Source organism: Manis pentadactyla, chromosome 2 (assembly GCF_030020395.1).
Source record: "Manis pentadactyla isolate mManPen7 chromosome 2, mManPen7.hap1, whole genome shotgun sequence".
NCBI classification, from domain to species: Eukaryota; Metazoa; Chordata; class Mammalia; order Pholidota; family Manidae; genus Manis; species Manis pentadactyla.
In genome coordinates this window covers 133,517,082-133,804,789 of record NC_080020.1, presented here as the reverse complement: position 1 = coordinate 133,804,789, position 287,708 = coordinate 133,517,082, and the positions used below count along the sequence as shown (strand labels likewise).

Sequence of the window (287,708 nt, the reverse complement as noted above, 5' to 3'; positions counted from 1 at the left end):
GGATGTAGCACCAGTAGGAGAACACTGGCACTTTTTACAAGGTAGCTACTTACCTCATTTTCAGGATTGAATATTTTAAGCTCTCTACTTACTGTGATAAGTTTTTTACATTGTACAATTAACTGATTATGTTTAAAACCCTCCTTTAAAATGTTACCTTTTCAGTCGCCATCAAGGATAGACATAAGTAAAATGTTTTACCACTAAAATATTATTAAAAACCTCATTTTGGAGATTGTCTAAAACTTCCTTCGCTGAACTGTCTTGTATCTCTAGTTTTGTCCCCTCAATCAGATGTTTTCTTTGAAGCCAGTTACGCTGTGTCCCTTTCTAAAACAGCCATCATAAGTAAGGGCTTCTTTCAAGTAATCACCAACAATATGTTTGGCATTAATACAACATAAAGATGAGACAGTATATATCTGTTTTCATTCCCATTTATTTTGTATGAGTGCCTCATTTCGTGGTCGTGAAAGTAATACTGTACCTTAAATGAAAATCTAATGACTGTAAGCCTAGAAATGACCATTACAGAAACTAAATAGAACACTTAGTTATTTGGGCTTTCAATTTTCTATTAAAGCAAACACCTTAGATACCCAGACCAATTTTATGTGTATATATTCTACAATGCTCCCTTTTTTTATGTGGTCATTTGTTGCCTTAATAAGTCTAGAGAACAAAATGAATAAAATGAATGTTAGTTGTAGCCTAGTTTTATTGGTTGGTTTATTTTTCCTTTGTTGCAGGATTGCTTCAATATTCTACAAATGTGCATTACTAGTCAGCATACATTGGTAGATAATCCAGATATTTTTTAATATAACAATCATGTAATGAACTCAAGTTACATGTTGTTATAGCCCCTCTATTCTAAGTGTGAATTTAAAAGTTTAGTTGCTGAGGACATAAACCCCCTCTCTCCCAGTGCTCTAATTACAGACCATCTCACTGGTCACCAGGTTTTCTTTTAATGGATTTTTGGATAGAGTAGACCAATCAAGTCCATTTTATGTAGTTGGCCATGTGTTTCACAAAAAAAGGGAAGAATTGCAAGAGTTTTTTTCCTCTTAAGTTCCCATGCAAAGAGGTCCTCGTATTTATAATTTTTCTTTGTTTCTAGGTGCAACAACTATGATTTTTCAAAACCAAGTGCGTTTAATGCAGTAGTCGTAGGTGAAACACTGAACCATAGGACATCTGTAAGATGCAAGTGAGACTGCAATTTTACAACAGAGGAAATTGCATGGTGAACCTTAGTGGCTGGTGATCCCCCTATGGTTTGCAGCCATTCTTGGTGCAGAGAACCCACACCACGAAGGGTCTGAGGAGGTAACACTTAACCTCCCCAGGGTTTTTGGTGTCTGTTTTTCAGCACTATACTTAGTATTATAATTGAATGAGATATGAGGTCTGCCTTTAAGGAGTCCAGTTAAGAGTGGGAAAGAACAACAGTGAACAAAAGGTTCTATTATAGGCATGAATAAAATGCCACAAGGAACACAGAAGGGATTCACCTAGCAAGTTCGGCATGACCTGGCTACAGCCTTCCTTACTGTTTTGTATACAAGGGCACCTCTCTTTCAACCTCTGCTTCACTCAGTCCCACAGCCAGTAACCTGAGAGAGGTCCCATTCTGCACCACTTTATACTGTTTAATCATTTTGAAATTAACTTATGTATGTAACAGTACCATGTCCTGCTTCTCCATGCTTGTTGTCACTTTAAGACAAGCTTCATGCCAGGAACTCCATTTCATTCTTTTGTTCTTTTCTCAGTTGCATAATCTCTTCTGTCTGCACAAATGCACTGGACTGGTGCAGCAGAATAGAGTCCAGAAGTAGACTGATGCATGTCTGGTTATCTGATTGTTGACAGAGATGCAAAAGTTGAGCAAATGGAGCTGGAATACTTGGACATCCAGATGCAAAAGTAAAAAATTGATCCATACCTCAATGTATGGAAAAAAAAAACCTCCGAGTGGATTATAGTCCTAAACATAAAAACTCCAAACTTAACAACTTGTGGAAGCAAACAAAGGGGAAAATGTTCAGCCTTCCTTGGGTTAGGCAAATTTAGATTTGATGCAACTCCAAAAGCAGAATCCATGGAAGAAAAATTTGGTGAATTGGAGTTAAAATTGAAAACATCTGCTCTTGGAAGTAAACTGTTCAGAGAAAAAAAGACATGCCATGGAGTCTTGGGAAACAATTCTGATGAAGGACATGCATTTAGATATTAAGGGAGTCTCAAAACCTATAATAGTAAGGAAATCTATTTGCTGCCCCTTTTAAAAAGGCAAAATACTTAGACACTTTACTAAAGAGGATATATAAATGGCAAGTAAGCACATGAGCTGTTCAACATTAGCCATTAGCAAAATGCAAATAAAAATGATAGCACCACATATGTTTTAGGATGGCTAAAATAAAAAATACCATATCATGCTGGTGAGGATGTGAGGCATGGAACTGTCATACTCTGCTGGAGGGAATGTAAGATGGTACAACTGCTTTAGAGAAGATAGTTCAGCAGTTCTAAAAGGTTACTATATGTACTTAGCACTCTGAGTTACCTACCAAGGGAAAAGAAAGCATATGTTGTGTATGTCCCTATGCCCATAAGAAGACTTGGACATGAGTGTTCACAGGAGCTTTATTTGTAATAGCTCAAAGTTGGAAACAATACACATGTGTAAGGTATTGCTCTGTAGTGAAAAAGCTATTGATATACAAATAATTATGCTGAGTGAAAGTAGACCAAATATGGACTGTATGCTTTCATTTATATAAATTTCAGGAAATGCAAACAACCTACAGAAATCTATAGAAAGGTCAGTAGGGGCGGGAGCTGGTGGTGAGGAACTTGGAAGGATGATGGTGATAGATTTGCTCGCTATCTTGATCTGGTTCTGGTTGGACAAGTATACATTTGTCAAAACTTGGCAAATTGTATTTTTTAAATTTGTGCAGCTGTGTGTTAATTATACCTAAATTTAAAAACGTAATACTATGTTCACATATGCTGCCTAAGGGACCATTTCATACCTCTTTATGCAAAGTGCTACCTTGTCCTCTCTTACTTTTGGCTGATGGCTTGTATTCCTGTTTCACTGAGAATATAGAAGCAATCAGAACAACTGTTCACACGTTCACACTATCACATTCTCTCTCTTACATGCACTTGTGCCCATGTGCTCACCAGGAGCAGGCTGGGCGTGCCCTTCCAGAGCCCTGTATGCAGAGTGACAGGTGCCCTGGGGTCCACAGGTGCCATCCCTGGGCCCTCCCTGGCCTGCACAGACTCGTGGATCAGCGCTCTCACCCGCTGAGACACTGCTCTACAGTTCTCTGTCCTGCATCATAGGTGTTGGGTCATCCCTGTCATCAGACATTGCTGTCATTTCTTCCACTAAAAAAACTATCAGCCCTACTGTTGCCCTCAGTTGCTATTTTGCTTCCTTTTCAGCAAAAGCCTTCAAAGAATTACCTGTACTGTTTACAACTTTTTCCCTCCTAGTCTCTCCCAACCTACAATCAGGTATTTGCTCCCACTTTTCCATTGGAGTTGCTCTTGTAAAGATCACCAGTGACCAATGCTGAATTCTGTGTTTAATGCTCAGGTCTCATCTGCTTGATTCCTCTCTCTAGTCATTTTCCTCAACTGCCAGGACACAGCACTTCCCTCATCTTCCTCCTGCCAGTCTGGACTCTCCTTTATAAACTCCTTTGCTGACTCCATGTTGTCTTCCAGCTATTACCAGGCCCCAGGGCTCAGTCTGGGAGCTCTGTTCCCCATTGACTTGGTGATCTCACCCAGCCTCATGGCTTTAGAGGCCAGGCCATCTGTGTGCTAATAACTCCTAGGTGTATTTATTAATCCATTCCATCTTCTTCCTTGAACTCCAGACACATCTGTGCAACTGCTGTGCAACGTGGAGTCTTCCAACATTTCAAACCTGACAGGTTAAAAACAACTCATGGTTCCCCTCTCCTAAATCTGCTGTTTCCCCAACTTCCCCATCTCAGTAGGTAATAATGGACAGATGCAAGTTGCTAAATGAACAATGCTGGGAACACCCTGGACACTTCTCTTTCTCACTCCACAGTCTGACAGCAGGTCTTGGTCTTTGCACCACCCCCGCTGCTGCCATCCTGGTGCAGAGCAGCACCTTCTTCCTTCTGCCCAGTGACTACAGTGTCCTCTGAGTTCCTGGCCTCTACCCTTTCTCTCTTGTCTTCCATTTATTTTCAACACTGAATCCAGAGTAGTTATGTTCAGATCTAAGCCAGATCACATCAGTCCTTTACTCAGAGCCCTCCAAGAGTGTGAACGATCACATAGTCAAAGTCCACAGTGGCCTCAAGGCCCCCTCTGCGCACTCCACTCGAGGCAGCCTCCTGTTTCTGACCCATCACTCCCTGTGTTCACTGTGCTCCATGCAACTTCCCCACATCCAGAACAGGCCAAACCCCAGGGCCTTTGCACTTGCTGTTTGTTCTTCATCTAGGCTCTCCCCAGCCTCCCCATTGCTTTACTGAACTGTCATTCATTAGTGAAGCTTATTAAAGTTGCAGCTATGGGGGCATTTCTGACTCCTCTCCTGTGGTATTTCTCTCTTTCATATTTAAACATACAATATAGTTTACCTACTTATTTATATTTACATGTGACTTGAATGGAAGTTTCAGAGATTAAAAAACAAAAACTGAAAACGATTTGGGGATACTACTGTATTCCAGAATAGTCCTTGGGTCATATTCAACATACAATAAATATTGTTGAGTAAATAAATGAATCAGAATCAAAAGGATATATAATGGTTAAAGTAAATCCAAAAGCCCTGTGCCATTCTCCAGAGGTAACCATTGTCAGTAGCTTAGCATATGCTTCCAAAAGGTGCTGTGCGTAAACATACAGCTCCTTTTATGATACATAGCAATGGCATGCGACACAGACCGCTCTACAGGGTACTTTTTTCCACTTTGTATTTCATGAACATCTCTTTATATCAGTACATACCACCCCATTTAAAAATTCTGGCTCTATTGTTTTTTGTGTGGATAAGACTATGACTTAAGTTTTCTGAAGACAATCAGTTAACCCATGTTGTTACATGCTACAGCAAATATTTTTATCCATATTACTTTATATATACTCGGGTAGTATTTCTGTGGGACAACTCCCTAGAAGATTGCTAAGTCATCAAAAACTTATAGTGTTATGGCCTTCAAATGTACTGATCAGCATTCCTCCCTCATGAGTTTATGAGATTCCTTGTTTCCCATGTTGTCATCAACATTAGTGAATACCTTAAGCGATTGCTGTTAATTTGGAAACCTGTGTGTGTCTTCATTTGCTAGATACGTTGTGCAGGTAGAGGAGTCATGGCTGGAGCTTGATGCCTCTAGGGCAGGAGGCCGGGCTTGACACTGGGCCTCCTGGCCATAGCACATTCTAGTTCCCCATCTTCTTCTCTAGAGTTGAGCAAGGGCAGGTGGGTTTCAGGGCCTCATTCATTCAGTGTGGGTGCTGAGAGCAGCCGCAGCTGCCAGCCAGAATACCGCCTACGCTCACACGCGCATGCCGCCCTGATCAGAATCCACCAGATGGAAAAGATTCTCCTACCCTGCAACCTGAAGCTATTGTATCAGAAGATGTGCTTTACTTCCTCCTAGACCCCGATTGGCTCAACCACTCTGTATTAGTTGGGAAAGCAAATAGAATCTTCAGAAATCGCCTACTGTCTAAACTCTATGTGGCTCCTAAACTGAAATCTGAAGAACAAGTTCACCAAGGGGAACCCACTGAGCAATAGCATGTGGGAGGCACCGCGGCAGGGGCCCTATGGGACAAAGTGTCAGAGGCACGTGCCAGATCAAGAGGGCAGTGGAGCAAGGCAGGGGCTCAAGCGGCCTGGGGCTCAAGAGGCCTGCACCTATCGGCCCCTTGTCATTAACGGCTGCCTGCCTAGAAGGACCCGAGGCACCTCGTCTAAGCTTCATGTACTAGAGCAAAGAGAAGCGGAGGGTCTTTTATGAATATGCCCCTTACATTAGGCAGCGGGAAATCGATCAAAAGTCCTTTCCTAAGTGAAACGTTCAGCTCCTGCAGCTCTAAACTACCACTCAGCCACAAAGGCTTCCGGAGCCAGACTGCGCAGGCGCACTGTCTCCCGACGCGCGCCTGAGGCCCCCCGCCCCGGCCTTGGCCGCAGACGAGTGCGCGTGCGCGGAGCCAGGGACGGGGCCCAGGCGCGTCCCTGTTGCCTGGAAACTGCTGCGCCATAATAGCGGCGGCTTGCTCTACGAGGAACGGTTGGCCCTGGATTTCTGAGGGGCCAAAGAGAGAGGGTGAGAGACCCTGCCTACCACTAGCGCCTCCTCGCGAAGACGGCCTCCTGGCCCGCCCCCACACCAGGGAGCCCGGCCCCGCCCCAGACCCCAGAGCCCTGCTCGGCCCCCGAGGGTGACGGACCCGCTTCCTTCCCGCAGCACACCTTGATTCTTCCCAGCCTGGTGCGCAGAGAGCGATGCCGCTTCCCGAGACCATGTTCTGCGCGCAGCAGATCCACATTCCCCCAGAACTGCCGGACATCCTGAAGCAGTTCACCAAGGCCGCGATCCGCACCCAGCCCGGCGACGTGCTTCAGTGGTCCGCCGGGTAAGCGCCTCGCAGACTCGGCACGTCCCGGGCCCAGGGGTGCCCGTGAATCCTCGTGCCTGGGGCACGGTGTCACGCGCACGACACTGCCTTTAGCACCGGTGATTCTGCACCTAAATATATGTTTAGGATGCGTCATGGTTTATTGACCATGAGGCCAGAAATTACCCCCAAATGCTCACTTCTCTCCAGAGCAATGACAACTCTGTCGTCGGAGAGGGATCTTACTCAGACAAAACTTATAAAGCAATGAATTGGGCAAAAGGTTTCTGCATTATTATAATCAAACGATTACAGCCCCTTTAAAAATTTTGTAACATGTTTACAAGGAGGAATCTTGTGGCTGTGGTCCTTGTCCTCAGGGAATCCTCCCCCGGTTGGGTAGCGGTTGAATTTATTAAAACCGAAAGAACTGAGGTCATGTTGGGGAAATCATCCCAAGGCTGCCCTAAAAGTAAACTCTGTCCAGCTTCGTTCACAACATACGAACCTTCACGGTTACATGCAACAAACATTCTAACCATTTCGGGAACAACCATTCATAATTTTAAAGTTACAAGTCCCTCGACTTTAGAACGATTAAAATAAACCCTTTTGATTTTACAGGAAAGCTCTTTTCCCTTTTTCAGTAAACAGACTTTGTTTACTTCAGTAAACTCAATTTTATGATCACAAGAATTAGTATAGTATAAATTTTAAATGTTTCATTAACTAGCATGTTACATTTTGCCGACCTCTAAACTGTGCATTAGTTTCCTGTGACTGCTATAACAAATAATAACCACAAAACTTGATGGCATACAACAATGGACATTCATACTCTTAACAGTTCTGGAGGCCAGAAGTCCAAAATCAGTTTTGCCAGGCTAAAATCAAGATATATAGGCAGGGACTTGCTCTCTCTGGAGGCTGTAGGGAGAATCCGATCTGTTTCCTGGTCTTTTCCAGCTTCTCGAGATGCATTCCTTGTTTTATTTGGCTCATGGCATCTTCAGGTCTCTGCTCCGGCTGCTAAGGACAATTGTGATTGCATTTTGGACCCATCCAGATAGTCCAGGGTAATTTTCCAAGTCCTTACTCATATCTGCAAAGTCCCTGTTACCGTGCAAAATAAAATCCACAGTTTCCAGAATTAGGACCCGAAGATTTGGGGGGGCCTTACTGATTTTACCACAGGAGGCTACTTGTTAATCCAGTGCTTTGCCTTCTAACAGACACTTCTGTCAATTTCTGAAAGATTCTTTCAAGGTTCTTGCCAAAAAAATTATGAACGCTGGTTTTATTCAAACCTAAATAAAAGATAGGACTCCTAAGAGTTTATTGGTATGCTACAAAATATTCCAAGATTTAATCAGTTTTCTTCTTGGAACATTAAATTATATTTGGTAACAATTTAGAAACAACAATTTTAAGCTTTGCTTTAATTTAAAAGGCTTAATCAGGAACTTTCTGAATGTTCCATGCAACTAATTTCTCTCAAGAACAATTTTGGAGTTAGGAGAAAAAGCAAGCATTACTCATTAAGCATGTATGTGAAATGGGCTCAGGTGTGTCCCAGCTGTCAAGAGAACAAAATCTATTATGGAAGGATGTTCTTCAGGAGAGGGTGAATTAGTCTTTGAAAGGTTTCATAGGCAGAGATTGGGGTTAGAACAAGGTGAGCCTGTTCCAGGGTGAAGAAACAGCCTATGAAAGGGAACAGGGAGGAAAAAAGCTAAAAACAAAGCAGAAAACCAGGATGCATGGAAAGGAGCTCCGCTGTGGAAGACTCACGCAGGTGTTCATTAGCCGCCGTTTCAAATGGGGTTTGCAGGCGACAGAGGTGAGTCAGCCCTGCTTCCCAGCCTGGGTACTTTGCACCAGTCAGTCAGCTCTGTATCTTATGGCGTCATCTGCAGGGGTGCATCACGCAGTGTGACTGAAGCCGGAAGGGCACAAGTACTAAAGGCTACTTTGTTCGCATGTGCCTCCAGGGAACTAGCAGAATAGAACCTAGGTTGGTCTCATGAACTCAGGCTTTCTCAGCCTCCACATGATTGATGCTTTGGAGAGAACAGTTCACTGGGGGTTGTCGAGGGGGAGGCAGGGGTGTGGGGGTGTCTTGGACACTGCAGGATCCTTAGCAGCATCCTCACCTGTGGCTATTAGAGGCCAGTAACACCATCCACCCCCTAGTGTGACAACCAAAAATGTCTTCAGAAATTGCCAGTGCATTCTTGGGGATGGAGCAGGGTTAAAAGTGCCCCTGTTAAGAAACACTGCGTAGAGACTGTTTGAGCTTGACTCCTAAACTCTTAGGAGTCCTATCTTTTATTTAGGTTTGAATAAAACCAGCGTTCATAATTTTTTTGGCAATTGAGCTTGGTTGGATTATGAGGAATTAAGTCAGTAAAATGGTGAAAACCCTAATAGGCACAACATGGCAAAGCCAAGCACCCTCCCTTTAGCTTGGCACTCCTGTCTCAGGCCCATCTTTGTCTAACTCTGTGCTGCCTGCCTTTTGACTTTTCCTAAATATGACTGGAGTTGTTTTAAGAGCATGAAAACAGTCGTATTTGAGAGGTCGAGAGAGAAAAGGGGATGAGATACAAAATTTCTTTTAGCCTATCAAATATATATTTACCTACATCTATTTTTGTTACATATTCAGAGATGTTCCTAGGTACTCACATCTTTTAGATGATCACCTGTGGCCCTGGTGGATGATTTAGTGATCACTTTCCTGGGCATGTGTGGCTCCAGCAGCCAGTCACCTCTGGCACCTGTGCCCAGGTGAGTGAGCTTCACAGAAGTCCCTGCCTGGCACCCTCTGCCTGCCCACCATCCAGAAACTGGTGTGTGCCCACTCCGGACTGGTTGCCCTGAACTGTTTTCCCCAATACAACCTGCAATATTCATGTCTCAGAGAGGAACAATTAAGAGAAACAAGACTGAGAAACAATACCAGGCAGGAAAAGTGAAGGGCGGGTGAGCAGTGGCATCTGACTAGCCAGTGGAGTGGTCTGTTCCCAGCCGAGCAAGCAAATGACTTCCCGGATCCCAGCGCTGGAGAGTTGAAGAGGCAGAGAAGGTTGGAGTCAAGCCCTAGGAGAAGTGGGAAGGCCAACAAAAAGCAGCCAAACCCCAACTGTCAAAGTGGCATGACTGGATTGTCACCTTGCACTTGGGTCACTGTGGGGCCCCAGATCTTCCCCCTCCTTTGACAATATTTCAGGACCACTCACAGCATTGGCTTCATAAGAACAGCCCTGCGTTGTGGAGCACTGTGACAGCTAGAGCACCACACTGAGCCCTTTGTGGGTGTCGAGCTCTGTGCCCCAGGAGCCTAAGGCAGGGACTGTCATTCTCCTGGCTTTGCAAACAGAAACTGGGGAAGTGGGGAGCTGAGTGGAGGAGCCAGGAGTGGACTCTGGGGGCATCCTGGGCAGAGGCTCTTGGCGGCCTCTGGGAAGTCACGTGAGTCGCACTGCCTTTTGTATGTTGATGAACCTTCTGTTGTTCTTAGGTATTTTTCAGCTTTGTCAAGAGGAGATCCCCTTCCTGTAAAGGACAGAGTCGAAATGCCCATGGCCACTCAGAAAACAGACACAGGCCTGACTCAAGGACTCCTTAAAGTTTTGCACAAGCAGGTATAAGAGGGTCTTGTCATCAGTCAGCTTCTTGAGATCAAGCAGGTGTTAATGCGTTACCGAATCCACCCAAAATAAATCCTTTCATGTCCTGTTCTCCCTGCAGAAAACCCTTCATTCAAAGCAGGGATCCTGTATTCTGAGGGCTTCCTTTGAAGAATCCAAAAGAGCCAGTCACTATAAGATTGTAGAAAACTGAACTACAATTTCTTTTAAATAACTAAAATGCTAGATGTTGTTGGACTAGAAAAGTCTGAAAATATGAAATTCCAGAAATAGGGGGGCTGCAAGTCTTTTCCTGAAATATGTGCTTGTAAAAATTGTGCACCTGTAAAGTAGTAATCTGCCACCTTCTTAATCTGAAAGATGGGTTGCCCTTGGGTGATTGGTTTTGGTCCTCCAGGGAGCCTGGGTGTGGTGAGGCCACACCCCGAGAGCCTTGGTGGTCTCCCAACCCACAGTCTGGCTTTTAGAGAAATGAGTGAATGAAAAGTGCGATACCCAGGGAGGCTCGGCATTTTTGCTAAAAATGGCATCAATGGTATAACCTTGACTTTTAAAGTGTTTTGTCCTCATTATGCATTTTGAAATAATGTGCTTCTGTGTAGGCTGCACTGACTTCTGAAAATAGGGTTTTCCTGGGCTCTCTCTCTTAAGGGAAAAACAACCATTGCAAGGGGCAGTTTGGGAGAGGACACCCTAAAACTGCTCGAAGCTTTTTCGCACAGATCATTACTAGTAGACCACAGCAGTTAACCATTTTCATAGGTGGCTTAAAATGATGGAATAAATACATTTATTTTCAGTTTTAGGATTTCTTCCATTTAACTGTTAATGTATACAGGGTTGGATTTTTTTTTTTTAATCGGAAGTATTTCAGGCAACAGAGAAACATTTACCCAAACTGTGTATGCCTGTTGTATTAAGGCACAACGTTATGGGGTGTTCGTTGCACAGGCTTGTTTCTTTTAAGAAGTAAAATGTCACCAGTGGCGTTGTCCCCCTGCCTGGCTGTGCCTCTGCCACCGCACACATGCCCACCCTGCTCCCCCGGGCTAACTGTCTCATGAATTCAGGGCTCATCTTTTCCCTGATTGGGGTTGGGTATTTGGGATATGTGTAAGTATTCACAGGCATTATATTATTTTGCGGGTTTTTTAAACTTAAAAAAAAAACTTAAAAACTTATAAATTATGGTGTATTGTTTTCTGAACAGTATAGTGACAAGCAATATGTGGAATTAGAAGATCTTGAGCAGAAATGGAAAAATCTGTGCCTGCCAATAGAAAATTTCAGAGCTCTCCTACAATTGGATCCTTGTGAAAACAAAATTGAGTGGATAAAATTTTTAGCACTTGGATGTAGCATGCTCGCTGGGGTAAGTACCTATAAATAGCATATTAATACTTCTGTGTAATCAGAGGCCTGGCTTAAAAATAATTTAGGTGTTAGCCAAAGGAAACACCTTCATTACTCCAATAGCTTTGTCTTAGAAAAACAGTTTTTTCAGTTGCCTATTGTATTTTTGGGCTTACAGTTATTTTTAATTTGCTCAAGTTAGGTATTTATATAAAAATGAACAATTTAAACATTGTTAACAGTAGATGAAGTATACAGATACTACTAAAATGTAGTTAGGCTTTAGAGATACTGCCCCAGTGACTTTGTATTATACTGTACATCCTTTGGTAAATGGATAATGCCTGTGGAATGAGACATAAAATAACTTTATATTTCAGTTGAAATAGGATTAGTAACTAACAGTAACTCTGCTGATGTTAAAGCATAGATAGCCCTTGGGGATGAGACACAGATGCCCTTCAGAGTCTGAGGTGAGAAGTAACAGCATTTGTGGACCTGGAGGTGGTGTGGTCGGAGGGGGGAGTGGGGGGCCTCATTTGGAAACCTAGAAGCTCTCTCTCCAGCTCCTATGTTAGAGTCTTCAGTGAGATCCAGGGCTCCTGGGTGTTCGGGGGCGGGGCAGGGAAGAGTTAGCACTTTAAGCATGTGAAGAAAGGGGCTGAGAAGAAAAAAAAACATAAGCAGATTTTTACTCGCCCCTTTAGCCTCTGGCCCCCAGAACGTAACCAGGTAATTCTTAATCTTCGATTCATGGCACACACTCATCGGGGCTCACACATGAGCCACTTCAGTTCAGTTTTAAGTTTTAAGAGCCACTTTATGTAGTAAGTACCCGGGAACTGTGTCCCTATGTGACCCTGAACACCGACAGCCCCTGCCACCACCTGAGATCTCCTTACATGTCCTGTTCACCTGCCTCTCTCTTGCTTCCTGTTGATAACATACAGACTCCCAAGAAATACCTTATTCAATTTTAATTGGTTTTAACTTTATGAAAGGACAGTTATGTTAGTAATCTTCTGGAACTTCTTTTCATCCCCAATTAGATTTCGTGCTTCTTCATCTGTATCATTACAGACTGCTGTGGGTCATTCATCATCTCTGCTGTGTACCACCCACTGTGTGAACATGCGAGCTGCAGTTCACTGGGTCTGCTAATGGCCCCAGTGAGAACTCTGAAACCCCAGTAAAGTCAGGTGTCAGGCTGGTGCTGCGTAATGGGCGATGTGTCTGTCATGTAACTGCCCATGGGCAGTGCTTCCATGTTGGCTCTGGGCTAGCTGCGCCAAGCGCTGGGCCCTGGCCCACCAAGTGGCCTCCCACAGCAGTGTCAGGCTCGAATGTCACCAGGGCAGGACCTCAGTGGGCCGTTATTGGGAAGGACAAAGACATAAGCTACTGGAGAAAATTTTATGTTGCTTTGTTCATCTGCAATTCTGTGAAAGCAAGGCTTTCATAATATAAAGTTAATACCTAATATTTGAATTCAGGCTTATGGTTTGTGCCTCTAAAGTTGGTTGCGAGATTTAGATGTTAACAATGATAAGAAGAATGTTTCATGTCTTGGGATCCATCTTTGCGATTTTTACCCTCCTTAATCTCTAGATTTAAAACTGAACCGCCTGTTTCAGATGCTGGGGTCTCTCCTCCGCACGTAACGGAGACACTAGGTGGAGACATTGTGTCAGGGATCAAGCCTGTGCTTGTAGGTGAGCACAGGCACGGGCTGAAAGCTGCACACCTTTTTCTTTCCTTCCTCTGCTGCTGGCCCTTGCTGTCTCCAGAGCCAGGGGCCCCTCCTGCTGTGGGAAGCCAGTCAGGCAGCATGAGGTTCAAGCGTGCAAGGCCCTCCTTGCCACCCCCAGCCCTGTTGGCTGAGTGCAGACAGCCATCCTCTGGGTCTGTGGGGGTGCCCAGGGAGCGGCCCCTTGCAAACACTTGCCTTGTTGATGCCCCTGTGTGCCTACGGTGGCTGCAGTTGCTTGGAGGTGCACTAAGAACACAAAACTATGACATCCAGGTGACAATTTCGGGGTAGTTTGCCATCTTAGCATTTATTTATCTTAATCCGTAAAAAAAAAGAGCCTTCAAAAATGAGGAAATGAAGTGGAGCAAGATGAGGAGTGATTTATAAAGGATTAGTGTCTTTTCACTTTTTCCACAAAGGGTTTCAGTAAAATTGGAATAGTCACTGTGTCAACACAATAGACTTTCTGTTTCCTTGGCCCAAGGCGTCTTTGCCTCCTGTGGCAGGCACATTCTCTGTGCTCTTAAATTTCTCTTCAAAATCATGCTTGTCAGATGAAGCGAGTTCAATGTCTCCACAGACTGGAGTTTAACCTCTGCTTAAATTTCTGAGTCATATGTATCATTCCTTCATTCCTTCATTCATTCACAAATGTTTGCAGAGCACTCTGCCAGGCCCTGTTCTACATGCGGAAGATTCCAGAATGAACGAGATAGGCAAGCACCCCTTGTCCTTGGAGCTGATATTCTTTACACCCTTGCAGCACGGGGCACTGCTCTAGTGACTGTATGAAAGCTACGGGGGTGAAAGGGCACCATGGGCTGCCCTAGGCAGGTGCATGTGGGTGCTAAGAACCCCTGTCCTCTTTTCCAGGCCGCTGTGTGCTCGCCTGGCAGAGTAGCACATTGTATGTTGGGACCTTCATCTTTACATTTCTGCAGCACCTTCAGTGATCCTAAGCAGCACAATGGTGGATCAGAATTTTTCCTTTTGCTTTTTAAGCATGAAGATCTTCTTTATAACAAATAATCTGTCAACCAAGTCCCTTATCCCTACATAGAGTGACTGAGAAAGTCCATAATGACAAACCAGTAACCCAGCTCTAGTTAGGCTATGGAAAGCACTGACCTTTATCATCATGGGTGTGTCTCTCCCGTGCCATTTACAGTGGCAAACGTATGTGTATGTCATGCTTTTCCCTGGGAACACAGAGCGTGTGACTGGGCATCACCTCTAGGGTTCTTGCCACAGACAGGGACTTGTATCTCTATATTCCTTACCCCTTGGGGAGGGCCTGGTTCTCCAAATTGCAGGGCGGTGAGCTGTGCCGAGACACAGATCCTAGTGACTCAGATTGGAAGTGGTCAGGTGGGGTTCAAATGTAGACCATGTGCTCCAGAGTGGCCATTACCGATGCATGGACATGGGGACACAGGGACAGAAGGACGACTTTGCAGCCAAGGATGTGCACCGTCCACAGGCTGAGACCGCTCTATGAAGTCCTGAGGTGTCCTGTCTCAGCAGCAGCTCCAAGGGTTATTTATCATCGATACCCTTTGCTATCCATTATGACCCACACCCTGAAAAGCTTTCAAGGCAGCCCCCTAACACACTCGCTTGGGAGTTCTTAGAGCACCATCCACACCCAGCCATGCTTCCACCTGTGGGTTTGGTGTCTCTGGCCCTTCCCGGTATCCTGGTGGCCCAAGGTGGCGACACCTGTCCCAGTAGTGCAGGTGGTACCCTGGCTTTCTCCCCACAGCTTTCCATTCAAGTTTCTGCAGCCAGGCCTCTGAAGCCCATTCTAAGACTGAGAAGATTCTTTTCCCCTGAGGCCAGGAAAAGATACAGTCAGTGGCCTGGAGCCTCAGCTGCACATTTAGTGAAGGCCTAGGAGGCAGGGCTGCTCTGGGGCCCCTGGGCTTGTGGTCCCACCTGTTACCTGCTGCTGTGCGGCTCCCTCTGCGGGGAAGGCAGGAGGGGCGGCCCCACCCTTGGCCCCATCGGCCCAGCCTCTCTGCTCTGCTCACTGGGGTCCACCACCAGCAGATGCTGGGCGTGGCGGCCCCTCCGCCCCCTCCCAGTCAGTGACAGGGGCAGGCTGGCCTGAATGGACTGGCTTCTCCCTAGGATGGGTCTCTTCTACCCTCACCTGCTATAAATTACAGAACCCTGCTTCTAGGTTAGAAAACCTGCAAGGACAAGAAAGTTAAATGGAAGGATTTTTGACTTTTAAAAAATGAAATTTGGGGTTGGTACTGCTTGCTGTTGAGTCAGTTCCCTTCCTGTGCAAAGCCAGGCCCAGCTCGGGCGAGCCCCACCCCTCTTATTCTATTTAAAGGGATCAGTCAAGATACTGTTCACACCGTTATTTCCCTTGGCGGTGTGGGGTGGCTCTGTGTGTCGTCTGGACAGCAGCTAACTTCTGAAACAAATCCTACAGAAGTGGCCCACCAAAGATGCCCAGAGAGAGTACAGATGCCATTGTGCCTGTGCTCTTCACACGTGAACACTGGCCTGGAATGAAGCACGGCCTGCCAGCCTCCCCACCCCGTCAGGCCTGCTGTTGGGGAGAATAAACCACTGGGCAGCAGGCAAGGAGGCGGGGGTCTGTGGCTAGGGAGCAAGTAGCCTTCCTACCGGCAGCCCTTTGGATCTGAGAATTCTGTTTATAAGGAACAAACTCGGTACAAGGCCAAGCGAGTTGTTTCATGAATTCTTTTGGATATAAAAATTGCTGCAGATCTTATTGTCAGAAACGTTAACCCTGGTAACTGGTAATGATGATCCCTGTGCCTCTGCAGAAGGCAGGGATGCTAGAATGCTTTGAAGTGTTTGTCTTTAAATGCCTCTTCCTCTGTGGCTTGAGCACCTGGGCGGGCAGCCCTCACGTGCCTGCCCCCACCCCACCCGGCCTCTCCCCCCCGCCAAGGCTCCATGCTGCCACACCTGCCTGGACTTCCTTCAGTTCCTGTCAGATGTAAAAGCACAGTCTTAACATGACAATATGTCTTGGCAGAGTTTCAAGCAGGGGACAGTAAAACATAGCTTTACTTTGGCTGTGTCCTCTCAAGGACGGTTTTAGAGGATGTAGAGGACGATTTGTATGGTGGCAGTGCTCGGGCACAGGGAGTGGGGCACTTTTCCTCATCAGCACTGTTGTGACCCCAGGGCTGGACTAACTCAGAACTTGCTGTCCACCCCTCATCCAAGGTGGCCAGTGCCATCAGGCCTCTGGGCAGTGTGGGGAGTAGCTTCCAGATGTGCCAAGTCCTAGCAGCCGGTGGCAGGGGGACACTCTGGCAGGCCTCCAGGACCCAGCCTGACACCTGGAATCCTGAGCATCTTTGCCCATCACTCACTCCTGGGCCAGCCCCACGGCTGCTGGCAGCAGCGAATGTGGTTAGGAGGCCCACTGCCTGTGTTCTAGCCCTGGCTGGCTCATCTCAGACAGGTTACTTAGCCTCTCTGGGTCATTCATGGTTACTGGGAGGAGTGAAGGAGATGCCAGGTGGCGCTCTCAGATGGTGCCCAGCATGTGACAGGTGCTGCCGTGTTAGTGACGTTCTGTGTGAGAGCCTTATGTCGGGCCTTTCCCTCCCCCTGATGGAATCAGGGTGATGTTTCTCTATCACCGTGATAACCTGGCTGAGCTTTGAAGAAGCGCTGCCTTGTGAGAGGACCTACAGAGAGGGCCCCACATGGAGGACCTGCAGGCGGCGAGAAGCTAGGCCCCCAGTCTTACAGCAACAAGGACACAAATTCTCCCAGCAACCTTGGTGCGGGTGGCAGTGGGCCATCTCTGGGGGACTAGACTGGCCCAAACCTTGCTTGGAGGCTTACAGAGCACCCCACTGAGCAGTGCCCAGACTGCTGACCCACAGAAGCTTTGAGATAAAAATGTGGCTCCAGGGACTCTCTTGTCTCCTCCTGGCCTGAGCCAGGAGCTCTGTCCTCTCATTGTGTCTCTAAATAAAAGCCTCTCCCTGGCTCTCCTGCCTTGAGTGTTTGCTAAGCTCATTCTTCGACTCCGCAAACAAGAACCCTGGCATCAACAGTGTGCAGAGGAAAGAAAATAACAAAGATTTGAGAAGAAATCAGTGAGAATAGAAGACAGGAAAATACTAAAAAAAATTAATGAGATCAAAAACTAGTTATTTGAGATCAACAAAAATAGACAAACCCCTAGATAAACTGATGAAGAATTAAATGAAGAAGACACAATTTATCAAAATTGGGAATAAAATATTATCACTACAGATTCTACAGATATTAAAAGTACAATAAAGGAGTATTATGGACAACCTTATGCCAATAATTAAGCAACTTTAATGACATAGACAAATTTTGTGAGAGCACAGACTACACTTACGTATGAAGAACTAGACAACCTGAATAAGTTTTATTTATTTATCTTTATTAAGGAAATTGAATTTGCAGTTAAGAACTTTCCTATTAAGAAAACTCCAGATAGAAATGGCTTCACTGGTGAATTCTATGAAGCATATTGTATGAGGCATTTATGGAAAAAATGCCAGTTCCACATAAGCTTCTCCAGAAAACTGAAGAGAAGCGGATGTTTCCCAATTCAATTTATGAAACCAACACTGCCTATATGTCAAAATCAAAGACATTTCTTGGAAAGAAAATGACAGATTAATATCCCATATGAACATAGATGCAAAAAATATAAACGAAATTTTAGCAATTATAACTTAATAATGTATAAATAGGATAATACCTTATGACCAAATGGAGTTTATCCAAGGACTGGAAAATTGGTTTGACATTTCAAAATTCAATGTAATTCACCATAATGAAAAATTAAAAGGTAAAAATCCATATATAAAATGTGGTATATACATATAATGGAATATTTATCTGCTATAAGAAGGCATGAAGTACTGATTCATGCTACAACATGAATGATTCTTGAAAGCATGCTAAGTAAAAGAAGTCACAGAACACCACATATTGATGACTACATTAATGTGGCATGTCCAGAATAGCAGAGACAGAAAGCAGATTTGTTGTTTTCTTGGGTCTGGGAGAGGTGACACAGTATGGGGGTGATGACTCAAGTGCATGAGTTTTCTTTCTGAGGTGATGAAAATGTTCCACAGTTGACTATGGTGATGGGCTGCACACATCTGTAAATACACTGTGCATCCAGGGCACACAGGGCTGCTGCCTAGTCCCACCCTCCTCAGGTGGCATGGCAGTGGCTCGGTCCCTAGGTATGCTATGGGGCCACAGGGCTAGAGGGTTCTTTGTTAGCTTGGGAGGTCAGTCTTTAAGGGAGACTAATGCTCCCTCTTGTCCCTAAGAGTCATTCCATTTTCATCTAAATATCTTGATCAAACTTTTCCTTTTTATTGCTTCCTTTATGGCAAATATAAATTCACTGTTTCTTAACTTAGATCGAAAACATACTTTTTGGAGAATTTCTGTAAAATACAGAATTTTCTGTAAATTTGGTATTTGTAAGTGTTACTCTGCTAGTGTCTTTGCTTTCATTTTAGCAAGTCCAAGTAGTAACTGTTTCCCCACCTGGTTTGTGGTGTTGCAGTCACTGAACACTGCGATGAAGCATCTGTGCGAGATCCTCACTGCTGACCCGGAGGGCGGGCCTGCGCGCATCCCCTTTGAGACTTTTGCCTACGTGTACCGCTACTTGTCTAAACTGGACACGGATAGCTCTGCAGCGGAAACTGAATCCTACCTTGCCAATTTAAAGGGCAATGTGTAAGTATGAGTGCTCCCTGGAGCTCAGGTGCAGTTATTGGAAAGCTGGCTTTTCTCTTTGCTCAGATGGCTCTGTCGCCATGCATCCTGCCATCGTGGGAAGGGAAGCACACACCCTGTGCTCAGTGTCTGGGAGCAGGGCGGGGAGAAGCCAGACGGTGGGAGGCAGCTTTGTCCTCTGACTCAGGGCAGCACAGGCTTAAAGTTTGGTTCTCTTCAGACTTCAGAGGGAGAACATCTATCCTGTCTTTCAGAAGTTTATCCAGGATTTTTCCTGATTCTTTAGTGCAGTATGTCAAATGGTTTAAAATCATAGCATGCAAAAAAGCGAGAAGTCATTTCTCAGCAATGACCAGGAAACAGGCACTCCAGGTGGCAGGAGTGACCCCTTCGTGTCCTGAACGTTTATGGGTCACCCACTCTATGCCCATCTGTGCTGCCTGTGGGGGACGCAGGACAAGCAGCCCTATGGTGGGCTGGCCCTGGCCACAGAGGAGGGAGCGGCAGCCCAGGCCCCAGCAGAGGCTCCTGGGAGGGTGGTGAAGTGCTGCTTGGCCTACTTTAAACAAAGACCCATGTGCCTGAAGTGCAGTGAGCTGGTACACACATCAAGGGTGGTGACACTCTGAAGTGCTCGGCAGAGAGGCGACCCTCGAACTGGGCAGCGACCAGGACCTGTGGGCCTGCCTCAGCCGACTTCTGGCCCCTGCACTTGCTCTCGGGGAGTGCCCTGCCTCCTTTGCATGGCCGTCCGACATTCCCTGCTCACAGAGGCCTCCCTGGAGGGCCCTTCCCATGAAGCAGCTTCCCCTGGCCAGTTCTGTCCCTGGGGAAGTCCTCTTACATGTTGTTCATGGGGCTTAGCAGCCTGGGTCTGGTGTCTGCAGGCTGATGCTGCTCAGGGGATGGGCCCGTGGATGGGGCCCTGGCCTGCTGCACCACAGGTCGTGGAGGTGCAAAGGCCCCTAGGAGTTGGGGTTATGTCCGGTGGCAGTGGGGAGCCACTGGGGATCTTACAGAGGGAACATGGTGGTGGTCTGGGTTAGAAGACCCCTTGAGCCGCAGATTAGGAGGTTTCTGCAAAGAAAAGGTCGAGACCGCTGATGAAGAAGGGGGCTGCCCCAGCGCCATCCAAATTTGGGTACCTGAGTGGTGCAAGAGTAAGGCAGAGACTGCAGGGCTGCCCCTAAGGAGCGAGTGGCAGGGCCCGGGGAGCGCAGAACTGCGGGGTGTGGGCCTGGGACTTCCCAGGCCAGGATCCTGCAAGCGCAGGTCAGCTGGAGTCCTGAGGTCTGGGTGCCGGCGCCCCAGGGTGAGGGGAGCCCTGTGGGCGCCGGAGCGCCAGCCTCCGAGGCGGTGAGCGGGGAGGGACAGCACCGGAAGAGCGAAGGTGGGAAAGGGTGCATTTTCCTCCACCTCCGGGTGAACTTCCCAGCGGGCCGCCCACTCCGGGCGGCCTTGGCCTGGTGTCAGCGCCACCTCCAGGAGGCGCACTCCCCCGCCGAGCTCCAGGGTCCCCTGGTGGGCATCCTCACCCCGGAGAGCAGGTGCGCAGGACTAGCATTCTCCAAGCCCTACTCCATCTCCAAACGGCCCCAACAGCAGACTGCTCAGCAAATGTAATTCCCCTGGGCCTGTAAGTGCCATTTAGAGCCACTAACTTGTGTTCTTTCCTTTTAAAATATGAACCCTCAAGACAGTTTTCGTTATCCCCACTGACATTGAAAGTGAATGTTGTTATAGTTTAGTATTTTTACATCTACTGATGTTGACAATAAAAACAATGTTTGCCATCTTTTAAGAAATAAAAATATCTGTAGATAAAGAGAAAAAGAAAAAAAGATATACCATCTCCAGTGCCAAAGTTTCAGAGACCTAAGACAATTCCTTGAGTTTTACTGGACCTGCTGTTTAAACAGAAGGCTACTTTTGTTATACTGGTAACTAAAATTTGAGCTGTCAATAAAGAAAAATCTATAAATACAGTACAGATTTTTTTCACCTAAAAACAGATGCCCATTTTTGTACAAGAAAATAGAATGCTTTTTTTTAGAGGTAAGAATTGCTGATTAGGCACCAGAAATAGTTTTTTAGGTGAAACTTTTAAATTAGATTGCATTTCATAAAGATTTTGTGTGCTGTGAGAAATTACTAATAAGCGTTTATTTTCAATTTAGAGAATCTAGCAAGAATGGCATGATAGGCCTTTCAGATTTCTTCGTTCTAAAGGGGAAATTTCAGAAAACCTATGAAAAGAAGACTGAGAAAACAGAAGCCAGTAACACAGAGAGGAACACATTCGAATGTTAAAATAGTGCTTTTTAGAATCGCAGCACCAAATACAACTTGTCATTAACCACATATGTGCAGTGTGAGTTTTTCTTGTAAGGGAAATTTAGTGTGACCCCTATGTCATGGGGGCCTACTCAATGATGCTTTTCACCATGTTCCTATAAGAAACTTGAATAAAAACATTCATAGAAGTAAAATGATCCGTTTGAGTAAAATGATCTATTTGGATGTCACTTAGTCCGAGGTGGGGTTGGGGGAGGGGAAGGGTGCAGTTAAAAACTGGCCATTCTCTTCCTTCCTTACCAACTCCTGATGGTGGGAGTGCAGAGGCTCTGCTCCTGGGCAGCCACACCTAGGACGCCCTAGGAAGCGTGCCTTCTGCTGAAGCTCATCTCCTCTGTGGAGGGTGGGCTTGGCCGCTTGCGCGAGCTGGAGGAGCCCCTGTGGCTGGGAAACAAATGGGGTGCACAATTTGGACCAGCCCTTGGTCCACTAAACAGAAATAAGCATCCAAGATCCTTTATTTGCTTCCTTTATATAAAGTCTTCAAAATGACAATGCCAGTTAATACATCTTAGATTGCTTTTCTGAGACCTTAGAAATGGTTTGGCTTGTGACTTCCCTGCAGATGGCCACCATGCTAGTAAACGTTAGCAGTGTCCAAAAACTTGTGAAAACCCAAAGTAGGTAGAAACATTTTCCTGTCATCTAAAAAGGTGTTTAGTTTTTGTATTGAAATATGTAAGGTACATTTTTTATCTAGACACTTAAACTGCCTTATTTGAGATTATCATTTGCCTGGGCTTTAGCTCACCCTTCTAGTGAATAGACAATATATGGAGACTATTCGTGAAATTACAAGTAACTTCTTATAGTTGGAGTTCTTAAAAGTTTTTTCCAGTTAAATTGCCTTAAACCCTCTCAAAATTTGATTTCCCCAAAAGATTTAAGTATTTTCCCCCTAACTATGATGCCTGAGCACAAAGGGATAAGAAGACAAGAAACCTTAGATGTTGTGTGAGTGGAATGAACTGTAAGTCACGTTGAGTGAAAAAATGTGCAATAGCACAGATGAGCACAGAGCATGAGGGTGCTCATGTTACCATCCACCTGCCACAGACCTGGCAAAAGATCATGAGGGGGTTTTCAGGAAATCCACCCCTCAGGAGGGCACGGGATAGCATGCACAAAGCGTTCACATTTATGAAGAGGAGACAAGAGGGAAAATGTAATGTATGTTAACAGCTGCTCCTTTAGAGACACTGTGCCTCTGGGTTCGGACATGTTTGTGGCTGGAGCCCTCAGAGGTCTGCTGGGTTCCCGGGGAATAAGAAATGAGGATGGGAAGCTGACAGGGAAGTGGTTCTGCCACTCACCTTGCATGTGCCAAGTCAAAGTGGACCAGCAAACCAGCTGGCAAGGAAGTGTGAGCTGCAAAGGCTGTAAAGAAGCTTGGAGAGTGTGCAAGCCCTCAGAGAATATTGTTCCAATATTGTCCCTTCCTGGCAGATCTGTTGGAGAAAGAGTTTCAGATGACCAAGAAGATTGGAGAGGGCAGCATAAGGACCAGCCCTGAATGTATATTTACCCATAGAACTAAGACTAAGTGATGGTTATGAGGGCAATGCCATGGTGCTTAGTGGCTACATGCTCTGACAGTGTGAGTCTTTCTATCAAGGACTCAGAGCCTGGAAAACCTATCTGCTGATTGCCATCTAATTATTAACTATAAGCAAGTGACATTCCTATCAGATATAAGGGGGATGGAGAAGAGCATTTACTAGCCAATTTCAATATTGATCATAGTGGAGTACAAATACACAGAAGCCAAAAAGAGAAAATGAAGGATATTATATAAAGATACATATGGTGCCCATCACAGCAAGATATCAGTATCTGTAGATAGAGAGGTAGAGAGAACAGCAGGAGGCTAATCATAAAAAAATCACGTGGGAGGAGGGAGGGAGCGAGATGAAGGAGGAAGAGCTGGAAGCCGGACTTGTTTGAAAATACCTTTTTATTGATTTGATTTTGGAATCCTGTAAATATTTTACATAATTATAAAACAAAATTACATTAAAAAAAGAAATCCCTGAAAATTGAAAGTCAAAAACCTATGAACTTAACTCTGTCCTGTTGGTGTCATAACTGCAGGGAACTATTCCAAGTGATTTTTTTTTTATTAAGGTATCAATGATATACAATCTTATAAAGTTTTCACATGAGTAACACTGTGGTTGTTACATTCACCCACATTATCAAGTCCCCCTACCCTCTGCCACCCCACTGCAGTCACTGTCCATTAGCATAGTAAGACGTTAAAGGGTCACTACTTGTCTTCCCTGGGCTGTACTGCCTTCCCTATGACCTACCTATATTGTGTGTGCTAATCATAATGGCCCTCAATCCCCTCCTCCCTCCCTCCACACCCTTCTCAGTTTACTTCGGTAGTGGCTAGTCTTGAGTCTGTGAGTCTGCTGCTGTTTTGTTCCTTAAGTTTTGCTTTGTTGCTATACTCCACAAATGAGGGAAATCATTTGGCACTTGTCTTTCTCCACCTGGCTTATTTCACTGAGCATAATACCCTTTAGCTCCATCCATATTATTGCAAATGGTAGGATTTGTTTTCTTCTTATGGCTGAATAATATTCCATTGTGTATATGTACCACATCTTTATCCATTCATCTACTGATGGACACTTAGGTTGCTTCCATATGTTGGCTATTGTAAATAGTGCTGCGATAAACATAGGGGTGCATATGTCTTTTTGAATCAGGAATCTTGTTTTCTTCAGGTAAATTCCTAGGAGTGGAATTCCTGGGTCAAATGGCATTTCTATTTTTAGTTTTTTGAGGAACCTCCATATTGCTTTCCACAATGGTTGAACTAATTTACATTTCCACCAGCAGTGTAGGAGGGTTCCCCTTTCTCTGCATCCTTGCCAGCATCTGTTGTTTCTTGTCTTTTGGATGTTGGCCATCCTAACTGGTGTGAGGTGATATCTCATTGTGGTTTTAATTTGCATTTCCCTGATAATTAGCAATGTCTACTCCAAGTGATTTTAAAACAGTAATTTGAAGCTTCCTAATGGAACGTACAAAAAAAAGTTACAAAAATTAAAAAATCCCAAACTGTTTAATCAGAGTTGGTGGTAACGGGATAAGTAACTTTTGCTGTCATGAAGAACCTGGATTTTTGGCATGGAAGAATGAAGATAAAGGTAGATAAGGTTAGGTCAGAATCCTGTTGTCCTGATTTATAACTGGAAGTATCTGTATGAAATTATACCTCTGTCCCCCAGGGGGCTAGAAACAATGACCCATCTAGTCATGAGGGAGGACACCTAATACTGTGGTCCCTGAATGCCTCTATCAACATAAAGAAACTAGGACTCCTGGAAGTAGGACTGGCCAGAGTCTCGGGCAGGGAATGTACGAGATGAGCCCAAAGCATTGTGTCGCACTAGACATGAGCTATGAATGTCTCTCGTCTATGTTCACGTCAAAAAGACATGGGAGTCAAGCTGAACTTCCACTGGCTCTGCATGTGGGGGCCCTTTATGGTGCTCCAGTGATCTGGAAGATACCTTGCCATTCTGGCTGGCTCCCCTGGGTTATTCCATTTTTTTCCATTTCCTTCTAAAACTGTGGACCCTGGGTCCCAAGAGGACCCAGCTACAGCAGGGAGCTGCCCCTCCCAGGTAATAGCTCCCCAGGAGCCAGGAGTCCCATTTCTCCCCTGGGCCCGCTGCTTCACAGACATCCTTGCAGCCTGGCCCAGCTGGAAGGCAGGTGCTCTGCCACTGGTCACCGAGTTGGCCCCAGAGAGCTTCTCGTGTAAGGTTCCCATCCAGGGGACCAAGGGCCTGGAGAGAGACCCTCCTGGGCTACCGGGACAGGGTGCCTGACAATTGTGAGGCCTGCCGGCTCACAAGTGTCTGTTCATTTGGCAGAATTTGAGAAGAGACTTGCTTTCCTTGTAGCAATCTTGTGGGGAGCTTCAACGGGAGGGGACATAAGCCCCTGCCTCTTATTCCTGGAGGCTGTCCACATTTACCAAACCAATCTCGTCAAAGTGCTGACCAGCCAGACTGGCTCAGGTCATGAAGATAAATTTGGATGGAGTTTTATGAGACTGACAATAGATGAATATTGTCATAAGTAAACTTGATAATGTGGACATCTCCACTCAAAAAAAATCAGGATACTATTTCACTCTCAAAAAATCATACGGCATTTCAGTAATGAAAGGGAATGAAGTAGGTGAGTGGATAAATGAACTCTGGGAGATCATTCAGCTATACAAAGCAATGAGCTACCAAGCCAGGAAAAGACATGGAGGAAACTTAAATGCAAATTACTCAGTGAAAGAAGCCAGTCGGAAAAAGCTACTTACTATATGATTTTAACTCTATGAAGTGCTGCAAAGAGAAAACCATGAGACAGTAAACAGGTCAGTGGTCGCCAGAGGGTTGGGGGGATGAATAGGCAGAGCACAGGATTTTTAGGGCAGTGAAAATACTCTGTAGGACACTGTGCGGGTGAATATGTGTTATCATACGTTTGTCCAAACATAGCACGCACAACATCAAGAGTGAACTCTGAGGTAAGCTAGGGATTCTAGGTGGAAATTATGTGTCAATGTAGGTTCATCAGTTGTAACAGATGTCTGCCTCTGGGGCAGGATGCTGACAGTGGGAGAGGCTGGGCATGTGTCTGAGTAGGGGGTGTATGGAAAGAATTACCAGTACAGCTACGACATGGGTGCATGTGAACCAGCCCCTGAGCCTGGGCAGGCTCTGGTCTTTGGCCTTGTCTTAAAGGTGGGTCTTTCTTAAGAATGACTTGTTATGGAACTGGAAATGGCATTCCCTTAAAGAAAAAAAATCTAGTTCCCAATGTTGTTTTGGTCTGATTTAATGCCCCGTGAGGGCTCCAAAGTTCAGCCAGAAAACTGGACACAGAAACGTGAACTCACCTTTGTCCAGGTGATGCCACATGAACACATGCACCATCCCGGAGGGTGACCAGGATGCAAGTGCTGAGGGCAAAGGCGCATCTCAACAGCCAGACCAATGCTGGCTTCCCAGAGTGTTTAGAGTGGACTGTGGATCAGCGAGTCGGAAGTGGATGTCCACCGCAACCCCATCCCCCGAACGCTGGCCCACTGGCCATTCCAGCAAGGGACACAAAAGCAGCAGGTTAGATCTGACCCTACCCTGAGATATTGGTGCTCTGTCCCTGTCCCTCCCACAGCACGGCCTGGGGGCTTCCTCTGAGTCACAGCTCAGTTCTTGCCCAAAAGGCTGTCCTTCTGTGTTGAGTGCCACCACTGGGGTCCCAAGTGCCCAGAGAGACTCAGTTCCATTAAGATGGGAAACAAACTATTTGGTAATTAACGAAGCACAAAGGCAGAAGCATTTGTCCCTTTTTTGCTGGAGAGCCTCCCAAACTTTGCTGTAGCACCTAATTAAGGTGCCTGGCTGCTGTCTGCCCAAAAGGGGTAGTTTACCCTTCATCAGCCAGATTCTTAGTATCCAGACAGGGGACCTCGTTGCATTGCAGAGAATACTTTGCTAACGTCACGCTGATTCGGACTCTTCCTGTTACATGCCGATTCATCTTTATTCTCCATGCCCTGAAGTCATTTCTTTTTAAAATAGCCACGGGAGGTTTGGCTCTGTCAGATCGCTGACCGTCTTCGGGGGCCACTCAAATGGCTTAATTAATAACTACAAGCTTTGTTGCAGGTATAATTAATCAACATGTTGGATAAAATAAACCGTGGGAGTGACTGGAATATTTGAACAAAGGAGTTCCACAGGGAGCCCAGCAAACCGCTCCTTTGCGGCAGGGAGCCTGGGTGGGGTCCGGAGGACCAGAATGGGGTCATCAGACAGGAGGAGCAAGGCTCCGCATGTGCGCCGGTGGGGGGCAGCTGGCCCCAGCTGGGTTTAGCCCCTCGAGAGACGAAAAATATTTTTCCAATTAAAATCACTTAAAAAATACCCTTGACAATGATGGAAACTGAGCATTACAAAAAAAACCCCCAAACTCCCTTGCATTTGTGAGGTGTGGGTTTGGGAAATGCCTGCTCTCCTTGATTGTAGGGGAGTGGGTGGTGGAAATCAGGATTGGAAAAGCCACAGGTGCAAATCCACAGGGGGTGACTTGGGCCTTATGACGCAGGAATTGTCTTTCCTATTGACACGGACGTCCAAAGTCTGTGTCTCTGGAGCAGCAACCAGGGAATTATCTGGTTTTCAGCCTATTTGTTGTCTTCTGTATTTCTCATCTAAAAAGATAGTGCTTTTTTCGTGTTTATGTGGGTTTTTTAATTTTTTGGTTGGTGTCCATGATGCATTAAAAACAGAAGAGGTGGAAGCAGAGATGATTCTAGAAATAAATGATTCAGCTGGTATAAGGGGGTTTCTGAGGGAGTTGAGCAGGGCCAATGATTTTGTTCTTAAAATGATTTCGGTATGAGTTGCTCATTTACCTTAGTATTAGCCTCTGTTTCCTGGCAATCACTGGCATATTTGTAAATTCTTGTAATGTGATAAAATCTAGCTTTGCAAATGGTTTTCAAATATAGTGAGACTTTTTATGTATACTCAACAACCCGTGAAGGATGAACATATACATTAACCATTGAGTTTGATTTTGCTATTTCCACAATTTAAAGCCTATATATTTTTTTCATGTTTTTAAACTTTTCCCAAGCATTTCCTGAAACACTGGTAGGCCTGTGGCTCTGCGCCTCCATGTCTAAAGAGGGAAGGGGTTCAGACACTGCCTAAACTCTGCGGTGTCCCTTTGCAGAGTCAGTTCTTGGTTATCATAGCATGTTCTCACCAGAACCCCGTGAGATGGGCTCAGACGTACAGCTCACCCCTTTCTAGGGATTGGATGGGAACTAAGAGGCCAGGGGCACCCCAGGTCCTTCTCTGGCCCCAAGGCTTGGGCCACTCACCTAACCTGCCCCATTCAACTCCTCACATCAACCAGCGTCTCTTGATTCTGTCCCATTTCCCTGGTGCTGGCTTTCCACGAGGTTAGAAGAGTCAGCAGGCAGGTAAGCGGAATGGGGGTTGATGCATTAGTGAGCAGTCTTTGCTGGAAGGTTGGGTTCTTCCTAGGAGCCTCGGAGACCACTGGTATGTGACCCCAGTGAAACGTTGCAGGGCCCGTGCCCTTCAGGACAAAGGTGGCATAGCAGATGTCTCCCTGCTGGGCACATGTTCTACTTAGTCTCCACCTGAACCCCAAGCTTGACTCTAACATGAAGTGGAGTTAACAGGGCCTGTCCAGATGGCCAGAGAGCAGACATGAAGTGCCCTGGAAGACACTGTCTGTGGGGCCTCAGGGACATTTGGGTTGGGGTAACATTCCAGCTAGGGTGAAAATGCATCTATCCAGCCCCTGTGCTGGTCTTGGCCCTGTGCGAAGCCACTCAGGTAGAAAGTGGTGGACGGGGCTGTGGCTTTTACTCTGAGTAAAAGGTGAAGAGGAATATGGCTCTTGGGGAGGGGATAGTAATGAAGGGGAGAATTTGTTTTTTGATTTTCAAATGGAAAAGTGTGGGAGTGGGCTGCCTATTAGGGACACCCGAACAGGATCTGAGAGAGAGACAGCAGAAAGCTCTTTACCACAGTGTGGGGAGGGGTAGGGAGCAGCCGCAAAGGAGGAGCAGGGCCTGGGCCGACCGTGCTGGGGGCTTTACGGCCCTGGGCCTGGAAGGGCGAGGGAGCTTCCACTGTGGTTCAGAGAGGTGGCAGGTGCTGGGGCTGCCATAGCAGGGGGAGAGCCCCAGGCCCCACGGAGAGGCGGCTGTGGGAATAAATTGTCCCATCTCATTTGCCTCCTGTCCTGTGGTCTGTCAGGGACTCACACTGGCCAGGTACAATCAGAAGCCAGAGGGGAGGAAGCCTCAGGACACAGAGGCCAGACGCCTCAGGCTTGGGGCAGGGAGAGGAATGCTCTGCACAATGAAGTGGAAATTATCCAACAGTCAATCATTGCTGTGAAAAACAGGCGGGGAGACTCATATCTGTTATCTCTACGTATTCATATTCATGGTTATAGATGCATAAATTATTTTTGTCTCTCCGCCTCAGCTTTGTATTCCTGTTCTCTAATTTCCATTCCATTTACTGTCTCCTCTACTTCTTCTCATCTGCTTTTAAATCCCTCTATTGTATGTTTCATTCCAGCTACTGTATTTTTTTTTTTTTTTTTTTTTTTTAGATAATTATTTTTTATTGAAGGGTAGTTGACACACAGTATTACATTACATTAGTTTCAGGTGTACAACACAGTGATTCAACATTTATATACATGATAATTCTAAGTACCAGCTATCACCATACCAAGTTGTTACAATATTTTGACTATATTCCTTATGCTATACATTACATCCCGGTTGCTTATTTATTTTACAATTGGAAGTGTGTACTTTTTCTTGGTTGTTGTTGTTAGGGCATCTCTCATTTTTATTGATCAAATGGTTGTTAACAACAATAAAATTCTGTATAGGGGAGTCAATGCTCACTGCACAATCATTAATCCACCCCAAGCCTAATTTTCGTCAGTCTCCAATCTTCTGAAGCATAACGAACAAGTTCTTACATGGAGAACAAATTCTTACATAGTGAATAAGTTACATGGTGAACAGTACAAGGGCAGTCATCACAGAAACTTTTGGTTTTGCTCATGCATTATGAACTATAAACAGTCAGTTCAAATATGAATACACATTTGATTTTTATACTTGATTTATATGTGGATACCACATTTCTCTCTTTATTATTTTTAATAAGATGCTGAAGTGGTAGGTAGATACAACATAAAGGTAGAAAACATAGTTTAGTGTTGTAAGAGAGCAAATGTAGATGATCAGGTGTGTGCCTGTAGACTATGTGTTAATCCAAGCTAGACAAGGGCAATAAAACATCCACATATGCAGAAGATTTCTCTCAGAACAGGGGGGGTGAGGTTCTAAGCCTCACCTCTGTTGATCCCCAATTTCTCACCTGATGACCCCCCAGCGACTGTGCCTGTCTTAGGTTGTTCCTCCCTTGAGGAATCTTACCCGTCTCTGGCTAACCAGTCATCTTCCGGGGCCACACAGGGAAATGTGAAGTTGGTAAGTGAGAGAGAAGCCTTATTGTTTGAAATGGTTAGCTTTTTATTTCTTTGCATATTTATGCCCTGTGGCTTCTATGCCCAGCATTTGTCTTGAGGTATCTTTACCACTTGGAGGAGTTATGATACTCGGTAAATTTGATATGAGGCACGAATTCTATTTAAGAATTCGTTGTAATTAGGAAGGAAGAAGAAAAGCTATAGAAGTAGCAGGCGGGAGAAAACATGGGAAGATTGATTATTTCTTTGACATATCTTCTTGTAGAGGAACTTCAGCATGTATATATTTTAAGCTACTACTTAAATTGCGCACACACATTAACATAATAGGAGTATAGTTACATAACCAAAGCATACCTGTAATTACCAGCCATCTCCAGTGAAACCAAGAAAACCAGTTAGGCACCCTAGGCATTTGTGAAAACTTATCAATGATATGATGGTTATTATCTAACTGAATTTGAATAGTTTGAGAAAAATCAGACAAATTAAAACAACCCATTCCTGGGCACTGTTCACATCCCATATGTTCTTTTAACAGTAAATAGTCTGTAGTTGTAAGATTTTGGAGCGCTACAATTTGCACTTCTCCTAATTCTTGGTTGAGTTCCAACAGTATAGATCCAGTCAAATTTGTTGTTTTACTGTATGCACAGGCCAGCTTAGATATCTCCTTCATTCCCATGGCAAGTCCAGGCCAGCTACTGTATTTTTTAAGGTGTCTATCTCCCTCCTGAATTCATCCCTTAGCTCTTGAATATTTTTCTGTAGCTCCATTAGCATGCTTATGACTTTAATTTTGAATTATTTTTCAGGAAGATTGGTAATTTCAGTCTCACTGAGCTCTCTGATGTTTGAGGCATTTTGGATTGAACAAGGTTCTTCTGCCTTTTTATAATCCTATTGGATAGTGAGAAATATTACGTTTGTGTAGGCGGCACCTTCTAGTGCCCAGAAGCTCTGCTCTTTGGAGCTGCCTAGTACCTGGAGCAATGGCAGGGGTCGCAGGTGAGTGGTGCTGGTGCCTACCCTAAAGAGCAAACCCTTTCCTGCTTCCCGGCCGCAGTGCCTGCCTTCGCTGTCAGGGCCAGTGAGCCGCTCACAAGAAGCAGCCTCCGTGTTAAGGCCCTAAGTTGCCATAGGCGGGGCTGCCCTCCAGCTGGCCTGGAGTGATGGCAGGAGTCACAGGTGAGTGGCGCCAGTGCCTGCTGGGATGACAGAGCCCCTTCCTGCTTTCCAGCTGCAATGCCTGCCCCTGCTGTCAGGACCACTGAGCCATGTGCAGGAAGCAGCCTCTGCGTTAAGCTATGTAGTTGCTGTAGGCAGGGCTGCCCTCCAGCTGGTCTGGAGCAATGGCTGGGGCAGCTGGTTTGTGTGCAGGTGTGGGCAGCGGCGCAGGGGAAGGGAGGAGAGGAAGAAGCAGCAGGCTGCTTATCGTGGTGGGGGGCCTCGGGGCTGTGTTGACAGCCAGGGGGATGGAGTGCCTGAAGCTCCCAAAAGTTCCCAACCTGCTGGGCTGAACGTGCCCAGACAATTTTGTCCACCTGTTCCTTCTCCTAAACCCTTGCCCTTTAAGCAGCCCTCTCACTCTTAGGAAGTCTTTCAAAGTGCCCACCTTTCTTTTGTCCCAGGGCAGCTGGTTATGGAACCTGTTCGCAGTCTTAGTCTCTGACTTTGGTTTTCATCCCCTCTAATCTCCAGAGCACCATGCAATGTGAGTCTGTGCTCCCAGAGTAGATTTCTAGGGCTGGGTATTTAGCATTCCTGGGCTTCTACTCCCTCTCCAGAATGATTCTCTTCCTCCCACTGGTGAGCTGGGGTCAGGGTTGTGCTCAGGTTCTGCTGGGTCTTGGCTTTTTTACTTTACCCTTTTCTGTGATATGTTTTCTTCTCCCAGATGTAGACTGGCTGGCTCAGTCTTATTTCTGGTCACTGTTTTAGGACTAGATTATTTGCTGTATTTTCATATTATATGTGGTTTTGGGAGATTTCTGCCTCACTTCTCATCTTTTTTCCTCTGCTTGCATAATTTATTTTTGGAATAATACCCACACAAATGAAACTGGTAGAAACTTCTGAGAAGAAGTTGCTTACTTTCTATTGTATAACTTTATTTAACATTTGATTTTTTTGCCCCTGTGCATTTTTTTTATTAAGGTGTCATTGATACATAATCTAATGAAGGTTTCACAGGAACAACATAGTGGTTTCAACATTCACCCATGTTATCAAGTCCCCCTGCCACACCCCATTGCAGTCACTGTCCATCAGCATAGCAAGAGTCTATAGAGTCACTGCTTGTCTTCTCTGTGCTATGCTGCCTTCCCTGTGACCCCCCAAATTATGAGTGCTAATCATAATGCCCCTTAATCTCCTTCTCCCTCCCTCCCCGCCCATGCTCCTTATCCCCTTCCCTTTGGTAACCACTAGTCCCTTCTTTGAGTCTGTGAGTCTGCTGCTGTTTTGTTCCTTCAGTTTTGCTTTACTGCTATACTCTACAAGTGAGTGAAATCATTTGGTACTTGTCTTTCTCTGCCTGTCTTATTTCACTGAGCATAATACCCTCTAGCTCCATCCATGTTGTTGCAAATGGTAGGATTTGTTTTCTTGTTATGACTGAATAATATTCCATTATGTATATGTACCACATCTTCTTTATCCATTCATTTACTGATGGACACTTAGATTGCTTCCATTTCTTGGCTATTGAAAATAGTGCTGCAATAAGCATAGGGGTGCATATGTCTTTTTGAATCAGGGATCTTGTTTTCCTCAGGTAAATTCCTAGGAGTGGAATTCCTGAGTCAAATGGTATTTCTACTTTTAGTGTTTTGAGGAACTTCCATACTGCTTTCCAAAATGGTTGAACTAATTTACATTCCCACCAACAGTGTAGGAGGGTTCCCCTTTCTCTGTATCCTCACCAGCATTTGTTGTTCCTTGTCTTTTGGATGTTGGCCATCCTAACTGATGTGAGATGATATCTCATTGTGGTTTTAATTTGCATTTCCCTGATAATTAGCAATGTGGAGCATCTTTTCATGTGCCTGTTGGCCATCTGAATTTCTTCTTTGGAGAAGTGTCTGTTCAGATCCTCTACCCATTTTTTTTTTTTCTCAACAGGCAAAGCTTTTAATGAAGAGTAAAAAGAAAATATATCCTGCCAATCAAGATGGGCTTCAAAGGAGAATACCATCACGGCAGCAGTGTCTAGGGTTTATAAACATGGAGCAATTTTCATGATTGTGGGCCTGTTGCTAGGGTAGATCTGGATTCAAAAAACACCTCTCTTATTTTCCAGGCTGAATTTTCCAGATGTCAAAGTTATGGGTTCTTGTTTACTGTGAAGCCTTAACCCTATGTCCCTCCTGACTGCAACTTACTAGGGCCTTGAAACTTACAGGGACCTTGAACTCTATCTGCCTTGAAACTTTCAGGGACCTTGAAATGTACAGGAACCTTGAATTCTGTTTCCCACTAACACCTGCCTCACTAGTAGCACTGTACAGTTGGAGTATAAACAATGGTGCTCACCCTCTACCCATTTTTTAATTAGGTTATTTGCCTTTTGGTTGTTGAGGCATGTGAGTTCTTTATATATTTTGTATGTTAACCCCTTGTCGGATATGTCATTTACAAATATGTTCTCCCATACTGTAGGATGCCTTTTTGTTCTGTTGATAATGTCCTTTGCTGTACAGAAGTTCTTTAGCTGATGTAGTCTGATTTGTTCATTTTCTTTTTGTTGCCCTTGTCTGAGAAGATGCGTCCAAGAAAAAGTTGCTCATGTTTATATTCAGGAGATATTTGCCTATATTGTCTTCTAAGAGTTTTATGGTTTCATGACTTAATTCAGGTCTTTGATCCATTTTGAGTTTACTTTTGTGTATGGAGTTAGACACTAATCCACATTCATTCTCTTACATGTAGCTGTCCAGTTTTGCCAACACCAGCTGTTGAAGAGGCTGTCATTTCCCCATTGTATGTCCAGGGCTCCTTTATCATATATTAATTGACCATATATACTTGGGCTAATATCTGGACTCTATTCTGTTCCATTGGTCTATGGGTCTGTTCTTGTGCCAGTACCAAATTATATTGATTACTGTGGCTTTATAATAGAGCTTGAAGTAAGGGAGCATGATCTCCCCAGCCTTATTCTTCCTTCTCAGGATTGCTTTGGCTATTCAGGTCTTTTGTGGTTCCACATGAATTTTAGAACTATTTGTTCTAGTTTGTCGAAGAATGCTGTTGGTATTTTGATAGGGATTGCATTGAATCTGTAGATTGCTTTAGGCAGGATGGCCATTTTGACAATATTAATTCTTCCTATCAATGAGTACAGGGTGTATTTCCATTTATTAGTATCTTCTTTAATTTCTCTCATGAATGTCTTATAGTTTTCAGAGTATAGGTCTTTCACTTCCTTGGTTAGGTTGATTCCTAGGTATTTTATTCTTTTTGCTGCAATTGTGAATGGAATTGTTTTACTGATTTCTCTTTCTGCTAGCTCATTGTTAGTGTATAGGAATGCAACAGATTTCTGTGTATTAATTTTGTATCCCACAACTTTTCTGAATTCAGATATTAGATCTAGTAGTTTTGGAGTAGATTCCTTAGGGTTTTTTATGTACAATATCATGTCATCTGCAAACAGGGACAGTTTGACTTCTTCCTTACCAATCTGGATGCCTTTTATTTCCGTGTTGTCTGATTGCCATGGCTAGGACCTCCAGTACTAAGTTGAATAAAAGTTGGGAGAGTGGGCATCCTTGTCTTGTTCCTGATCTTAAAGGAAAAGCTTTCAGCTTCTCGCTGTTCAGTATAATGTTGGCTGTGGGTTTGTCATGTATGGCCTTTATTATGTTGAGGTACTTGCCCTCTATACCCATTTTGTTGAGGGTTTTTATCATGAGTGGATGTTGAATTTTGTCAAATGCTTTTTCAGCATCTATGAAGATGATCATGTGGTTTTTGTCCTTCCTTATGTTGATGTGGTAGATGACGTTGATGTGATGGATTTTTTAATATTGTACCATCCTTGCATCCCTGGAATAAATCCTACTTGATCATGATGGATGCTCTTTTTGATGTGTTTTTGAATTCGGTTTACTAATATTTTGTTGAGTATTTTGCATCTATGTTCATCAGGGATATTGGTCTGTAATTTCTTTTATTGTGATGTCTTTGCTTAATTTTGATATTAGAGTGATGCTGGCCTCATAGAATGTGTTTGGAAGTATCCCCTCCTTTTCCACTTTTTGGAAAACTCTAAGGAAGATGGTTATTAGGTCTTCACTAAATGTTTGATAAAATTCAGTGGTGAAGCCATCTGGTTCAGGAGTTTTGTTCTTAGGCTGTGTTTTGATTACCAATTCAATTTCGTTGCTGATAATTGGTCTGTTGAGATTTTCTGTTTCTTCCTGGGTCAGTCTTAGATAGTTGTATTCTTCTAGAAAGTTGTCCATTTCTTCCAAGTTATCCAGTTTGTTAGCATATAATTTTTCATGGTATTCTCTAGTAATTCTTTGTATTTCTGTGGTGTCTATAGTGATTTTTCCTTTCTCATTTCTGATTCTGCTTAGGTGTGTAGACTCTCTTTGTCTCTTGATAAGTCTGGCTAGGGGTTTATCTACTTTGATTATTTTCTCAAAGAACCAGCTTCTGCTTTCATTGATTTTTTTCTATTGTTTTAGTATCAATTTTATTTATTTCTGTTCTAACCTATGTCCCTCCTTTTACAGACTTTGGGCCTCATTTGTTCTTCTTTTTCTAGTTTCATTAATTGTGAGTTTAGACTGTTCATATGGGATTGTTCTTCTTTCCTGAGGTAGGCCTGTATTGCAATATACTTCCCTCTTAGCACAGCCTTTGCTGCATCCCACAGATTTTGTGGTGTTGAATTATTGTCATTGTCTCCATATACTGCTTAATCTGTTTTTATTTGGTCATTGATCCATTGGTTATTAAGGAACACGCTGTTAAGCCTCCATGTGTTTGTGGGCTTTTTCATTTTCTTTGAGTAATTTATTTCTAGTTTCATACCTTTGTGATCTGAGAAGCTGCTTGGTATAATTTCAGTCTTTTTGAATTTACTGAGGCTCTTTTCGTGGCGTAATATATGATCTATTCTTGAAGATACTCCATATGCACTTGAGAAGAATGTGTATCCTGCTGCTTTTGGGTGGAGTGTTCTGTAAATGTCTGTTAGGTCCATCTGATTTAATGTGTTATTTAGTGCCTCTGTCTCCTTATTTTCTGTCTGGTGGATCTGTCCTTTGGAGTGAGTGGTGTGTTGAAATCTCCTAAAATGAATGCATTGCATTCTATTTCCCCCTTCAATTCTGTTAGTAGTTGTTTCCCATATGTAGGTGACTCCTGTGTTGGGTGCACAGATATTTACAATGGTGATACCCTCTTGATGGACTAACCCCATTATCATATGTAATGTCCTTCTTTGTATCTTGTGATTTTCTTTGTTTTGAAGTCTATTTTGTCTGATACAAGTACTGCAACTCCTGCTTTTTTCTCCCTATTGGTTGCATGAAATATCTTTTTCCATCCCTTCACTTTTCGTCTGTGTATGTCTTTGGGTTTGAAGTGAGTCTCTTGCAGGCACCATATAGACAGGTCTTGCATTTTTAATCCATTCAGTGACTCTATGTCTTTTGATTGGTGCATTCAGACCATTTACATTTAGGGTGATTATTGATAGGTATGTACTTATGACCATTGCAGGCTTTAGATTCGTGGTTACCAAAGGTTCAAGGGTAACTTCCTTACTATCCTAACAGTCTAATTTATCTCACTTAGTACGCTATTACAAATACAATCTAAAGGTTCTTTTTTTTCCCCTCCTTTTTCTTCCTCCTTCATTCTCTATATTAGATCTCATGTTCTATATTCTTTGTCTATCCCTTGACTGACTTTGGGGGTAGTTGATTTAATTTTGCATTTGCTTAGTAATTAACTGTTCTACTTCCTTTACTGTGGTTTTATTCCCTCTGGTGACAGCTATTAATCCTTAGGAGCACTTCCATCTATAGCAGTCCCTCCAAAATACACTGTAGAGATGGTTTGTGTGAGGTAATTTCTCTCATCTTTTGCTTATCTTGAAATTGTTTAATCCCTCGTTCAAATTTAAATGATAATCTTGTCGGGTAGAGTATTCTTGATTGGAGGCCCATCTGTTTCATTGCATTAAATGTATCATGTCACTCCCTTCTGGCCTGTAAAGTTTCTGCTGAGAAGCCTGATGGGCTTTCCTTGATAAGTGATCTTTTTTCTCTCTCTGGCTTCTTTTAATACTCTTTCCTTGCCCTTGATCTTTGCCATTTAATTATTATATGTCTTGGTATTGTCTTCTTTGGGTCCCTTGTGTTGGGAGGTCTCTGTACTTCCATGACCTGAGAGACTCTGTCCTTCACCAGATTGGGCAGTTTTCAGCAATTATTTCTTCAAAGAAACTTTCTATCCCTTTTTCTCTCTCTTCTTCTTCTGATACCCCTATAATGTGAATATTGTTCTGTTTGGATTGGTCGCATATTTCTCTCAATATTCTTTCATTCCTAGAGATCTTTTTTTGTCTCTGTGCCTCAGCTTTGCTTTCCTGTTGTCTAATTTATATTTCATTTACCAACTCCTCTACTCATCTAATCTACTTTTAAATTCCTCCATTGTATGTTTCATTTCAAATACTGTATTTTTCAAAGTTTCTATCTCTTTCTTGAAGTCCTCTCTGAGATCTTCAATGTTTTTCTGTAGCTCCGTGAGCATGCTTATGATTTTTATTTTGAAATCTTTATCAAGGAGATTGGTGATTTCAGTTTCACTTAGCCTTCTTTCTGGTGTCTGTTGGATTCTCGTTTGTACAAATTTTTTTTTGCTGTTTCATACATCTGATCAATCCTATGAAATAATAGCTTTGTGTAGGTGGCATCCCTAGTGCCCAGAAGCTCTACTCTCTGGAGCTTCCCAGCACCTGGAGCAATGGTGGGGGTCACAGGTGCACAGCACAGGCAGGAGGAAAAAGGTCTTCCTCACTTCCCAGCTGCAGTGCCTGCCTCCACTGACAGGATGAGTGGGTTGAGTGCACAGAGAAAAGCCTCTGTGTTATGCTCTCTAGCTGCCATAGGCAGGGCTACCCTCTGCCTTGCCTGGGACTTTGGTGGGGCAGCAGTTGTGTGGAATGGTGTCAGACAGGAGGAAGGAGCAGCAGGCTAAGTATCATGGTGGGTGTTTTCGGTACTGCATTGCCAGCCAGGGGTATGGAACATCTGAGCCTCCTGAAAGTTCCCAACCTGCTGGGCTGAGTGTGCTGAAACTTTTTGTCCACCTGTCCTTTCTCCTGAGCAGGAAGTTATGAGTAATCCTTACCCCTTTAGCACTCCTCTCTCTTTTGGGAAGTCTGTCAAAGTGTCTGCATTTTCTTTGTCCTGGAGCAGCTGGTTGTGGGTAACTGTTCTCCTCAAGTGGCTGGAATCTCAGTCTCTCTGAGTATTCCACCTGGTTTTGCTTTCCAGGCCCACTAATCTCCAGAGCTCCATGTAATGTGGGTTTGTGCTCCTGGAGCAGATCTCCAGGACTGGGTGTTTAGCAGTCCTGGGCTTCTACACCCTCCCTGATCTGTTTCTCTTCCTCCCACCTGTGAGCTAGGGGAGGGGAGGACTTGGGTCCCATCTGATCATGGCTTTGCTACTTTACCCTTTTCTGTGAGGTTTTCTCTTTTCCCCAGATGTAGGCAGTCTGTTCTGCAGCCTTCAGGTTGCTCTTTCAGGATTAATTGTATTTGCTATATTTTTGTATTATATGTGGTTTTGGGAGGAGGTTTCTGCCTCACTTCTCACACTGCCATCTTTTTCCCCCTCTGCTCCTGTGCACTTCATATATATTCAATCCATCTTTCCACCAATCGTTAACAAGAATTAGTATTTTTGATCTCTTTGGGCTTGGTATGCAGCCAATAGGAGCATGAATGTCATCTAGGCTAGACCAATCATAGTGCTCCCCTTCTGGCCACAGTGATTTGTCAAAGCATTGGCATGTGACAAACTCTAGCCAATCAGAACCTTCCCTGAGATTTTCTTCTTGGGGCTGGGGGCCTGGAGCTGAAAGGTTCTCTTTTCCAGATCCACTCCTCCTAAGGGAGCATTATCAGCACTGCTGGAAGTTTAGTTGTATTCACTAGTCATGGTCCCCACCATGCTTAAGCAGGATCAATGGGAATATCTGTTTTTTGCACTTGACAAACTGGATTTCTAAATCAATGGTTTCTCCATGTAATTGGTTGAATAGTGGCCCCCCAAAAGATATGCCCAAGTCTTTAGTCTTAACCCTGGAACCTATGAATATGGCTCATTTGGAGAGAGAGATTTTGCAGATAAAATTCAGCCAAGAATCTTGAGAGGAGATCTTCCTGGATTTAGCATGGGCCCTAAATCCAATGAATAGCATCCCTATAAGAAAAAGAGGGACATTTGAGACAGACACAGACACAAGGGAGGCCATGTGAAGACAGAGACAGAGATTGGAGTGATGCGGCCACAGCTGAGGAATGCCTGGAGTCATCAGCAGCTGGAAGAAGCAAGGAAATATCCTCCCCTGGAGCCTCCAGAGGGGGCATGGCCTAACCAACATCTTGACTTTGAACCTCTGGCCTCTGGAACTGTGAGAGAATCAATGGTTGTTTTAAGCCCCACAGTGTGTGACAGTTTGTTCTAGCATCCCCAGCAGATGAATACCCTGTTACCTGTTTTCTTGTGTACAAGGGGTGTCAAGTGGAGTATAGCTCTGGGTATATCTGAAGCATGATCTGGATGTGGTTTTCTGTTGGGCCAAAATAAGAAAGCCTTTGAAGGACTCCAGAGATGGGGAGGGAGGGGTAGAAGATGGTGGAAGTTGAAAGGCAGGAAGGAATCTTGGCTCATTTGCAAAATCAGAGAGGTTTCTAGAAGAGGAAGGAGGCAGACCTGCTGTAGATCACTCTTCTAATTCGCATGGACTTCCTATGAGTTTCTGTGGCAGGCAGAATTCTAAGATGGCTTTCAGTATTCTGTCCCCAGGTGTATTTGCCCAGGGTCACCTCATGTCCTTGCCTGTGGGAGACCTGTGGGTGTAATGGAGTGGTACACCCTAGATTGGTACACTATATAACACTCAGAGGTAGCCAACCAGGGAGACCGGCTCCTGCTGGCTTAGAAAAAGTTAGCTGTCCCTGCGAGAGGGTTGGTGCGGAGGACCTGAGGTGTCCCCCGGGAACTGAGAGCCACCTCCCATTGACAGCCAGCAAAGAAATGGGGAACTCAGCAATGTGACTGCAAGGAGCTGAATTCTGCCAACAGCTTGGGTGATTTGGGAGTGACGCCTGAGCCTCGGCTGAGATTGCAGCCTCAGCGCACATCCTGGCAAGGTGTCTCCGCCAGGTGTGCAGAGGACTCAGCATCCTTGGACTCCTGCCTCCCAGAAATGGTGAGATAATAAATGCGGACTGTTTGAGCTGCTGAGTTTGTGGTAACACGTTATGCAGCAATAGAAAACGAATGTGGTTTCTGACCAAAGTTTCTCCGAAGCTGTAGATGAATAGACCCTGCTGAGCTTGAGCCTTGATTTTATGTATTTTTGACCTAATATGAAAAATGGATGTAATCTTTTAAGTTGCATTTTGAAATGAATTACACATTCATTTACAAAAGTTTGAAAGTCTCTAAAGAAAACAGAGAGAAGATGAGCACAAGTTGATCACCACATATATGTAGATGGGCTTGGGATGTCCACGGCAATGGCACCCTCATTACTGTGTGACCAGCAGCTTCCCACTAGTCCCTAGGCCATTTCACAGCTAGTGCCTCCAGCGGGATGTCTCTGAATGGACAGCTTTCCCCCATACCCTACGAGGCAGATTCTGGCAAGTTCTGCTAGCATGGCACCACAGCCACTTCCCTGCCATTTGGTCAGCCCCAGCCACACCTTCTCCTGGGAGATCTGGCCTCAGTCCTGGGGGCCTGTCCCTTGAGTGCACCATCCTGGGCCTGGGGGATGCTCCTTATACCTGCCATTCATATCTTCTTGAGAGTTCTCTCTCCTTCTCATAACCCAATTCATCATAACCCAATCCTGTTGCAGTTGCTGAATCTTATATTAAATTTTCCCTCACCTGTAAGCTGAAGGCAGTGGACTCCCAAGCCTTTGTGTTAGAGTAAATGCTAAGCTGCTGTGACAGTGACTTAAAGGACACAGACATTTACCCTCTCTCAGAATAGAGTCCTTCTGTAGGGGTCCAGGGTGATGGGCTGCTCTGGCCGCTCAGGGACCCAGGTTCTATCCGCTGTGTTGCTTGGCCAGCCCCCAGGGTATCACCCTCACCCATGCAGTTGCCGCTCACAGGGAGGATGGCGTGCTCAGTGCCTCCGGTGCCCAGAATCAGAAGTGGATGTCACATCTGCTGGCATCCAGCGGGGGCGCATGTAGTCACATGGCCATGCCAAACTGCACAGAGGTTGGGAAAGGGAGTGTCTGGTGGAGCGGCCAGGTGCCAAGCACTTGAGTATGTGGAGAGGTGAGGATGGCAGGGGAATGTCAACGTCCTCTAACCCCGTTGCAGCTCCCAACCCCCCAACCCCCACCCCCGAGCCATCGACAAGCAAAAAAGGAAACACCTGTGTCCATGTGGAAACTCCATGCTCCGTGGTTCTGCTTTTGCTTATAAAATCAAGATTTGTCGAGCTTGCAGAAACGTGTTTTAGCGCTGACAAATAAGGAAGGAGGTGGCAGATGTGACTAAAAAACAGTTCTTGTGCATCTTCTGGGGAATACAGATTGTTTTCCTCCAACGTAACAAATTATAACCCATCTGGGATTTGAGAAGTCTGAGCTAAGGCTTCCTGGATCAGTTTGCATATGAAGCAATGATGAAAAGTGAAGAAAAGGATACATTTAAAGAGCCTTTGTGTGTCAAGTAGAATGAAGGCTTGAACATTTTTATGCATTTTACTCTGGCGTAGGTTGATGATATTTAAGGATTTAGGGAGACTGAGGGTTAAAATAAAGACCTAAAAATAATTTAGCCCATCTATAGTACTTCTATGTGCTGAGCACTGTTCTACGACCTTAAAAATGATGATTCATCTAATCCTTGCCAAAAGAAAACTGAAATAAGGACTATTATGCCCACTTTTTGAGATGTGGAAATGCAGGCAGAGAGGAAAAATAACTTGCCCAACTTACACAGCTATTACGCAGTGAATCTAGGATTGGAAGCTAGGTAACGTGGCTCCAGAGTCTATGCCAGAGCCAGCAACCTGTTCCTGTAAAGCACCAGCTAGTAAGTATTTCAGGATCTGTGGGTCATGTGGCCTCTGTCACAGCTACTCAACTCTGCTCTGAAGGATGAGAGCAGCCATGGACAATGTGGAAGTGGATGTGTCCCAGTAGGACTTTATGTGTGGGCACTGAGCTGTGAATTTCAAACAATTTTTATATTGCAAAATATTCTTCCTTTATTTAGTTTTCCAACTATTTAAAAATGTAAAAACCATTCTTAGCTCACAGGTAGGCTGTTTACCTATCCCCAGTCTATGCCATTAATCCTGATGCTCTACGGATTCTTGAAGATGGTGAGCATTTCCTGACCACTGACTGAAGCATCTAGGATGAGGGGGATCTCTCACTGTCTTCTGCACTTGATAGAGGAAGAGAGCAAAGTGTCTGTCCAGTGAAGTGGGACAAGAGCATGCGGCCGTAAGGACTGGCGCTGAGCGTGCTGATGGATGGGTGGGAAGGATCTGGGCTGGCAATCAGGACATTCCCAGAATCTGAGAAAAATGGTGGAAAAGCCCCTAGGTGAGTCTCGTAGAAGGAGAGGAATGGGCGGCATATGACACAGCAGGCTGGGTGAAAGGACCCTTGGTCTAATTGTCTCCATAGTTTCCCACTGAAAGAACTCACAGCCTAAGGAAGCTTTGGTCCGAGGCGAGCATGTCGGAACATGCACTGTGTTCCCCCCAGGGCCTCCCATCAGCGTGGTCAGAGGCTGCCCTTCCCCAGGTTCCAGCAGAGATGCCTGGAGAGGCTGCTCCTCGGGACAGGGCGCTGTGCAGAGGGCTGGGCTCACTCTGGCTTGGTGACCACCCCTTGCTGGTGGTTTGCTGTCTGCAGTGAATCAGCCGGGCCCAGAGGACCCCACCCTCTCCAGATGCCCAGTTCAGCCTTAAGGGCTCTTGCAGCCTCTGAGAGCCTTCTGGGCTTTCTCATCCCTAGTCCTGTCTCCCCTTCTCTACTTGGTTCCATGGCTGCCATAACAGAGCACCCACACCATGGGCCTAGCCAGCAGAGATGTACTCGCTCCTGGCTCTGGAGGCAGCAAGTCCAAACCAAGGTGTGGGCCGGGCTGAGCTCCCTGCTGAAGCTCTAGGTGGCAATATTTCCCATCTCCTCTAGCGTCTGGTGGCTGCTGCAATCCTTGGCACACCTTGGCTTGTGGCTGCATCTTTCCAATCTCTGCTGGCGTCTTCAGGTGGGCTGCTCCTCTGTGTGTACATCTGTGCACCCTCTTCTCTTATAAGGACACCTGTCATTGCATTTAGGGCCCACCCTACTCCACGGTGACCTCATTGGAACTAAGTATATCTGCAAAGATCCTATTTCTCTGTAAGATCACATTCAGAGGTTCTGACTGGATATGCATTTTGGGAAGGAGACTCTTAAATTCACTATACCTCCTACCCAAATATTGCTGGTTCTCATGCCTGAAAATACCTTAACTGGAGAGCATAAGAATAGCTTTTCTCCTTATCTTAGGAGTGGGGAAAGATGGTGAAATAACATTATCGACTTTGAAAGTATATGCAGTGCATCATAAGGATACATCACGGCAATTACGGTGATAATGAGGATGTTCTCACTATCATCGGCTGCCTCCTGTCCTTACGGAGACATTCAGAAGATCAATGCCTTGGAAATATCTTCTGTATCCTAGTGCTGTGTTCTTATTGTTCTTATTATGACTACCCGGGTGTCCAGTGTTTGGGGTGACTGTGGTAATTATGGTAACTTGTGTGGCTATATTAGAAAGATTCCATAAATGATCGAGCTATAAATTAGTCACTTGGAGTGTGCAATAGCTCTTTCAACTTCCAGGAGTATAACTGGGGAGGGGGTGCCTACAATTATTATCCCCATGTCACTCATGGAGAAACTGAGTCCCAGAGAACTGCTCAAATTCTCCCAGTGGGTCAGTGCTAGAAACATCTTGAGCCTAGCACCCCAGTTGCAATGGCTATCCTCTTTCAAGTAATTTGACAGGATTATAATGAGGGTTCACCCTCAGCTCACACACCTATCTTTCAGTGAGTGGCTCAGGCCACTGGGTCAAGTTCACTTGGCAGAGTTGCGAACACAGGGAGGAGACTCCAGAGGTTGCACCTGCACGCTCCCCTCTGGAAGTGGGAAGAGGGTGGGCAGAGGTGCGGCCCTCCCTCCCCAGGTCCCTGCAGCCCAGGAGGAGCAGAGGGGGCTTTTGCTGGAAGGCTGCCTTGTGACATCTCTGCTGACTCTCAACCCTCCCCTGCCTCATGGATGTTTCCTGCGGGCTGTGAGAGAGGAGAGGAAGCTTCTTCCCTGAACTGCTGCCCCCTCCGCCGCCTCCTATTAAATGCATGACATGACTTTGCAGTTCATTGGCTGGGAAACGTCAATTTTTTAAGAGTGCTTGAAGGAAAAAAGAAATTAAATCTGTGCTTGAGCATGGGGGTGCTAAAAATAGGAACTTCTTAGCTTCCAGAAGGGCAGATAAATGAACAAACAGGCCATAAACAAATGCAGTTATTTCTGCTGGCAGTTTTCTTTCCCTTTCAGTGGTCCCCTGGAGCTACAAGATACGTAAATACAGACTGATAGACTTTTTCATGAATTCAAAAACCATTTCTTGGACCCCCATCCATGTGCAAGGTGATCGATGCAGCAGCCAGTTTTCTGAGAGGTTGGGGGTCCCTTGAGGCAAGTCCTCCTGGGATGTTGGGAGGGAGATGGCAATTGGGGCCACTCTGAAAATCCCAACTTCTGTTCCAGAAAATTCGCAAGATCCCTTGGGAGTCACAGCCTCCAGTGTCCATTTTGTTGCTGAATTAATCCACATTTTTGCATTGAGGCTATGGATGCCTGGGGTGAGTAGGGGGCCGTGGACTTCAACATGATGCGGGTGGTGCAGGGGGCAGGACTAAGGAAGTCCCTGCTCCTTCCCCAGGCATATGGCAAACTTGAGCCTGCATTGAGTGCATCCCTAGACCCTGCCCAGGTGAGGTCCTGGACCCCCAGCACCCACAGGCCCTAGGAGCTTGCAGAATCTCAGCCAAGCCCCAGGGGCTGGGTGAGCTCTTAAGTCTGGGAGGACTTGACCTAGGTCTACAGCTGTGAGTGACAGATCCCCTCTGACCTCAAACTTCCTCTCACCTTTTGGAAAAGCTGGAGACCAACCCCTCCAGGGAAGCTCTTTCACAAGGACGTGCTTCCTCTCTCACCCACCTGGATGGGCGGGGACAGAGGACATCTCTGTTTCCAGATCTTCTATTTCTGCCTTCAAATGCCACACCCTTATGAACGCCACCACAGGATCAGGCCTGGGTTTTGTCAGAGCCACGAGGGTCTGAGAATTTGCCTCTTCCAGGCTCACAAGGCAGCCTCGCTTGTGGCCTCACACGCACTGCCAATGACATCAGACCCCTGGGTCAGGGACAGAGGGCGTTACTCCTCATAGCTCAGCAAGCAGCATGAGCTTTGCTTTAAAATACAGCCTATTAATAGTAAATGTAGGGTACAGTAAGGCCAACAGTAAGGAAAGGGTACAGTAAGGAAAGGGGTTGTGACTCACAGATCCCAAGAAGAGGGGGTGCGTCGTCACAGGAGCCATACTGGGAAGCACCGGGGTGGGTCAGGGACAGGAGGGAACAAGGAAAAAATGTGGCAGGACCCTTTGTTTTGGTTTGCACGGGAAGGAACAAGTGAGGCACAGTAAGCAGGCTATGGGTCGGCTAGTCTGAACAGCTTCCTTGCGCCCTGGGACAGAGGGCCGTCCCTCATCTGGGACTTCACCTTGGGGTGCATAGGGCAGTAATGGCGGCCTGAAGTGGGAGCCATAAGAGAGGCAGTTGGGGTGTGGGCTCTGGACTGGTTGGATTGCATTTGAAAAGTACGCCGAGAAGAGAGTCATTTACCATGTCCAGGACTTGGGTATCCCCGGGAGGGACGGTCCCTCCAGGGTCAGCAAGACCCAGATGTCAAAGCATCAGAATCCTGAAAATACAGGACATGGTTAAGGCAAGCCTAGTGTTTGCACTGGTTCTCTTGTCCCCAAGATCCCCAGGGATGACCTGGAGGGCTCAGGTGGAGTTGCCATGCAGGGGGTTTGCCCCACAGCTGGGGAGCCCTGTGCCCAGGGAACATGTGTGTTTAATAATTGGCAAGATGCAAATGCACTCAGCCTCTGCACAGAGGGTGATGTTATCCTCATTTTACAGGTCGGTAGCCAAACCCACCATCCTCCCTGCAGGAGACACCTCCTCTCTGCTCCTGCAAGGCTGTTCCCTGTCTGGAACAAAAGCATAGTACCTCTATGTGCAGATGTGCAGAAATGTGAGACCGTGGAGAGCTACCTCCTGACAGGCCTTGCCACTGCCCTTTACCAGCTCTCACTCCTCTTTCAGCTCATGTCTTGTCAGGATATACCCACAGAGCACCTATTGCATGCCGTGCACTCTCTCAGTGCTGGAAACAGTGTCATACACAATACAGACATGGTCTCGCTGCCAGGGCTTTTACATCCTAGGGAAGGAATATCAGAGGCTTTAATGATGCAGAAGCAGCGACTCAGAGCAGCGAAGGGGGTCACCAAGGCCCTTCAGGGATGCAGCGCACAAGGCTGGGGTGGGAGGGGAGCAAAATGCAAGTGCTAGAAGTCCTGTTAGTCCTCCTGTGGCAAACCTACACAAAACTGAGGTTTTACTCCACATCTGTACAGTTCTGAACAAGGAGGTTGCCAAAAATGCTTTGTCCCCTAATTCAGCAATTTTGGGGCTTTGTTTAGAAGGTCTGGGGCCTCCTTTCTTCCAGAAACATGGGCCTCACGGGAGCGAAGGGGCAGGGGTGGCTGCACTCTGCAGCCTGTGGTGGTTCTGGCCAGGCAGCCAGCTACCGGGCGCTGGGACACCCGCATACTCCTCTTGGGCTCACCTGTCTCCAGTGCAAACCAGCACTGAAAACTGTCGACTCTCCTGCACCACAAAAGGCGAAAGAGGTCCTGTGAGGGGTTTCTGGTGAGTGGGAAGTCAGCTGAGGGTTTGTATTTTCAGTGTCTCCTGGAGAGCTTTTGCTAGCACTTCTGTGAGTTTTGCATTTGCAATGTGTTTTTTTCCCCTTGTGAGATTTGAAACTGATCTTTCACTTTTTCTTCAAAAAACTACTAAAAACAAAAGTTCTAGGAGTCCCTGTCCTTAGAGGTGAGCCTAGTTTTGTGATCAAGAACCCAGGTTTTAGAAAGTCTGGGAGTTGGATGTGAAACCAGGCTCTTGTACAAATTCACAGTTTGATTTTCTGAATGCTGGTCCTACATGCAGGACACAAAGGCAAAGTTGGGGGATCATGAGACCAGGACCCAGGATACAGGAAGGAATGGGGCATTTTAGTGGCTTGATTAGCACCCCCTCAAAATTCAAGTCTATCTGGAACTGGTGAATGTGACCTTATTCAGAAATAAGGTCTTTGTAAAAGTAAATAGTGAAGGATCTTGATTGAATATCATGTCCTTATAAGAAGAGGAGAGGACAGAAAGACACACCCAGGGGAGAAGGCTGGGTTAAGATGGAGGCAGAGACTGGACTGATGCAGTCACAGCTGAGGAACACCTGCAGCTGCCATTAGCTGGAAGAGGTAGGAAGGATCCTCCCCTGGAGCCTCTGGAGGGAGGACGGCCCTGTGACACCTTGATTTTGGACTTCTGGTCTCCAGAACCATGAGAGAATAAATTCCTGCTGTTTTAAGCCACCCAGTTTTGCTGGGGCAGCCCCAGGAGACCAAAACAGGCTGGCAGGTAAAGGTGTAGATTGTGGGGTGGATCCTGGGGGAACAGGAAGGAAGGATGAGGGGCAGGAAGTAGTCAGGGTCTCCTTGTTGCAGGGGCAGGAAGCCCAGCCCCAGCGGGTGTGCAAAAAAGAGAATTTATTGTTTGCTGATCCTGAAACAGCCAATGACCGTCAGTTCCTAAGTGGCTGGATCTGGTCATTCAGAAAAAGTCATTTAGAACCTTCCTTTCTCCATCTCTTGGTCCAGCTTGAGATTCTGGTAAGCTTAGGAGCTGCTCTGTGGCCTGGCCTGGGGTCCTGCTCATCCAGGTTGATCACGGTAGGCAGGGAGGTGGAATCTTTAAGTGGCCAGGCCTGGGTCCCACTCACATCCTTCAATGACACAGGGACAGGGAGCCTCCCCAAGGAAAATTAGGGTTCTGAAAACAAGAAAAATAGTCAGGGATATGGATATGCAAAAATAATAGGGAGGCATCTCCCTCTTTGCCCAGTGTCTCTCCAGAGGGCAGCTCTTTCACACATGGGTGACAACACGAAGTGCTGTTTTGAATGCTCAGCGTGGTGGGATTCAGAAGAATGAACCAGCTGTGAAAAAGCAACCTTCCAGATGTGTGGTCTGCTGCTGACCTCAGGGGTCCAGCAGGAGGGCCCCTCCCTGCACAGTACCCTGACTCAGTGGTCCAGGGCTGTCTACTCAGATGACAATTTAGTGACCCACCTGGCCTCTTGGACAGTAAATCCAGATGGTCAGCACTGGCTATTCATATGTTAAAATCTACTAAGTGAACCTGACTGGAGGAATACAGTAATCAGAGTGAAAATATATTGTGCAGAGGAAAACACATCTTTTTATCTTTCAAAAGATCTCACTTAGGGCCAGGAGAGCAGCCTGCAGCCGAGGATTCCCGCCACCAATGCAGCGGCTCAGAGGCTCCTGCAGGGGTCTCAGGCTGCCTGTCTTAGGGGAGAAATGGAGGATTATGTCTGGAGGGTGAGAGACCTGGCACTCTGGGTCACTTGGCTGGGAATAGGCTCCAGATTGGAGGTGCAGGGGTAGGGGACAGAGAAAGTGAACGCAATGGATAAATGGAGTGGCAGAGGCACCTCTTTCTATTTAGGGGGTAGCTCAGTGGATTTCAGCTGCAATCCCTAGGGCAAGGGTGGGTACCCCTGGTATCCAATGACCCCCTCTGCTGAGGGACAGGGAGGGGGTGTGAAGAAAGGAAGAGGAAGTGGAGAGAGGTTGGTGAGGAAATACTCAGAAAGTTCTCAAATCCCTCCCCTCTTGGCAGGTGTGGTGGGAAGCCAAGGAAGCCAAGGAGACAAAGTTACTGTTAAGGCTTCGGGAATGTAGAGGAATCACAAGGTGCTTGGGTGCTTGGGATTGAAACAATGTAACAGTGTATTGCTCCCCACCGGGACTCGGTGGTATGGAACAGCTTGTTAATGATAGTCATGGAAGCCCATTAATTTATAATACAGTATCAGGGTAACCTTTACAGAAATAGATTAAAATATAACTAGCATCCTGAATATACCTATAGTGACCTAATAGCTCCCACTGCAATGGTTCCTGGGTGCTGAAACCCCCTAGCTTTGTAGTAAATGTATAAAAGGCATGGCCCTGCTGTACATGGGGCTCAGACCTTTGGCGATCACTCTCCTCTGAACCCGCCTGTGTGAAATAAACCTACACCCTCCAAGACCTTCGAATACTGCTTGGTACTTCCATCAGAGATCCAGTCCAGGTTTTCTGGTTTTCTGTAACAAGGTGAGAAAATGCAAATAATATAAGCAAATGCTCTGAGATGCTTCCTGGACAACAGACACAGCCCTCAGCACTCCATGGGCACCCAGCAGCCCCTGACAAGCTCATGATGTAGCAGTTGCGGCTTTCCCCCTGTTCACAGATACGGAGAGAGGCCCAGCAGGAGTGCCTGGCCTTCTTGACAGTCTTCATGAACAATGTGCTCATGGACACGGAGTTCAAAGCCACACGCAGAGTTTGGATATTCTACCATATTTGTTAAATGTGGTCCATGATTCTGAAACCCACAGGACTGCAGGGCTACAAGGCCAAGTGACTCTCTGGGATGCTCACAGCCTAGCGAGGGGAAACTCAGATGCAATTTGTTCCCAGGTGGTGGCATGATCCCTGTTCAGGTGCAGACACTGAGAACTGGGAGGAAATTCTCAGCGGCCTGGAATTTCCCAGCAGGTGCAGGAGGTTAGGTCCACTGGGAGGAAGTGCTGGATGTGGAGGTGTGTGCCATGGGACGGCTGCCAGGAGGAGGTACCTTGGTGCAGCCTACTGACTAACACCACCACACTTAAGACCCTGAAGTACAGAGAGGCTGTTTCCCTGCTTCTGGATGAAATACCTAGGGAAGGACTCTGATTGGCCTAGCTTCAGTCACATGACCACAGCTGGACCAATCACTGAGGCCAGGGGCACAGTAGACAGGCAGGCCTGAGTCATGTGACCTGGGTCAAGTGAGGTTGGGGCAGGAGGGAGGTGAGCCTGTTGGGATTGGCCTCCCCTCCCGCAGGGGGTGACCTTTTGTGGAGAAAAGAGAAGTTGCTGGTGGGCAAATAATGGATGCGGGCAGTGGGGAGGCCCAACTGGGGGTGGCATTGTGGATGGCTGGGCTTGTGGCCACGGAGACCAGGCCTGCTGCTCCCAGAAAGGCTACGATCAGCAGCAACACCTCTCCACTTGTCACACATGCACCTGCTCTGCCCCGCAAGCTGAGATTTAGAATTCAAAACAGAAGAAGTCTCAGGAAAACAAAGCAGATGAGCACTGTTTTGCTTTGGACCCTCAAGCCCCTTCCCTAGGGAACCTTGCAGCCCTCGCTGTCCTGCTGGGAGGAAAATGTAGGAACTTTTCTGAGAGAGGGAACCCAGGCGGTGTCAAGGCCAGTGCTTCTCTCCCGGGAGCTAACCCAGAATCCCCTGGGGATCCAGTTAACACGCATATTCTGATTCAGGAGGCCCGGGGCAAGGCCTGAGGTCCTACTTTTCCAACAGACTCCTAGGTGATGGCAGATTTGGGCCCCACGCCCCACTTTGAGTCAGGAGGACCTTCAGAATCACTGGGACTGGATGGGAGTGGAGGACAGCCACTGGGACAGGCGGCGCCGGCAGCTCACCTCAGACCAGTGGGGCAGGAGGTGCGGGAGCCAGGCGGTTGGGAGGACCTCCGTGGAGCCTCTCCAGGCCGCTCAGACCTCCTCCTGGGCACACGAGAACTTGTGGGGAGTCAAAGAGGAAGGGAAGGGACCTATCCCTGCTCCTGGACTTCAGCCCGAGGACCACAGGGGTGCCCTGGCGACCGGTGGCCGTGACAGAGGGTGGCGTGTCAGCCTGCCTGCTCCCTGGCAGTTCCTCCTGAGCCAAGACTGGGTCCCCCTCTGCATTCTCGCTGCTGAAGGGTGAATAGTGACGCCCTAAGATAGCAGGTTTTAACCTCTGGAACCTGTAAATGTTACCTTGTTGGCAGTCTTTGCAGATACAATGAAATTAAGGGCCTTAAAGACAGGGAGATTCTCCTGGATTATACAGGGGGTTGGGGGGGGCCCTGAATGCAGTCACATTCCCTGATAAAAGGGAAGCAGAGGAAGATTTGACCCAAAAGAGGGGAAGGCTGTGTGAGCATGGAGGCAGAGCTCAGTGTGAGGCGGCCGCCAGCTGAGGAGTTCGGGCAGCCGCCCACCCCACCTGGGCTGGAGGCTGTCCCCAGAGCCTCTGGGGGAGCATGGCCTCTGGCACCTTCATTTCAGATGTCTGGCTTCCTGAATGGTGAGAGAAGGTATTTCTGTTGTTTTAAGCCCCCCAGTTCGTGGTACTTTACTGCAGCAGCTCAGGAAAAGAATACAGCCTCCTGGTCCTGGCAAACCTCCCCTCCTCTGTGCTGCCATCTCTCCAGGGCCAGGGCTCACCTGGAGCTGTTGGGAAGGTGCTTTTGGGTGCCCTGACCTGTTGGCAATGGGGGTATCTACATGGGCCAGCAAAGCCTCAAGGCATGGTCACTGTTCCAGGGATGAGCCCCGGGGGCCAGGCAGCTGAAGTGAAAAGGCCGCTGCAGCAGCTGACCAGTGACCCCAAGGAATGATGGCCACACAGGGAAGGGCTGTGGCCCCAGGCTCAGCCGCCCTGGCCAGGCCACGCTGCGCTGTCCACACTCACTCTTCCCTCTCAAAGGCCCCTGCGGCCCACGGGCTAGACCCCATCCTGTCCCGTGGTGAGGCCCCACCATGGCTGCCCCCAGCACTTTGCTCTGAGGCCTCCATGGGCCAGGCCCTGGGCCTCCCCCCACAGCCCGTGTCTGCGTTAGGACTTCAGCCTGCTCCCCAGCCACAGGCCTTCGCATCCAAGCCTCAAAAGCCGTGTGTGGGAGTGAACGTCCTGCTAACTGTGGCCTTGTGTTCCTGCCCAAGGGGCCTGTTTAGTGAGCAACACCCGCCAGAGCCAGGAGAGAAAAGAACATGAAAGCTTTATTTCAAGATTTTCTGGGGCACAACAGATTGGATCTCCAAGAAAGGGTTTGTTTGAACAGAGATCTGTATTGGCAAAACTGTGCCTGAGGAGCACAGGTTGGGTGAAGGAGCCTGATTAATACCATCCTGGAAACAAGGGTGACAGAGGTGACGCCGTGGGTCAGGTTGTGTTCCTCCAAAAAGACACATCGAAGCCCCCACTCCCAGTACCTCAAAATATGCCCCTGTTTGGACATGGTGGTGTTGTGGATGCCATTGGTTGACATGAGGTCCTCCCGCATCTGCTGGACCTAGTCCAGTGTGACTAGTGGCCTGTGAGAAGCCGGCCACGTGAAGACAAGGACGCAGGGAGGCCACGTGGTGACGGAGGCGGAGGCAGGAGCAACGCAGCCACCAGCCAAGAAGCCAAGGACTGATGGCCACCCACAGAAGCTGGAGGAGGCAGGGAGGGTGCTGCCCAGAACCTCAGAGGGAGCATAGCCTGCCAGCCCCTCCGTCTTGGACTTCTGACCTCCAGACTTTTTGTGGTTTAAGCCCCGAGTGTGGCCCTTTGTTACAACAGCCGCAGGAAGTGAATTCAGGTCATGTCTACTGTCCTCTGTCCGCCCTCAGTCCCATTCCAGGGCCAGCCCCCTGGGTGGTGACCCTCTTCTCCTTCTCGGTACCCACAACAGTCCCCTGTCCTGTATCAGAAAATGGGTGACCACCATCAGCAAACCAAGGTGATGATAGGAGTCAGATAAAGGGACTGGATTTTTTTGACAAAACCAGTCCTGCCTTCCATAGAAGCACCTGGAGAGGCCAAGCATTTCCCAAGCTGCTGTCCCTGCTTAAACCTGTCGTGGGGCTTTTGTAAGGAACAGCCTTTAGAATGGTGACAACCCACAGGAGGAAACATGGGGTGTCACACTATGGTCACACTTTGAATTTGTGTCCTGAAACAGAACTGAGTTTGGTCACCCTCCTTAACACCTGACTTGATCCTGAAGAGCTTCTGGCTATTTCCAAAATTCAGATTTATACTGGCAAGGTGAAGGGCTGTTCTTTCAGAGACATTTGGAAAGTTGTCACATTCCTATGTTGGTTTACATCAGGGCCACCACTTCTGAGGAATCAGCTTCATTCTGCACCTACTTGTGGTTCCAGAAGTAAAGGAAACACCATTTCCTTTTGGTTAACAACTTTCTCTTTTTTAATTTTCTCATCACAGGGCTGAAACTAGTCCATCCTAAGAGAGGTGAGGGAAGCTCCTATTTTTTTTTCCCCTGGGCTTGTCTAAATTCCTTATTTTTCTTCCAACAAGAATGATCAGAAACTTCCCCCTGAGGTTCCCCTCTGTGTGTCTTGAGTCACTGGACCTGCAGGCTTCAAATTAATAGAGCTTTTCAAATAGCAGGTGAAAAATGTACCTTTTATCTGTCCTATTTTCGTATCTTCCTCATTCTTATTTCCGCTCTTTTCTTCCTACTTCCTGTTTGATTTTGTGCCTGAATAAAATATGAGAGGGAGAGTTTACACATTTTATTCATTGCCTGAAATTATAATTGTCAGAGACATAAACACTTCTTACTGACATCATCAAGTGGTGGAAAGCAGACATTTGGATGACAGGCAAGCATGAGCTCCGAGAACCTTTTGCACTAAGTGGCTGCGGGGCCCTGGGCCTGCGCTGGTCCTTACTTCCTCACTTCCTCATCGGCAAATAGAGGCTTTGGGTTGGAACAGAGGGTCTCAAACTTGAACGTGCACTGACTCACCTGGACCTGGTTAGAATACAGATTCTGATTCGTGTGTAGGTCCTGGGTGGGCCTGGAGCTTCTGCAGATCTAAGCATCTCCCAGGTGACAACCCTCCAAGGATTGGACTGTGACTCTCAGGCCCACCCTGGCCTCCTGACTCAACCTTTTCATGCCGTTTAAATGTACATTAGAATGTCAGCACTGAGCTGGATCACGGAGGGAGGAGTCCGCTGCATGTGGGCATCACCGGAGAGTTTCAAAGCCATTGATGTCTAGGTCCCACCCCTGGGGGCCTGATTTACTTGGTTGGGAGTGGCTTGGGCATCAGGAATTGTCCCAGCTCCCATGTGATTCAAACTGGCAGTGAAGTTTGAGAACCACTGGATTGGAAGCTCCCTAGGTCCCAGTCCACGATGCCATCGATTTCATCTGGGTGATTCTGCCTAGCCAGTTTAGGCCAGGAAAGCACCTGATAAGTACAGAAGTGTCTATGGGATGCTGCTTCTGAATTGCCCCAGCTCCCTCAAAGAAGAACCCAGTTTATAGTAAATAAAGGGCCAGCCCTTGGCAACATCAAGAAACAGACATGTATCACCCCCCTTTCCTCTGTCTGTGGTTCCCTTCGATCTTTAGGGGTTCAGTGGCCCCTGCTCTGCTCTAGCCTGACCTCAGGAAACCCTCCATCCGGAGGGGGAGTTTCATTCCATCTAGTTACACAATAGTGAAAATAAGTGGTTCCTGCTTCCTCCAGGTGTGGGTCCACATTTTATTTTCTCTGGTTGTAGAATTAAATTACAGAGTGGGAAGCGAGTGGGCTCTGGAATCCCACCAGGTTTAGATGATGATGAGTTATATGGCCCTGCGTATGTCACGTCAACCTGGCAGCAGACTCGGGTCCTTATGAATAGTGCCAACCACATGGCTCTGGGGACGAATGGCCAAGAAGGTGGTGGGGCCTCAGTGACATCTGCTTCCATCATCCCCGTCACCCCTCTAAACTTGTTCCAGCTTCTGAGCACGTGGAGACATGTCCTGGCCAGAAACAAGGATGGCTGGAACCTTTCCTGAGAGAGGAACAAAGATTTCACTGATTCCCATCAGCAAACACAGTAATTAAGGGAGTGAACACTGAGGGTGGGAGTGTCTCAGTTTGGGAGATTACTTCAGCCTGTAGAACATTTTCCTTGGAAGCGTTTTATTTGTGATAGTATAAGCGCTGTCTCCTAGCAAAGCTTTCACTGGTCAAAAGTGGACCATTTGTTTAACTCTGTTATGGACCTGCAGAGTGAGATGACTTGGGAAGCTCTGCGAGCGGTGGTTCTCACCCGGGTGACTTTGTCTAGGGACATTTTTGATGTCACAGCTGGGGCAGGGAGCTGCCGTGGGCACCTACTGGGTGGAGGGCAGGGGTGCTGCACAATAACCCTTAGCACACGGGATGGCCCCCACCACAAAGAACCACCCAGTCCCAAAGGGCGGTCCGAGGGGCTGAGGACCTGCTTTAGACCCGAGGCAGGAATGACCAGATGTGTTTGCTTACATCTGATCACACAGCCATTCCATCAGGAAATCGGCAGCTTGAATGATTATTCAGTCAAGAGGGATGTCTGAGACGCCAGAGCTCTGTGGAAGACTGATGGGGCAGGGCCGGAGTTGCCCGTGTGGGAAGGCCCTGGCCATGGCGCTGACCCTGCTGTGCTCTGCGGCCGTGCTGTTCAGTGTAGGACCTGTGCACCATGGAGGCTGGGACCACTCAGCACTCCCCTCCTTGGCGTTCAGACCAGCTCCAGGCTCCCTGGTCACTCCTGCCCAGCACTTCCCCCTGCAACATTCAAAAGGAGGCTGCTGCCCATGCACCAGCCCAGAGGAACTCCCGGGCATGTGCTGGAGAAGCAAGGTGCAGAACAGCCGCGTGGACAGCCGCTGTACGAAGCGGGGCAGGGTGGCAGGGTATTCCGTTTGAAGATGCCCGTGGACTGGGGATGGCAGTTCGACTCTGGTGGCTGGGGAGGGTCTTGGAAACAAGGCATGGGGTGGGCAAGAAGCAGAGGTGAGACTCTGCATTCAAAGTATGTGTGGGTAACAGAGAGGAAGAGAGAGAGGAAGCTGCCTCCTCTGTCGAGGGCCTCTGCTTCCCAGTCCAGCCCTTCAGGTCTGGAGATGGGCCCACATTCCCCTTCTTTGTCTAAGTGGGTTGGTAGTGGTTATTACTCCTTACTGACTCCTCCAGTCTTGGAGGTACACCCACTGGAGGGTTGTGAGATAAAATGCAGGATATCCAGTTAAATCTGAATTCCAGATAACCAGTGAATTCAGTTCCAGATGAACCATGAATCTCTAGTATAAGTACATCCCAAATACTGTGTGGGACACACTTACACAGAAAGTTATTCATTGTTGATCTGAAACTCATATTTAGTGGAGTGTCTTGCATTTCCAGCCGCTAAATCTGATACCTCTGCTCACTGGGCTTTCCCTGACCCCTGGGCTCTCCTTGCCCGGCTGCCCAGGACACACACGCACAGGAAGAGGGGATTGTCCCACCTGGAGGAGCAGCTGCTGTCTGGGCAAGTCCCCAGGGCCCTTGCTGGCGGTGCCAGGCCCGCCCACCCCATCAAGGCGCTGCCGGAGAGGGTGGCGGCCAGTGGTTTTGTGGGACCCGGGGCTCCTGGTTAGTTGAATCCTGGGAAGTCCTTTCTGTTTCCTTTCCAATTTTCAAGACTGTGGAGTGGGATAAATTGCATAACACTGAAAAGGATGTGCCTGGAACATGAGCAAGTGATCCGCTTTGTAACTTCAGACCACATTACATCATCTACATTGTGATGATGACAGTACAGGGGCCCAACCCTTTATTCACAGTTCTGAAGGCATTTTTTTGGGTAAATTGAGAGACAAAATCAATATTTGGAGGCAAAACTGATCTGAATTGGCTTGGGGCTGTTTATATGGGGCTATTTATACCCTTTGTTTATCCCCTGTGGTGTGAACAGTAGCATTATACTTGCCGTGGGGCGCTGTCCACGCCTGTGGTCGGTCGTGTAACTATTCAGGATATGCCTCACCTACCCGAGGCCCCCGAACTTCAGTGCCAAAATCCCCAAAGCATGTCGGCTAAGGGGTTGCACAACTGTAATGCCAGAGAGTTATTGAGCTCTTAAATTGTGGGGAGCTCTGTGCTAAATGCTTTCTGTTTTATTGAATCCTCACCATCTGTGACATGAAATACTTTTGTTTTCATTGTTAACTTTAAAAATTAAAGTATAACACACCCACAGGAAAGCATGCACATCAGGGGCACAGCTGGAAGAATTATTGCAAAGGGAGGGGCACCTGTAACCACAGTTCAGCTCCATGCACCCCCTGCACTCCAGAGCCTCCCACATGCCCTGTGCCAGTCATTGTCCCCCAGAAGGTGGCTGCAATCCTTCCATCACCAAAGTTTCATTTTGCTGGGTTAAAAAAAAAATAAAAATGCTATTATTTATTGAGCAGCTACTATGTGCCAGGAGCTATAGTTACACTATTTAGTCACATCAACTCTACAAGAGTGGGTACACTTATAGTTTCATTTTACAAGTGGAAAGAAACCGGAGCTTAGAGATGTGATGGAATTGGCCCTTATCATTGCACCAGTAATTCATAAAGATGGGATACATTTTTCTTAAACTTTCCGTGAGCATATAATATATACCAAAAGGTGCATGTATCATAAATTCAGCTCAACAAATGTTCACAGACTGATCACACCCTTGCAACCAGCACCCGGATGAAGAAATACATTATCAGAACAGAGACTGAATCCCATGTGCCCCCAGGCCCTCCCCATCCCCAAGGGTAACAACCATCCTGATTGCTGACATCTTTGCCTGGTTTTGCACTTTACCCACTGCTTAGCTCCATGCACCCCCTGCACTCCAGAGCTCCGCACATGCCCTCTGCAACAGGATATTCTCTTTAGTATCTGACTTTTTTCCGCTGAACATTCATTCATCAGATCCATCTGTGTTGTCGTATGAGGCTGGAATTGATTCCTTTGATTTCTCAGTAGAGCACCATAACTTATCTACCCATACCCCTACTGGTTGGCCTTGGGAATGTTTTCAGGTTTTGGCAATTACAATTATCTGCTGTCTAAATTCTAGTACATTTAGTGAATGCACGCACACCTTTCTGTTCTGTGTCTCTCTTGGAGTGGATTCGGTGATCACAGAGCATGTGTCTATGTGTAGCTTTTTAAAAACTTTCAAATGGTTTCCTAAGTGGTTGTACCAAGTGGATACTTTTATAACCCTATTTTACTGTTATGGATATTATACCCACCTAAACCCAATATATTAAGATGCAGGTTTTAGCAAAAGTAGTTTATATGGAGTGTTATGGGTTGAATTGTGTCCCCCCCAAATTCATATATTGAACTCCTAGCCTCCAGTACCCCAGAAGGTGACCTTACTTAGAAATCTGGTCATTGCAGATGTCATTAGTTAACATGAGGTCAAACCGGGATAGAGTGGGCCCTGATCTGATATGACTGGTGTTTTAAAAGTAGAAATTTGGATCCAGACACACATACTGGGAGAATGCCATGGGAGACTGGGGTGGTGCATCTACAAGCCACGGAAGGCCAAGGATTGCCAGTGGACCCCTTGCAGCCAGAGACTGGGGACAAATCCTTTCTCCTGGCCCCCAGGAAGAATCAGCCCTGCCAACACCTTGATCTTGGACTTCTAGCTTTGAGAACAGCGAGACAATTTCTGCTGTTTAAGCCCCTCTGTTTATGGCACTTTATTACTGTGGCTCTAGCAAACTCACACGTGGCGTGATTATTCGTTTGTAGAAAGATGACTGGTAGAGAATGCTCATTGCAGTGTTCCTGGAGGCAGCCTGATTAGCTATTGTGCTTACAATATGTTTAACCTATACAGTTTGATTTGGGAGGCCAACTAATGCATAATTTGCTGTATTTCTGAATGCTTGAGGTGAAAGTGAAAAATGAGTAGGGTGATACTGAAGAGCTAGCTGATTCTGGTCAGCAAACCTCTGCAAACATGGTGCCTGGGCAGATAAATGGTGTCCACCCACTGGTCGGCTTCCAGGAGCAGTACAGTGAGGAATAGCAGGTGAGTGTGTGTGGCCTCACCATGTTCATCCACCAGGCTCCCACCGCCTCCCTCTCACCCAGGCCCAGACCACCACAGAGGTGGGCCAACGTATCTTCAAGGGCAAGTGGGCCTTGGCTGGTGACCTGAAGAGCCGGCATTTTTCCTGGGCAGAGAGCTTGCTGGCCCTGGACGTCTCCCTGCCTTCCAACCCCACCCCAAGGGGATTTCTCTGGAATGTAGAGAGGAGGAGAGTTCTCTTCCTTGGTGTCTGAGCTCATAGTCTCCAGACAGAAGTGCACACAGAGGATGCTCTCTTCCTAAAAGCATATGCCCAGATGGGCTAAAAATAGAGCAATTTCTTAAAATTACATGAAGCTTTGATTAGAAAGCATGTTAGTTTTCTGTGGCTGCTGTAACAAAGTACCAAAAGTTTAAAACAACAGAAATTTATTCTGGCACATCTCTGGAAGCCAGAAGTCCCAAATCAAGGTGTAGGCAGTGACCTGCTTCCTGTGATGAGTCTAGGAAAGGATGCTGCCCTCCCTCTCCTCACTCCGATGGCTGCCAGCAGTCTCTGGTGTTCTTTGGTGAGGGCTGCGCCACTCCAATCTCTGCCTCTGTCTTCACATGGCCTTCCCGTCTGTGCGTCTATGTCTCCGTGTCCAAACTTCTCTCTTTTCATAAGGATACAAGTCATAATAGAGGTAGGCCCACCTTCACCCAGGATGACCTCATCTCAGCTTGATTACATCTGCAGAGACCTGATGTCCAAATAAGGTCCCATTCTGAGTTCTGGGTGGTCACGAACTTGGGGGAGACACCATTCAGCCCCATCCACAGAGTATCCCCTGTTTGGAAGTAAATTTTTTGCTCTGTTAAATTTGCTACCTTTGAGAATCTTTTGCTCCACTGCCTTGCACTTGGATAGTTTAGAAATTCAGCGAGTATTTGTGTGTTAGTGAGGGTGCTCTCTGTATCTTGGGGCTTTACCTAAGGTAAGCTTACTTCTCACTCACATGAAGCCTAGGATGAGTGACCCTGGTGAGTGGTGGTGTCTGCCTGATCGGAGGTCTGGGGCCCAGGCTCCTGCCCTCTTGCCAGCGGGGTTCCAAGGTCCCTGTGCCCACCTGCACCAAGCAGCAGAGGGAGAGCCTGGAGGGCCGTCCGCGGGCAGTTCTGCTGGGCCCATCCTTCGTGTCCATGCACACACAGCAGAACTCGGGCCCGGGCACACCAGAGTTCCAGTAAAGGCAGCTGGACAGTCCAGTGTGGCTGTGGGTGGGAAGAGGAGAGGGCTGCGGGAGGAGCGTGGCTGGGAGGGCAACTCCAGGTGGGCCCGAGGGCAGGCTCAGCCCTGAAGGAACTTTCCTTCAGCTCGACTTCCCCTCTTTCCTGCTGCTTTCCCTTTGCTAATCACCAGCTAGCCTCTAATCAGGGGTTCGTGTCTCCCTGCTCTGTACTACAGTCCCTTTGACACCAAGATGCAAACATCAAAGGAGCACCTCCCTTTTAAAGGGGGACTCTGAGTGGGTAAGGTCCTGGCAGAACACAGTCTTGGCCACGGCCTAAGCAAATCTGGGTGGCACAGACCGGCAGGTACACGTCTGGGGGCCTGCGGATCGCGCTTTGTGAGCCTCATGCTAAGCCTGCCTCCTGTGCCCACCAGGAACTCCACGACCCTGCATCTTAGGCCTGCAATCCTTGTGGGAGAAGCTGGGGCCCAGCTAACCCTGAGGGAGTGCTTTGACCACACCTGGCCAGGGCCACTCAGAAAATTAACCCACTCTCTCACTTACTGGGCTGGTGGTATTTAAGACCAGGTTGAACCAGCTCTTAAAAGGAAATAAAATAGAATCAAGTAAAAAAATACATGAACACAGTAAGACAAAGTGCTCTTTCAGGAAGCTTGATTGCACATTTACACGTTTGCTCTGGGTTGTGATGTGAAACATTTCTTACATGGGGTTGCAATCCTAGCCATTTGAAAACCCCCAGTCCATGTAGAAGAATTGGAAAGTAGACAGTAAAAACACACCAGGGAGGTAGTAAGGATTTTTTAGGTTTTGGAAAGGCTTTGCGCATCCTGCAGGAGAGAGGATGTGATGCAGGGGAGGCTGGGCTGGGTGTGAGTTGTGGCTGAGCACACCGCACGTGGCATGGGTAAGGTTGTTTCATTTCGCTAAGCCTCCATTTTCTTGTCTGTACAATGGGCTAAATCACTTGGTGAGGAGCAGGATGAAATAGCTGCTCACATGCTGAGGCTTTCCATCCCGGACCTTGTTCTGAACATCTTGTGTGTATAATCTCACTCCTTTCAGATATCCCTCTGGTTAAATAGTAGGACCATAGGTGTATTTGTACATATGGGGAAACTAGGGCACAGAGTCATCTAGTAATTTGTCCATGTGAATTCATAAACATGAGAACACCCGATTCTCTGCTTGGCACAAGACACTGTGCAAATTTTAATGTCCTTATAGCTAATTTTGTTTCAGATGCTTCAAGGATCATTAAATATAGGCAGGTAGACAAGCTGACAGAAGACAGTGTGAGATGCTGGCAAGTAAACTTCCAGAAAGGGCCCTGGAGGTGTGCAGTTAGGTCCCCGCTGGGAGGGCCTTTGAAGCAACAGGCTTCTGGCTGCTCTCCGGGCTGGAGAACGGGGAGGAAGGGACCCTTCCCTCTAGCCCTGAGGGGAAGACTCAGCAGCGGCTACTAGGAGAAAGATGCTGGTGGGCATGGCTGTCAATAAACTGGTTCATACAGGTTTTTAAAGGTAAGAGACCCAGGAGCCCCCAACCCTATCCCATACCCGAAGCCCCCCAAATCAACACTGCCTCTAAGACAGAGGCTGCAAGACAGGAGGCCCCAGCTTCCCACCCATGAGGGCACCACCCTGCCAGGAGAGAGATGGCAGGGGAGACGCCAGGAGACGAGAGAGCCAGCTCCCTCTGCGGGCCTCAGACCAGTAAACAGGCCAAACTGTGAGAGGCGCGATTATGTCTTTGTTTGCAGAAATTATAAACAGAGAGCAGAGAAAGGATTGAATCACACTGTTCCCGGGGCCCCTGGGACACTGGCTAGGAAATCAGAAGCTGAATCATCTGTAAGTCAACTGGCCTGGGGAAATGCTTCATCAATCATTATTGGTGGTGAAACGCTGCCTCAACACTGCCTCTCAGAGGGGCCCCTTCTTGTCCTTTTCCAACATTGGCTTGCTCCAAACTGTCCTTTTATATTTTCTTGACTATGTAAGGTACTTTATGCCATATTTTAATACAGATTAAAAAAAAATAGAATCCATGGCTTGGTTTGGCTTCATGAACAAAACTCAAAAACTGACCTTGCACGGTGCTTGGCACCTCTTCGGCATGAATCAATGTGGAATAAAAAGGTGATGATAACTATAAAAATATACATGATTATATAATAAAAAAAGTAATAATAAAAGCAGAGTTAAGTTGTTGGAGCACTTTCTTTCTCCGGTCTTGCCTGTGGGAACATCCCAGAGGGAGCGCCCTGTCCTAAGAGGGCTGCCTCCCCAGTGAACCTGGGAACAGCGTCACTGCAAACATTACACCTGGAAATCGAGGCAGGGAAGGCCAAGGCTGGGTCAGGGAGGGATGAATCAAGGCTCCTCCTGCGTGAGCCCTGAGCCCACTCGGGGGGACTGGGAGTGCAGAGGAGTGGGAGCCTAGGCCCCATGTTTCTCTCTGTGCCCCCACCAGAGCCCCCATGGGCCCACCTGCAGTGGCACCGCAGTCTCCAGGGTCCCCAGAATGGGGGAGGCAGCAGCCACCCTTGCCCCTGAGGGGGGTGGGCTGGCTCCTCGGAGCAGGTCAGAGGGGTCCAGAGTGGGCTGAGGTCCCAGGCGACAGCCTTTCGCTGTCTGCTCGCTGGGGCATCACTGTCCGGTGACTGTCCCCTCCACCCCGTCTACCCTCAGATGGGAGCAGCAGCCTGGCGGGGAAGGGCTCTTCGCACACCCCTGCTCCAAGCCAGAGTGCCTCGCTGTGCGGCAAGAAGCCCATGTGGGACGTAGGGGTGTTGACGGCGCCTCACTTTTGCCCACATTGCTGTGAAGCCAGCTCCTCGGGACCCTCAGAGAGCAGGGTCAGGACCAAGGGGGAGGCTTTGGGGCCCCACGAATACCTGAGAACATCTCAGAGGTATATTTGTCTGCTCCAGCCACCATACTGAAATCCCAGACTGGGGGGCTTAAACAGCAGAGATGTATTTTCTCACAGGTTTGGAGGCTGGGAGTCCCAGACAATGGTGCCAGCAGGGTTTGTCTCTCCTGAGGTCCCTCCTCAGCTTACAGATGGCCACCTTCCCTCTGTGGCCTCACATGGCCAGTTCTTGGTGTGCTGCTCCCCCGGTGTCTCTTCCTCCTGTAAGGACTGCTGTCCTTTGGATCAGGGCCCCACCCTTGGCCTCATTTAACCTGAGTTACCTCCTTAAAGGTCCCACCTCCAAGCACAGTCATGCTGGGGATTAGGGATTCAGCATAAAAATGTTGAGGGGACACCATTCAGTTCATAACAAGAGGAAAACAACTCCAGTGGCTCCCAAAGGCTGTGTTGTGGCCTTAGGTAAATGTCCAAACTCTGCAGCAAGCTATGTGGCACACCCATGAAGGGCTGCCACAGTCCGTTTGAATCAGGATGCTTGGGAGGAGCACATCTTTCACCAGATCAGGCCACCAGTGACCAAGAAAACTTCTCCTGGCACGGCTGCTTCCCCTCAAACGGCCTGGCGATGGGGATCAAGGCTGTGGGTGCCATGCCTGGTGCCCAGGGGCTCGCTGCCATGCTCCGGGGGTGGGCCATCCCTCCTTGGTTTCCACCCTGGGGGGACCATGTATGAGCACACTGGGGGGCCGTGGTCCCTGGGGACAGCAGATGCCTCTTCCCGATGCCCTTCTCCCCCTCCTCTTCCCTAAGAATTATTCAAGTTCTCTCAGTGCTCTGGAAAGAGCAGGCAAACTCAGTTTCCTACTTCTCACAAAAAGAGCGTTGTGCTGGGATTACCAAGACCACTCTCCGTTTTGCTAATTCACTAGAAGGATTCACAGGACTAAGAAGAGCTATTATATTTATGCATGTGGTTTATTACAGTGAAAATACAGATAAAATCAGCAAAGGGAAAAGGCTCATAGGGCCAAATCCAGGAGAGAGCAGGGCAAGCTTCCAGCGTCCTCTTCCTGTGAGTTTCACAGATAGGGCTCAGTTCCCCGAGCAATGAGGTGTGGTAGCGCTCATGAAGAGTGGCCAGCCAGGGATGCCCACCTGGCCTTGGTGTCCGTGGTTTATACTGGGGTCACATTGGCTTGTCACGCCCACATGGCTGACTGCAGCCACTCTAACCCCAGCCCACCAGAGGTCAAACTAGATGCAGCCTCGGGCAGACAAAAACAGGTGCTCACCATAAGTCACTTTGTTAGCATAAGCTTTCTGGCTTGGCGCAGGGCCTCAGACACCCAAAGCTGCTGTTATCAGAAAGGATACTGCCAGTCACCGCCCAGGGACCAACTGCGGCCACCTGTGGGGTTTGGGCAACTCAGATCTGCGGAGTTAACCGTTCACTGTGCAGCCAGCAACCCTAAACCACCACCGGGCCAGGACATCTGGGAGCCACGACTGTCAGTGCCAGGTGTATTAATCTGATTTCTCTCTGTCAGTATGATCTGGGGGAAATTATATGTTTTTATCCTAATTTTTATTTATTTGATTATAAGTGAAGCAGAACAACTCTCCACATGTTTCATTACCATTTGCATTTCTTCCGGACTTTGCCCAGCAAAGGATCGGTAGGGCTGGGCTTCCCTGAAGGCTCAGGGAGGGGTTTTATGACTTTCTCCCAGCTTCCATATAGAAAAACTTACATGTTTTTCTAGTTTATAGGAGCCCTTCTGCATTGTGCGCAGTAGCTCTGTCAAATGTGGCAAATATTTTCCTTCTAACTTTATCCCTTTGTGAACTAAACAGAAAGACATCATTTCTATGTAGTTGGTTAATCTTTTCTCTCATAATTTTAGACTTTAATAGTAGAATAAGAAAGGCTAAAGGCTTTTCTCACCCAAAAGTATACATTCTGCATTATTTCTTTTCATGTTTTATTTTTAAATATTTGAACTTCTGGAATATTTTACTGTACATTGTATTAATTTCCTAGGACTTTGTAACAAATGACCACAAACTGGATGGCTTAAAACAACAAAAATATATTCTTTCACAGTTCCGGATGCTAGGATTGAAGGATCGGCAGGGCTGGGCTTCGCTGAAGGCTCAGGGAGGGGTTCTATGCCTTTCTCCCAGCTTCCAAAGTTGCTGGCCATCCTCAGCCTCCTTTGGCTGGCAGACGCACCACTCCAGTCTCTGCCTCCCATCTTCCCATGTGTTTCTGTCTGTGTCTCTTCTGCTCTTATAAGACATCAGTCACATTGGAATCATGCCCACCCTAATGATTTCACTTTCACTTCCTCTTCAGACTCCTCCCACGTGACCACTGATTGGGTAGAGCTGGGCACCTGACCCCATCAGGCCAATCAGAGCCCTTCCCTGGGAGTTTGGGAAGGAGCAGTGGATCACAGCTACCCTCTGGTGGAGAGTGCCCAGGCCGCTGCTGTAGAAGAGCCTGGCTGGGGTTAGGAGAGTAAACTCAGAGGCTGGGAATGGCCCAGGAGTGAGTCTCAGCTCTGTCCCAGGGGCCTCCGAGGCCCAGCTGCACCCTACGCCCTTCCTGGGTGGTATGAGTCTTCCCTCAGGTTTTCTTCATGTGCAGCCTAAAGCGCTTACTGTCAAGACCACATTTCATCCCCTCCACATCTCCAACTGCTGGCAGACAGCAGGGCACAACTTCATCTCACATGGTCATCAGGTGAAATAAAAAGGTCCCCAGGGATACGCTGTGAACATCAGAGCTTTTCCCCATCTCTGCCCTTGGCTTACCATTCATGGAACTCAGTAAATCATAACTGAATCCCAACTGCTTCCTTGTGGGGCATTTCAGACATGGTGAATAACATTGATCTTAAGGGGCACCTTCAAGAGACTGTCTAGGTGATTAGCAAAAGCAGTTTGCTGGCCTAATGAAATCAGGACAGCCAGGGCTTTCCATCCTAAACTAGGGGATTAAGGAGGAAAAGCCAGTGTAAGCAGGGCTCTGGGGCTGGCGCAGCCGTGGAGACATGCGGTGAGCAGATTGCATCGCTCAGCGCAGCCTGAGTCAAGAAGTCAGCAAGGACACAAGCCCAAATTCCAAAAACATCACCAAAAACAAAAAAAAGGAGAAAATCCAGATTTTATTTCCCAAACAGCTCATCTCTAAAGAGAGACATAATTCAAGACAGAAGGAATCGGTTGGGCAACGTTATTTCTGCTCTGTGGCTACTGGTGAACTAGGAACTGAAGTAGGAAACTGATATATATTTTGGCAAAATGGGAATCTCTTGTTTGCACATTTAAAATTTTTTCTTTTGGTTATACAATATACAAGTCCAGTCATGGAAAATTTGCAAAATATCGAAAAATATAAAGTGCCCAGGGCTGTGTGTGTGAGGAGCCTTAGGGTGGGGAGTGGTGGGTGGCTGGGGGGCTCACACCCACCCTGGTGAGGGCTGTGTACGTGGGGCATAGCAGTGGAGTTGGGGCTCCCAGGGAAACAACAGCCTGGGGAAGAGAGCCTTGCACAAAACCCTGGGCCCTCCCTTCTCCCTTCCCTTCTCTGCTGTTGGAGCAGCAAGGAAACCTCCCTGAGTCCCTAGAGCAGAGGCCAGAAGACACCCATTATGGGAGGCATTTTCCACTTCTGGGTGGTGGACAGTGGCCCGGTGAGACCTTCCCAGGCTTTAGTGGGACTCAGGGCCGCACCCACGGTGGCAGTGCCTCAGGGGAGAGATTTGGGGGCCTGTTATTCTGGATTGCCACCTGCTTTGGCACATTGGGTTTTCCGTAACAACAGGCCTTGGGGATCCAGGCTCTAGTGGCCCCAGAAAGCAGTATCGGTCCCAGGGTGGTTCTGTGGAGCCAGAGGCATCAGTGTGGGTGGGAATGTGTTGCTGGGTTCACAGCGCCTGCTCCTCGAAGCACCTCCGCATTCTATACCTCTCCCAGCGCGGACAATGATTTCAATGAGCAATCCACTGTGAAGCTCATTGGTTAGTATCTGTCTCAACAGTGGGATGACTGTTTGTTTGCTAGGTAGGGTGACCAGCCTTTCTAGTTTGCCCAGCATTTCCCCAATTTTAGCACTGAAAATACTGCATCCCAGAACCCCCACCCATCTCCCCCCACACACATACAAGTCCCAGGCAGACCAGGAGAGCTGGTTACCCTGTTTAGCAGACAGATAGAAGTATCTGTGAGCAGGGCCCCAGTGTCTGTAATCTACTGTATCTCTGCATCCCTCCTCAGACACAGTTCCTAGCACAGAGTATGTATCCAATTAATATTTGCTGAACAATAATCATCCTTATTACTGGAAAAGTCCAATAAACATTTGTTGAATGAATGTCCCCCTGCCAGTAAATGAGTTGTTTTCAATATTACAAATAAACGGGACAAACAGGATTTACAGATTGTCTAAAGGAATAGAGATTTTTGTGCAAGTAGAAAGTGCCCAGTAGCTGAAATGAGCAGAGCTCAGTCCTCTAAAAAAGATCAGCAAACGGCCTTGAGGGTTTGGTGCTGAGTTCTTGAATCAGTCTGTAATTGAAGAGTATGGATTTCCAGATCCTCTCAGATATGAGGGGCCAAAGAAGGAAAGACAGAACTTAGATAGATGGGACAATAGGAAGACTAAGAACTTACACTGCACACCACCTAGAAATATTACAACCATTCCCTTGGATAGGACATACAAGGTCACAGTATGTTGGAAAGGTGACATGATTTTCTTAAGGACACACACAAAGTAAAGATTTGAAACCAGGCCATCTCTGCTCCCATTTCACGTTGACTAGGGGCACAGCAATGAAGCCCAATGGCCAGTATATGGTTTCCTGAGGTTTTCAAGCATCTAAACTGTAGGCTGATGACCCCTTGGACAAGGTTAAAATGCGCAAGAAGAGCCAGCACACCAGGTCTGCCTGCTTGCTCCTTACGTGACTCCAAGGAAACCTGGAGCCACAATCCACCCTTGGCCAGCCCTTGGGAATGTGGCTCTCGGAAGGCTTGTTACGTCAGTGACTGATGATTCTGTTGTGCGCACCTGGAGAGATGGGCCATGCATGCCACGAGCTTGTCAGGACGCTTTTGCATGCAAGTCCACACCTGGTCTGTTTGTCAGAGTCCCGAGCTTCAGTTGCCATGGCTGAGTGACAGCAGGATGAGTCTACCTGGCCACCCCCGATAAACACCTTGGACCCGGAGACTTGCAGGGGTTTCCCTGAGCAGAGGCCTTTCACACATGACCCTGTGGTTCTCTGCCAGAGAAACCCTTGGGTTCGGATGAGAAGGCTTGGCGGGGGAGTACTGGGCTTCTCTGCTTTCTGCTGGCACATATCCTTTCCTGCTGTTTTTTATTCTGCATCCTTTGCTATAATAAATCTTAGCCCTGAGTACAAATCATGATGGAGTCTTGTCAGTCTTTCTAGTAAATCACCAAACTTAGGGAGATGTGGGCCCTCCAATGCAAAAAAGGAAACAGCGAAACCCAGGTCATCTTTATTCTTCTGAATGTTGCCTAGCCCTGTGATTGAGGACATCCACACTCTTGCCCAGCCCATTTCCTTCCAGGTTTGAATGTGCACTGTGAGAAACGAGGGTTAGAATAGCTACAGGCAAACCAGGAGCTCGAGTCATGATCCCCTGGGAAGGGGGTTCCTCTTGAGCTCACAGCCCCATGGTCTTCCCACCATAAAATGTGGCAGGGGAGCATGATGCCAAGGCAGAAGGAGGCAGTGAGGGTGAAGACCCCTGCAGAGCAAACTCCAGGGTTGACTGCCTTTTGGAATCTCTGGGGTTTGTGGACTCAGGTTAATATACATCACTGGAGTCAAAGCCACAAGAGCTTCCCTGGACCTCTGTTACTTATTACTGGCTCAGCCAGGCAGGCACTTTGGGTCAGCTAACCTCCAGCCCTGCAAATACCCTTCTATGTATGCACAGCTCTGTTTCATAGTCTGTAAATACAATGTGAATCTGTTCTCTTTCTCTTTTTATCTATATCGTCTTTCTATCATCTTTCTGCCTCTCTATCTTCTATGTATCTGTCGATTACTAGGATTTTTTACATGTATGAACTGATGAACACAAAGACATGAATACCAATGAAACAATTAAAACATAAGATAACTGAAAATTATACATACCTTGCTATCCAAAGTAAGTCCCAGAATTTATTTTACATCGAAAATGAATGGATAGACCAGAACAGCCAAAATAATCTTTTTTTAAAATTAAATTAAATTAAAGTTTTTTATTTTGGTATCATTAATCTACAATTACATGATGAACATTATGTTTACTAGACTCCCCCCATCACCAAGTCCCCCCAAGATACTGCTTCACAGTCACTGTCCATCAGCGTAGTAAGATGCTGTGGAACCAGTACTTGTCTTCTCTGTGTTGTACAGCCCTCCCCGTGCCCACCCCTCACATTATGTCTGCTAATAGTAATGCCCCCCTTATTTTCCCCCTTATCCCTCCCTTCACACCTATTCTCCCCAGTCCCTTTCCCTTTGGTAACTGTCAGTCCATTCTTGGGTTCAGTCTTTCTGCTGCTGTTTTGTTCCTTCAGTTTTTTTCTTTGTTCTTATACTCCACAGATGAGTGAAATCATTTGGTATTTGTCTTTTTCTGCCTGGCTTATTTCACTGAGCATAATACCCTCTAGCTCCATCCATGTTGTTGCAAATGGTAGGATTTGTTTTTTTCTTATTAGCTAAAAGAATCTTAAAAAAGAAGATCAAAGTAGGAAGACTCACACATCCCTATTTCAAAATTTCTGACAAAGCAATAGTAATCAATACAGTGTGGTACTTGCATAGGATAAGCATTATAGACCAATAGAATAGAATTGTGAGTCCAGAAATAAACCAAAAAAACAAATGTGTCTTCCATCAACTGATTTTCAACAAGAATGCCAAGAGCATTCAATGGAGAAAGAATTCATTTTAATACATGGTGCTGGGACAACTGTATAGCTGCATACAAAATAATGAATTTTGACCCTTACCTTATATCTTACAATGGATCAAAGATCTAAATGAAAGAACTAACTCAATAAAACTCATAGAAGGAAATATATAAGGAAAACCTTTATGCTCTTGGATTCGGCAATGGTTTCTTAGGTATGACACCAAGAGCACAAGCAACCAAGGGAAAATACAGATAAATCACAGTGAAAAAGGACATCATCAAGAAAGTGAAAAGACAAGCCACAGGACAGGAGAAAATATTTGAAAACCATGGAACTGAGAAGAGTCTAATACCCAGGATATATAAACAACTCTCACAACTCAACAGCGAGACAAACAACCCAGTTTAGAAACGGACAAAGGACTTGCATAGCCAAAACAAGCACATGACCGTACATGACTTAAACTTAAGTCAACATTATCAATACACAGACAAAACTGACTCCACAGGCCTCCAGATGGGAGGCACTGAGGCCATCACTGTGGCATAAATTCTTACCAAAAATGCATAACCTGAATCTAGTGAGGAGGAAGCCTCAGATAAACCCAGATTTCAGAAATTTCACTGAAGGGTATATGCGAGTTTTTTATACAATTATCTTATAACTCTTTGGTAGAAACTTAACGTGTCCCCCTCAAAATCACCAATGTCAAGTAAGACAAAAAAAGGAGGGAGAATGGGGGCTAACAAAGGTGTCATATTAAAGGAGAACAATGAGAATTGGCAGCTAAATATGATACATGATCCTGGTTTGGGTCCTGGACTGGGAGAAAATAGTATCCTATCCATGATGAATTCCTGGCACAGCTAGCACATTGTGTTTACATTTGACAGTGCCCTTGTTCTTAGGAGATAGACGTGGGAATATTTAGGGGTGAAGGGGCATGATGTGTGCAACCCACTCTGAAATGGACCAGGGAAAATGTAATATGTATATTTACCTAGAGAAAGAGGGACGATGTGGCAAAATAGGGCAAAAGTTAATAATGTGTGTATTTGGGTAAAAGGTGTATGGGAATTTTTGATACTATTCTTGCAACTCTTCCGTGAGTTTTCCATTATTTAAAAATAAAGTTAAAATAAATTAATATATTACAACATAAAAATAAGTAAAAATCTTATAATGAAAATAATGTATTCATAACATAAAGTTAGAAATTATGGGGCTGAGTAAAAATCACTTGTCAGTCTTTCTAGTAAATCACCCCAGCCCCATAAAGTTAGAAAAACAAAAGAATCTCTGCCATGCAAACTTTAGGGATGAAATCAGCCCAGCCCCTAGGACCCCAGTTGTCATCCAGCCTGGCCAGACAGGCTGTGAAGGGAGCAAAGGTCTGGTCGAGGCAGCACCAACATGGACTGAGAGTCCCAGAGGCCCAGAGCCTTCCAGATTATTGCTGGCAGAAGATGAGGAGAAGAACTCACTTCTGGGACCAAGTGAGCTTCTGGAAGAATCCAGAGCTCAGAGGCTCCGAGTCAGCTGAGACCTTCCCAAGCCTGCTTCCTGCCCTATGTGATCACAGCCACATTATCTCAAGCCAAGGTGCATGCATTGAGCACCTACTGTGTGTGGGAGCCTGTGGGGGTGAAGAGGCCACAGGGGAGGTGTGTGGATGAGGATGTGTGTGTACACATGTGTAGTGGAGGTGGGTGGAGGAGGTCGTCAGAACTTTGCAGCAATACTAGCAATACTATGAGTTATTAGTGAATTGGGGCAGTGTGCAACATCGCTTCCCTGAGGACCCCATGCAACCCAGTGACCATTTCAGAACAGTGGGATGAGGGATTAGCACTTTATAAATACCCCGCTGTGTCAAGGAACACGTGAAATATTTCACCTCTGTTAACTCAAAACCCTCACACACAAAAACCCAGGGGGTATCTCTATTGTCTCTTATTTTACACGTGAGAGGTTAAGTAACTTGCTCAAGGTCACACAGCCAGTGACACCTGCAGCCAAGATCTGAGGCTCTTGGTCAGAGCTGAAGCGGCCTTCCTAGTACTTCAACACACCTCTCTGTTTGTGATCTTGTCCCACTGGAACCTAAGTTGAGTTGCCTAGGGACAGCATCTCTGAGGAACCGCCAAGGGCGTTCTCAACAGTCTGGGAGGTGAGCCAACTGTTTTGCAACAATGTGGCATGTTCATACTCAGAAGGATTTAGGGCCCCTCCCCACTTGTGTAGTGGGATTCTGTCATGGTTTTATTGCTCAGTTATGAATCAATTTCTTGAATTTCTTGAAAATTATGAATGAGTTTTTCACATGTGTGAGTCTCACATCAAATTGGAAAAAAGGAATTGGTTCAGCCAGTCGGTATTGTAGGAATATCTGAAATATTTAAATGTACTAGCTCAAGCTTTTATGCATTTCCATACAAAAAAAAAGGATTGCTGCCCGATGTGTTTTGAGCACCCTTTGTGAGGACATATGATGGTATCTGCATGCAGCCCAAGGCCCAGGAAGGGAAATGTAGAGGGTGCCTCCTCTGTCTCCCTCTGGAGGGTCATTTGGAGGCAAGTAGTCTTTAGGGGAAATGCTCTTGGGCCCTTTTTTGAGTTATTATGAATAATTTAAGACACACAGTGAGGCTGCATCCATCTAGGTTCTTCACCTTCTGGTCACTGCAAAGGAACATGGTAGCTAAGCAAGTTGCGTCTGCACAGTATTTTTTCAACACAAATAGCTACTTGTCCTTGGTCAGTGGGCGAATGGCAACTTTTTAAAGAATTTTAAAGATGCCCAAATTATTTAAAAAGAGCCTGTTGCATCCAGAAACCAGTGAAAGCAGCATACACAGACCTGACTTCAGGAGGTCAAAAGTGTTCTAGCCCAGCGGCCACAAAGGGCTTCATCTAACGTTCATGTTCCGCTCGTGTTCTCTGGCTCAGGGGTACAACAGCATCACCTGGGGACCCTGTGAAAAATCTCACCTCTGCCTGATGCCAGACCAATTCCACCAGACCCCATGGGTGGGCCTTGGCACCCTTGTTCCCATCAGCAACTCCAGCAGTGGAAACTGGAGAATGGACTTGGGTCAGAAGCACACCGAGCTGATGGCAGGTAGTGGTCTTGCTCTCTTCTCCCATCTGACTACCCGGGAGAACCAGGACTCCACGATAAGGAGGCCTCTGTCCACAGCAGGTGAGCCTTCTCTGATGAGGTTCCTACTGCATCCCGAGGATTGACCTTAGGTAACGCAGTCCACCATAAAATGCTCCTGTGTCACCTATCAGTGGTGGCTTCCCATCCACAGGGACAGCGAGATAATCCAAGTATGAAGTGACTACCTCAGGACCTGGGGGTGAGCTGTAATCAGGACAAAGGAGCCTCTGAGGGAGGTGGGCCTGGCTTGGGTAGGGGTGTGTCGGGTGGTTTTCCTGAAGATGCCACAGTGCTCCCCCCAATTCCTCCTGCTCTTCTGCAACATGGCCTTGTCACTCCCACACCAAGAAGCAGGGTCTCTTTCTCCATCCCTGGAATGTGGGCTGCCTGGGGCTCTCCTGTGACCGATAGGATGTGGCAGACGTGATGGTGAGGTTGGGTCAGAGCAGGTCCTGAAGCTTCTGCCTGATCCTCATGGGCTGCCCACTCTCAGGATACCCCTGCTCAGATGCTGGCTGCCACACAGCAAGAAGCCCACCCTCAGTCTCCACCTATGGGCTCAGGGGATCCAGCTTTCAGATCATCCAGGCCTCGGTGATGGGAGTAAAGAATGTGACCCCAGCCCCAGGCCATTCGTGTCTTCCTAGCTGAGAACTCAGACCATCTGCCCTCTGTCCTGCCCGAATTGCTGACCCACAGAGTCCCTGGGTATGAGAAAACGGTTCTTGTTGGATGTCATTAAATCTGAGGTTCTGTTACACAGCATGGATAACTGGGACAGCTGGGCATGCCCGGTGTCACATGGATAGTTGGGTGATGAAGGTCTGGGGTTGGGGACCTTTGGTGAGGCAAGGTCTCCAGGCTCTGATTAAGAGGCCAGACTCTAGAGCTGTCTGGGTTCGAATCCAGTCTTTGCCACTTACCAGCTCTGTGACTTTGGGAAAGCTACCTAACCTTTCTGTGCCTCTGGGGTCTTCCTCTGAGTAGTGGAAATAATGAGAGTTGTTATGAGGATGAAATGTGTTAATGTACGAACAGCATCTGGCTCACTGGGAGCACTCTGTCTTTGCAATCATTTCCAATTGTGCTGGATCAGCTCAAATCTGATCACTGGAGAATTTAGTTCCAATCTAGAGGGTGCTTACACTTGGAGAGCAACCCTATTTCTTTGTCTTAAAGCCTAATGGCAGAAGAAAAAGAGGTTATCTGTCTCTTGTCTCTGTGTTTGGGAACCTGGGGAATAAAGAAAGCTGCTGTATTCCAATGGGTAGGAATTGGGAGTTCCTAGGGAAAAGCGCCTCTTGGAACAGAGAGTGACGTCAAGCCATAGAGAGGCAGCTGAGGAAGTGTGCCTGGCCTGGAAAGTGGGTCCTGTGTGTAGAGAGAGACGGGTGGCCCCAGGACAAGGTGGGAGATGCCTCTGCGGAAGTGAGCCAGGTTAGACAATGAAGGGCTCTGAAGGGCACAGTAGATGTTGGGGGTGCAGCCTGAGGTTTATGAGTAAAGGAATCTAAGTCCGGTGGTGGCAGGAATCACGATCCATCTTAGAATCGGTCTCTGGCAGCTTGGTGGGGGAGGTGTGGGAAGGACCTAGCATGAAGCAGGGCCCCTAAATGATGCCCGGGAGCATGGTGCCATCCAGCCTTCTGCCTGCGCTGGGAGAACCTTCGCCCAACTCTCTGAACATGGATATTCATAGGCTGAGTTCCTGGGTTAATTTTTCCCTTGCCTCTCTCTTCCTGGGTGAGTGAATCAGCTTCACTTTTTTTTTTTTTTAACCAAACAACAAGAGTCCCTGTAGCCGGCTCGCTTTGCGTTGACTGATGGCTGACTGCGCAGAACAACAGCAGGCGCCACTCCAGCGCATGAAACGCCAGGCCCAGGGGGGCTCTTACGGTTGTTTGAAGACCTTGGAATTACTCCAGCGACACTGCTACTTAGGACAAGCTCCTGTCATGCCCGCAATTCAGCGTGTCCCATCTGCCTTCGTTAAAGACGACGAGTTGATGATTTTCCCCTGACGGATCCTAGCCGCCACTCTCCAGCTCAGTCGGAAAAGGAGGTTTACATTCTCATCACTCTGGCTCTCAAATGGTTAAGCATCCTTGGGTCAGTAATTGGCACATAGTGGGTACTTAATAATGTGGTGGGATGAGAATGAATGCAGAACAGAATATAAGGCACTGGCACTTATAAGGATCTAATTAAAATCTTTTAAATTTAAATCTCCCAGCCCGGAGCAGCTGCGATTTCCAACACCACGCATGGAAGGTGCCTGCCTGCTTGGTACCTGGATTTTGCAAAAAGGAAGGAAAAGATCAGAACAAGGGACAGAAGGATGCTGTCCAGCCCCTTCAGCAAGGGACCCGCCTGTGCTGGCTGGCATCTGCCCCCCCTGCCCTCCCCACCATTATTTCTGGCAGGCTCCCAACTAGTGGGCCAGGGCTCTGACTGGCTCAGAAGGTGACTGCCCCTGCCTACAGCATCTGAGGAGCAGTTGTGGCCCTCAGGGACAGTCCCGTGGTTGGCCTCACCTGGTCACTGGCCCCTTGTGCTGGCAGCTCTGACACCAGATGGGCCCTGAGCACATAGTCCAGTGCATCATTTTCCGTCTGGGCTCCTCCAGGACCCAGCCTGCTGAGGAGGACTCGCACTTCGTTCTGGTTTCCTCTGGGGATCTTTTGAGCCTGACAGTGTGGCTCGGGCGGCTGCATGGCTGGCCTCGGGCAGATACACCAGCCTCCCCAGCCGAGGACTCAGCTCGGTTATGTGATGATTCTTCACACCCTCCGGGACGCTCAGGTCCCCAGAAGGGGTCACCTAGACACACAGACCCAGATTTCAGTGTCCTGAACACTTGAACTGCTTTCAAACCTTGTGGCAAATTGTTTTGAATATGCTCCCATTAAAAAAATAAAATAAAAAATACTTCAAATGCTGAGGGTTGATTTGAATTCTAGAAAAAGTCAAGTAATTCAAAGCTGGGTCTGTGGAGGAAAGTGAATGATCAAATTTGAATACATAAGGGATTTTTAGGTGAAAAATGAGGACTGCTTTTAAAGTAATCAGAAGGATGTTGATATGTGACTCTTCATCTGAATGTTTTAAGTAGCGCACAGGTGTCTTGGGCAAAGCAGTTACATTATTACAAGTATTTTTCCCCAAGATGACTCGTGATGATGTTCATTTAGGTAGGCAAATCTAGGCCTGTTCATTTTTTTAAAAGCCAGAAGAATTCATTTATGGTTACAAAAAGTACTGTTTAAAAAGCAAATATGAATATGCCAGAATTATCAAAGTAATGTCCCCTCAAAAGACATCAGAGCATTCTATAAACAAGTCCCCGATTTAGAAAGTAATAGATTGTGTGTGTGTGTGTGTGTGTGTGTGTGCGTGCCATTTCCCATTTTCTTTTCTTTCTGTCTTCACAAACTGAGAGAGGCCCCTGAATGACAAACTTCCTGTACAGGATTAGCCCTGTTCCTGTCACCTCACAAAGGCACCACATTAGACCACTTACCAGCCCCTCTCCTGAATGGCTGCACTAAGGTCATTCTGAGTTTCTATGGCAGATTTATTAGCAATCCACCAAACATCCATCCCTCCCTTCTGCCCTGTTAGCAGAGGACCACCATTTGACCCAGATAAATACATTCTTTCTGTAGCAGAGATCCTCTGAATGAAAGCAAAAGTTATCTGGCTTCTGTAAAATCTTTAGTTTTCTTGATCAAAGACACAGACATGGCCACAGCCTCTTCTTCTTCCCCTTCTTGCTGTCCTGAAGGTAAATGTGATGTCTGGAGCTGCAGGAGCCCTTCTGAAACCAAGAGGAGATAAGACTGAGGATGAAGAGCCCATTTGACAAGGACCAGGGTGACTCTGGGTCCCTGATGGTATCATCCAGCAGTGGAAGCAAGGCCAGCAGTCTCAGGCTTCTAGGCTTCTCAGCATGCAGGAACCACAAGAGCATTTGCTACGGATCAGATTCTGTTCCTAGCAGTAGGCAGAGCCTGACCTAACATATCAGCTATTCCTTAATTCAGTAAACATGGTAAGCACAGCTGTGCAGCAGGCAGGCAGGGAGGGAGGGTGGGAAGAACCATGGATGGAACTTTGAAGCTGATGATTCTTGTCTTGACAGAATTCTGGAACTTATAGTTGTAACATGATTTTTAGTTTTTTTATACAAAATCCACTGAAGCAGTTGTATATTAATAGTTTAGATTTGCAAATGACTCATGTGGTTGGGAGGCCATAATCTTTCATGGGTAGCCAGGGAGAGGATTGGAAGCTCGTTAGGACCTCTGCTCAGGGAGGGGCTACAAGGAATCTGGTTTGAATGTGTGACCTCTCTGTGCCCACACGCACAAGAGACTCCACCTGTATCACTTCACTGAATTCCCACACCCACCTTGACAAGGAGGGCTTAGTCTTCTCTTCATACATTTAAACACGAGTCTCAGAGAGGCTGAGTAATTTTTTCAAAGTCACACAGCTGGTAGAGCAGCTCTCTCCCACAGCCCTGACCCCATCCCTCATGTATGGCTAGCCTTGAGCCACAATTCCTTGATGCAAACATATCAGAGAAGAGTCCGTCACAACCTTGAAGCATATGACTCTTTTTGGGAAGGGGACAAAATTCCTAACTTTCAAGGCTCCTGAGTTTCTCCTATGATGTATAGCTTATGGAAATTGCTGTGTTGCTCTTTGGAGTATAATGTAATTGGAACAGTTGAAGAGACATTAATAGATGTGAAATTTTTATCATGATTAACCTAATGCTATGTTCATAAGAAACAGACTGAGGGCCCATCTGTTTAGGTCTCTTCTTAAGAGGATATAGCAGAATTATGATTAAGTGGTTCCAGGGACAGAAACCCACAGTCTCTCTCATGTTGCATGTGCAGGAAGATAGTGCCTTGTCTGAGTCTTAGGTACTATCTATAAATATTCCATGACCCTAACGTCTATTGACTTAGCTTCACTTCTACCAAAACAATCCTGAATGCTGTACTGTGGCCGAGTGGATCAAGGGTTTCTGTAGGACAGCTGGTGAGCAGATAAGAGCTGAACAAGTCTAAACTGGTGTCTTCTTATGTCATTGTCTCAAGTAGCCAGCCCAGAGGAGGCAGCAGGGGAAAGAGAAGATTAGATCACTCCATGTGATGGGTTGAACTGTGTCCCCTGACCGCACGTTGAAATCCTGACCTTCAGGTCCTCAGGATGTGACCTTATTTGGAAATAGCGTTCTTGTACATGCAGTTAGTGAAAATGAGGTCCTACTGGGGTAGGGTGGGTGCCTAACCCAGTAAAACGGGCATCCTTGCAAAACAGGCACATTTGGGCGTGGATGCATCCACAGGGAGAAGCCGTGTGAGCATGAAGACAGGGATTGGGGGGAAGTGACCACAAGCCAAGGAACAGCTAAAGTTGCCTGCACACTGCAGAAGCTGGAGAGAGGTGTGGGCTGGTTGTGGTACTTTGTTCCAGTGGCCGGGGCCAAGGCTGGAGGCCCCCACTATGGCCCAAGTCTGCCCCAGGAGGCTGAGCGGCACCTGTTGTGCGCTGGGCACAGCAGGGTGGGCCAAGCCTGCTGAGGAGGGTCTCCCTTGCTCACAAAACTTCCCATCTGCATGAAGATGAGCCCTTCCCGACCAGTGGGGCAGGACATCTAGATCCCAGCTGTGGCTCCAGCCGCACTAAAGAGAAAGATGGAAAGAGAAGGTATCTGAGCAGGAGAAGCAAGCCGCTAGCTGGGCAGGTTCCGGGGCCACCCAGGCTGGAGGACCACCACCACCAGGCACCCCAATGGGCCTTCCTTGTTGCCCCAGTACCCTAGCTCCATCCCCATTCCAGTCCCTGTCCCCTAGACCCTGGCCAGCCCCTCGCTGTCCATGCCCCCCTCTCCTGCCAGCCCTGCCCCCTAGGCCCTGACCAGCCCCTCCTTGTCCATGACCCCTCTCTTGCTGGCCCTGCCCCCTAGACCCCGGCCAGCCCTCTTCCTTCCCTTAGCCTGTCAGGGATGATCCGTGCCTGGACTGCCTGGATGCCAAGTCCTAACCCAGCAGCTGAATAGTCACTTCAGCACTAGCCGGTGGAAGATTAGGGGTTGCTAATTTGGAACCAGGGATTGATGTGCTATAAAAAGCAAAGGCTTTCAGATCGGTTTACTTTTTTAAAGCAAGCCACTTTAGAAACTTCCTACACAAAAATGAAGTCAGAGGAATCTGTCGCCTTTACCCACCCAGCTCTCAGCCTCTGTGCATTCTTCCTCCTGCTTCCTCTGCAGCCCCACCAAATGCTCCCACTCCCAGCAGAGGGGACAGAGGCGACACATCCAGGCCCCTCCAGATGGGGTCAGTGACTTTAAACAGTGCTCCTGTCCACTAGGAGTCTGAGGACAGAAAGAGAGACAGGCTGAGGGTGCCAACCAACCCTCCTGGGGTGGGTGTGTTGAGGGCTTCTGCAGGAAGGAGCTGTGGTGACGGATGGGGGCACAGAGAGGGCTACTAGCCCACGGGCCCATGTGACTCATGATGGCGCTACCAGGGGTGTCTGTGTTTCAGGAAAGCACTGTATGGGGAGGAAGTTGGGAATGAGTTGCTCATGTGGGAAACACTGAAACCAGGTGGAAACTGTGTGGGTGAGGGAGGCTTTCCTGGGACCCCTCTGGTACGCTGCAGGGGCTGTGTGGGCATGACCCTAAACACCTGCTTAGGACAGACTTACACAGAATCTGTGCCTTTCTTGATGCCAGGGGAGCAAGGGCTTGGCAGCCTTCTCTTTCTTTGCCTGCAACCGAAACTGAAGAAGGAAACAGCTTCAGGTTACAAAAAGTCAGAATGCAGAGGCTGTGTAGGAAAAGGAACTTTATTCACTTTCTTATCTTTATCAGAGAGCAAGTTAGCAAGCAAAGCGACTTTGGAAAGCAGCTGTGTGAACACACACATAGAGAACATGCCTGGTTTTCCCAGCCCCAGAGTGAGCCAGTTAAGTGGAGTCCAGGAGCCTTGATGGAACCAATTCCAGCTCCTCTCTGGTGGCAGAAAACATGTGAAGTCATTCTTTTCCTTTTTATTTTTAAGATTCATCTGGAACTTGTTTTTCTTCCTCATCATTTGCCATTTAACGCATAAACCAAACTGTTGCTCCCTGGAAAGCTTGCTCACTGAGGAGAGGCCTTGGCTTTCCCAGTGTTAAATTCCAGGATGCTTGTTTGGGACATAATATCTGCTGGGTAGTGACTGACAGAAGTTATGAGATTGTGAAACGACCTCAGGGCACAAGACCAAGTGAGGGAAGCAGGGACACAGAATTGCCAACAGATCCTGTGAGGATGCACTGGGAGCAGGCACTGCTGGGCTGGGGGCATCTCTGCTCACAGACCTCGGTGTCAGGGGGTGCACAGCCTTCAATGGCCCTGCCCCTGGCCAGCTGGAGACTGATCCTCTCAGACGCAGGCCTGAGAGGGTCCCTGTCACAGAGTGGGGACAGGAGACAACATAACCAGGATGCATAGCAGGGAGGCACATGCAGGCAAGGGGACGTCTGACCTGCTGTCCGACAGCAAACCCACCCAGGGGCACCTCTGACAGCTTTCCCTAAGTCAGTTCATTGACATATAATGCCATTTATACTTTATAAAGTATAATATAATTTATGGAATTACATAGCAGTATAATATAGTATTATATTTGTATAATAATTACATGGTATGATTAAAAAATATATACACTATTATATAGTATCATTTATAAGTATAATTATATATATAATAATTATACAGCATAACATAATTTATGTTTATAACCTTTATATCCTGTACATCTATGACTTTTGACACACACATGCAATTATGCAGCCTCCCTCACAACCAAGCTACAGTACAGATCCATCACATCCCAAGCCCCCTACATAATTATGCCCACCTCCGGGGCTGCCCAGCTCTGATCTGCTTTCTGCCCGTCCAAAAGGCCTTCCGAGCTGGGCTTCGTTCACAGACACGTTGTCGCAGGCGTCGTCTCGCTGGATCTTGAGCACTCAACTTCCTCAGTGATCCTCTCCTCTCCTAGTGGTTTTTTTTTTTTTTTTTTACAATAAGTGTATTATTTATGCCCATAGCAGATTTTATTTTAATTTTACTTTCCAGGCTTTAGGGGAAGCAAACTCAGCCATAGTATTTGAAAACATACTTCTTAGCTTATCTCGTTTTCAATAGAATCGCTGGATTGGGCAATGAATCACAAGCAGGTGATAAACTTAGATAATTTGTAATTATTTCAGCTTTCTAAAATGGGTTTTGCAGGACCTTTCTGTGACTGGTATTATTTTAAGAAAAACCACTCTCAAAACTACAGAAGTCCACTTCCAAATTTAGGTCAGGGTGCATGAAGCAAAATTCCTGAAGTGTGTATTGTCTTCCCATCAGGGACCTGCCAGCCACTGCATGAATATGACCCGTAACCATCTCTGTTCCCCGGAGGAGGCCCCCTCAGCCCAGGGAGGATGCTGCGTACTGCTAATTAGAGATCTCACATGTCATTCCACACTGTAACCATCTTTGCTGAGGCTTCGCTCCTCTTTTTAAAGCAAGCACTTATGTAATGCAGCCCTTACCCTGCGTGGGTCCTGCCCACCCACAATCCCCACGGAGGAGAGGAGCTGCAGCTCACCCAGGGCTTTGGGAGGTTCAGACAGGCAAATGGCCTCTGGACAGACCCCAGGATTCCGAGTTTGCTAGAGCCTTGCACTAAGGTCCCAGCAGGAAGTTCTCTTAGTCCAATGACAGTCTCCTCTTTGGCACCCCAGGCGTTGCAGGAGTTGCCAGCTGTAGGGTGGATCCGAGTCCAGCCCTCAAGAGGGGCCCAGCCCAGGTTGTCCCAGGGATCTGGAAGCCAGCGGGGCACAGAGGGTGGCAGGGCCCTGGGGCATCCAGTCTCTGGCTCTCAGCTGCTGCTCTTGGGGAGGACACCCACATCCCAGGGATAGCTGCCCGAGCGCCTCCCACATCCCCAGTCCCGCTGCCTGCTGGACGTCCTTCCTAGATGTCCTACTATCACTTGCAATGAAAGACTGCACCACTGCGTGTGGCAGCCTGGGGCCTGGGGGCTGGGCTGAAAGGGGCATGGGCTTTTGGGGTGGTGAAGCCTAAATGGACAAAATTCCAGGTGGAGAGGAGGGGATGGCACATGTAGAGACCGAGGAGGAAAGACACAATTTGTTCAGATGCTGTGACTCGGGGCATTTGGCTAGAGAAGCTTGTGAGGGGAGGGAAAGCAGAAGCGGAGGGGAGTTGGGGGGCAGGGATGGGGAGGGGAGGGGCCTAGCAGTCCAGTGCAGCACTGACTGACTTGTAGTCCTACAGAGGAGAACCTGGGAGTGCTGGTCTCAGCCCTGTGTGTGTGTGCATGTGTGCGCGTGGACACAGTGGGTGTGCTGTGGGTTGTCTGGGGCCCTGGGAGCCTGGGTGGGGGTCCGGTGCACCATTGCCCGCCTCCCCACAAGGCCTCTGTCCTAGGGGGAGGGAGCCGGGGGTGGGCGTGCTGACTCCAGGCCACACCAGCAGTGAAGAGCTGCTTCTAAGACAGGAATAAATTACTTGATAGAGGAACACACTGTGCGAGGTGGAAAAGAACAAGTAGAAACTCCCCACGCCTCCCACGCCTGTGGCTTCTGGCAGGGAAAGGGGGTGACTGAAGGCTGAGGCACAGGCACGTACTCCAACTGCATTTTGCCTGTTACGTGACTCGTGTCATTTTTTATTACTTTTTATGTTGTGCTACTTCCAAGCACTCACTGTAAACAGTAGCTTTAGGATCACTTTGTGTCCCTCCCCTACCTTCAGGCACACACATGAAACAACTCATTTAAAAATAGGCTGATAGCATCCAGCTGGAGGAGGACACCGCTGACAAGTAGCTTAGGTTGATTTTATACACGTATGTCCTGGCGAGATAGGCTGAGCTGGGTTTCACCTTGGCTCGGGGGTTGTTGAGGGGGATGTGCCTGGAGCTGAGGCATTTTCAGACAGGACTGCATCATGTTCCACCACGCTGGCTGGAGGCTGACTCCTCTAGATGATGCTGAGTCCTTCCTGGCTGGGCTTCAGCTGCAAATCAGGCCAGCCTGTTTCCATGTCTTGGGGTTTCCTGCTGCTGGGCGTACCACAGCCCCATCTTGGGGAGTTGCCCCATCCCCAGGCCCTGCTGGCCTCCTTCTGGGCCTCAGCTGAGTTGTCCAAGTGGGTAGGCTGCCAACCCAGAGACATCGACAGTAGCCTGCAAAGTGGACTAGAACGCAATGTTGAGCGGTAAGTAGAGAATGGGCCACCAGCTTTCTGCTTCCTAGAATTTATCAGGTAGGAGCAAAAGGTAAAGCTGAAGGCAATCCTGGGAAGGTAGAGCCTTGGGTGGTCCCGGGCCGTCACAGATCTGTGACTGGAAGATGCAATGAGTCCAAGAAGGGGTGGAGGTAGCAGGTAAGGAAGCCAGAGTGGTGGATGGCCACCGAGAGAACAGAGAGAGATGCCTGACCTGCAGCAGACACTCCCAGAGTCTGGGCTGAGATGTCTTGGACCCTCGGGACATCCAGTATCAGTGCTGCCAAGGCCTGGCCCACACACACCATGGCCCTGTCCTCAGAGATCGTGTCATCCTATTACCCTGTCACCGTGATTCCACTCCCTGACTCACAAGCCTGGGGAGACACTGCCCTCTGGAAAAAAAGAAAAATGCACACAATTAAGTCAGCCTCTGCCAAGCAGGTATTTAAAATGTGTAATGGGACAGGGTCCAGAAGAAAGTCCTTGGGCCTGGTTTCTCCTTTGCCAGGTGTTCACCAGCCAATCTGCTCTGGTCCTCCAGCCCTTACACTCACTAGCATCCCAGGAGCGGTTTTATTATCCATCAGGTGAAACCCAATTCAATTCAGTCTTTAAAGATGGATCAAATGCCTACTGGGTGCAGGTGTGGAGGTATGCTGTCAACCTATCAGGAGAAGCACAGGAAGGAGGCATCAGGGGACAGCTGCTGGAGTGTTCAGGGCATATTATCTCTTCTAGTTGTCCACCTGCTACTCTGGAAATAGACTAAATAAAAACCCTGCAGTGCACATCAGAAAGCAGGATGGGGAAGGGGGACATTCCAGGGGAAAAACCTGACAAATGCTACCTCTGCCAAACAGTCAAGGTCAACACCAACAGTGACGCATCATGTTGAGAATGTGGATCCTTGATAGGATGTGAGGAAATGGAATTTACCTCTAGGGTCTTCCTCCCCGAACCCATCGTCCTCATCTAATCATGAGAAAAACAGGCAAATTCTGACACAAGAGCATCCTACAATATTTCTGATGTACTCCTCAAAACCGCCAAGGCCATCAACAACAACGAAAGTTTTGAGAAACTGTCAGAGCCAAGAGGAGCCTAAGAGGACGTCACAGTGAAATGCAATATGGAATCCTGGGGGCTCCCAGAACAGAAAGTGGATATTAGGTTAAAAGGTAAAGACATCTGCATACTCTATAGACTTTAGTTAATAAAAATGTATCGACATGGGTTCATTATTTATAACAAATGTACCATACTAATGTTAGATATTAATAATAGGGAACACTGGATGCCATGCAATTAGGAACTCTGTTCTCTGGTCAATATTCTGTAAGTTTGAAACTGTTTTTTTTAAAGAATAACCAGCTGCAGTGGGAGTTCTGTTGCTTGCAACCAAGAACCTAGACTAATACACTTATATACATACTGAGATGCAACATTAAAAAAAGAACTGCAGGAGACTTGGTGTCCCTTTCCATTTTGAGTTATAATCATTTTACAAAGGCAGGATACTGTGTATAATGTATCCAGGGATAGAACTGGGACTAATGAGACAATATCTGCAGAATGCTTCAAGCTCCCTCCCTGCAGCTACTGAAAGGCAAGGTACATGTATTATCATCATCAGAAAAAAAGTGCTTTGAAAACTTTGGCAGGAAGGCAGATATAAGTGGAAATCAGCTCAATTACTCTTGCCTTTCAAAATAGACAAGCTCTATAAAAATCAACGATAAAGTGACTATTTATTTTGGTAAATCAAATTCCTCCCTACTTCCTCTGTCAAACATTACTGTTCTATGATCTTCCAATAATTTTTGGTTGGTTTCCTTTTGACAGTGTACCTAAGAAGCTTTAGTTTCTCAGAGCTCAGATTCTCTGGCAGGATCTTCTCAAACTGCAAAATCTACCCCTGTGTTGAGAAAGAGATCATATACTCTCCTTTAATGTTATTTGAAATTTCAAGACAAATAACATGATCAAAACCATGGTAACCCAATGGCAATCATAGAAGAAACTGATCCTTTTTTTCTTTAAACATGTTTCAAAAAATTGTCAACTCATATAAATATTGAGAGAGCTTGGAGTTTACATTTGTGCCTCCTGAAGAAGAGGTGGATGGAGCCCATCACAGCAACACCTAGACTGTAGTGCTAGCCTTGTTTTCAAAGTCCATAGTAAGGAGAACCAAATACACATGCATAGAAATTGGGTAACTATAAGAATGCTTTCTTCCTGGTTTTAAGGAGAGATATTTTACCTGGAAATTCTCCAAAATAGTTTGAATTGGTGAGACCCTGTTATGATTAACAGAGATTATCAGCTCAGATTTCAACTGAACCACCTTCAACCCAAGGTACATTTTTTGTTTTTGTACTTAAACCCCTCGCAAAAAGATCACAAGAATTAGCCAATACATTCTACAATATTTCCTGCCAAGTTTCCTAATACTATCGTGGTAGATGCAGGGCCTGTTTCCTAAGATGTAGCTGAAGACAGTTTAACCATTTTGCAAGCGTGTAGCAAGAATTGCCAGTTTCAAAACTGTCTTCCAGGCAGTTGTGCATTTTAGGGTTTTTCGACTTGCCACACTCACCTCCTGGCACCATATTCAGATTCAGCAAAGTTTGCTTCCCCAGCAAGCAATAAAAAATCCAACCTGCATGACAAAGGGGAGTCATTGGCTCCCATCACGGAAGTCTGGAGGTGGGCAGATTTCCCAGAAGGTGGAGAATGACTCAGTCATGTGATGTAGGAGCCTGGCTGTCTTCCTGCTCTTCCTCTTGTCTAAATATTTTTGTCCTGAGGCCTCTTGCCCTTGTGGACCTGTAGAGGTCAAAGCCATCTGCTTCCTCCTTCACATCAGGAGACAGAGTGGGTCTGTCTGCAAGTCCCTAGGAAGTCTGAGGGTCACTTGATTGGACAGTTTCCAGTAATATGGCCATTCCCTGGGCCAGTGGTGTGACCAGGACACTGCACAGGGCTGATGGGCAGAATAAACAGCAGCCCAGCCGCTGGACCTGGAGTGGGTATCACACTCCCCCAAACACTGGGCTACCTCAGGGCAGGGGAGGTGCAACCAAATGAAAATCCTGTTGCTCTTCGGAAGGGGTAATGCCACCGGAGGCTCTCAGCAGGCCCCTTACACGGACCTCTGCAGTGATTTTCTGGAAACTATTTTTGGCAAAAGCCTGAACTTTAAAATTTCTTCTTGGAGATGTTTTCCAGCACAGATGGAATATTAGGGGAAAGGGAGTTCCTTGATAAACTATGAAAAGAGATTTTTCAGCCATGACATCTAGAAAACAGTTCAAAATTCAGCCTATAAGCACGTTAGCTAACAAATTAATTTTTTCCATGAAGTCATTTTCAAAGACCGTGTCTTTCAGTATTTTCAGTTAAAAACGTGTTAGAAGACAATTTTAGAAATGATACCCCGCATTCGTGGCTTGATTTGGGCTCTAAATGTTTTAATAAGGGAAAGTTTACATTTAGACTTTCAAATATGGTTGTCAAATATGATAAACTTTGCTGAAAAAATGATCATTTTAAGAAATTTACAGCTTTTTGTCTTTTCTCTAGTGTTTCGGGAATAAGACACCTGTTTTTTGCAGCAGGTAAAAATGTATATTTCCCTTTGCTAGTCAACAAACCTCAGTGGAGCAGAACTTTCTGACTGACCTTCAGATCTCTCATTCAGAGCAAAGTGGATCATCTGAAGGTTGACACATAGCTTTTCACATAATTGATTACCATTATTTAGGTTTCTTATCAGTTCCTAGGCAGTTTTGAAAGGCAACACTCTTGGGGCATGACACAGCATGTTCCAGAAATGAGTGTTTTCCTTTGGTTTTCACTTGGTATCTGCAAACTCAGCATTTCTGGAGCACCACCAGGGCAAAAACCTATTAATGCTTTTCCCTGTTTGGCCAGTTTACTTGGAAGAATTTTCACACGGCTTCAAAAATGTCATTAGCTTTTGTGATGATCTCTGAGACTCAGGAAAACCACATTTCTTTTCCAACAGTCTTCAAGCCATTGTGCCTAATCAGATTATCAAACCTGATTTTCTTAACTGCTTTTTTTTTCATCACAAGTAATAGGGAAAAGAGAGGTGTTAAATGAATCTTTTGTAAATCTTGACGTTTGGTGTCCTGAGCTAATTCAGCTCATCGTTATTTGATTGAAAAAATTCAATCTGGTTTTTTCTTTTCTTAGATTATTCTCTAAAGAAAATGTTGGCAGCTGTCAGGATGCAAATTTTCAAATGAGTTTCTCCACTGTGGAAGGTTGGCTTTCATTGTTACTGTTGTTCATTCTTGGTAATGGAAAAATCTGAATCATGGGAAACCCTCAGGGCTCGGCGGACTCCTGATACTGTGTGTTAGCTCAGTTCAAGCTGCCGTGTAGTAGAAAACTGTCCTTGGCAAGAAAAACAAATGTGTAAACATACACTAGGTCCTCTTAAAATATTTTGACTAAAATATCATTTAAATAAAGAATTTCTGTCATAATTATACAACATTTATGGAGCTCCGACATGCTGGAAAAAACATCCCATCCTTTTGCATGCACACGTATATGATACTGTCCAAAAATGTGGGTGCCATCTTCAATTGCCCTCCACTCCCCAAAAGTAATTGAAAATGAAAGATTTTCAACATAAACACCAGGTCCCATGGCCACGTTTGGTTTCCAAGCACTCTGTCCTTGACTGAAGTCCACCATATTTTTAATGACACTGGGCAAGATTTAAATCATCTTTCTCAATAATAGTCTAATGTGACCCTGCCAGGGTCAGGACAAGTGCTGACCTATACAGACAGATGTTCCCAGCATTTAATTTATACTTTATTAATGTATATATAAAATATATGCCTGATTACTATATATAAAATATATACTTTATTACAGTAATCCAATGTTATTCTTAAAATATATGTATATTTGTATTTAAACAGAGAGCTTATACCATGTAGTAGCACACAGAACAAATTAGATTTTATAGTCCTCATGAACACAACACATTAACTCATGAGTTCCCTCTATAGGCAATAGTTCTTGCTTTATTGTCCCCTTTTCCCCACCACTCAGGGGACTTGTTATTTATTCTCTGTAGTTTCTATTATAAAATAAGTATTGTTTTTAATTTTCCAAATATAACATTTGGTTAGGATAATTAATAGGTTTTATGTCCGCCATCCACATTCTGCTGTCCTCTCCCGCCAAACACTTCCATGAGAAGTGCTTAACATGAAATGACCTAGCAGGAGTTATTTCATGAGTCTCACCTATGCTGATTTTCTTAAGTGGCTGTAAAACCAAAATACTAAAATAGGCAGTCCTCATGTTAGGAACGAAGATGTGTACTAAAGTGTGATTTGTCAGTCATTTGTTTGGAAGAGAGAATTACTACTCCATTAAACAAAATGTTTTAAATGGTGGTTGACCAACATCCTTTGTACAGGTAAATTGGATTATAGTGAGCGATTGACTTATGACATATATTAACTATGTAGCTAAAAATCAGCTCATCCTCAAGTCTGGATGCAGGAAGCAGAGAACTCTCATGTGATCCAGGGAAAGCCTGTGCTTCAGTGGAAAACGGCATCATCTGCCTGCAGCACCACCCTCTTGGCCCTGTGATTCTAGCCCTGCATTGTCTTGGAGCAGCTTTCTGTCCCAGTAAGTTGTAGGTAACTTAGTTTCCTGAGGCTGCTGTGATAAAGTGCCACAAGTTAAGTGGCTTAGAACAAAAGAAACGTATTGTCTCAGAGTTCTGGAGGCTAGAAGTCTGGAACCAAGGGCTCAGTAGGGCCATGCTCTCTCTGAAGGCTCTAGGAAGGAGGCTTTCCTCTGTTCTTTCAGCTTCTAGAAGTTGCTGGCAAAGCCTGGTGTTTCTGGCTTGCAGACATGTCAGTCTTCACATGGCCTGTTGCTCTGTGTGTCTGTGTCTGTGTACAAATTTCCTTCCTTATAGGGACATACGGATGACATCCAGGATGACCTCATCTTAATTTGATTACTACTGAGAAGACCCTATTTCCAAATAAGGCCCATTCCCAGGTCCTGGGTTCATGTGAAGTTTTGGTGGACACTATTCAACCCAGCAGAGTAAGGCAAAACGATTCTGCTTTACAGACATGCAAATTCTGTCCTGCTCAGAGGAGGTTCCGTTGACTTCTCCCCACTCCCCCACCGTGGAAAGGCAGTGTGGCCTTCATTTGCACATTCATTTCAATATTCTTGATCTATAAATGCTTCTGCTCTTCAGATTCTCTTTTAAATGGGTTGGAACATCTGCCTGGTTTTTCCCTTTGTTAAATAAAATCTTTAACAAGCATTTATTTTTATCTGATTGAGAGTCATGATTTTACTTTTTTCTTTTTAAGTATCTTTTGACAGTGAAAAGGAATACTCAAGACAGGAAAGGGAGCACACGTGGGGCTTCCCTTCCCCCGTGGGCCCAGGGTCAGCCCGCAGCGGATGCCGACATACCGCACGGCTGTCTTGAGCCGCCTCCGCCTTCCACTCGACACCTGCGTCAGCCTCCCAGGAGACGCATTCCGCGGGTTTTTGGTCCTGCACCACAAGTAGTGAGAGCCCTCATCTGGGGCCTGAGCTCCTGATACAAACACTTTCTCCTGAACCCAACCCACCTTCCCCTTCAAAGGCCCAGTGTACTTAGGAGCTCCCCTGAGAGTTACAATTGGGAGCGACCGACCCTTCCCCCAGGATAGCACACCTTTTAGAAAGAGAAGGCTTTGTGACCGATTCACCACTATTTGGTACAATTTCAAGTCATGTAATTGGGATTTCGTTCCTGCTTTTTCCAATTCTTTTTCTAATTCTCCTTTTTTTCTTTTTTCATTTTACAATTACTTCCTATAGCACAGCGGCACGGGGGTAGCTGCAAGGTCAGCTCTCACCAGCTGGGAAAGTTTGCAGATAGAACATTTATTTTTAGTCTTCAATTGCTCATTTCTTGGAAATGGGCCATTAATTTGTTTAAAATTAATCTTATAAATTTTTCTATTTCCCTCTTTGGCAGGTGATGTGGTCTAAATTTTCAAAGGCCTTGAAAGGTATAGAAATAATTCTACTCTGAGTAATAATTTTAATGATATAAAGAAACACTGTGGCCAAGAGATATTTATACATATGATTTATGTATGACATATGATGTGTGTGTGTGTATATATATATATATGTGTATGTGCATATACATATACATATATATATAGATAGATAGATAGATAGGTATGCATTGCACTTTTGTTTAAAGTAGTGACCACCGGACGTAAGTTAAGGGCTCATCAAGATCAGACTGTTTAAATAAATTATGATGTGACCATACAATTCAGTGCTACCCAAGTATTAGGAAGGCTTTAGATTTGTATTTGTTGGCATGTGTGTTATTTTGCCGGGGGCGGCTGTTACAAAGTATCACAGACCAAGTAGCTTAAAACAACAGAGATTTATAGTCTCACAGTTCCAGAGGCCAGGGGTCTGCAGTCCGGGTGTTTACAGGGCCATGCTGTCCCAGAAACTTGTAGAGGTTTCTTGTGGTGGTGGTCGGCAATCTTTGTTCTTGGCTTGTAGCTGCACCATTTCAATCTCTGCCTTTGTTTCACACGGCCTGCTGTTTGTGTCTCTCTTCTTAAAAGGATACCAGTCATACTGGATTAAGGCCCAACCTACTCCAATATGTCATCATCTTCATTTCACTAATTACATCTGCAATGACCCTATTTCTAATAAGGTTCACATTCTGAGGCACTGGGAGTTAGAACTGTAACATACCTTTTTGGGGGACACAGTTCAACCCATAACAGCTTGTAAAGATATTTACAACATACTTTTAAGTAGAAAGAGCTAGTGAGAAGATAGCATGCGTAGTACCATCTCATTTAACTCTGGAGGTCTGTGGGGACTTACGGGTCAACTTCCAAGGACAACCAAAAGCAAAGCCATACTTATTTAGAACTTATTTAGAACTGGTTCTAATTGAGGAGGACTCTGTGAGCCATCTTCAGTTAGATTTCCAATGTTTCATGGTATTCTTCTGAAAGGGTTGAAGTCAGATAAATGAATTTCAAGTCTAGAAGGTTCCAAAGCTATAAATACTCATTTAAGACCAGAGACTATTCATGGTTGACTTTGGGTGGCTTTTACCAGTTTCAGAGTTGGGAGGAAGCTCCTGTGGCAGGGAGGATTAGGCCTGCCACAAGAAGGAATTGGCAGGGGGTTGATGAAGGTTCTAGAAGACCAACTTGCCCCACTAACAGCCAAGGGAAGGAATTCAGTGGGGCTTCCACCTATCATGGTTGTGGGTAAGACTGCAATATTTCCAGAATCTCTCACCTGGCCTCAGTGCATCTCCATATCAGTAGGTGTTTCCAAGGGGTGGAGAGAAGTAGTCCATCTCCATATCAATAGGTGATGGTCCAGGTATTATCACAAGGGTTGGGGGGGCAAAGGTATATCTGGACCAGAGAGGTTTGGTGAGGTCCCTTTTTACAGCCGGGTTGCAAGAGACATGGGCAAGCAGAAGTGGATGACTGCTGGTAAGCAATAAATGGGTTTCTCCCACTTATTTCTCCCTTTGACTGATTTTGGCTTTAAAGGTAATTTGCCCTGGGCTGGGAACTAATTTTCCCCCTGGAGTTACAATGGAAGGAAGCTGGCAACTCTAGATCAGGCCTATGGTTGCAGAAATCTATGGATTTGGAAACTTTTCTATGTTTGTTATTCCTGTGTTTCTGTCATGGGCCACACACACAGGGAGAAAAGGCAGGCAGATTGGAGGTGACTGTGTCCCACTGCACAGCTGGAGAAGAGCCCCAGGTGTGGAAGGGCTTCTAGTTGTTGTGTTAAAAAGAGACCTGCTCAAGGAAGGGGGCATTGCTGCCACAGCTCCTGGGAGGCTGGCAGTGTCCACGGGTTTCCCAGAGATGGCCTGAGGTGGGTCTACTGATGCCTTGGCTTTGTGGCACCTAGCAGTATCAGTGGTTTGGAGAATATGATGACAACATCCCTGCCTAATCCCTTTACCATCGTTCACCACTTCAACTGTCAACCTGGAATTATACCTGAGTCTCAGGTAGCTGGTACTCTTGTTGAGCTTCTCTGATTTTTTCTTCTGGAATCTAGTATAATTGGAGGCTATTTAAAACAGAGGAAGACCATAGCTCATTCTTCAACACAGTTAAACTGGAGAAACAATGCCCTTGTGTTGAAAGAACAGAGCCAATTCTAACACTTATGCCATGCTAATTACATGCCAGGAGCTGTTGTTAAGCATTTCACATAAATTAGCTCATTTAATCTTCATTAACACAACTATTAAGGAGGCACTATTCCTATTTCCATCTTTTCAGACAGAGAAACTGGAGCACAGAGAGGATGAACAGTAGCTGAAAGACTCTTCTACCTGTCAAGGGGAGCTCGTGCATGTCCTCAGCCCGGGGGCTGACAATGTCCCCCAAGAAGGCTGACCTGGAAGAGCAGTGCTTATTTCTAGGTGGCTTGTTGGCTTTGGAGCTGCCAGGCACATTCTTCATCATTGATGTCATTCGTTAGGTTAAAATGTGCAGTAGTAGGTCTGAGGGATGCACAGGGCAGGCATTCCCCGGTCGGTGACCTAGTTGTGGGGAATCGGGGGTAAACAATGATGTGAGTATTGGTTAAGCTCCGGAGCTAAGGAGAAATGCCTAAACAATGAGTTGCACTTCTAGTAGTGGAAACAGTTGTGAATTCCAAATCCTGAGGGGATCTGGGAGAGGCCCCCCCTCAGAGCTGGCTGGAGCAGAGGAGGGGGCCCACCATCTAAGGGAGTGGGGAGGGGTGGGCTCTACTCCAGAGGGGGCAGGCTTCCAGCTACAGGGACTAAAGGGATTTCTGGGGTGGGGAGAACACTGGGGCTCTGGATTTATCTTTCCTTGCACATTTTCTGAGTGCTAATTAAGAAGAACAGTTAATGTCAATCAAGGGCCCATCCAATTACACTTTCCATGTTAAACCTTTTCCATGCATTGCTTTTCTCAGTCTTCTCTTACCACCTTATGAGGCAGGTGTTGTTATCCCTAGAGAGGGATATTTAGCCCTAGAGAGTTTGAATAACTTACCCAAACTAAAAAGAGCTGAGATTTTAAAAATGTATTGAAGTGCACCATACATTCAGAAAAATCATAAGGGTACAGTTATCTCAAAGTGAACCCATCTGTGCAGGCATCTCTCAGGATAACAAGTAGGACACTATATTCCACGTGCTCAAAACACCCCCCCCCCGTCCCTTTCCCAATCACAGCCCCCACTTCTTCCAAAAGGTAAACACCATCCAGATTGCCTGCAACAGAGATGAGCTTTGCCTGGTTTTAGGCTTTCTATAAATGAAATCACAGGACGTGTGTTCTTCTGTGTTTGGCTTCCTTCAGCTGACATGTGGGTGACAGTCACCCCTTCCCACTGCAGTACAGCACTCCATGGTATGGATGCCCCACAACTAATTTATCCAGTCTCTTGTTGGTGAACATTTGTTTTCTTTCAGTTCTCTTCCTCTCCCTCCTCCTTCTGCTTTCTCCTCTTTCTCATGATAAATGAAGCTTCTGTGAATAGCCCCGTGCATGTCTTGGTGGACATCTGGACACGTCTATGCTGGGTACATACCCAGGAGTGGGGTTACTGAGTCAGGGTTGGGGCTAAGGGGGATTTTTTAACCCAGATGTGCCAACTCTGAACTTAACAACATGCCATTGTCACAGTGTGCCATGGACAACATAAGGCTGGGGCTGTGGAAGCAAAACTACAGACAGGCCACCTGAGGAGACACCTGATGTAGAAATGGAGAGGGAGGCTGGGGAGCACCAGCGTGCTAGGGGAGGTTGGAGGGTGAGGAAGAGAACTGAGGCCCTGGCTTGGGTTCCTGGGCAGAGGATCGTGCTGGGGCAGAAGGAGACACTGTGGGAGAAGGGTGTGAGTTCAGTCTGGCCCAGAAAGAGTCCCAGGATGCCTGAGGGTCCTGCAGGTGGCACTCTCCAGGGTGCAGTCTGGCTGTGTTCCTAAGGCTTGGCTCCAGTCCTCCACCTGGGGGTGGGGAGAGACAGGGATAAGGTGAGATTGCTAGGGGAAGATGGTCCCAGAGAGGAAACCCCATGGACCACTGGAGGGTCAGCTTGCCTGCTAAGCCCAAGTGGGGCTGTGGAAGGAGAAAAAGGCGGATGTCTAGAAGAGCAGGAACCAAGAATGGGCACAAGAACTCTCGAGTGGCTCTGAGAGCTTCCCAGTGTGGAGACCACACACACATTATTAGGACCCTTCTTTTTATCAGGGTGGTCCTCAACATCCTGGGTGATAGTGTGGATAAGAGGAGTTAGACATGACCCCAGGAGAGGGGTTGGCTGACTGTGGATGGTGGGAGGTCAAGAGCAAGGCCTAGTGGCAGACTCTGATGAGAGGAATTTGGGTGAGACCTCATGGAATTAACCTGAATCAGAGGGAGAAAAAAGAGCAGGAATGAGGCTGTTGTGCTTGATGGTGAGGGGTTGGAGGATTTCAGGATTTGACCAAGTCCAGGGTCAAGGTCAGCTGAGGCCCACAGCCACAAAGAATTGGGATAGAATCCCTGTGGGAAATGCACGTTCAGTGAGGCCACCTGAAAGGTCTACAGCTAGAACAAAGCAATGGCAGTCTTCCAGAAAATTCACAGAAAAGTACCAGTGGAGCAGAATTCTACCATCACCCTTTCAAGGGTCTTCTACACCAATATTTTCATTTTACCTTTAGGGCCTGCTAACAGTGAGTGGCAACTACTCACAGATGACCATATGGGTGGACACGTGGCAATGTCACTAGAAGTCCTTACAAAGCGACAATCACTTCATTTAAGAGCTCAGGTGGGGGTGGGGGACACGTGGGATTCATGGTGTGGTAAGATAGTCCTCCTTGCAGCTGGTGGGAGTGATCCCAGTTCTGACGGTGGGGTGAATGGAAGCTTCGTCAACGTGACCAACGAAGGCAGCCTGATGTCTGGAAAATATGATAAATAAAGACGGGAGGTTGAGTAGGGGTGTTGCTGAGGGAATGCCCAAAGGAAGGAGCCCTGCGTGCTGGTTTGGACAAAATAATTCAGTGGAGTCTGGGCAATTTTTGGAATATTTAGGGAAAATGTTTTAAAAAATAGCCTGATAGAGTTCAGAAACCTTCTTCAAAGGGTAGGTTATCTGAGCTAGATGGAAAAGAGATTTGGTTCCATTTTTCTGACAATCTAGAGAACAGCAGATTTGGGCCCAAGCATCTGGGGCTCAGAGAGAGAGAGAGGAAGCTGACATGGTGAGCAGGGAAAAACCATCCGGGACAGGGAGCGCGGGACTCATTGGGTCAGGTCCGAATCTGCTGGGGTCATCAGTCCCCTGTGGTGTGTGTCTTCTGGGGCCACATATTCCTGCCAGTTCAGCACTAGAACTCTTCTGGGTGAGTCTGGTGGGTTTTGGGTAGGGAGAGGCGGTCCACTAGAGTCCACTGGCACATGTGACAGGGCAGTAACAAAGACATGGGTAACTTAGCTGACCCCAGCACCTTGGGGCAGCTCTAATGAGGGCTGGAGTAAGTTGAAGTATCGACTTTTATACTTTCTTCTGGTTCTACTGCCAGCACATGCAGTCAGCCAGCAGGAGCAGCCCCTGTTGGTCTGCTATGCCTCTCGATTTGGGTGGGAAAGACTCCAGTCCTGCTGTTCCCCAGCAGAGGTATCCTTTCAGCTCCACTGTGCAATTCAAGAATGCTACTGAGGTCCTGCTGCCTTTAGGGATATGGTTCGGTGTGTGCCATCTGAGTGATCTACAGCCCCAGCAATGGTAGCTGTCAGGGGACACTGACTGCATACGTGGTGAGCACATCGCCAGGCCTAAGCATCTCTCCGTAAGAGGAACCAGCAAGCTTTGCAGAACAGGACCCCGCTAGAGTGATTTTCTGCCCTCCCATTAAATCAGTACTTAATTAATAAATCCTGTTGAGGGGAATGTCTGTGGAGGATGGGTGGGGAAGAGGCCTGGGTCTGCCTTAACAAAGAAAAACCAGAAGGCAGATCTCCAAGGGAAACTGACCCCTAATATGTCCTTGTGGTCTGGTGAGGGGGCTCTGGAGCCAGCTGCCACTGCAGTGGGTGAGTGGGCATGAGTCACTGGGGGGGAGGATTCCATGGAGGAAATCTGGGATGAAATGTGCACACTGAGACACTGATTGCGCATCTGCTTCACTCAGTAAGCCAGTTGACTGAATCACTCCAGATTAGGAGAGGGAAGAAGAGAACTTTAGGGTTTTTATTGTAAACTGGGGATATTTTTGGCCCAAGAATAAAACACTGAAATGTTCTGGTGAATTTCTGAGAGAATCTATACCCTTACGGCGATGGAAACAGAGTCAGTGTGCTTGCGTAAAAACTGTGTCAATAAGGAGGAGTACCAGGTGGCGTTGTAGAGAGAAGGCTATTATTGTTCCTGCAAACTTTGTGCCAGGGTTGTATTGGACTTCAGAACTGTGAGCTAACTGCTCCCAGGTTGGGTAAGGAAATCTGAGGTTGGGCAGGACTGAGTAGGTTGCTTTAGATTTAGGATCATAAGAAATCTGGGATTGTTCAGCTCTCTCTATTTATCCATTCAGGGATATTTTCTGATTAGAGTCTGGGCCACATGCTGCATTAGCATACAGTGGCATGGTCTCTGTGCGTGACATTCACAGCCCGGTTCACAGCCCTTCAGCCTTGCCCCTCTGAGGTCCCAGGTGAGCAGGGACCTCTCGCCCCTTCCTGGAGGCTCAGGGCTAGGCCTTGGCAGGATGGAATAAGGGGGAGGGTCCCTACTTCCCAGCTCTGCACTGGAGAGATGGGGTGACTACAGTATGGGCAGGCAGAGTGAATAAGCGATGGTGTCTGTAGATGGTCACCATTCATAGAATGGGGCTTGTGCTGATGTTGCATTAGGGTCGGGACTGGAAATGTCCACTGAATTTAATAGAAAAGAAGCCCCTGCAGGACCTTTGGGGAAGGGGCATGGAGGGGAGAAAGGCAGATGACAGCAATTCAAAGAGTAGCAGGGAAAACAGGGAGGGGGGCATTGTCTTCTTCCTTTATGGACTCAGAGTGTTTGGGGGGTTTCCAAAAAGGGCATACTACTTTTGTAGTTTTCAGAAGCCCTATCTTTTTTTGTTTTTGTTGTTATCATTAATCTACAATTACATGAAGAACATTATGTTTACTAGGCTCCCCACTTTACCAAGTCCCCCCAACACACCCCTCTACAGTCACTGTCCATCAGCATAGTAAGATGCTATAGAATCACTACTTGTCTTCACTGTGTTGCACAGCCCTCCCCGTGCCCCCCCTACATTATACATGCTAATCGTAATGCCCCCTTTCTTTTTCCCCCGCCTTATCCCTCCCTTCCCACCCATCCTCCCCAGTCCCTTTCCCTTTGGTAACTGTTAGTCCATTCTTGGGTTCTGTGAGTCTGCTGCTGTTTTGTTCCTTCAGTTTTTCTTTGTTATTATACTCCACATATGAGTAAAATCATTTGGTACTTGTCTTTCTCCTCCTGGCTTATTTCACTGAGCATAATACCCTCTAGCTCCATCCATGTTGTTGCAAATGGTAGGATGTGTTTTCTTCTTATGTCAGAAGCCCTATCTTTTAAATGAAAAAGTGAAAGATGAAAGGTGAGATTTTTGGCCATGAAGGTACGAGCCAGGGAGGTGGCCGCGGTGGGGAGCAGAGTCTGTTTAAGATACAGGTCTGAGTGGGCTGTCCACACTGGAGGGCAGGTGCTCTGCAAAGACAGGAGGATCCTGGGGGCCAGGTGGTGGGTGTTCTCAGGAAGGAGGGCTCCAGATTTCCTATGGGGGGAGGCCTCTTGCCTGGAGACTCAGATGTGACAAAGGTCAGGGATGCAGGTGAATTTCAGCTGGGGGAAGGGGCGCCCAGGGTTCTCACTCCCAGGGAGATTGGTCCCATTTTCTCTGTAGAGCATGAGGTGAGGGCTTCTGAGGAGGGTGGTGATTGGGCTTGAGAGGAGTGGGGAAAGATCTGGAAGGCCGCGGTGGGTACTGGGAGGAGGACAGGCTGGTGGGTCCAGCACCCTGGGAAGCCTGCCTGGCTGGAGCCGGGGTTGGTACAGGAAGAGGACCCGAGACTAGCTGCTCCTGGGGCTGCTGGGACAGGAACTACAGGATGCCGCCTGGGTGGGGACAGATCAGGACCCGACTGCCAGCACTGTTTACCTCCCCATTCTCGTCCACTGCTTTCTTTGTCCCTCGGCACATAATACTATTTAACATACTATGTATTTTGTGTATTTATGCTGACTAGGCCCAACTGCTCCGATGGCTGCTGTCAGCCAATCCAGAAGCACCTTATTCCCTGTGGTGTGACGGGCACTTTGTAACTACTGCTGGAGGGAAGGGTGAGTCGTCAGGGAAGCCAGTCTACCCATTTCAGAACCCGACATAACAATGTTTTCCACCCCCCATATCCCAGAGATGCAAAAGCCATGTTGGCAGAGGTTCCAACAGCTTCTGCTGAAACTGGCAGCTCATGTCCACCAGCTCATCCTGGGTATACGGGTGGGGCCCGGAAGGGGGTGGCTGTTGTTTTTCTTTCTTAATTACAACCGACAGGGCCTTTAATATGGGAGGGGCTGGTGCCTCGGGTGGTGGCCTGGGCAGCAGCTTTGCCCTCAGCCCCACCCCCTCGTCCTCCCCCAACACCTCCTCCACCTTCTCTGGGGCTGAAGGAACCGCCCTTTCCTCCCCTCCCCAACGGCCTCCTGCAATACAGATTCTCCTGCTGCCCCCACCCCCCTCGCTGCTAACATATCTTCCGGGAGCATGACCCGTCTTCTCAATCACTGCCTCTGTTTCTTAAGGGCACCCCATAGGTCATCACCCAGCTTTTCCAGGTGACACCAAAGTGTGTCTCTCTCCTCCATAACCTTTTCTACTAACTTGGGAAACAAACATCCCACAATCCTGGCTACTACACAGCCATTCAGGGCCTCTAAGCAGTCCTCTCACAGAGGACTAATTCCACAGCTTCCGGTGTCTCCACCCTTCCCCACTTCTGGGGAAGGGCCAACCCATCTAGGAGGTGCTTTACTGTAGACCAATTTCCTACTAGGGTCTTCCCAAGTGGATGCTCAATGGATAGGGTGCTCCTTGGTGAAGCCTCATCCTCTACCACTGCAGACACTGGGGTCTCCCCACCATTCCTAGGGGCAGCCCACCCAAGAGTTGCACCCATGAAGACGATTTCAGGTTCAGCGGTCCCGCCGACTACCATCAGGTGTAAACTCTGGGAGGAAAATAAGTTCCCAGTCTGGGGCAAATTACCTTCGATGCCAAAACCAGTTAAAGGGAGAAGTAAAGTGGGAGAAACCCATTTATTGCCGACAAGCTGTTGTCCACTTCTGCTCGCCTGTCTCTCAGTACCCAGGTGTAAAAAGGGACCCCATCAAACCTCTCTGGTCCAGATGTGGCTCACACAATACTTGTAATCACCTATTGATATGGAGATGGCTACTTCTCTCTACCGCTGCAAACAAGTATTGATATGGAGATGCACTAAAGCCGGGCAAAAGATTCTGGAAATATTGTAATTTTACTTGTACCCTGTATGATTGGTGTCCCTAAAAAGGGGGAGACTTGGATACAGAGACACACTCAGAACGCTGTATGATGATGGAGGCAGAGATGGGGTGAAGCTAAAGAGTGCCACCGATGGTCTGCCAACCACAGAAGCTGGGGGAGAGGCTGGGGCCAGATTCTTCCCACAGCTTCAGAGGAACCAACCCTGCAGACACCTTGATCTTGGACTTCTAACTGTTAGGCAGAAAGACAGATATGAGCAGGATGAAAAGAGGGTGGGGCCCACCAAGAACTCAGAGAGTTAATCAGATAAGGCCAGAGAGCCAGAGATAACTCAGAGGATTAATTTAATGAAGCCACCAGACCGAGAGTGACTTGAAGAGCACAGGCACTTTCCAGATGACACAAATTCCCCAGATAAAAATGTCAGAGCGCAGCCCATGTCTTCAATCCTCCAAGGCCAAAGAATGTCAGTTAAGGACTTCTCTGTCCTGCCAAAAACCCCATAAAAAGAAGCCTCACAGTTAAGCAGCCTGCCCTTGTCTGTCTTGACTCTGGCCCACTCCTCCCTTGGAGTGTATTCAAATAAAACTTTCATTCTGCTTCACTACTGTGTTTCTGCCCTTCAGTTCTTTGTTGCAGCTGCTACAAGAACTGAGGATAACAAACTCAACCCTAACATAACCTGTAGAACTATGAGAGAGTACATTCTGTTGAGCACTTACCCCACTTTGTGATGTTTGTTACAGCAGCCCTAGTAAACCAGTGTGGCAGGAAACTAAAATTTTTAATTTCCTTTTTTCTATATTCTTCCAACATGCATTGCATGTTCAGCCCAAATTCTCTCTGCTGTTAGCTTTACTCCATGGGCACATTTTGACCTGAAACCCACCCAGGAGAGACTGGGTTGAGTGATAGGTATAAGCTGAATAGCATGATTCACAATGGCAATTTAAAATTCTGATTTAGTCTTTGCTTTGATTCCTGAATTTATGCTCAGTTTGGGGAAGGCTGGGGGTGGGTGGTGCCTTCGAGGCTTTGTACTAAGCACATGTGCATCAGGTTCAGAGCCCTGCGTGATGTCCCATGCCACCTGCTTCACAAGATGCACCTCTAGAAGCAGAACTAATGTAGGGCAGGGACATGGGACAAGCATAATGATTAATTTTTCCTGCTTATGATGAAAATGCTAAGATATGAATAGTATAGTAAGGACAGGAGGGACTCCATCTTAAGACTAAGATTACATTTTAAAAACCACAGAGTTAGGAGATAAGATTCCTAACATATTCTTTGGTAATCAACAATAACCCACCCTATCTTAAGGCAGGGCAAGCAGTCTTAATTGATATGTTCCCAGTGCCTGAGGGAAACCACTAACTGGGAGAGGAATCAGATCAATAAATTTCTTGTGTTACGTTTATCTTACAAAATTATATAGAGGACTGATGGTGAATAATGTCTCTCACTGGAGAGACATCGTGAGACCACAAGTCAAGCCTACACCCAACAACCCCCAACTGCCGTCCATTGCCCCATTCTTAAAAGCCTTAAAGACAGAATCCCAAACCCTTAAGTGCGCCTCCACCCCTGCACTCCCTTCTATTTGAGTGTGTACTTTTTAAATAAAGCCTTCTCACTGTTTAATTTACTGTTTTATCTCTGCACTCTTCTAGTAGTGAGCGTCTTTGTCACTTTGCTATTTCATTCTATTTTCCAGACTTAGGTACAGGTCTTCACTCTCTCTGTCCTACTTCAGGAAAGTAGTGAGGGGCCACTGAGAGCTCTGATTTGGGCTTGCAAGTTCCTATTGCCTGAGTGACCTGAACAGGACTGTGGCTGTACCATCATGCTCTTTAGGAGCCTGCCTGAAATTCTCCTTTATTTCCCTTTGGTAAATTCTCAGAACATAATCTCCCTCCATTCAGTGCTCTGCAGCTCCCCCACATCCTGGGGTGGTAGGGACTCAGTTCTTACACTGTGCAGATCCAGTGGACACTGGCCACCGGGTGACCCTGGCCTTAGGAACTGGCAAGGGATCTGCCCTGTGCTGATCAGGAGGAATGAGCTTCCCTTTCCTCCCTCTGCTCTTCCTTGGTCTCTGCTGCCTGCACGATTGCTTTCATTCCCTGCTGCTCTAGCTTAAATGAATTCCTTCCTTACCTATACTTGTCAGACCTGTTCAAGAATCCTTTCTCATTCTAAGTCAAGAGCTCTTCCCCATCCAGGCTGAGGTTTCACCTAGAGCCCCATCTCATGCGCAGGGAGAGCCATCCCCAGACGCAGCTGCCTTGCCGCAGAACCAGCAGCCCCAGCTGAGCCCTGGCTCCTGGGTTCATGCCCAGCTGTCTGAGAATGGGGGCTGCACACTTTAAGACATTCATCTGGGTTTTTATGGAACCACTGACGATCAGAAGCTGGTACAGAACTGGACATACTCTGTCTTCCCACCTAGGGTGGTATGCTTTTTTAAAAAAATTCCTGAAGAGCCAAAGAATTGGAAGAGTAAGTGGGTAGAGAAAGTTCAGACCCCTGCTCTGTGCTTGATCTTGTATAACTTCAGAAGTTCCCAAAAGACGTCTGGGGTATGGTCCAGGAGGCCAAGTCTTCTCTTTCACTTAACAGAGATTTATTGAGCATCAACCAAGATAGTGAGACACCCTCAGATACTGGGGATGGAAGCTAGTCAGACCAGGTCCTTGAATTTGGTGACTCAGGTTACAAGAGGGAAGATACTTTTGCAAAAATGTATTGGAAAATGGTAATAATGGCTATTATAGGGGCATAACCAAAGGGACAGTGATGGGGGAAGGATGGGGTCTGTTCTTTACTTGGGGGGAGTGGGAGGGGGGTGGCAGCGTGGCTCACGAAGAAGCCTTCTGGTAAGTAGGTCTTAACAGCATTTCACATCATATATGACTACCTGAATTGGCCTTAAAAATTCAACCACCTTTATTCAGGTGAGGATCCCCAGCCTTTTGTCCTCAGAATAAACATGGTTATGCCTTATGGTTGCTAATTCCCTTTAAGAGCAGGAAACAGGCAGAATTGGCCTATAAGTGCGCACAAACACACACTTCTTCCAAATACTTAACCACAAAGGCAGAAATCCTCCCTAAAAGCAAATAAAGTTCTTAAATGGTTAGACCAATTGATTACAATGGGAGGGGCCTGTGGCTGTCAACTGAATTGAGTTAGGGCCAAAGGGCAGCTAATCTCTTTAATAAGGAGATGCCGAAATACAAAGACTTCTTTATTCTCTCAACAGATCAGAAGGGTAATCTGGCCCAGCAATTCTTTAGGCTTCAAGATACTCTAGTTTGCTTCCATTTATTGCCCAGGGAAATCAACCCAGAGAAATTTGCAAAAGCTCCAAATCAAATAATTTTGGTTTATTTAAACTGTTTTCAAAACACTAAGAGATGTCTCGTTCCCCAGTTGCTGCTGCCTTTCCTGCAGGCAGTGGGATTCCTGGAGGAGCCTGCTGCAAACTTCAGTAGGTAATGAGCTTCTCCAAACTCCATTCTTGATGATAATTTCTGAGAGAAAGGTGGGAGCGAGAAAATGGAGCAAACCAGCCTTCATGAAGTCAAGTCTAGGATCTCCTCCTGGGCCCAGACCCACCTCAAACCTCCATATCCTTTGATACAAACCCCAGAGGCTGACCTATGATCACTTAGCCAGACCCCAAGAAAGCAGGATCAGAGCCTACCTGAGGTGCTCTCCCCTCCACAGCCACCAAAGGCAAGCGCACAGCCTTTTCCATTTTAGTGAGCCTTATTGCCACACACCAGGGGACAACAGTTAACAGAATTGATTAATATGCTCAGCTTTCTCTATTCTCTCTGGCTATGAACCAGTTATAACAGGCAGCACAATGAATGTATTTCCTATAGTTAATGTTTTTGGTTTTGTTTTTAAGTATGCTTTTTTTTTCTCTTGCTGCATTAAGGTTCTTTTAGTGGCTCAAATGCAAAGCACTCTGGAAAGCTTAAATGACAACAGCAAAGGAACTTATTAGCTGTGTATTATCTCACGAATCTGCTGCATTTCTGTTATGCCCCCTGCCCTGAATTTCCACTGGGATTTAGCCACATCATTTCCAGAACAGTATGAAACAAGCAGATTTTTACAGCAGCTCGCCATAGGTTCCCATCTCTTTCCCTCAGTGTTCTCAACTTTTATCCATTTCTTGATAGTCTAGACTTTGGGTTATCATTTTGAATATAGCAATGAAGAAAAGATTGGAGTTTAAGAAGCTCAAGTCTTTTGACATGGGAGGTTCTTCTAAGGAAATACTTGGACAAGGATGCATTTGTGCAAACTAAGAAAATGCTGGAACTATCCTAAACATCCAGAGTAGGGGATTGGTCAAATAAACACTGATATGCCCACAAGAACAGCCACACTACCTTCTGTAGGGAAAATACGAAGCATTTCTCATTCCACTCATGCGAGCTAGTTCTCTCCGCAAAGAGGGCAACAAATTTGGAGAAGCAGCGCTAGCAGAGCAGTATATCATCAAGGAAAATGAATACTTTAAATTTAGTAATTACAAAAGTTAGCATTTATTTATATGCTGAATTTCAGACAATATGCAAAAGTTTAAAATCACTTTCCTATTCAAGCCTCCATTGAGCTCTGGGAGGTGGGACCTTGGGTTATTTTACAAATAGTGGGGTGAACTTGCGTTTGCTGTACCATGAGCTCCCTGCCCTCACCTTTGCCTTCCAAAGGTGGTGTACATTCAGTTCTCAATCTTTCAATACCTTGCTTATAATTTTGAAAGGTCCTCCTGTTGTAGGTGTTACAGTCAGGTGGTCTGTTGCAGAAATATAATTGAAGTAGAGAACTATTTTTAATGACCCAAAGACAATTATTCAATTAAATCAACAAACTGTGTAATATATGTATATATAAAACTTTAAAAAATCATACATTAAAATAGTTCAGTGATGCTGAACAGTCTTTAGATAAAATACAAGTTCTCAAAATGTTACAGACTTAAAAGTTACCCTGAGTGCGTTGACAGTTTTGATAAGCTGCTTTCACTTTACTATGTAGGTTCTGTACACATAACATAAAATGTTGATATCACTAAAAATACATATGCCTAATTTTGTGTTCTTTTAGCAATGTTGAGAATATCATCTTGGTGGTATAAAGGGTGCATTTCTAAAAGAAGAAAATGATCAGCTTGGGTTTAGAGTCTGATCACTCACAAATGGATAGTATTTATTCCAAGAAAACTATTACAGGAGTTAATCTTTAAGGGGAAAACTAGTCAAGTGCTATTTGGACCCAATTTCTAAGAAAGGAAAGGAGGAAGTGGTGGACTCTGAAGATAGCGCCTGCATTCCGTTGAGCAGTGACTGGGGGAAGAGGGCCAAGGGCTCCTCAGCTCTAGAAAAGTCCCAAGCAGTGCTTCCCTCCAGGGCAGCAGCGGGAGGACCCCGGCCCATTCACCCAGGGTTACTTTAATATCCTACAGTGCCATCCGTACCTGGCTGGGAGGAGAGGAGGGCTAGTAAACCCGACCTGGCCCTGAGGGGGGCACTTGAACTTGTAAATCCCGACTTTGTTTAACTTGCTACTGGAAACGCTAAAACAACCGTCAACCTTGAAGGGGGAAATTCCCCGTGGAATTTATGTAAATGTGGCCAGTTACAGAAAAAGGCAAAAAGCAAACGGTGATTTGGGGTGTTTTTGGCTTCAGAAAGGAAGCCCCAAGAACAGAAGGACAATGCGCCCAAGTTCACTGCTAGCTCAGCGCATGCTCAGGCATGGATTGTCTTCGCATGGATCGTCCTGGCAGCCTCCCACCCTCCGGCACGCGGGTGCCAGGTTCTGAGCCGGCCCTGAGGACACTGGCGGTCAGCCACCGCTGGTCCAGCCCAGCGCAGCCTAACTCCAGGGACTGCAGAGGCCTCGCAGTTCAAACCTGCCCCATCCCCTCACCCCAACTCGGGGTACTGTTGATCACGCTCCCACTTTGCCCTTCAGCTTGCCCTCCACTGTCTGGGGTCCTCAAGCGTGTCCCCAGTGGCTGCACCCGCCCGGTTGTGTTCACCTTTGGTCCTCGATGGCTGCCCACGGGCTGGCCCCTGGTGGGCACGCTGTCAAAAGGGGTGGAAAGAAAGGAATGGAGGGAGAGGGGTAGAGAGGGGGTTGTTATATACCTGCGGTCTCCACAGCCGCCCCCTGACCGCCGGCGATGCTTCCTGACAAAGGTGCACCCATTCCAAACCAGGCTCATCCCCTTGCCTCCACGCACAGCCGTTCCCACGAGGGTTTGGCAACCGCGCGTCATCGTCGCGGTCAAGGGCTCCCTGAGGGCCCTCCTCACCCGGGCACTGGGACAGACAAAGCTCGGCCGGCGGGGCGCTGGGACAGGGCTGTGGCGGTGGCCCACGCTCTGCTCTTTGCGTTTGGCAGCCAGCCGGGGAGATAGCGCCGGGTGTCGGCCTCATCCGGTTAGTCCACCTGGACCCCTCAGTCCAGGACACGGTGGCTCTGGCTAGGGGTGGGGGAGCAGGGAACCCCTCACAGCTCCGGTCTGGAGCTGCCGCTGTCCACACAGCTGTTCCCCCAACCCCCACCCCTTGGCCCTGGGACACTTCCCTAGGGTTGCTCTTTTAGGAGCACCTGTAAGTCGCCGTTGGTTCTGCGGGACCTGAGGACTCTGCAGCTCCTCCCTTCGGGCTGGGGCTTCCCCACGGCAGCCTGCAGCTCCCAGTTCGGAGCGCACGGTCCGCCGCGCAGCCCCTGCCCCAGGCCCCTTCCGTGGACTCCACCGTCCACACTTCCACTTGCCCTCCGTGCCCCGTGCGCCCGGCGGATTCCTCGTCCTAAACTCAGAGCCGAGTTGGCCCCGGAGCCCAGACCCCTGGGAGGGTGGAAAAATGGCCTAAGTGCCTCGGACGCCGAGAAACTCCCCGCAACCCCAGCTGGGAGGCCTGACGCCCTGGGCGGCGCCAAGCCTCGGGGTTTAGGTATTTCCCACGCGGGAGCAGGCTCACCTGCCACGCCCCGACCCCCACCTTCGCCCTCATTCCCCGGGCCGCGTGAGGGAGAAGCTCCCGCCACGGGGCGTTCGGGTTGCTTAGTTATTGCTTCTGGTTCTAACGCGCGCCCATTTCTCGGCTCCGGGGCGAAGCAGCCAGGCGCACTGTCCCCACGGTGCCGAGAAGCCCCTGCTTTGCTCTTAAACTTTCGCTGGGAGCAGCCTCCGGGCTGGGGACCCGCCGCGCGCGCCCGCCCCCTTGCAGCTTCCAGCCCGCCTCGCAGCTGGTCGCCGCCCGCGCCCGCCCTCCGCGCCCGGAAAGCCCCCGCGGCTCCTCCCACCCCGAGGGGCTTTCTCCTCCCTCGGTGACTTTAGTGTGCGAGCGCAGCCGCCTGGCGCTCGTTTCCGCCGGGCTGGGTCGCGCCGAGCTCTGCTTTCCTGCGGCTGCTGAGGACAAGGGGCGGTGACCGTGGTGCGCGCCCCGCGTCCCAGTCTCCCGGCCCGCGCCCCGGCCCCCGGCCCGCGCCCCGGCCGCCAGCATGGTGCTGCTGGCCGGGCCCGGGCCGGAGGGCGGCGGGGCGCGCCGCGTGTCCCCGCAGCCTTCTCTACCCCGGGACACGCCGGCCGGCGAGGATCCCGCTGACTACGAGGAGTACGAGGACTTCTCGCATCTGCCCGACGCCCGCAGCATCGCTTCGGACGACTCCTTCTACCCTCTCGGAGGCGAGGAGGAGCACGGTCCCGGGAGCGCGGAGAGCGTCCCGGAGGGCGTCCCGGTGGCGGTGACCCTCCTGAGCGCCGCCTGCGCCAACGACGTGGGGCTGCTGAGGGCGCTGGTGCGCCAGGGGCCGCGCGTTGAGGAGGTTCGGGAGACTGATCGCAACGGCCGGGTAAGCTGGCCTCCGCGCAGGGTTCGGGTCCCCTCCGTCCTCCCCACCGTGCCCCGTGCTGCCCCGGCCGCGATGATTTTGTCCAGGTCCCGCGGTGACTTTGCCGCTGCGAAAAGCGCCTTCTCCTCGCCCCCTGGGGGTGCGGCGCGTGCGGAGCGGTGGCTGGCCCGGTCCTCCCGGACTCGAGTCGGGGAAGAGTTTGCTCTGCCCGAGGTCACAGCGCCGCGGAGGACGCAGCCAGTCCCGCGTCCCAGGCCCCCCTTGGTGTTTCCCGCCCCCGGGGCCTCCAGTGTCTGAACGCCGGCTGGGGAGCCTGTCGCCGGGCCTCTCAGACTGGGCCCCTCGGACCCGCATCCTTCCTCGCCTGCAGGGTACCCCTTCCGCCCCGGGTCCAGTCGCCCCCTCGGTCCCTTGCACCCCCCCGTGCTCCTTCCCTCCCCCTGTTGGGAGCGGATCGGCTCCTCCCGGCCACCGCTTTTCGGAGTCCCTTCGCGTTCCTGCCACCGCTCCCTCCGCCCCGCTGCGGCCGGGGACTCGCACGGCAACCGGCCGGCGTGGTCGACTCGGCTGTCTGCACGGTCACCGCCGCGAGCCGTTGCCACGAGGGGTCCGCGGCGGCGGGCAGAGTGAGGGCATCCGAAGAGCGGGCATCCACCGGGTGGGGTAGGCGCCCCGGTACCCATGAGTCATAACGCCCCAGAAATGGCTGGAAACATTTAGAAAAGGAAAGAAAAAGTTGGCTTTCGAAGACTTGAGAATGACTGGCTCGCTGACGACCCACCAAGTACTTGGAAGGGAAAACTTCAGAGTTACTATGGTGGCCAAGTTCCAGTGTGTGCTGGGGGGACAAGAGGAAGCCTTCTCACCTGATGGCCACATTCCCCAGGACCCGCGGGATCTACGGCCTCCTCCCAGCACAGATCAGAAATGGCACATGCTTTGGGAGCCCATGGCCGGTAGAAAATATGTGCTTTACTTGGGAGCTCATGGGACCCTGTGGCTTTGGTTTCCCGCAAGGGCAGACTGTTTTCTGGGCTGGACTTAGGTGGGAACCCCCGAGCGTCACTTCCTGCTCCTACACTTAGGCCTCCGACTTGACCCAGCGTTTGACCTTGGGGAAGGGTCTGTGCCTGCTGTGATGTGTCAGGCAGCAGGCTCCTGGAGGCTTGTGGCACAGGGCAGTGCTTGCACCCGGCCCTTCCTCTGCCCTCCCTGGAGGGTCACGGGCTGTGTCTGCATCAGCCTTTCCTAAGGTGAGATTTCCCACACACGTGTTTATATGAGATCTCTCTCCTGAAGCAGGTAACAGCACCTGCTTGACAGGATCAGAAGAACACAGGAGGGGCAGATCTCCCCCCTGCCCTGGGCAGCCTATCCTGTCCAGTGGGCTGGACTGGGCACAGGCAGGGTCTGCCTGGCCATGTCCTGACTCTGAGGCTCCAGTGGGGTTTCATTTTACTATTTTCCATTGGGGGCAAAAAATAACAGTTTGAAAACAGCTGCATGGGAGCCAACATAAGCTTTCCAGGGGGCTTAGGCCTGACTCGCAAGGTTTCTGGGCCACTTTTGAAAGCCCCTCCCCGGGCCCAAAGCAGGGGAGGGCAAAGGATGGGGAAGCAACCTCTAGCCTCTCTACCTTAGTTTCCCCATAAAATAGGGCTCAGGAGAGCTCGTGCCTCCTGGGGTTGGGAGCACTCTGACATGGCGCCTGTTGACATCTCCTGTTTCTCACCCACATGACTTCTCTTTGCTTGCAAGAGTGCATCCTCCAGCATTTTGTTGTCTTCTGCTAGTCAAAACAGTTTTTCTCCTCGTTTTTCCCCTTGATTACAGAGTCTCTCTTTGCTTCTCTGCTTAGGGTCTCCCCCTCTGCTCCCCACCAGTCATGATGGAGAAATGGCACACAGCCAGTGAACTGTAGGACCCCTGGGCTCTTTGGTCTTCAGAGGAGAAGGAGCAAGGCCTGTGTTCTGTGCTCTGAGAGGGGGAAGACAAGAGCTTATGTTCTTCCCAGGGGCTTCTAGATGCTGTTGATCAAACAGCTCTGATCAACCAAGACCAAAGTGTTGTGAAGTGTGAATGTATGAATGTATGACACGGGGGCAAGTGGAACAGTGAGTCATTGCATATGTGCTTACTGCAGACCTACTGTGTGCAAGGCAATGCGTTGGTACTGGAGGAGACTCCAAGGTAAACCAAACAGTTCCTACCTTTGAGTCTTAGCCTTTTAGTTGAGGAGAGAACTCAGTAATAGTACCTGGTGCTTATGAGTAATAGTACTTGGTGCTTAGAGAGTAATAGTATCTGGTACTTAAGGAGCAGTAGTACCCAGTGCTATGGCCAGAGAAAGGACACGCAAGTGTCTTAAATGCCCAGAGCTAGGACAATCCTGGAAGCCCAGTGAGGGGACACTTTTGGAAGCAGTGGTGGGAGGACATTCTAGTCAGGCAGATGGAACCAAGGGGATGGTGGCAGGTACAGCGTGGTTGGTTGCGGTGTGGCATGGGGGCGGGGTCATGTGGAAGCTAATGCTGGAAAGGCTGACCTGGGCCAGGTGATGAGAGGCTGGCCTGCGTGGCTGGCTAAGAAGGAGGAAAGGCGGAAGCAAACTGATTTCCCGAGCCTCCTAGATGGCCAGGCAGCTTGCCCACTCACTGCCTTTGGGTTCTTGTCTCAGGGAGGTCTTTCCTTGTGATGTCCCCAGCAGCACCTGGAGCTGGGAAAAAGCAATCCACGAGTTCAAGGACCGAGTGAGGTCGGTCATTTGAGAGAGCAAGGACATGTGAGTAAAGATGTAGAGAAGGTACCTAGGGAGAGCACTCCAGGCCGAGGGAGCAGCAAGTGCAAAGGCCCTGAGTCAGGAGCCCTTTGGGCCTGGTCTACACGCCTATCCTGGTTAGTGACAGTAAAAACCTATAGAAAGCGAGGAGCTGTGGTGGAGGAAGGGGCAACTGCATTAACTGAAGAATGAACCGCTCCCAGGTGCTGCCCACAGCCAGCTTCCTAGAAGAGTAATGTTGCTAAAGGCTTTCAAAGGTCATCTGCAGTGTGTTTGTTGAGCTGCTGATCTGTGGTCAGTTAAGGCTGCTTCGCCTGACCTGACAGATGTCTCATTCGGTTTGTGTAACTAAGGGTCAGATGTGTTTTGCTCAAGAAAATGTGTCCTTTCCCAGCTCCTGAGATTGGTGAAATCTTGGATGTAGCTCAGCACAAAATTTCCTTCTGAAATATTTATTGCTCTAGAAGGATTGTATAATTTAATATGTAGCATGTAAATATTTATCAAATAATTTAGTAGCATTCAAAGTATGTTTCTGCTGTCTTTTAGATTTATGGTGGTTTTGTTCCTTCTGACTTGGGGACAGGGAAAGCTGCCATAACTCTTTTTCTTTAGTTCTTCTTTTCACACGTTTTCTCCCGGGTTCACCTTTGCTGCCGTGATGGCTCTGGAGGCAGCACAGAAACTGGGGAAGTGTTTGTGCTGTTTACACTGTTGCAGACGGCAGTTTGAATGTCAGACAGCTCTTGAACCAATTGGGCCCAATTATGCTAAAGGTAAAATATTGCACTCCTTTCTCAGTGTCATTTTCCTCCTGTGTGCTTGAATCCTGGGGCCTGACGGTGAAATTCTCCCAACGCCCTCCACCCTTTCGCTCTTTTGGCTCAGCAAAGCCCACAGAATGTGCCGCCATGGGGCATCTCCCTTTACTGTTGAGGGGCTTAACTGTTTTGTGGATTTGTAGTGGTGATTGGGACTTTTATTTTAACAAATACACACAAAAAAGGTTTTGTTTGTTTTTGTTTGCATTTCGAATGTCACCGAAAGATTTATAAACTTTGGAATCACCTTTCCCTAAAGTGAGAAGCAAGTAGTTTGGAATTCATACCTAGCCGTCCTGCCTTTCGCAGGCCTCAGTATTCAGGGACTACCTGTGCTTAGAATGCGCCAGTGACTATGGAAAGTGGGTTCTGGCCTCAGGTCTCTGTAGGTTTGCTGAGGCTGTCAAGCAGTCAGGTAATGGGAGCCAGGCTTCGCTTTTGAGGACGTGTGTTGGTGTGTTAGTTGCAGATTCTGAAGTGTGGGGAAGGGGACAGAGGGAGAGGGAGATCAGCCTGAGGGCCCAAGGGCGGAGCAGAGAAGTGGTCAGCGGAAGTGGGCCTGGATAACCTGAGCTTGTGGCAGGCAGGCTGACAGATGTCTGCCTCTTCCTCTTCCACTGACCTTGGTGGGGGCCGCTTTGGGTCCAGCAGCAGTAGAGAGGCCCATGTGTGTTTGTGGTTTTTAAAGGACTAGTATTATTATTATTATTTTTATAACAGTTTTGGTTTCCAGCAAAACTGAGGGAAAGGTGTGATTTCCCATGTGCTCCCTGCCCCAGCACGGACATAGTATCCCCCATGATCAATATCCCCCAGCTGAATGGTTCATTTATAGCTGACGAACCTACCCTGACACATGATAGTAACCTGAGTCACTAGTTGGCATTAGGTTCACTCTTGGTGGTGTACTTTTGTGGGTTTGGACAAATGTATACTGATGTGTATCAATATCATGAAGTGTTTTTTTTGACGTAAGTGTATCAGTTATCTGTGGCCACACAGTGCTGTATGACAAGTAACAGAAATCTCCTGGGTGTGTACAATAGGAAACACTGTGCTAATGGTGGCCCAGCTCTGCGGTTCTCAGCTGCACTTGGCATTCAGTAGGGGGTGGCTGCAGAAGGCAGGACCGAGAAGGTCTTGGCTGGGGCGGCTCTGCTCCATGTGAGCTCTCTTTCTCCAGCAGGCTGGCCTGGGCTTGTTCCAGGAGGGCAAGCAGAGTGAATAAGGTTCAATGTGATTTCTGCAGAAGCAAGCTACAAGGCCAAGCTTAGATTTACCCTCTTCCATGTGAATTTGCTTTTGTTTGTAAAGGATATTTGTTGTTCATTAACCCTAAACATTTGTCTTAAAAAAAATTTTTTTTAAGGAAAATTTTACCTAGGTACCCAAGTAGAGGGTACCAGGAACCTCCCATCCCAGTCATACCCCATGAACAAGCCTCAGCTCCCAAAGGCCTGTTCTAATGTTGATGGGAAGGGTTATAGTTAATGCCACTTTTTGTGTGTTTGTGTGGATGAAGGTTTCGGAAATTTAGTAGGACTGTCATCATGGGGTTTGGGAGCTAGAAGGGATATTAGAGGTTATTTTTCTCCATCTTTTTGTAGTTGAAGAAAGTTGGGCTCAAAGAAGAGAGTGTCTAGATGCATCGGGAGAGCTGGTTCTAGAATGACCCCAAAGCTGCTCACGATGCTCCTGTTGGCTTGCTGGGGCCTCTCCGAGGGCCTTCTGGGTTTTCCATCGTTGTTGCCTAGCTGTATACACGAAATGGGCCAGCTAGAAATTTGGTGGACTTGGGATAATTTACCATACGATTTATTTTCCATCCTATACTTGCAAGGGAAGACTAAGGTAGAGGTGTTATAAAAACCTAAGTAATAATCAGATATATGAACTCTTTCATAATATCATTTATTCATTTTATACTCATTTCAATATAATATGCAGGCTATTATTCAAAACTATTTTGAGTGCAAACTTCTGGTATATATGGGAATAGTATAGGAACAGCAGTAAATATTATCGAACTAATTATAAGTCACTAACAGGCTAAGCCCTCCTATCAGATCTTTGGGTCAGTAAATCTTTAATGGTTACAGGATTATTTAGATGTTCTCTTTCTTCCTGAGTCCATATGGTAACCTCTATTTTTCTAGGAAACTGTCCCATTTTTTTATAAGTTTTGAAGGGTGATGGTTTGAAGTTTTTAATCGAGTTCTCTTTTTAATCTCTGCTATAACTATTATGTCCTCTTTTCTACATTCTTCTGAATTTATGCTGTTTTCTCTTTCGTGACAAATATTATCAAAAACATCTGTTTTATCGGTCTTTTCAGAGAATCACCTTTTGCTCTGGATCTGTTTCTTTACTAGTTCATAGTCTTCTGCTTTTTTTTGTTATTCCTTCAGATTTATTCTATCTAGAATTTTCTCTCAAAGTATCACCTTTGCTTTCCCCACAAATTATGATACATAGTATTTTATTACTGTTCCATTCTAATTTACATTGATTTCTTCTTCTTTTGATTCAGAAGTTATTAGAACTGCACTTAGATTTTTTAAAACACATGTTTTTAAGTTTTATTAAAATAAATTTTTGAACTGAATTTAGAGAAGATGGTCTGAATGATACTTATTTGAAATTTCTTGAGACTGGCTTTAGAGTCTGTTGGACCAGTAATTCTAAGTCACAACCACATGACAGCCTATAATTTCTCTAAATTAAGTCAAAACAAAATGTAATTCCCTTTAATTAAAAGAAGAAAGATGTAGAGAAGTTGTTCAGATATGTAAAGGAAGAAAATATGTTTCACTCAAGACTACTGGGGAGTAATTCTTCTGGACAGCTTGGTGGAATGATGGAGTGTGTGTGTGTGTGTGTGTGTGTGTGTGTGTGTGTGTGTGTGTGTGTGTGTGTATTTGTATGAGGTCAGATTTTAAGATGAAGTAGTTGTTAAGAATCTTTGATTTCATTCATTGTGCATGTACATATAAGAATTTGGAAGAGACTATTTTTGAATAGTGTTTCTGAATTTGGAAGATGGTTGAAGGTGGATTATATTTATTTCTACTAAGTCAGAGATGATAGAAATTCAGGTTGATGTGAAATCTCAGGTGACAATTGGCTTGGTGGTAAAATTGGATTGGGGTGATGGGATTTGAGAACAATTTCAAAGTAACAGAAACAAATGTATTCTTCCAATGGCATATGTATGTCAGCTCTGAATAAGTTCAGTTCCAAAGAAGGCATGTGAGGGGATGGAGAATCAAGCATTTCTCTCTGGGTTCTGCTTCTGAGGTTTAACTGGCTCTTAAATTAGAGGCCACACCTGGTGGGGGGACATTCCAGCTGCCAGAGGCATGGGCAGCCCTTGGGGAGGTGAGGCTGGTGACTGGGCAGGGCCTCGGTCCTGGGAGGGGCCCAGTAAATCATGCCTAATAAGTTTGTAGTAGCACATTTTCTGAGACAAGGGAAGGTGTATGAAGCTGGTTAAAAAATATACGAATACGAGGGAACTAGGTTGAGTGAAAAAAGTCCATCTCAAAGAATTATATGCTGTCTGATTGCATGTGCGTAGCATTCTTGGAATAATGCAGCTGTTGAGATGGAGAAGAGATTGGAGGTCGCTGGGGTTAGTTTAGGGCTCTGGGGAGAGGAGAGTGGGTGCTGCTCTCACTGGGGAGTAGGAGTGGGCCTGGCATCTAACACACACACACACACACACACACACACACACACACACACACACACACACGGGTGTTTGTGTAGCTGTTGATGCTGGGGAGGAAGGCTGAAGGGGATAACTTCTTGGGGGCCTGTCACTTTAAAAATCAAAAGTTTTATAAAAATGAAAGCAGGCAACCTTTTAAAATGGTTAAGAAGGTAAATTTTATGTTACGTATATTTTACTGCAATAAAAAAAAGGAAAATGAAATGAGGGAGGTTATATATTACCTTTTATCTACAGCCATAACCACCGTGAATAGATTGACTTTTGGAAACTAAGGCAGAATCAGACCTGGTTAACCTGTGGGAATGGGACCCTCTGGGGATATTAGGTTCAATATGTTGCTGCTAACGTGTGGTTCTTGTGTTGGCAGCGCTGGATCACCTGGGAGCTTTTCGCAGATGCAGGATCCCAGCCCCTTCCCCAACCTCCTTGACCAGAGTGTGCCCTCTGAGCAGAACTTCAGGGGGTTGGCACTTGTTTGAAGAGCTCTAGAACTTTTCGTAGCATAGAAAACAAGTTTGGTGGCCAAAGATGGAAGGCTCAGGTTGGTGACATGGCCCTGGACACGTCCTATGATCTTTGATCCTCAGTTTCCTCTAGATCCCCATCTGTAACGTAGGAACACTTGCTGAGGGTACCGTGCACGCCACAGCATAGGCACTCATAAATGGAACTGTTGTTTCTATGGTGAATTCATCTCCAGATGGTTTGCCAGTACCACAGTTTGAAGTGAAGCCAAGGGAAAAAGTGGAAGCAAACATTTAACTAAACTGGAAGAGTCAAGAGAATGGCATGTTGACTTGGTGAGCACCTTTTGTAGTTACACACATTTATTTGTAGATGGTAGCTCTCATGAGAAGTGTTCTTACTTCAGGGAAAGAGGCAGTTGGCACCATGGTGCACATGGGGGAGGAGGGAGCAAAGGAGGTGTGCTGGGTCACTTCTTGGTGCATCTTGGGAGCACCTTTGATTACAGGTGGGTGGAGGCCGAGCAGCTGCCCGGGGAAGTAGCCCAAAGCAGTCAGCTTGGTGGAGGAAGAGGAAGGTCCAGCCTCATGAGTGATGAGGAAAGGGAACATTTTGAGGAGGGGAAGGAACGATGGCCAGTGTGCCTGGGATCGCTACAAGCTTTATTGCTTCAGCATTTTCCTTGAGTGCAGGGATGTGCAGAAAGCCCAGGAGTTGGGGTGCTGGCCCATCCCGGGCCTTGCAGGGGCTGATGCTGCCCTGGTGCTCTGTGGTAAATGAGCAGCTGCAATGGGTTCCTGAAGTCTTCCATTTCTACACCTCTTTGCCATCGTCCGCCAGGCATGCCAAAGGGCCTGGCCCTCCCAGACCCCATGCAGAGGATTGGTCTGTATCACTTTGTTCCAGACCATCCAGCTTTTGTATTTGAAACTGTGAGGGACAATAGTCATGTGCTAAAAAATACAGCAGTGGCGTAGCTCCTAGGTCAGTGTGCTGGCTTTTTTATTTGGTGTTAGATAATGGTTGTGTTTCTAGGAAACGAATTCCATCTACAGCAGCTCCGGGCTATGTGGGCTCAGCTGAGGAGACTTTGAAGCCAGGTTGCTGCCCCGTAGAGTCCTTTTGTTACTAGGATACAGGCGTCCCTGCTGCTGCTATGCCTCAGAGCATCCAGATCTTGGGGGGGACCTGTTTCATCCACGTGAAAAGGGACATGAAAGGCGCCTCAGAGCAGGGGAAGGAGTGACTCTGGCACATCTTGTCACCTGCACGTCCTCTGCTGAAGGGTGGGCTGGAGCAGGCTCACCCTCCATGTGCTGTGGTGCGTGGGGAGGCTGCTTTTAGCAGGCACATGGTGGCCCTGGAGGGTGATCAGTTCACCCTGGCCTCCCCAGGATTCTTGGATTTTGGCACTGAAAGTCCCTCACCCTGGGAAACCCCTGTGCACCCAGCAAACTGGGTGGGTTGGTTACTGTACCTATGAAGAAGCCCTCCTGCATTGTGGCCACATTCAAAGCGAGACCCAGAAGAAGCTGAAAGGCCTGCTGACGACCCTGGAGTGCCTCCTGTAGCAATAGCTGGAAATCCTACTGGGAAGGAAAGTTTCCAAGTTGAGTTATGTTTTCTTGGTCAGGGAGGCAGGTATCCAGTGGGAGAGGGCATTTTCGTAAACTTAGTCTCTTGGACTGGGCTCTTTTATCACACCAGAAGGCTGTCACCCGGGTGGGACACAGGACAGATGGATATTCCTGGGGGGCTTTTGGGAGGCAGTAGTGCCCTTGACAAGGGAGGACCTTTTGGGGAGGGTCTGGAGTGGGGAACTAAGTCTCTACTGCCGTACATGCAAAGTAGAATAAATACATTTCTCTAAACTATTCAGTTATTCAAAATGCACCTGGGAATCTGTGGTGAAATTGTTTTTAATAGAAATAATAATTTAAAAATTTTCTTTGGTGTAAACAAATCTAAATCTACTGGGTTTGTTGAGGATGAGGCACAAGTGCATTCAACTCTAAAAAAAGAAAAATTACCTTATCTCATTTGATACAGGCAGTGACTTACAGGGGTTCTACTGATAATTTTAATGAGTCCCAAAATACTTAGGATACTGTTAAATTGCTTTTTAAAATGTCCTGGTGTTAATTCAGTGGAGGGGCCTTTGCACAGTCCTAAGAACTCCTGTCAACCTTTCTGCATCTGGCAGACTCCATTCAATTTGCAAATGGCTTGATTTCCGTATGAGTTTTAGCAAATACATGAGGCTGTTTCCTTAGCAATAATATGGGTACTTTAGAAAGAGGTCTTTGTAAAAAGGTGAAAAAATGGATATTCCTGTAAATTTGCCATTCTGGCTGCTATGACAAAATGCCAAAGCCCTGGTGGCTTGTAAACCACATTTATTTCTCCCAGTTCTAGAGGCCAAGAAGTCCAGGGGTGCTGGCAGATTCTGTGCATCTGGTGAGGGCCTGCTTCCTGGCTCTGGGACAGCTGTCTTCTCCCTGTGGCCTCACGTGGCACAGGGGTTAAGGGGGCTCTGGGTTCTCCTTTATAAGGGCAGGAGTCCCATCAGGGGGCCTACATTGCTTAGGACCTCATCAGCTTCCAAAGGCCCCACCTGCTAAGATCACACTAGGGGTTCGGGTTTCAGCCTATGACTTTTGGCGGACACAAACATTCAGTCTGCAGCAAAACATATCAAATGCTGAAGGAATAAGAAGAAAATAGGTATTTTTAAATATCTTTCCATTTGCAGAAGAGGCATATCATTTTTCAGCATTTGAATAGAATCACATGTGTATGACTCAAAAATTCAAAAACTCCCAGGGTCTCTACCTAGAAAATTGAGTGGTTCACAGACAGATGAGCTCCAATCTCTAAAAATATAGAATTCTACTGTTCTGTGATTAAGAAATAAATGTTTAAATGAGTAAAAGGAGATAATTAAGTAGTCATAGGATAACCAGGAATATATAAAAAATATTTTAAAGGGAAGCTAATTTGAGCCTTTAAAGGCTTAAGTGATGGGAAATCTCCAAAATAAAAACTAAAAAAAGGTAATTTGAAAGGGAAAGTGGAGAAAACCGAGCATTTTAAAAGTAGCTGTATTGATATATAATTAGCATACCATACAGTTCACCCATTTAAGGCATACGAGTCATTGGTTTTTCTAGTATGTTCACAGATGTGTGCATGCATCACCATGGTCCACCGCAGACCATTTTCTTCTCTGAAAGACCCTTGTCCCCTCAGCTATCATCCCGCATCCCACCCACCCCTCCAGCACAAAGAATTCCTTCTTTAACCATTTACATTATTATTATTATTATTATTTTGAGGGCATCTCTCATATTTATTGATCAAATGGTTGTTAACAACAATAAAATTCTGTATAGGGGAGTCAATGCTCAGTGCACAATCATTAATCCACCCCAAGCCTAATTTTCGTCAGTCTCCAATCTTCTGAGGCATAACAAACAAGTTCTTACATGGAGAACAAATTCTTACATAATGAATAAGTTACATAGTGAACAGTACAAGGACAGTCATCACAGAAACTTTCGGTTTTGCTCATGCATTATGAACTATAAACAGTTCAAATATGAATACTCATTTGGTTTTTATACTTGATTTATATGTGGATACCACATTTCTCTCTTTATTATTATTATTTTTAATAAAATGCTGAAGTGGTAGGTAGATACAAGATAAAGGTAGAAAACATAGTTTAGTGTTGTAAGAGAGCAAATGTAGATGATCAGGTGTGTGCCTGTAGACTATGTGTTAATCCAAGCTAGACAAGGGCAATAAAACATCCACATATGCAGAATATTTCTCTCAGAATGGGGGGGTGAGGTTCTAAGCCTCACCTCTGTTGATCCCCAATTTCTCACCTGATGACCCCCCTGCGACTGTGCCTGTCTTAGGTTGTTCCTCCCTTGAGGAATCTTACCCGTCTCTGGCTAACCAGTCATCTTCCGGGGCCATACAGGGAAATGTAAAGTTGGTAAGTGAGAGAGAAGCCTTATTGTTTGAAATGGTTAGCTTGTTATTTCTTTGCATATTTATGCCCTGTAGCTTCTATGCCCAGCATTTGTCTTGAGGTATCTTGACCACTTGGAGGAGTTATGATACTCGGTAAATTTGATATGAGGCACGAATTCTATTTAAGGGTTGTAATTAGGAAAGAAGAAGAAAAGCTATAGAAGTAGCAGGCGGAAGAAAACATGGGAAGATTGATTATTTCTTTGACATATCTTCTTGTAGAGTAACTTCAGCATGTATAGGTTTTAAGCTACTACTTAAATTGCGCACACACATTAACATAATAGGAGTATAGTTACATAACCAAAGCATACCTGTAATTACCAGCCATCTCCAGTGAAACCAAGAAAACCAGTTAGGCACCTTAGGCATTTGTGAAAACTTATCTATGATATGGTGGATATTGTCCAACTGAACTTGAACAGTCTGAGAGAAATCAGACAAATTAAAACAACCCATTCCTGGGGAATGTTCACATCCCTTATGTTCTTTTAACAGTAAATAGTCTGTAGTTGTAAGATTTTGGAGCGCTATAATTTGCACTTCTCCTAATTCTTGGTTGAGTTCCAACAGTATAGATCCAGTCAAATTTGTTGTTTTACTGTATGCACAGGCCAGCTTAGATATCTCCTTCCTCATTCCCATGGCAAGTCCAGGAACTGGTGGGATGAGTGCATCTATAGCTGTAGCAGTGCGTGGATCTTTGTTGGGGTTTTTTGATGATCATCTTCTGGCATGAGTCTTCCAGAGAGTGCTGATGTTGGAAGTTCTCTTTCATATCGTATCTTAGTTCATTTTCGGGGTAGCCAAATTAGGCTTTGATCTTCTGTATAAACGCAAACAGACCCTTTGCCTACACTTTTATATGCCCTTTATACCCTTGTGTAGAACTCATTGGAGGTTACCACACGGGAACTGCCCTTTTTTTTTTGTTTGTTTTGTTTTGTTTTTGTTTTGTTTTTGGTATCACTAATCTACACTTATATGACGAGTATTATGTTTACTAGGCTCTCCCCTATACCAGGTCCCCCCTATAAACGCCTTTACAGTCACTGTCCGTAGGCATAGCAAAATGTTGTAGAATCACTACTTGCCTTCTCTGTGTTGTACAGCCCTCCCTTTTCTCCTACCCCCCAATGCATGTTAATCTTAATACCCCCCTACTCCTCCCCCCCCTTATCCCTCCCTACCCACCCATCCTCCCCAGTCCCTTTCCCTTTGGTACCTGTTAGTCCATTCTTGAGTTCTGTGATTCTGCTGCTGTTTTATTCCTTCAGTTTTTCCTTTGTTCTTATATTCCACAGATAAGTGAAATCATTTGGTATTTCTCTTTCTCCGCTTGGCTTGTTTCACTGAGCATAATACCCTCCAGCTCCATCCATGTTGCTGCAAATGATTGGATTTGCCCTTTTCTTATGGCTGAGTAGTATTCCATTGTGTATATGTACCACATCTTCTTTATCCATTCATCTATCGATGGACATTTAGGTTGCTTCCAATTCTTGGCTATTGTAAATAGTGCTGCGATAAACATAGGGGTGCACTGATCTTTCTCATACTTGATTGCTGCATTCTTAGGGCAAATTCCTAGGAGAGCAATTCCTGGGTCAAATGGTAAGTCTGTTTTGAGCATTTTGATGTACCTCCATACTGCTTTCCACAATGGTTGAACTAACTTACATTCCCACCAGCAGTGTAGGAGGGTTCCCCTTTCTCCACAGCCTCGCCAACATTTGTTGTTGTTTGTCTTTTGGATGGCAGCCATCCTTACTGGTGTGAGGTGATACCTCATTGTAGTTTTAATTTGCATTTCTCTGATAATTAGCGATGTGGAGCATCTTTTCATGTGTCTGTTGGCCATCCGTATTTCTTTTTTGGAGAACCGTCTGTTCAGTTCCTCTGCCCATTTTTTAATTGGGTTATTTGTTTTTTGTTTGTTGAGGCGTGTGAGCTCTTTATATATTCTGGACGTCAAGCCTTTATCGGATGTGTCATTTTCAAATATATTCTCCCATACTGTAGGGATCCTTTTTGTTCTATTGATGGTGTCTTTTGCTGTACAGAAGCTTTTCAGCTTAATATAGTCCCACTTGTTCATTTTTGCTGTTGTTTTCCTTGCCCGGGGAGATATGTTCAAGAAGAGGTCACTCATGTTTATGTCTAAGAGATTTTTGCCTATGTTTTCTTCCAAGAGTTTAATGGTTTCATGACTTACATTCAGGTCTTTGATCCATTTTGAGTTTACTTTTGTATATGGGGTTAGACAATGGTCCAGTTTCATTCTCCTACATGTAGCTGTCCAGTTTTGCCAGCACCACCTGTTGAAGAGACTGTCATTTCGCCATTGTATGTCCATGGCTCCTTTATCAAATATTAATTGACCATATATGTCTGGGTTAATGTCTGGATTCTCTAGTCTGTTCCATTGGTCTGTGGCTCTGCTCTTGTGCCAGTACCAAATTGTCTTGATTACTATGGCTTTATAGTAGAGCTTGAAGTTGGGGAGTGAGATCCCCCCTACTTTATTCTTCTTTCTCAGGATTGCTTTGGCTATTCGGGGTCTTTGGTGTTTCCATATGAATTTTTGAATTATTTGTTCCAGGTCATTGAAGAATTTTGCTGGTAGTTTCATAGGGATTGCATCAAATCTGTATATTGCTCTGGGCAGGATGGCCATTTTGACGATATTAATTCTTCCTAGCCACGAGCATGGGATGTGTTTCCATCTGTTAGTGTCCCCTTTAATTTCTCTTTTTTTTTTATTTATTTTTTTAATTTTTTTTATTATTTTTTTTTTATTGAAGGGTAGTTGACAACAGCATTGCATTACATTAGTTTCAGGTGTACAACACAGCGACTCAACATTTATATACATGATATTTCTAGGTACCAGGTATCACCATACCAAGTTGTTACAATATTTTGACTATATTCCTTATGCTATACATTACATCCTGGTTACTTATTTATTTTACAATTGGAAGTGTGTTTATATATATATATATTGTGAGGGCATCTCTCATATTTATTGATCAAATAGTTGTTAACCACAACAAATCTCTGTATAGGGGGGTCAATACTCAATGCACAATCATTAATCCACCCCAAGCCCAATTTTCGTCAGTCTCCAATCTTCTGATGCATAACGAACAAATTCTTACATGGAGTACAAATTCTTACATAGTGAATAAGTTACATGGTGAACAGTGCAAGGGCAGTCATCACAGAAGCTTTCGGTTTTGCTCATGCATTATGAACTATACACAGTTCAAATATGAATATTCATTTGATTTTTAAACCTGATTTATATGTGGATACCACATTTCTCTATTATTATTATTTCTAATAAAATGCTGAAGTGGTAGGTAGATACGAGATAAAGGTAGAAAACAGAGTTTAGTGTTGTAGGAGAGCAAATGTAGATGATCAGGTGTGTGCCTGTAGACTATGTGTTAATCCGCGCTAGACGAGGGCAATAAACATCCATGTATGCAGAAGATTTCTCTCAGAACATGAGGGGGGAGGTTCTAAGCCTCACCTCTGCTGCTCACCATTTTCTCACCAGATGGCCCCCTGCGACTGTGCCTGTCTTAGGTTGTTCCTCCCTTGAGGAATCTTACCCGTCTCTGGCTAACCAGTCATCTTCCGGGGCCATACAGGGAAATGTTAAGTTGGTAAGTGAGAGAGAAGCCTTATCGTTTGAAAAGGTTAGCTTTTTACTTCTTTGCATATTTATGCCCTGTGGCTTCTATGCCCAGCATTTGTCTTGAGGTGTCTTTACCACTTGGAAGAATTATGATACTCGGTAAATTCGACATGTGGCACGAGTTCTATTTAAAGGTTGTGATTGGGTAGGAAGAAGAAAAGCTACAGAAGTAGCAGGCAGAAGAAAACATGGGAAGATTGATTATTTCTTTGACATATCTTCTTGTAGAGTAACTTCAGCATGGATAGGTTTTAAACGACTAATTAAATTGTGCACACACATTAACATAATAGGAATATAGTTACCTAACCAAAGCATACCTGTAATTACCAGCCATCTCCAGTGAAACCAAGAAAACCAGTTAGACACCTTAGGCATTTGTGAAAACTTATCTATGATATGGTGGATATTGTCCGACTGAACTTAAACAGTCTGAGAGAATTCAGATAAACTAGAACACCCCATTCCTGGGGACTGTTCATATCCCATATGTTCTTTTAACGATAAATAGTCTGTGGTTGTAAGATTTTGGAGTGCTACAATTTGCACTTCTCCTAATTCTTGGTTGAGTTCCAACAGTATAGATCCAGTCCAATTTTTGTTTTACTGCATGCACAGGCCAGCTTAGATATCTCCTTCATCTTTCCCATGGCAAGTCCAGGAACTGGTGGGATGAGTGCATCTACAGCTGTAGCAGTGCGTGGATCTTTGTTGAAGTTTTTTTTTTTTTTTTCTGATCATCTTCTGTCATGAGTCTTCCCGAGAGTGCTGATGTTGGAAGTTCTTTTTCATATCGTATCTTAGTTCATTTTCGGGGTAGCCAAATTAGGCTTTGATCCTCTGTATAAACACAAACAGAACCTTTGCCTACACTTTTATATGTCCTTTATATCATTGTGTAGAACTCATTAGAGGTCACCACATAGGAACTGCATTTTTTTTTTAATCATTAATCTACACTTACATGACGAATACTTTGTTTACTAGGCTCTCCCCTATACCAGGTCCCCCCTATATACTCCTTTACAGTCACTGTCCATCAGCGTAGCAACCTGTTGTAGAATCACTACTTGTCTTCTCTGTGTTGTACAGCCCTCCCCTTTGTCCCACCCCGCTATGGATGGTAATCTTAATACCCCCCTACTTCTCCCCCCCTTATCCCTCCCTACCCACCCATCCTCCCCAGTCCCTTTCCCTTTGGTACCTGTTAGTCCATTCTTGAGTTCTGTGATTCTGCTGCTGTTTTGTTCCTTCAGTTTTTCCTTTGTTCTTATATTCCACAGATGAGTGAAATCATTTGGTATTTCTCTTTCTCCGCTTGGCTTGTTTCACTGAGCAAAATACCCTCCAGCTCCATCCATGTTGCTGCAAATGGTTGGATTTGCCCTTTTCTTGTGGCTGAGTAGTATTCCATTGTGTATATGTACCACATCTTCTTTATCCATTCATCTATCGATGCACATTTAGGTTGCTTCCAATTCTTGGCTATTGTAAATAGTGCTGCGATAAACATAGGGGTACATTGGTCTTTCTCATACTTGATTGCTGCATTCTTAGGGTAAATTCCTAGGAGTGAAATTCCTGGGTCAAATGGTATGTCTGTTTTGAGCATTTTGATGTACCTCCATACTGCTTTCCACAATGGTTGAACAAGTTTACATTCCCACCAGCAGTGTAGGAGGGTTCCCCTTTCTCCACAGCCTCGCCAACATTTGTTGTTGTTTGTCTTTTGGATGGCAGCCATCCTTACTGGTGTGAGGTGATACCTCATTGTAGTTTTAATTTGCATTTCTCTGATAATTAGCGATGTGGAGCATCTTTTCATGTGTCTGTTGGCCATCTGTATTTCTTTTTTGGAGAACCGTCTGTTCAGTTCCTTTGCCCATTTTTTAATTGGGTTATTTGTTTTTTGTTTGTTGAGGCATGTGAGCTCTTTATATATTCTGGACGTCAAGCCTTTATCGGATGTGTCATTTTCAAATATATTCTCCCATACTGTAGGGATCCTTTTTGTTCTATTGATGGTGTCTTTTGCTGTACAGAAGCTTTTCAGCTTAATATAGTCCCACTTGTTCATTTTTGCTGTTGTTTTCCTTGCCCGGGGAGATATGTTCAAGAAGAGGTCACTCATGTTTATGTCTAAGAGATTTTTGCCTATGTTTTCTTCCAAGAGTTTAATGGTTTCATGACTTACATTCAGGTCTTTGATCCATTTTGAGTTTACTTTTGTATATGGGGTTAGACAATGGTCCAGTTTCATTCTCCTACATGTAGCTGTCCAGTTTTGCCAGCACCACCTGTTGAAGAGACTGTCATTTCGCCATTGTATGTCCATGGCTCCTTTATCAAATATTAATTGACCATATATGTCTGGGTTAATGTCTGGATTCTCTAGTCTGTTCCATTGGTCTGTGGCTCTGCTCTTGTGCCAGTACCAAATTGTCTTGATTACTATGGCTTTATAGTAGAGCTTGAAGTTGGGGAGTGAGATCCCACCTACTTTATTCTTTCTCAGGATTGCTTTGGCTCTTCGGGGTCTTTGGTGTTTCCATATGAATTTTTGAATTATTTGTTCCAGGTCATTGAAGAATGTTGCTGGTAGTTTCATAGGGATTGCATCAAATCTGTATATTGCTTTGGGCAGGATGGCCATTTTAACGATATTAATTCTTCCTAGCCACGAGCATGGGATGAGTTTCCATCTGTTAGTGTCCCCTTTAATTTCTCTTAAGAGTGACTTGTAGTTTTCAGAGTATAAGTCTTTCACTTCTTTGGTTAGGTTTATTCCTAGGTATTTTATTTTTTTTGATGCAATTGTGAATGGAGTTGTTTTCCTAATTTCTCTTTCTGTTGGTTCATTGTTAGTATATAGGAAAGCCACAGATTTCTGTGTGTTGATTTTGTATCCTGCAACTTTTCTGTATTCCGATATCAGTTCTAGTAGTTTTGGGGTGGAGTCTTTAGGGTTTTTTATGTACAGTATCATGTCATCTGCAAATAGTGACAGTTTAACTTCTTCTTTACCAATCTGGATTCCTTGTATTTCTTGATTTTGTCTGATTGTCATGGCTAGGACCTCCAGTACTATGTTAAATAACAGTGGAGAGAGTGGGCATCCCTGTCTAGTTCCCGATCTCAGAGGAAATGCTTTCAGCTTCTCGCTGTTCAATATAATGTTGGCTGTGGGTTTATCATAGATGGCCTTTATTATGTTGAGGTACTTGCCCTCTATTCCCATTTTGCTGAGAGTTTTTAACATGAATGGATGTTGAACTTTGTCAAATGCTTTTTCAGCATCTATGGAGATGATCATGTGGTTTTTGTCTTTCTTTTTGTTGATGTGGTGGATGATGTTGATGGACTTTCGAATGTTGTACCATCCTTGCATCCCTGGGATGAATCCCACTTGGTCATGGTGTATGATCCTTTTGATGTATTTTTGAATTCGGTTTGCTAATATTCTGTTGAGTATTTTTGCATCTACGTTCATCAGGGATATTGGTCTGTAGTTTTCTTTTTTGGTGGGGTCTTTGCCTGGTTTTGGTATTAGGGTGATGTTAGCTTCATAGAATGAGTTTGGGAGTATCCCCTCCTCCTCTATTTTTTGGAAAACTTTAAGGAGAATGGGTATTATGTCTTCCCTGTATGTCTGATAAAATTCCGAGGTAAATCCATCTGGCCCGGGGGTTTTGTTCTTTGGTAGTTTTTTGATTACCGCTTCAATTTCGTTGCTGGTAATTGGTCTGTTTAGATTTTCTGTTTCTTCCTGGGTCAATCTTGGAAGGTTGTATTTTTCTAGGAAGTTGTCCATTTCTCCTAGGTTTCCCAGCTTGTTAGCATATAGGTTTTCATAGTATTCTCCAATAATTCTTTGCATTTCTGTGGGGTCCGTCGTGATTTTTCCTTTCTCGTTTCTGATACTGTTGATTTGTGTTGACTCTCTTTTCTTCTTAATAAGTCTGGCTAGAGGCTTATCTATTTTGTTTATTTTCTCAAAGAACCAGCTCTTGGTTTAATTGATTTTTGCTATTGTTTTATTCTTCTCAATTTTATTTATTTCTTCTCTGATCTTTATTATGTCCCTCCTTCTGCTGACCTTAGGCCTCATCTGTTCTTCTTTTTCCAATTTCGATAATTGTGACATTAGACCATTCATTTGGGACTGCTCTTCCTTTTTTAAATATGCTTGTATTGCTATATACTTTCCTCTTAAGACTGCTTTTGCTGTGTCCCACAGAAGTTGGGGCTTAGTGTTGTTGTTGTCATTTGTTTCCATATATTGCTGGATCTCCATTTTGATTTGGTCATTGATCCATTGATTATTTAGGAGCGTGTTGTTAAGCCTCCATGTGTTTGTGAGCCTCTTTGCTTTCTTTGTACAGTTTATTTCTAGTTTTATGCCTTTGTGGTCTGAAAAGTTGGTTGGTAGGATTTCAATCTTTTGGAATTTTCTGAGGCTCTTTTTGTGGCCTAGTATGTGGTCTATTCTGGAGAATGTTCCATGTGCACTTGAGAAGAATGTATATCCCCCTGCTTTTGGATGTAGAGTTCTATAGATGTCTATTAGGTCCATCTGCTCTACTGTGTTGTTCCGTGCTTCCGTGTCCTTTCTTATTTTCTGCCCGGTGGATCTATCCTTTGTGGTGAGTGGTGTGTTGAAGTCTCCTAGAATGAATGCATTGCAGTCTATTTCCTCCTTTAGTTCTCTTAGTATTTGTTTCACATATGCTGGTGCTCCTGTGTTGGATGCATATATATTTAGAATGGTTATATCCTCTTGTTGGACTGAGCCCTTTATCATTATGTAGTGTCCTTCTTTATCTCTTGTTACTTTCTTTGTTTTGAAGTCTATTTTGTCTGATATTAGTACTGCAACCCCTGCTTTCTTCTCACTGTTGTTTGCTTGAAATATGTTTTTCCATCCCTTGACTTTTAGTCTGTACATGTCTTTGGGTTTGAGGTGAGTTTTCTTGTAAGCAGCATATAGATGGGTCTTGCTTTTTTATCCATTCTGTTACTCTGTGTCTTTTGATTGGTGCATTCAATCCATTAACATTTAGGGTGACTATTGAAAGATATGTACTAATTGCCATTGCAGGCTTTAAATTCGTGGTTACCAAAGGTTCAAGGTTAGCCTCTTTAGTATCTTACTGCCTAACTTAGCTCGCTTATTGAGCTGTCATATACACTTTCTGGAGATTCTTTTCTTCTCTCCGTTCTTGTTCCTCCTCCTCGATTCTTCATATGTTGGGTGTTTTGTGCTGTGCTCTTTCTAGGAGTGCTCCCATCTAGAGCAGTCCCTGTAAGATGTTCTGTAGAGGTGGTTTGTGGAAAGTAAATTCCCTCAGCTTTTGTTTGTCTGGGAATTGTTTAATCCCACCGTCATATTTGAATGATAGTCGTGCTGGATACAGTATCCTTGGTTCAAGGCCCTTCTGTTTCATTGTATTAAATATATCATGCTATTCTCTTCTGGCCTGTAGGGTTTCTGTTGAGAAATCTGATGTTAGCCTGATGGGTTTCCCTTTATAGGTGACCTTTTTCTCTCTAGCTGCCTTTAACACTCTTTCCTTGTCCTTGATCTTTGCCATTTTAATTATTATGTGTCTTGGTGTTGTCCTTCTTGGATCCTTTCTGTTGGGGGTTCTGTGTATTTCTGTGGTCTGTTCGATTATTTCCTCCCCCAGTTTGGGGAAGTTTTCAGCAATTATTTCTTCTAAGATACTTTCCATCTCTTTTCCACTCTCTTCTTCTTCTGGGACCCCTATAATACGGATATTGTTCCTTTTGGATTGGTCACACAGTTCTCTTAATATTGTTTCATTCCTGGAGATCCTTTTATCTCTCTCTATGTCAGCTTCTATGCGTTCTTGTTCTCTGTTTTCAATTCCATCAATGGCCTCTTGCATCCTATCCATTCTGCTTATAAACCCTTCCAGAGTTTGTTTCATTTCTGCGATCTCCTTTCTGGCATCTGTGATCTCCCTCCGGACTTCATCCCATTTCTCTTGCGTATTTCTCTACATCTCTGTCAGCATGTTTATGATTCTTATTTTGAATTCTTTGTCAGGAAGACTGGTTAGGTCTGTCTCCTTCTCTGGTGTTGTCTCTGTGATCTTTGTCTGCCTGTAGCTTTGCCTTTTCATCGTGATAGGAATAGTTTGCAGAGCTGGGACGAGTGACGGCTGGAAGGACTTCCCTTCTTGTTGGTTTGTGGCCCTCCTCTCCTGGGAGAACAGCGGCCTCTAGTGGCTTGTGCTGCGCAGCTGCGCTCAGACAGGGTTTCTGCTTCCTGCCCGGCTGCTATGGAGTTAATCTCCGCTGTTGCTGTGGGCGTGGCCTGGCTCGGGCAGCTACTCCAAAGTGGTGGAGTCGCGTTGGAGCAGGAGCTGCTGGGAGGCTATTTATCTCCGTAATGGGCCTCCCTGCTCCCTGCAGCCCAGGGGTTAGGGTGCCCAGAGATCTCCGGATTCCCTACCTCTGGCTTAAATGACCTGCCTTGCCCCTTTAAGACTTCCAATAGGCACCCGCCAAAGCAAAACAACAACCACCAAAAAAAAAAGAAAAAAATTTTTAAATTAAAAAAAAAAAAAAATTTTTTTTATAGAAAAAAAAAAAGGTGGTCACTCGTTTTTCTTTATTCTCCGGTGCCAGCCTCAGGCCTCTGCTCACCGGTCTTGCTGCCCTGTTTCCCTAGTATTGGGGGCCCTATCCCTTTAAGACTTCCAAAACGCGCTCGCCAAAACAAAACAGCAAAAAAGCAGGAAAAAAAAAAAAATGGTCGCGCGCTTTTCTTATGTCCTCCGACACCCGGCCTCCGGTGCCCGCTCACTGTTCTTGCTGCCCTGTTTTCCTATTATCGAGGGCCCTGCACTCTGGCCCGGATGGCTGGTGCTGGGTGCTCGGCAGTCCTGGGCTCCGTCTCCCTCCCGCTCTGCCTATTCTTCTCCCGCCGGGAGCTTGGGGGAGGGGCGCTCGGCTCCCGCCCGGCCGGGGCTTGTATCTTACCCCCTTCGCGAGGCGCTGGGTTCTCTCAGGTGCGGATGTGGTCTGGATATTGTCCTGTGTCCTCTGGTCTTTATTCTAGGAAGGGTTGTCTTTGTTATATTTTCATAGATATATGTTGTTTTGGGAGGAGATTTCCGCTGCTCTACTCACGCCGCCATCTTCCGCCCCCCCATTTACATTATTAATAAAAGGATTTTTATGAAAGAAGAACTAGAACCTTGTAATTTTTTTTTAAATTAAAGTATCATTGATGTAACTTCATGGGGAAAATCCTGGGGCAAAATACCTTTGAAACCAAAGTCAGTCAAAGGGAGAAATAAAGTGGAAGAAAGCTGTTTATTTCTTCTTTTAAATTTTAGTGTCACTAATATACACTTACATGAGCAACATTGAGGTTACTAGACTCCCCCCATTATCAATTCCCCTGCACATACCCCATTACAGTCACTGTCCATCAGCGTAGTGAGATGCTATAGAATCACTACTTGTCTTTTCTGTGCTATACTTCCCCATGCCGCCCCACCCCCACATCATGTGTGCTAATCGTAATGCCCCTTATTCCCCCTCTCCCTCCCTTCCCACCCATCTTCCCCAACCCCTTTTCCTCTGGTAACTGTTAGTCCATTCTTGGCTTCTGTGAGTCTGCTGCTGTTTTGTTCCTTTAGTTTTACTTTGTTCTTATACTCCACAAATGAGTGAAATCATTTGGTACTTGTCTTTCTCCACCTGGCTTATTTCACTGAGCATAATATCCTCTAGCTCCATCCATGTTGGTGCAAATGGTAGGATTTGTTTTCTTCTTATGGCTGAATAATATTCCATTGTGTATATGTACCACATCTTCTTTATCCATTCATCTACTGATGGACACTTAGGTTGCTTCCGTTTCTTGGCTATTGTAAATAGTGCTGCGATAAACATAGGGGTGCATCTGTCTTTTTGAAACTGGGCTCCTGCATTCTTAGGGCAAATTCCTAGGAGTAGAATTCCTGGGTCAAATGGTATTTCTATTTTGAGTTTTTTGAGGAACCTCCATACTGCTTTCCACAATGGTTGAACTAATTTACATTCCCACCAGCAGTGTAGGAGGGTTCCCCTTTCTCCACATCCTCACCAACATTTGTTGTTGTTTGTCTTTTGGGTGGTGGCCATCCTAACTGGTGTGAGGTGATATGTCATTGTGATTTTAATTTGCATTTCTCTGGTGATTAGCAGTGTGGAGCATTTTTTCATGTGCCTGTTGGCCATCTGAATTTCTTCTTTAGTGAAGTGACTGTTCAGATCCTTTGCCCATTTTTTAATTGGATTATTTGCTTTTTTGTTTGTTGAAGTACATGAGCTTTTTATATATTTTGGATGTCAACCCCTTATCGGATATGTCATTTATGAATATATTCTCCCATACTGTAGGATGCCTTTTTGTTCTACTGATGGTATCCTTTGCTGTACAGAAGCTTTTTAGTTTGATACAGTCCCATTTGTTCATTTTTGCTTTTGTTTCCCTTGCCCATGGAAATATGTTCTTGAAGAAGTTGTTCATGTTTATATTCAAGAGAGTTTTGCCTGTGTTTTCTTCTAAGAGTTTTATAGTTTCATGACTTACATTCAGGTCTTTGATCCATTTCAAGTTTACTTTTTTGTATGGAGTCAGACAGTAATCCAGTTTCATTCTCTTGCATGTAGCTGTCCAGTTTTGCCAACACCAGCTGTTGAAGAGGCTGTCATTTTCCCATTGTATATGCATGGCTCCTATATCATATATTAGTTGACCATATATGCTTGGGTTAATATCTGGACTCTCTATTCTCTTCCACTGGTCTATGGGTCTATTCTTATGCCAGTACCAAATTGTCTTGATTACTGTAGCTTTGTAATAGAGCTTGAAGTTGGGAAGTGAGATCTCCCCTGCTTTATTCTTCCTTCTCAGGATTGAAAACCATATATTTCTTACAAGCAGTCATCCATTTCTGCTCTCCTGTGTCTCTTGCAACTGGGCTGCAGAAGAAGAGGCCCCACCCAACCTCTCAGGTCCGGATATGCCCTCTCTCGCCCTTGTAGTTATATGGAGATGGACTGCTTCTCTCCACCCCTTGGAAACACCAATTGATATGAAGATGTACTAAGGCCAGGCAGGAGATTCTGGAAATACTGCAATTTTATCCATAATTGATATACAATCTTATGATGATTTAAGAGACAACACAGTGGTTCAACATTCTCCCATATTATCAAGCCTTCACCACCTCCAGTGTGGTCACTGTCCATCAAGGCCGTAAGATGTAGAACCTTGTAACTTTAGGGAATATCTTGACCTTCTGTTTGGTAGAAGATAATACTCACTGCATAGGAAGTGCCTGCACCTTGCTGGACAGTGTGTGATGGTTCTGGTCTCACCAGTTATTCCTATAAATCCCAGAGGGTGATGAGGAATTAGTTTTTAAAACAGGGTGCCAGCCCCAAGCCTGCCCTGGTGCCCTGGGCTGAGCTGCCTTCCTGCTTGTCTCTGCCTGGTTTTGCTGACCAGCCACTGGTGTCCTCAGTGTGGCACAGGCCAGAAGCACCAGCGGCACCTGGAGACTCCCTCCAGACCCCTTAAATCCCACATTCTGGGTTGGCCCTCTGTTCAGCAAAGCCTTCCGGGGAATCTGCCCACCTCTGAAACTGCCGAGAGACACATTCACATCATCTAGAGGATGGCTTTTAGCCCAACTCGAGGTTTCCTCCCGGGCCTGGGGTGGCCTGGCTTTTGCTTTGAAGAGAAGCTGGAGGCCAACTTCCTTAGCTCTCGCACGGCCCTCCCTCTTCTCCCTGATCCTGCGTGGGGCGAGCTGTGTGGCCCAGGGCAAGGCTGGAGCTCTGGGGGGTGCTCAGCAAAGGCCGTGGGTGGCCCTCCACAGCCCCACCACAGCCCCACCACACCTGTTGTAAATAAGGAAAAAAACCCAAATCAAACAAACCTCAAACTCACTTGCCAGTGCTTGGGCTCTGACAGACTCCTGACCTCCTTGTCCTCAGCATCCCCAGGCCAGAGGTGTGCAGGGCAGGCAGCCCCGTGGCTGGTTCCTGGCCTCCAGACCCGGCCATGGGGGCTTCTGTCCCCACTAGCTCAGGGCTGGCACCTGCGCCAGCTGCTCCTTTGCAGCTCTCCGCAAGTGTTGGGTGGCCTGAAAGCATCCATTCCCGGGTCCCTGTTTCACCCCCTTGACTTTTGATTTCTTCCCTGGAAACCCACCCACTGAAGCTGTTTATGGTCTTGGCAGGGCTGCCCCCACCCTCGCCAGCATTTTGGGCAGTGTTGTTGAATTGGAAAACAACATTCCTGCCTGGGGTGTGAGGCAGGGATGGCAGGCCTGTGCCAGGTGGAGGTGGACACGCAGAGCTTGGCTGGGTGTCAGACTGCTCACCCCTCAGGTGCCTGTGGTATGGGTAGCCTGCTGTGTGACCATGACAGCTGTCTGACCTTGGGGCCCACCAATCCTGTGAGCCCCTGTGACATGCCCTGCAGCTGGGAGTTCACACACACTGAAGACACCTCCGTGGACCCCACAGACACCCTGTACTGCCCATCTCCTGGTGTCCATTCCTTTGCCTATTCTCTGGGCTCCTTTCACAGGCTTGCTTCCCTTTGCTGCCTGTTGTGGGTACTTTATGTGTCATCTTGGCTAGGCTCAGCCCCCCAGTTACTCACCAATTCCCGTGTCCTGTGCAGATATTGTGTGGATGTGGGTAACAGTGACAATCACACGGCTTCAAGTCAAGGAGAGTCCCCGAGAATGTGGGAGGGTCTTGTCCAATCAGTCCATGGCCTTAACAAACACAGGCTTCCTGGAGAAGGAGGAATTCTGCCTCAAGACTGCAGCTGTCTTTTTTTCCGGGCTGTTAGCTCCCCGGATGGAATGAGCTAATTCCTTAAAATACATCTTTTCAAATCTCTATCTCCTATTGGTTTTGTCTGTCTGGAGATCCCTGACTCACACATTCCCTTGGGAATATATCCTGCTGGCAGATCAGCCCCAGGTCCGTTCTGCCAGCTCTCAGCCTGGACAGCTCTCCGAGAGTCCGACTTGCACCAGAGGTCATCTGTAGGATTTCCCCTGCCAGCCTTCTCCCAATATCACCCACATTACTGTGTTTGAAACCCAACTCATCGGCTCCCCTCTCCCCAGCTCTTTAGAATGGTTCTTGTTTCCTCTGGGGCTGGCTTTGTGAATGTGCAACTCTGGCAGTCCTTAGGGCCCTGTGCTTAAAAAGGACCCCTATTTTGTGTTGTGCTTTACTGCTGTGCTCTTGAAATTCGTAATGGTTTTGAGCTAGGGCTAAGTGTTGTCACTTTGCATGGGAGCTGCAAATTACGTAGCTGGCCCTGGTTGTCCCTATGCTGTTAGCTGTGCATATTAGCAACCCTGGAGTCAGCCCATCCTTTCTCATCACCTGCACCTCACCACTTTCTAAACACTAGACACTCTCCCATGATGGTCCCCCAACTCATTGGGTCTCGCTGCTACTCTACTTTGGGGCTTTGAGATGTCTCACTTAAACAAATGCCACACTTCCTCTCTGGTGTCCTCCCTGCGTCTTGTCACTTTCCAGTCTGTTCTGCTACCACTTCTGGGTTGATTTTCATACGTGTGGCCCTTACAACAGCATCGTCTGTGGATCCTTTTCCTGTAAGACCCCTACAGTAGTGGTCCAAATGCCTGACTTTCCACTGCTTCCCGTTGGGTCACACAAGCCTAGTGACTTGCTGTGTCACTTCCACGGCATGACAGAACTTGGTCCCCCTGGAACACATGCTCTTCCCCTCTGTCTACCGCAAGGCAGCCTCAAGGTCCTCTTCCCCATGAACTTCTGCCATTACCCCGCGCTAGATGGCTTCTCTCTGGCTTTGGACTCTCATGATAATTTGCAATTCACTTATGAAACTTCTGTCTGCTTTGTTTTATAATTCCTGGTCAGTACTTTCTCTCCAGGCTCGGTGAGCCCCATGACGGAAGGTCCTCAGCATATTTGGGTTGTGTCCTCTTCAGTCCGGCAGAGTTGGCTATCCTTGGTAGGTGGTTCGTTCTTGCTTGTTGAATGAAACTGGGGTGCTGTGTCTGGCTGCCAGTTATGTACCCTTGATTTTGATACTTAAAAATATGATTTCAGGTCTACATTTAAGTCTTGAATCCATTCTGAGTTGATTTTTGTGGATGGTTTAAAAGATTCTGTTTCATTCTTGTGCATGTGGATATACAGTTTGCCCAACACCATTTTTTGAAAAGACTATCCTTTCCCCTTGTGTATTCCTAGTGCCCTTCTCAAAAATCAGATGACCTTACATGCTTGGGTTTATTTTTGGGCTCCGTTCTGTTTCATCAATCTGTGTATCTGTTTTTGTGCCAATACCATATTGTTTTGATTACTATAGCTTTGTAATATAATTTGAAATCAGGAAGTGTGATGACTCCAACTTTGTTCTTTCTCAAGATTGCTTTGGCTGTTTGGGGTCTTTTGTGGTTCCATATAAATTTTAGAGTTGTTTTTTTCTATTTCTGTGGAAAGTTCCATTGGAATTTTGGTAGGGATTGCATTGAATCTGTATTTTGTTTCAGGTAGCATGGTCATTTTAACAATACTAATTCTTCCAATCCCTGACCACAGGATATATTCCCATTTATTTGTGTCTTCTTCAATTTTGCTCACCTGTCTTTTATAGTTTTCAGTGTAGAGATTTTTTACCTTGGTTAAATTTATTCTTTCTAATGCTATGGCAAATGGGATTGATTTCCTGATTTCCTTTTCAGGTAGATCTTAATTGGTGTGAAGAAATGAAACTGATTTTTACATGTTGATTTTGTATTCTGCAACTTAACTGAACTTGTTTATTAGTTCTAACAGTCTTTTTACAGTCTTTAGGTTTCTGTAACATCTCTGACACCAAATGAGATGGTGTATTTCTTCCCTACATATGTGAATAATAGTAACAATATTATACCTAGCAGTAATAGTAGTATAACTCCATTCAGGTACCCAGACCCAGTTACAATGTGTGTAAGTATGTGGGAGGGGGTCTTCCCACACACACTTACACCAAGCAATTCTCAAACCCCAGCAAGGGGTTGGAAAACTCAATTCTGATGCTATCTGCCCAGACACAGCACCAAATTCCCCAGGTTAAGGGCTGTGTCCTACAAGACTGCTCTCCACCCCCAACTCCCGATGCCAGTCACAAGCCCCAGGCAGTTCCCTCTGCTTCTGACCTGCCAGCTATAGATTGGAGGTTCCCATGGCCTCCCCCTTAGGTTCCATTAATCTGCTAGAGCGGCTCACAGAACTCAGGAAAACATGTTTACCACTTTAATGAAGGAAACCATAAAGGATACAAGTGAACAGCCAGATGAAGAGAGGCATGGGGCAAGGTCCCAAATAAAGGAGCTTCTATCCTTGTGGAGCTTGGGGTCTGGCTCAGTGGCCCGTGGAGGCAGGCATTCTGGTTCCTCAAGTACAGAAGCACCCCCTGAGGGAGAAGCAGCATCCAACCAAGCAGAGCGGGCAGAGCAGAGAGAGTAAAAAGCTCTTCTTACAGGTTTTGTGAGGGCTTCATTGCATAGTCATGATTGACTGAAGTATTGGCCTTTGGCTGATTCAGGCCCCAGCCCCCGCCCTTGGGTGGGGGGTCCAAAAGTGTCATTAACATGACAAAACATCTGTTTCACCTTTAAGACTCTTCAGTGTTTTCAGGAACTGTGGATGAAAACCAGAAATACCTGGGAAATCTATATTTGGTCATAAGAATTTTATCACAGGTTCTATATATAAGATCATGCAAATAGGGATAATTTTACATCTTCTTTTCCAGTGTGGATACCTCTTCTTTCTTTTCCTTGTTTGATTGCTCTTGCTAGTACTTCCAGTACTATAGTGAATAGAAGTGGTGGGAATGGGCATCCTTGTCTTGTTCCTGATCTTAGAGGAAAGGCTTTCCATTTTTCCCCATTAACATTAATGATGTTCGCTGTGGGCTTTTCATAAATGTTCTTGATTGTGTTGAGACTTCTCAGCCATGGCACGACAGACATTTGGAGACAGATAACTGTTTGCTGTGGGGAGCTGTCCTTTGCACTGTAGGCTATCGAGCAGCATCCCTGGGCACCACTCACTAGATGCCAGTAGCACCTCCCTCTCCCCCGCAAGCTGTGGCAATCAAAAATGTCTCTAGACATTGATAAATAACCCCTTTGGGGACAAAATCACTCCCTGGTTGAAAATCGCTGAAATAGAGAATGTAGGGAGTAGCAAAACTGTATTTACCAGCTCCTTGGAGAGACTTCTCCAAAAATGAGAAAAACCTATAATTAGAGTTCCCAGCACTGTAAATACACTTGGTTTCTCAGCTGGAGTATTTGTTGTTGTCAGAATCTTAACATTTGACTTCATTTTCCTCTTGCAAGATACTCATAATAGGAAGAGTTATGCTTTTGGAAGTGTAATATGAGGAGGTCAGCTCCAAGAAGCATGACGCGTCCCTTCCAATTTCACAGCGTTTGCCTTTCATGCCAGGAGGAGGCGTGGGCGGAGGCAGCCGCCACATGCTCTGTGAAAGTTTAATTGATAATGAAGCTAATGTGGAGCCAGTGATGACCCATTTCATGCCCAGCAAGACTTTGTGATGCGCACTGTATCAAGAACACTATGCACTGGGTTTTGATTTCAAAGGAATTTTTATTAACTAATAACGCTTGAAGGAAATGCTGTGCTGCAGATCTTCCTTTAAAAAGAAAAAGCACAAAAAACCATTGGCATTAAGTACACTTCCTGATTCTGCTTTTTGGTTTTGAAAGTTGCCTTCTTTTCAGTTTACTGGCTTCATTTATTTAGCAAATACTTACTGAAAGGATGACCCCTGCGCCAGGCACTCCAATAGGGAACAGAGCCCCAAACAGAGACTGAAATGCCTTTTAACAGGAGCTCAATGCATAAGATGGTTTAGTAAAGGGTAAAAAGTCCTTAGCATGTGAGGGGGTGACCGGTGCTGAGAAGGGAGGGCAGAGCAGGCAGGCAGGGCTGGGGGCTGCTGTGTTGGGTGGCTGCTGAGATGGTCTCTTCTCACTGCAGGGAGAAGCTTTGAGTGAAGATGTGAAGGAAGTCAGAGTTTCGCTGTGTGCTGTAGAGGGGAAGAGCAGTCCAAATGGAGCAGCAAGAGCAAAGGGTTCTGAGCTGGGAGTGCCTGGAATGTTCTGGAACAGCCAGGAGGCCAGAGAGGCCTGAGCAGAATGAACAGGGAGCTAGCAGCAGAGGTCGGAAGTGAAAGTTTCAGTAATGACTTTATGAAATTAATTCTCTTTCAAGTGCACAAGATGTTCAAGGTCAGCGGTTCTTGAGGACTAACTGTGGCGAGGTGTGTCTTACATAACTGCTTAATTGGCTCAGTGCCTTTTTTATTCATGTAACTGAATCCCCAAGGACTGAATGGACACATATGGCTTTGAAAACTCAGGTCCCCAAATGCTGTCCTTGGCTTACAAATCTGTATTTGGGTTGCCATCTGGTGTCTCTAAACTTCGACTCTTCAGGTCTTACTTCAAGTCTGAGTGACCATCTCCATTTGCTACCGGAAGTTTATAAATGTGCTAATGTTAGGCTGTGGAGCAGGAGGCTTCCCTCTTGTGAAACGGAACCCCGGGAGAAACCCCTAGAACTGGAAAGCACTTCCTGGCTGCTTGTGGCTTCCTCCCTCAGCCCCTGGGGCCTGTCTGCCTGGAGGTCTGCCTGACTAATAGGTGTGCTGGGCGCCCCCATGGAAAAGGAGCTGCAGGGCTGTGGTGTTTGATGGGTTTCCACATGGGATCTAGGGTACCAAATGGCACATGCGTAAAGCAGCATGCTTCTGAGGGCAGAGGTAGAGAGGGCTGTACCTCTGAGCTTCACCACTGTAGCACAGATGTACCCAGCAGTCCCCCCACCCCCAGATCTTTGCCGGTGGCTCCTCTATGACAGGCTCTCTGCAGGAGACTCGGAAGCCCACAGAAGTACAAGCCCTGGGCTGTGTCCTCAAGTGACTGATGGGGGCAACAGTCTGTGGAGAGGACGCTGAACTCCCTGTTAATGGGGGTCCTGAGTTTCTCCATCAGCTGTGCTCGGTGTCTGGCTGAGCAGTATTCCTTTGTCCCGTCATGTGACACTAAGAAATACTGCAGCCCCGCATGAAGTAGAGAGAAAGGGCTGGTGTTGGTGCCCTGGCCAGCCTCTGTTTATCTTGTTGGAAATCACTGTTTGAATCTGACGCACTGTGCAGATAGAATGTGTGCTGGGTCCCCATAACTCAGCATGCGTGTGCCTACTGCTTTCTTCTGTTTTCCATACAGCTCAGAACAACAGTTAGGCCAACAGAATGGTTCTCCTCTTCAGTCCTTCCATGCTTAATTTTTTTTTTTTTTGGTAGTTACCTTAATGCATAATTTAGGGAATTGCTATTGGTTTCCTGTAGTCAGAGCAGATTAAATGAGGAAAGATCTTTCCAGTGCAAATGTGGGCCTTTTCCAATACATTTACATGTCCTAGGACATGACTCATTTGTTTCCCAGCTTTTAACTTGACAGCAGTGCAAATGTGGGCCTTCTGAAGTGCATTTACATCTACCGGGACACTATTCATATGATTCCTGGCTCTCAAGAGCAGTCTGTTCTTGTCTGAGAGGTTGGGAGAAGCTCGTGCTTGCTGAATTTCAAGGGGCCATCAGGTTGGGGTACGGGGAGTTCTCACTGCAGCAGAATGTTTTTGACTTCAGTGGCTTGTGAAGATCTTCTGGGTAGAGTTTGATTTGTCCTGTGAATGATCATGCCTCCCCCTGATCCTTTACTCTGACATTTAAGAGTAATAGTTATTATATTTCTCTTTTTGCTTCCAATAGAAATATTTAGGTGTGGGAAATTTGAGAGAAGAGCAAAGTACAAAGAAGAAAATAAAACAAGTGACCTACACAGCCAATACTTGGAGATAGTGCAGTTAACAACTTGGTAATGCTTTCTCAGTCTGTTTATCTATCTCTAAAATTACCCTGAAATACATTTTTGGATCCTCCTTTTTTCCCTTACAAGCTTACTTTGAGCTCATTTCTTTGGTAAAAGTAGTTTAGAATCTTGATTCTCAAAACCCAGTTCTGCATACATTATCATTTATTGAATCATTTTTTGGACAATTTGGTTGTTTCTGAAATTTTGCTATTATAAAAAAATAATGCTCTGATGAATGGATGGCCTAACATATCTTTCATTGCTACTTGAAGCCATTCCTTTTAGATCAATTCTGAGGATACTATTGGGTGTGAGAATATGAGCCTTTTAAAGGTCATCTTGCTTTCTAGGATGATTATACTAATTTCTCCTTCCACCAGCAGGATATGAAATAGTCTGTTTTGCTGTATCTTTATGCTACACATTAATTATTAAGAATATTGAAATCACTGTACTGGTATTCAAATAACAAACAAGAAAAATGCCAACGATGAAATTCACTGATCCAGAGATAATTAAATTTTAGGTATAATTTAAGAGTCATTTAATATAATATGATACATGCAATCTGCTCTTTTCCTTAGCAACTTATTGAGGCCATCTTTCCATGTCAGCCAATGCACACCATTATTTTTTGTTCTCTGGCTATTTGTTTAATTTCTGGCTTCCTGGAGGACCCTGAGGTTATTTCTAGTTTGTCATTTATAGGCAATACAGCACTTTGCATATATCTGCACAATGATCTTCTTATTTTCACAGGAAACTGTTGGGTATTGAGTTTGGATCCACGCGGTGGGTCCTGTTATCTGCACAAACAGATCTTCCTCTCCATAGAGCAGGAGTAGATTTCTCTCTCCATAGCATGATACTTGGCCATGCCACTTGCTGGAAAATTTGGTCCTAAAAACGACTTTTTTTAAAGACCCAGCATATGATTTGCCATGCCCTCTTTTCCCTCTGCAATGAGACCCATAATATTCCTGGTAGAGGCTTCTCCGTCAGTCTGAGTCCTAGAGGGAGAACAGCGTGGAAAAGAGCTGCAGCCCACCTGCAGTGGACATGCTCTGTGAGCAAGCAGTCATTTGTCATAAGCCCTTGAAACCTGGGGATTGCCTGCTACTGTGGCACAACCTCGCTGATCCTGATGGAGATGATACATACTAACAAACTACCCTCTAGAAAGTGTGAGCCTGCCAGTGCTCACTAGTGAGGCAGAGAGGGCCTTTCCTTCCACACATTGCCAGTGCTAGGTGTTTTCACTTTTTAAATCTTTTATAACTCATGGTCAAAAAAAGTGATTCCTCACTTTAATATGCCTGTCTTTGGTGATTCATGAGCTTGAAACATGTTTCATACAATATACTTACTAGTCAGTCAGGTTTTTTCTATTTCTTTAAGTCTTCATATCTGTGATATAATGAGTTATAAGAAATACATATTTGATCTTCATGCATAGTTTCTGAAAACACTGCAGTTTTAAAAGTGAAACTGGTATTTTGTCATGTTAATGAGAGACTTTTGGACCCCCACTCAAGGGCAGGGGCTGCAGGTTGAACCAGCCAATGACCAATAATTTAGTCAATCATGACTGTGCAATGAGGCCCTCACAAGAACCCCTGAGAAGAGCTTTTTGCACTCTCGCCCGCTCTCTCTGAGGTGCTTGGCTGCACCCCCTCCTGCCCTCTCTCCCTCCCTCTCTGCTCTACCTGCTCCGCTCCTCTCTGCTGGGTTGGTCCTGCTGCTTGATTGGATAGAGCAGCTATGCTTGGAGAACCAAAATGCCTCCACGGACTACAGAGCCAGGCCCCAAGCTCCACGAGGATGGAAGCTCCTTTATTTGGGACCTTGCCCTGTGTCTCTCTTCACCTGGTTGTTAACCTGTATCTTTTATGGTATACTTCATTAAACTGGTAAACATGTTTTCCTGAGTTCTGTGAGCCACTCCACTCCAGCAAATTAATGGAACCTAAGGGGGTGGTTGTGGGAACCTCCAACCTGTAGCTGGTAGGTCAGAAGCACAGGGACTGCCTGGGGCTTGCGATTGTGTCTGGAGTTGGGGGCGGAAGGCAGTCTTGTAGGATGGAGTCCTTGACCTGGGAATCTGGTGCTGCCTCTGGGCAGATAGCATCAGAATTGAGTTGAGTTCTCCAACACCCTGCTGGTGTTCCAGAATTGCTTGGTGTAAGTATGTGTGGGACGACCCCTTCCCACACATACTTACACACATTGAAATCTATCTGGGTACCTGAATGGAGTTACACTACTGTTACTGCTGGGTATAATTGTTGCTGTTGTACATATATGTAGGGAAGAAATACACTATTTCATTTGGTGGTCAATGAGTGGGAATCACAATATCCTTTGCCCATTTTTTTGATTAGTCCATCTTTTCTTTAGTTCTAACAACTTAAAAAATATACTAAAGATACTATTTATTGTCTAGCATATGTCCCATATTCTTTTACTAGTTTGAATTTATTTTTTACATCATGTTTAGGGTTTGTAGAGTTTCTTGAATTTATGGCTTGATATCTTTGGTCCCTTTGGAAAAATGCTGTCACTTTTTTGTCAGATGTCATTTTGTCCCATTCTCTTTCTCTTCCCATCCTGTGACAGCAAATTCACATGTCATTGAACCTTTCCCATCATACTCCATGTGTCTGTTATGGTTTTTCTCTTATGCTTTCCATCCCTTTTTTTTTTTTCCTTTCTGGGCATTTTTGGTTAACCCCTCTTGCAGTTCACTAAGTTTTTCTTTAGCATAATCTGTTCCTTCACTCCTTTTTAAATTCTTAATTTCAATTCTTCCATGTTTTATTTCTAAAAATATCATTTGATTCTTCTTCACAGATTCCAATTCTCTGCTAAAATCCTCCATTTGTCATTTTTTCTGTTACATATCAATCATAGTTATTGTAAAGTCTGTTAAGTTCAATGTCTGTGTCTTGTGGAGATGTTTTTCTATTTGTTTTTCTCTTGGTCCTGTCTCCTGATAGGCCTGAGAATTCTTTTTCTTTTTTGAACGCTAGACATTGTATATGTTAGAAATGGCATTAAACTAAATGTGATTTATTCTCAGAGGAATTAAGGTTTAAACAAAAGGGTATTAACAAGAAGCCTACATGTCAGAACATATCACTCCCGCTGGGAGGGAGAGCGAGATTAAGATAAGAAAGTGAGGGCTGTGCATCTCTTTGAAAAAAAACGCAGAAATAGTTTTAAACCAGCCAATGAAATTAACACAAATGTAAAAAAAGCCTAATATAGATATAGATATAGAAAGGATATGAACCCTGTAGTATTAAGCCAATGAGGAACCAGGGGAAGGACTCATGTGCTAAGGAATAAATTCCTTGTTGTTACTGCCCTTAATGTGCTGCTCACTAGACACCCAGTCTTGTAAGACTGTCATTACAGCCTCGCTCCGCTGTTCTCTTTGACTAAGTTTGGACCAGTGAGCGCGTTTCTCACATATAAGAAAATTTAAAGTAGCTTTAGATAGTGTTATTTCCCTCCAGAGGGGATTTAATTTGCTTCTGGCTGACAAGTAGGGCAGATGATAGGGCTAGGTTGTAGTCTTTGTAAGGTCGGGTCTATTTCTGGTTTGATTTACTCATAGGGGCTACGTTGTTGGGCTTCCTACAGAAAATGTGGCATGTTTAACAGGCCTTCAGCCTTAGTAGGCCATGAACTCGTTTTGTTTCCTTAACCCCTGAGACTGTGATGACTACTGAAGGTCTCTGGGCTTAAGCTACACTCTCTCAGCCTTATGTAACAGCAAATGCCATGAGGGAAGGTCATGAAAATGGAAGTTCATCCTAGAGTTTTTACCTTCTTTCTGGGATTCTGGGTCTGCAAGTCCTGCTTGTCTTAGAAGTCTGATGCTTCTGAAAAAAAAATTACTCAGTCTTACTCCTTGTTCTCAGCAGAAGACTGGCTCTTATTGACCCTAGCTTCTCATAGCTGAAGATGTAAGTTTCTATCATTTGTCTTACTTCATTTTTATATGGTGGTTTTGCTGAAAACAAGTAGATTTTTGTATAGTCAGGTTTATCTGTCTTTTCCTCATGGTTTCTGGCTTTGCTATCGTGCTTCAAAATGCTTTTTTAAAGCCAAGGTTATAGAAATAACCATCTAAATTTTCTTCCAGTGTTTTTATGGTTGTATATTTAATGATTCATTTTGACATAAGACATGAGGTAAAGATCCAATCATATGTTTTCCCATATGATTAAGGCATTTGTCCAACACCATTAACTGAGTAATCCATCTTAGGAGAACATTTGAGGTATGATATTTTGTATTAGGTATGTGATGTCATTGATATTTTAATTTGCACTACTTTTCCTTACTAGTGAGGTTGTTTGTTTCACATATATTCAGTCTGTTTTTCTTGGATTTTTCTGTTCTTTATGCATTTAAAAAATTATTCTGGTGGTATTTATGCTGATATTTAATATGTTCCTGTTGATATTTAAATAACCCTGTATATGTCATTAATTTTGATTGCTCTTTTTAAATTTCTATGTAATTTTGCTTATTATTTTTTTATGCAACTTGGTATTACATTTTCATGTAAGGTAAATTTATATTTTTGTTATCTTATTCATTATTATTATGCTTTTGAAGCTCCTCTTTGATCAGTTACATATTTTAGGATGTAAATATGTATATATGTATATATTTATTTTTGCCCATAACTAGTCCTTTTGATCTGTATTTTGATATGTGGTATGTGTGTGTGTGTGTGTGTGTATGTGTGTCCTGCTTAATATCAACTTTTCCAACAATGTTGGCTAAATTGTCTGTCTATTTTCCAGGTTATTCTTTTAACACACCTTAACCTTTAAAGACAGGAGTCCTATTCTGGGCCATCTCTTAATTTTTCCCCATGAATGTACTGTTGTATTCTTGTTATTATATTTTACTGCTTCTACTCTCTTGGGCCCCGGGGGGTCTGTTTTTCTTGGGATTGAGGGTGGGGACCTTGGTTTCCCTGGCTCACTTTTTATTGGTGAATTTAAAACAGAACAGTGGGAATTAAAGTGTGGGAAGGGAAAAGCAAGCCGTCAGTCAAAGGGCCAGTTATCTAGGTCACCCAGGGATTTCTAAAGAGGGTGGAGCAGCCTTGCTGCTTCTCTGGTTGAGTTGCTGGTCTTTGTTTATCTTTGCAATCAAAAACCTAATTGTCAGGCACTTACATTACAATTAGGAAAGCTAATTGTCAGGTACCTACACTACACTTACGCTTAATACATTTCAACCTCAATTTCTTTTCCCTCATTTCCATTCAGAATTTCTGGACTTCTCTGTTGGGGAAGGACACTCACTCCTCATAGCTCCTCTCCCCAGGCCCACCTCTCATGTTGTCCTCAGTATCTTTCCACTGACAAGATTAATAACATTCTCTCTAAACTGTAATTATGCTTGTGCATATCTTGACTTTATCTGTGTTTGATTCCAACAGTTGGAAACGAGTAACGTGGATGTTACTGTAGCAATGTAGCTATTGTTAGCTGAAGAATCAGCTAGTGTGCTTGGGTACCTTTCCTTCTGTGCAGTAACACATTTGTAAGGACTATGGCATATGTTTACTCTATAGTTCTGCTTTTTGGGGGTGAGGAAAGAGGCTTTTGCTATTAACCCATTATGCTCTTAAAAAAAAAAAGACCAGTTTTAGTTTGTATATTTTCCACTGCTGAAATTTATTTTATTAATATTAGTATTTATTTATTATTATTTTTATTAAGGAATCATCCATATACATTCTTATGAAGGTTTCACATGAAAAAACATTGTGGGTTACTAATTCACCCATATTATGAAGTCCCCCCCATGCCCCACTGAAGTCACTGTTCATCAGTGTAGCAAGATGCCACAGAGTCACTACTTGTCCGTGTTACACTGTCTTCCTCATGACCTGCCCACACACCATGTGTACCAATCATAATACCCCTCAATCCCCTTCTCCCTCCCTCCCCACCTGCCCTCCCCTATCCCTCCTCTTTGGTAACCTCTAGTCCCTTCTTGAAGTCTGTGAGTCTGCTGCTGTTTTGTACCTTCAGTTTTGCTTCATTGTTATACTCCACAGATGAGGGAAATCATTTGATACTTGTCTTTCTCCACCTGGCTTATTTCACTGAGCATAATACCCTCTAGCTCCATCCATGTTGTTGCAAATGGTAGGATGTTTTCTTCACATGGCTGAATAATATTCCATTGTGTATATGTACCACATCTTCTTTATCCATTCATCTACTGATGAAGAGAGGCAACAAAGGGTCAGGTAATTTATTTAAATTCCCCCCCCCCCCCGGGTGAGGTTCTGTAGCCTTATTGTCAGAGGCCAGAGAAGTCACGCCCGGTTAGGGAGGTGGGGCGCTTATAAGGGATTAGGAGGGGGAGGAGTGGGCAAACTATTTTAGGGGGGTATTGAGAGGTATGATTGGCTAAAAGTGACATAATAGTCAACTAGAAACTTTTTTCCTTCCAAGAGGGAGGAGGCTGATATCCGGGTCTTAGTTGGCACATCAGGATGGAATTCAGGGAGAGCTGTCCCCTTTCCATATACGGCACGGACTTTGGGGTCTGGTCTGTTCTCCCCCTATGGCATCTCTCTGTTCTGTTTGCATGTCCTTGTTTTTCCTTTCTCCAGCCTAACAATGGACACTTAGGTTGCTTCCATTTCTTGGCTATTGTAAATAGTGCTGCGATAAACATACAGGTGCATATGTCTTTCAAACTGGGCTCCTGCATTCTTAGGGTAAATTCCTAGGAGTGGAATTCCTGGGTCAAATGGTATTTCTATTTTGAGTTTTCTGAGGAACCTCTGTATTGCTTTCCACAATGGTTGAACTGGCTTACATTCCCACCAGCACTGTGGGAGGGTTCCCCTTTCTCCACATCCTTGTCAGCATTTGTTTATCCTAGTCTTTTTGATATTGGCCATCCTAACTGGTGGGAGATGGTATCTCACTGTGGTTTTAAGTTGCATTTCCCTGATAATTAGCAATGTGGGGCATCTTTTCATATGTTTATTGGCCATCTGAATTTCTTCTTTGGAGAACTGTCTGTTAAGCTCCTCTGCCCATTTTTTAATCGGGTTATTTGCTTTTTGGGTGTTGAGGTGTGTGAGTTCTTTATATATTTTGGATGTTAACCCCTTGTCAGATATGTCATTTACAAATATATTCTCTCATACTATATGATGCCTTTTTGTTCTGCTGATGGTGGCCTTTGCTGTACAGAAGCTTTTTAGCTTGATGTAGTCCTGTTTGTTTATTTTTGCTTTTGTTTCCCTTGTCTGAGGAGATACGTCCAGGTAAAAGTTGCTCATGTTTATATTCAAGAGATTTTTCCCTATGTTTTTTCCTAAGAGTTTTATGGTTTCATGACGTACATTCAGGTCTTTGATTGATTTTGAGTTTACTTTTGTGTATGGGGTTAGACAATAATCGAGTTTCATTCTCTTGCATGTAGCTGTCCAGTTTTGCCAACACCAGTTGTTGAAGAGGCTGTCATTTCCCCATTGTATATCCATAGCTCCTTTATCATATATTAATTAACTATATATGCTTGGGTTTATATATGGGCTCTATATTCTGTTCCATTGATTTATGGGTCTTTTCTTGTGCCAGTATCAAATTTGTCTTGATTACTGTGGCTTTGTAGTAGAGCCTGAAGTCAGGGAGTGTAATCCCCCCAGCTTTATTCCTCCTTGTCAGGATTGCTTTGGCTATTCAGGGTCTTTTGTGGTTCCATATGAATTTGAGTCACTGCTGAAATTTTCTCTGGGCATCACTTCAGATATTAAAACTTTGCAGGCTGGGAAATCTCTGTACCTTCCACTCAATTTTGCTGTGACCCTAAAACTGCTTTAAAACGTAAAGACTATCAAAACAGCAAAAATAACAGAATTTTTCAGGTGGGTGTTTGAAGCATTCAGTGAACTTTTGGGCTGCTGATTCTGGAAAGACCAAGAGGCACAAATAAGTCTAATAGACCCAAGGCCATGATGAATTAGAGGCAGCAGGAGAACAGTGGTGGCTATTCACTAGGCTGACTCGGAGAGGTAGCAAGTGCATCATCTTCCTGTAGGTGAATAATTTCTTGAATGTAAAATTCTCCTTAATAGGGAATTAGGAACGTGGCCTGAAAGCTGATAGCCCTGTTCAGAATGCTAGTTTCAGAGATGTGAACTTGGGTGACTGTCGGGTTCTCCCTGTTACTGATGTGGGATACTTTTTGATGGTGTTAGTTACCCAGACAGTTGTGTTTCTTATGCATTTTCATTTAGCCACTTCGAAGGGAAAGCAGTTATGTCACAGTGCTCTATTTATAAAACAGTCATTCTGTTTACTTCCCTGATCAGCCATATTTTCCATTGGTTAAAAGTTGAGGTTACCTGTGGCTGCAGGCATAAAAGCTAAGCAAATTACCCAGCATTTAGATACCCACTGAGCCTGGGGATGGGATGGGGCGGAGTCCACCCTGGGCTTCTCCTCCTGGGGTCATTAGGGGGTGGCAGGAAAGGACCTTTTCGAGCAGGGAGAGCACTTATGAGTGGAGGCCAGAGGGAGCCAGGCCAGGTGGCAGGTGACCTGATGGGGGCTTTTGCTGCCATTGGAGGTGCCTGAGGGCCTGACCCAAGGGTGGGGCCCTGAGCGGCAGAGGAGGGAGCAGGTCAGGTGGAGTCGCTGCTGGGAGGACAGGGTGAGTGTGGTGTTGGAGTGTCCATGTATTAGTTTCTAGGGCTGTCGTGACAAATTGCCACAAAGCTCTTGGCGTAAACAACAGAAATGTATCCTCTTACAGTGCCGGAAGCTAGAAATCCAAAGTCAAGGTGACAGCACGTTGTTGTTCCCTCTGAAGACCCTCAGGGGAGACCCTTCTTGCCTCTTCCAGCTGCTGGTGACCCCAAGCATTGTCATTCCATCTCTGCCTTCACTGTCACCTGGCCGTCCCCATGTGAGTTTCTTCTTACCTCCTTCTACTCAGTCACTGCCCGTCAGAGGTCAACACCACAGCTCATTTCTACTGCCATGGGCCAGTGTGGCCAGTGCTGGGCCATCAGGAATCACGCAGTGTCTCTGGTGCCTGGCTTCTGTCACACAACACAGTGGCTTTGAGAGCTCTCTATGTTGTGTGTGTATCAGTAAGTTGCTTTTCTTTTCATTTTAAACAGCTTTATTGAGGTATAATTCATCTGCTATATAACTTGCCCATATAAGGCATAGAACTAATTGGTTTTTGGCATATTCCATTATTAATTTTTAAAAATCTGGCAAAATGTATAACAGTAAACTGTAACCATTATAACCAGCATACAGTTTAGTGGCATGAATTACATTCACAGTATTGTGTCACTGTTATTTCCCAAATCTTCTATTATCCCAAATAGAAACTCTGTAACTGTTAGGCAGTAATCCCCTACTCTCTCCCTCCCCCCCACTTTGTTCCAGGAACTTCTCATCTACTTGCTGTCTCTGTGAATTTGCCCATTGTAGACATTTCACATAAATGGAATCACACAATACTTGCCCTTTTGTGTCTGGCTGTTTCATTGAATGTAGTATGTTTGAGATCTTGCAGGATGGTTGCACGTACCAGGATTTTGTTCATTTTTTGGTTGCTGTGTAGTATTCCTGAGTTTGAGTATAGCAGAGTTGGTGCTATCCAGTCTCTTGATGATGAACATTTGCATTGTTTGCAATTTTTCACTGTTATGAATTAAAGCTGCCTTAAGTATTCTTGTGCACATATTTATGTGGAAATAGACTTTATTTCTCTTGGGAAATATGCCTGTGAGTGGAATTGGTAGGTCCTAAGGCGGTCATGTGGTGAATTTTAATAGAAACCACCACTTTTCCAATATGGTTGTTCCATTCACACTCCCACCTGCGGGAACATGAGAGTCCCACACCCTCGTCAACATTTGGTATTGTCAGTCTTCTTAATTTTAGCCATGCTGGTGGGTGTATGGTGGCATCTCAGTGTGGGCTTAATTTTCATTGCCCTGATGACTGGTGATATGAAGAACTTACAAATTTGGAAGAGGCGATCATTTAAATTTTTACATTAAAAAAATCAAATTGGAGGGCATTAACGAACACCTGTGGAGCAGACATCCTGAAGCCCAGGATGTTGTGTTGAAGCCGTCTGCCCTGACAGCTCTGAATCAACACATTGGTGTCACTTAGTTACATCATAAGTCACAGAGGTGTTGCCAAATCAGTTAGGAAGGAGGTGGGGGTTGGGGGATCTGTACTGAAAGTAGAAGATGACAAGCTCTCCCCTGCCTCCCCACCTCCCACCTGAGAGGCAGGTTTTTGGAAGGAAAACGCATCCTGCTCAGGACCTTCAGTGGTTCTCCATGGCAGCCCTTCAGGGTTCTGTGACCCTTGCCATCGTCTGTGGGCAGCCGAGTGGATCCACCTGTAACTTCCCCAACTCCCCCTGAGTTGGCATTTCCCAGCATTTGCACATGCTTGCCTTGCACAGAGACGCCATCCGGTCCTCCCTGCAGGCTGGGCCTCCTGTGTTAGCTGACACGGCTCAGGCAGTGGGCACCAGCCCCTCCCAGCCTGGACCAGTTTCCCGTCCTCTGTCTCCGCAGGCACTGGGCAGGGCTCCTGTCCTGGTCAGCCTTCTCTCCTCCCCCAGATTGAGTTTCCTAAGGGGGACTGTCTGATTTCAGAGTTTATCTTTGTCTCAGCGCCAGCCCAGGTGCTTGCAGGCCATCAGGAGCAGCTTTTGGGATGGAGACGGAATGCTGGTGGGTCGATGATGGGAGTGTCCTGAAAACAGTGCGGCCTGACCCCTGGGAACCTGCTTTCCCCCAGATTTGTTGTTACACACGTTGGGGGTCTCATACTCCTAAATCCCTAAAGCAAATAGAAGTCACAAAATCTTGCAATCTCACCTTCTCTCTGTGCCACCTCCATCCCAGCTACGAGGCTGCCGTTTGCCGTGGGGCCAGGGATGACTCAGGGTGAAGGTCAGGGAGCCAGGTGGCATCTGAGAGGGTGCTGCTGGCACGGGCCAGCTCTGGGACAGAAGAGACTGGCCATGACAAAGTGGCCGTTCCTCCCCATTAAAAGAGAACTGATTAGAATAAAAACTGATAGGCAAAGTGAACTGAAATCTGTTTCTGGTATCGCTGACGGGGCGGCAGGGACATCTGTAGCTGGCCCTCCCCATGTGGTGCTGTGGTCACTGTCCCCAGAGAGCCCCACCTGCACACTGGTGCCCTCACGCTTTGTCGTGTGGGACTGTGGGGGCTTGTGATTCACAAGGGCCAGACCCGAGGCTCTGGGTTCCTAACAGGCTCCCAGGCGATGCTCTCCTGCTGGTTCAGGGAACCCGCTTTGAGTGACTGTGGTTGAGCCTGAACCAATCAGAGCACAGTACATAGGTTGTTTAGGGGAATAATTAGCCAGGTGGCTTATTCTCCCTCTATTGGATTGGATTGTACTAAGTTGTGCCACACTCTGTGTAACACAAACCCAGGATTTGTGCAAAACAGACCCTGGATTGTGAAAAAGTTGCCTTGAAGAAAGCTGTGGCTTGGTTTATCAGAAGTAGAACACACTGCTATCAGAGAGCCTACGACAGACCAGCTGGGTGGGTGCTTTGGCGTGAGAAACGCTTGGCAGAGGAGTTGCATCCAGTGACGGTTTCAATTCCAGGCCTGTGGAATGGGCAGATTTTACGGAGTGTTTTTGCAAGAAATTAAGCTGATCATGACCTACACATCCCAAGAAATCTAATTTGTTTTTCATTACTGGTGCTTGCTTGATTGCAAACTTATTTCTACTCTCCCCAGCTCTTCCTAGAAAAGGGTAAGAGGCAGTTTTCTCTTTTTTGTACTGTGTTGCCCCAGGCTACAAGCTTGCGGTCTCCTGCTAGTGATGTTGAACTGCAGAGACTGGGAAGCTTTATCAGAGTTTATTCTTCCTTAAAATTTTTTGATTTTCTGATTATTAAATAGAAGTTTTCATTGTAGGGAAAAATGGGACTTTTTACTACAGAAAAGGATAAAAGAAAGAAGTCACCTATAAACACCATCATCCATACTAATCACTACTGAACTTTCGGCATTTCTTTATAGGTTTTTCATGCATTGTGGATAATTTTACAGGCCTGTTCATAAAAGTATATGTATTTTCACTTTTTCTTATAATTCAAGCCTTTTCTCATGACTAAAATTCTTCATATACCTTATTTTTACTGAAGTTTGATAACATACATTACCTTTCTTTCTATCATATGATAGAAAAATGTTAACTTTCTATTTTCTAATTTTAAAAGAACATTTTTGAAAAAAGTAAAAGATAGCATTGTTTCTATGTCTTCAGAGACTCCTAACTTAAGTCCAGGAGGGACATTTTCTTAGCTAGTTTGTGGCATGAATTATGTCTCAATGTATCTAGTATAATATCTAGTAGATTTCAATGCTTGGTTATTAGGTTATGAAATCTCAGTACATTTTATTTAATTATATATTTCTTTGTGTAAACATATATTCAACCTTAATACAGGGATCTGGTTCTTAAGACACAAACATAAATTGTTAATATGTGTGGGCTTCAAAAGATGATGAATGACTGTTGTCAGTAGTCTATCCTGTGACTGTTGGTGTTTGTATTATTTATCTAATGCCGCATAACATCATCCCCAAATATAGTAGCTTAAAAGAACAACAGCCTTTATTTTCTCTCACAGTTTCTGCAGCTCAGGAATTCAGGACCAGTTTGGCTGGGCTGTTCCGACTCAGGGTCTCTCATGAAGTCTCCACCAGCTGTCAGCTGGGGCTGTGTGGCCTGAGGCTTGACAGGGGCTGCAGGACCCGCTTCTGGGGTGTTGCAGGGCTCCCCTCCACGGTCCTTCCTTGCTGGGCAGGGTGGTTCTGGTCCATTTAGTGCCCTGTCTTTGGCCTTTCCCGTTCTTTCTCATGAAGTTGTCCGTTGAGTGTTTTTTTTTTTTTTTTTTTTTTAAATAATTATTTTTTATTGAAGGGTAGTTGACGCACAGTATTACATTACATTAGTTTCAAGTGTACAACACAGTGATAAAACATTTATATACATAATTCTAGGTTCCAGCTATCACCCTACCAAGCTGTTACAATATCTTGACTATATTCCATATGCTATACATTACATCCCGGTTACTTATTTATTTTACCATTGGAAGTCTGTCTTTTCTTTTTTTTTTTTTTGTGAGGGCATCTCTCATATTTATTGATCAAATGGTTGTTAACGACAATAAAATTATGTATAGGGGAGTCAATGCTCAATGCACAATCATTAATCCACCCCAAGCCTAATTTTCGTCAGTCTCCAATCTTCTGAGGCATAACAAACAAGTTCTTACATGTAGAACAAATTCTTACATAATGAATAAGTTACATAGTGAACAGTACAAGGGCAGTCATCACAGAAACTTTCGGTTTTGCTCATGCATTATGAACTCTAAACAGTCAGATCAAATATGAATACACATTTGGTTTTTATACTTGATTTATATGTGGATACCACATTTCTCTCTTTATTATTATTATTTTTAATAAAATGCTGAAGTGGTAGGTAGATACAAGATAAAGGTAGAAAACATAGTTTAGTGTTGTAAGAGAGCAAATGTAGATGATCAGGTGTGTGCCTGTAGACTATGTGTTAATCCAAGCTAGACAAGGGCAATAAAACATCCACGTATGCAGAAGATTTCTCTCAGAACAGGGGGGGTGAGGTTCTAAGCCTCACCTCTGTTGATCCCCAATTTCTCACCTGATGGCCCCCCTGCGACTGTGCCTGTCTTAGGTTGTTCCTCCCTTGAGGAATCTTACCCGTCTCTGGCTAACCAGTCATCTTCCGGGGCCATACAGGGAAATGTGAAGTTGGTAAGTGAGAGAGAAGCCTTATTGTTTGAAAAGGTTAGCTTTTTACTTCTTTGCATATTTATGCCCTGTGGCTTCTATGCCCAGCATTTGTCTTGAGGTATCTTTACCACTTGGAATAATTATGATACTCGGTAAATTTGATATGAGGCACGAATTCTATTTAAGGGTTGTAATTAGGAAGGAAGAAGAAAAGCTATAGAAGTAGTAGGCGGAAGAAAACATGGGAAGATTGATTATTTCTTTGACATATCTTCTTGTAGAGTAACTTCAGCATGTATAGGTTTTAAGCTACTACTTAAATTGCGCACACACATTAACATAATAGGAGTATAGTTACATAACCAAAGCATATCTGTAATTACCAGCCATCTCCAGTGAAACCAAGAAAACCAGTTAGGCACCTTAGGCATTTGTGAAAACTTATCTATGATATGGTGGATATTGTCCAACTGAACTTGAACAGTCTGAGAGAAATCAGACAAATTAAAACAACCCATTCCTGGGGAATGTTCACATCCCTTATGTTCTTTTAACAGTAAATAGTCTGTAGTTGTAAGATTTTGGAGCGCTACAATTTGCACTTCTCCTAATTCTTGGTTGAGTTCCAACAGTATAGATCCAGTCAAATTTGTTGTTTTACTGTCTGCACAGGCCAGCTTAGATATCTCCTTCATTCCCATGGCAAGTCCAGGAACTGGTGGGATGAGTGCATCTACAGCTGTAGCAGTGCGTGGATCTTTGTTGGGGGTTTTGATGATCATCTTCTGGCATGAGTCTTCCAGAGAGTGCTGATGTTGGAAGTTCTCTTTCATACCGTATCTTAGTTCATTTTCGGGGTAGCCCAATTAGGCTTTGATCTTCTGTATAGACGAAAACAGACCATTTGCCTACACTTTTATATGCCCTTTATACCCTTGTGTAGAACTCATTGGAGGTCACCACACAGGAACTGCCCTTTTGTTTTGTTTTGTTTTGTTTTGCTTTGTTTTTGGTATCACTAATCTACACTTACATGACGAATATTATGTTTACTAGGCTCTCCCCTATACCAGGTCTCCCCTATAAACCCCTTTACAGTCACTGTCCATCAGCATAGCAAAATGTTGTAGAGTCACTACTTGCCTTCTCTGTGTTGTACAGCCCTCCCTTTTCTCCTACACCCCCATGTATGTTAATCTTAATACCCCCCTACTTCACCCCCCCTTATCCCTCCCTACCCACCCATCCTCCCAGTCCCTTTCCCTTTGGTACCTGTTAGTCCATTCTTGAGTTCTGTGATTCTGCTGCTGTTTTGTTCCTTCAGTTTTTCCTTTGTTCTTATATTCCACAGATAAGTGAAATCATTTGGTATTTCTCTTTCTCCGCTTGGCTTGTTTCACTGAGCATAATACCCTCCAGCTCCATCCATGTTGCTGCAAATGATTGGATTTGCCCTTTTCTTATGGCTGAGTAGTATTCCATTGTGTATATGTACCACATCTTCTTTATCCATTCATCTATTGATGGACATTTAGGTTGCTTCCAAATCTTGGCTATTGTAAATAGTGCTGCAATAAACACAGGGGTGCATCTGTCTTTCTCAAACTTGATTGCTGTGTTCTTAGGGTAAATTCCTAGGAGTGGAATTCCTGAGTCAAATGGTAAGTCTGTTTTGAGCATTTTGATGTACCTCCACACCGCTTTCCACAATGGTTGAACTAACTTACATTCCCACCAGCAGTGTAGGAGGGTTCCCCTTTCTCCACAGCCTCGCCAACATTTGTTGTTGTTTGTCTTTTGGATGGCAGCCATCCTTACTGGTGTGAGGTGATACCTCATTGTAGTTTTAATTTGCATTTCTCTGATAATTAGCGATGTGGAGCATCTTTTCATGTGTCTGGTGGCCATCTGTATTTCTTTTTTGGAGAACTGTCTGTTCAGTTCCTCTGCCCATTTTTTACTTGGGTTATTTGTTTTTTGTTTGTTGAGGCGTGTGAGCTCTTTATATATTCTGGATATCAAGCCTTTATCGGATGTGTCATTTTCAAATATATTCTCCCATACTGTAGGGATCCTTTTTGTTCTATTGATGGTGTCTTTTGCTGTACAGAAGCTTTTCAGCTTAATATAGTCCCACTTACTCATTTTTGCTGCTGTTTTCCTTGCCCGGGGAGATATGTTCAAGAAGAGGTCACTCATGTTTATGTCTAAGAGGTTTTTGCCTATGTTTTCTTCCAAGAGTTTAATGGTTTCATGGCTTACATTCAGGTCTTTGATCCATTTTGAGTTTACTTTTGTATATGGGGTTAGACAATGGTCCAGTTTCATTCTCCTACATGTAGCTGTCCAGTTTTGCCAGCACCATCTGTTGAAGAGACTGTCATTTCGCCATTGTATGTCCATGGCTCCTTTATCAAATATTAATTGACCATATATGTCTGGGTTAATGTCTGGATTCTCTAGTCTGTTCCATTGGTCTGTGGCTCTGCTCTTGTGCCAGTACCAAATTGTATTGATTACTATGGCTTTATAGTAGAGCTTGAAGTTGGGGAGTGAGATCCCCCCTACTTTATTCTTCTTTCTCAGGATTGCTTTGGCTATTTGGGGTCTTTGGTGTTTCCATATGAATTTTTGAATTATGTTTTCCAGTTCATTGAAGAATGTTGCTGGTAGTTTCATAGGGATTGCATCAAATCTGTATATTGCTTTGGGCAGGATGGCCATTTTAACGATATTAATTCTTCCTAGCCACGAGCATGGGCAGAGTTTCCATCTGTTAGTGTCCCCTTTAATTTCTCTTAAGAGTGACTTGTAGTTTTCAGAGTATAAGTCTTTCACTTCTGTGGTTAGGTTTATTTCTAGGTATTTTATTTTTTTTGATGCAATTGTGAATGGAGTTGTTTTCCTGATTTCTCTTTCTGTTGGTTCATTGTTGGTGTATAGGAAAGCCACAGATTTCTGTGTGTTGATTTTGTATCCTGCAACTTTGCTGTATTCCGATATCAGTTCTAGTAGTTTTGGGGTGGAGTCTTTAGGGTTTTTTATGTACAGTATCATGTCATCTGCAAATAGTGACAGTTTAACTTTTTCTTTACCAATCTGGATTCCTTGTATTTCTTTGTTTTGTCTGATTGCCGTGGCTAGGACCTCCAGTACTATGTTAAATAACAGTGGAGAGAGTGGGCATCCCTGTCTAGTTCCCGATCTCAGAGGAAATGCTTTCAGCTTCTCACTGTTCAATATAATGTTGGCTGTGGGTTTATCATAGATGGCCTTTATTATGTTGAGGTACTTGCCCTCTATTCCCATTTTGCTGAGAGTTTTTAACATGAATGGATGTTGAACTTTGTCAAATGCTTTTTCAGCATCTATGGAGATGATCATGTGGTTTTTGTCTTTCTTTTTTTTGATGTGGTAAATGATGTTGATGGACTTTCGAATGTTGTACCATCCTTGCATCCCTGGGATGAATCCCACTTGGTCATGGTGTATGATCCTTTTGATGTATTTTTGAATTCGATTTGCTAATATTTTGTTGAGTATTTTTGCATCTATGTTCATCAGGGATATTGGTCTGTAGTTTTCTTTTTTGGTGGGGTCTTTGCCTGGTTTTGGTATTAGGGTGATGTTAGCTTCATAGAATGAGTTTGGGAGTATCCCCTCCTCCTCTATTTTTTGGAAAACTTTAAGGAGAATGGGTATTATGTCTTCCCTGTATGTCTGATAAAATCCCGAGGTAAATCCATCTGGCCCGGGGGTTTTGTTCTTTGGTAGTTTTTTGATTACCGCTTCAATTTCGTTGCTGGTAATTGGTCTGTTTAGATTTTCTGTTTCTTCCTGGGTCAATCTTGGAAGGTTGTATTTTTCTAGGAAGTTGTCCATTTCTCCTAGGTTTCCCAGCTTGTTAGCTTATAGGTTTTCATAGTATTCTCCAATAATTCTTTGCATTTCCGTGGGGTCCGTCGTGATTTTTCCTTTCTCGTTTCTGATACTGTTGATTTGTGTTGACTCTCTTTTCTTCTTAATAAGTCTGGCTAGAGGCTTATCTATTTTGTTTATTTTCTCGAAGAACCAGCTCTTGGTTTCATTGATTTTTGCTATTGTTTTATTCATCTCAATTTTATTTATTTCTTCTCTGATCTTTATTATGTCCCTCCTTCTGCTGACCTTAGGCCTCATCTGTTCTTCTTTTTCCAATTTCGATAATTGTGACATTAGACCATTCATTTGGGATTGCTCTTCCTTTTTTAAATATGCTTGGATTGCTATATACTTTCCTATTAAGACTGCTTTTGCTGTGTCCCACAGAAGCTGGGGCTTAATGTTGTTGTTGTCATTTGTTTCCATATATTGCTGGACCTCCATTTTGATTTGGTCATTGATCCATTGATTATTTAGGAGCGTGTTGTTAAGCCTCCATGTGTTTGTGAGCCTCTTTGCTTTCTTTGTACAGTTTATTTCTAGTTTTATGCCTTTGTGGTCTGAAAAGTTGGTTGGTAGGATTTCAATCTTTTGGAATTTTCTGAGGCTCTTTTTGTGGCCTAGTATGTGGTCTATTCTGGAGAATGTTCCATGTGCACTTGAGAAGAATGTATATCCCGCTGCTTTTGGATGTAGAGTTCTATAGATGTCTATTAGGTCCATCTGCTCTACTGTGTTGTTCAGTGCTTCTGTGTCCTTACTTATTTTCTGCCCAGTGGATCTATCCTTTGGGGTGAGTGGTCTGTTGAAGTCTCCTAGAATGAATGCATTGCAGTCTATATCCCCCTTTAGTTCTGTTAGTATTTGTTTCACATATGCTGGTGTTCCTGTGTTGGATGCATATATATTTAGAATGGTTATATCCTCTTGTTTGACTGAGCCCTGTATCATTATGTAGTGTCCTTCTTTATCTCTTGTTACTTTCTTTGTTTTGAAGTCTATTTTGTCTGATATTAGTACTGCAACCCCTGCTTTCTTCTCACTGTTGTTTGCTTGAAATATGTTTTTCCATCCCTTGACTTTTAGTCTGTACATGTCTTTGGGTTTGAGGTGAGTTTCTTGTAAGCAACATATAGATGGGTCTTGCTTTTTTATCCATTCTGTTACTCTGTGTCTTTTGATTGGTGCATTCAACCCATTAACATTTAGGGTGACTATTGAAAGATATGTACTTATTGCCATTGCAGGCTTTAAATTCGTGGTTACCAAAGGTTCAAGGTTAGCCTCTTTAGTATCTTACTGCCTAACTTAGCTCGCTTATTGAGCTGTTATATACACTGTCTGGAGATTCTTTTCTTCTCTCCCTTCTTGTTCCTCCTCCTCGATTCTTCATATGTTGGGTGTTTTGTGCTGTGCTCTTTCTAGGAGTGCTCCCATCTAGAGCAGTCCCTGTAAGATGTTCTGTAGAGGTGGTTTGTGGGAAGCAAATTCCCTCAGCTTTTGTTTGTCTGGGAATTGTTTAATCCCACCGTCATATTTGAATGATAGTCGTGCTGGATACAGTATCCTTGGTTCAAGGCCCTTCTGTTTCATTGTATTAAATATATCATGCCATTCTCTTCTGGCCTGTAGGGTTTCTGTTGAGAAATCTGATGTTAGCCTGATGGGTTTCCCTTTATAGGTGACCTTTTTCTCTCTAGCTGCCTTTAAAACTCTTTCCTTGTCCTTGATCTTTGCCATTTTAATTATTATGTGTCTTGGTGTTGTCCTTCTTGGATCCTTTCTGTTGGGGGTTCTGTGTATTTCCGTGGTCTGTTCGATTATTTCCTCCCCCAGTTTGGGGAAGTTTTCAGCAATTATTTCTTCTAAGATACTTTCCATCTCTTTTCCTCTCTCTTCTTCTTCTGGGACCCCTATAATACGGATATTGCTCCTTTTAGATTGGTCACACAGTTCTCTTAATATTGTTTCATTCCTGGAGATCCTTTTGTCTCTCTCTATGTCAGCTTCTATGCGTTCCTGTTCTCTGATTTCAATTCCATCAATGGCCTCTTGCATTCTATCCATTCTGCTTATAAACCCTTCCAGAGTTTGTTTCATTTCTGCGATCTCCTTTCTGGCATCTGTGATCTCTTTCCGGACTTCATCCCATTTTTCTTGCGTATTTCTCTGCATCTCTGTCAGCATGTTTATGATTCTTATTTTGAATTCTTTGTCAGGAAGACTGGTTAGGTCTGTCTCCTTCTCTGGTGTTGTCTCTGTGATCTTTGTCTGCCTGTAGCTTTGCCTTTTCATGGTGATAGGAATAGTCTGCAGAGCTGGGACGAGTGACGGCTGGAAGGACTTCCCTTCTTGTTGGTTTGTGGCCCTCCTCTCCTGGGGGAACAGCGGCCTCTAGTGGCTTGTGCTGCACAGCTGCGTGCAGACAGGGCTTCTGCTTCCTGCCCGGCTGCTATGGAGTTAATCTCCGCTGTTGCTGTGGGCGTGGCCTGGCTCGGGCAGGTACTCCAAAATGGTGGAGTCGCGTTGGAGCAGGAGCTGCTGGGAGGCTATTTATCTCCGTAAGGGGCCTCCCTGCTCCCTGCAGCCCAGGGGTTAGGGTGCCCAGAGATCTCCGGATTCCCTACCTCTGGATTAAGTGACCTGCCCTGCCCCTTTAAGACTTCCAAAAAGCACCCGCCAAAACAAAACAACGACCACCAAAAAAAAAAAAAAAAGAAAAAAGTTTTTAAATTAAAAAAAAAAAAGGTTTTTAATTTAAAAAAAAAAAAAAAAGGTGGTCGCTCGTTTTACTTTATTCTCCGGTGCCAGCCTCAGGCCTCTGCTCACCGATCTTTCTGCCCTGTTTCCCTAGTATTGGGGTCCGTATCCCTTTAAGACTTCCAAAAAGCGCTCGCCAAAACAAAACAGCAAAAAAGCAAAAAAAAAAAAATGGTCGCGCTCTTTTCTTATGTCCTCTGGCGCCCGGCCTCCAGTGCCCGCTCACTGTTCTTGCTGCCCTGTTTTCCTAGTATCCAGGGCCCTGCACTCTGGCCCGGATGGCGGGGGCTGGGTGTTCGGCAGTCCTGGGCTCCGTCTCCCTCCCGCTCTGCCTATTCTTCTCCCGCCGGGAGCTGGGGGGAGGGGCGCTCGGCTCCCGCGGGGCCGGGGTTTGTATCTTACCCCCTTCGCGAGGCACTGGGTTCTCTCAGGTGCGGATGTGGTCTGGATATTGTCCTGTGTCCTCTGGTCTTTATTCTAGGAAGGGTTGTCTTTGTTATATTTTCATAGATATATGTTGTTTTGGGAGGAGATTTCCGCTGCTCTACTCACGCCGCCATCTCCCGCCCCTCCTCCGTTGAGTTTTGTATATCCATTGTAAAGATTCCAAGCTTAATTCAAAAAGATTAAGAGAATAAATGGTGTGAGGAACAGGTCATTCTTATTGACAATGGCTGCCTTCAGGTCACCTGTCAGTGAACAGGTGTGGTTCTCTATCACTGAGTGTTTGGTAGATGACCATGTGCAAACCATTGCCAGTACTGGGAATATTAAACAGGGTGCTGATATGTATTGTATATTATATATATATGATTTGAAGAGAGACTATGGTTAAAGTAGTTTCCTAAAATGACTAACAATCTAAAATAATAAATTCAAATGAAGTTTTTAGTGATAATAATTCATATTTTATGCACAGTTTAGTCTAAAGGGGAATTGTTCTGAATCATGACAACCTTGAATCTGTTTACTCCTTATTTAAAGGCTACCAGGTGAGCTGTGCCTCTGACTGAATTTTCCTGATATGTTTTATACATTTTATCTTTAAAGTTTGCTATTTCCTTATTTAAAACACTTTATTAGGCATCTCTTTCCTTGATGTAGAAAAGCATGAATAAAAACATAAATATCACCTATAATCCCATCGCCAAAGTAACTTCATTTGCATAATTTGAAAAGGTGTGCACCTAAAATATTACGTATTTTGGAAACAGATCCAAAATACTTAATAAAACCTTAAAGCCTCCTCTCTTATCTTGGGGGTGGCCAGTTACAGTTCTTATATCTTCTTTGGACAATAAAAGATTTTTTATGAACTTAGCCTTTGCAGGAGCCATGCATGCATTTTAGAAGCTCATACAGGGAGAGGTGACATACACCCGCTGTCTGATTATTATTTTTTACTTACTGGGGTCTGGCCAGGATCTTTCCACATCAGCACCTGCATTCCGGCCTCATCTGGCTGGGGAGGACATAGTACCCCACGGGGTGTGTTTAATTAGCCAGTCATCTCTTGCTGTGTTATTTTCAGGGTTTTGCAAGTTACAGATCTTTATGAAGATCTCTTGACATACTTTTGATGTCCTGAACGTGAGTTCCCCAGGGTGGAATTCTTGAACCCACTCTTGTTTTCTTTGCATTTGGCTGTTGCTTTCGCATCTATGGTGCCAGACTAGGCAGCACCAGTCTGGGGTGACGCTTACCACACTACAGACAGCTGTCTCCTTTGAGGTTGCCCTGCAACGTCAGGTGGTTTCCTTACTTGAATATACAAGTAAGATAAAAAGCTTGAAGATCATGTCACATGTGTCAGCACTCGGTTTAGAGTAAGGCAAGCCCTGTGTGAGGTGGGAGGCACTGAAACATTTCAGGGGTGCTTCATTCATTCAACAAGGGTTGCCGAGTGACTTGTAGAGTCAGATGCTGGCCAAACAGCCTTAAAAAGATGTAGTCCTATGGGAGAATATATTCATAAAAGACAGATTTGATAAAGGGTTGACATCCAAAATATATAAAGAGCTCACGCACGTCAACAAACAAAAAGCAAAAAATCTAATTAAAAAATGGGCAGAGGAGCTGAACAGACAGTTCTCCAAAGAAGAAATTCAGATGGCCAACAGACACATGAAAAGATGCTCCACATCACTAGTTGTCAGAGAAATGCAAATTAAAACCACAATGAGATATCACCTCACACCAGTAAGGATCACCACCATCCAAAAGACAAACAACAACACATGTTGGCGAGGTTGTGGAAAAGGGGAACCCTCCTACACCATTGGTGGGAATGTAAACTAGTTCAACCATTGTGGAAATCAGTATGGAGGTTCCTCAAAAACCTCAAAATAGACTTACCATTTGACCCAGGAATTCCATTTCTAGGAATTTACCCTAAGGATGCAGCACTCCAGTTTCAAAAAGACAGATGCACCCCTATGTTTATCGCAGCACTATTTACAATAGCCAAGAAACGGAAGCAACCTAAGTGTCCATCAGTAGATGAATGGATAAAGAAGATGTGGTACATATACACAATGGAATATTATTCAGCCATAAGAAGAAAACAAATCCTACCATTTGCAACAACATGGATGGAGCTAGAGGGTATTATGCTCAGTGAAATAAGCCAGGCAGAGAAAGACAAGTACCAAATGATTTCACTCATATGTGGAGTATAAGAACAAAGAAAAAACTGGAGGAACAAAACAACAGCAGTGACACAGAACCCAAGAATAGACTAACAGTTACCAAAGGGAAAGGGACTGGAGAGGATGGGTGGGAAGGGAGGGATAATGGGGTGGGGGGAGGAAGAAAGGGGGCCTTATGATTAGCATGTATAGTGGGGGGGTACAGGGAGGGTTGTGCCACACAGAGAAGACAAGTAGTAGTGATTCTATGGCATTTTACTACGCTGATGTGACTGTAATGGGGTTTGTGGGGGGGACTTGGTGAAGTGGGAGTCTAGTAAACATAATGTTCCTCATGTAATTGTAGATTAATTACACCAAAAAAAAAGATGTAGTCCTTCTCTACGTGGAGCCCACCTTCCAGTGAGGGGTGGTGTGTGCAAGGCAGCACAGTGGGACCTTCGGAACATGGGTGTACAGGGGCTTGAGCCAGAACTTGCTGGAGAATCAGACACGTGCCAGGCCGACTGGGTGATGGGGGGCTGTGGGGTGGGCAGGAGAGAACTCCCGGCAGAGGCCACTGCGTGTGGGGAGGCTTGGAGGCATGGAAGGGCAGGTTGGAGATCTGAAGCCATGGGTGCCAGCATGCCTAGGCACTGAATGGCACCACACAGCAGAGTGGTTCCCAGGCTGGCGGACTGGCTTTGTGTAAAATGTTTTGGGATATGTGGCATTACATAATTGCCACATTTTGATTTTTCAGCTAAGAAAGAAATTAAAAACAATCATAAATTCTATCCCCATCATTTTGTAAATGAAAGTGTACTTTATGACCATGCAAGTAGCAAAGACATAATCTTAAAGCACAGTTTTTCCCAAGGAAAAAGTAAACAGTAAACTTACAGATACATTTATAAATGTACACTACTGTCTATATTATATATATGTATATGTGGGGTTAAATAAAATACGCTATTAAAATAAATTTCACCCACCTCCTTCTGCTTTTCTTAATGTGGCTGTCAGAAAATGTAACTAACTGTGTGGCTCCCATGGCTCCCATTGTATTTCTGTTGGATAATGCTGACTGTGAATATATAAAGAATGCAGACCAATCAATTAGGAAAATAAGCTCAAGGAGATGGGGAAAGGGTATAAATAAGTCATTCACTGGAAAGGAAGTGAGGATGGTCAGTGAACAGAGTGAAGTGTCTTTGGTGTGACTGGAAGTCAGGGGAATGCAAGTTAAAAACACAGCAATAATGTGTTCCCCTCGGATGGATGATAATCAGAAGTGGGCCTTTGCTTTGTCAGTTTGGGGGATAAATGACTAGCGAGGGACCCGTATGCAGTCATTGAAGTGTTGAAGGTCGCTGAGAATACAGACACTGGTAGCCTACACACAACGATGGTGGCCCTTAAGTAGTGTGACCACTTTGGAGAGAATTGGCAGCTTTCTGCCCCCTCTAGTCCACTTACCAAGGCAGTTCTTGCCTGGGGGACACTGGCCATGTGTGGAGACATTTTGGTTGCTACAAGTGGTAGGTAAAGGATGCTACTGGCCTTCATGGAGTAGAGACCAGGCATGCAGCCAGACATCCTACAATACATGGGGCCGCCCCACCCAGTAACACCTGTCACCCCAAATGTAAATAGTGCTGTGGCCAAGAAACCCTAATTTACAGGTGTAGATTCCAATGTGCCCTCTGTCTTGGGTGCATCAGGACATACAGACCAAGATCAAGTTTTTTATTTCAGGGCTCCATGTCTACAGCTCTGGGACTTTGGAAAGAAGTGTCTGTGAGTTTGGGGGATAAATGACTAGCGAGGGATCCATATGCAGAGACACGGTAGTACTCATGATGTGCTTGACTGAGCTGTGGGTAGATCTCAGCATCTAGCATGGAGTAAATCAAGTTTGCAGGCTCATAATTACATGGAATACTTTTTTTTTGGTAAATATTTATACTACAGAATAAAACTCTATATTTAATGTACTGTTATGGATACATGCACAGGCAGTAAAACTCGAAAGTGAAATCAGAGTGCACAGCAGCTCATCACAGTGGTCACCTTTGGGGGGAAGGGTACAGAAAGGAACGTCAGCTTCCAGAATGTTGATTTCTTACAAAAGTTTGAAGCAATCATGACAAAATGATAGCCTTTGTTAATGTAGCTGATGAGACATGGGTGTTTGTTCTATTACTGTCTAGTTTTCTTTTCTCAATGTTTGGGACTTTTTTGTGATAAACACTCATGCACACTCATAGTGAGGAGCACGTTGGGCAGAGGTGCAGGCAGATTATCAGGGGCCACACACTGATCCCTGGCTGGAAGCCAGCATAGCTCTGCACCAGCACAAGGAGGCCCCTGGTTTAGCTGCACGAGCTCCCTTGGAATGCTCTGTGGGACTCGGTCCTGTGAGCCAGCCTCTGAGGTGCTGGGGCTGTCTCCTGCAGGGGATGATCCCTGAGGACCTATCTGCTGGCCAGGTGGTCAACCCCCAGCCCTCATTACCAGACCTGGACATGCCGTAGACCTTCCAAACTTGTAACAACACATTGCAGAAAGTAATCTGGCTCAAGATACAAAAAAAATCACACCAATTGCATTTTATCAGCTGTGTGTACAGAAAATAGATGTCATGGCGTAAAAATTGCACAAATGTGAATTCCTGGGGAGGCACTTCAGAGAGAGGTTTGCTGTCCTGGCTTTGCGGTCGAGTTCATTAACAGCACTGAGGCTTAGTGGGGAAAGGCTTACCTCCGACGACTCCATGTCTTTGTTTAATGATGAATTTAAGCCGAGCAGTGGTGCACCTGCTGGGGCTTCTGTCCACAGCACGCAATCTGAGGATGCCCTGCCCTGGCTGCCCCTGTCGTCTGTGGGATTCCTGCTTGTGGATCTGGGCTGGCAGCTTCATGACTCACGTTTTTTTTTCTATAATAGGTTGAAATAATGAACTGGTGCTATGGGAAATTAGGATTATCAAGTCTTTTATAAAATAACCTTGCTTTAGAATCTAGGTGGGAGAATAGCTTAATGAGGTGTTTTTTTCCCCAAAGACTTTGAGCATGGAAAATCCGAGCCCACGGAGGCCCACAGCACCCAGTGGGGTGACCCCAAAAGCCAGTCCCTCACCGGGACTCATCCCTCTCAACCCACTGTATTTGGTGTGACCAGCAGTATAATTTCTTTTTATCCTGAATTCCCACCTCCATCCACCTTCCCTGTGGAAGATTCTTGTCTCTGGCCCTGATTTTAATTCGCATCATCTTAGAAGTTAAACAAAAGAAAACTTGGCTTTCAGTTCTGGAAGGCCCACTTTTGTAATGGTTGTCTGACAGGTTTCCAGGTTCACAAACAATCCTCTAGAGATTATGGACTGTCACTCTCCTGACCTAATCGGCCACTTCAATTGTAGACATGTTTCAGGGGACTGGGAACATTCCTCAGTGAAAAACTCCCCATCGCAGAAATCTGCAAAGGTGTTATGAGATACCTAACACAAAAACATTTTATCAAGTAATAAAGTTATTTAAGGACTCAAGTTCAGGCAGCATTACTGTGGGAGTAGTTGCTGGATTTTTCTGCCTTCCAAACGTGCAGGGTGGACACCGCTGTCCAGAGAGTTCCAGCTATGCCCTTGACATGAACTGTGACAGTCCAGAGGTCAATCCATTCACCATCTGGGAACTAAAAATCCTAGTATTCATTCATTTACCAACATGTATGTGTCAGCTTAGCGTTGTTCTTGAGCTGGGGACTTGGCCGTGACCATCGGAGATCAAATTCCCCTCCTGGGATTTACTTTCTCATTGTGATGCTTGATAAACTAGATTATTGAAACTATGCCTAACACACTTTACCCAACGATTTATTACACCTGTGCTAGTGGGAACTCATGGCTGCCTTTTAGAAATACGGAGTATCTTCAAAGGACCGGAATTCTTAAGTTCTTTTATAAAGCCACGTAGACATTTTCCCCTTCCTCTCATTGGTATTACTACAGAGAAAGGTGTTTTATAGAAATGACTTTCAGGCAACTAAAGTTTATTCTCTTGGTTCTGAACTTTAAAAATTATACTACACATGATGGGATTTTTTCTCACATTAGAACATGGGGAATACCCTTTCCTTCTGGGTGATCAGGATAATTACTAGACTATTACCGTACCATATGGCTGTGGGATCCTGCACTCCACAGCGTCCCAGTCTCCTCCCTTGGCTATTTGTCAGCTTCCATTTCCTCTGCCCACTGCCCTCCCCACCTTCACAGATGGTTCTTCTTCAGCTGTTTGCAATAGTGGTTGTAACACTGTATTTCCTAATGAGAACATTATTAATGTAAACATTATGTTTGCTTGTTTTTCACTGTGAATTAGCATCATGTGTGTTCCTCATGAATACAGCTTTGTTTGGAAGAATTCGAAGTGTACAGAAACATATAGAGTGACAAGTGAAAAGTTGTTCTTCCAAAGTGTTCCTTCCACAACTGCTCTGTATTAATCAGGGTTTCTAGAGAAATAGAACCAATAGGGAGTGTGTGTGTATCTATAGCTATCTGTAGATACATGTAAAGTCAAATAGATACACACATACACACATACATGCAGAGATCTATAGTTAGATAGAGCTCTGCATCTAACTGTATGTTACTTACAGACATCTATAGATATACCACACAGATTATTTTTAAGGAATTTGTTCACACTATTGTGGAATGAACCAACTGGCAAGTCCAAGCTGCAGGATGACCCAGGGAGGAGTTGCAGTTCAAGCTCACACATGGTCTGCCGGCAGAATTCCTTCTTGCTTGGGGAATGTCCGTCTTTGTACTATGTGGGTCTTCAACTTATTGGATGAGGCCCACCCACATTGTGGAGAGCAATTTGCTTTACTTGGTAGCTACTGATTTAAATGATAACCTCATAAAAAAATACTTTCATACAAACATTTAGAATGTTAGACCAAATGTCCGGGTACATATAAAATGATGACACACAAAATAAACCGTCACACATACCCCCCTCCTCCAATCCCATTACTTCTAAAGAGGATTTTGCCCTTAATATTTTGGTGTAATCCTTCTAGATGTTTTCTGGTTTGTGTGTGTGTGTGTGTGTGTCTGTTGAGATGATGATCAACTATCTTCCCCTCTCCACCCCTTTGATCTGTTAACATAATACATGATGTCATTAGAATCCTGGTGTTATTATCATCCTTTCTTCCTGCAAAAGAGTGGGGTTTTAATTTGTATATTTTTGTTTTTCGATGTACAGACCCTTATAATTTTTAAGTGGAAACATCTCAACTTATTATTTTTGTTGTTGTTGTGTTGTTATTGCTCTGGCTTTTCTATGGTGTTTAGGCTTTGAAAATTAGGCTTGTGTTTTGAGGGCCTAGAATTTCTAGGTGACCTCCAAATGGAGGCTTCCACTTGCAGGTTGAATTTTTTTTTTCTTGATAACATTATTTTATTTTCATGAACATTTTGCTTCTGGCAAATTAAAAAATTTAAAAGCAAACTGCTTATGGCTTCAGTCTGTGAGGAGACTTCTGTTGATTTAGTAAGTGGACAATATTTGCTTTTGTGACAAGTGTTTTGTTACAGTTTTTCTTGAGACCATGGTCAGGGATTGTCAAAGATTGTACCTCCCTTTCCACTTTCCTGTTGGAGGCACCAAGACTCTCCAGCGAAAACGGAGAGTTGAAACTATAGGTAAACACTCATTTTAAGCATGGAAATCATCAGACTTTTGGAACACATGCCTAGAAGGTAAGGGATAAAGGTAATGATTTTGAAGAGTAATGGAAGTCTCTGCATGGGAAGACAAAAGCTGTAACTTTGGTGTCTGATACCATTTTATTAAGTGCCCTCAAGTTTAGTTATCTTTTTCCCCCTGATAATCTTTGTTTCTGACATAAGGTTATGCTGAAAGTTTTCAATGTTGCACATTTTGGGAAGTGTTGGCTTACGTGGCTGGAAGGGGCTGTGGTTCCAGAACAGGCCCTCTTAGTGGTTGGGGTGGCAAGGAACAGAGGTGAAGGTGACCCCAAAAGGACAGGAGGCTGAACCGGGACCCAGGTACTTCTGGAGAACTGGAGAGCACCCCTCTGTTATCTGCCATTGGAAATTCCTCCTTTTAACCCAGAGTCCATCCAGGCTGGACGGCTGGACTGGCAAAGGCGGATGTCCTTGGTGGTGTTCCTGAAGGTCACATTTGCAGGTGTGTTCAAAGCTTGCAAAATACCTCTTCCCTTTAATCCAGAAATATGCTTTATATCTCCTGAGACAGTAAGGAGGGGTATGCACAAAGCCTTAGCTGTGGGGACCTTCCTTGCAGGCTTAACTCAAATAGAGAAAAAATGGGAAGTAATCTCAGTATCCAAGAGCAGGTATTTATTAAAAACTGTGATTCTGCCAGATGTAGAATATATTACTCCATATCTACTGGAAATGTTGACATGGAAGTCTTTTTATTGATGTGAAAAGATGTTGCTGATGTATTCCTCACTGAAACATAGAGCAGATAATCCTTTTTTGGTTTAAAGAAAAGTGTGTGTGTGTGGAGTGCATAGGTATTTTTTTTTCTTTTGATTGCAGACTTTTTCTGTAACAAATATGAGTTTCTGGTGTAATTATATAAAAAAGAAGAAGTCACACTGTGTCCAGCAAGCCTTATTTATACATCAGGAAATCATAGAATACTTGAGAAATACTTGCATCCAAAAAAGTTCAAAATGAGATTTTGGTGCTTACCAGGAAGCACAAGTTTTTGGACCATTTATGCAACTCTGAGCCAGTCAAGTTAGCTGGGAAAATGGAAGTGGTGGTGGTGGTGAAGTCTGACGTTCAGAGAAACTGAAAGCCTTCACAGCTTCAGAGTGTCGTCTGCCTGGGCTCATTTCATGCTCTTTTCTCTTTAAATTAAATTGTTCTGAAACATTTCACTCTACAGATGGGGTGACCTGTTTTGGAGAATGCACAGACTGGAGCCTTTTAAATAGCCCTACTGTAGTCACAGACTGAGAGTCCATTATGCTGCAGTGTGGATGAATTAAAAAATTCCAGTCTGTGTGATTTAATATTCTTTTGAGAGGGCAACTAGGAGGGAGCCTTACTAAGATAACCACTTGGGGTTGCCCATACCCTCCCCTTGTTCCATGAAAAATTACATTCTTACTGAAAATCTGGCCAAAACAGAGCTGGGCCACCGCGGAGTTGCTCTAAACTTAAACTTGGCACCCCCATGAGGTGGTGGGTGTGGCTGGTGGTGCTCAGGGACCCATGATCTATAACTGCAGATTGATGTTACCCCGGGTTGGGTTTTAGCACACCACTGAGTCCAGGAATGAATCCACGTGTTGGAGATGAACCTGTGCCTCAGATTATTTTCTTTTGTTACAAGATGTCTTAGCTCAGCTGCTATAACAAAACACCATAAAATGGGTGGCTCATCAAGAGAAATTTATTTCTCACAGTTCTGGAGGCTGGAAACCTGAGACAGACTGCCAGCAGGGTCAGGTTCTTGTGAGGGCTTCCACTGTCACCTGCCTGGTATCTGCAGGAGCAACCCCCCCCCCCCCGCCCAGGGCTTTTTTCCTGACACCAAATACATGTCACTTTCCCACACTAACTCCAATTTTCTAGCACAAATAAGGTGTCTACCAATTCAGTTCCATTCTCTCCGACTGTCCAGAGCTGGTGCAGACTCCACAGGTGAAGGGCTCAGCCCCACAAGATCACCCCCAACTTCAGACGCCAGGCTTGACCCAGAGGCTGCCTTTTTACCAACCCACTTAACATCTGGGAGGTTCCTCAGGTTTGATGACCTGCTAGAACGGCTCACAGAAAAGCACTTTTACTCTCTATCACTTCTTTGTTATCAAGGATGCAGCTCGGGCAGTCAAATGGAGGTGACACACAGGACGAGGTGTGGGGAAGAGGTGAGGTGTGCCCTCTCTGGGGCGCCACCCTCCTCACAGTGCCTTGATAGGGCCACCCACCCAGAAGCTTCCCAAACTCCGTGGTTAGGGGTTTTTATGAAGCTCTCATTAAGTAGGCATGTTCTGTTGTAGCTATTAAATCCTTGACCATTGTTGACCGAGCCCAGTCTTCACCCCTCTCCCTGCCCTGGAGGTGGGGTTTGGGTGGTGGGGGATGGATGGTGGTTGGTTTTTCTACACCCGGGCCTCCATCCTGAAGCTACGGAAGGCCCTACCCTCATACACATCTCATTAGCATATACAAAAACAGTAAATTCCAAGGGCTAAGGAGCTGTGTGCCAGGAACCTTGGAGACAAAGACTGAAAATTTATTTTTTGTCAAGCTGTACTCCTGAGCTGGTTTCCCTGCTTCCACCCCAGTCTGTTTTCCATCCAGCAGGTAGAGTAGATGCAGAAAATTGACAACTGGCTCCTCCAAATGGCCCCGTCTCACACCCAGCAAACCCCAGAGTCTGTGCTGGCCTCTTGAGTTTCTGTTGCTTCTCCGACTTCTTCCTCTCGTGCCCTCTGCTCCAGCCCCTGGGCTGCCTGGTCCCTGGCTGGTCCCTGCCTGGGGATCCTACCTAGACACAGGCACTGGCCTCTGCTTGGACATGCCCCCGACTTTCCCTTGGCTTCTTCCCTTACCTCCTTCCTGGGGCGCCCACTCTGAGCCCCTGTTGGGACTGAGCCACGTCCTCGCAGGCTCACAACCTCCCTTGTCCTGGTCTACACCCTGACACACGCTATCACTGGCTTATGTGTTAGGTTTGTAGTTTGATTGTTTTCCTCCTGAGGGCCAGGATCGTTGTTCCCAACGATGGCCTGTGCTCAACCAACATGTGAGAATGGACAGATGGCCGGCTTGTATTAACTGCAGCCGGGAACGGGGACTCGGGCTCCTCCCTGCTCCCCTGGCTACCGGTCCGGCCTCCGGGGCAGTGGGTGCACGTGGGGTCTGCTGAGGCTCCGCCCCTCTGACCCGCCTCCCTCTTCGTTCCTAGACCTGCCTTATTGTCGCCTGCTACCACGGCTTTGTGGATACCGTGGTGGTCTTAGCCGAGTGCCCCCACGTTGACGTCAACTGGCAGGACAACGAGGGGAACACGGCCCTAATCACAGCTGTGCAGGCAGGTAAGACCCGGCTTTTCCTTCCCTCCCAGGGCGCCAGGAGCTGCAGCCAGGAGGCGGGGGGCCCTGCTCATGAACTCAGCTCATGAGATTAATGCAAGGATGGAAATTGATCAGAAACCTTGTTCAACTCCTAAGGGGTGTGAGAAAAGGCTGATCGGTGTGCATACATGTTGTCCTTGTGCGTTTGGGACAGGGCAGAGTTCACTGCATGGGCAAAGCCCAGCACTGGGCAGATCCAGCTGTTATGCCCCAAGTCTTTGAAGATGAAGTTGCGCTGGAAACCAAACTTGTTGTCACTCACGTAGCGCATCGCACCCCACTCAGTGATTGGAGAAGGGCAACCGGAAGATGCTGGTGACTCAATAGTGAAAGAGACACGTGTGGTGCTTAATGTGCAAAATAGATGTATTTACGAGGTCACCTTGCACTTTGCCGGTAGCTGTAAAGTCAGGAGCAACTTACTGAGAGGAAGTCAGTGTAACGGGGTGGGACCTGTTAGCGAAAGAGCCCTGGAGATGTTAACCGGAATGCCCTTTGGTCTGGGATGGCCACCCCAGGAGTCCACATTGCCGTCCGCGTCGTGGCTCTCCTCTTCTAGAACTGTGTTTGGACATTTTTTTGAGACAAAGACGGAAGCTATGCTTGTCCCTTCAGAGACACACTTCATTTGTACTGTGGTCTGGACCAGGTTTATAACTGACTACTTCCCAAATTCTTGGCTCCCAAGATTACATCTCTATCATAGTCCCAGGTTCTCAGTAGCAGAGAAGCTGCTTCTGGCCAAGGTGGAAGAAAAGGCGGTCGTTTATTAAAGGAACATAGGGTGCCTCACGTTGTGGTTGGGAGTCATTGAGAATTGCTCCCAGGGCCTGGAAGCAGAGACAATGCCTTCAACCACACTGCACGTTGATTCTGGGAAGGGAGTGTCTGCTGCCGCCACCAAAGAGAGGCCTCCCTGACCTGCAGCACTTCACGAGTTCCTGGTGTCAGAGTCAGCGTGGGCGACTCGAATCCAGGGTGGCCGGCAAGAGCAGAATAGCCAGCACCTGGCAGTTTCATTCCCTGTAATGGGCAGTGGTCTGCGCACACTGCTTTTCAATCAAGACTCATAAGGTGGAAAACCCCACAAACTTAGAAAGCGGCCAGGGCTGTGCCCGCACGTTCACCTCATCAGCTTTCAAGGCACAGCGCTTTGCCCCCAGGGAGGCCCTCCGGGCTTTGAAGCCCAGGTCCCGAGCTGCAGAAGTGAAAAGGACATGGAGAAGTTTCATGATCACAATGCATCACCTGTCCCCTCCCGCTGGCCAGGATTGGGGTCAGGGCCCAGAGAGACGCTGAAGTGAAGGGCAGTCCTGCCCTTGAGTAATCCTCCAGGGAGCCATCTGACAGAGGGGGTGTGCTGGGTACCTTGGGACTAGAACAGCCCACCCAGCCTGGTGGTTTAGGACAGGGCTCATGGGAAGGGGGCTAGAGCTGGGTGTTGGAGATGTCAGAGGTGGGCTCATGCATCCAAGGCTGGGGGCCCAAGCAGAGCACGTGTGGCTGTAGGACTGCGTGTTCCTAGGAGAGATGAGAGGTGGCCCCAGGAAGAGGCAGGAACCAGCTCATTAAGGGTCTGGATGTAATGCAAGGGAAATACATTCAAGTAGCATGAGGTTGGGTGTGTGGTGACAGGGCCAGGTGATGCTGGCGTATCCAGAGGTGGTTTCAGAGGCAGAGAAGGAGGAAGAAGCTGCGTGGCGGAAAGTGGTGGTCATGTGGATGAGGGAGAAGTGGGTCTGAGATGGCTTTCGGCCTTCTGGATGGGGTGGGGGGTGGGGTGATGCTAATGGTAAAGGGGTATATGTAAAAAATGGGTGGAGAAACATTGGCTGCATTTTGGTGCTCAGGCTTTGAAACGCTGAGACATTGAAGTAAGAGGTCTCCATGGCAGGTAGAGAGTATGGAGTCCCATATCCAGTCCCGGCTGGCATACGGATAAGGCTTATCTGTAGAGTGGGACCCATGACTGTGGACTAGAGCATGTATAGTAAAGAATGTACAGGAGGAAGATGTTTTCTTATTGATTTGCAGGAGCTCTTTGTATGTGTTAGGGGTGTTAGCTGTGGTTTTAATACCCATGATGTTGTACTTTCCAATTTCTTGCCTATCTGAAAATGTTTGTATTTTGTATTCATACAGGAATAACAACTTGCTCTTTGCCCCTTTTTTTTTACTTCCATTTAGTTTCAGAGGACTAGTTTGAGTCCAACCTGCCTTTGTGCCTTTATTGATTCCCTGATGGTGCTTAGATTTGGAAATATCTCCTGCCCCATCCTTGACATTAAAATGAACAAGCAACACCCTCCCCACCCCCTACAAACCCTCCCTATATCCCAGTTCCTTCTCTCTGTGTTTGTTCTGACTTACATCAGGTATAGTCTTACTTTAGGAAACATTATTTTGGTTAATCGCTTTGGCCACTGCATCTGCCTCATTTTGTTCTTTCTTCCTGAGATTTCTTCTTAGGTGTAGATTAGGCCACCTGGTACTCATGTCACAACTTTCCCTCATTATTACTGTTTTTTCTTTTTCTATCCTTTTACTCCAAGATCTGGGGACATTCTTCATATTACTTCATTAATTTGTTTTTATGCCATTCATTGGATTACATCTACTTTATCCTTCCTGAGCCTACATAGGGTCTTATGTTTGGGCTTCTGTAACATAAACATCATACACTGGGGGGCTTACCCAACAGAAATTTGTTTCTCATGGTTCTGGAGGCTGGGAAGTCCAAGGTCAAGGTGCCAGGTGATTTGCTCTCTGAATGTGGAGGAGGCTGGCTTACCCTTCTCTCTGTGTCCCCACATGTTGGACAGAGATATCAAGGTCTCCGGTGTCTCCGCTTATGAGGACACCATCCTGTTAGATCAGGGTCCCACGCTTCCACAAAGGCCCTGTCTCCAAATACATCACATTGTGGGTTGGAGCTTCAACATAGAATTTGGGGGGGACACATTCCTTCCATAACACTCATATTTAGCACTGACTTGCTTGCCCTGACTGGTGCATTTCAAGTCAATGACGGGTCCTGTCAGGGTTCGAGAGAGGCCCAGCAAAGGGAGAGGGACAGGCTGCATGCGCTTCCGGCTCAGGGTCTGTGGCTCAGGGTCTGTGGCGGAGGGAGATGTTCAGGGCTCAGTGCCCTCACGGCAGCCACTCCCATCCCCATGCTGCGCAGTCACTTCCCAGTGGTGTGTGGTGGGACAGCACCCCTGTGAGCCAAGGTTAAGTCCCCCACCCTTGCCTGGTGTCTGCTCCCAAGCAGGGGCCTGCAGGGGCAGTACCAAGGCCTGGGATGCTGGGGTGCTGGAAGCGGTGGGTCTCCCTGCACCCCTGCGGCCTGCCTTTCTCCTGGCCCCGCCCTCCTAATCTGGGGCTCTGCCAGAGTTCCCGGAGGTCCCCTGCAGCTTGACCCACCTCCACTGCCTCCCGCAGAGGCAATGGCAACATTCCTGGTAAGTGGATGCATCCTTCTATGGTTTCCAGCCCTGCTGCCAGGGGCTTCTCCCTGTTCTTTTGGTCCCATCCAGCTGGGGAGCTGGGACAGGGGACAAGACTTCAGTGTTCTTGGCTTCTCACTCTGACCTGAGGGGAGCTGGGGGTCCGCGGTGGAGCCTCTCCTCCCGACTGAGATAGACTGTAGGGCAGTTAGGTGATTAGGGGTGGAATGGCTGGGAGGTACTGAGTGTTTGGGCATCACAGGTAAGCGTGCTGCGGGGCGTGGCCAGGGCTGTGACCCGGACTGTCGTGCAGGAGGCTGGCCGCCTGGGTGTTTTCTCTACTTGGTCCCTCTGATGTTCTTGGAAGTTGATCACAAAACAATACAAATATTTGGGGAAAACACACATAAGCAATTAAAGTTAAGGGTGAAAATCTCTTAACTCCTCACTCCCAATGCTCTCCAGTTATACTTTCTAGAGGTAACCAGTGTTAACAATTTGATATGTAGACAGGTTCTCTTCCATATTCTTAAAAGAGAAATCAGTATTTATAATACATTTTCTCTTCCTGCTGGCTTGCATGGGCCTGACTTGCTCAAGCCCCGTATGCAGCCAGCCAGGTCTCCGGGCCCACCCTCCTCTCTGCGTGACACCCCCTTCCTGCCCTTGGGTTCTGACCCTGGGACACCCACCCCAGGCTGTGGAGAACCTCCTTGCACTCCCCACCAAGGCTTTAGGATTGAACTGTCTGGGGGAGATCGGAGGGGACGGGTGTGGTTTTATGCCACTTACAGATCTGGTTAAAACGCAGTTTGCCTGGCCCTGCCTCTGGAGTTTGGAATTGAGAAGGTCTAGGTGGGGCCTGAGAAGGTGCATTTTGACCAGTTCCCAGGTGGCAGTGCTGCTAGTCTGGGGACCCCACTGATACATGGGGCCTTGGAGGCTGCCAGACTGAATGGTGGCTGGGGCTGCCTCTCAGCGGGCATTAAAAGGCTGAGGGAGTCCTGGACTCAGGCGAGATACTGTCAGAGGGACACAGAGCCAAATTAAAGTGAGAATAAAGGAAAGCAATTGAGGATCTGTTCAGGCTTTTCTCTGCTATTTTCCCAGCTGTTTGGGCTTTTAGCTGATAGAATCAGGTGATGTCTCATTTTAATCCACTTCTATAACCAGTTTTATGTGTTTGATGATTTTTTAATTCCAAAAGATGTCTAGTAGTATGTGTGTACAGTAAGAAGTCACTACAGTATTATTATTATTTTGAAAAAGGTCCTTCTTCACAGTCCCTAATTCTGTCTCATAAATCACCTGCATTCCAGCTTTTTACAGGTTCAGACCTCACTCACTCTCCTTTCCAAACCCAGATGTGGGTGCATGTGCTTTTTATTTACACAAATAGGGTAATTCTGTAGAGACTGTGATTTAAGATTTTTAGGTCTAGGAGATCTTTCCGTGTTGACCATTGCCTGCAGTATTACCTTGTTTTTACAGTGGCACATTCCTGGGTATGATTGTGTGTTTATGGCCCTGTCCACCATGTCCAATATATGTGACACAGTTCAATAAATTGTGGCTCTTACATCCTACAGAAGATCCTTTTTTAAAACTAATATTTATTTAGCAATTACTTCATGTCCAACAACTGAGCTCAGTGCTGGCTCTCCCACTGTGAGCAAAAGCACACATAATCCGGGCTTCCAAACAGGAGGTCAGCTGCTCGCAGGGTTTCGGCCTTAGCCGATTGCTAATGCGCTGTCATGAAGGCCTTCATGTCTGGGGTGTGTTTCTGGGGAGGGCGTATCTGCCAGCATCCTGGCTGGAAGCAGGCAGAGCAGCAGGTGTGTTCAGAGGGCTGAACAGGAATTGCCGAGGGAACTATTAGTGATGGTGGGGGCAGAGTTAGGGCCTGGGGAGAGTGGCCCAGGCACAGGGCTGCCCCGCAGGAGCTGTACCCTGAGACAGTTCAGCCGGCAGCCCCTGGGGAGGGGTAAGGAGCCCCCTCTCTCCTTCTGCCCAGTCCCTGCTGAGCCACACTGGAGCCGTCAGGCCAAGAAACCCGGCAGGTACCCTTGGTGGAGGTCAGCCTTCAGGGCCCAGAGCTGGGCAGGGAAGGAAATGTTCCCGGAATGCAGTTGCATCATCAAGGGTCATGCACATTCTGAAGGTGACTGTTTATGTAGCTGCTGCCAAGTGGCCTTTAGAAAACCTGTGCCAACAGATACTTTCTACTAAGTTCTTCCCAAGCATACTCTTGCAAACCTGGATGAGTCATTTTTCAGTGTTTGCTAAATGGACTTTCCTTCCTGTTTGCGAGTGTGTTTCCCTGATTCTAACTGGAGCCTAGGATCTGTTAAGATGCAATTTGCTGAGTAACTGATGAAATGGGGCTTCAGCAGTGAGGAAACTGCCTTCTCATGTAACACATCGGACGGTGTCAATCGGACGTTTGCTGCATTGAGCAGCTCCTGTCAGGACCTGAGGCCAGCTGCTCAGAAATGTTCCTGACCTTGCCCTTATGATCCAGGATGGCCCCACAGCTCCGAGCACCCTGGTTTCACATTGCAACACCTGGAAGCTTCGGGAAGGAGGACCAGATCCCTGCCGGTATCCAGTTCTCTAAGACAGGAAAACATTTCCAGAAGCCCCCAGCAGGGTTTCCTTTATATCTCACTGCCAGGGGTGTGTCCCAAGTCAGCTCCTGAGGGCCGCGGAGTGACTCTAACGGACTTGGTCTGCTCAGCTCTGGCCCCAGCAGAATCTGTGTGGTTAAGGAAAATTTTGAAGCTAGCCATGTTTATATTACTTGGTATTTGCAGCCCTTCTGGATGTCTGAGAGTTGGGAGTCCTGTGTTTGTGAGTATAAATCAGGATGCAAATGCCTTGTGCTGTCTGTCTGGGGTTTTCAGAAAAGTCTAACCTTCTTGGTTACTCAATGCATAATAAAAATACAGCCAAGTCTGTATCAGGCCTTTACAATGGACAGAATGTATGACAATAAATCCTCAAATAATCCCTAAATCTCACCCAGCCAGTAATTTCAACTTCTACCATACTCCACCCCACCCCCAACAAATAAAAAATATTAAGCAAACTAACTAAAGAAATGAGTAGCAAATCCCTGGGATGGAGTTATGCATTAACTTTCTTCATTTCTCAGCCATCTTTAACAGAACGTGGTGACGTGAGAAATAGCAGGGGTCTTTTTGCACTGCTGATAACATAAAGTTGGTTAGGTATAAATCACCTCTGGGTCGTCCCTGAAACTTGTCAGTCCTTGAACTTATTTTTAGAATTCTGAAGGAAATGCATTGAGCCCCAGCCTGGCATTGTTCATGTTGCTCCATGCAGGGGCCACAGTGGCCATGAGACCCCCAGGGGTGGCTGTGGGCTCAGGCTGCCCGTGCAAGGTGTGGCTCATGAACTGGACTTGGGAGGGCCCCTCTTCAGAGGAGGACGGGTGACTGGACCAGACGCCAGGAATAAACACCTCTTCCTTTTATTTATCTAATTTTATTGTCACCTCACATGGTCATGATTTTAGTTTGAGTCCACTGTGATTTTTGTGGTTTTTTGAAGTGTTTTCCTTTTTCTTGGTTTCTGGTGTTTCAATTAAGATGAGAACTTGGGAAACAATGGTTTCCTAGTACTGCCTTGCCTTTTCCCATAAACTCCAGTTTTCTGAGCCTTTCTGGCGGGCAGGAGCTCACCCTGCTCCTCAGTCAGACACCTGGCTGTCCTGGAGGCTGTCTGCGCTGCCCTCGCCCTGTCCCCCCACCCTCCCGCTGTGTGCCCTCCCCCTTTCTGGGTGGAAGGAAAGTCTCTTCTGCAGCGCAGGTGGAATGTGCTATTTCCAAAGTCAATGGTTCCCTCTACTGGCTTCATTTGGAAAACTACCTTTTGAGTTCCTGGCATCAAACCGATCAAGGCTTTAGACAACCAAATGCTGTGACACGTCCCCACATTTAGAGCAGCATGGGTTTATTATCTATTTCCCTTCCTTGAATAAGGGAGTAAACAAGATTCTCAGCTTCAGATTGGTACACAATAAAGTGGTGAATGAATCAACAATGAATAATTGTAAGGTCCATGTAATCGTGGGTTTTGGCTTGATAATTAACCTTTTTGATAAGTGAGCTTTTTCCAAGGGAGAAGTAGGAATCCTTCAGCCTTTTCATTTACCAAATACCTACTGAGCTTGTAGTCGATTGGAAGTTTTGGAGTTCTGAGCAGCTTCAAGCAGTTCTGAGCAGTTTTGGAGGCAGCAGTTATGAGCTGAATCTGCTGGCATCTTGGTTGTGGACTTCCCAGCCTCCAGAACTGTGAGAAATGAATGTTTGTTGTTAAGCAGCCCCCAGTCTTCCACAGTTTGTCACAGCAGCCTGAGTGGACTAAGACAGTCATACATATTTTTAAGTGGGAGACCCTTGTTCATGCATATCAGCCAGCTATTGCTGCATAACAAACAGCCCCAAACTTTTAACGTGTGTTTATCATTCATGTGTCCATGAATGGGCTGGGAATGGGATGATCTAGACTGCTTTTGGTCATCTGTCTGTGAGTGAGCCGGGCGCTGCTCTGGGGTGTGCTGGTGTCCTTCAGCTGGCACAGCTTTGCTTGACACATTTCTCATGCTCCTCCTGGGGCCATCAAAGTGCCCTGGGGAAGTTCTTCCTAGGGAGTTAGCTGAGGCACAAGCATGAGACGGTGTCTTGATGGGTAAGTGCATTTCATGCTCCTGCTTGTATCGTGCCTTTGAACGTCCTATTGGCCAACATTCCTCTAGACAGAAGGACTGTGAAATCAGATGGCAAAAGGCAAAGCAAAGAATTTGGGCCATTAATGAAATCTGATGGGAATGGCTTTGCAAGGGGGGAGAGGATGAAGAGAAAGGGGGTCAGTGGTGATATGCATGTCCCACAGAAGTGGGCAAAGGGTGGATTTACAGCTCTGGGGAGGAGAAGACATTGGCATTTTTAAGTAGGAAGAAGATTCACCAAAAGGAGGGAAGGAGAGATGGCTTGTGGATGTGGGGAAGTTTGTGGGGTGATGGGGAAAGTTGAGGGGGTTCCCTTCTTGTGGTTTCTGTTCCCTCTGTGAAGTAAGAGGTGCGTCATCTCCTGGGAGGGGGATTTGCTCTGAGGTAGGGGACTTAGAGTTGGGAAAGTTTGGGCTCACCTCCACAGCACATACACTAAAATTGGAATAATGGAGAAGGTTAGTGTGGCCCCCCCACAAGGACCACAGGCAAATCTGTGACATGTTCCATATATGACAAGGTTAAAAAGTTAGAAATTCCCCATGTGTGGTTTGAGGGATCGTCAACATGGAAACACAGAAGTGTGGATGGGAATCCAGTCAAGCTCGGGCACATCGCTGTTGACGTTGACCTTGGTCACCTGGCTGAGGTGGCATGTGTCAGGTTTCTCCACTGTAAAGGTACCGCCCCCTGCCCCTGACCTCCGCCTTTCCATATTCTCCTCTTTGGATGGAAGTCACTGTGCCCAGCCTGCAGGTTAGGGAGTGTTATGTTGCCCCTCCTGGAAAGTGGAATGCCTGCATAAATTATTGGGAATTTTTCTGCTGGGGGATTTGTGTTTTCCTCAAGGCACTTTTATACACACTATTGTCTGTGATTTTCACAGTTGTGGGGTTAATATTATCTCCCATTTTCAGATGTGGAAACAGAGACTCAGCAAAGTTGACTCACTTTCCCAGGGTCACCTAGGTGTTAAGCTGCAGGCTGAGACTTGGGTGTTCTCAGAGCCAGCTCCCTTAAGTACTAAGTTGTCTGCACCCTCATTTAATCACCCCACTGAACGTATTTTATCCAGAACTCACTTATATCCTGGGTCACTTGTGCCCTTCTCTCAGGCAGTGTAGGGCTCATGGAGGGTGTGTTCTAGGGGTCTTGGGGAGCCCACCCTTTAAATGGGCTTTCTCTGAGGATAGCAGGAGCCATATCCTACTTCATAAGGTCTAAGTTGGACTAGCTTCAAACTAGATTTCTATATGGTGCATGTTTGGGTTCTATAATGCAAGGAAGGCTGTGTGTTTTATGTTCTCTCTCATCTGTTAACTGTCTCTCATCTATTGTCTATCATCTGTCTATCTGTCTATCCACCCATCCATCCATCCACCCATCCATCCACCCACCCATCCATCCATCCATCCATCCATCCATCCATCCATCCATCCATCCATCCATCCATCCATCCATCCATCCATCCTACCTATCTTACTAAAGAAAAGGAAACACCCTTTGGTTAATTGTCATGGTTTTTGAGAAGTGTTGAAAGACAAAAGGAGGCATATTAAAAATGTTGAGTTTATTTGAGCAAAAACCAGTTCAAATCTAGCAGATAGAAAAGAGGTCTATCAAGCTGTGCAAAATGAACACCTTTTATAAGGAGAAGGAGCAGGAACGAGGAAGTTATGCTGCCCAGCAGCCGTGTCTGGGGAAGGCTGTCCCTGAGCATTGGTGAGGCATGAAGAGACCTCAGCCTGGATGGGGGAGGGTTCTTGACTCTGAACCAGAAAGAATTCTCGAGCAGGTCAGATGAGTGCAGGTAAGGAAGGAATTCATTAGAGCGAGAGCAGCAGGGAATGGCGGCTGCCGTGCAGGCAGCAGAGAGCAATGAGGTACAGAGGGAAAGACGGAAAGTTCCTGAACTCCTTCTCGTCCTAGGGCAGATTCCCTTGCCAGCTCCTAAAGCCAGGGTCACCTGGCATCATCCCATGTCCACTTGGATCTGCACGGTAGAGTAGCCCCTACCACCTCAGGATTTGTGGGAGCCATGGAGTGTGGGATGGAGTGAGATTATGTTCTGAGAACTTTCCAGAGAAAGGAGATTTTCAGGCAGGCTCCTAAGAGCAGATCGCACAGCTGCAGTGCCGTCCAGGGTGACAGGAACTTGCAGGCCCAAATCAGAGCTCTCAGCAGCCCTTCCCTACTTATCAGGAGTAAAGTGAAGACAAGTGAAGACTCAGGAATAGAAATGAAATAACAAAGAGACAAAACACAGTAATTTTGAGCAGTGAGAAAACTTTATTTAAAAGTATGCACTTAAAGGGGAGTGCAGACAACCTCAGAGAGGAGGCATGCTAAAGGGCTTAGGATTCTGTCTTTTTAAGGCTTTCAAGAATGGGGCAAAGGGCTGCAGGTGGAGGGGGTGTAGGCCTGACATGCAGTCTCATGATGTCTCTCCAGTGAAGGACACTCTGTCCTCCCCCACAGTCAGCCCTCCGGATAATTCTGTAGGGTACACTTAACACAAGGGATTTGTAGATCCTGTGCCTCTCCAAGATAGCGGTTGCCCTCAAGCACTGGGGGCATATTATTATTATTTTTTTATTGAAGGGTAATTGACAACAGTATTACATTACATTAGTTTCAGGTGTACAACACAGTGATTCAACATTTATATACATGATAATTCTAGGTACCAGCTATCACCATACCAAGTTGTTAACAATATTTTGACTATATTCCTTATGCTATACATTACATCCCGGTTACTTATTTATTTTACAATTGGAAGTGTGTTTATATATATATATATATATATATATATATATATATATATATATTGTGAGGGCATTTCTCATATTTATTGATCAAATAGTTGTTAACCACAATAAATTTCTGTATAGGGGGGTCAATACTCAATGCACAATCATTAATCCACCCCAAGCCTAATTTTTATCAGTCTCCAATCTTCTGATGCATAACGAACAAATTCTTACATGGAGTACAAATTCTTACATAGTGAATAAGTTACATGGTGAGCAGTGCAAGGGCAGTCATCACAGAAGCCTTCGGTTTTGCTCATGCATTATGAACTATACACAGTCAGTTCAAATATGAATATTCATTTGATTTTTAAACCTGATTTATATGTGGATACCACATTTCTCTATTATTATTATTTTTAATAAAATGCTGAAGTGGTAGGTAGATACGAGATAAAGGTAGAAAACAGAGTTTAGTGTTGTAAGAGAGCAAGTGTAGATGATCAGGTGTGTGCCTGTAGACTATGTGTTAATCTGAGCTAGACGAGGGCAATAAACATCCATGTATGCAGAAGATTTCTCTCAGAACATGAGGGGAGAGGTTGTAAGCCTCACCTCTGCTGCTCTGGGGGCATATTGTTGAGGACTACTTGCTCTGCCCTAAGATAGGTTGTGGGCTGATTACTGAAGAATATGTTAGGAATCTTACTTCTCAACTCTTCTGCTTTTTAAGATGGAATCTTGGCTTTAATATGGAATCTCTCCTGTTCTTACTAAGCCATTTGTATCTCGACTTTTTTGGAAAGTTGATCATGATGCTTGTCCCATGTCACTGCCCCACTTCAGTTATATGAAACAAAAGAGGGAGTTGGTTATTAGAGGTTCCTTTAGGGGATGGCAAGGGTCCACCAGGCAGGTTATCTCACTAGTGCCGATCATGGCATTCCCGATTGACTGGTTTAAGATTCCTTTTCTGGGAAACCGGAAACTGTAAGTCTGGGGCTTAGCATTTGTGATTCCGTTTTGGGCCTGTTGTCTTCTTTTTAACAGAAGAAAGGTCACTATCTATACATCCTTGGAAGCTTCAGTTCCACCCTTGATTTCATTGACTGAGGCAATCTGCACGATAGGAGGTATTAATCTGCCATCCTGGGAAAGCCAGTTGGAGCTGGGAGTGATTTCCTGGCCAGTAAAAACTCAGGCCTGCAGTCAGAAGGAGTTGGCTGCCTGTTGGTTTTTCTGAGCTCAACGTAATATGCGGAACAGATCTGTATAATGGGTTATTTGCTTTGTAGATTTCCACTTCTTCCTCTTTCCTGCCTGTTCAAAGTGTTCAGGACATGTCAGTGCAAAGAATAGCCTGCTGAAAAGTGCAACAGAAACAAATGGCTCTAAACGAATTGCAATTTGTTTCACTAGGACCCTGGCTAAATCCAACTGACAGGTGTCTCAAAGCATTTAGCTGGAGGACAAACCTAACAGAAATCGAAGGATTCCACCTCTCCACCTTCATTTTAAACTGCTTTGGCCACCAGTTCACTAGCATTACTCCCCTCTGACCCCCATGTAAATGACATGGAGGGCAAGTCAAAAAGCATCCGGTGCTGGCTGCAACCTCTGAGTTGCAGGGGGTCGGGGGTGGCGGCAGGGACAGGCCAGCATGCTGTGTTCCTCTTTCTCAGCAAGCTTCATGTTTTACCTTGTAATGTTTGCAGTGAGTTCTGTATTTAGCAGACAACAATGCTTGTAAAAGAGTCCGCCCTCTATTGTTTGTTGAGGGTGGGCAGCCATGAGGCCTGGCACGGGGGTCCCAAAGGAACGTGTGTGTGGCGGGGGTGAGTGGGGGATTGAGGAGAGCTGGGTCTCCGGCGTAAGGGTGGAGGCCGGCACCCAGCAACTCGGCTGGGCCCGGGAGGACGACTTCCCACACTGCTCACGCTCTCGAGGGTATCTTAGCCAACATCAGCAGGGGACAGGGTGGAGATGGCCGCCGAGGAAGGCCTGCAGTGCAGGGGCCCAGGTGAAGGCAGGCAGGGCGGGAGGCCATTTTCTGCCTCAGTGTGGTTGGTCCTGAAACAGTGAAGTCTGAGCCTCCAGTGCAGTGGTTGTCAACAGGGTGATTTTGCTCACAGGGAATATTTAGCAATGTCTGGACACATTCTGGGATGTCATGCCTGGCGGAAGGAGGCATGTGGCTGCTCCTGGCTTCAGTGGGTAGGGAGCTGTGATGCTGGTAGCCATCCTGCAGTGCACAGCACGGCCCCACACAAAGATAATCCAGCCCCCACAGTCACTAAGGGCTGAGGTTGGGGCTCTGCTCTAGGGGCTGAAGTCAGGAGGGTGGCATGGACCTAAGAACAGCAGACAGTGGTGATTGGCAGCACGGACGCCTGGCCCAAGGACGAACGTGCCTGCATGGCGCAGGTAGTCCTGTGTGAGGAACACTCCCACTCCGTTTGGCTTTCTGTGGGTGGGCCTGGAGGGTCCTGGGAAGTGGCCTTTAACATAATGCTCTCCTTACTTGCCCCTAAGAGCCCATGGGCTTTTTTAAGAACCCCCCTAGGAATGAGCAGAAAATCAGGTCCTTTTTGGCAGTGCAAGGAGATGAAAGGGAGAAATCTGTGTTCGCAAGTAAATATTCTCACCTGTTTAGGTTTGTGGCTGATGGGCACGCTGACAACACTCCCCAGGTTCCCTGCCTGTGTGTGTGTGTGTGTGTGTGTGTGTGTGTGTTTGTGTGTGTGTGTGTATGTGTGAGAGAGACACACACACACACACATAGTGCTTCTAAGCAGTAACAGAGGGTGGCAGTGTGAACTGGCATGATGGCAGGATGCCCTCCCAGAAGCTCAGGAGCCCTGGGAAATGGCTCTGAAGTTCATTTTCGATTTTGCATCTATTTACATTGGTATCTCTTGCTGGGAGCTGACAGCATCCAGGCTGCTCCCCCAGCCAGCCGGCGGCAGCATGAGGCTAGCTCAGCGTTTCCATGTGCCAAGCCCGCAGCATCCCGGCTCCCTGCGGGCCCTCCTTACTAGCTTGACAGGACAGCTGAGCTCCCAAGGGGGTGGGCTGAGAGAGCAATGGACCAGAAACAGTGCCTTCCTGTCTCCTGGACTCCAGGAGAATGAGGGGCAAACCCTGCCCACTCCTCACCCCCCGCCGAGATGGGCTGGCCCCAGAGGTCAACCGTGAGATACTTCTCAATGTCTCCGTCTGTCTCCTTCTCCCTCAAGGCCTTGCTGGATGTGCCCTCTTGGGGGTGTGTGGTCAATACATGTGTGCGATTCTCTTTGCAGGGCACGCCACCATCACCAACTACTTGTTGAACTACTTCCCTGGTCTTGACCTTGAAAGGAGGAACATATTTGGGTTCACGGCCCTGATGAAAGCTGCCATGCAGGGCCGGACAGAGTGCATCCGGGCCCTGATGCTAGCAGGTACGTCTCTCCCTGTCCTGTGTGGGCCTTAGAGAACACGCAGATGTGGATTGGTACGTGCAAACAAAGCCTGGTGGATGCAAGAAATGATAGTTTCTTTGAGATGTCCAGCTATCATCACCCGAGGTGAAATACACAGGACCAAAAGCAAACACCTCAGGGTGGGGTGGGAGGTCACAGCACGGCCCCCCCTGTAGGACACCCTTCCTTGCTCCCGGATGAGTAACGTCTTCTTTCACAGCCCCTGAGGATGAAATGTAACAATACTTTGTAATACTCACAAGGCTGTGCAAATTTAATGAACTACTAAGTTAAACCTCCCGTGCTACTGATCTCCAGTTCTTTTTCCTCTGGAATGGAATCTGTGATCATCTTTAGCACAGCCCAAATCAGATTATTTTGAGAATTAAGTGAGAAAATGTGTGTAAAGCACATACTCGGGTAAGTCACCGAGTTAGCATCTACTTGGTCAGTGTGAGGTGCTGCATCACCATTACTTGTCTTTATTTTGTTTTGGTTCTTGGCACTGGGTTCTGCACATGCCGCTTGGTCCTGAGTTCCTAGAGGTGGCATTTGCCTCCCACCTTAGTTACCCTGGGGACAGCAACCGCGTTCTTCCAGGCATCAGCCTAGGCTGGTAGTTCTGTTTAGACAGTTTGCTCTTTTTTTTTTTTTAAATAAATTTTTATTTTGGAATAATTTCAAGTGTGTGGAGAAGGAAAGACAGTACAGAGTGTCCCCATGGCCCTCCTCCATCCTCCATGTGGTCACACCTTCCCGAGGGGCCGGCATGGGACCTTACTGTTAACTGAACTCCAGACTACTCAGACTTCACCAGTTTTTCATTAATGTGCCCTCTCTGTCCCAGGGTCCCAGCCAGGCTCCCACACTTCACTGTCATGTGTCCCCAGTCTCCACTGTCCATGACAGCTTCTCGGCCTTATTTCCAGTGGGGGACCACATGGCCTTGATCCTGGCCAGTATACAGGGACCTCCAGTCTGAGTCCGTCTGTCTTTCTCATGCTTAGACGGGGACTCAGGAATCACAACTGGCTTTGGATTTTTTTCCCTCCTGCTTTAACCTCAGTGTTTGAGGGGATGCTGTTCGAAAATAAATTCAGTAAGTGAAGACAGAGGCTTTGAAAATGAAAATCTTCTTGGAGATAAAAAAAGATCATAATTAAAGTTAATCCCGTTGGTTGTGCTTGGACTCAGTGACAGTCATTTTTTAAAGGTGAGATAATCAGTTTCAGCCAAGTTTAGGTCCTGCCTGTCCTGTGTCAGTGAGAGGTGGTTCCTCCTAATTAAATGGTGGTTGTGATGCTTTTGTGTCTGGGGGAAGTTTCATCTGCTCTTGCTACTTCTGGATCTAGTTGTGAGTGCAGACCTTTAGTAATTTACTTTTCAACCAATAGTTCATGGTGCTGGTCACATCCATGCATTATCCCCAGTGAATTAATTTGAATTACAAACCCTTTTGTTTTTAGGTCAGTTGCGCTCCAGTGATTGGAAAATGCACATTTCACTGTCATTCTCTGTCTGGCAGGGGTTTCAGGCCCCAGCTACAGCCCTCACAGGGCTCCGGACACAGCCTTCAGGTCTCTTGAGAGAGGGCTCTCCTTGAGGGGTGCACGGTCAGCCCTAGCTGGGGTTTCCCCCTCCGTTATTTGTGTAACGAATCTGGCATGGGGTTTTATGTACCCTCCCTTTCCTGTTCCCTCCTCCCTGCGCCCCGCCCCATCAAAGTCTAGAATAATCTGCATGAGTGCCTCCAACCCTGAGCTGTACACTGTCAGAAGAACTAACTCGGAAGCCAGGACCCTGGCTTCAGATTCTAGCCCCCGGACTAACCTCTCTGCCTGTACCTGGGCCATTCACCCGATGCTCCAGGCCCCAGTTTCCTCCTCTCTGACATGAGGTGGAAGGCAGCAGCCCAGCAGGAGCTCGTGATGGGGTCTGAATGAGTTCCCACAGGCAGAGCCCTTGGTTGCATGCTTGGCATGGAGGAAGTGCTCAATCAGTTGGTTATTATTGTTGTTGGTGAATCTCTGTGCTCAATAATTATTTGTTAAGTGAATGAGAGACTGGTATATTTTTCCCTTGGAAAAAAAAATCCTTGTGATGAGATACTTAAATTTCCTATTGAGGATAATGAGTATGTGACCCCGGGCTTCTGAATCTTGGCACTGTTGACATTCGGTGCTAGATCACTGGGCGGGCGGGGGGTTGGGGGGCAGCTGCCCTGGGGGTTCTAGGATGTTTAGCAGAATCCCTGGCCTCTCCCCACTAGGTGACTGTACAGCACTGCCTGGTTTCTGACAACCAAAAATGCCCCCAGACTTTGCCAGATGTCCCCTGGGGGATAAAGTCACCTTCTGTTGAAAATCACTGATGCAAATAATTTAAATGAAAAAGGATGGAAAAAGTGGAAAAGAGAATCTTTTCCCTCTTACATACATTCCTCCTGCCAGATTGTTCTAGATTCCTTCTTAAAATAAAAATCAAAAAGAAAGGGGGCATTATGATTAGCATGTATAGTGTGGAGGGTGGGGCACGGGGAGGGCTGTGCAACATAGAGAAGACAAGTAGTGATTCTACAGCATCTTACTATGCTGACGGACAGTGACTGTAATGGGGTTTGTAGGGGGCACTTGATGAAGGGGAGACCCTAGTAAACATAATGTTCTTCATGTAATTGTAGATTAATGATAACAACAACAACAAAATCAGCCAGCATTTTTAGGGATTTTTGAACTGCCTCTAAGGCTTTGGTTGTTGAACTTCTAGGATATTTTCATTTTCTACGATTACTACTAAGTTAGCTTATTCTCCCCCACTCCCAGGAAAGCGGGTTACATTTTCCTTCTGTGTGTATGTCTTAAAAGAAAAAAAAAGTGATTGAATGTCTTCTCTGGTGGATAACAGGGTTCTTGTTGAGATACTTAAAAAATTTGCACAAGTGTCTTATTTCCCTTAATATGTATCAATATTAAGAAAAATTAAAGTCTTTAAAGCTGCTAATACTGAGTATTTCCTTGGATTGACACTCCAGCAGAGAGTGCATTTACCGGTGGCTGTGGGAGGTACCTCGAGAGCTAAGCATAGCACGGTCATCCTGTGATGATTTAAGAACGAGGCACACACGCTACTTACTGATGGGTAGGCTAAAGGTGTGTGGCTCATTCTCATTTTTTCAAGTGCAGTAACCTTCTCATGCTCAGTGTATGTCTTCATCTGAGTCGAATTTCCAAGTTGCCATTTCACACTATTCAACAGGAGCCATTTCCTCCCACAAATGATGACCCATTGAATTGGGTGCCCACCTAAACTTGTTTAGATTTTCTAGTAGTTCATAACATACAGAGACGTATCAGCTTTGATCTTACCTTGTCAGGTAGAACGAAATAATATTTGAATTATCAGAACTTTGGATTTTAATAAAAATATAACCAGGTTCTGAAAAGCTGATTTATTGGCTCTTTAATTTTTGGCTTCCCAAGGAATAAAGTCGGCTCTGCTGATGAGCATCGCAAGTGGAGCTTCGGAACCTTGTTAATTCAGAGGAATATTAATGCCCCAAAGTGACAGGTCTATTTAAATAAGTGGCTCTGAGAAGCCTTATCAAGGATGTGATTTTCTCTTAAGAGAAGCAGAGCTTGATGGTGGTTGCCAGATACCAGACTTGCTTAAGAGAACTGGCTCTTGTGCCTGGAGTGCGGGGGAACTGCTGCCGTGTGGGGGAAGCCAGCACAGGCAAACACAAGCCTTGACTCTTGCTGTGGCTCCAGGCAGCAAAGCAGACCTAAAAGGAGGGGTAGGGGCTTGTTTACAGAGGAGTGGAGATCAGAGGCACCCCTGCTGTTGATCCTGCCATCATCCCTTTCCTGGGCAAGCCCTGATTATAGGCTTCTGGGAAACTCGGATGATACCCTGTCACTACAGAGGGTTCCTTCTGTTCATAAGGAAAACAAATTCCCCATGACCTGAGAATTTGCCAAGTTGAAATAGTTTCAAGGTATTAGGCAGAGAAAGGGCTAAAAGTGAGGCATTCCCTATCACCTAGGGCAGTGTCTTAGCTGGGGCACCCACAAAAGCAAACCCCGAGCCCAGGACTTGGGGCAAGTAGTTTCTCTGGAAGGGAAGAGAGACCCAGGAGATGGGAAAGCTAATGAATGTGTGCAAAGGAGCTCGTTAAGCCTTGTGGGCTTGGAGTCAGCCCTGCTGAGACCCTGTGAAAGATGGAGGCTAGGACATCTCAGAAATGCCTTGGGGGATGGAGGCAGGGGTCCTGACCCCCACCCCCATCAGGGGCTCTCCTTTGACCCTACCTCCTGATTTACCACTGTGATTATAGCTCAAGTGCCCAAGATACAGGCCAGAGGTGGCTCAAGAGGAGGTCTGCAAGACCTGCTTCGCATGGTGCCCTGTGACTGGGAAGGCTTCCGGGGGCTGGGAGGGGCTGGAGCTGGGCTTCAGCGGGTGGATAAGATGGGGTGGGGGGCTGGCAGAGAGACAGGAAAGAAAGTGGTGCACTCTGGGCTCCTGTGGTCCCCTGGACCTGGCTGTGACTCAAGGGTGGGGGGAATGCTTCCTGCACATGAGTGAAGGAAGGTAGGTAGAGTCTGTTAGCACCTGTTTGGCATGCTTTCTGCTTCCAAGGACAGAAACCCTAACTTGACAGTGGCTTAAAGAAAACAAGCATTTATTTTCTCACCCCACTGGAAGTCTTAGGTAGACTGTGCAGTACCGGCCCTGGATGTCTTGAGGATATCCCAGAACCCCCGGGTTCTTTCCCTGTCTGCCCAGTGTCCCCACCCTAACTTGTTGACTGGCGGCCTTGTGGTTCCACAATGGTCACTAGAACTCCAGGTTTCAGATCCGTGCTTCAGACAGGAAGCAGCACTGACCACAGTGGTCCTTTATTTATCAGGGCACAAAAGCCTTCTCTTTGACCAGCTGTGAGGGAGGCCGGGAAAATGGGGATGAGGACTGTAGTTATTAGGTTAGACCAGTAATTCTCAACCAGAAGGGGAGGGTGTTGCCCCCAGGGAACATTTTTGAGTGTTATAACTGGTGGAATGCTACTGGCATAAAATGGGTAGAGACCAGGGATGCTGTCAAAAGTCCTAAAATGCACAGGAGAAGCCCCCCACAACAAATAGCTATCTGGTTCAACTGGTTCAAAATGTCAGTGGTGTCCAGGTTGCAAAATCCTGATTTAGGCCAATCATGATGCACTGCCTAGAACTGAGTATGTTGGTGCCCTGCATAAAATAAAGGGCTTTGTGTAGATAACTGACCCCACTCAACATGGCAGTAAATGGCTCCACTGGCAGAAGCCCAGCCCCTGTCTGTATGGCTGGAGTGCTAGGGGAGAGATCAGGTAGGAGGTGAGGATGCCAGTAGTCTCCGGGGAGAAGTTGGATACGTTGGGTTTTTAGAAGTTCTCTGTGTTCTCTGAAAGCTAGATGTATGAAGTGTTAATTATCCATATTTGTCTTCTATGAACTAGTTACTACATCCCGGCCATTAATGCTGCCCTTAGTAATTTCTTAAGGAAGTGAATCTTGAATTTATAGCATAACTGAGATCCTTGGGCTGCATGACAGCCAGCATGGCCTTTGTTGTTCAGAATATTTGTGTTTTCCAATACTATTTTGAAAAGGTATGACAACGACAGGAGGAAGCATGCTAAACTTTGAGCAGCTGTTCCTTTAGTTTTCCATTAGCTTTTGAAAAATGTCTCTTTCAAGCAGTGTTCATTAAGATTTTAATTTTGCAGTTTGTTCCTTTTTAAGTGACATGCAATTAATTAAGGTTTAATGTGTCATCTATTTTTTGCAATGACATTTTTACTGCCCCCTTTTCATTCTAGTCAGTTTATAAATTGAATGCCAGCTAATGAGTTCTATCCTGATTTCCAGTTCCAAATAATTACCACTCTTCTAATATGGCTATTCTTTAATGTGTCACAGAATTAAGGGCATTTTGAGACAAGCTCAGGTGAGCTGGGTCTTCCTGGGCCATGGGGCCACTGGGGGCTGCTGGAGCAGGGAAGCCAATAGCCCCCCTACCTGTCTCACTTCACCACATACTGACCAGCCACCGCATGTCAGACACCTGGGTCTGTGGGATGTGAATGCAGAAGTCTCTGCCAGGCCTGGTCCCTGGGGAGCTTGCTGACTAGATAATTGCCCTAGTTCTTCACATTGCTGTGGCAGTGAAAGTATGACTAATGGGACTTGAAATCCTGAATGATTTTTAACTGTATGTCAGGCTGAGATTGGACCAAGATTAATTGAACAGCAATTCCTTATTAATTGCTATTATGCTACCAAGTTGAAATTTATGAACATTTCATCAAGTTGAGTTGAAGTTTAACTTTGCAATATTAGGAGGAGGCAGTGGGTGGTATGGGGATTTATTAAGGAAGTTACTTATGTAAGGGAGACCGTGAGGATGTCCGAGTCAGGGTTCTCCAGAGAAACAGAACCACTAGGAGGTATATATATTAAGAGATTTATTCTAAGGACTTAGCTCACACGATTTTCAGGATTGGCAAGCCTGAAATCTGTAAGGCAGCCCATCAGGCTGGAAACTTGGGCAGGAGCTATGCCAAAGTCTTGAGGCTGAATTCCTTCCTCCAAGGAAACCTCAGTTTGTGTTCTTAAGGCCTTCAACTGATTGGACGACACCCACCCTCCTTTACTCAGGCAACTAACTATTGATTTTAACTACATTTACAAAATAGCTTCACAGCACACCTAGATTAGTGTTAGACTAAATCTCTGGGTACTGTAGTCTGGCTGTTTTGACACAGAACATGGACAGAGGAAGAGGCCCATCCTGTGGGGTGGTGGGAATTGCACAGGGCTGAGGGTCAGGAGACACCCTGAGACCTGTTTTACTGGCGTCGAGGCCTCAGGCAGGTTCCTTGGCCATTGGGACTACTGTCTGTTCTGTAACAAACTTTATTCAGTGCACACCTCCTGCCAGCCAGGATGATATGTACTGAGGAAACATAAATGAGTAAGACGTGGCCTCTGTCCTGCAGAAGCCCACAGTCTGCTGAAGACGACAGATGCACGACCGACCAACCACCCAGTGTAAGTGAGGAGGCACACATTCCCTGAAAAATAGGAGCCATAGCAGTCCTCATGAAAGGTCTGTGAGGAAAACGGGACACCAAATGCTTGGCAAGCGATCATCACTGTTAGTATTTTTAGAACATTCTAGGAGCATCATTCAAGTGTCTGCAAGGCATCTTCGTTGTCTGATCATCTCTCCATTGCCAGAAAGCCATGAAAACTTACTCCTTAAAAAATCCCATGATTTAGGTGCTGAGTTCAGACAGTTTTACTTAGGAAAGATAAGCCATTAAGTGGAGCCTTGAAAGGTGGGTTGTGTTATAATAGTAAGTGGGGAGGGTGATGGTCCTATGCAGGCTCATCCAAGTGGCCCAGCTCCAGCCTGCAGCCTGTTAGGTTTTGAAAGTTTTCCCTTCCCTCCATTTCACTGTCTTTTGTTTCCCGCTGTTGGACCAGAGAAGTTCTTGTTGCATCTTCCCAACCCTGTTTGTGTTTTGTGTTCTTCAGGGGCAGATGTCCATGCCAGAGACCCCCGCCGTGGGATGTCGCCCCAGGAGTGGGCCGCTTACACCGGCCGGTTGGAAGCCGTCCGCCTCATCCAGAGGCTGCTGGAACGACCCTGCCCAGAGCAGTTTGGGGAAAAGTACAAGCCGGAGCTGCCACCGGCCCCCGATACGGTTCTGAAGACCACGGGCTCCAAAACCTGCTTGCAGAGGCTCACTGAGTTTGTGCGGTCCATGTTGGCTTCCCGCCCGCGCCCGGGCCTGGAGGATGGAGGGGCCCTGGACCACATGGTCCGGATGACCACGAGCCTCTACAGCCCTGCCGTGGCCATCGTCTGCCAGACCGTGTGCCCCGAGAGCCCCCCCTGCGTGGGGAAGAGGCGGCTGGCGGTACAGGAAATCCTGGAGGCTCGTGGGAGGCCGGACACGTGTGCCCAGGAGAGGGACAAGGTGGGAGGCACCGAGCAGCAATCCTGGACCTCCCAAGCTGGGGCGCTCTCCACAGCGGGGGCCCCTGGAGCCAGCCTGCCGTCTCCCCAGCTGCCAGGTGCCCCGAGGAAGGCCAGCCTCCTGCCGCTGCTGAGGAGGAGCAGCGTGCGGCCCGGCGTGGTCATCCCCCGGGTGCGCATCAGTAAGGCGCCCGCGCCCACCTTCCAGCCCGAGAGGGCGGCCGCCAAGGGCAGCACCAAGGACAGCGCCCACCTGCAGCTCCCCAAGTGGCGGTACAAGGAGGCCAAGGAGGAGAGGCGGAGGGCGGAGGAGGCGGGGAAGCAGCGCGTGGCCGCGGCGCCCAGGGAGAGGCGGGCGCCGCCCTGGAGGAAAAGGACGTGAGGGAAGCGCAGGCGCGTGCGGTTCGGGGAGCGGCCCGGGCCCTGCGCACGCGCGCTTGGAGCCCAGAGGCGGGGCCAGGCCGCGCCCCCTCCCCCCTGGCGCCTTCCAGCACCCCCATCCGGCACCCACGGGCTCCCCCGGGTGCCCCAAGGCGGCCCACGCGTGTTCAGGCTGTTCAGAACCCCAGGGGATGCAGCACAGCACAAATCGATTTGCCTGAGACCAGTTCCCCAGCAATCAATACACCCAGGGGGCAATTTGCCAAAAAGTCTACTGTTAGACCTCAATTAAGAAACTTTTAAGATCAATTTATCAAAGGGCATTTTCTGTATAATTTTGTATTTTTAATCATAAACATGTGCAGCATTTTACTGGTGATGGGGCTCTTTGTATTTAAGAGTTTTAATACATTTGTCTGAAAACCCTTTGTTTAAAATACTGTTTCTAGCAATAATTATTCATGGAATCTCTATGATTTCATACAGCATTTGTGGACTTCTCGCCTTCCTCACTGTGGGTGTGCATAAGTACGGTGTGTTCTGATCGGTTTGATTAAGTGATGCCGACTATTTGTGTCTGTGTGATGGATGCATTTACTTTTACTCCCAAATGATTGAGACAAGGGAATCAAATTTCCTTGTATCTTTATTTCTAAATCTCTCTGATCCATACAGTCATAATAACAGAAAAACCCAGCACTGTGAAACCGTGTGCATAGAGAAGCACATATTTATTGCTAGAACTAATCTCATTTTAAACAAGGGATTTTAATAAGCTGGATACAAAGTATTTAGCATATTCAAAAATAGACAGTAAAAAGGGGCAAGCCTAATAAAATTATTACTAGAAATACAAAATTAAGCCATGTGCTCTTAGATAAATTGAATTCAGGTATCCTTAAAAATGTAAAAAAGATGTGAAACTAAGGAACCCAGAGTGACTCAAGCTACTGAAACAGAAGGCAGTATTATCCAAGAAACAAGGGCTAGAACTGAGTAGTAAGCAAATTCATTGCAGGCAACTTCTCCTGGAGTAGGCTGGGCAGCTGCCTCCTTCAAACTCTATTCAAAGATTCCCTGGTGTGGAATTACTATTATTTTTCCTTTGATGACTGCCTGTGGTATTGAGTTCATCCTCATGCCAACTTTGTAGAACGTCCAAGATGTGGAGACTTCAGCAGAGCATGTACATGGTTTGCCCTGGGCCCTGAGCTCTCAGCAGGAGTTTTCTGTCCATACTTTCTATTGCCAAAGCCCTGACAAGTTCTGATGAATCTCTGGCCATTTGGGTTGTTGAGTATCTATCACATAGGCACTACTGACAGCACTTTATTTAAATATTATCCTACTTGGAAGCCATAGATTTAAAATCACTACAGGCTGATTGAGAAGCTCTGTATATAACCCTGGATTTGCATGTCAAATCGTGCTCCCTGGCCATGCTGGGATGAGGGCCCAGCAGTCTCATGACGTGGGAGGGGGATGGCACTGGCCTTTCCCTATTCCCCCTGACTCAACACCGCCAGACCTTGAATAATCGGGGTCTTGCACTCACCTCCCCCAAAACGTCAATAATCAGGCCATCAGGTTGCACTCAAACTGATGGCAGATAAATGTGCTAATGATACAGCATTTAAAGTCAGATTTCAGTGCGCGCCTCCTTTGCCCTCGAAAGGCACAGTTGGGATGGCCCCACGTCTGGACTCCTTTGATCATCACTGACACTAGTCAGCTGCAAGTCACCCTTGTACCCGAGTCGGTATTGGTCGGGTCCCCTGGGATGAGTTGAGGCTGGTCCCTACAGTGGAGAGAAACCCCCCCATCTCCCTGACAGTCTAATCCGGCATCTTTTCAGATCATTTCTCATGTTTCTGTATTTTCATTGCTTTGATCAGCTGGCTGCATTTTCTCACTGAGGGGTCACCCTCTGCTCCCTCTCCTCTGGTGTCAGTTGAGGGCAGTGACCCCCTTCTCTCCACATGGCCCCTTGGCTTTGTCACTACATTTATTCCCTATTGTCCCCTTCACTCCTTTCTTCTCCCTCCCCTGCCTTTGCCTCCTGTGACTATTTTCTTCTCCAGATTTGGCTAAATGCCTTGATCATCACCACTATTCTGAGGTCCAAAAAGGGCCAGAAAAGCTAAGGTGATCATGAGAGCACCGTGGCATTCTTGTTGAATTACCACATCATGACGCCAAACACCCAAGATGAACAAATGGTATGTTTCCTGGCTTCCGCCCAGGGGGACTGGATGTTGGGTACAGCCTGCTTTCCCCACCCCACGCCGTTTCCTTTTTAACGGAGGGAGACCCAGTTTGCTCTCTGCATAGATGACAGCGTCGCCCTGCTGTACCAAGCGGAGAGGGTCCTGAGTCTGCTTGCACCCCTGGTGTGTATTAACTGTAAATAGTGAATTTTAAGTTGACAGGTACCTTCTCAGGGATTTATATAGTTAGGGGAAAGATGATAAGTATATTTTACTACTTCTCAGCATTTCAGTTAAGTATGATTAAACTAGACAGAAGAAATAGTTCTAAGACAATCTCAGTGCTGCTGTTTTAGGGAGTTGCTGGAAATCGCCCCTCAGTTGAGATGTCCTGGTTGTGGGAAACCCAGGGCTCTGGCAGCTGAAATGGCTTTGGGGTGGATGTGAAGTCACTTCAGTGTCTCTCAGTTGCCTCTTGTGGATGTGAAGCCTTGCATTAAAGAAAAAAAATTCCACCTCTTGTTAAGTAGTAGAGGCTGTGATAACACAGATGGGCCATTCATCGACTTTACCTTTGGAACTGGTTGCTCCCCATCTGATACTGGGTGTGTGGTGTGAGGATGAAACAATTTTCTGCACTCGTGAGTCAAGTGTGCCGCAGGCAACCCAGCACCCAGCTCCCTGCTGTAAGGGAGGGGGAAACGGCAAGGAGTTCATCTCGGGTGGCCAGGTGTTCAGAGGCCATGGCTTTCCTCGTGTTTGGCTGCCCTGGAAGAGTGCATCACATGACATTATGGACCTTTGTTCCTTTTTCTGAGTCTCCTGCCAACATGCTCCTGGCAGACCAGATGCCTCAGGAATACAAAGATGGAAAACTCCAAGACCCATGTCATCTCACCTTCAGGAGGCACCCCTCAGGTGCAAGGCTCATTCTGCTTGGGACAGAGATGTCCTAATGTCAGGTGGGAAATGGGACTCATGGGTGCAGAGGGGCCGTTCCAGGCTGCCTCGCCACCTCCTTTGGTGCTGTCAGTGGGCGGCAGGCTCTGGAAGTCCAGCGTCTGAGTGGAGACAAATTGAGATGGAATCCCTTAAGGTGGGGCCAGACCCCAGTCCTGAAATAGAGGCAAAGCCTGCTGTGTTCGGGGAAGGGTCATGGCTGCTGGCTTCCTAGGGAGGAGGAAAGCATGTCTGAGAAGCGATCAAGTGGGTCAAGACTAAGAAGTGGCTGTGATGGGTCTCTTGCAGCCTCTGGCAAGAGCGCTGTATTCCCCGCTCCCCCGCCCCGACCTTGCCCACACTACAGTGGGAAGACCTTTTAAAAACGATTTCCCTAAGTTTGCTCAGTGAAATGAATTCTAGCACTGCTGGCAGCCAGGTGTTCCGCTTTCGCCAGGAGATTCATGCTTGCTCACTTCCCACTCTAATACAACAGTTTCTCCCTGTATGCTGAGATTTATCATGAACGATAAGCTACTAGTCACAATGTCTTTCATGTGAAAACGTGCTAGCACGTTTTATTTTTACAGCATTTGGGGGAATTTGAACACACTACCCAAGTATTTGCTTTTTGTCCCACTGTGGCTTGCGTTTGGATTCTGCACCATCTGCGGATGCTCTGCACACAGAAATCCCTGCAGGGCCTGTTCCCATGTGCCTGGTCCTCAGCTTCGCCTGCAGCGGACGACATTCACACCTTCAGCCGGGCAGCTGCCTGGAGGGCCACGCTTTTCTAGGGAGGAAGAGCGGAAGAGTGGTCACAACCGACCTACACCACCGCGAAGTCATGTTAATGACAACTGCAGTCGGGCAAATAATCACAGGGGGAATGCTGTTAGCCACAACGAACTCAAAACAAAATAACTCTTCCCGAAACGTGATGGCTGTCTTCTGAATTTCACCTCTCAGTGCATTTAGAACTGATTTCATACGTCTGTGCAACTCCTGAGTCAGCCACGTATTTCTGTGCCCTTGAATTCACATGCTCCTTCATTAACATTTAAGTGGCTAAAAAAAATTCCTCTGGAGGTGGTTTTTTGAAAAAACAGGAAGAAAAAAAAAACCCCTTGCCATTCTCTGAACTGCTTTAACTAATTTTCAAATGACCCTGTTGAACGTCAGCGCTGGGTACACAGCTCCTCCCTCTGACCTGGCCTGAAAGAAGAGTAGTGAAAGGCACAGCCCCGGTGCTTGGACGGCCCCTGCTGCGAGCTGTGCCAAAGTGGAGTCTGATGTGGTGCAAGCGTGCACACACATATATGCGTGCCCCCCACACCCTCGGATGAACTGGAGACCAGAGTTTGTGCTCACACAGGCCCCTGCTCCTGTGGCAGCTTTGCAGAGGCTCTTGGGGGGAGTGTTGGGTGTGGTCAGGTGTGGCTTGCTTTGCTGTGTGTTCAGGATGACTGACAGCGCAGGAACCATGGGGAGCACTCTGTCCAGTGTGGCGTGGAACAGCCCACGTGTCCTAACCTTGGTGTTGCGGTGGTGTCCGCCTGCTGGCTCTCCTGGGAGCTCCTTGGCAAGGTCCTTTGGGCGTCTCTCTCCCGTGAAGTACATCCTCGGCATTGAGAGGTGGAACCGGAGAGAACTCTGGGGAGCTGCAGCAGGCGTCTCCCATGATCACAGAGTCGGGGCTGAATCCTTTGAAATTTTGGTACCAGGTTAACCACAGAATCCACATCTTACCCCGAGGAAGCCCCAGGAGTAAGCGCAGTCAGCCTAAGTATTAGACACTCTAATTACTCAAACCTAACACAATTTGGCTTTTGACAGAATTGTCTCATCATCCTGTGGCAACTTTACATTGTTTTTAAGGAGAATGTAGGAAAGAAATAAAAATGAAGCTGGCTTTTCCAGGTCGGGCAGAGGCCCGTGTTGACCTGGTGCTTTATGAAGGTTTGGAAAGTGGCGTCAAAGCCCTTCAGTGCTGATGTTTGAGCAGAAGTTCAGGAGGCTGGTTTGGAACTGCACAGCTGCGCAGAACTGGATGAAAACCGTGAAAGCGTTGCTATGAAACCAGAGATGTTTCCAGCAACCCTGCGAACCTTTGGGGCAACCTAAGGAATGTGAATGATATGCCCATTCAGGTGAACAGGACAAGCTAATCTCATTGGAATGCTCTTCATTCAGGTCATTGTTCTGCCTGGCGTTGACTGGGTGTCTGAGGATGTGTGTGTAACAGTGGTGACTTGATGATGGTCTAAGAATTGACAGCACAGAATGCCAGGGTTGAAGTTATGTCATCTTGGTATAAGTGTTTTCTGAATGTAAAGCTATTTTCAATGCCATTTCTAAAAATGGGTATTGTAAAAATGTGACTATGAATAGAATTGTGTAAATTTTATAGTATTTAATTTTGAGGTGAGTTTTGTTATAGTTTATATAAGAGAAACTTTCCTATTTAGACCTCAGGGCTATTTTGGGACCCACAAATCAATGTGACCTCCAGCAGCTTCAATTCTTAATAGCCAAAAGGTTAATGATCTTTAAGTTAAATATATTATTCAGCAGAAAGAACGTGTCTTTCCCATTTAACTTCTAACAAATTCTGTATCTAATATTTAAAAAGCACAAAGGATGCAATATAAAAATGGGGAAACTGTGGCCACAGAATTAAAAATCACTCCTGAAATAAAGATATTCTTATGGCACAATTGTGTGATATTTGAATAAATGTGTATAAATTTAAAATGGTACAATGAAATATACCAGTATTTTTAATGTCATTACTTTGATTGAAATAGATGGTGCACTTTCTTCTTTTGATACACTTATTTTTCAAAGATAAGATTTTTAAGTTCATGAGTTATCTCATGAGTACCTAGGTTAAAATTATCTTTTTTCAGTCCATCTCATCTCTGAAGTACCCATTTATAGGCAGGCATCCTTCAGCCAAGTTTCCATGTATTTACATATATATACATGTCAAAACAAAAAACAGTTTTGTTTTTCTGTTTATTCTTTTACCTAAGTGGCACAATGTGTCATTGATTATTTTATTTTCTTTACTTTAAATGTGTCCTAGGAAAGCTTTTTAAAATTTAACAGCTAAAAAAGTAATGTGCAAACACAGGAGAAATGAACCGAACATCTAAAAGGCCCCAGGTGAAAAGTGACTTCTCTCCTCCAGGGCAGTCCCACAGACCAATTAATTGTGCCTCCTTCTAAGAAATATACTTAGTGTCCACTGCCCCCCCCCCCCACTTTGTGTATCATCCAAATGAGATCTCATTGTCCTTACAGTTTTTTCATTAGCTGTTTTGGGGAGAGCATGTTTCCATCCCTCCATTCTTGTTGATTGCTGTGTAGTTTTCCTCAGTAGATGTGCACCATGGTTCATGTAGCCACTTCCTCATGATGGACTGGTAGTTTATAGTTCTTAAACCACGTACAGGTAATGAAGAGCCTTGGAGAGCCTTGAACTGATCTATCTGTATACACAAGTGACTGTTTCTCTAAGATAGAAGTGCGGAAGTGGGATCTGCTAGCAGGGAAGGTGCATTTTGATTTTAATAGTCGCTATGGTGTTGCCCCTTTCAAAGACTGCTGAGAACTCAGCAGTGCACAAAAGAGGTCATTTCCTTCCTGGAGCAATACTTACTGTTTACCAGGCTTTGTAATGGTTGCCAATCTGGTGGTTGAACAGTCATATCTGTTTTTTCTAATGATTGGTTTGGTGGAGGCATCTTTTCATGTATCTTTCAGACATTTTTATTTGTTTTATAAATTTCTTTTATCTGTTTCACATTTTTTACTTTACTTTTTGGTCTCATTTTTGCTGATTTGTAGGAGTTTGCTCTAAGTTTTGGGTCATTGTTCTTTGACACACTGTGTTTTTTTCTCTCATCTTACACTTTTAAGATATGTTGCATAAAATTTTAAATTAGGATTCGGTCAAACTTGTCACTTTAAAAAAATTTTATATTTTATATTTTTTAAGAGGGTCGTTCCTACCCCAAATCAACAAATTTTCCTTGTATATTTTCTTCTAATTATTTGTGGGGCTTTTTAGCTAAAAAAAAAATTGACATTCACACACAATTCATCACTTAGGTTATTACTGATGGATTGAAAACAAACAGCTCCTATTTGTTTAGGAAGTTCTGTGCATTTAGAGTTGAATGACCGAACTATTAAGGAAGGGCCTACATAGGGATCCAAATTTTAAATAACACTTTGTCCTTGCTCAAGATGGTTACTGGCGATTAATTTGTATTTGCTGTTTGTGAAAGATAAAGGTGTGTGTGTGTTGGATAGAAATATTAGTAAACAGGAAGGTAACCTACAAGGGATGATCCTTATTAGAAAGTCTGAATCTGGGACATGAAAGCAGGGGGAGGTGGGCTCATCACCTCTATCTTCCTGACTGAAGCTGCTCACATGGAGTGATTCGGTTCCCTCCCCTTGAAGTCTGCAGTGTGGGGACACAGTCCTAACACAGGCCGGTTCCCTGCTCACCCATCTTAGGAGCTGTGTGGTCAAGAATGTCATCCCCTGGGACTCGGAGGTTTGCATGTGCAGCCCTCGCTGCTCCCCACCCAGGCCCCCCAACCTCCCACCCCATGGTATCTGGCTCCCAGCCAGTGACCTCTGCTGTCTTGCTTGATGATCATGGATTTCCGGCCAGGGACATGAAAGGTGGCTTGGAAACCTCCCGTCTGCTGACAAAACAAGCCTTGGTGTGCAAATTGCTCAGGATACTCACCTGCTGCTCCCAGTCCCTGGGGCCTCCTGCCCCGCAGCGTGAGCCAGATCCCCCACCCATCCCATGTGGCCCCCCTCCAGACTGGTTCCCCTGTCCATGCCCGGTGCTGCTCTCACTTAAGGAACAAAAGAAAACCTAACAGAATGTCATACATTTTCCTCGCTAAAAACAACTAAAAAACAAACTCAAATCCACCTTGCTCCTTCAAAAGTGTTATTGAAATACAAGAAAATTAACAAGTCAATTAGCTTCAGCTTTTCACTGTCTCATATTGAAAAGAGCAGCCAGGAACCTATTTGAGAGGCTGGGCCACCAGAGACTTCTGGGTTCAGGAACATGGACTGTGGGGGGAAGTCATCGCCCTGCAGTGAGAAAGGTCACCAAATATCCTCACTCCTCAGGGGAAGGAGCCCCGTGGCTGGAGTCTGGAGCCGTCCCTCTGTCCTCACCCCCTGGGGACTGGGGGACCCACTTACACCTACTGTCCTGAGGGATCATCAGGCGATGCAGACGCCACATCCTTCCTGAGCAAACCCCCTGGAGCGGTCCTCCAGGTGCCTGCCTCGGCCTCCTCCCTCTGCTGAAGGGCATGATGCCCTCTGTGGGGTGAGAAGTCATAGGTTGCAGATGGAAAAGTAGCCCCTCCCCCCACTGCTGTGCAGGTGCTGGGCCCCAGCGTCCCACCCAATCTGAGGCCCAGACACAGTTGGATGGCTTCAAACAGCAGACACGTTTCCACCCAGTGCTGGGGGTCAGGGGTTCAAATGGCCGAGCCCACCCGCTGTGCCCGCTCTGGAGGCTCCGCGGGCAGCACCTTCCCTGCTTCCTCCCGCTTCTGGTGGTGCGAGCACTCTGGTATTGTGGCAGCCTCCGACTGCTCTGTCACCACGTGTGTGTCTGTGCCTACATTTTCCTCTTTTTATAAGGCACCAGTCAATGGATTAGCACCCACCCTAATCCAGTATGATCTTAATAACATGTATAAAGATCCTATTTCTGAGTGAGGTCCCATTCATAGATACCTGGGGTTGGGACTTCAACAGATCTTTGTTGGGAAGACAGTTGAACCTGCAGCACCACCCGGACTGCTGAGTCAGAGACCTGGGAGCCTGGGAGGGCATGCCTCCCTGAAGTCTGCACCCCGGTCATGTCATTGCCAGCCTCTCCAGGCTGGAGGCCACTTCCATCCTGGGGCTCCTCTCTGCATACCTGTTGGGGCCATCTCAACAGCCTTTAAATGCCAGCGAGAGGCTGCTGACAACCAGTTTAGTCTTCAGCTGGGGCCTCGCCCAGGAGCTCGGGGCCAGGGGTCTGTAACAGCCTGCAGTCCAAGCCCTGTCACTGCCTGTTTCTGTAAAGGCGGTGGTGTTGGGGCGCATCTCTGCTCACTCACTGACATGCTGTCTGTGGTGGTCGGTGACCCACGGGCACCACTGGGTAGCTGTGACAGTGGCTGCACGCCAGCACAGCCTGAAATATTTACACCATCTGACCCTTTACAGAAAAAGCTGTGGACCCTGCCTAGGCTCCAATCACAGAAATGGTGGGTATTTCCACCTGGGTGTACAATGGGCTTTGCAGACCTAACATGTGCCAAAGACAGCTCTTTCTTCTCTTTTAAAAAAAATTGAGATATAATTGACATGAAACCTTATATTAGTTTCAGATGTGCAAAGTAATGGTTCATTATTTGAATATATTACAAAATGATTGCCACACTAGGTCTAGTAAAGGAGTTACCACCATGCATGTTACAATTTTTTTCTTCTGATTAGAACTTTTAAGATTTACTCTCTTAGCAACTTGCAGATATCCAAGTACAGTATTATTAGCCATCATGCTAATGGCTAATAATTATTATGGTCATCATGCTGTACATTACATTGCCATGATTTATTTATCTTATAACTGGCTCTCTTCAACCATTTCACACACTCCCCACTCCCCCACCAATCTGTTCTCTGTATATCTATGAACTTGGTTTTCTTTTCTTTGGGGGGGGGTTTCACATTTGAGAGAGATCATACAGCATTTGTCTTTTTCTGTCTGACTTACTCACTTAGCATAATGCCATGACGGTCCATGTATGTTGTCACAAATGGCAAGATTTCCTTCTATTTTATGGCTGAGTATATTCCACCATTGTGTATATACACCCCACAATTTCTTTATGTAACTTGACCATTGTAAATAATGCTGCAATGGACATGGGGGTGCATGTATCTTTTCAAGTTAGTGTTTTCATTTTCTTCAGAGAAATACCCAGAAGTGGAATTGCTGGATTGTAACATAGTTCTATTTTCAATTTTTTGAGGAGCCTCCACTGTTTTCCAGACAGCTCTTGATTTCCCACTCGCCTGCTGCTTCTCCAGCTTCTCCACGGCAACACATCGCCTCCCCATCCGTCCAAGGGTTGAGGCCTAAACCTTGGCTTCTGTTATCCTTCCTCTTTCTCTTGTTGCTACTACTCCATCCGCTCAGATCTGCTTTCAGTGTTCTGATGGACTCTTACTTCCCTGATGGGAAAGGAAGGACTTCTCACCCCAGGGCTGACACAGAACACTGGCACTGGACAGATGAGAAGACAGCAGTTGATTAGTCACATGTTCATACGGTGGGGTAGGAGGCACTGCATGCCACACGGGCCCACATGGGGAACAGCGACTAGCGGAGACTAGGGGAGGCAGGCTTTGTAGTGTTGAGAGGGTGAGCTGCCCCCCGGTTCCCATGGGAGCATGTGATGAGAGATGTGTGAGCTGGCCAGGAACTGAAATCATTATGAAGCACCTGGTCCTTTGACAAGGGGGTCCTGTGGCTCAGGGACCTCCTCTGTGGGAGAAGAGCCAGGAGCAGAACAAGCGTTTAGGCCATTTGAGACTCTTTTGGTCTTACCGGATGTCAAGGCAGCACATTTTACTGCGTTTTAATTTCAGGACTTACGCATATGTATTTGCAAAATTTACTTCCAATTCTTCGCCTGGCTGAGGGTGTAGTCATGACTGTCCTGCTCCCAAATGCCTCTCGGTACTTGCTGACTAGGCCCTGCGGATGAGGGCACTGGTGGCTGACCAGGAGGATATTAAACGGCAGTGGAAACCAGCTAACTCAGCTAGGTAGAAACACGACCTGGAAAATACCCTCCTTTATTAGACTCAGCCTGGCTCCTCTCCTAGAAAAGCATACAGGGAAGAAGATGCTTGGCTTGCTTAATTAAACCACAGGACAGCATGCGCACTGTGAGCTGCGTGGGGAAAGGTCTTTGGAGACAGACAGACAGGGGTCAGGCTTGGCTTTGCTACATGCTTTGTGATCCTGGCAGTGCCAGTCATTTCCTTAAAGAATGGATCTCTGAATGAATGCTGCACAGCCTGCCTGGTGTCACTCTCATACAGAGAGATGGTGGGGGCCACTCCTAGCATAAACTCTGTGCTCACTACCTTGAACAACAGTCTTCAGGGGTTCTTCCCATCTTCTCTGGCTCCATGCCCTCCAGGTGATCAGAAGTGTCTCTCAAGAACCCCACTGATTCACAGTGGAAGGTGGATCAGCAAGTACAGCCTGCAGTGGGGATGAGAGGCATGTGTTTTAAATGCCTTCTGAGTTCTTACAGCCTTCATTAGGAAGTCTTTCTCCAGAGAGAATGAGGCCAGAACTCTTCAGCCCCAGACCCTGTGTCAGCCACAGTTCTGGTGAGCTGCCTTGGACCACACCAGGTCTCCAAGCAGGTGAAGAGGTGTCTCTGGCTCCCTGACTCCAGGGTTGCGCGGCAATCATGGTCTAATATGCTCTTTGGCCTGTGCTCGGCTCAGCTGCTATGGCATCTTCAGCGCCAGGAGCAGCATCCCAGACTGTCTGGGTCAAGATGTTTCCAACCCAAGTGAGAAAGAAAAAGGACAGCCCCCTGGGAAGAGTGCGTCAGTTCTCAACAGAGCCTGGAGTGGGGCCTGGACAAAAGGCCCACCCCCAGGCCTTCTGAGAGGAGGGGACCACCCAGAGGGGGACGGAACTCCTAACTTGCCCTCTGCCCAGACAGCCACTGGGAACCTAGAAAAGCAGGCAAAGAGGAGAAGTGCACCTTCCATGAAGCAGAACCTGTCCTCTCCTCTCCTGCCACACTGAGTGTCACCCAGCACCACCCCCCATGGGCCTGGCTCCAGCCATGCCCGCATCCTCAGGGTTAGAGCTCAGGACGGTGGAGCCTGGCTCTGGCCCAAGAAATTGGAGCAGACAGACAAGAAAGTATTCAATTATTGCGAGCTTCTCTTTTCTCTATGAACAGTTAAACATTTTGCTTTCTTGAAGAAGCTGTGGACACAGGATGCTTCAGGAAATCAGGGCAGGAAGTGTGCATTGCCTGCCCCCCAGGCACAGCCCACTGATTCCCACGTCCTTGACCAACTGAAGAGTGCACCAGGGGCCTTACTTGGGATTGTTCCTAGACCAAGCACAGAGAGAGAGGCTCCTCTGACCCTCAGGGGCATCTGTCCCCCTAAGAGGAGGGCCTTGGCCAGAGGCAGCTTCATAAAGAAATGAGGGCTGAGGTGGCCCATGTGGCCACCAGATGCCTGCATCCTTACTTCTGTCTCCCAAGGGGATTGTGGGTGCACCTGGTACCCAGAGTTGTCAGAACTGTGAGGTATGAGGGCACAGTTCTCAAGAATGCCCTCACTTCTGACACAAATTATAAGTTTGTGAGTCCTTTTAGAGAATTACTGAACCTGAAGGTAGTTACGGGACTGCTAACCAGAGACAGTTCAAAATTACTTCACCCATTTATTACAGGGAAAGGATACAGATCAAAATCAGCCAGAGGAAGATGTGCATGGGGCAGAGGCTGCAAGGGTTCCAAACATGAAACTCCCCCTGTCCTGAGGATGTGTCTGGCTGCCACCATTGACGTGGCGATGCTCATGGAGTCCTGCCAACCAGGAAGCACATCGCGCTTCAGCAGCGGAGTTTTACTGGGGCCTCATTACACAGGCAGGAGTGACTGACTGACTGCCCATATGGCTGAACTCAGACTCCAAGGCAGCTGACACTGGACAACCCGAAGTCCCCACGGTCGGTCGTTCTGGTATGGCTGGCCCCACCCCAGGATCCAGTGTGGCCCATGTTCTCCATCAACAAAGACACTTCTAACAGGCATGGCGAGCTTACCTCCTGGAGCCACAGACAATGTGCAGACCTCTCTTCCGGCAAGACCAAATTTGTTACTACACACCTGGCTTCTGGACCGAGCTGGTAACAGATTCTGCTGTGCCCACTGATTTCCACATGGGAATCCTTGACATTTGGCTGATCATATCTCAAGGCCATGCTGTGAGAACAGATGCAGAGAAATAGCAGAACTAGAAGGAGAATCAGGAGCCTGGCTCTCATATCCAGTGATGGTGATCTTACTCAAAGGTTTGGAGGAGGCGGACGGGAGGTCACTCGCGTCAGGCTTCATCCGGGACAGCTTCACCAACTCTCCCCAGTTAGGCATCTGTGCTCCCTTGGGGGCCTCATCCTTGCCCCATAGTCTCTGGATGGTCCCTCCTCCCTCCTTCCCCTCCCACAGCCTTGAAGATTCTCTCTATTGTCCAAAACTTACATGCCAACCTAGCAAAATGGAACCTGGTAGTCAGCTGAACAGGTCATTTACTGTTGCTCTAGTGTGTGCCTTGGAAACTGGCTTCTGATTTTCTGACCACATGGTTTCATGGAACAGTTGCTGAAAGAGATTAAAGAGTAATATTTCTTCCTTTGTTCAAGAGAAAACCCACTACCTTCTTTATCACCATGAGCATGTGTATCAGGGAGGATTAGGTTCAGCTGCCTATGAGAGAAAACTCTATAACGACCATTGTCATCATCATCATATCAAAGCTTACACTTAGAAAGCTTACCAGCTACTATGTGCTGGGCACATAACTACCCTGTAACGTAGAGACTATCATTATCCTCATTTTCTTATCATCAGGGGGAAACGGGTACAGAGAGGTCAGGTAACCTATCCGAGTGCTAGTGAGTGAGACTCTGAGATATAACTCAGGGTGTCCAACCTCAAAGTCTGTGCTCTGAGCTTTTTTGTTACGACCAAAAAATAGTGGGTTAAATACTTATGAGTTGTGTTTCTCTAAGCAAAGTCCAGAGAAGCAGGTGGGAACTGGCTTGGTGGCACCACTGTCATCAGATGTCCAGGCTCCTTCTACCCTTCTCCTCTGTCTTCGCTGGCGGGGCTTCTAGTCCCTTGGTTACCTCATGATCCTAGCTGGCTGCTGGAGTATAAGCCATCACACCTGTTTTCCGGATAGGAGAGAGGGGTGAGGGGCAAAAACAGGCAAATATCCTTGATGAGTCAGCTCCCTGAAGACACCATCCACTTGTATCCTACTCACCAGAACGTGGTCATGTAGCCACAGAGAATTACCAGGTTGGAAAACAGGGTTATGGAACCGGGCTGCTTGCCTGCACATTTATAATGGGGCTCCGTTCCAAAGGAGGAGGGACACACACTGGAAACTGGCATCCCCATAGCAAAGCAGAAGAAAGTCAGTTTTCTAATTTGCATTTTCTGCCCTCAATCATCACCTGGGGGCTGGGGGACAAGAGGGATGGGCACTGTCCTTTTCTTCATCTGACTTTTGGGACCCTTGACATTCTAGACCTGCTCTCCCTCTAGGACTTCCCCTTGGCGTTCCCTGCTCTGGCCCCACCGGAGATCGGCACCCGAAGCTTGTGCACAGGAGGGTCTTATCTGGGGCTGAAGGAGACAGCGTCTAGATACTAGAGCTGGATTTCCACACAGTGAAAGCAGGATTTACATCTAGTTTTTCAAGATTTCTTCCCTTTCATGATCTGGCCCAATGAAGACCTTCAAGAGGAGTGGGTTTCAAACTAGGGTTACTCATCCTGAGAGCAGGAGCTAGACCTCTCAGAAGCTCCAGTCTGGATGTCCGACAACCAGAGAAGCCTGCTGTTCCTGCAGCTCCCTGGGCCTACTACCACCTGGGATAACTTCTGCCGGTGGACAGGAGCCATGCATGCAGAGGCACGTCGGAGCCCTTCTGTGATAAAACAGGACACTACAGATGGTCTGGGTTGTTGAGAAGTTGGGTGGGTGGGGGATGGATCAAGTGTGGGAATGACAGTGGAGTTCTACTCTTTAAAGATTGGTGGTGGGAAGCATAGAACTTGAGGTCAGATCTTAGCTTGGCCACCTACTAGCCACATGAATTAGGTAAATTATTTTATCAGACTAAGCTTTAGTTTCCTCATTTGTACAAAAGCAATAATAACAATGTCTACAAGGTAGAGCTGCTGTGAGTGCCTAGCACATAGTTAGTGCTCAATAAATGTGAGGAGGAGGATGGTGGTAGTGGTGATGGCAGTGATGGTGATGACATGGTGATGCTGGTGATGGTGGTAATGATGGTGATGAAGATGATGGTGATGACACTGGTGTGGTGGTGGTGATGACATGGTGATGCTGGTGATGGTGGTAACAATGGTGATGAAGATGGTGATGACACTGGTGTGGTGATGGTGGCGGTGGTGGTGATGACATGGTGATACTGGTGTGGTGCTTGTGGTGGTAACAATGATGGTGATGATGAAGATGATGGTGATGATTTAGACCCAGAATCTCCTTCTGTGGGTAATATATCTATGTGGATGCCTTTATGATTCACAAAAAATTGTGTAATGTTGGTTAAGTTTATATAATTTAAATAAAGTATTAATAAATGTCCACTTATCACTGTCTTACTATGTTCAGGTTATCTAATTGTCCTGGAAGAAAATACTGGTTTTTCAAAGTAATGCTTACTCAGACACTGCAATATTTTTGTGCAAAATAATAATCTTTTAGTATTTTTGTACCCTAGGGTAACTTTTTTGGGGATCCTTTTGATATGTCAGAAGGCTCTATGAAGATAGTAAAAAAACTTAACATATTAACTTGCAAAAAATTAGTATTGGGACAGGAAAAAAGGTTTAGCTGTAAAACCCGAACAGTAAGTATCTAAAAGACTTCATTATTTTAACTGGCATGATGGCTTAGCATCATCCTGGGGCTGTTAAATGTATGTGATGTGACATCATGCATGATTTGAGGGGGCTCTTGATTATGTTTTATGGAAATTGGACTTAAGGTTATTCCAGGCGCTGTCTCCTAGGGTTTGTTTTTTTTCTGTGTGTATTTTTTTTTTTTTTTTTTGGTTGTTGTTTTTGTTCAGAGACCTTTTCGACCTTTGGCAGCGATCCCAAACCTGCCTCCCTTGGCCTGGTTTACACGTGTCTGAGAGGTGGGGCTTGGCAGGATGTGGGTTTCTTACATGGTCCCATCAGGGAGGATGGAGGCTCACCTTCAGTTCTCTGGGCTCTAGTTTGCAGACATAGTGAAAAGCTCCGGGAACCACAGTTTAATTAGCAATTCTGGTCCTGGTATGATACATCTGATGTTTCTTAACTTTGGTAACTGGAATTAGGATGAGTCTTAACTGAAGTGCTACTCATTTATACCAAATGGTTTCTGCACTCACACAGCACTGCCCCAGTGACAGCTCCCTGGCAATGGTACTTTTCATAAGTGACTGAACTGGAAAGTTTCTATACAGATGACGTACAGAGACCAAACCATCACTGGCACCGAAAGCAGAGAATTTTGTGATCAAGCACATGACTTTGGCAAACTTTGGTTCCATCTCATGCTCTGCAATTTGTTTTATATAAGCCTTGTGATGTCATCTGGTTGTACATGTTGCTCTAAAAGCAGAATCAACTCATTGAACGTCTTCAGTATCTGAGGGGATAAAGCATGTCAGCATTCCAAGTCTCTACTCTAGGCAGCCTGGGTTTATGGGTAAGTTCCAGAGGTAAGAAATGGCCCCGTTCCCCAAGAGGTCACAGCCAGCTTTAGTTGTCTTTCTATGATAGAAGCAGGGATTTGTGGAGGGACTACAGGGGCCTGGGGTTGGGGGACTGTTCTAAGAGACAGGAGAACTTTACCTACACAAGCTTAGCTGCTTGCTCTGCAGGGAGATGCTCACTTTCTAATTTTGCTCTTCCTTCTGCTGCATGTACTGATAACTGTGAGGTTAATCAGCTTGAGACACACATAGTCCATTTTGGAAAACAGGCTGCAATCATTTGGAAAGAGGTTTCCAGACCTTCTTTTGAGAATATTTAAGTAGCTGAGTCAAAAGGCTGTGTGATTGTCCTGCCTGTCCTAGTCCTAGGTGAGTGTGCTGGGGAAGCCACTGAGGGACATTTATCTACTCCACTCTTCTTTGTATCGGTGACTAAGAAAACAACCATTATGTTATAGAACCATGGCATGCTCTCCCTGAAGGAAAAGGCTTGCTTTATCTAAAAATTTCCATTGCATTCAGGAGCAGATCTGTAGCACGGCAATTTGCTATTTTCTGCTCCAGGGACTGGAAAGCATACACAAGCTTGAGCTACTTTAGTTGCTCCCACTAAATGGGCCCTTGCCACTGAAATACATTATTTTGTTCAAGATTCCAGGATGAATGAAATTTGCCCTTAATTGTTTAATTATATTCTTACAAGTCATGAATATCTAGAACAGGACCATTAGGGTTTTTAACCTTGCTGTTGCTGACATTTTGGTCTTGATAGTGTTTTGCTGTGGGGGTTGTTCTGCTCATTGCAGGACTTTTAGCAGCAATCTGGGCTGTGCTCACTAGATGCCACTTACTCTAGCATCCCCCACTCCTCCCCAGTCTCCAGTTGTGACAATCAGAAACATCTCCAGACATTGCCAAATGTTCTCTGGGGGTAGTATCACCTCAAAAACCACTGCCCTAAAGAAAGTGAAGACCATTATTAGCACTCTAAGCCCATCCCATGTTCTCAATACGAATGATGCAAGTGGGTTTCTGGTAATTTGCACAGAAGCTGAGCCCTTGTGCTACAACGTGCTGGGTTCTTTCTTCCAGGTGTCCTGGGCAGTACAGAATGAGGATGCAGAATGTTGTCGAGAAGCTCATTCAGGATTTCTGGGTGGACTCCCAAATCCTCCAGATCATATTAGTTCATTAGATCATGTTGGGTCTTTCCCAGTTGAGAAATTGTGATTTTTTTTTGAAAGCATGGCAGTTGGATTTATAATAATATGAAGGATTAAGAGGGAGGATGAGGAAAAATTATTTTCTCTTGTCACAAATGCCTTTAAATGAATTTTTAAAAGTCTGTTTGGAAGAGCAAGTTAAAAGTTAGAATGTCGTAGAGATGTGCAGATGGTTCGACATGGTCAAAGTACAGATGGATCTAAGATGCTTTGAGGACTCCAAGCAAAATGAGCTGTGATGAACACTTGTTATGGTTCATTTTATGTGTCAACCCGGCTGGGCCACAGTGCCTACATATTTGGTCAAACAATATTCTGGTTGTTTCTGTAAGGGTGTTTTTGGTTGAGACTTACATTTAAATCAGTGGACTTGGGGTGAAGCGGAGTGCTCCATGATGTGGGTGGGCAGGGCCTGAAGAGAACAAAAGGCTGACTAGAACAATTCCCCTGAGCTAGAGGAATTCTGTCAGCCAGACTCCACAGTCAATCTAATCAATCAATCTATCTATCATCTATCTATCTATCTATCTATCTATCTATCTATCTATCTATCATCTATCTATCTTATCTATCTATCTATCTAATCTATCTAATCTATCTATCTATCTATCATCTATCTATCTATCTATCTATCTATCTATCTATCTATCTATCTATCTATCTATCTATCTATCTATCTATCTATCTACCTATCTATCTATCTATCTATCTATCTATCTATCTATCTATCTATCTATCTATCTATCTATCTATCTATCTCTATCATCTATCTATCTATCATCATCTATCTATCTTTATCTCCTATCGGTTCTGTTTCTCTGGAGAATCCTGGCTTATACAACGACTGAGGAAATTTCAAGTACTCAAATTTCACCGTTAACCATCTCCACCCACTCACCCTCTCTGTTCTTCAGGAGCATATGGCTGTAGATGCCTCCTGGGATGGTTATGAAATGCCTGATTGTTTTGTTTTTGTTTTTATACTGCAGCGGCCAGCAGGATGCCAAGTCTTGGTGAAAAAAAGTTTACTTTGGGGTTTGTAAAAAGAAGTACTTAACTCACATGGCAGCTGTGAGGTCAGAAAAAGGTATGGAATGGCAGAAGCACACTGCAGGCTGCGGAGGCAGCAGGCAGATGTTTCAGAAATGATTCATTAATTAAAAAGCTACTGACTCTGGCAAGATCTCCCTTGGCCCCTGGCCCTCCTCTCAGCCTTGCCTTTTCTCAGGATGTGTGAGCTGCTTGTCCATCTGGGCCAGGCGGTCACTCCTCTGTCTCCGAGGGCAGGTCTCAAGCCATGGGACTGTCACTTTGCAGCTTTGCTCCCACACACAGGCTTGCTGTGTCCACATTAAGCTTGTGAAAGGACTGGGGATGAGCGGGGTGGGGCGCGGCTCTGGTCTGGGCGGGTGGCTGCGCACCTGAGTCAGCACTGATCAGGACTCACGGGTGTGCTTGAAGGATCATCTCGGGGCCCAAGAGCCTTTGCTCCCGATCCTCAGCCTCCTCCTGTCACTTACTTTGGGCAGATCTCACGGCACCTCTGGTCCTGGGTCATAAATCAACGACCACAATAATGGTAAGTGATGACTGGCTGGTGCTCACCCTGGAACGAGCATGCAGCCCCAGCAGAAAGGTTCAGAGGTTCCTGTTGGCAGTGATGAAGCTGGAGGGAAGCAGAGCCAGCTGTCCGGATCCCTCAGACACTCTGGGGCCCTCCCCCCTAAGCATGTTTAAGTCTCCCTTTAGCTCATGCTACACCTTTTCCTCTTCAAACCCACCTTCCCTGTCCAGCAGGGAGTCTTCTCCATTCTGGTCCTGTGACATCCGGCTTCTGTCTCTCCACTGCCCAGAACCCCAACTCTTGGGTCACCGAGGTGATGGACTCCAGTCCTGTCCTGATGTAGCTCCCTGGTCCTCCTCAGTCTCCATGTCCCACCTGCAGAACTCTCTGGAGCCTGTGACCAGGTGACCTGTGGCTTGCCTCTCTTCCACTGCCTGGCACCTCTGTACTTACATCTGCAGCATGTCCCCCAAAGGCCTGGTTCCTGCTCGCCCTCACCCACACCCAGCAGATGGATCAGGTTGCCACTCCAGCCTGGGCCTCCCCGTGCTTTGGTTACTGTGTCAAACCCTGCCCAGCACCAAGACTCCAAGGGACATCCCTCCCGGAGCCTCCCTAGGTCCATGATCATTTTTGATGGGCGCCTTCCCCATTGTGTGGTCATCCAGGCTTGAATCCCCAGCATCATCTCAACCCCCTTGGTCTTTTGTATCCAAACCTTGCTCTGTGATCACCTCTTGGTGCCAAATTTCTTGGTGAGGCATCTATTCTGAGTCCCACAAGCACAGCCGAGCTGTGGAGACCATGGCTCTGGGGTCAGAATGCTGTGGATTCAGTCCTCAGCTGTGCCACTTGCTAACACTGACTTTCCCAAAAAAGCATCTTTATTGAGACATAATTTGCACACCACAGAATTCATTCATTTCCAGTGTACAAGTCCATGGCTTTAAGCACATTCACAGATATGCGCAAGCACCCATACAATCACGTTTAGAGCCTTTTCATCACCTCCGAATAAAAACTTGTCCTCTTAGCTATCGTATCACACAAATGTCCTCCGCCCTCCCACCCGCCCTGAGCAGCCACTGTCTCCAGGTATCTCCCTGTTCTGGACATTTCATACTGTCCATATTATCTGAATGGAATCATATAATACATGCTCTTTTGTGGCTGGCTTCTTTCACTAAGAATAATGTTCTCAAGGTTCATCCGTGTTGTACTCTATTTCAGTACTTTATTCCTTTTTATGGCTCAATAATATTCCATTGCACAGATAGACCATATTTTGTTTATTCATTTGTCCGTTGGTGAACTTTGGCCTGTTTCCACCTTTTGGCTATTATGAATAATGCTGCCATAAACATTTTCATGCAAGTTTTTGTGTGAACATATGTTTTCATTTCTCACAGGTATATCCCTAGGAATAGAATTTCTGGGTTACCTGGTAACACTATGTTGAATTGTTTGGGGAACTGCCAGGCTGTTTCCCTAAGAGGCTGTAACATTTACATTCCCAATAGCACTGTACAGGGGTTCTGATTTCTCCACATCTGGTCAACCCTGTTATTTTTCACTCTTTGATCCTCAGACGGTGTGAAGCAGTTATCTCATTGTGATTTTGATTTGCATGTTTCTGGTGACTAATGATATTGAGAATCTTTTTATGTGCTTATTGGCCATTTGTTTATCTTCCTTGGGCAAATGTTTGCTGATGGTGACTGAGTTTCGGACTTCTCAGCTTTAAAATGAGACAACCACTACTGATGGAATACTCCTATAGAAAACAAGATGTGGGATCAGAAACCCTGGCTCTGAACTGGGGACACGTGTAGTTGAGACCTGCAACCCCATGTGCCACTGGCCCCAGGGACAAATAGCTCTGTGAGGCCTGGAGGCATGGTCTCTACTCACAGGCTGCTCCGCTCTCTTCTCCCTGCCTCCTGCAGACACGCTTTGACTGCCCAGTGCCAGCCGTGCTGTCGGGAAACCTGCAGTGGGTAACGCATGCTCACAGGAAGGCAATTCATGAGATGAAGTTATTCAAATGGTGTGAGCTGGCATGAGGTGTCTGACTTTCTCACATGTGGTTGATGTCCTGCACTGAATAGTGTCCCCAAAAAGATATGTTCAAGTCCTAATCCCCGGTGTCTGTGAATGTGACTTATTTGGAAATAGGGTATTTTTGGATCTAATTTATTAACATGAGGTCCTACTGGATTAGGGTGAGCACTAACCAATAACTGGTGTCCTGAGACAAGGAGGGAAATTTGGACACAGGAACACACACAGGGAAGATGTCCAAGTGACGAGAGAGAGAGAGACGACTTAGGCCATGACAGCCACCAGCAGCTGGAAGAGGAAGGCAATGATCATCATCTAGAACCTTCTGAGGGTGGTCCTGCCAACACCTTGATTTCAAACTTCTAATCCACAGCTGTGAAATAGTGCTTTTCCATTGCTTTAAGCCACCCAGTCTGCAGCGCTTGGTTTATCACTGGTGACAGCGATGTGAACAATGTGAAAAGCCCTCAGGGGCAACTCTATTCCAAGTTTGCTGTGTGTTTGGCATTTCTTCCCGCCATTTATTTATGGGGAAAACTCTCCGCCCAGTGATACTAAATAGTAAGACCCTCATTCTATTCTCAGTTTAGTAAGAGAGACACCTTAATACAAACAGTAGCCTCAAGGCCAAACCAGGGCCGAGGAAAGGCCAGGGGGGCTGGGAGCCGCAGACTCTGCCCGCAGCTGCCTCACCCGGGCTTGGGCCACCCACAGGCTGCACCAGGTCCTCCCCTGACCCAGGAGGTGCTGCATGAGAAAACCTCAGGGGTCCCCCATGCGGCCTGATTCTGGATCTTGAGGTTTAACTGCTGTGATTATTTTCTCATCCTGCTCTTAGGGTTGCAGGAGACCTTTGGATAAAGACAAACGTCTTGTTCATCAAAAGCTGCTCATAGCCACTCCTGCTCTCACCACTAATTCCTTCTTAAGTCTGTGCCCAAAGGTGCCTACCTAGCACAGGGCCAGCTGTTGGGCCCAAGTAATATGTTTTAATCAACTGCAGTGAGCTTTTCCATTTTAAGACATTTAAAAGTAGGTGATTAGATTCAAGGTGCCAGGTGTCCAACAGTTTGACTTTGTGTCTAGGACACAATTTGTGAAAATACCCATCATGTATGTATGTTCATATTCCTACTGAAACATCTGGAAATCCCAGTAAAATGTAAAGGAAAAATCTCTGAAATAGAAGAAAAACCAAAATATGAGAAGAAATGCAGGAGCTTTATTATAATCATTATTTTGAGGTTGACAATGGTGAACTCATTCAGGAAAAGTTTGCATTCAGTGACCTACATACAGCCCATGGATACATGCCAGATGTAGCTAAAATACATGAAAAATGTATCTGGGGAAACAGCACAGCACATCAGTCTGCAGAACTAAAAAGTATGAAGGATGCACCTTAATTTCTGTAGCAGAGGGTGCAATGGTCTGCACGAGCCTGACCCAGCGCTGCCGGTTCTCAGGGTCCCTTCTGAGATGCTGGCTCCAGGAGGTGGCCGGGGCAGGCTGCTTGCTCAGTGTATCCCATGGCAGTGCTGCCCACCTGATCTGCACCTTCAAAAGCCAGCCTCAGTTTACACCAATGTCTCAGCAATTAAGCAACACCAGTGTGACATCATGGTGCCTTGATAGTTAGACCCTGGCTCCCAGCAAGTCAGCGAGATGGGAAACCAAATGCTGCCTTTGGAATACGAAGCAGCGCTGTGCTTCTCTCTTAGGGAACAGTGATGGGTGGGGCTGACTAGGTATGTGCTATTTTTACCAGCTGGCAGTGGGTTTGATAAGGGCATCCCAAAGGCTGATGGCGTGTGCGCCTCACTGCCAACCTGCAGCAAACGCAACTGCTGGTGAGCAGGACAGATGGGGCTGCACCCTCTCCAAAAGCATCTGCTCTGAAGACTTTAAAGTCTGGGAAAACAAACTCTTTGGCTTTTAAGAAAAAGAGTGTGCTCTCCAGCTGTGAGCCACTGAGCAGTCCAGGGCGGCTATGGGTAGAAGACACAAGTTGACAATCTAATGTGCCCGAATGGACTTGGGCCCAGACTAATGTGCGCTTGGGCAGAAGGAATTCTGGACAGTTGGACTGACTGACAGACAGGATTTTCTAGCTCAAATGGAATGTGGTGTTTCTGCCTTTCCCTAAGGAGACAAAGGGCAGGTTTTTATCTGGTCTTTCCATGCATTCAGTGTTCTTGCTCTAATGTTCCAGAATTCAGCTATTCCTCCACCTGGCCAGTGATTACTACAAGCACTCAAAGGCAGTTGTAGAGGGGATTCCTGGAAAATGCAGGTTCCCGGGCAGAGTGTGTGAGGATCATGAAGCAGGACCTGAGTTGGCTCACACTGAGAGATCTCATTCCAGAAGTATTCCCTTTGGTGAACTGCCTGAATTGTAATTTTTCAGCAAGATGCCGCCTGGAATAAGAGTCATTTCAAAGAGGTGAGGTTCTCATTTTCCTGGGAGAGCTCGGTGTTGCCTGCACAGCGATCCCACAGCGCACAGGGAGGGAAGGGGAAGTTCCAGGATGCTGTTGCCCATGCCAGGTCTGCTCTGCTCTGCCTTTCTGAAACCCACCATGGTGATTCCTACCCCTCCCCTAGGAGTTAAGACGTTATTGTCCTACTTATTAAAAGCGTGAAATGATTAAGCTTTTCCTCTAATCTGAGTCTAATCCTTCAAATTTGTGCCCTCTTGTTTTTAAGACCACAAGGCCTTCAGGCAATTGCTGAAACAGAGCTGTAGTTAGACTGAACAGCTTCATTTTACTGAGGTCTTGGTAAGTCCTGCTAATGGCCCTTTGGGGGCACAATGATCTCAAATGACACCAACCAGCGCTCCCTGGAAAAAAGGTTTTGTCTGACCATTTCTAATTTTAGACATGGAAATTTAAGGCAAAGGAAGCGTGCTCTGCTTTGTCTCAGACTTCCCCAGGGAGCAGCATCTCGAAGAAGGTGCCAGTTGTCTTTGCCAGGGAAATTTGAAACGTCGGGGACTGAGGCACCGCCAGGGGGGACGCTGGGTCCCTGCTGCTCACTTGCGAGGCTGCTGGATGTGCTGGGGCCTCGGGGACGGATGCTTGTCCATGGAGGCGTGGGGCTTCTGGTGGGCCACCTGGGCGGCCGCTGGGGGGAAGTCTTTGTCGCCCTGTCAGGAGACATGGAACGCACCGGCTCACCAACACTGAGCTGGGTTAGCGCCTGAGCAAGGCCCCTGGTTCTGCACCCTGGGCCTCCCTGCAGGGGGCTGAGGGAATGTGGAACCTCAACGGCAGGCAGAGGCCTGTCTCCTGGGACTGCGGGGGTCCTGAAGCTCTCTGGGGACTGGAGGGGGCAGTGAGGCCCATGTCCCACCCAGAAGGTGACTGCCCCATGCCATGAGAGGTCACTGAATGAATGACTCAGAACAAAGCTGCTACTGGGTGGCTTTCTTCTGCTGGAATTGGTCTTGTGATCTTTTGAACTGGGGGCAAGATAGAACCAAATCCAGCATCTGAAATTCAGATTTGTTGTCGTAGCTGTGAGTGGGGGTTGGGAAGGAAACACACCACGCAAGCTGAAGCCATGAGACAGAGCTGGATGCACCCTCCAAGTCCCAGCTGTTGTGGGGGGAGGAACTGCTTTTTTGTGCCAGCAGAGCATGTGTGATGGGGGCAGGGCCCAGCTCCCCACGGGCAGGTTACAGCCATGCGTACTCTGGCTGAGCCAGCTGGCCATGGGTGACCTCAGACTTCCAACAGCAATTGATTTTCTCACATGTAGCAGACGCACCACCCATCTGCCCTAGGGTCTCCAGATGGTGCTGGGGAGGTGTCCCAGCAATGGCACTTATACATCACATGGTCCATATGTCACACGGCCAGGGCTCAACTGTACAGTGAGTCGCAGGACTATGGCTGGCATTAGCATGCCCCAAACAGGGCTTTGCTGGCGGGTGCTCTGTAGCTAAAACAAAATCTCGGGTCTCACCAGATGAGTGGGCTCTTGAAAAGTAAAGGGTGTGACAAAAACCCTTAGTTCAGTCCAAGCATTTTGTGCAACGGGCCAGACGGTAAGTACTTTAGCTCTGTGGGTTCAGCTCTGCCACTGTGGCATGACAGCCTCCACAGATGGTAGCTACACGAATGGGTGTGGCTGTGTGCCACTCACACCTCATTCATGGAAACGGACATTTGAATTTCATATAATTTTCACACATCACACCATATAATTCACATTTCCATTTTTCCAACCATTTAAAAATGTAACCACATTCTGAGCTCACAGGTCACCCAGAGACACTTGGTCTCTGGGTAACCTGCAGGCCCTGGGCTGAGTGTAACTGGCAGAAGGGGAGCCGGCCACTCCGGGTCACGCCCTGTGCCCAGAGGCCTGCCTGCTGCAGAGGGCCCTTCCTGCAGAAGAGCCCTCTGAGCACACGAGACAGCTAGACTGCGGACAGACGGATGGACAGGGTTGAACGAAGACAGAGGGACCAGGAGAGCGCATGCTGAGGCCGCAATTAGATGAGATGGCTCTTACCCGGGCGATGACACCGGAGATGAACACGGTCGGCTTAGGCGGACTGGAAGACAAGAAGGGAAAAGGCGACTTAGTGGATCAGCTTGCCACAGGGATGTGCGATGGCGGCCTGGACGGGCTGGTTTTAGGGGAGTGTGACCATGGCTGACAGCAGGGGAGCAGGGACGCAGGCCTCTTCCTGTTACTTGGTCACAATGGTCAACTGGCCTTAGGGCTCAGGCCATATGTGAGGTCCTCCACCCAAGGTGAGCTCAGGTGGAGGGCAAGGGAGATGGCAGCAGACAGTGGGTGAGCTGCCTAAAAACATTTTCTTTTTGTTTTTTGTTCTTCAAATTGTAACTCTTGTTTGGGTTTTAAGAGGTCAGGGGCGTGGGTGCCCCCTGAAGTAGGGCAGCATCAGGGTCACACTGGGGTGACCACAAAGACTGCAATCCAGGAGCTGCCTGCCCCCCCCGACCCCAAACTATGTCCTCAGAGTCCCTGACTTCCAGCAACTTTCAACAGGGGAGACCCCAGAGTCGGTGCAAAGCTCTCAGGGCCCACAGTGTTAGAAATGTGAGGTCCTTGTGAAGCCACTGTCATTTCTTAATGTCTTCAGTCGTATGCAGCTCATCCCCACTGCTGACACGAGGGGATGGGATATGGGACCAAAGTAATACGTGTTCACTGCTGAGAAGCAGACGAGCCAAGCACATTAAAATCTCTAGTAAAAGACAATTACTGCTCGCACGTTGGATATCCTTCCAGTCTTTCTTCCTGTGGATAGACAGACCCACTCATTTTCTTAATAATTCTTTTTCTTACAGAGTCATACTGTTTTGGAATCTGCTTTCTGCCTTTAGGATTTGACAAGCATACTCCCATGTGGTTATCCATTTTGTATGTATTTTAAAAATGGCTGCATGTGTCATAGTTAAAAACACCAGAACACAGCTCCAGGTAGCACAGAGGTGTGCACACCTCTGAAATGCTGAGACCAGAGGTAAGGAGACCTTGGAGCAGCAGGTGAACACAAGGCCAGCCTGGCAGGGACAGTACAATAGGGACAGCTCCAGGAGGTGGACAGTTTTGCTTAAGGCCAATCTTGCTGGCAGACAGAGTGGAATCCGTCCTGTGAATTGCACAGCCTGGCTCCCACCAGCTCAGCTGCTCTGCTTCTCTGCTGGGGGTCCCTTGAAGGAAACCACTGTCCTAGCTTGTGTTGCTGCAGGCAAAAGTCCCAGGATTCAGTAGGTTCAGTTTACATCCCAAAGAGTTTAGTAAAAGCCCCTGAAATTCCCCCTAGTAATTTCTGTTACTCCATGAGATTAAGAAACTTCAAGTCTTACTCAGCAGCACCGAAATGTCCCCTACATGACTCTGGTTTTATTTAGCTATTTACCTATAGTGTGGGTTTTTTTTTCTTTTATTACAAATATGATTTGGCTACAGAATCAACAGCCAGCCAGAGATGAGTGAGTTCAGCTCAATTGTGAGTCCCCTCCATAGTGTATTTGGATTTGTTTGGAATCCACACATCCTGCTGACTGCCCCATACCACCCACGGGCCCGGCCCTCGGTGTGCTCATGGTCCAAGGGCTTGGGAACCACGTTCTGGATTCTAATATTTTATAAATGTTTTGGAAGTAAATATGGAAATAGTAGCACAAAAGTTTAAGTTCTAAATGTTCCTTTAAAAATCTAGGAAGAACCTCAAGCAGGGATGGTTCCACTCTGATAACTGAGCATGCAGCATCAGCTTCTAGTGAGGCTGTCTTTTTGTTCTGAGTGTGTGAGGGCTTCAATCATCTCTGCTTTGTACTGGTTTTGTAAGTCAAGGCTCTGAAAGGCAGGACTGAGCCCCCTCCCCTCAGCAAGAACTGGATGAGAAAGTCACCCACAGAGAGTGCATCTAGTCAGAATAAATACACAACGGAGGAGATTAGCTCCCCTGCCTAAAGTGAGCCCCAAAGCCCAAAAGGTGGCCAAGGAAGTTTGGGTCATTATATATACACATATATCTATATATAGCTATTCTCCCTATATAGATATATGTATGCATACATTCACTATTGAAAAGAAGCAAAAAAAAAAAAAAGTTAAAATAGTTTGTAATTCCATATTGTCCTATGCATAAAATACTCAAACACACACATTTACGCAGAGAACTGGACTATAAGGAAGTTACAATGGAAGCGGAGGCTTATGCTTCTCGGAGGTGAAGCGTCTGCCTGCCACGAACAGGGGCGCAGAGTGCAGCAGAGCCCGCAGCACAGTGCCAGCCTGTGGGGGCCCCTGTGCCCCCAGTGTCCCTTCCTGCTGGTCCCTGGCAGTGCCCAGCCCCTGGGGGACAGCAGTCCCTGTCCGTGGCTCCTGGGAGTCGGGTTTTCAGGAGTCTGCTCAGAGGAGAGCCCTGGGAGCCCCATCACAGCGTCCCCCCTCCCCTCTGGCCTCCCTGCCCTCACTGCCTCTCAGAGGTGACCCTATGCACTCCAGCTACTTCCCTCCAAGCCAGGCCCAGGGTGACTCCCAAGTTAAACATGAGTGAGTTCTAGGGCTTGATCTGAGTGCCTCAGGAAATGTGTGTGTGAATGACTATGGGAAGAGGTCATGAGGACCCTGTGCCAGCCCAAGCATGGAAGGGGCGGTGGCCCCCACTTAGCATCTCCCCAAGTGGGCCTCTCAGGGAGACGGTCACACCGTGCCTGCTGAAGACTACAGAGACTCTGGGGGCTAACGACACCCCCGAGACAAGTGACCCCTCCCAGCCCAGCTCATCCCTTATGGGTGTCTGGGGACTGTGGCCGCAGACCTATGACCCTCACGGTGCCCACAGGACGGGCTCTCCTCGCGGGGCCCCAGACTCCCAGAAGCACTCCCGCTTGGGCCCGGTATCACTGAAGCTGCCGAGTTTTAAAGGCCTGTTGGGTTCCCTTCATCGAAGGAGGACATATCCACAGAAAGCATGTGGAGCTCAGCATAAAGAAAAACGCCTCTGATAACAGCAGGGGTGAGGGAAGCTGGGTGCTGCCTTGCTTTGTGGGGGGTCTTTGCAACATGATACCTTGAATTCACGAGCCACTTCTGGGTCAGGGGTGAGCGGAGGGAACAGATGACAAAGCTCCTAGACCTGTGGCTTCACAATGGGACACATGCACCCCAGGGGGTCCCTTTGCTGAGAACTATGGACACGGTAAATATTAAAAATTAAAGAAGTAAATATTAACATTTTATATTAACATAAATATTAAAAAACAATACTAAACAATTAAGAATGAAAAGTTCGAGAATCCTGTTTTCAAACCTTCGCTTTTTGTAAATGCCTTAGAACATGCACTGTACCTTATCAACGTCTACCTGGATCACGTTGGTCACAGGCATGCACGCAACACCTCACGTGCAGTTCTAACACCGAGGGGCCCACCAGGGTCTTCAGGGAGCTGCCCAAGGATGGGGGAGGACGTGGCCCAGAAGCCACAGCGCCACACCAACCTCCTGTCTTGGCCAGAGCGGACATCCCCAGAGGGCTGATCCGGATGGAGGGGCAGGGGCAGTAAGCTGGCTCCAGTCACAGCAGAGCTGGGGCACAACCAAAGCAATGTGCATTCCTCCTGGGGCAGGGAGGGGGTGATCCTATGGCCCCAAGGACTGTTCTCCAGGGCCGCCATCTGTTGGTGCCGGTGAGAAACACGGGACCAAGAGAAATAAGGAAAAGGGTCTGCAAGTCCGGCACATTTAGGGGGAGGTTCTTACTTTAAGACTGCACTTCAGAAAGTTTAAGCAACATTCAAGCATTACGCACATTCTTGTCTAGATTGGAGGGGAGACTCAGGCCTGCCTTAGCTCTGGTCAGTTCCAACTAAACAATCCTTGGAGAGATACAGCACAAGCTCTCCCCTTTCTGCCATGCTGGCATTAAAACCGCAGCTAGCTTGGTAACTAAAAAATCTTTTTAATTTACCATTTTAGCCTTTTTAGTTGAACACTCAGTGGCATTAAGGACATTCACAACATTGTGCAACCACACAACCCATTTGCAGAAGTTTCTCATGATCCTCAACAGGAATGCAGTACCCACTGGGCAGTACGCCCCGTTCCTCCTCCCTCCAGACCCTGGAGATCCACACTATCTCTGTCCTGCTGTGTCTGGCTCATTTCACTGAGCATAACATTCAACCACATTGTAGCTTATATCAGAATCCCCTTCCTTTTTAAGGCTGAATAATATTCCATTGGGTGGATGGACCACATTTGTTTTCCATTCATCCGTTGACGGACACTGGGTTGTTTCCACCTTCTGGCTCTTGTGATTAACGATGCTGTGCACATGGGGGTACGTATCAGCTTGAGTCCGGCTTTTAGTGCGTTGTGTGCACTCAGAAGCAGACCTGCTATGTCATATGGTAATTCTATGCTTGACTTTATGAGGACCTGCTGAGCTGTTTTCCACACCAACTCCACCCTTCTCTTTAGCAGTGCATAAGACCTCCAATTTCTACACATCCTCACCAACACTTGTCATTTTCTGGGTTTTTTTTGAGAGTAGCCATCCTAATGTGTGTGAAGTGGTATCTCACTGTGGTTTTCATTTTAAGAATAAGCTTCCTTGCATCAGGGAATAATAAATATCACTCTATATTGATCACTCATTCAAAGTCTTTATGACAAAACTTCCCTCAAAAAGTCATCTTCTCCCCTCTAAAACTGAAAAGGTGGTAATCCACTGTAAGGACGTACAGCGGCTGCCTGGGGCAAGGTGACAGAGGCTGGCCTCTTGCACACTGCTGGGCAGAGGCGTCTCTTTTCACTTAGTGCTCATCAGGCTGGCCCTGCAGGCCCCTGAGCTTCTTTTTCCATCTACAACTAATAGCATCTCAAATTGGTAAATGTTTGTTACATTATATAGTAAAAACACTTTCTAAACTCCTTGAGATGTGGTAGCTTAAACAGGAATTCAAAAACAAGAGACCTGGTGAGGAGTCCACACGAAAAGCTGTGCTTGCAAAAACACACGTATTTGAAATTCTATTAGGGTTCCATGCAAAGCATAACCTACGTTTCCAAGATTCCACAAACTGTGATAGCAGCTTTGAGGATTTATTTAATCTGATGAAAATCATTCTGATGGATGTTGTTTGGAAGATGCAACATTATTTTCTCTAGGGAAATAGAGAGTGAAAAATACCATTTCTGCCCTCCCCACATCCTCAGGCCTTTCCAGTCTTTTAAATCCACACATGTTTACATTTAAGGGAAATGAAGGCGAGGCAGAATGAGCAGGGATCAGAGCCCCAGTAACACTGCGCGTGCCCCAGCAGGAGCTCCGCGGCTTCTTCACACCTGGCCCAAGCAGCTGCCAAATGGCTGGGCACACAGGCTTCCTGTGCTCACCTGTTGAGAAAGACATCAAAGTCTTAACAGGGTCATTTGTCCCTGACAAAACTTCCTATTACTTATTTTACAAATTTCCTTGATGAGTAATGTTTATGCCTTATTGGCATTCCAGACAGGCAGGATAAAGTGCCAGAAATGCTTAGTGGATGAGTGACCCTGTGGAATACTGATGTGCTCAGGGCCAAGTCTGACAGTCTCAGCTTTCAATGAAAGTCCCCAGGGCTGAAAAAACAATTTGTATTTTAAAAATTCCCCTGAACTCTAGAACAGCAATTACCGAAATAAACTTCAATGTATTTTATTAACTCAATATATCCAACATGTGATTAATGGAAAAATTATTGAGATTCCTCTCCATTCTCTTTTCGTGTCCTCAGACTTCTCAGTGCAGCTCCCAGGTAATGTGACGTTTTGTCCCAGTTCCAAGAGGTGACATGTGACCACCCTGTGGGTAGTGGCTGGACCTGAGCCCAACCACGGTAGAGTCCGCTGCCTTCCCATGCAGATGCCATCTGCAGACAAGGAGCTCATGGCCCACAGCGTGGCCCCTGCGCTGTCTCCGCTTCCTGACATTTCCCAGTGGCTCCACCCCAAATCTGAAGCCTCTTCTGTGAGACAGCCTTTCAATGTTTGAGGAAGACTACCATGGACCTCCTGGACACCCCTTTCCCAGGCTACTGAGCACGTTTGCAAATTCTTCTCCTTTCTTGGGCCCCCTCCCTGCCTCCATTCCAGTGTGGTTTCTAGAGTTTTGCCCAGAACTGCAGTGACTCTCCCCGTTGGCCCAGGCAGCCCAGCCCTCGGCAGCATTTCCATGTTCCTGGTCCGGCAATGTTGAAACTACTCTTTTTATTGCGACAGGCTGTGGTTTAGCCTGGGGAAATGATTCTTGGCTCCCTGGCAAGGATTGAAATGCTGACCTTACCAGGCTCGCTACTGATAGGTGATGTGGATATAGAGTGATTGGCACCTGCTGCCCTGCTTTCCTAGCTGGTTGTACAGGGTTCTTCTCTTCCTCCCGTTAACCCAGAGATAAATTCTCAGGGCTAGACTTGGAACAAGGGCCAGACACAGCAGTAGCCTAACACCCTCACTTTAGGGCTAAGAAGAGGGTCACCTAGCAGGTTCTAGTTTTAGGTTCTGTCTTCTACATTAAGTCATAGAGATGCAGATTCTTAAAGTAATCTAAATGTAATCAGAGTCCCTTATTCAAGCATACAGTACAATATATTAAAATCTACCTAAACATTCACTTACTGACTTGATAATGGAGTTTTTTTCTGAAAACTATCATTTATATTTACTGCACTTAGCTAGAGTCCAGAGCACCCCCACATAAGCCAGCTCATCTGATTCTCTTTGGCAGGTGTAACCTGGGTTTTATGGATGAAGTGATGGTGGCTGGAAGAGGCTGAAACCTGGTCATGGTCCCAAAGGCGGAGCCCAGGGTCAGTGGATCCCAGAGTTCTGAGCTCAGCACTCTTCGCTGGTTCACTGATGCCACCATCACACACATCCCAGCTCCTGAGCTTTGGAACAAAGTCCAGAGAAAGCTTCAAACTATCCACCAATCAAAATACAGCTGACAGGGTCCCAGGAGGCAGGCAGAGGGAGAGGTGGCAGATGGACACCAGCTGAATGTGGGCGCTGAAGCCAGTCTGTGTCCGAGTCCTGGGTCTGCTGATGACTGCTGGTGGGCTGGTGGACTGCTCTGAGGCTCAGTTTACTCATCTGTGAAATAGGATGGCAATGGACCCTACCTCCCCGGGTGACTACATACACATGCTGCTCAGCACACAGCAGACACCACACAAACGTCAGGTGTTGGCACAATGCTGACAACACACCCCACCCCCTTGCCACGCACCTGCCTTTTGTGTCCACTGGTACACAGCTGGTTCTGCTCTGTTTCATCAACAGGTTCCCTAGCCATGCCCCCCGCTTATCTGGGACAGAGGGCTTCTGAAGTAGAAAAAGGATCTGTGATAAACAAAACACATATCACAAAATCCAGGGACTAGACTTCAAGAGAAATTCTCTAGGCCCTCAAACTATTTGATTTCTATTTTGACATGATCTGAATGGCTTGACTGGTTTCTCAGCCCACTGAAGACAAGAAGAAACGAACGACGTGATGAGGTGACCAAGCACGGCGGTGAGGCCACCTGAGCCTACAGCTGGGTTGCCCTGAGGGTAAGGGCTCAGAGGACGGGCCCAGAGTCCTCAGTGCTGAGACCACCAGTTCCTCTTCCACCCACAGCCCCTGGTTAGGGCACAGGAAACAAGCACGGAAGGAGGCTGGCCGGGGTTTCGGCAGTGGTCGGTGGTAGCACCGTGCCACCCAGAAAAGGCTACATCAGAAGCTGGGAGTGGTCATCACACGACACTCCCTCCCTGCCTAGAAAGAAAGCATATGCGTGCTCAGAAAGGGATTTCCCCTAAAAATTTCCCTAAAAGTCAAAGTTGCAGTGAGTCAGGGAGTGGAGCTCACACAATCAGGCCCAGAAAAGGCTGAGTTGGAGTCTCTATTTCGTTTTCCAATAAGTAGCTCGCAGTTCCTGAGAAGGGGCTTCCTGAGGGGAAGTGCCCCCAATTGAATCTGCAGCAACTCACATGGGGTGCCACACTGCCCCCAGACCAGACCCTTTCAAGGATACCTGTGCGTGGCCAAAAGGGGAGGGAGGGGCATGATGATCCCCAATCCAGCCCCACTCATTGAAATGCAGTGCACCCCACCACTGGCAGGCAGGGGGGTGGAAACCAGACTATGAAGGCTCCATGGTGCCGTGCGGGAGCCGCAGCATCACTCATGCCTCCACTGCGCTGACCGAGCCCCTCCTTGAGCTAGAGAGACAGGAGCCGCCCAGCTGCCACCCTCAGGCGGCGTACAATGCTCAGGGTGTGGAAGCGCAGAATTAGACAGGGGATGAGCGCCAGGCAGGGCACTCTGCTAGGACACACTGGCTGGGGGACTTCACGGAGGGGAGGCAGCCAGGCCTTGAAAAGGCGACGTATAAGAGGGGCCCATCTGTGTGTTCACGTGTGATGCGGATGACATGATGCTAGGGCACAGTGAGTGAAAGGAGGGGGCACCAGTCCATGTGCTTTAGTGAGCACAGAGTGAATGTGGTCAGAGGGGCCCTCTTCTCCTTCTTCTCTAACAAAGACGGAGGTGGGGTGATGCGTGCAGCCCCCTTCACATGACCAATACCTGGGGAGGGTGGTCTTCTTGCCAGCCCTCCATGTAAAAGGATAGCGCCCTTCAGGCAATCTGGAAGCAGATTCTGCTACTGTAGCTTGACTTTGCTATCAATCTGTGGCTTTGTGTTTTCATGGAGTTTACAGAAAAATACATTCCCACCTGGGGTGATTTAAAATATATTTCCTAGTAAACAGATTGAAAACGAAGCCTTTCTGGGTATTTTAGTTCCTGAAATTTCTTTCTGGCTTGGTGTTAATTTATTTGGGGTATTAGTTTTCTAGACACCAAAATAATAATTAGCATGGCTGGTGACCAGAGGGAAACTTCTCACTTGGCTGCACCCAGACATTTCTCTGTAATGTCATTCTTCAAAGTTTGACAGTCAAGGTTGTTTCCCGGCTTAGGCCTGATTTCAGGAGCCGAGAGCATTCCCACAAGGTGGCACTGCTGGTCCTTCCACTGGTGGCTCTGGGGCTGGCACAGCTCTGGCTGCTGAGGGTCCCTGGGGGCTGGATGTCCACTGTGGGCAGGGGCTGTTGGCACCTTAGGTAAGTGTGCCCCCTTTTTCCTAAGAAGAGGTAAATTGTCCAGTGAGTCTGACTAAAGGCAAATAAAACACAACTCAAGTGCTTTAAATAAAATTCTAAACCTAAGAGAATAACCTGTAACTCAGTTCCTTCTAGTTTGGTATATGGAGTTTGCAATACCTTTTCTAAAGAGCATGAATGAAGATACTCTTGGGGAAGAAAGATTGGGCTTGTGGTCAAACTGGTCTGGTAATACTTTTAGTGAGAGGACTGGGGCCAGTGTCGGCAATGGTGTTCTCTCGTTCCCCTATTAGACCTGATCCGGGGGTGCTGTGACACTGGGACAAAACCTGAGCCCAGCCTGCTCTCCTGAGTCTGTCTGAGAGACAAGTGGGGTCCAGGCCTCCGGAAGGGAGGGTGGTGTTCTTCGGGGTTTCTAAGAACACTTCCCTCTAGATGGCATTCCACCACAGACCCTTGGCTAACTGTCGATCCAGATGTCGACACTTCTCCCACCTGCTTGTTTGGTTAGAGAGGCCGACACTCCCAAGCACTGAGTGTGTAGTGTAGGTATGGCTTATCCACACTCAATGTGTTCCACAGACACTCGGAACATATACTGAAAGCTCACAGGGCCTGGGAATCTTCATCTTCCCTCTAGACACTTATCTCCAGGCAGCTCCTCTAAGCTTAGTTCTTATAAGTTCTTATATCCAGGAAGACGTCATCAACTTGGGGCTTCTCCTTCCTCTTCTTTCTTCTGCTCTTACCTTATTCTCCCTCTGTTGCTGGAGCAAAGACAATAATACAGCACTTATTTTAATAGTTAGTTTGCATCTTATGGATTTAATACAAGGGGGCCATCCCGGGCCAGTGTCTGCGTTCATTGCAATGCAGAGTGGTGACCACATCTAATGATCAACCAGGCTACACTTCCTGTTAGAGCATGGGCGGGCAGGCTGCTGGGTCCTGTGGGCTTTGGACCCACCTTGTCCTGCTGCCTTCTACAGAGCTCGAGGGCGGCTGTATAATGGAATGTAGGAGCACCTGGGCTTTGGTGACAAATGGCCTTGGGTTCAAATCTCAGATCAGAGGAGTAGGCGCTCTGAGTCTCAGTGTGCATTTGTAAAATGGAAGCAATGACCATTTCACAGAACAGTTAGGAGTTTAAGTGAAATAATGGACACACTGTGCTTAGAATGCTGCCCCCACTGAGAAATCACATTTAGTTGTAATAAATACTGAAATACAAATTAATTACTTATATCAAACCATCCAAAAGTTGCTATTTTGTCCTCTAAATAATTTAAGAATTCCTTTCCTAGAGAATTCCAGGGTTCCTGAGAACTTCTGTAACAAAGGCTAGAATGCCCACCTTAATTTTTCTTATTTCCTGTTGTGAGCACCATATGGTTTCCTGGGGGTAGAATTCCAGGTGTCACAGAGAGAAAAGGCTGTCTCAGGGCCTGGGAATTTGAGCCCCTGCCCACCTTATTCCAGCATCCTGTATTATTCAAACGGTTCAGAGTAAGAAAAATAACTGACTCCTTTATGTCACTAAATATTCCAGAGAAGATACCTTTTATAAAGGAAGAAAGGAAAAGGTATTTACCTTAGGAAAAGGTATCTTCACTAAAACCTTTTAGGTTATCATTAAAGGCAAGAACTAAGTTTAAAAAAAAAATCTGTATGTGTTACCATGTGGCAATGTAGATGCTGGGAAACAAAAAAAATCTGCCTATTGGTTAGCTCCAAGGCTACGCTGTTGAAGACACTGACTGCAGGTGGGCTGCCTCTAAATATGCTGCCCAGGTCATGCTGGGCAGTGCCTGCTGAAGCCCCTCAGTACTCGGGCTGGTTCACGCTGAGCAGTACAGCAGGGAGCTGCTTTGCGCCCTGGCCTCGTCTGAGAAGAGTTTGCATGATTATCAGTCTGGGCAACTATCATATATGTGTTAGAAGTTTTTAAATGGTACTTTATTTCAGCAACATTTCCACTTAAAACTACTCTCTGATTCTTAACACATCTGTTTCCCTGAAGGTCAATTACAGGGAAGTACCAGTAAATAGTTAATGCTGAGCTGACAGGTACTAAAAATCCAAGTATTCATTGCCTATATCTTGAAATTAGATCTAGTCAGCTGTCACCAGGGTCAAGGGTCATGTTTTAAATAGTATGATTCAAAGTACAAAGTATGTATCTTGTATACCAAAGCTGTTATGGCTTTAAAAAGGAAAATGATTGTGTAAGCAGGAAAAATCTGACAACTGCTAGTAGAATTCCTATTAGAAGGAGTTGATACTAAATTAAACACAGACCCCCAAACACTCATCTGGTTGAGTGCCCTCCCAGGACTGTTGGCTGGCCATAAATGGAACCAGCTATCACTAGGATGTTTTTGTGGAGAATCCAATAGTAAAAGAGGAGAGACGCCAGATTTAACCTGCTCCCAGGAGACTTTCAGCCATGGGAGCTTTGCATGAGGCAGAAGTCACAACATGACCTGGGAGGACTAAACACAGCTTAGGTTAAAGTCAAGTACATGAAATGATGGGCACAAGCTTTTGGATTTCTCTGTTACTGGATTCACCAGTAATTATATCCTTCATCCACTGTCCAGACTCATGGCAGGGAGGGATTTGGTGAGCCGATCGTGGCAGTCTCTCCTCTGCCAGGCAGACAGGCTAAGATGCCATCTTCAGTGGTCTCTGGATTTGCAAATTCAGCAGCTGCCTGATTGAGAACGGGCTCTCAGGTTACACTATGCCCTCATGCCTTTTCCAGAATTCACAGAAAATGAGGAGCAAAGTCAAGTACACAGAAAACTAAACTACCTCCAACTCTGCCTACTTCTGAAAACCAGTTGTGAGTTTGGATGACTTCTGTTCAACCCCAGATCCTCACATTTAGAGCAAGTGCTGCAGGATATCTAAAGAGCACGGGGGCTCAGTGGGCCAGACTGTGGCACAGACCCACATCAACATCACTCAAGGCTGTGAGAGTCCACCAGGCCTGGTTAAAGCTGTCACTTCCTCGATACTAAATAGTCATGACACTCAGCTCTCCAGGGACCAGGTCACTCCCTGGGTAAATCAATACTCAGGCCCTAAGGTTTATTTGTGGTTTGTCGTTTGTTTGCCCATTTTATTTATTTATTCACTCAGTGGAGATGCATCTACTGAGCAACAAGCGTGCCTCACATTTAGGAAGCATTCTTGCTGGGCAGCTGGAGCAGCAGCTCACCTCACTCCAAGGCCCTCTCCTGTCCATGCTAACCAGCATTTGGTGCTCACCGCAGCCCAGAGCTCTGCCCAAGGGGAGGGAGAAGACAAGAACATCAGAGGGTCAGCCCCAAAGGGCCCCCTGGAATGGCATCAAGAGGCCAGCAGGGCACACTTGGGAGGTTCACCAGAAGCTAAAGTGAAAACAGGTCATCATGATTTTCCAGAAACAGGCTGTCCCTGTTTTAGTGTGGCCAGTCTTCATGGCAACCACAGGAAAATTAACCATGGCCTTAGGGACAGGGAGAACTTCCTCTGGCTGATCCTCGGTCAAGGATGCACATTCTCCCGGGGACGTGTGGGGACTCTCCAGCTCAGTGGGAGCATGAGCTGAGCAGACTGAAAGCTGCACTAGACCCCACACCCAAGCTCTCATCACCCCCTCCTTCCAAATGTGCCCATGGACATCTGCTTCCTTAGAGGCTTTTCTGTTGGTGTCCACGGGGACAGCCAGTTTGCTTTGCCACCCATGAAGCATTCAGTGTATCTTAGTATAAGCAGTGAGGCCGATGCCAAATGGTGGGGCAGTTTCACGGGGCTGAAAGAGAACAGGGCTGGCAGACAGGACACACGCGCTTAACTGAAGGCCAGGTGGCAACGGGCCCTTCAGCTTGTTTCCTTATCTGAAAGGAGGTGCTAACTACCCGCTCTGGAACTCATGGGAATTTAGGGAAGACCAAGTGAGCTCCATCTGTTAGGTATGCTGAGTGCATACGAGGTGGGACCCAAGGTCAGAGCACACACGGAAGCAGATTTATCTAGGCCACACTGCGGGGGACGGCGGAATGGACGATGGCTCTCCTACGTGTCAAGACTTGGAGCACAGCCCTCCTCCCTTGTTTGGAGGACTGCTCCCATTGGCAGCCCAAGGCAACCCTTGAGGACCTGGGGATGCTGCCAGGGATCTGGTGTGGGCTGAACACGCATCCTGCTCCCAGGATGACTGCCGTCAAGAGGGTGACCAGGATGGGATGCTCTGGGCTGGCCTCCCAGCGGGCTGGATGTGGTCTGCTTTGAGGGATATTAGGGCTGGCCATAAGCTTACCATCAGGGAAATCAAAGGGGAACTTGTATTTCATGGTCCTCACTTTGAGATGGCACGCACGAGCAGACCCCCACCAGAGCCTGCCTTTGATCACTAGGGCTGGGCGGTAAATCCACACCCACAGCCCACCTGTTCGGAGGGAGTGAGGGAGTGGGGGGCAGCATGGCTGCGTTTCAGAGTGCAGGGGACTCACCACAACAGATGCAAATGACTTAGAATGCAAACTAAGACAGGGGTGGAGGGCTGGCTTTAAGCATCTGCTGGCCCCGCAGGAGGGGCTTTTGCTAGAAGTGGGAGAAGAGAACAAGTCATCTGTAGAGTTGGCTCTGGCTAGGGAGACTGAGATGGCACAGCTGAGGCCCAGGGCAGCTTGGATGCCTGGAGCATGCAGTCCACACATGTGGATGCCTGCACGCCACCATGTACCCATGCATGGATTAACTCTTTACTGAGCAACCACTGGGGCCACCCACTGGGGCTGAGCATGAGGAACCTGGCTTGACCACCACAGATGGGGACCTGACCGTCTGTAGTCTAAGTGCACAAGGGTGCTGGACTTCACAGGCAGACGGGGGCTCAAGATCTGACCTACTTGCCAATGAACCCAGGGCCCTTGTTTCTCTGTGTCACATGCTAAAATGAGAATCCCTATAGTTTTGCATTTTGTTATCCCAAACCAGAACACACTGCCAGACAAACACAACTTCTTGCATGGACAATGGGAGAGAATATTTGAAACCAGAATTATTCCAGAAAATCTAGGTTATGTGGACCCTGGAGTGGGTATAAATAGCCCGTATTTTTACTGTTCCCATAGCCTCAGTTAGGCATCTTATGATCAAGCTGTCACCTTGGAAACCACAGGGAAGGACCCCGAGGAAAGGTCGCATGCAGGAGGAAAGCTGGTGTGAGGCATGGAGTCTGCCTGGGGCAAGTGGCTGCCCGGCTGAGACCTGAAGTACCCATTTGCTATGAGGCTTTCCTAAGGCATCTAAGGGTGAAGTATTTCAAACAAGACACCTGAATGAAGCACCTAGATAAAAATCACTGGCATCTAGGCTGCTTGTTTCAGAGGCAGGCGAAGAGGGCATGGGAGTACTAGGAACACTGCCTTGAAGAAGAAAGTTCTACCATGTACAAAGCACCGCAAAGAGTTCTCCAGCTCAAGATGCAGTGTGCTGCTTTTCCTCAGCATACGCCTCAAAAAAGTACCTATTTGAATATAAAAAAAAGAGAGGGCTGGGATGAGGTCCTGAAATGACTATCAGTGTGACATGGGCACCAGCATTTTCTGCACTGCAGTCTTCAAAATAATGCAACGGCAGATGGCACTGCATTTGCCTTTCTATCCTTTTCTACAACAAAGAACAGCCAACCTCCTGCTGCCTCCCCTGACCAGCAGAGGGTCAGGGACAGTCCAGGAGGGCCTCAATCCTGTGTGATTACTGATAGCTCTACCTTTCATTGGAGAAAGTATACTAGTGCAAATGTATTGCAGTCACTCCAAGCTGAGACACAGATTTCTAGGCTGATCCTGGATGTCACAGGGGCTCTTAGGCATTTCGTCAGGTGTGGAAGAAGACATGTTGGTATTTCCTCTGCCTGCCTGCCTTTGACACTTGAGCCAGGAAGTAAACACCTGCTCAAAGGCTGGCGCACATGTTACCTTCCAAGGCTTTCCCTGATCCTCCCCTGCTCAAACTGACTCATTCCCAGCTGTGTTCCCACGAGCACTTCCCACTTATCCTTGCATGCCTAGCTCCCTTTCCAGGTCGAGGCCAGTGGTTGATTTGTTGCGTCCCCAGAACCTACAGTGTCTGGTGCACAGAGAAGCTAAGCAAACCCTGTTAGCACCAGTGAGCATGGCTGGCCCATTCCACAGTGGCAGCCACTGAATTACATGGGTGATCAACTGGGGCTGTTGGCTGCTCTCTAGTTTTAGGCATACATGTTACTCTTCCATCCATGGAGCGCCTCACAGGCTTGCAGAGATATGTGGGTTTATTTTTGTTACCTAGCAATCTGGCTGAGCCGGATCTGCTGGTGATGGGCAGATAACCAACCTGGAGTTCCTGAGCGAACAGGCTCTTCCTCCAGCGTTTGCCAGATTGATCTTGACCAGTAAACACTTTTCTCCCTATTGCAAGAGAGCTCAGGCTAAGAGGCACTTCTTCAAATAGTCTCCAGGCAAACTTGAGAATGGCAATGGAACCATGAATTGAATCTTAAATGATAAGGACAGATGCTGGGGGCTGAAGGAAGAGGAGGAAGTGGTATGTACCTTATTAAAACCACTTTAGCAAGTGTAACAAATTTAACAGGAAAAAATACCATCAACTTGCAATTTCTGGCAGCTGCCAACAAGGGCTGGATTTCTTTGCAGGCCTCTTGCCATATTTCCCTAAAAATCTGGAATATATCAACAAGTACAGGTAGGACTGACAGGCCCATCTTCAAAGGCAGCTAACCCTGTAAGGAAACCAAAGTCTTTCTTTATAAACTGTGACTTCAGTCATGACAAAAACCCAACTCAATGTGAAAGGGGCTGTAATGCCCAAGGCATTTTCTCAGGAGCTCGGAGAAGATAAAGATGTGCAGCCATTACTGTGACCCTTAACACGGACAGGCTAGCATGCTTTGCGTCTTCAGCTGGATTCTCCTGCAGGCTCCAGGTCTGCATGTGAAACTTCTTGCTCACCTACTATTCCCTATTTCCGGGTTTGGTTATCGGCAAGTCGGCATTAGGAAACATGGCCTGCCTCTGTTGACTTCCACTTATCACCAAGACAGGAGGTGCAGGGCTCTGTGCAGTGAGCCTTGTAGGGCAGGCCACTCCTCACAAAGGACAGCGTGCCAAAGCTGAGCCACCACTTGTTTGGATGCAGATGGGTTTTCCCCTTAGAAGCAACATTAATGAGGCTTAGGTCTCCACGCTGTCTCAAAATCCAGGTAACCCAAGTATAGGACACTAAAGACCAGGGTCCCAAGACTCGGGGCTCAGAGATGAGGCTGGCTAGCTAGTTTCTGCAGCTGTGGCAGCCCGGGGCCTGGGCAAACGGAGGTAAGCACCAGTCGCCTCCCGATAGAGTGGTCAGTTTGCTGTGGCTCGGGTACTTTACCTTAGGAACAGTTGTGTGGGATTCTGTTTTAGAGTTCTGGAAGCATCATCAAGGGAGTAGCCCAGTGAAGTCAGCTCTAAAAGGATTCTTTTCTCTAACAATTAAAAATAACAAAGGATCCATAAGGGAGGAGTAAATTACTAAATTATTAAGACGTTGCTATAAACATGCAATGTTCATTCAATAATTCATAATGGACTGGTACAACAAGATTTCTAAGCCTCATAAAACACTGCTGGCTTTCAGCGGTAGCTAACATCCTGGGTATGCACCAACTGCTTCTTTACCCAGCAGCCCAGGGGTGGGGGTACCAAGGAGCCCTGGTGGAGGAGAAAGCAGGGCCCGGCATGTGACGTGCCTCCCCTCCCCATCGGCTTGTCTATGGCTTTAAGGGGGAAGCGATGAGAAAGGAGAGGCGCGAGGGAGGGAGGCCCAGTCACTGATGAGGCTTCTCACCAGGCGCCACCACCGTGACTGATGAGCATTCACAAGGGGCTGGAGCCTCTCAGCTGATGCCGGTAAGAGGGTGGCCTGCTCCCCACAGCCCCAGCCAGTGTGGGTGACATTCTCTCACATATGCCTTTGTGCTCAGAGTTTCCATTACAGCCCCTGATCTCTTACCTGGAACCCTGGGGCCAGGCAGGTTTCAGAATTCAGATTTTTTCTATTTATAAAGGCAACACGGTACATAAGTCACGTATAATGAACACCCCTGGAAGGGTCTGGGGCAGCGACCAAAGTCAAGCCCATTAATATTTTCCTGGGCAAAATGGATGTTTACTACACTAAGTAGGATAAATAAAGATGATAAATAGTTTTCCATCAGTTCAATTTTTGCTGCCGCATGCGTTTTGGCATGAAAATATGAAAACCTTGGCAGTTTTCTGAGCCCTCTAGACTCGGCAGTTCGCCTGTCCCGGGACACTGGGCACTTTCTGCTTCCGCCTCCTGTGCAGCTCCACCTACCGCCCCACCACCGGGAGAGAGAGTGGTTTAGAATATACCAGATGGCAAAGCTGTCAAGGGGTAAAAACAATCATGTAGGTATCACTCTGAGCTTACAAGGAGAAGCTGTGTTCAATGATACACATTTATCTATATAGGGTAAATTTTTGATTTGGACATTTACACAAAACCTTGGGCAAATGAGAATAAAACAAATGCAACCAGACAATTTCTCCCTAATTGTCAGCCCCACCTCAGCCTTTCCTGGGTTGAGAGAACTGTTCTAAAACCTGGTCTTCCATTCGCAGGCTTCTGGCAGATTTCACAGCCCATTCACCCACATGCCAGCAATCTTCACTGTGAGGTGAGCGGGGCGGGCAGCACACAGGCAGCACTGTGGTGACAGAGGGGACTATGTCGCTGTGGTCACAGGCAGGGAGGAAGTGGAGCCAGGACAAGGGCCTGGGTCCTCCAGTTCTCCCGCAAACTGTCCTTCTACCTGCCGCATGCACAACCCTCAGGGCTGTGAGCCAGATATGCTGTACCCAGCTCTGGTCCTGTAACCTTGGTCAGCTGAGTTTTGGAAGCACTGCTTCCTGTACCTTTCCTTGGGAATTTAAATGCTCTTTAGTGTAGCAGAGCCTTGAGACTTCTTAAGGAAACCAGGCTGACTTCATTTAACCCAGGTTTCCTAAAAGCATTCGAATATGGCACCCTTTTGGGCAGTGCTCCCATCAGTGCTGACACACTCCAGAACATGATTAAAGGCGGTTTCAATTGGGTTCCAGATTGGATGTGGAGTTGAAAGAGGCTTATCCATTTGGAAAGAGTTTTATCTTGAAGGCTGAATGAGAAACTATAGTGATTTATCAGGAGACCCGTATCTAGGGAATTTGTTTTTCCGTCTTCCTCCTTTTCTTCACCACCACTGGCTGCCTCTGGGCTTCGTGCAGTGGGGGCCACCGGATCTGCAAGCCCAAGCTCGCTCCACTGCTGTCAGTGAGCAAGCCTGAGAACTTGGCTCCCCAACTCTCAGCTGCCTTGTCATCTGTGAACAAGAGCCCCTCTCCTGGGCCAAATGCCGCACTGGTGTGCACTGTCTGCGCATGACCTGTGAGCAGCAGCATCTTTAATGGGGAAAGGGGAACTCAAGTCTGGTCTAAGACTCTTCCTGCCCTCCTCCAGCTTTCCTTTCCAGCTCCGTGTAACTTTCATGAGCAAGGTGATAGGTGAGCAGCACAGTTGATTTTCCTCTGGAATTATTTGGTATATCTGTGTGCCAGGAAATTCTAGAAATTGTGACACCTTGGTCTGGTGGGAAGACTTGACCAAATGTCCTTAGTAGAACATTAGTTTGATGAGCCATGACACAGTGACACTCACCTGGGCAATTACTGGCTTTGGATTGTGTGAGATGCTCAGAAATAAAGCACTTCTCAACCACAGGTTCGTGGGTGTGATGAGAATGCAGCCACAGTGGCCTCCGAACTCTGGTGTGGGGAGTTTGAGTTTAGCTCAGTGCCAGCACTGAATCAAACAGTGCAACACAGAAAAGATGCCCTAAAACACCTGGGAGTGGTGTGGCCACCTGCCTCCTGTTGGCCTTGATATGTGCAGTGCAGTGCACAGAAGAACACAGGTCTGTTCTTTTAACACACTGTGCCTTACACATTCCATTACGTAAAGGCCAGAGCTATCCACTCACAGAGCAGAAGGATTACTTTCAGTTCTAGGATTTTGACTATAAAATGATGGAGGTGAAGAGAACTAACGGACATCCCATTAATTAGAGCTAATACTTCTCTCTCCACTGTGCACCGGGAACTATTCTAGGCACTGTAGACACATTAACTCTTCACGACAGCCTGATCGTGAGTACAGTCATTGGTCACAACTTACAGATGAGGACACTGAAGCAAAGAAAGGTTTAGTAAGCTCCCTGAGGCTGCACAGCTAGGAAGGGGCGGCCAGGATCCAGACTCAGCAGCCTGGGTCCCTAACGGCAGCCTGTGCTTTTCAAGGGCCAAACCTCAGAATAAGGCTTTTGTGTAATTTCACAGGTTTTGAATTTACCCAAATGTTGCTTGGTTTATAAGAAAAGAGATACAGACTTGTTAAGACTTACTCACTTCCCTGATCAATGATGAGGCAGTTGAGAAACATTTTACAAGGCGGAACTGCTTAACATAATTTGTGAGACAAAAAATATGATGGAATTTTATCAAGGACATACTTTTACTAACCTAAAAACAGTGCCTAGAGTCATGAATGCTTATTCAAATTTAATACATTAAATTGCATCTGAGAGGTCAGCAGAAGTGCGCATGTAAACCCTGCACTGTGGGTCAGAGATCAGGTGTGGAGTTAAGCCGGTCAGGCTGTGACTGCCGAGAGGTCAGCGTATCTGGGGACCTCAATGACGAAGAGTATTCTGGCCCTTCGTCGGGAACAACGCAAACCTCCTGTCTTCCCCTAACCACACAACCTCGGCCAAGCGATTTCTCCTTTCCTGAAGATGCAAGCAAGGCAGACTAAGTCTTAGAGCCATGAGGATCAGTCACAGGAGATCGGCTTTAGAGAGAAGCCAGTGATCTGTCTGCAAGGCACTCAGCTAACCTCCAGGTGTGAAGCAGTTGGTGGTTCAAAAAGAAACCAGTAGAGATTAACTGAAGGCCTACTTCTAGGCAAAGAGCTGTTTTGGGGAAGGCCAATGCGCTACAGGAGCATGTAGAGCAGGGGATCTGGTGTGGCAGACCAGTGAGGTTTCAGCTGCACTCTGAAGAGGAGCGGCTAGCTGGGCAGGGCCGGGCATCTGCGCACTGGAGATTCTGATGCAGGAAGCACCCGACCGGGGGGGCAGGGGCTCAGGAGAGTGGACCAGGAGCACCTCCGTCTTCTCCACAGCCGTATACTGGCTACACCTGGATACTTTAAGGTTTACTCTTCAAACTAATTAACAACATGCATTGTACCTGGTACTGATCAAGGGTGGGGGGCATGCTGTGGCATGACACACCGGTGGTCCCGGCTCTGCTTGCCATCCAGTTCTCTCTCAGAGGGGATTCTCCAGATTGCCCCAGTTTGGTGCCTTACCTTGTGCTGTCACTGCCTCTGACGGGCCAACTCTCATTTAGTCCTAAGAGCTGGGTGCTGCCCTGGAGAGCCGAATCAGCCTGTAACACTGTGAAGGATTCCACTGATGACACAAACTTGAGCATTACTGCAAAGCCACCACTCAGTGGGAAGAGTGTAAAGGACATCACACTGCCAGGGCACAGAGATGGCTTCAGGGGCATATGATGCCAAACTATAACTTTAAAGAGGAAAAGTTTAAGGACACACACAATGTAAGTTATTAATTCTTCTCTACTCTGGAATTTCTTACAACATATTCTACCAAATGGTTTTCCTACATTTGACCATGACCCATAGCAGAAACTTGGGTTGGTAATATTGTGACCTAGCATGTGCGCAGACACATATGCCTAAAACAAACAATTCTGAGTTGGACAGCCTGGAATGCCCTTGAGAATTTTCTGCTTGATCCTATTCCATTTTTTTAAAAATGCTGGTTTCCATCCATTGCATCAACTTCATAACCCACCCAACTGCCATAACCTACCCTTTGGAATACACACCTTACTCTGAGAAATGCATTAAATAATAAACTTTCCTGAGCTTCCATTTTTCTCTGTAATCATAAACCATGCATGAAAGTAACCACAGGATTGTAGGTGAGCCCCTGCACTACAGGTGGGTTATAGAACAGGGTTTGCAGACAAACAGGTCATGTTCTGACCATAACAAATGTCCTCTGATCAGATCTATAGGGAGATGGAGAGCAGCCTGCACTTGTTCACAGGTGAATGATGTTTCCAAAACAGCAAAACCTTACTTAGTTGCATTTCATGAATTTGAAGTTTATGCTTATTAGGAGATAGAGGCAACATTAACAGGATGGAAGAAAGAATACTAAAGCCCCTTAAGAAAATAAAGTTTTGGGAGGAAACCCAAAATGCCCTACAATGAGAATTTATACACAAATAATTGATATGATTATAACAAATAAGTCTTATTTATGTATGAAATGTCTCCTCTGTGAGGAATTTTACCAGCAACACTCTAATTAGACGAGACTGAGTTGTAATATGACCATGGAAATAACAGCACCACATTTCTTCATAAATATTTTATAATTTGGAATTCTGAAAAGTGTATCACACTAGCATTCACTATAATTAATATGGATTGAAGTTCTACCATATGAATTTAACTTTTTAAGTGCTTTTAGGCTTGCTGTTCAGAATATGTTCATACAGTCCTATAAAAGCCAGGCAAATTACTTGGGATAACAGATGACAATAAAAGCCCAATTTCAAGGACTCCACAAAAGCCTGGTTAAGACAATGTAACTGTTGCCCAGGTGCAAGACCTAAACAGAATGTACCCCCAGAGAGGAATAAACAGGTAATATGCTAAAGAAATTCCACCATCAGTGGTTTTCTATTACACCTCACTGACCACACGTGTTCATAAGCCTCCCACTGCACTGTGCAGAGAGCTGCAAATGGGTTTGGCAAACGGGCTACACAGGGTGGTGTGGCTTTCTCTGTGGCAGGGCCTCCCTGGCCAGGTCACAGGCTAAGGAACACTGGGAATTCCCAAGAGGGGACTGCAAGAGGACACGTGCCCAACTTCTCTGACCAGAGTACTTACAGGGCTGGCATGCTAGGGAGCAGGCTTTGAAAAATGCCACACAGGGAATGCTCCCACCACTTCACCACAGCACTGAGAATGGGGCTCATGTAAAACAAGCTGATATTTAGTCACTTGTAACACGTCCCAGGTGAGGCACTCAAAAGGGAGGAGTGGTCGTCTGTGCTGAACAGAAGTGAGCAACGTTTCTCTTGGACTCTAAATAGGGCGGTAGTTCAAAGTGTGGTCCCCTCGGAGCAGCATTAATTCACCTGGGAACTGGTTGGAAATGCATTCTCAGGCCCCACTCTAGACTTACTCAATCAGAAAGTCCTGGGGGCTTGACTGGCAAAGCTTTACCCAGCCCAGGAAATGCTGACAGGGCTCAAGGCTGGGAGCCAGGCTGTGCTCTGAGGTCACAGTGTTCACGGGGAGAGGGGCAGCCCTGGGAAGTCCCCTTACCTCCACCTTCAGAAACAAGCTACGGAAAAGTCCTACCACACGCTGGGGCATTAGACAGACAAGGACACACACACACAATGTAAAAACCATCCGGACCACTCCCCATGCCCATCTGGAGCACTTTGGTCCTAAGGCCTTAGGGTGGAGCAGAGCAAGTGGTATTTCCTGAATACCTGCTCTTGGCCAAGCACCATGTAGATGCCTCAACTGGCTTTTACCACATTAAATCTTCTGAACAAGACATCACTGCCCATGTCCAAGATGGGAAACTTAGGCTCAGGGCATGGCAAGGATGTGGCCAAGGCTGCAGAGCTGCTCTGGCAGAACCAGGTTTAACTCTCACCCTGATTCTCTCATCCCGTGCTCACCTCACGGCACCAAGACGTCTCTGGGGAACGTGCCAGCACAGACAGCACTGGGCATCACAGATGTCCACTAAGGGGCTCAGAGGTGACAGGGTTCCGGTGAGATCAGGATTTACACTGGGTCATGAAGCCTGGGGGCAGGAGATGATCAGGAGAGGGGGGAGAAGAGAGCAAGGCCCCCCAGCGAGTGACGGGAGCAGGGGGAAGTGCCCCCCCGGTCGGGAGGGTGGTGGGCACGGCCAGTGCAGGTCTCGTCTGGGGCAACCGGGGAAACACTCAGGCCCCTGGCTTAGGACTCAGGCCTCTGGCTTGGCTGCCTTTGTGCAAGAACTCCATCTGCCCCAGCCTTTCCCAGGAGAAGCAGATGCAAATGGAATTGAGTTTGTCCCGGACACCCAAATAGAGGGGCTCTGCAGGCAGCCGGCGATACCAGCCCGAACCAGGGGAAGTGGTGGAGCAGGGGACATGGACATGGGGTAATCTGCAGACACTTGGTACAAAACACTGAGTGGAAGTGAGATTACCCTGGGAGTATGCTGAATGAGAAAAGAAGGGACAGAGGAAACATGCAATGTAGCTAATAAAATAACAACTGTGGGCTTTAATTTAAACATGAGAGAATGTAAAACTTGACCTCTTAAAATATTTGAAATTGACAAACATGAAGCAAATCCTGCCATTACAGGTTTTTGGGTTCTGGAACGAGGGGAGGGCAAAGGGCAATACTCTTCTGTATACTGCAAGGGAGGGTCGAGAGATGCACACCAGGGATCAGCGTGGCCCAGAGCTACTTGCAGTTCCCAGCTGGTGGCATGGACGGCCCCCTACCAGGTTTGGGGCTGAAGCTTCTCCCTTCTGGTGCAGAAACTGGTGCTCTGGGGGCACACCCGGCCTCCCTCAGTGTTGTTTATGACCTGCAATAGTCTGCTAGATACGCTTTCTTGCTCTTTCGGCATTTTGCATCCTCTGAAGTCCCACAGTGCTTTCCTTTCCATCTCACTCCTGCTTACTAGTGCTTATGCCCTGCATTCCTGATTAGACTATCACCAGCTGCCTCAGAGGGAGGTACCTCTTTACTGTCCTCTGAGTAGGTCCTCAAGTGCTGCAGTGGAGCAGAGTGATCAAGTGCACGCTGCGTCCCCTCAGAGGAGACAATCTTGGTGGAAGCACATGGCAGCCCAGGAAGGGATTGGGGCAGGTAATGACCACACGTAAGTGGCGGGCTGTTACAGGTTGGACTGCATCCTCTGTCAAAGTCCAAACCCCCAGGGCCTCAGAATATGATTTTATTCAGAGACAGGGTTTTTAAAGAGGTCATTAAGTTAAAATAAGGTCATCGGAGTGGGCCCTAATCCAGTATGATAACAATCTGAGAGAGAAACTGGACACAGAGAGGCTCAGCAGGATGGCCATGTGAGACAGAGAAAGGGCAGCGTCTGCAAGGAGAGGGGCCCCAGAAGAAACCAACCCAGCTGACACCTTGATTTTAGACTTTCAGCCTCCAGATGGAAACTATATTCCTGGTGTCTAAGCTGCTGTGGCAGGGTTTGTTTTGGAAACTCTAGCAAACAACAGCAATTTGAGAGAATCTTCCAGATGTGAGGAGCAGCAGTGCCAAGTGTGCAGAAGGAATAGGTGGTGTGTGTTCTGGTGAGTGAGTAGACATGGCCTGCTCAGGCCCTGGATTCACAGAAAAGTGTGGGAAGTGACACAAGGCAGGCTGGATGGAGTGAGGGCGGGAGCTTACAGGGTGGGAGCCCGGGGCCCAGGGTGGCACGGTGAGAGCTGTGGGCTGGGCAGGGGTCTGCCAGCCAGCCTTGGAGTCTTGGCTGCAAAAGCCCTTAGCTCTCCCAGTGACGGAACGCATTACCTTGTACAGAGTCAGGTATTCCAGCCTGTGACGGACTATTATTTTACCCCCATTTATACCCTAGAAGCCAGGCTCTAAGAATTTAAGTGTTTCCACAACTACAAGGCAGCAGGTCACAAGGCTAGGACCAAAACCCTAACTTTCTGCCTCAAACCCTGTCTGCCTGCATGCCATCCCACTGCAGATGTGACTCGAAGCCTGTGGCCCTGAGGTGCTGCCCCTCCCATCAGGGGGAGAGGTGGCCCTCGCTGGCATGTGGACCGAAGCATCCTCTAATGGGGGGTGAGTGGGGAAAGCAGAGAGGTCTGAGGGCGGAGCACTGGTGGAGGGCACTGTGCAAGGGGCAGTCTCATCAGCCTGCCTGTGTGCTCCCGATTCTAAGCTGTGGTTTCTCTCCACAAGGGCTCCAGGTTTATGTCATGAGAATCACACCGAAGTCCACAGCCTGGAAACCTGTCTGATGGGATGGAAGATTATAGTCAGCCTGACACACAAGTCTAGACATGTATGTTTTGGGATAACATGGCTCTAACAGGAACAAGATGAGGGGTCTTAGCCAAGGGGCCCAGAAATAGAAATCAGGGCACCCCTGAACTCAGCGGGGGGAAAGCACATGAGCACACACAAACCCTGTATCTTCATTTTTCTGAGCATCTATTTAAAGTTCTCTTCCTTATGCATGCAGGCGACAAAGCACAGCCGTCTTGGCAGTACGGTAACTTTTATGTCACTTTTGTCTCAGGCACCTCGAAATTCCGCTTACATTCATCACTATTTCAAAGTGACAGCACTAATTAGATCTATCATGAAATCCTGTTATTACATCTTTGGAGAAATAACTATCATGATTTAAAATAATATTTTGGTAATCGAATCTCATACTTCTTATGGCAAGAAAACCTGTAATGTGGGTAAACAAAAACAAACTCAGGAAAACATTAAGGGAACAATTCAAAGAATTTGAAAAACAAGGAGACACAGGTATGCAGACTGCAGGACCTCCTGTTAGGAGACGAGGGGTCTCCTATGTAGGTACTTCCTATAGGTGAGCCTCATAGGTGGCCGCTGGCCTGCTGTCCCCACTGTGACAGGAATGACGCTTGGACAGTGGCTGAGATTCTATTTTTAGAGGACAGAGAAGGGAGGCCCCCAAATGCTGCAGAGGTCGAAGACCCTGTAGCTCGATGGCCCATTTGCTCTGAGAAGGAAGTCACTGCATCTCACACCACAGAGTGTTCCTGAAGTGGTGGGAATGGCTCTGAACAGCAGTGGGAGTGGCTCCTGGCCACGCATGTCCACATGATGTCACGGGCTCCACCCAGGCCCTGCCCCAGCTCTCTCCACGGGACACTGAGTCCAAGCAAGCCTGACCACTGGCAGGTTCCCACAGCAACAAGTGATCTTGAGAAACTCAGGCAGCTGGCGGTGATCCATGAGTCCTGGAGGCCATTTCACAGGCAGCTCCCGAGTGCTGATGTGCTGATAAACAGTTGTTGGGTCTCTTCTAGGGGAGCAGCACCCAGAGAAAGCAATTCACAACAGTATACATGGGGATGGAGCAGAAGAAAAATGTTAAGAATTAACAAAAATGTAGGGAAATGAGCGGGCCTAGGCCCATGGGCTGTTTTCCAAGCTACAGAAAGAAGCAGGGCAGGCTGAAGAGGGAGGGGATGCTCTCCTTCCTTGCCCATCATCTGCACCCCTGGTCATGAAAACTCATCGTGGAGTTTTAACAGGGAGACTGCACTGAGGCATTTATCACTTTACATGTCGGCCTGTCACATGTAACAATTAATCTGATGTCTCACATTGGACCTGACATGAATCCTCTTGATCATATGGCATGCCTGGATGTGGCAGAGATGAACACCATTTTTAATATCTCCAGCAGAGGATGCAGGGTTCAACCCGGGGTCGCTTTCATTCACTTCCCTACCACTCAACTTGGAGCCCCCCTCACAGTGACGCTGCCCCTTCCACTGACAGCTGTGGTCAATTTTAGGAAGTGTGGTGTCCTGGAGTTACTTGCTGGTCATTTCATTTTCAGAGGCAAAGAGGATGTGAAAGGAAGAAGCAGAAATTGAGTGCCATCACTAGAGAATCAGTGGGAAAATGAGGCTGAGTAGTTCTGAAATTTTGTCGGTGGGGAGTAAAATTTGATTAAGAGAAACTGATTTATGATGAGCTTTTCAGGGACACATCAGTTGTGCCAAATAAACTCCCTTTGAAGTCTGTACAACCGTGGGTAGGAAGAAGGAATCTTCTCTGAACCTCTACCCTCCCACAAGCAGCTGCTAACTCTCAACCTGGTCCCTGCTGAATGTGAGTCAGCTGTGGGCTGCCATGCCACCCCCCCAGGCCCAGGTGCCATGGGGACGGACTGGTCACCCCAAGGAAAACCATGTTAGTGCCTGAATGACGCCACTCAGCCACTGAGGGCAATACCCTGCGTACACCCACCGCCCAATGGCTGTCTGGCTGTCATGCCGGTTCCTTCTTGACATTACTATTCCCCACCTCCCTTTAAAGACTATGGTTAGGAAGGAGCCACAAAACTGAGTATCAATCACAGAAGCTGCACAGCAAGACATTCAGTGACCAATGTACTAGAAAATCTTCCTTTTATGTCTTTATGCTTCTGGCCACTGCAGCTGCAAACTCCTGGCCATCAGCAGGCCAGCCATCCTCCAGAACCATGGCCCCTGACGAAATGTCAATGCCAAAGAAATACAGACAGATACACCTTACATATCTGCCACCTCACCTCCTTCTTGCTGTCACAGGCTCCTCCAAATAGAGGAAGCAGTTTACAAAAGAAGAAAGCTAAAAATTTAGTCCCTCTGAAACAGTATGTATGATAACTGATTCTTAAGTTCATAGAAGACAGAAGATACTATATTAAAAGCTCACCAGATTAAAAAAAAATTGGAAGATAAGAATTTTTAAAACCATGGAAATGAATTCAACCCCCTTTCCATCTATATCCTATCCTATAAATATAATGTGAGTTGCACAAAGCCACCCAGCTGGCTGATGGCACAGCTGGCCTAACTCAGGTCTTTTAACGGGGCCCTTCTGTTTCACCCTGATGCCTCATAAGAACAAGTCAGTGGCTGCAGGCCCTTAGCTCCTCTGGGTCATCCTAACAAGACTATTGTTAAGCCCATTTCTTTGGGATACTTGGGAAGAAATAACAGATGAACAATAAAAGCACATATAGGAACGATCATGAAGAACAATCAGGCAAGAAATGAAGCAGTTCTTGAGCATTTTTAGTAAAGGAAAGCATGCTTTAGTCACTAATTAACACATAGCACTTCACAAGGAGAGATAATATTGCAGGCTCCAGGCCAGATAAAGCCAAAGAATAAACGTGTGAAACCAAGCTCCTGCCTCATTAAAAATCTTGGTCTGAGTTGGCTGTACATTGTATCATATGTCATTACCTCCATCCTCATTATAATGCTCGGCTGTGACCTCTCTGGTGTTGACAGTGCTCCTAAGGATCTATGAAAAGGGGACTCGCCCTCTTGCTCTGCATCTTAGGGGGTGTGTGTTATCCCACTGCATTGCTGGCTGTCCATTTGGAAAATTATTTGAAGCAAATGTCAAAATACAAATGGTGCATTGTTGGGTGTGGGCAAAAATGTACAGCATAGAAGAAAACCCAAGAGATTTGTTCAACAAGCCATATAGCACAAATAGTCCATTTCTTTGTGCTATCCTAAAAATATCATACAATAATTATTAGTAAAAACTTTCAAAAGATTTAAAAGCACAGCCCCTTAGTCCTGCTGAAGTCTGAAGTGACTTATTATAATCACCTGCGTAGCAGCTACTCTACCACCAAAGGAGTGTGGGCAGCCTTAGGAAGGTCTGATCCATCTCCCCAAGATTCCCAGGGACTGACTTATGTTTTCTTATCTCCTGCAGGGTCTGGCAAAGTTCTGGCCACGTAACAGGAATTCAGTAAAGTGTGACTGTTATTAATTTTTGTGTGCTGTTAGTTACCTTCAAAGCATACAGATATTCATTTTCACTCATTCTGTTTACATCATAAAAGTCCCCAAAGACACATGTACAAATCTTGTGCTACAGAAGAAGAGACAGACCCTGAAGGTTAGTCCTTACCTGGGAGCACCCAGGAACCACAGGCCAGGAGTCTGGGGACTGTCCCAGGCCACACTGCCTTACGTACATTTCAGGCACTCAGTGGGAGGCTGAATCCTGGGGGCTATGTGTACCTCAACAGTGTGGTTCTGTGGTCATCAGTGCATCTACGATAAAGAAGGAAGCTAAGGCCTACATACACGCTAAGAGACAAAACAACAAGCATGAGTCGGGTCAAAGTCAAGCTTCAAGTGGAAACATTTCTCTCATCTGGCTCTGTTGCCCCCTAGTGACTCCGAGGGGGAGCCCTTGTGCTCACCCCAAGCTAGGGTTTCCCAAGCCTGTCATCCAGGAATACAGCCATCCGAGTACAAGGTCATGAGCTCTGAATGCTCAGAAGGTGCTGAGGGTAGAATTCCCCCATCCTCCCAGTGGGAGAGGTGGGAGTTCAATGGACTCATGCTGACCTGAGCCCCTTGCCTCCCTCCTTTCCCCTTCAGGCTCCCCTCTGACACAACGAAGGCCTTTCTAATAGAAACGCGCTGACGCACTCCGGAGGCGCAGCCCTGCCGAAGCTGGAGAGGGTCTGTGTTCATTCCTGTCTGTAGTCAATTCAGAACCACTGGCAAAATGAGAACAGACTTTTCTATTCTTTAACGGAGTTTGTTTTGAGCCCATGGGGTACCACCCTTCCCGTGTAAGCCTTTTTATATCTTTTTTCCACTTAAAATCATGAACTTAGTAGCTGTGAGTCATCGGTTTTACCCTGATGCCAATTTCCTCTTACATGTACTTTTCTGGTCTGATTTCCTTTCTTTGCTGACTTTGAGAATCTCCAATCTAGGGTTTCTGAAACCGACATGGACCTTGCCTTATCCTCTGCATCCCCTACAACCTTTGGCTGGGCAGTTTCTAAGGGGACAGTTGTGTTCCTGGCTCTGGGGCTCCTGCCACAGAGATTGCAAGGCTTGCTGGAGCAGCAGCTGACATTATGCACGCCAAGTGGAAGCCCACATCCCTACAGAGCCGCTCCAACACGGTGCCTCAAAATGGCAAAGCTTGAATGGACAAGTGGGGTAGGAAGAAAGTCACTGAAACTCATCCATCTTAAATGAGACTGGATGAAAACAAGTCTAGGGGTACAATCCTATTGCTGAAAATATGTCTCTGAACTTCAAAATTCAAAGAGTTTTAAGGCTGTCTTTTCAATAATTTCTCCCCAACTCTTTGGGAAGAGGGCTAGCTGCCAGAATACAGATGGTCGGCAGCACCGTGGCAAGAATCTTGGAATCAGACAGATTGGGATTCAAATCCTACTTCTATTAGTTCCTATGAGAATGACCATAGGCATGTTATGAGCCTTTCTCAGATTTCTTCACCCATAAAATGACGGGCCACTACCTCCCTTGTTGGCTGTGAAGACAAAGTGAGACTAAACATATGAAGTGCCTGGTTTAGCAGTGGCTTGTATTTATCTGTTTGCTATCAAGGGCAATATTCTAAACTTCTCATTCCCCAAGGCCCAATTACGATGAGACATAATCATACACTCAATAGGCAGAGTGCCACTTTCCAAATAGATTAAAGTTTCATGGAAAAAAATGTTCAGTTTTGCCCTCACTTACACTGTCTGCCCCCTTCCCTCTAGAGTATGTATAAATACGGTGGTCAATTAGGAGGTTATAATTGCTTACCAACAGTTAAAGGGTAAAGTACTCATATAATCTTTTCTACCTTTTACATAGTGTTGATACATTTCTGAAGAGTATATACACTTTGTTAGCATTACAGAGATGGGATGGAGTCTTGCAACTAAAAGTGTGGTGGGAACAAGCAGCATGATATCCCCTGGGAAACTGTGAGAAATGCAGTCTCAGGACCCACCCCAGACCTGCTGATGCAGAATCTGGCATTTTGACAAGATTCTCAGGTGATTTGCAAGAGAACAGAAATTTGAGAGTTTCTGCCCACTCCTTAGTCACTCAGAGATGGGCCATCGGATGGGAAAAGTGCTGGCTGGGGTCTTCGGAGACCAGGATTCTCCTGAAGGCTGCTCAGCCTCTGCCGCTTTCACTTAGCTGAGCACCACTGGGCAAGTCATAACACTGCCCTTGCTTCTTCCCTCTACCCCCTCTTGTTAAATAGGAAACTGTGAAGGTGTCTGAGGTTTACCACACTTGCCAGCTAACCAGTTAGCTTGCCACTGTGTGTGTGTATGTGCCTGTGTGCATGCGTGCACACACACACATACATGCAGACGACATAAGACCTCTGGGACAAACCCACAGCTAACAATACTCAACAGTGCAAGGCTGAAAGCTTTCCCATTAAAATCACAAACAAGACAGAGATGCTTACTCTCAAAATTCCTGTTCTCCATAGTCCTACAAGTCCTAGCCAGGGCAACTGGGCAAGAAAAGGAAATAACATGCATCTAATTAGAAAGGAGTAAGTCTATAACATCTATAAAAATGTCTCTGTTTATAGATGATATGATCTTGAAAAAAATATTAAGGCTCCACCAAAAAACTATTAGAAGTAATAAACTAACTCAGTAAAGTTGCAGGATACAAAACCAATATACAAATATCAGTTGTGTTTCCATACACTAACAATGTACTATCAGAAAGAGAAATTAAGCAAACAGTATCAGTATCATATATGACTGTATCAGAACAATAAAATACTTAGGAATGAATTTAACCAAGGAAGCGAAAGGTCTATACACTAAAAACTGTAAGACATTAATGAAAGAAACTGAAGACACAAATGAATGGAAAGATATCCATCTTCATGGATCGGAAATGTGAATACTGTTAAAATGTCCACAATACCCAAAGCGATCCACAGATTCTATATAACCCCTATCAAAATTCCAATGCCATTTTTTACAGGAATAGAAAAAAAAATCCTAAAATTGTTATGGAACCACAAAGACTCTAAATAGCCAAACGAATCTTAAGAAAGAGGAACAAAGCTGGAGGTATCACATTTACTGATTTCAAACTGTATTTCAGAGCTATTGTAATCAAAACAGTATGGTACTAGGAAAAAAAAAGGACACAGACCAATGGAATATAACCAAGAGTTCAGCAATAATCCCCCACATACACAGTTGACTGATATTTGACAAGGGAGCCAGGATTACACAATGGGAAAAAGATTCCATCTTTAATAAACGGTGCTGGGTAAACTGGATTTTCATGTGCAAAAGAATGAAATTGTCCTTTTCTTATACCACTCACAAGAATTAAGTCAAAATGGATTAAAGGCTTAAATGTAAGACCTGAAACAGTAAAATTCCTAGAAGAAAACATATGGAAAAAGCTTCTTGACATTGGCCTTGGCAAACATTTTTTTTGGATATGACACAAAAGCACAGGCAACAAAAGCAAAAAGTAAACAAGTGTGACCACAGCAAACCAAAAAGCTTCTGCACAGCAAAGGACGCCATCAACAAAATGAAAAGGCAACCTACAGATGAGAGAAAATATTTGCAAATCATGTATTTGATAAGGGGTTAATGTCCAAATACAAGGAACTCATATGACTAAATAGCAAAAAAAATAATCTGATTAAAAAATGGGCAGAGGACTCCAGAGGAGACATACAAATGGCCAACAGGTACATGAAAAGGTGCTTAATACCATCAACCATCAGGGAAATACAAATCAAAACTACAATGAGGTGTCACCTCACAACTGTTAGGACAGCTATCATCAAAAAACATGATAGCAAGTGTTGGTGAGGATGTGGAGAAAAGGGAGTCCTTATACACCTTTGGTGGGAATGTGAACTGGTTCAGCCACTTTGGGAAACAGTATGGAGGTTCCCCGATTGAAAACAGAACTAGCATATGACCCAGCAATCCCACTTCTGGGTTATATCTGGAGGAAATGAAATCACTGTCTTGAAGAGACAAAAAAAAAGGTCAAAGGGTACAAACTTCCAGTTATAAGACAAGTAAGTTCTGGGAATCTAAAGTACAGCACAGTGGCCAAGGTTAACAATACCATATTATATTTTAAAGTTGTTAAGAGAATAGATCTTAAATGTTATAATCATTAAAAAATGTTAATTTTATGAGGGGATGGAGGTGTTAACTAACCTTATTGAGATGATTATTTCACAATATATACATGTATCAAATCACGTACACCTTAAACTTACGTATATTATATATTAATAGTATTTCAATAAAGCTGAAAAAATGAGATTAGAAAGTCAGGAGGAGAGCAAAACTTGGAAGAAAATGATGTGTTCAAATCTGTAGACAATTTGAAACATTTTTAGAAATACAGATGGAAATATGCAATCATATATAATTACCAGACAATGGAATATAACATTCAAGGCAATTTTAGTTTACTTCTTTTTTGACATGAAACATAAATTTTTTCCTATTTGTTTACCAATATATGTTTATAAACATTTACTCTTCTGTGAATTGTTTGTTCATGTTCTTTTTAATCCATTAGGAAACAATGTTTTTATCATCAATTTGTATGCTCCCCATTCAATATTAGTCTGTATTAGTTTCTAATTATCACTGCTATGTTTTTAAAAATGTTAAGTACAGAGTTACTTAAAATTCTGGGGAAAGTATTTAGATTTAGCTCAAGGGACAGGCAAAAGAAAACAATGAAGACTTGATAGACTAGTTCTCCATTTCTTTTTCCTTATTTTTTAGAGCTTCAGGGAAATGACATATAAATAGATGTAGAGTGGTAGATTTTGGATTCAAGAAAGTAGAGCAATGCTATAGATTTATAACTGTACTGATATGTGAATGTTCTTTAGAAACCTGACCAGCCAGTAAATTCAGGTAAATTAGTGTAATCAGCACACACGCGGATTCAGATTAGTGGCCAACCAGGAGGAACATATCTTGCCTGAAGATAGTTTTTGGCAATGACCCAGAGCACCAGGCAAGGACGCCATGCCTTGAAGCAGCTTGGGAGAAACGCGCCTCCATATGGAGCCCCTATGCCAAAGTGTGAGTGAAGAGACGCAGAGAGGAAGAGGCAGGCAGAGACGTCTAACTCAGCCTCCCTCCTGCACAAGAAACATCGCTTACTCTTGCCGTTTCAAATGCCCATTTATGCCATTCCCCTAACAAAGTACAGTCTCCCCATATTTCTGCCGTTTGGAGTTCTGGATGTGTTTCTAGATCCAAGAATATAAACTTTTCCATGTTAATAGAACGGCATGTTAATTAACAACATTAATGTTGTCAATTGTCCTAGCTTTTCTCTCAATCTCAGAACTTATCCAACATTGCAGGGTATCAGCCACCCTCGTCCCACAGAGGGTGTAGGTTTCCAAACCTCGGGACGATTCCATCATGTCCACTTACTGCTGAATCCACAGGTACTGAAAGTTAATCTTAGCTGCAGAGGTCAGGCTATTCCATAAGTAGGAATGTTGTTAAATAAAGGGAATGAATTCATACTCATAATCAAATTTAACCTTTATACTCACTGCCATCTTCAAAAATAGGCATCCACATCAGAACCTGAGTATTTCTACTCTACCATCTTAGCTTCCTTCCCTTCATTTCCCACCTCCCACAATGCCTGTGGAAGGAGTATATAGTAATTACTGCTCTAAAGTTAGTTAGACTGGCCCAAGATGCTCAAATCCCATTATTATCACTCTAAGGAACCTGCTACAGAGGGACACCTCACAGATGTCATTTAGAATCTTCATTCTCCCAGTTTTAAGCTTTAGTCCTGACTTCTACAAACTCGAAGTTATCCAGAATAAAAAGGCAGTGGTGGCACTCCAACTTTTGATAAATTCTTGGAATACCAGACACTCTTTCCTCTGGTGCTCTGCTGTCATGCCTCGTAAGGTTCTGCTTTGTAGCAATGCCAGCAAGGCCACAGTCAACCACCTTTTGATTAGCACACCAAACAATCCATAAAATTGTGCCTTATTTGCAAAGTCCTTAGCCTCAGGCTTGACTAATTCCTGAAGCCATTTCCATGAAGATCCTATTCTGGCTTCTGCTTAGCAGAAAATCATTTTTCCAGCGACCCCATGTCAAACAGTGCTTGAGCAGGAGTGCTCGGGTATCCTGATGATCAGCAGGAGAGCATGAATAAGTGAGCTTCAACACACTCGTGGGCTTGTGAGGACCCCATCTGAGCAGCTGTGCCCTGTGACCGTGTCAGACTTCACCTCTATTTCCTCTTTCCTCAGGCCAACTCACTCTGAGGGCCCTGGCTGCCATGAGCGGTGGCTGAGAACACTCCGTCGGATGTCCTCCATGTGATTTTCCCAGAAGATGCAGACCCCTTGCGACCCTTTTTCTGCTTTGTTTTTCTTCTCAGCATTGCTAACCCTACTCAACCGTTATGTGTATATCATCTGGTGCTCCCACTTAAATGTAAGCTCTGTGAGAAGAGGGATTTTGTTTTGTTCACTAACTAAAATTCTGGGGAAAGTACTTGATAGGTGCTTAAAGAGAGAAGAGTACTTGGTAGGTGCTTAAAGAGAGAGTGAATAAGTGAATGGCCACGAGCATGGAGATGGAACACTTGGATGTGCACGGGGACACAACCCACTGGCTGCTACTTAAAGAATTATTGGGACACACAAACCCATTACCATAAAAATCTGCTGGAAGAATGGGGGCAGTGCAATTCTAGTAGGTAAACCACTGCTCTTTGGTTAGTTCTGATGGTTCCTGCAGGGACTAACCTTTAAGATTTAGTCTTACAAATCCCTCAGGTTTTTATTCTAAATGTGAATGGCTACTATTATGACCACTTCCCAGTTCAAACACAAGCTCTGAGGACCAAGTCTGGCTGTAAGGGGGGCTCTATTGAGAGCCCTTGGCAGGGAATCTTCCTGTGGCATTTGCTGGGTGCCAGTCCTTACTCAGACCTGGGCCTAGGCTCTGACTTCTTGCTGCCAGTCTTGTTGGCCTGGGGTCTTGAGCCCTGTGCTGTGTTCCCCAAACCATGCTCTCCAGACTTCAAGCCAAGGGTCTGACCTCTGGCTCCACTGCCCTCCCTGGACTTCACTTCTTTTCTGTGTAGACCTGGGGTGCCTTTTTGTCTCCATGCTCAGGAAGACTTCCCTGGACTGGCCTCCGCCTGGCCCACATGGCCTAAGGTACTGATGCCTGACTTCCCAACATCCACACTGCTGCAAACGTATGTCTAAGACCATCTCAGCAACGTTTCAGTTAGGGAGTCACACCACCCAGTTCTGGCCAATGAGTTTGCCTAGAGGGCTTCCAGCAAAGCTGATCTTGCTCCTAAAAAGAGACTCAAGAGAGGCTGGTTTCTTCTTCTGGATACCATGTGTCCTGCTGTAGCCCACCCACTGCCCACCTGTGGAGGAAGCCACTCCAGGAGGAAGCAGAGCTACGAGTGGGACAGAGGTAGACCTGGAAGAGCCCGGGGCACCTGCCTCACCTGCAGGCAGCCCTATCCCGGGCCTTCTTCATGGGAGACAATTGCTGTCCTTGCTGCCTGACCTAGTCTGGGCTGGGATCTGCTGCTGCTTGCAGCGGAAGCTGCCAATGAATGCCTCCTCCTCAAAAGGTGCCCTGGTGTCCTGAAGTACCACGGCTGTGGCCCTGCAGAGTCACTGTACCAGAGTGCATGCCCACTTGCCCGGCTCAGATGTGGGGGTTGGGTTAAGGTCCTGGTTCCCAATCCTTCATGCATGAGGGCTTCCTTGTTAATGGAGTAATGTTCACCTATCATACAATGCACTATTTTAGCCATTTTAAAGGACAACCCAGCGGCTCTTTCAATACACTGATCACACTATGCCACCACGACCCCTTTAACATTTCAGGGCATTTTCATCATCCCTAAAGGAAAGCCCATACCTATCACGCAGCCACTCCTTATTCCCCATCCTCCCCCAGCCCCTGGCAACTAGGCATCTATTGTCTGTCTCTTTGGGTTGGCTTTTTCTGGACATTTTATATAAATGGAATCATACAATATGTGGCCTTTGGTGTCTGGTTTCTTTTACTTAGCATGTTTTCAAGGTTTATCCAATGTTGCAGCAAGTGCCAGCACTTCATTCTTTTTTATGGCTGAATAATATTCCATAGTATGGAAATGACAGGTTTTATTTATCCATTCATCACTTGGTGGACATTTGGGTTGTTTCTACTTTTTCACTGTTGTGAATAATAATACAATGAATATTTATGTATAGGTTTTTGTTTGAACACCTGTTTTCAATTCTGTTGGGTACATATCAAGGAGTAGAACTGCTGGGTCATACTATAATGCCATGTTTAACTTTTTGAGGAGCAACTGAACTGCTTTCCATAGCAGTGAGGTCTTCTTTTGTTACTTACAAAAAAAAGTTTTTTTATTGTGGTAAAAAGCACGTATCATAAAATTTACCATCATAACCATTTTTAAGTATACAGTTCAATAGTGTTAAGCATATCTACATCACTGTGAGGCAGACCTCCAGAACACTTTCACCTTGCCCAGCTGAAACTCTATGCCCATGAAACAACCTTTCCTCCCTCTGCCTGCCCCTGACAACTACCATTGCACTTTGTCTCAATGAATTTGACTACTTTTGATTCCTCATGTAAGTGGAGCCATGCAGTTTTGTCCTTTTTTGAGTGGCATATTTCATTTAGTGTATGTCCTTCATTCACCCATGTTGCAGCATGTGACAGGATTTCCTTCCTTTTTGAGGTTGCAGAGTATTCCACTGTATGGATATACCGCCTTTTGTTTACCCATTCAACTGCCAATGGACATTTGGGTTGCTACCACCTGCTGGCTACTGTGAACAGTGCTGTGGTGAATATGGGTATGCAGACATCTTTGGAGATAGTGCTTTCAATTCTTTTGAAGATAGAACCAGAAGTAGGCAAGGGCTTTTTCTTCCCCCCCAAATACCACCCCCTTTTTTTTTATTAAGGTATCATTGATATACACCTCTTATGAAGGTTTCACATGAAAAACAATGTGGTTATTACATTCACCCTTATTGAGTACCCCCACCCACCCCATTGCAGTCACTGTCCATCAATGTAGTAAGATGCCACATAGTCCCTATTTGTCTTCTCTGAGCTACACTGTCTTCCCCGTGACCCCACACACACCATGTGTACCAGTCATGATACCCCACAATCCCCTTCTCCCTCTCTTCCCATCTGCCCTCCCCCACCCCTCCCCTTTGGTAACCACTAGTCCCTTCTTGGAGTCTGTGAGCCTGCTGTTATTTTGTTCCTTCAGTTTTGTTTCATTGTTATACTCCGCAAATGAGGGAAATAAGGGCTTCTTTTTAATACAAAAAACTTTGTGTCTCTCTACTTAATAGATGTTTTTCTTTCGGTATGTAGATCTTCAGTAAAATCTGGTATCTTACCTCTCAAGGGAGCACTTAGATTAGGTGACCTCTCAGGTCATGTTCAGCTCTAAAGCTGATGTTTCTATGATAATTTCTTTATTATAGCATTATCCTATGACTCCAGTCCATAGTAACTTTATATTAATGACTACAGACCTGCCTTAGAAGACGTAAACAACCAAAACCAAGTAAACAGCCTGTCTAGGAAAGCTGAGGGCCCAACAGAACATGCCCACAAAGATAAAGAAGTTTCTTGCTTAAAACTGAAGGAACAAAACAGCAGCAGACTCACAGACTTCAAGAAGGGACTAGAAGTTACCAAAGGGAGGGGTGGGGGAGGGTGGGTGGGGAGGGAGGGAGAAGGGGATTGAGGGGTATTATGATTGGTACACATGGTATGTGGGGGGATCATGGGGAAGACAGTGTAGCACAGAGAAGACAAGTAGTGACTCTGTGGCATCTTACTACACTGATGGTCAGCAACTTTAATGGGTATGGGGGGGTCTTGATAATATGGGTGAATGTAGTAACCACAATGTTTTTCATGTGAAACCTTCATAAGAGTGTATATTAATGATACCTTAAAAAAGAAGAAGTTTCTTGCTTAACACTTACCTTACCTCATTCACCCATTTTACCAAGTGGAAAATAAGTAATTAAATTGGTAAGTTAATTACTATTTTACCTGTAAAGAATCAATGTCTAAACGAATTATTACTGATTCACCAAGTATTTTCTGAGTACTATTCATTCTGAGACAGTTGAAGTCAATGGAGTTTATTTAAATAGAAGGTTTGAAAATTTCGGGCATAGTAATTGTAATGTAAGAATCTCAATAGAGGGCTCTTGTTTCTATGTGGTTATTCTTATATGCAGCATTACTCTACAGCTATTATTGCTTATTTCACTCTATAAAATCCAACCACGGATTTAAATTCTGTTCGTATGTTTATGTAATAAGAAAACACCCCTGACAGATAGTGCAGCCCTTTGAGTTACCCATGGAAACAAAAGAGTCGTCCGTTCCAAGAGGCTGACGCCAGGGCAGATGCACAGAGCAGAGTCTGGAGGGGGAGTTGATAGCCCCATTTCCTTCTTCCCTCCCTCCACCTGATGAGAAGAGTTTTCCTGGTGTGGAGGGGAGCATGCCAGTCTTGTAAGCAGGCTGGAGGCCTGAGGAGGCAGAGGGAGCAGGAACAGGCACACAGCAGCTGGTCCAGCACACCTGGTTTGTGCATCCACTCTGGCACCAGATGTGCAAATGCTGCCTCCATACCGATTGCCAGAAGCGCCAGGAACGAAGGAAAGCTGGGCCTTCCGCACTTTCTTTCCCATCCCCAAACTGAAGGTGTCCGGCCAGACTCCTGTGGCATCTGGATACCCACATGCTCCAACCCCCTTGGGGCAGCCAGCCTTTGGTTCACTTCCTGCCAGACTTTGAGCCTTCCTCTGGTGCCTGTCTACATGAAAGAACTCAGAGGCTCAGCTCCTGATGATGCTAATGTCTATGACTTCCAGGACACAAAGTGTCTGGTCACACATGTGTTCTGTGGCCACTGGATGATTCTGGGCAAAACTTCTTAAAATGCACAGAGTTGCATTCCTATTGATCATCCTAACACACACAGAGCCATGAGTTTTAGAAGAAATGTTCAATAATACAGACAATGGGAAAACTGGTGTTGGAGCCACCACTAATCGATCATCAATGAAGGCTGTTCTTTGTGCTTAAGAGGGTCACAATGTAGTCAGGAAAATGAGATAAACATGTAACTGTATTCTATTTACATTTATTTTTTATCTAAAAAAGCCCAAAACAAAATGAATTAAGCTTTACCACCACTTGTTATGTGGGCTGTTTGGCCTGTCTGTAGGCGGACTGTCCACCACCTGCCTCATGGTCCTTGGGGTTCTGGAGGAAAGAGCAGGGTCACCACCCATAGGTCCCTGCACCCCGCCAGCTGCTTCTTGCAACATATATATAACACTGGTTAATGGGGTAACAAATTAAATTTTCTAGTTTTATCCTCAATATATCCCAGTACCTAGAAATACACTCAAATGTATTATGAATGAATTTAAATGACTTTTACAAAATGGACAACTGGCTTAAAAAGACCCTAAAAGAAAAACTCCAGAGGCTAAAGTTAACACCAACATAAGCCCAAGGGAACAGCAATGAAGAGAAGAGCTCACACTTCTCCTCCTAGTGTAAGTACTTCATAAGTCACATTACAAATACCAACTATCTAATCAGATTTGATGTGATGATGTCCTCCCCAACAAAACCTGCAATCACCAGAAGCCCATTAGAAATTTAGATTTTCATCCTGAATATCAATGAGAAACCTCACCTCAAGGGCATCTGGATCTTAGACATTCACTAATGACAATATAAAGTCATGATCAGCAAGACATTAACAATACTGCTTATTTCACCTTTATCTAATACATTAATATGCACTTGTATACATTTTATAATTTATATAATGGTAGAAAAGCACACATGTATAATTTAAAAAATGAGTATACATGCACTGGAGGTGCAGGCACTGAACTGTTTAAGTTGCTGGGTTGTGTGATCAAAGTCTCGGTCACATTCCTGGTCTAGAGCACCCACCAGGTCAGGATGGGTGACGGCTGCAATGCTCAGCCTGGGCAACAGTCAGCACTGGCACACGGTGCAGTCACCTGCCATGTAAGCCCTGTGGCTAACAAACTATTCTGCCACCACTGCGCTGGTATGCCAACAGGGCTGGGCACTGCCAACCAGTTGCCTACTGGCACGAAGTGCTGTCTATTTGTTATGGGTTGAACTATGCCCCCCACAAATCCCTATGTTAAAGTCCTAACCCCGAGGACCTCAGGATGTGACCTTACTTGGAAAGAGGGTTGTTGAAGATGCAATCAGTTGAGATGAGATCACAATGGAGTAGGATGGGTCCCTAATCCTGTATGACTGGGGTCCTGATAAGATGGGGAAATTTGGACACAGACATACACAGGGAGGAGCCATGGGAAGGTTAGTTATGCCACCACCAGCCGAGGAGCTACCAGAAGCCAGGGGAGCACAGGTCCTTCCCTAGAGCTTCTGAGGGAGCGCCGCCCCGCTGTCACACTGGTCTTGGACTTCTGGCCTTCAAACTGAGAGACACTTTCTGTTCTTTAAACCACCCTGGCTGCAGCTCTTTGTTCTGGCAGTTCGAGGAATCTGCTCCACTGCTTCTACAGGGAAGGGAGCAAGCCTGGCAGGAAGTCCTGTTCACTACAACCCTGGGAAACAAGAGAGGGCTCCTCTGAGCCTCTGCACAGCCATGGAGGAGGAGGTCTGCCCTCGGCACGGACTGTAGGCTCAGAAGCAGACACACTCTCACCTTCCCTCAGCAGCCGCTGGCAGATGCCATCTGCACCACCAGCAGACCCGGCTGCCTTGTAGGGATGGGGGGTCCGCCCCAGCTCTGGCAACTTTCTGCTGTCCAGGTGCCACAGGCCTATGGGTTCCTTTTACCACTCCCTGCTGGTACTCGAGCTGTGGTATTTCACTCATGTCCCAAGTTGCCTACAGGGTATGCCATGGATCTATGAGTCTCAGGGAGGCAAGGCTGATAGTGGGAGCTGCCGAACACCTCTTTCTGACAGTGAGAAATGTGGTTCTTGTTATCCACCATATATTTACTTATTTGTTTAATCCTAGTATATATACATAAAGCAATTTCAGAATTGTTGAGCCATACCCTGTAAAAAACACATTTAGTAATGGGATATAGCATTAATGTAGTTTTGGTGCCTTTTGTCTTCAGCCTTATAGAACCCAGTCAAAATACAGTTTTCCAAAGTTACTTAGGTGAGGTCTTTTCTTTCCCACTCCTTTCAAGGGGCAGCATTACAATGGGGCTCATCTGTTATAGTCTGGATTCATCTTGGGTCTCTCCCACCTGCGGGGCGATTTGAATTTGAACCGCGCTTGTTTTTCTATGGGAACCAGTAAGGAGGTCCTAAGTCAGAGCCCTAGGAAGAGCCAGGCCCAGGGCAGGGCTGCACCCTCTGCATCATTATCACCCCCTCCCCGCTCCCTTCCTTCCACCCCTTTCCCACCCCATCCCAGTCCACACCAAACCTTCCATTTCTAGTTTATTCTCCCTCTCACCTATCCTTCCTAATATCTAGTACTGAACCTGGTTCATGGTAGGGACGCAATACATGCTCGGCACGTAACTGTTTTTCTTTAGTGAATCCTATGGACTTCTGAAGTCCATTCTGTGTCTGCAATTTCTCCTTTACTTAGTGAGACAGGGCACATCATCTCAATACACTCAACAAAAGTCTTTAAGGAAAACCACTGGTTCCCTTAACTGGGTCAGTTCTGAGACAGAATCTAGCAGCCAGTCAGGAAAGTAATAGCTAATAATGAAGCCCATTCCTCTTCTTGGATATGAAGAGCCACAGGTAACTAGAATTCAGCTTGATAGTTGTTCTTGGGCAACATTTTCAAATTTCTGCTACTGCTGCACCCCCACCCCCCTTTAAAATATAGCATCTCAAGTAACTTGGCAGCACAGGAAATCATTTGGTACAAATCTAAAGGGAGTAAGAGCAGCATTAATATTAGCAAGAAAAACAATTACAAGTAAAAGTTGTGTTTTGGGGGGGTTTGCTCAAATAACCTTTTTAATGCTCCAGTTGTCCATTTTTCTCTGTAATCAGTATTTGATTTTCAGATTAATGAGGCAGGAACCACCAAGTAAATGAAAGTCAGTTTTAAAAATCTGGGAAGGAAAGCAAAGAGCTTTGCAAACGTGTATCTAAGGAGGAAAATGACATCTGAGACTATGCACTTATTTTCATACCCAGAGAACACTTGGATCAAAACATGTAAAAACATAAAACTTTAGGATTAGGATAATGCTGATGTTGAAGTCACATGTCGTGACATTTCCAAGACAATAATTAAATGTTGATCAAATTCTGCAAATAAATAGGCCTTTCCATATGTGAAATAAAACCATCCTAGTCCCCTGAAACGTTGTTGAACCCTGATAATTAGACCAGCCACTGATGATGAGGCTGCATAGGTGGGATTATGGGCTTGAGGAGTATGGAAACGGTTATGAGCAACCCAAGAATCAGTAATTTTATTTTAAAAACGTATTTTATTAGCAAATCTAGTAGTACATTAAATTAATATAATTAATGTGTTAGCTATAAATCATTACTGGCTAGGTATTGCTGACTGGCTATGTATCATTGGGCTGGATAACGTCCCCAAACCTTGGTTTATTCATCTCTAAAATGGGCAGAGTAATACCAGCTTACAGGTGGTGTGAGTTTTAAACCTGATATGAAGCACTTAGTAGATTCCCAGCACAAAACATACACTCAACTGTTAAGCACAGCCTAATGCTAAGAGTGGGGATCTGGGTTCAGCTGCCAGTGTTGGAGGCTGGCCTGCCACTCATTCACTGTGTGGCCTTGGAAAAGTCACCTCACTTCTCTGAGCTGCTGAAGGGGAAGTAGTGATCTGGAATGGGGATAATAATCAGTAACCAACTACGAAACAGCGGTGACAGTAACTAGAGCAGTTATGAGGATCCTAGAGTCAACATGGACAGAACACTTAGAACAGGGCCAGGCTCCCCATCCTCCAGAGCATCAGCGATGGCAGTGCACTGTGATCACTTCACCAGCCCGCCAGGACAGGGTGGCGGGAGTGAACTATGACGAGCACCAAGCCTGGTGCAGGGGCTGAGAAGGAGCTGTGCTGGCAACATATGTCAGGAGCTTCAGAGTCCGCAGAGGCTCACCCCATTTCTCAACGGTGGGACAAGTGGTTTAACCCACAGCAGTGAAGAGCGAACCAAAGCCAGGAGGACAAGAACTACACACCCGGAAGGAATACATTACAGCAATTTGGCTGCAGGCAACAAAAAACCCTTGCTCATGTGTTATGCAAACCCTATCCTGTAGTCAGCCTGCTTCAAATACCTGGTTCCACAGAGAAGAATCCTTTACAGTGAGTAAGATGCTAAAATCTAGTGTTGGGGTGCTGGCTCTTCCTCCTGCAATCATTCATCTTCTGGCATATTTATTTCAATAGTGCATCTTGGACAAACACTATCTTTCACCTCATGAAAAAAAATCAATAGAAAACAAATGGCTGTTCTGTCCTTATTTCTAAACATGCTAATAAATTATCATCTCTTATTGTATTGACACTGTGTTCCACAGGGAAATAGACATTTGTGCCTTACTCCACTTAAACTCATGCAGAAAGACATGTCTCATTAATTTTCTGGGATTTTTTTCCAGGCAAGGCTTTCTCTCTCAGTCTCTTTTATCCTTCTCAAGCAAACAACTGGATAGGGCATCCCAGGTTTCCTAGTGGAGAAAATGACCACAGGCCCACACACTCTTGTCCTCGATTCCTGGGCTTAAATTCCTGCTCCATCAGCTTACAAGGCACACGACTAAGGCAGATTTATAGCCTCTGGGATTTCAGTTTCCCATGTGTAAAGTGGAGAGATTACCACCCACTATTCAGGACGACTGGGCTGACATGAAATACTGCACCTGGTCCAAAGAAATATAGCTTAACTGCTTTCTACAGCCTTCCCACACTTTCTTTCCTTCTCTGGGGACAAGCTGTACGGCAGAAGGTTTGGTGTTCACTTTCTTCTATGTGGACAAGCTGACAGGCATGTGCATTTGTGGGGCATATTTGTGTACTACAAGGTGGAAGGAAATGGATATGTGTCAAGGTCCTTGAGCCAAGCTTGCCATCAAAATCTCCAAGGGAAACAGTTAATTGATAGGGGGACAGCAGGGAATCATGCTATCTGGGACTCGGGGGCAGGGAGGAGAGGTGTCATTTAAGGACACCTGAGCATTTAAAGGGTGTGGCCTCGCTAATACTAGATTTAACTAAAGAATCTGGAGGATCCAGATGCTAATGGACATTTAACAAATCACTAGCACTCTATCACAGCTATAGAGAATGCCAGGCCCACTGCAGAGGTTCGGGCAAGGGGCATTTGCCAAAGTCTCAAGTTTGTGTTCAATACTGCAGTGAAGTTGAGGGCCATTGCCCAGATTGACAGCATATGCTCAGATGTCGTCGGGAAAGAGAACGCAGTCTAGATGGGCTATTTTTCTTGTGTTTGGGAACAGAACCCCCACCTCATTGATTAGGAGAGGAAAAATACACAGCCCCAGAGTTATCAGAAGCAGCAAAGAGAGCAAACGTTAATGTGTAACAGTAATGGTTACTCATGAAATGCGCTCCAGAGTGACCAGAATGCTCTCACCTGGGGCTTTCCCATTCCTGGTCGTCCTTGTCCTTCTCTTCTTTGGCATCTCCCGAATGCGGGTGTTTCTGCACAATTCGCATCCCACCAGCTTTCACTAAAACAAGAACAGAGGAGGGGTATGATCAACACGGAAGCAGGACCACCCGAGGACCAGCAGCACGAGCTTCAAAGTGTTTGGTTGCCCCACAAGTTAGTCCAGATAAGCTGGCAGTGACAATTATTAACTACAGAAGATTAGGCTGTTCAGGGGAGATTCAAAATGACACAGCACTCAGGGCTATCTTTTTTTTCAGATCCACTTAGAAACTTTCCAAGGCTCTTGTTTAGTTGTTTGGTCTCTTTGGAAGTATTTCCTAAGAGCAGTGGCATAACCAGAGCATAAACCATGTGGAGAAAGTGGCTGCTTGCTTTAGGTTCTGCACATCTTGATGCAACAAGGTCCTACATAATCCCTGCCCAGTGGTATTTTCTCAAATACTGCTGATACTATGGATAGGGTGAAACAGCCACAGGTGACATGGGATAGCAGCTATGCCACAGTCAGAGCCCACTCAAGTGGCAGCCCAGGCTTCTGTGGCAGCCTTTCCTGAACTGCGCTGTGAAATCTTAGAGTTGGCAGATGCTAACTCAGTTTTCAAAACAGCCTTATTGAATATACTTCACACACAATACAATTCGCCCATGCAGAGTGCACCACAAACAGAAACCCCCTACCCATTAGTGGTCACACCCCGATCTATCCCTCCTTTCCTCCAGCTTGTAGCAACCAGTCACCTACATCTCCCTATCCTGGACAGTGGACATAAATGGAACCACAAATATGTGGCCTTGGTGTCTGGCTTCTTTCACTTTGCATAGTGTTTTCAAGGTTTATCCACATTGTAGCATGTGCATTTCATTTCTTTTTATGGAGGAATAATATTCCATTATATGGACAGACCACCTTTTATTTATCCATTCATATGCTGATGGACATTTGGGTTATTTCCACTTTTTGCCTATTATGAATAATGCAGCTATAAACAACTTGTGTACAAGTTTTTGTGTGGACACATAGATATATACCTTCATTTTCTTGGTATACACCTAGTAGTAGAATAATGGGTAACCTAAAAACCATCTATTTACCCTTTTGAGGAACTGCCAAATGCTTTTCCGAAGCTGCAGCATCATCTTACATTCTGACCAGTCTGAGGGTCCCAATTTCTCCCCATGCTCACCATCACTTTCTGTGTATCTTTTTAATTATAGCCATTCTTGTGGGTGTGAAGTGCTATCTTATTGCAGTTTGATCTGTATTTCCTTAATGGCTAATATACTGATACTGCTTTACAAGGAAAAAACCCCCAAAACAAACAAGAAGATTAAGATCTATTAAGTGTGCAAAATGCTAGGCTAAACAAATTCAATGGGTTTCCTCAAGACAGATTTTCTCAGCCTTTAGTGTGTGCTGCAAGCTTTATAAGGGGCCCAGAGCATGTCATCTTTCCCAAATGTATTCTACCACAAAACCCCCACCCCTACCCCAGGAATGTGGGTTATCCTTTAGGACTATAGTGTTCCACAGAATAGTCTGTAAATGCTGGCCCTATATCCAAAAAGCTAGCCTCACATGGTCACCAGCATGTGCTTTGGGGCCGGCAGGCTCCTCCATGCCCTCAGCTATGTGGTCGCATACTAGTTAGGCCCTCAAAGCCTGGCTGCAGGCTTCATCTGCAGGAAGGGGGTGAGACCTGAGTCCTAAGGTGAAGTTTAAGTAAGGAGGCGGCTGAAACCTAACCCCCATGTGATGGCATTAGGAGGTGGGGCTTTGGGGAGGTGATTAGGTCACAGGGTGGAGCCCTCAGGAATGGGATCAGTGTACTGATGGAGAGCCTGGAGAGAGCCCTTGTTCCTTCCACCATGGGAGGACACTGAAAAGACGGCCATCTGTGAGCCAGGAAGCAGGCCTCACCAGACACAGAACTGCCGGATCTCAGACGTCCAGCCCCCAGAACAGTGAGCAGCTCAGTTCTGCTGTCCCAAGCTGCAGCTTGTGGTGGTGCTAGAACAGCTGGACAGGGCTGAGACAGCTCCTGGTGGCCTCCTGGTGCAGGTGAGTATGTGGAAGGAGGCAGAGAGTGTTCACTGTACTCACTGCCCTGGCTCTGGGTGGGGGGTGCACTGCACCTCCTCCTCCTCCTCCTCAGGATGGCCACACCCGGGTGCTGTCACAGCACCGAGCACACCACCCAGTCAACTTGTCAGGCCTCATCCTCTGGCATTACAAATTTGGTTGGACCTGGCTGAATTATGAAAGTCCAGGACAAGATTTTTGTGTTTTGTTTTAATGACAGTGAAGAACAGGAAGGGGAATATGAAAAACACCCTCAGCCTTAACACACTTGGTGTTAATTAGTTTCCAACTTCCCTGGCAGAGTTTTGTGAGCCCTCTGACTTCAGGAAGCTGGCAAGGCCTGCTCCATGGCCTGCAGACCTCAGCAGCAGTCTCCCAGGAAAGGAGAAGCAGAGGGCAGGTAAAATAAGGGACTGTGCTAATGGTGTGTGTGTCTGCCGGTCTGGGCTCAGAACTAGAATCCACCAGCTGCAATCAGCACCTCCTTTCAGTGGGGACTGGACATTCCCCCTTTGGAAAGGAGGAGAGAGAATCCTGCTCAGTAATTCTCTCAAAAGTCTATTTTTCATCCCATCTCCAGATATTTATTCCCGTCATTTTATTTTTCATTTCTAGAACCTTCCCCCTCCCCCAAATTTATCTGATCTTTACCTGATAGGATCTTAATTCAGTTCTCAGGTTTCTTTTATATATTTAATCATTTTAGGCACACCTGTCTCACAGTTGTACATCCAGTTATCTTATGATCTCAAGTTCCTAGAAGTTGAGCCCCACTGTTTTCATCTGCTGATTCTTCCTCTTGAACCACGTGACTGCAGATTATGAGGGTTTGTCTTCACTGAGGATTTGTCTGTGGGGATCATTTGGGGCCTGGGGTGCAGGCAGCCTCCCTTTGACATACTTCTGCAAACGAGTACAGGCACCCAGAAATCCTTTTCACATCAGATTTCTCACAACAGGAATTGTCAAAGTGCAAATCTGAACTCATAGCCCATGTGCAGGCAGGCCTGCATTTATAAACTCTCAAGGAGACTTTCTGCTCCATCTGGAATCCAGGCTGAAGCAGGGTAGTCACCATCCCACTGTGTTGCTGGGCACATTTATTTATTCCACCGTTGCCCCAAGGGTTTGACCTCTGAGCACACAGCTTTACACTGGGGTCTTGGGCTAAACAAGGGCTTTGGGGTGGGCCCTAATCCCATCCGACGGAAGAAGAGGAAGAGACACCAGCTCACTCCCTGCCCCCTGTGGGCCCAGCCTCATGCTAACTGTTTTGAATTTCAGTTTCTTCTCTGGGTGTGGTTCCTAGGGGTTTCCCTTGCTTTGCACTTAGATTTTAAAAAATGAAAACAAAGACCCATTTGCAAGTGGCTTATCAAGATGTCCCACATCATATAATCTGCCAAACCTTAAGAAATGGAAACTGAAAGTAAAACTGTGGTACGTTAAGATAATTTTCCACTCTGCAGAAATGTACGTTTGGGGAGTTATGAATGTTTTTGGCGAAAGAAGTCTGGAAGAATTGTCCTACTGAATGTTGTTTTTTTAAATTCATTTTCCTTACCCATTCTTATCTCGTGCCCATTGGGAACTGATGAAAGGTGCTTTTATGGGCTGAATTGTGTCCCCTCAAATTCATCTGTTGAAGCCCTAACCCTCATAAGCTCCGAATGTGACTGTATTTGGAGACAGAGCCTTTGAAGAGGTGATGAAGTTACAAGGAAGCTGTAGGGCGGGCCTAATCCAACTGGACTAGTGTCCTCACAGAAGAGGAAGACACAAGGACGTGCACAGAGCAAAGGCCGTGTGAGGACAGAGAGCAGGCAGCATTCTGTAAGCCAAGGAGAGAGGCCTCAGGAGAAACCAGACCTGCAGGCACCTTTATTTTGCACTTCTAGCCTCCAGAACTGTTAAGAAAATAATGTCACTGAAGCCACCCATTCTGTGGTGTTTCGTTACAGCAGCTTGAGCAAACTAATACAGATGACCATTTAAAGATGACCATTTAAAAATATCCTCGGAATTGTTTCAACCTGGCAGACACAAAATAAAACTGTAACTCACAGAGATGTTCCATAAACTGACTCAAAGTAAAGAGAGCTGTACAACAAACCACAAAGAAAATTGACAGTGAAGGTCAAGGTGACATCTGAAAGAATCAGGTCTCTGCAGCTGGCAAGGAGCACCTGCCTACTCCTCTGCTGAAGCAAGGCTCAGTCACTCCCCCACCCACCAGCACTTCACTTAATTTACTTTATAAAAACAATTAACTTCATCAATCCCTCACAGTATGTGCAGTGATTAATGTAGCAATAAAAAGTAGCAATAATAATAATAACTCAAGGCTGAGACAGATTCATTTTAACTTGCAATACTGCCAAAATATATGACAGCACATATTTATTGTGATTGTTTTATCACTATCACTAGAACTCTTCACTTGTAAAAAAGACAAAAGCAGAGTTAATTTTGCAGAAATCTTTGTGGGATTATTTGCAAATATGAGTATTTTTATGAGACATTAGAAAAAAGGAACTTGGATTTTTATTGTGCTGGTTGTTATTCAAATGAGAGCTTCAAATTTAAAGAATGACAAATTCATCTTTGCAGAAGTGCTGTGCTGAGGTTAAGGGCATGGATCCCATAGTCAGATCCTTAGATCCAAATCTGTGTGTGTGTGTGGTGATCCAAATCCGTGTGTGTGTGTATGTGTGCAAGATCCAAATCCGTGTGTGTGTGTATGTGTGCAAGATCCAAATCCGTGTGTATGTGTGCAAGATCCAAATCCGTGTGTGTGTGTGTGTGTATGTGTGCAAGGTGCTGACACGTGCCTCAAGGTCCTCCATCTGTGAAGAAAGGGTGACCAGGTCTCTCCCCAGGGGGCTGCTGAGGACTAAGTGGTGAGCATGTGTGAAGGACGTCCAACAGGTGCCTGCACCAGACAAGTGCTCAACTGTCAGCGTCTCTTTATCACTCGGGCTCTATCAATTGGCACCTGGGACTTGGCAAGACCCCTGGAGTTCTTGAGCCCTTGGTGCTTTAATGTCCCTAACGGCATTTCCCCCTACGTAAAGCAGGGGTGGACCTCTGCGGGTATGAAGGAGTAGATCCCTGTACAGTGCTCATCACTGAGGTGCCCCACTGACAGGGTCAACACGCCATCATCAGCACTATCCTCAGGACAGCACCATCTAAGGGAGGAAGCTTCTGGAGAACCACAGACCCTGGTTGATTCTTCAACTTCACCCTTCTTCCCCACTGTTATGAGCCAGGCACCACCCCAAACCCTGGCCATGCGACATCCCACTTTATACCAGAGGAAATGCCGAGGCACGGAGTGGAGAGCCAGGGGCACCAAGCCACGCACTGGCAAGAACAGACCTGGATTTGACTCTGGCAGCCAGCACCCTTAGCCACCCCCGACAGGCCTTCCTTGCTTGGACCTTCCAGGAAAGGTGGCATCAGTAATTGCTCCTAGAGAAACACAAAGTGACAGCCTATGCAGGTTCTGCTTACTATGCCACCTAGTCAGGGGAGAAAATGCCTTTGGCATTAAAAGCTCTCTGCAGAGCAGCTTTCTGCCTCAGGGGCGAAGACAGGAGGAAGCATCCTCCGTGGTCAGAATTTGCTTGCTAAGCAAATACTGAGCAAGTAACTGCTGGCATATTCTACAGGCAGAGCATCCCCTTGGGTGTCAGGGTGCCTGGCTGGGTGGGAATCACTGACACCTCGTTCTTTGCTTGTGCTCAGTAGCAGGCTAGAAAGATCCACAGCTGGAAGTGGAGTAGGGCATGAGAAGGGCCTCCCCAGGGTGGCTGACACCCGGCCCCGGAGCCAGGCCACAGATATCCGCAGAACCCCAGTGCAGACATGAGCACCGCCTGCAAGGGCATGTGGTCTTCGTTCCTGCCTGAGAAGAGCTACTGAAATGTGATTCACAGAAAGCAGTCCACCTAAAAGAGAGGACAGCTTCAGAAGATTGTCTGCATGAGGAAAAAGCAGAAAGCACCCAGAGCTGCAGGTTGGGAGTAAAGCCAGTAATTTCAGGGAGGGAAGGCAGCAGGTGGGTCATGTGCATATGGAGCTGGACCAGTCCCCGGATCGGTGATACTGGGGGGCAAAGGGTGGAGGTGTGTGGTCCATCTTAGTTCAGAGAGGAGGCTTTACTGGGAGAGGAGAGAGAATCCTTTGGCAACAAGAAGTTACCCCATCAATGGAGGCATGTGGCTCTGAGGTGCAAAGCTGTGGGGCAGATATAAAGGGTCAGGCAGAGAGCTGGGTGCTGACCCCATGAAAACTCTGCCCTGAGGACACAGGGTCCTGACCAGCTTTTAGGACCGTGGGCACTGGGGGGCAGTAGGCTTGTGCTAAGAAACGAGCCCCTGCCGAATTCCTGAGCTTGCACCCCTGCCCGTTTTATCTCTAAGAAAGCTCTGGAAGAGGGAAACTGCTACTCTGTGCTTAGCATCCTGGACTGCTAAGGTGGGAAGGCCCTTCAATGCCACAGGGGAAACCCCATTCATTTTCCAGGGGTGGAAATGAAGTTCAGAGACACGGCAGGTCAGCCAGGGCCATGGAGCTTTGGATCCGAACTAGTAGGCCAGGCTGCCTTCCACAGCAGTGCATGCTCCAGCTCACCACTGGGCTGTGACCCCAAGGATGGACTGCATGGTGACTGGGCCAAAGCTGAGGAATGCGAGGTATCCTTGAGCTTGGGAAGGCTCCTTTCAAAAGGTCCAAAGGAAGCAGGATCCATGCCTGGAGGTGCTTCAGTGAAGCCTGGCCCTGGGGCTGGTGGACAGGCAGAGACTGGCTAGGCATACACCAATCCCAGTGCATTCGGGCTGGGGCTGTTTAACTGGCTCCTGACCAAGTATGGGGGAACAAGACTGGTAGACATAATGCACCCTTCTCCCCAAAAGATGTCCATGCCCTCATCCCTGGAATCTGTGAATGTGTTGGGCTATATGGCAAGGGGGAATTAACGTTGCTCATCAGCTGACCTTAAAATAAGGAAATTATTCTGGCTTATCCAGATGGGCCCACTGTAATCACAAGGGTCCTGAAATGTGAAAGTGGGGGGCAGAAGAATCACGGTCACAGTATGAGAAAGGCTTGGCCAGCCATTGCCAGCTGTCAAGTTGGAGGAAGGGGCCTAGGAATGTGAGAAGCTGGAAAAGGAAAATAAAAAGATTATCCCCAGAATCTTCCTAGAAGAAACCCAGCATGCAGACCAGTTGATGTTAGCCTGCTAAGACCCATTTTGGACTTTTCATCTTCAGGATTATGAAATAACTATGTTGTATTGTCTTAGGGCTCTCTCTAAGCCTGCTGGGCTTTGCTACAGCAGCCATAAGAAAGTAACGTGGTGGAGGATTAAAGATGGCGGCATGAGAGGTGAGACAGAGGCTTCCTCTAAAACCACATACAAAAATATAATTAATACAACTAATCCTGAAAGAGCAATAGGAAAGAGGACTGTGCCAAACTACATACACCTGGAGAAAAGAATAAACGTCACAAAACAGTGTAACATACCAAAGCCGTGGCCAGAGGGACCCAAGCCCTTCCCCCACCCCAGCTCACCAGCAGGAGTGGAGACCTGGGACTGCTGAATACCTAATTCCGGAGATCTGCTCTGAGAGCACAAACCTACATTTCATGGTGCTTGCATGCTACTCTTGTGATTAGGGGGTTGGAAAGCTAAGACAGGCAGAATTCCTGGAGAGATTGAGATTTCAGCCGCTTGTGGAAAACAGGGATCCATATCCAGCTGCTCTGGGACAAAAGAAAGGTGGGCAGTCTGAGATACTTCCTAACAGCGAGAGGGCTGCTAAAGGGGCCAGGACTGCACAGAGCTTACTGCTCAGGAGAAAGGACAGGTAGACAAAATTGTCTGGGTGCACTCTGCCCAGCAGATTGGGAGCTTTCACGATCTGCAGGAGCGCCAGCTCCCTGGTTGGCTACACAGCTCCAAGGACCCCCTCTGTGACAGGCAGCATACTATACCTTTCTCCTGGCCAGCCCCACCTGGCTTGCAAACCGGCAAACCCTACCCTGGCGTTAGGCCAGCTAGAGGCAAGACCTGTCTACAGCAACTACAAATGCAAAGCATAGAGGCTTATACCTGTGTGCTTGGCCCACTGGTTCAGGCAGTGGAGACAGGCATAGTGGTCAGGAAGCAAAAAATAGCTCTTTCCTCCCCTCAGGTACCAATATCACTCCCCTGCGGCCCCAGACATTGCTTCAGGGACTGAGCAGCTCCAGAAAGTAGAGCTTCTGGACACTAGAGGGCGCCACACACAAATAAGAAAAACCAAAGGAACCTGGTTCAAAGTAAAATTATTAATACAACTCCTGAGAAAGATTAAAATGACATCGACCTTATGAATCTTCCTGAAAGGGATTTCAAAATAAAAATCATTAACATGCTCATGGAGGTACATAAAAATATTCAGGAACTCAGGAATGAATTCCAGTCAGAGATCCAATCACTGAAGAGCACAATGGTGGGTATTAAAGCAGATTAGGGTGGAGGAGACAATAAATGAAATAGAAACTAGAGAAGAGGAATACAAAGAAGCTGAGGCACAGAGAGAAAAAAGGATCTCTAAGAATGAAAGAATATTGAGAGAACTGTGTGACCAATCCAAATGGAACAATATTCACATTATAGGGGTACCAGAAGAAGAAGCGAGAGAAAAAGGGATAGAAAGTGTCTTTGAGGAGGTAATTGCTGAAAACTTCCCCAATCTGGGGAAGGAAACAGTCTCTCAAACCATGGAAGCCCACAGATCTCCCAACACAAAAGACCCAAGGATGACAACACCAAGACATATAATAATTAAAATGGCAAAGATCAAAGACAAGGACAGAGTATTAAAGGCAGCCAGAGAGAGAAATAAGATCACATACAAAGGAAAGACCATCACACTATCATCAGACTTCTCAGCAGAAACCTTACAGGCCAGAAGGGAGTGGCATGATGTATTTAATGCAATGAAGCAGAAGGGCCTTGAACCAAGAATACTTTATCTGGCAAGATTACCATTTAAATTTGAAGGAGAGATTAAACAATTTTCAGATAAGCAAAAGCTGAGAGAATTTACCTCCCACAAACCATCTCTACAGAGTATTTTGGAGGGACTGCTATAGACAGAAGTGTTCTGTAGGTTTAATAGCTGTCACCAAAGGTAATAAAACCACAGTAAAAAAAGAACAGCTAATTACTAAGCAAATGCAAAATTAAATTAATTATCCCCAAAGTCAATCAAGGGACGGAAAAAGTGTGCAGAATATGATACCTAATATATAAAGAATGGAGGAGGAAGAAAAAGGAAGAGAAAAAAAAGAACCTTTAGATTGTGTTTGTAATAGCGTATTAAGAGAGTTAAGTTGGACTCTTAGGTAAGGAAGTTAACCTTGAACCTTTGGTAACCATGAATCTAAAGCCTGCAATGGCAATAAGTACATACCTATCGATAATCCTCCTAAATGTAAGTGGACTGAATGCACCAATCAAAAGACATAGAGTCACTGAATGGATTAAAAAACAAAACCCATCTAAATGCTACCTACAAGAGACTCACTTTAAACCCAAAGACATACACAGACTAAAAGTGAAGGGATGGAAAAAGATATTTCATGCAACTAATAGGGAGAAAAAAGCAGGAGTTGCAGTACTTGGATCAGACAAAATAGACTTCAAAACAAATAAAGTCACAAGAGACAGAGAAGGACATTACATAATGATAAAGGGGTCAATCCAACAAGAAGATATAACCATTATTAATATCTATGCACTCAACACAGGAGCACCTACATATGTGAAACAAATACTAACAGAATTAAAAGGGGAAATAGAATGTAGTGCATTCATTCTAGGAGACTTCAACACTCCACTCACTCTGAAGGACAGATCAACTAGACAAAAAATAAGTAAGGAGACAGAGGCACTGAACAACACATTAGAACAGATGGACCTAACAGACATCTACAGAACTCTACACCCGAAAGGAGCAGAATACAAATTCTTCTCAAGTGCACATGGAACATTTTCAAGAATAGATCATATACTAGACCACAAAAGGAGCCTCGGTAAATTAAAAAAGATCGAAATTGTACCAACCAGTTTCTCAGACCACAAGGGTACGAAACTAGAAATAAATTATGCAAGGAAAATGAAAAATCCCACAAACATGTGGAGGCTTCACAACATGCTTCTAAATAACCAATGGATCAATGACCAAATAAAAACAGAGATCAAGCAATATATGGAGACAAATGACAACAATAATTCAATACCGCAAAATCTGTGGGACACAGCCAAGGCCATGCTAAGAGGAAAGTATACTGCAATATAGGCCTACCTCAGGAAAGAACAATCCCATATGAGCAGTCTAAACTTGCAATTAATGAAATTAGAAAAAGAGGAAAAAATAAGGCCCAAAGTCAGTAGAAGGAGGGAAAGATTACAGCAGAAATAAATAAAATCGAGAAGAATAAAACAATAGAAAGAATCACTGAATGCAAGAGCTGGTTCTTCGAGAAAATAAACAAAATAGATAAACCCCTAGACAGACTTATCAAGAAAAAAAAGAGTCTACTCACATAAACAGAATCAGAAATGAGAAAGGAAAAATCATTACAGACACCACAGAAATACAAAGAATTATTAGAGAATACTATGAAAATTATATGCTAACAAACTGGATAAACTAGAAGAAATGGACAACTTTCTAGAAAAGTACAACCTTCCAAGGCTGACCCAAAAAGAAGCAGAAAATCTGAACAAACCAATTACCAGCAACAAAACTGAACTGGTAATCAAAAAACTACCTAAGAACAAAACTGCTGGACCAGATGGCTTCACCGCTGAATTTTATAAAACATTTAGTGAAGACCTAATACCTATCCTCCTTAGAGTTTTCCAAAGAGTAGAAGAAGAGGGAATACTTCCAAACTCATTCTATGAGGCCAGCATCACTCTAATACCAAAACCAGGCAAACTCACCACAAAAAAGAAAATTACAGACCAATATCCCTGATGAACATAGATGCAAAAATTCTCAACAAAATACTAGCCAGCCAATTCAAAAATACATCAAAAAGATCATCCATCATGATCAAGTAGGATTTATTCCAGGGATGCAAGGATGGTACAACATCTGAAAATCCATCAACATCATCTACCACATCAACAAAAAGAAGGACAAAAACCACATGATCATCTCCATAGATGCTGGAAAAGCATTCGACAAAATTCAACATCCATTCATGATAAAAACTCTCAACAAAATGGGTATAGAGGGCAAGTACCTCAATATAATAAAGGCCATATGTGACAAACCCACAGCCAACATTATACTTAACAGCAAGAAGCTGAAAGCCTTTCCTTTAAGATTGGGAACAAGACAAGGATGCCCACTCTCCCCACTTCTATTCAGTATAGTATTGGAGGTCCTAGCCACGGCAATCAGACAACACAAAGAAATAAAAGGCATCCAGATTGGCAAGGAAGAAGTTAAACTGTCCCTGTTGGCAGATGACATGATATTGTACATAAAAAACACTAAAGAATCCACTCCAAAACTACTAGATATAATATCTGAATCAGCAAAACTGCGGAATACAAAATTAATATGCAAAATTAATGGCATTCCTATACACTAACAATTCCTATACATAGAAATCTGTGGCATTCCTATACACTAACAATGAACTAGCAGAAAGAAAAATCAGGAAAACAATTCCATTCACAATTGCATTAAAAAAAATAAAATACTTAGTAATAAACCTAACCAAGGAAGTGACAGACCTATACTCTGAAAAGTACAAGACACTTATGAGAGAAATTAAAGAAGATACCAATAAATGGAAACACATCCCATGCTCATGGATAGGAAGAATTAATATTGTCAAAATGGCCATCCTGCCTAAAGCAATCTACAGATTCAATGCAATTCCTGTCAAAATACCAACAGCATTCTTCAACGAACTAGAGAAAATCATTCTAAAATTCATATGGAACCGCAAAAGATGCTGAATAGCCAAAACAATCCTGAGAAGGAAGAATAAAGCTGGGGGGATTATGCTCCCCAACTTCAAGTTCTACTACAAAGGCACAGTAATCAAGACAATTTGGTACTGGCACAAGAACAGACCCATAGACCAATGGAACAGATTAGAGAGCCCTAATATAAACCGAAGCATATATGATCAATTAATATATGATAAAGGAGCCATGGACATACAATGGGGAAATGACAGCCTCTTCAACAGCTGGTGTTGGCAAAATTGGACAGCTACATGCAAGAGAATGAAACTGGATTATTGTTTAACCCCATACACAAAAGTAAAACTTGAAATGGATCAAAGACCTGAATGTAAGTCATGAAACCATAAAACTCTTGGAAGACAATATAGGCAAAAATTTCTGAATATAAGCATGAGCAACTTCTTCCTGAACGCATCTCAAGCAAGGGAAACAAAAGCAAAAATCAACTCATGGGACTACAGCAAACTAAAAAGTTTCTGTATGTCAAAGGACACCATCAACAGAACAAAAAGGCATCCTACAGTATGGGAGAATATATTTGTAAATGACATATCCGACAAGGGGTTAACATCCAATATATATAGAGAATTCTCATGCCTCAACACCCAAAAAGCAAATAACCCAATCAAAGAATGGGCAGAGGATATGAAGAGACAGTTCTCCAAGGAAGAAATTCAGATGGCCAACAGACACATGAAAAGATGTTCCACATCACTAATCATCAGGGAAATGCAAATTAAAACCAGAATGAGATATCATCTGACACCAGTTAGGATGGCCAGTATCAAAAAGGCTAAGAAAAACAAATGCTGGCAACGATGTGGAGAAAGGGGAACCCTCTTACACTGCTGGTGGGAATGTAAGCTAGTTCAACCATTGTGGAAAGCAATATGGAGATTCCTCAATAAACTAAAAATAGAAATACCATTTGACCCGGGAATCCCACTTCTTGGAATTTACCCAAATAATACAACTTCTCGGATTCAAAAATACATATGCACCCCTGTGTTTATCACAGCACTTTTTACAATAGCCAACATATGGAAGGAACCTAAGTGTCCATCAGTAGATGAATGGATAAAGAAGATGTGGTACATATACACAATGGAAAACTCTTCAGTCATAAGAAAGAAACAAATCCTACCATTTGTAACAACATGGATGGAGCTAGAGGGTATTATGCTCAGTGAAATAAGACAGGCAGAGAAAGACAAGTGTCAAATGATTTCCCTCATTTGTGGAGTATAACAATGTAGCAAAACTGAAGGAACAAAATAGCAGCAGACTCACAGAATCCAAGAAGGGACTAGTGGTTACCAAAGGGGACGGGTGTGGGAGGGCGGGTGGGGAGGGAGGGAGAAGGGGACTGAGGGGTATTATGTTTAGTACACATGGTATGGGGGATCACGGGGAGAACAGTGTAGCACAGAGAAGGTAAATAGTTAATCTGTGGCATCTTACTACACTGATGGACAGTGAGTGCAATGGGGGTATGGGTGGGGGCTTGATAATATCGGTAAATGTAGTAACCACATTGTTTTTCATGTGAAATCTTTTTGTAAGAGTGTATATAAATAATACCTTAATAAAATAATTTTTTAAAAAGGGGGAACCCCCAACCTCTCAGGGTGCTCCTCTGTCTGAGGTTGCCCACACTTTCTAAGTGTGTAACCTTTTAATCTTAAAGTCTTTGTCTCCAACTGTTCAGGGCTCTCCTCTTTCTCTGAGGTCGCCTGCACTTCTTTCTCTCTAAGTAACTTTAAATAAAACTTTTACTCTGCTTAAAAAAAAACAAGAAAGTAACGCGGTGACACATGCAACTCACAGGCGTCGCCATGAGGCCCTGTACCATGATCTACACTCACTGTCCCTCTGACGAGGCCAAGCGCTGAGACGACAGGCCAGCAGCGGCTGCTTCCTCTCGGAGGGCTGCTCAGGACAAGAGAAACCTTGATTTGTTCAGCCGCTGAGATTTTGGTCTGTTACCATGGTGAGTTCTATTACTAATAAAACTGTGACTACATAGTACTTTATACTTTTCACGTAACTGTAACTCATAGTAGTTTACACAAAAGTGAATATTCCCTATAGAAACAAGATGATTTCTGAAGTTGAGAAGGGGACAGCAGTCCCCAAATCAGTAAGCGTGCACGGGGCCTTGTCTGAAATGAAAGAGCACCCACAGAGGATGGACCTAAGTCCTAGAGAACAGAGGGACATCCAAAGTCTGCTTGGAAATGCCCTGTTCCACCCTGACTGGAAGTTTTTGAAAAAATGCATTGACTAAAAGGGCCCCCCCGCCTCCTTTTTTTCTTGGTATGTCCCGAGCCAAAGCAAATCTCTTTTCCATACCCTTCAAGCACTGATCAGGGATTGGGTTGAGGACACTGGGGGTCTGCTTAGCAAACCTGTGACTGTATGGCCAATACAATGGAAGACAAATCAGTCTTCCATTGCTAGCATCAGAGTGGACAGGCAATTTGAAAAGCTTCCTGCAGGAGGTAATTCAAGGAGAATTATCACCCACACACTTTTAAGTGCAACCTGAACTCATGACTGAGGGATTGATTAATGTAACAGAGAACTCAATTCTTTTGAAGTTACCAAAAAAGCATTCTATTTCCCATTTTACTTTCAATAAATACAACCCTGTTTATATTTCCATTTGACTCAATTATAGAAGGGATGGAAAATCTACTTTTTCAAAGAAAACCATACATAAAATTAGGGACGCCCAAAGCTATCACAATATTAGATTTATGGAAACTTGACTGACATACGGTTTTGGTTCCCCTGGGAAATGGAGGGGAACAGGGCCAGGAAAATAAATTTAACAAAGAGATTTTATCCACATCACTGGCACACTCACAGATGTTGGCAGAAATGAGTAACAGTGCAGCTGTTTTAGGCTGGAGAACACATGTGCTGCTGTTCGATGCAACAGAGCCTCACTAATTCTAACTTTGCTAATCTGTATTTGTGCTAACTCATACATCAAACAGTCTCACCCCACATCACTGTAGTTTTTTGTAGTTGAGGGCAGTGGAGAGGCCTCAGATAATTAAGACTTGATTACCTACATAGGACCAGACAACAGGGCGCTGCTGGGACGAGGGGCAGCGCCTCGCCCTGGAGCCGGACTGAGTATTTGCACAGCACCTTTCTTCCCATCTTCAGAAGCCTCTGCCAACAGCCTCCTTCATCTCACACCTGCGGGCAGGCACCTGGCAGTGACGGAGTACCCTGCTGGAAAGGGCCGAGGAGGTTCCTAAGGCACAGGCTCTTCAGACGGGTGCCTCTGAAGTCCCTGGCTCAGGGGAGTTGGCAAGTAGACACTCCCAACGGTTCAGCTGGTTTCTAAAATGGGGCGGTTCTCTTTATCCCAACTGTAAGGACTACTTAAATGACAGAACTGTCCCAGTGAAGGGAGCAGAATATGCCACCTCAAAATATGCCTCTTCAGCATATGGATTATTTTGAGTTGACCAAGAAACAGCAGACAAGGAAAAGCTCTGAAAATCTTGCAAAAGTTACCCTCAAGTGAGCGACATTTACATTTATAAGGGAAATTTCCATGTATGTTTGCTCAGTACCAGGAAAGAGAAGGATGGCTCTAAATCGGGAGAGAAAATTACATCTGCAGCACAACCTCCTCCTGGCTACGGTGCTTTTTCTGGGAGCCTCCAGTAACTGGCCTTCCCAATTCTTCGTTTGTCTTTAGCTGAAGTTGGTATTTAAGGGGATAGCGTGGGCCACTTCAGGGAGGTACTCAGTTTTCTTGGGTTTCCCCCACAAATAGAGGAGGTACGGATATTAGTAAACTTCTGTTTTTCTCTTGTTAATCTGTCTTTTATTACAGGGGGGTCCCAGTTGAGACCCTGGAAGGTACAGGGAAAATTATTTTTCCTTCCCCGTGACCAACATGTTTTAACACTCAGCAGACCTGAGTTACCGGCCTAATTGTCAGATGCAGCATCGACTGGCTGAGCCGGACCCGCGTTGTTAGGACTCCGTGGAGGCAGTTAGAGGCACGGGGAAGTTGCTAGCCCTGCACGCTGTGGGGGAGGTGAGGAGTGGTAAGAGGCTCTGAGGGAAGTGAGGGGTGGTAAGAGGCTCTGGAGAACCTCGGTCAGGAGCTATTTATTGGGAATCTTGTGCCAAGTACTGTGCTGGCCCTGAGGAATAAACATAGCAATAAGGCCCAGCCCTGGAACCAAGAAGAAGAGAAAGGCTGACGGCTGAAGGAAGGTGTGACCTTAAAAAAATGGGGATGTAGTGGGAATGCACAGGAGGGCACCCAGTTCAGACGGTGATAAAGCGGAAACACAAAAGAACATGAAGTCACAGAAGAGCATTTTACTGTTTCCGATTGAGGGTTTTAGCACAAATCATTGTTATCCGACTTAAGCACTTAACGAAGGCATTCCTTAAATTTTTACAGCTGTAATTTTGATTTATGAATTCTGCTCTAGGCTATCCTTGATGATTATTCATTATAGTGGGTTGCCTTTTTTTTTTTTTAATATCTACTCTGCAGAAATGCCTACTCTTCAACAATGCCAGAGTAAACAAGAACACCGTGAGCCTTCTGCCAAAAACAGCTTTCCCACAGGGGCTTCTGTGACCGGGGGAAGGCTGTGCTGGGTGGTAAAATACCACATTCAGAAAAAGGCACCTCCCTCATGGCACCTCCGGGCCTGGATGCCAGGGCCTCCTTCCAGCTTTGGCTGAGCATGACCGTCTTGAAAAACGAAGGACAGTGACAGTTCCCCAAGTGGCTCCTGCTAGACTGGGGCCCCAAAGGCTAACAGACCTGCCCTGAGTCACCTGAGTAACTGCCCTTGGGCGCCAATCCTGGTGGACGGAAGGAACAGGGCTGAACAGCAGCAAAGGCAGTCCTGCCCTGCAACTTTCCTGGAGGAAGACTTTCCCAGCTGGCCCAAACTTCCCATTTCATAGATTAGGAAAACTGAGCTCGAGAAAAGTTATGGATCTCAAAACTTGGAACCCAAATTCATTGTTGCACCAGCACAAATAAAATTGGCTCCTTGGGACAAAAATAAGCAATGTAATTTGTAATTCACAACACCTGGCTGTCTACAACTCAGAAAGAAATCAGAGTCCTTCATGAAATTTCTCCCAGGGAGTTAATATGTACAGTGTATACCTGGTCTTAAAAATCTCCATATGGATATACCTTTATATGCAATTTAATTACTGCTCTTTTGATTGGGTATCATTCCAACAAATAACTTCAATGCCACTCATTGCCCAGGGCCACGGAAGCCATGGGCCGACTGCTACTGCCAGGTCCACAGCTGTGAGTGTAAATGAAGGTGTTCTTTTCTGCTGTGCTGCCCACGTTGTCAGGCAGCTGGACGTGGCCCCGTTGGGTAGGAATTAAAGGCCAGAGTGATCTTTAAAGGAAATCCCTTTGAGGTGTTTTTTTTTTTTCAACTAACACAATACAACAGCCCCCAAAATCTCCTTTCCATTACAGTGTAACTATTTTCTAAAACCCCGTGTCTGTCAATGCCCCATGCTAGCCATTTTCTCCTTACTGCCACGTAGCTTTCTTGTTGTTGACAGCTTCTTTCACCAGTGAAAAATATTACCTACGTCTGGAATGCAACATGTTTAAAGAACTGCTGTATTCATCGGGTTGAGGCAGAGAGTTAGTGTCCTTTAGTGGGGACAGCGGATGAGATTATGGGGATATTTACTATAACAAGAAGGTGGCACAAATGTGCCACAAAAAGCAGCCATGTTTCGCTAAAGGCTTCTCTTACTAGAGTTTGAAACACTAACGTGTGCAATGAAGACCCTACAAGAACCCCACGCTGACGTGACTCAGCTTCTGGGCCCCAGCCGCCCTTGACTCAATCCCAGTGTCCTTCCATATTGATGGGATTACCATCCCAAAGGAGAGCAGAAATAGAGAGCGGCCAGTTTGGACAGTCAAAACAGCAAACAGGAACTATGCTCAGAAAGGGGGGTGGCGGTATGAACAGCAAGGCGGCTGCTTAGATTCATATTTTCTAAGAAGACTCTTTCCTTTAGCTCAGACGTTTAGGATTTGCAAAAAGACACCACAAAACAAATCAACACTTTTGAGAAATAGCCAGATGCAAAAGAAACTGGGGGCGGAGGGGAGTCACATTGAGTGATTAATGATAAAAATCATTTCCGCTCCTTTGGTTTTTTTGTGGGTATGAAATACTGTCACCCTACAATTCATCATCACCGTGACATTAAAAACATTGATTTTTCATTGTTTTGGCTACTCATTTTTCTAAAACATCTGTGCCTTCTAAGTTCGACGCCCAAACTTTTTTTCGGAAGTTGTGCAACTGGACTTATACGAAGCATTCTAATTTGCACGGAACTCCCGCAGCTCGCGAAGTTTCCAACACTTTAAAGCGAACGTGTCTCGGCAGCGCGGGGACGCGTGTCATTGGAAGCCCCCGAACCGACACGTCGCGCCTCCCCGCCAGGCCCGCCCTCGCCACCCGCGGCAGGAGAGAAAGTGGGATTGAGTCAGTACCGGCGGGCGGGTGTCCGGCTCTCGTCTCCAGCTTTCCCTCGGGAGGTGAAGACATGGTGCCACCGCGTTTCCGAGGGCCGCGGAGAGTGTGCACGGAGCGTGGGCGCGGGCGACGAGGGAGGCGCGTGGGCGGCGAGGCAGCGCGGGGGGCGAGCCGTGGTCTCCGGGAGGGGGCGGGGCCGCCCTGCGCCGACGTGGCGCAGCCTCGCCCGCCCACCCGCGGCTGCGCGTTGACGTCGCTGCGCCCGGCCCCCCTCGCCCCGCGCGCCCGGGTGCTGAGCGTGCGTATTCGGCAGCGCCACGTCGGAAACCGTGGCCGGGGGCGGAGAAGTAGGGGGCGGTGCAGCGTTTGCGATCGGGGTGGCCGGGCAGAGGCTGGAAGGGCAGTCGCCCGATGTAGAAAAGGTCCCAGAGG

The 287,708-nt window shown here is 46.2% G+C and overlaps 3 protein-coding genes across 7 annotated transcripts; 2 read left to right on the top strand and 1 right to left on the bottom strand.

Annotated features, from left to right (window-relative positions):
• Nucleotides 1-6,230: 6,230 nt before the first annotated feature.
• ROPN1L (rhophilin associated tail protein 1 like) lies at nt 6,231-21,604 on the top strand. 4 transcript variants are annotated; one of them, XM_036896731.2, is made up of 6 exons: nt 6,231-6,353; nt 6,515-6,663; nt 10,169-10,292; nt 11,509-11,670; nt 18,971-19,146; nt 21,324-21,603. In XM_036896731.2, exons 2-6 carry the CDS (start codon nt 6,533-6,535, stop codon nt 21,454-21,456), a joined length of 726 nt encoding a protein of 241 aa, XP_036752626.1. In that variant the 5' UTR covers nt 6,231-6,353; nt 6,515-6,532; the 3' UTR covers nt 21,457-21,603. The 4 variants fall into 4 exon arrangements, with proteins under 4 accessions (XP_036752626.1, XP_036752629.1, XP_036752628.1 ...); XM_036896734.2 differs by having other exon boundaries at nt 6,237-6,353; nt 6,495-6,663; nt 21,324-21,604; XM_036896733.2 differs by lacking the exon at nt 6,231-6,353 and having other exon boundaries at nt 6,367-6,663; nt 21,324-21,604.
• Nucleotides 21,605-108,536: 86,932 nt separating this feature from the next.
• On the top strand, nt 108,537-202,657 carry ANKRD33B (ankyrin repeat domain 33B). 2 transcript variants are annotated; one of them, XM_036896669.2, is made up of 4 exons: nt 108,537-109,084; nt 173,810-173,939; nt 188,233-188,373; nt 195,969-202,657. In XM_036896669.2, exons 1-4 carry the CDS (start codon nt 108,734-108,736, stop codon nt 196,793-196,795), a joined length of 1,449 nt encoding a protein of 482 aa, XP_036752564.2. In that variant the 5' UTR covers nt 108,537-108,733; the 3' UTR covers nt 196,796-202,657. The 2 variants fall into 2 exon arrangements, with proteins under 2 accessions (XP_036752564.2, XP_057352354.1); XM_057496371.1 differs by lacking the exon at nt 188,233-188,373.
• A 16,953-nt stretch (nt 202,658-219,610) lies between these two features.
• On the bottom strand, nt 219,611-287,467 carry DAP (death associated protein). Its single transcript, XM_036896677.2, has 4 exons — nt 287,294-287,467; nt 268,574-268,670; nt 222,930-222,972; nt 219,611-221,556 (listed from the first exon to the last, which is right to left on the bottom strand). The coding sequence occupies exons 1-4, from the start codon at nt 287,346-287,348 to the stop codon at nt 221,443-221,445; spliced, it is 309 nt and encodes a 102-aa protein (XP_036752572.1). The 5' UTR covers nt 287,349-287,467; the 3' UTR covers nt 219,611-221,442.
• Nucleotides 287,468-287,708: the final 241 nt, after the last annotated feature.

Bases quoted from the DNA above. Each gene is read 5' to 3' on its own strand.
- ROPN1L (XM_036896734.2), top strand. From the start codon at position 6,533: ATGCCGCTTCCCGAGACCATGTTCTGCGCGCAGCAGATCCACATTCCC. The intron at 6,664-10,168 runs GTAAGCGCCTCG...TGTTGTTCTTAG, and splicing joins GTGCTTCAGTGGTCCGCCGG to GTATTTTTCAGCTTTGTCAA. The intron at 11,671-18,970 runs GTAAGTACCTAT...GTGGTGTTGCAG, and splicing joins GATGTAGCATGCTCGCTGGG to TCACTGAACACTGCGATGAA.
- ANKRD33B (XM_036896669.2), top strand. From the start codon at position 108,734: ATGGTGCTGCTGGCCGGGCCCGGGCCGGAGGGCGGCGGGGCGCGCCGC. The intron at 109,085-173,809 runs GTAAGCTGGCCT...CTTCGTTCCTAG, and splicing joins AGACTGATCGCAACGGCCGG to ACCTGCCTTATTGTCGCCTG. The intron at 188,374-195,968 runs GTACGTCTCTCC...TGTGTTCTTCAG, and splicing joins CCGGGCCCTGATGCTAGCAG to GGGCAGATGTCCATGCCAGA.
- DAP (XM_036896677.2), bottom strand. From the start codon at position 287,348: ATGTCTTCACCTCCCGAGGGAAAGCTGGAGACGAGAGCCGGACACCCG. The intron at 268,671-287,293 runs GTACTGACTCAA...TTCTTGTTTTAG, and splicing joins AGCCGGACACCCGCCCGCCG to TGAAAGCTGGTGGGATGCGA. The intron at 221,557-222,929 runs GTAAGAGCCATC...GTCTCCTGACAG, and splicing joins TCTCCGGTGTCATCGCCCGG to GGCGACAAAGACTTCCCCCC.